General features: G+C 38.2%; 7 protein-coding genes and 1 long non-coding RNA gene across 10 annotated transcripts; 3 read left to right on the top strand and 5 right to left on the bottom strand.

Moving 5' to 3' along the window:
- Window positions 1–256: 256 nt before the first annotated feature.
- fbln1 (fibulin 1) lies at window positions 257–33,784 on the bottom strand. The gene is made up of 17 exons (XM_059335315.1): window positions 33,595–33,784; window positions 30,239–30,347; window positions 28,347–28,476; window positions 25,431–25,590; window positions 24,739–24,801; window positions 24,555–24,641; window positions 24,304–24,441; window positions 24,057–24,194; window positions 21,789–21,932; window positions 21,574–21,699; window positions 21,066–21,191; window positions 19,561–19,680; window positions 18,482–18,613; window positions 18,270–18,393; window positions 12,558–12,703; window positions 10,854–10,994; window positions 257–764 (listed from the first exon to the last, which is right to left on the bottom strand). The coding sequence occupies exons 1-17, from the start codon at window positions 33,647–33,649 to the stop codon at window positions 625–627; spliced, it is 2,079 nt and encodes a 692-aa protein (XP_059191298.1). The 5' UTR covers window positions 33,650–33,784; the 3' UTR covers window positions 257–624.
- A 2,865-nt stretch (window positions 33,785–36,649) lies between these two features.
- LOC131972783 (transcription intermediary factor 1-alpha-like) lies at window positions 36,650–52,466 on the bottom strand. The gene is made up of 18 exons (XM_059334500.1): window positions 51,981–52,466; window positions 51,640–51,758; window positions 50,617–50,755; window positions 49,880–50,012; window positions 48,371–48,487; window positions 45,190–45,304; window positions 44,832–44,978; window positions 44,559–44,673; window positions 42,971–43,347; window positions 41,554–41,688; window positions 41,372–41,477; window positions 41,227–41,284; window positions 40,969–41,101; window positions 40,537–40,850; window positions 40,126–40,261; window positions 38,954–39,028; window positions 38,388–38,543; window positions 36,650–38,292 (listed from the first exon to the last, which is right to left on the bottom strand). Exons 1-18 carry the CDS (start codon window positions 52,258–52,260, stop codon window positions 38,203–38,205), a joined length of 2,745 nt encoding a protein of 914 aa, XP_059190483.1. The 5' UTR covers window positions 52,261–52,466; the 3' UTR covers window positions 36,650–38,202.
- A 2,423-nt stretch (window positions 52,467–54,889) lies between these two features.
- LOC131972785 (aldo-keto reductase family 1 member D1-like) lies at window positions 54,890–61,289 on the top strand. 2 transcript variants are annotated; one of them, XM_059334503.1, is made up of 9 exons: window positions 54,890–55,036; window positions 55,257–55,424; window positions 55,505–55,534; window positions 56,172–56,249; window positions 57,635–57,757; window positions 59,193–59,302; window positions 59,975–60,140; window positions 60,799–60,881; window positions 61,009–61,289. In XM_059334503.1, the coding sequence occupies exons 1-9, from the start codon at window positions 54,944–54,946 to the stop codon at window positions 61,049–61,051; spliced, it is 894 nt and encodes a 297-aa protein (XP_059190486.1). In that variant the 5' UTR covers window positions 54,890–54,943; the 3' UTR covers window positions 61,052–61,289. The 2 variants fall into 2 exon arrangements, with proteins under 2 accessions (XP_059190486.1, XP_059190485.1); XM_059334502.1 differs by having other exon boundaries at window positions 55,505–55,621.
- Window positions 61,290–63,308: 2,019 nt separating this feature from the next.
- Window positions 63,309–74,925, bottom strand: LOC131972786 (uncharacterized). Its single transcript, XR_009394499.1, has 3 exons — window positions 74,604–74,925; window positions 69,713–69,793; window positions 63,309–63,813 (listed from the first exon to the last, which is right to left on the bottom strand). It is a non-coding gene; the product is annotated as an uncharacterized LOC131972786 (long non-coding RNA).
- On the top strand, window positions 65,665–92,070 carry slc6a13 (solute carrier family 6 member 13). Its single transcript, XM_059334501.1, has 15 exons — window positions 65,665–65,914; window positions 69,728–69,928; window positions 78,981–79,115; window positions 81,146–81,286; window positions 82,247–82,328; window positions 82,592–82,724; window positions 83,180–83,314; window positions 85,853–85,956; window positions 86,178–86,302; window positions 86,588–86,700; window positions 86,810–86,947; window positions 87,892–87,994; window positions 88,314–88,414; window positions 89,300–89,470; window positions 90,756–92,070. Exons 1-15 carry the CDS (start codon window positions 65,908–65,910, stop codon window positions 90,918–90,920), a joined length of 1,854 nt encoding a protein of 617 aa, XP_059190484.1. The 5' UTR covers window positions 65,665–65,907; the 3' UTR covers window positions 90,921–92,070.
- A 6,539-nt stretch (window positions 92,071–98,609) lies between these two features.
- On the top strand, window positions 98,610–159,741 carry mon2 (MON2 homolog, regulator of endosome-to-Golgi trafficking). Of its 2 annotated transcripts, XM_059334597.1 has the most exons (35): window positions 98,610–99,088; window positions 110,951–111,014; window positions 113,789–113,916; window positions 120,662–120,793; window positions 122,844–122,973; window positions 123,630–123,727; window positions 124,142–124,267; window positions 124,476–124,670; window positions 125,079–125,203; window positions 127,001–127,140; window positions 127,789–127,942; window positions 128,715–128,905; window positions 130,415–130,496; window positions 132,325–132,506; window positions 133,188–133,300; window positions 135,010–135,114; window positions 136,131–136,211; window positions 136,324–136,397; window positions 138,398–138,488; window positions 138,608–138,709; window positions 142,268–142,378; window positions 145,061–145,236; window positions 145,803–145,965; window positions 146,640–146,933; window positions 147,620–147,818; window positions 148,511–149,154; window positions 151,208–151,351; window positions 152,309–152,326; window positions 152,871–152,999; window positions 155,202–155,392; window positions 156,210–156,270; window positions 156,354–156,477; window positions 156,767–156,974; window positions 158,418–158,500; window positions 158,979–159,741. In XM_059334597.1, the coding sequence occupies exons 1-35, from the start codon at window positions 98,981–98,983 to the stop codon at window positions 159,140–159,142; spliced, it is 5,130 nt and encodes a 1,709-aa protein (XP_059190580.1). In that variant the 5' UTR covers window positions 98,610–98,980; the 3' UTR covers window positions 159,143–159,741. The 2 variants fall into 2 exon arrangements, with proteins under 2 accessions (XP_059190580.1, XP_059190581.1); XM_059334598.1 differs by lacking the exon at window positions 152,309–152,326.
- A 9,267-nt stretch (window positions 159,742–169,008) lies between these two features.
- Window positions 169,009–221,378, bottom strand: ppm1h (protein phosphatase, Mg2+/Mn2+ dependent, 1H). The gene is made up of 10 exons (XM_059334514.1): window positions 220,875–221,378; window positions 205,141–205,306; window positions 199,150–199,506; window positions 187,536–187,648; window positions 186,886–186,970; window positions 186,553–186,671; window positions 179,666–179,729; window positions 176,177–176,284; window positions 171,130–171,281; window positions 169,009–170,778 (listed from the first exon to the last, which is right to left on the bottom strand). The coding sequence occupies exons 1-10, from the start codon at window positions 221,105–221,107 to the stop codon at window positions 170,631–170,633; spliced, it is 1,545 nt and encodes a 514-aa protein (XP_059190497.1). The 5' UTR covers window positions 221,108–221,378; the 3' UTR covers window positions 169,009–170,630.
- Window positions 221,379–243,088: 21,710 nt separating this feature from the next.
- avpr1aa (arginine vasopressin receptor 1Aa) lies at window positions 243,089–245,741 on the bottom strand. The gene is made up of 2 exons (XM_059335226.1): window positions 244,642–245,741; window positions 243,089–243,798 (listed from the first exon to the last, which is right to left on the bottom strand). Exons 1-2 carry the CDS (start codon window positions 245,588–245,590, stop codon window positions 243,515–243,517), a joined length of 1,233 nt encoding a protein of 410 aa, XP_059191209.1. The 5' UTR covers window positions 245,591–245,741; the 3' UTR covers window positions 243,089–243,514.
- Between the last annotated feature and the right edge of the window lie 42,617 nt (window positions 245,742–288,358).

Raw genomic sequence — 288,358 nt, 5'->3', positions numbered from 1 at the left:
GAAGCAGTAGTTATCTCTTCAACTTTCCAGTTCCCTCACTGTATTTCTGTTAAATTATTACATGCATCAAACATGCAGATATTTCCTCATTTTTTTTAATTAACTTTCTAAACCCTTTCTGAAGTGTTCAAGTGGAAATACAAAAAACAATCACTGTAAATAAAATAGTGTTTATTCCATAGAAAAAATACCTCATCCAATGCATACAGTAAGAAAGGAAAAGTGAATGTTACAAAGGCTTATAATGTCATGAAAAGAATATTGTTGAATTTAATCATTGTATCCTTTAATGACCTTTCTATATGCATGCACTTTCAATTTTAAAACACCTTCTGGATGACTCATTTCTTAAGAGATCTTTAATAACATAAAGTTTCTTCATATTTAGCTCCATTATGCCGAATGCAATGCAGGAGTGCAGTTCAGGCCGAGCTTGTCATCAAAACAAAGTGTCGTGCTCTCATCAGAAGCAGCTTGTAGCCTTTCATCTCAGAAACTGTCAAAAGTAATCAAACATAACACTAAAACCTCGACACTGATCTGTGCATTGATATAACAAAACCAATGTGTACAGTGTTGACAGTAGGTGTCTTAGTACATGTGGTATAATTCGGCATCCATCTCTCAGAACCAGAACTCAGAGACGAAGACGTGGACGTTGATGATGTTCTGGCCAGAGTCGCCCTGAGTTGTCAGGTTGCGCATGGACAGCTTCAGTACTGTGGTCATTGGACCAATCACAGACTTCACCTGGCGAACAACACCTGAAGGAAAAAGAGGACAACATCAGTGACAATGAGTACCATAAATAGACTGCGGTACAATACATGTACTATTAACCACCTGTGACATGTCATGACATATTTCTTGTATTTGTCGGGTTTGTGCTGTAGTTATGAACTAATTATGAACTTGTCTTTGGTTCAACCTGGTCTCACAGGAATCCGTGAAATAGCCACGGATTCGCTTAACTCAAAATCCGTGGAATAGCCACAGGATATGATTCCGTGGCTATTCCACGGATTTTGAGTTAAGCGAATCCGTAATAGTATAACATACAAAGTGATTATGTACATTCACTGAGTGAATATTTAGAAAATAAAACATATATTTCTCGCTAGAAATGTGATCAAAATCCATTTTTATGCAGAAACTAAGTCAAAATATTGATTTTTTTCACTAAAAATGAAAGAACTGTCCGCCATGTTTTTTGTTCTGACCGCCGGGACCTTGAAAGTCACGTGACTTGGAACAAACCAATAGGAAAAAAACATTAACTTGCATTGTAGCGAAATCCGTGTCAGTTTCACGGAAATTTGAGTGATTCCGAGGCTATTCCACGGATTTTGAGTTAAGCGAATCCGTGGCTATTTCACGGATTCCTGTGAGACCAGGTTCCTTTGGTTGGTTTCACTGTAATCAATATACTTTTGTCAGTTTTTTCAGAAACCTACTGGGTGATTACATGGGACCAAGTCATTGTTTTACAAGACACAAGGAAGTCTTGACTCTTTGTACTCAAGTCCCAAATCAAGACAGGCAAGTCCTAAACTTTAAATTTGAAGTCCCAAGCAAATCATAACATGATTAATAATGCCAGTCATTTATTAAAGCAAGCTTAAACAAGTGTGACTGAGCCACGAAGCTCAAAACTGAGTGAAGTCATTGGCATTAAAGTCCAAGTCAAGTTGAAAGTATTTTTTTAATTTTTGTCGAGTCTAAAGTCATCAGATTTGTGACTCAAGTCCAAGTCATGACACTTGAGTCAAAAGCATTTGATTAAAAGCAAAGATAAGATTGTTTTTGTGTTTGTTCATTTTGAGTAGATGTGTTTATGTGTTATTTATGTATTGCTGTTAGATTTAAAGGATCAGCCCTAAAAATGTTTTCTCACTTACCCCCTGATGGTATCTAGCAAAGCAGATAGTTTTGGTTTTAAGTGCTGAGGTTTAGAATTTAATTCTGCTGCCATCCCAACACAATAGAGAATTATGGAATTTTGTTTGTGATGCTCAGCTCAATGAAAAATGACCTTCCGTCTTTCAACAGCAAAGTATCGTCTCAAAAACACTGTCCCCATCACAGGCTGTCTAAACCAGATGCGTTTTAGATTTAAAGTTATATATATTTTAATTTGATTCAATACAGCTGTCTATGCTGGATGTGTTCTTGCTTTGCGGCTATTCTTAGGCTTCAAAACTATTTTCTTGATTCCATCTTGATCAAATCTACAGACGTAATAGTCGTTAGTTTTCACAGAGACTTTTTCTTTGGTGTTGTTGTCAGTACTCATTGGAACTATTTCCTAGCAGTCGATCTCTTGAGGTTGATGATTGAGCAAATGATTTGCCCATATTACTCCCTACTGTACTACTGATAAATTTAAAGGCACATTCAAATGAAGTGTGGAGTTATCACGCTGGACCGTCCCTGACAGTCTGAACTGTATTCCCCCCGCCCACCTTGCACCCTCTCCATGGACAACAGACACCCTCTATCATGGTAAAACAGATGGGAGAATAAACATACTGCAACAGAGCATTACTGAATGCCCGTGGAATTCATCGGGTGCTCTTTTTTAAGTGAACATGCGATTACACGGAGAAAAAAATGCCTGTGTTTATACAGGCTGTCAGCAGGCCTTTTCTCTGCAGAGGGCTGGTGACATTTCAGCTCTGGCCTGTTTGAACAGCCATCGCCAGAGTGCAGTCAGGCAGCACAATCACCACACTGTCCTCCTATCACACCTTCAACCGTCCTCTGTCTTTTTCTCATTTCCTCTCCAAGTGAGTCAGTGAAGTGTTCAAGCTTTTAGTATGATGACTCATGAGTTTAACGGATCAAAATGACGACGGATCGCTGCCTTGATCGGTCTGAATTATGAGGCCCCTCTCTGTGGTGCTCGTAATAAAGCAGTAAAACCCATTTGGTCGTCGTTCACCACAGGGCAGATGATGATCCATTATGCGCCATCCGCTGCGTCCTTTGGGACACTGGCATTGTGTGATGGCAGATTCCCCCCCACCCACTCATTCTCCTCCTTCTCTTCCTCCCCTCTCTACCCTTCCCGAGGGGGCCTGGTGTTTGTGGCACCATCACTGTGGCCCACAAGGGTAAATGAGTCCCATGTGTTTGATGGAGGGGAGCAGTCACAGTCACGCGATACAGCCATGGAGGCATTCCTCCAGGAATCCATCTTTAACTCTGGGAGGGGCAAGCAATGGGAGCTTGAACTGCTGTCTCTCTCTCTCTGTCACTTTATTTTGCTCTTTCGTCCCTCTCCGAGTCGGATCTGTGGGCACACAAGAGATTCCAGCAGATTCCGGCGATAAGCACTTGGAGGAGTGCAGAATGGGGCCCACTTCGACCAGGGTTGCCCCCTTGTTTTGGTGTTTTGGGACTCTGTTGCGTAGTGACACTAGACGGAGAGGAGCGGGACTAGGATTTTATTGTTTCCAAAGCGTCAGCGCCATCAGAAAGAGCTAACCTTTGCTTAAACCTAACAACAGCCGCAACATTAAGAGAATAACTGACATGGAAAAAGAGATTAAATTTTGAGTCTGAAAATGATTTTCAGTAAGCCAATCGAGATGGCAAGCCACTCTGAGTTGACCAAAGAAAACTCAAAGTGAGTTCAGGGGGTTCATGATTTGTCCGTGTTCTTAAATAAAACCAAATCGGTTCAAAAGCTTTAGTGGTGGGTTGAGGAAGCACGTAATGAAGATGAGTAAGATATTATGGGCACAATATGGACCGCCACAAAAACACATGGGATTCAGTACACATTAAGGCTTATTTTTTTATTGCTGAAAGTGTGTCCTGTATCTAATGAGGGCTTAACACTCTATAAACAGGGTAAACTGTGGGTTAGTTTTCCACTGAAAATCCTAAAAGAAAAATCTATCAAAAGAAGCTAAACAATCTCACCGCATGAAATAATAACGGAAACAAAGACACATATCGCATCTAAAGTGAAAATTTATTTAGGACATCTAAATAGTGCAATATGTGGAATGTGTTTGTTTGTTTCTTAAATTTGTTTGTGGTCTAATTAGCACTTTCAGTGGGTAAAACTGTGTTTTTAGTAACAGAAATCCTGGGACAGTGCCCAATAGCTCCTCCAAATCCCCAAAGTTCCTCCAAGCTTAAAGTTGACATTTTGGAACTTAACAAAAAAACTTTTTGGTTTTAGAATCTGGGATTCTATCGGGCGTGCTAACAAACCAAGGAAACATGTAAGGTGTATCACGGTCACTGTAGTGATTTGTGGCAGTGTAAGAAACACCTCAAATGTCGAAACATGTTACATACAACTTCCAGTCTTTATTTATGTTATTTTTTGCAAAGCCTTGAGGGCGAGAAAAAGGTAATTATGTTATTACAATGTGGGCCCATTTCTGCACAAAGGAGCTTGATGACTTGATGTTTCCGTAAGCTTCCCATCAAAAGCGCGGTGGTATCATCAATGAGGGGAAAACATCAGCTGACAGCTGGGCCTCAACATACTCACAGTGAACCTGAGGTGAAACCGCATACTCATCTTTAACATTTCATCCAGCCTGTGAGGCAAAATGCCAGCAGCCACAAAACAGGTTGACTTTGATTGGCTACCATACCACCTGAGATTCATATAAATAAACACAGGGAAGTTTTCCAAATCCTCCAGCTGACAATTTACCCTGTGACTGGGTTGCAAGGTCATGTAATCTGAGGCCCAAAGTTCCCGAGCAGGAGAACGAGTTGTAGCGCTGGAAAGGTCTGTGGTGTCTTTCCATCTCACTGAGGTATCTGCCACAGGGTGCAAAGGTGGCCGCGCTGGCTTGAACAGCCACCATCAAACAAACAGCTGTACAATCCGTCCGCTCTCCAAAACATTCCACCACACCATAAAGTAGCCCCTTAAGTAGAAAATAGCCTTAAATAAATGAATGCTAGTAGCAGAGACACTGCCACAAAACAAAGTGAAGCAAATGCCAGGAGGCATTTGTCATCCTTCATGGCCACGAGCGCTGCAATATTGAAGGGTTACATGTAAACAGTACAATTTCTGGGTTTTCTGGTTTCTACAACTCAGCGAGGAAGTGTATGACAAAATCCAAAATGAACGGGTTTAACACCAGAGACAAATGAAAAATATGCATTGGCCTCACCACAGTATTGTATAATGACACACTGGTTGTGGCGCTATGCATGCTCACTGCAGTGAAACCGTTGGAGAGCATCCAGGTGGTGTACTAAGTTCCAGTATGCAAAGAGGGTACTGGAGGGCATTCTTCAGCATCATTATGGCTATAACGGAGATATGTTTTGTATCAACCATATCGCTGAGGTACAGCTGCTGGCACAAATATAAACACAGCAAACAGTGGTTTCTTATTCAGTGATTCTTTTTATACTGCCTGAAAGTTTTTCTCCAAAAAGTCCATAAAAGCTAGGAGGCATGCCAATTACATTGCTAACTAGCTCCCTTGTTACCCTATTAGCGAAGCCACCAATTTCAGTTTTGATAACCCGTCAGCATGGCTGAAATATAATCCATTTAAATTGCCAACATAACCCACTGTACAAAGGCTGAGTGCACTGTAGCCCCCTTGGGTACCTGATCTTGTGTTTATGGCCTGGTCAATGGTCACTGGTTCAAAATGTCCAGTCAGGTCAGGCCGTCCAAACATAACTCTGACCACTCCAAAGAGGGGGTGGGAGCCCGGCCGGCCCCTGCTCCGTAAGGCCAGCACATGTGGCTTGATATTTTAAGGTCAATTAACAGCGAGTCATACGTACAGATCTCTCAAATGGCCCATGGGTCATTGTTGGACAGTGTCGCAAGCTGGTTAGTGACATCATCGAAAAGCAGCCGTAGGGAATTGGTTGGTTCTTTTCTTGGACTTTTCTTTTTTAGCAGTTGTGGGTCTGAGCAGCTGAGATGACATAACATGCACCATTATCTTTACCACAACCTTTGCACTATATTACAATTGACCTTTCAAAGCTAAGACCCATAACTAAGGAGTAAAATATAGACTTGACACTGTAGACTAAATGGAGAGGATATAAAACCAGCTTTGTTTGTATTTTAAATCAGGGTTTTATTTTATATTTTCCACTTATATTATAAATTGAATAAAGTATACAGCATCTTGATAAGCTGTTTAAGTACTTTGCTATCTATTCTGACATGTTACCACATTCATTTTGTATACTGAGCTATTACCTAAACAGAGCTACATTTTCTTAAAATTACAGCGCCAGACAGCAAAGAGTTATGACGAGTATAAATTAAATAGATCACCAAACCGAGGGAGATAAGTGTATCTGATGAATTATTGAGACAGGTTTATTGCATATAATATGGTCTGTATGTGTACATATCTGTGTCTTTTTGAGCATGACATATCTGCATCACTATCTCTTCATCAGTACATTGGTGGAGGAGGACCACCCGGGGGGAGCGTTGTGGGGTTGTTGGGTGGAGAAGACCCTGTTTTGATTAGCTGTACTAATCTCTTGTGGGGCAGACATGGATTCCTTATGGGCTTGGCGCTCTCTAGTGGGCCCGCTGCTGCCATGTCATGATTCATCCAAATGACAGCCGCTCAAACGGAGCAAGTTGTCTGCTTATCTCCGCTTGCTGTCCTCAGCTCCTCACCAGCACAGCCACAAGCCAGAGCCACAACTCCACTGGCTCTGAATGTCTCACACAGTAGGCTCACATTCCACCAGCCACTGTGGACGGCCGCACTGACGACCATGACTACCTGCATAGAGACAAACTGTCCACTTCCTCTTCCATTCATCTTACGGGCTGCCTCACTGGCTGCCAGCTGCCAGTGGCAATGCAAACGGTATTTATTCTCTGCACAGGATACAAACCGCAAAGGCATATTTCCACCTGCATTTCAAAAACGACTGGAATTTAGCTGCGGCATCTTAGACTTACAGTTTCTCCACAGGATGGGTATGATTCATGAAGAGAAAGAACGGTATTATCTGTTGCTGTCCAGTAAGATAAACATAAATCAGTTCTTCCTGCTGTGAAGAATTAGACTAGCAGTGATTCATGGTACAATAAAATCCTTCCATGACAAATAATTACTCATGAAGAGGAGTCATTTGGACACATTCAAGGAATGGCTAAACATGTGATGACTGTTTGATTCCACAGTTGGCTACTGATTGTAATGTACACTTGATTTACACGCATTGATACCAGTCAACCAGCTGGCCGATTCAAGTAAAATCACAAGTCATATAGTTGTGTAAATATTGAGGTATAGTTATTGATTTCCTTTTGTTAACTTCATACTTTGTATGGTGAAGAGTTGTCACATCTTTTCCCCACCATAAAAGAATCAGAAGTAGGCACCTTGAAGTCATCCATTCATTTGTGGACTACCATTTTTAGTTTGGCTTCTTGGCCGTCGCCATCTTGGTTTTTTTTGGAGCCAGAAGTGACCAAGAGGAGGGATCTGCCTGAGGACACTTTGCACACCTTTAATACTGACAACCTTACTGCAACTGGCTCCTGAATTCGCTGTGAGAACCTGCTACAAACAAAGTTAGCTTTTATAATTTGTGATAAATGAAAAACCAAGTTCAAGGCCTCAGATGTACACAACGCCATGGGTACACATTGCTTCCCCTCTATCCTCATATGACCTCCTTTATTGTCCATTTTACACTAAATGGGACCATAAATCATAAACTGAACATCATGCTGTATTGAAGAAGACTTGAAACTGGTGATTGAGATAATTAGAATTATGTATTTTATGGTAATAAATCAAGTAAGAGTTAGACTTCTATACAGTTTGACTTGTTTTTGCAGCCAGTCAAGACCAGGAGAAGGAATGCAGGTTTAAGGCCATTGGCTTGAGAGACTGTGCCCACATTTTTTACAGTCCATGTTGCCCCCATAAACATTATAACTACAACTCAAGAAAAGCTGAAAGTATTCTTGCACACTCAGCCTAAAGAAACACTAGCCTGTGTGTGACACCCTCAGTGGGAGTGGTCAAAGAAAATATTGATCCCCACTATGATGTATGTCACCGAGAGATAATAAAACAGGGGAACCACCAGCAGTTTATCAGAGATAGGAGACTCAGCCCATGCTTCCAGCAGAGACCACAGAGCCAGTGTTTTCAAAGGGAGGACCATCCACCTGCTGACTGCCAAAATCAATCATCCCATTATCAGCCCTATTCAAACAACCTGTCCCTAATCAAAAGTGGATGACAGCGTTAACATGAGTAATGCATTCCTCCGCTGTTTCTGTTTCCAAATATGTGTATGATGTGTCACAAATGTTGTTAGTGTTGTAGGGATGATATATCTCACTCCTGCTGTGTGTCTGCATACCTGCAGGGATTTTGTGTGGTCGCCGCTGTGCTACTGTGGTCGTCATGGGAATCTGTAAGTGTCTGATTGGTTCTGATCATGTTTTCCAAGTGCTGAGCGCCTGTTGTGTTTGCACAGATGCATAAGGCTGTCAGGGTTGTCTTCCAGATGTGACAGTGCTGGGAAAGCCAGTGATGGATGACCAGGAACTAGGAAAGAGTGGTGCAATTCGAACACAATTTGGTGTACTGTCAGCCTCTATGTGTGTGTGTGGTTGTGTGTTTCCACATATGTCTATGCAAACACTCCATGCTTGTGTGTGCAATGAGCTGCTTTTAGAAGAGAGTAAGTGAGCATAACGGAAAAGAGCGTCAGCCAATCAAACATTTCGAGAATCCCATTTTCAAGTAAGCAATGGATTCTGAGGATTCCTAATTGCCTCTTTTGTCCCTTTCAAAAACACTAGAAAGAGCCAAAAATAATGGCCAAAGTTAGTTTGAGTTCACGCACTTGTTCATTAGTGGAGCCTCAATGTCTGCTACTCTTCACATCCCACCAAGCTGTAATACCACTGTTGGAGACACTAGAGATACTGGAAACTAAGCTTCCTTAAGTGACACGTCAGCGAGCCTCATACAATGGTTACGCAACAGCAGCATCTGTGGGCCAAAGCACCAGCAGCACAACCCACTAAATAAAACCAAGAGGGCCTTCATCGCACCGTGGACGCCACACTTCACGGCGAGCAGTCAGTGACCAAAGGCCCCAGTGCACAGGGCCTCAATTTGGATATGTGATGGGCAACTGGTGCTAACATGCAAGAGCTGCATCCAATAAGCATCCAATGGGTTTGGGAGAGAAGTGGCTCCTCACAAACAGGCCTTTCATGTGGTCGTCAGTTTAAGTGCTCTAATGCTCGGCGAGACACTGAGGCCTAGCGTGGGGAAGTGGAACAATACATTTAACCACATGAAGCAAAGCGCCCAGGATTACTTCTGCACATATTTTCTCTCTCTCTCTTTCCTCTTTCATTGAATCACAGTCTCTCACTTTGTCTTTTCTCTCTCTGCAATTTCATTCTCCCTCCCTCCCATTGCACACACACACACACACACACACACACACACATACATACTTGCCCTTGCAAATGAACACCACTATAAACAGGGAATTTCTCCTAAATCCTCTTTACACACACGCACACAGACACACACAGTAGACGATATATTACAAAATAAGGCTTATCGCTCATGCAGAATTACACCATTGTGCATTCCAACAAAAACATACTATTATAAGACAGTACATTACAATTATAACTCTTCAACAGAGATTTTTGTGAATTATTGCTGTTATAAACATTTTTCTCTCAAGTCAGATTTTGGTACTGTCCATAAGCACACATGTTTCTGCACAAGTGCACAAGAAAGGGACATGTGCACGCGCCCACAACCCAGCCTGAACCAGTGACAGTCATGCACTCTCTCCTCCTCCTCCCTCCCTGCTTTTCATTCTGTAAAGACAGATGTGCATACTGATGGGCCATTCCTTCATCCATCAGCGAGAGAAGAGGAAGGCGCTGTCCTTATGCAAAAAGCCAAAACAAAAACACCTAGACAGGCCCAACATTGTGTCATCATTGGGCTCACAGCACCCTCATCCTCCCGGAGCCAAGGCTCAGTTCAGCTCTCCCACAGGCGTGAGGCAACCTTGGGTCACCACCAGACTAAAAGATGGGAATGGCTTCTCCCCAAACACGTGTTGTTGTTACACACCAATGGAGATGGTATCTGCTGCTCCTACTTGAACTAGTGCAGGGCTCCTTTTTGCATGCTGGCAGTCGCTGAACAGGTAGTTACAATGAACTGCCTGTCAACTGCAATCACTCGTGCATACCAGCATGTGAACACACAAGTGTAGATTTATGCACTCTATTCCTGTACATTCAGACCGCCGGAGCTTATTGTGGAAAGTAATGATCTTCTTTGGATAAGCATAGCCGTAGATAAGTGAATTAAACGGTACTTTGTTTAACCACAAGACTGTGGAAATCGATGCCAAATATTTGGTGAGACAGAAACAGGCCTTCGTCTGTTTCAAAGAGCCACTCAGAGGACAACTCTCAAAAGACACAGACATAAGACAGCCCCCATGAAGATGATGACAGCTACATGATGCCACAACACTGCAAAGACCATAACGGGCTGTGTCAGATGTACTTATGTCAGAGCATCCAGACACTCCTTATGGGAGTTTTTTTGTGCTTTTTGTCCTTTCTAAACGTGCACATGTGAAATAGATTTGTAAAAAAAAAAGAAAAAACAACAACACATATATTCATATATTCAAAATAAGATATTAGCTAAGAAAAAATGCCCCCTTTGTCAAAAAGTAAATGCAATTTCCAGTCCGGAGACTGTCGGCTGCATGTAAAAGCTGCTATTGTCAAATGTTGCACTAGTTTGGTTCATTCAGACTTCAAAACACACAAAGCAAAGTATAATCCTTGTACTCACCCACATACATTCCATTCTCTACCCTCTTGATGATGTCGAAGGCGTTATCCACGTTGCCCTCCAGAATGTCAAACTTGACGTCGTAACTGCCTAAGTGATAGGACCCGTAAGCCGGCACCGTGGTTCTCAGGAAAACAATCTCTGTTGGAAGATAACAATTAGACACAGAAAGCTTTTGGAGCCTAAACCCTCATAATCACACTGGGATTGCACCGCCAATCCAGTGCCAACTCTTGCCTCTTGCTTTCCTTTTTTTTTTCTTTCCGAGAGAAGACAATAAAATGGGAGATGGAAAGGTCTGTGTTTATTGTACACTGAGAGGGTCACAGGAAGGTTGAGGCTTTTCAGTGCTGTTGTTCAGCTGAAGGGCCTCGAGTCCTTTACACCCCAACTCAGAGCTTATGAGAAATGACAAGAGCTTAACTCCCCGTGACGTTGAGCATGAGTGTGTCTGAAACATGCACTGCATGCCAGCCAATAGATGCTTGTCAGCTGTCACTGTCTGCGAGTGATTACCGTGGTTACTCATATCCAACCAGCATGGCACTTACTTTCTGGTGTGGGCCAGCCAAGCCCGGACTGCATGGAGAACATCATGGAATAACTAATTTGGAGGTCAGAAGTAGTCATATGGATTCTGACAACTGCAGGGAAATGCATTTAATGGGAGCTCTGAGATTAAGGGAGATAAAGTAAAGCTAAAGAGGGGGGGGGGGGGGGGGGGGGGGAGCTGAGGACCACATTGACACTAAAAAACCACAAGTTATGATGCTGTCTTCAAATTCGTTGTTTCCAAAGATTTTTACTGGATCATCTGTCACAAAATAAAACCTCAAATATGAGTCTGTCAATGGTATTAGAGCAGAGGGATACACAGAAGAACTTTGGGGAGCATAGATAATCAGTAATTTGTGAAGCACTGTGATAAAGCAACAGTTATACATTTGGGAAAATACACTTTTTTAAAAAAAATTAAAGATCAATACCACTCTCTCGAACTACTGTCATCAGATGGTTAGCTTCACAAAAGACTGGAAACAGGGAGAAATAACTACCCATCATCACTTCTAAAGCTCAATATTTCATGCAAATTATCGTTTGTACTCTTTGGTTTTTGTATCAACCACTTAAAGGAACAGTTCACCCCAAATTTGGCAACTACAATAGAAACAAAAAAGTTTGTACATGAAAAGCTCACATAAAGGTCTGTGGATTATCTTGAGTAATCCGGTCATAATTTCTGTACATTGCTGTGGAGTTTTTTAAAATGTGTTTCATTGCTTAAGCACCTCAAATGCTGTGCCATTTAGTTGTATTTTATTCGACAGAAGGCATCTCTACTGGCCGATATCTCCAACGCTCTGCAACTCAACAATCTAGAGTGATAGAATAGCACTACAATTAGACACTACAAAAGGACAAATGTGTATTTTTTATTTGGGGGTGAACTGTCCCTTTAACATGTTTAGTAGTGAGATTTAGAGCTGTTGGTACTGTTGATGGGTTGTATTACCTTTGGACAGAATCAGGAAAAATGTCAAACTATTATTTTAAGACATATTAATTTCCAAGAAAGGAACTTTGTGTTGGTGAAACATTAATGTATTTTGCCCATTTTTAACATTTTTTTCAGCATGTTTGCACATCTGGATTATTCCAACATTCCACTCATTAAAATGCACATTTAAAAGGACTTGTACCTACCCTCTGGCCTTGTGAACTCCCTGAAAGTGGGCAAGGAGATGAAGGTGTGGGACACTGAGTGCATGGGGTCCAGAACACAGGCGACGTCATTTGGCTGACAGGACTTTATACAGCGAATGGTGTCAGAGCGTACAAGCCTCTGCTGTCTAAAGGAGAGAACAAAACACACAAAAACAAAACACAAACACACACAAATGGCCTCTGACCTTTAGGTAATGTCTTTATAAAGACTTCAGAGTCAACCGCTTATGGTTTCTAAGGCTCACAATAACAGGGCATCCTTGGGAGCAGCCCACTGCGTAATCAAGAACTCAGTGGGACCACTCCAATGGCCGCTACACAAACAATATCTGAACAAGACAGCAGGGATACTGGAAATAGCAGTCAACATCAAAAACAATCAAATTCTATGTGGTTTGGAAGAATAATAAACCAACAATGGCCAAAGCTCATGCTGAAGCCAACCTTTGTAGCTTGTGGAGACTAGCGCTGCCATTGATGCTTTTCTGATGCACTATTTCAAGCTGTGTGGGAAATGAATTACTACACTCACACAGAATGATCCACAACCTGCTCAGGAAAATATTTGGATTTGCTGAGCATCCCCGGCTTCACATCAGATAATCTCTTGAGGAGGATTTATGGGGCAAGGGAGTGTTCTAAAAGACTCCTAAATTGTGAGCAACATGACGAGACAACTCCCCAGCCTCTCCTCAGGGCAGCTCTCATCCTATTATTTAGAGCTTTGTTTATTCCACAGACTAATCAGTGACAGGTCGGAGGGAATGGAGGGCCTCTGCTGGCTCCTAAGGCTAACGCCACCTGAAGTATCGCTATTCACTACCTGTCTGCTACATAAGACTTTGAGAGAAGTTTCTAAGGCACTAACAACCTCATAAATCAAGACTTTGTCTTTGAAATGATGAGAAACTCGTGATCACGAGAGAGAGCTATTGAAACAAAAAAAAAAAGCCTTGACTTTGACATCCAAGATGTTAAATTTAAGTTTGGTTTTCACAAAGGAGACATGTTAGTACACGGTTATATTGGGTTATGAAAACAGCCAAGTTGCCATGTATAAGTCCAGTTAATGTGCATGGCAGCAATATAGCCACATTGTGAGTCATGGGCCGTGGATCTCTGGCGCTCCTCAGGGGACCTATAGGCTGCAGCTCAAAGCACAGGCCCAGCTTAGGTTGCAGGGCTGCTTCCATGGAGAGCGAGGAGAGAAGCCCCTGACAAAAAGTCAAGCCACCACTGGGTAGGGGCTTGTAATTAGCAATTAGCGGGTGGGTCCAAGTTTTGCTTTGGCCCACGCCAAACCCACAAAATGTTCTCCTAGTTTATAATACCACCGCCTGAGCTGCAGAAAGACCCGAGCGGGGCTCTAGAGGACGAGGTGGAAGCTCTGTTGGTGTAGAGAGTAAATTTACGAGAAGATGATGACCCAGGGTGAACTGCCCCCTTACACACAGATTGGCACTTCAAAGCAGGGGCAGCAAGTGGAGCTAATTACAGCTCCATATGTGTGTTTTAATGCATGTATATGTCTGCACCGAAAATACCTAAATGTTCATTTTTATTTGTGCATATGCGCCTATGTGCATGCAAACATGCTTGTGTATATGGATGTGTGTTTATGTGTGCGCGTGCATGCACGAATGAACGTCTTCTTCATCTCCCCCATGCCTCACGTGGCCCAGCCCAGGAGAAAAACCCCAATACTTTCAGACCAGAAAGAAAAACAGACTTTTTGGATGAAAGTCTCTGGTCAAGCGTAGGGCCTTTTATTTTTTTGGTAATTATTATTTATAGTCGGCACATTGATAACGCCCCAACACAAACACTGCAGGGCATCATTCATTCTGTGCGCGGTGATGTTGCTGCACCACAAATTGTTCAGACCACCGGCCAGAGCCCAGAGCCCCATAACTCAATGTCAAAGGGGAGGAAAAAACCTTCTGTGCACCACTATGTTCTTATTTTAAGGATATCCCCACTAGGGACCAAGTGCATCCTTACTGGCCTGACAGCTCAGGACAGGAGGAACCTAGGACATCTGAATTTACAGTTATTATAAGCCACAGCCCTCGGGCAGCAGCCTCACAGCATGTCAAACTATTTATACTCTCTCCTGCTGGTGCACATTTCCCTCTCCTTTGCCACTGCATCCCATCGCGTGTCACTTACTCAGCCTTCATTTGGATTATCTGTCTGCTTTGGGGTTTACACCCGCAGTATGCAGTGGAAATCTGTGCATTTCACATTAAGCCTAAAATGTAATGGGAGCTAAAGAGATGTGCATGAAAATAACTGCCAAAGAAAGACGTATTTGCGGTGCAAGGTAACTGATGTTTGGGAAGTGGGTGTAACAATGCATTAAAGGGCCCAGTCTGGCTCATATTTTACTGGAATTCGGAGGTGTGGAATTACTTAATGGACTTAATAAATAATGTAATTTGACATATATGCACATGTAGTATATTACTAAAGGGTCTGACTTATAGATGGGAAATGTGACTTGTATGTCTCTGGGCTGATGCTGATCCGTTTATTTTTTACTGATTCAAGAAACTTTAAGGAGACATTAACAACTAATAATATTAACTAATAACATTATTACTAAAATATGTTATTTTCCAGTGTTCCTATACCTTGTGTATAGATAGTTCCTTCAACTTTAAATGTATGCTATTGTACAAGACATTTGCATGTATCAATGGATTTCCTCTTCACTAAAGCTGTTGAAATAAAAGTAATATAAAACTATGTGAGGAAGTCTTCATGCCTCCATCTGTGATTTGGCCTCAAATTCCAGCTGCTCCCTTTGCTGTATTTGATTAAACCCCACAATGCACCATTATCAAGAACTGGATTTGACTTGAACATGTGTTATTTCTATTTCAATTTTAATAGAAAACTGTTCATCCAACACATAAACCATAAAATACTGCAAAACGTCCGACTTTATCATGCAACCATCATCAAATTACACTCAGTTGTAGGCAGACTTTGGTCATTACCATTTTATGACTTACCCTGACCTAGAGCGCCACCTAGCGGCTATCACGATGCCTTACCTCCAAGAAGATACATTCAATTGGACCCAATTCATACGGCTGAATAATGATCCTTGACTCTAGTGTTAAAAAGTTGATTATGTAAAATGCTAAAGGACTAAAAAAAAACTGTGCTTCTTTCTTTTGATTTGGTGTCTCGTTTTTTTTTTTTTCATATCCACTCTTAAAAATGATGTGTCATCTTTAACATGCAGGCCGTAATTTGTTACAAAAAGGTGATATAAATTGTTAATTGATCACAAAAGGGGGATTAATGACCCTAAAAGCGCCAGAGTCACTGTGATTTGTAGTCATTTGTGTAAAGGAAGAGGCATTTACAATAAGAAACTGACATTTTAGGTAATAAACTTGAAAATACATTCACTTTCTTGTTGAGTTAGCCGCTTCCTCCTGTTTCCAATATAAATGCTAACCTAACTTAGCCAGTTGCTAACAGTAGATTCACTTAGCAAACAAATATTATGGTTGTATTCATTTTCTTATCTGGTCCCCAAAATATCAAAATATGTATGTAAGAATATAAGTGAAATTTGCTTTCTGGTTAAAGTCTAAATTGCTAAAAAATTTTATATTTATACAAGACAGGATATTGTTCTGATTGGAAGGGGTAAAGGGGTCATTAGGGGTCCAGGGCCCCCAAGCTGGTTCACCAGGCCATAAATCTGGCTGAAATCTGATCACATAAATCCATGATTGAAAGAAATATCAATGATCTTTGGTCATAAAGATGAATACTGGTCTTATAATAATCACTTATTGGAAATTGTATGATTTGTATTCATATTCACCTGGATGCATGTTCTGAAACACATATGTTACAATATCAACATACTGTATCATTCTATTTGGTAACACTTTCTATGAAGACTACATCTATAGTGTATAGTGCATTATGAGCGCATTCATAGTGAATTATAATGCTCATTATAATCAATCATAATGCATTATGACTGCACTCATAAACACATATAAAGCTTCATGATGCACTATATCAACAGTTATAAATATAGCTTATAATGACTTATAAATCCAAGTGTCTTTTGAGTGCTCTTGACTGGTTATAAACTACAGGCTGACTGATGAGGCTTATAATACATTACAACTACAACTATAGACGCATCTATAATGCAGTATAGCTAATGAAAATGTGTTACACTTTACTTAACGCCAACAATGAAACATCATGATTAGCTATACTGCATTATAGATGCGTCTATATGAACCTCACTTTACTTAAAGCATACATTGATCATTTATTTATACTTATGGCATCCTATGAGTCCTTATAACAATTGATTGTTGAGGTGTGTGTATAGAGGGGTATGAGTAGTTGTAATGTATTATAAGCCTCATCAGTCAGCCTGTAGTTTATAACCAGTCAAGAGCACTCATAAGACACTTGGATTTATAAGTCATTATAAGCTATATTTATAACTGTTGATATAGTGCATCATGAAGCTTTATATGTGTTTATGAGTGCAGTCATAATGCATTATGATTTATTATAATGAGCATTATAATTCACTATGAATGCGCTCATAATGCACTATAGATGTAGTCTTCATAGAAAGTGTTACCTTTTATTTTAATGATTCATTTGTATCTGTTTTCTCTTTGAGACAATGCATTTAAAGTGACACATCCTTTTTAAGAGTTTTGTGACTTGTGTAACGCTACGTGACTCCTGTGTTTATTCTAGTAGGGGGTTGTAAGGTACTCTGGGCTCCTCCTGGGTGACAAACACCAGTACTTTAGCCAGGTATGTGCTGAGCGTGCCGTAGCGACGCAGCCTCAGCTCCAGAGACAGTTCAAAGTCCTGCGGCTTGTTGATGAGCTTCGCCACCGACATCACGCCGCCACCGGGCACCAGCTCTGTCTTGTAGAAACCATCCTCGTTACCGTCGGCGATACCGATCTGGATGTCGTCGCCGGGCACGTTGTGGGAGGGGCCCATGCGGAAGATGTTGGTGAAGACGGGGATGTTGGTGGGGAAGGTGAGGTAGTAGTAGGTTATTCTCAGGGGCATGGCCAGGCACTCGACAGACTCATTGCAAAGCAAGCGTTCACATCGACTGCAAAGAGAGGAGGGTGGGGGGCGGGGCGAGACAGAACAAAACAGGCACAGAGAGAAGGAGAGAGAGAGACCAGGTGTAAATTTAATTTGCCGTGCATGGCATGCAGTGGAAGGTCTGCAGCATAATACATCACAGGCCGGTCATGGTGCCCTCTGTGGGATCATGCAAGAGGTTCTGTCACTGGTGCCTGCATAACAGGGTGCTCATACACAGCCTCTACTGCAGCTGAGCCAACCAGAAAATATCCATAATGCATTTCATCATTCTAACAGAACATGCTAAAGCCAAATCTTTTCTGAAGTCATTCCAGCATTGAGCATACTGGACATGCAGAGCCTTGACTTCTATATGAATAGTGGTTGGACATTATTTAACGTAGAGGTAGGATGACCAAGCAGATCTGACCATGAGGAACATTGTTCTGTGAGTGAGGTTTTTCTGTCAGTTTATTGCAATATTAATGTCTTTCTATTTAATCCTTTCTTTCTAATGTATTTCTATTTCTTTTCTATTTGTGCCCTGTTCAGCAACAATGTACACACAACGCAGATACTCACGTCTCTCCAACACGCCGGTAATTGTTTGGACACTCGAAGGAAAGGCATCTGAATCCTCCTTGTACATTAAAGCAGCTCTGATTCACTGTGCATGTGTGTGTTCCTGTCACGCATTCATCAATATCTGGGAGACAAAAGGTGAATTTTTTTTATTTATTTCGGAACATTTACCAAAATAATGTTCATCAAAAATCATGTGTAGGATAGCTTACCCTGGCAGCTGCGCCCATTGGGTGCCAAGGTGTAGCCACTGACAGGACAGGAACAGTGGAAGCTGCCCGGGGTGTTGTGACAGCGATAGGAGCAAATATGGCCTCCAGTGGGCAGGGCACACTCATCTATATCTAAAATGTGACAGAGGAAGATAAAAACAAGTCAAACCCGAGAGTAAATTAATGAACTGTATATTTAAACTGCTTATCATTGATGTGTTTCATCTATATGCAGTTTGTTATATTGTATGCTTAAACACTTTGCTATGTTATTAATATTATTACTATTATTATTATTATATATACTGTTGCTGCCATTACTATTATTACTATATACTGTAATATACTACTATTATTATTATACCGGCCTTATTTATTTATTTATTTATTTATTATTATTAGTATTATTATTATATATCATATTATTTTACTTATTATTACTTTATTTATATTTTTAATTTTATTTTTATATTGTTATCTATTATTATATATTATATTATATATATTATATACTGTACTATTATTATTATTATTATTATTATATCCCGTCTAGTCACTATAGCATTGTTGCCATCATATCATATCACCAGTTTAATTATTACCATCATCTGCCAACCATCCTACCAACTGATCTTTTTTAACTTCTTAAGTGTCCTTGTTCTTGTTCTATTCTGTGTTTTTTCTATTGTTGTTTTTATTTATGCTACCTCAGTATTTTATTCTATTGTATTTTATTGTACTTGAATACCGGACTGACAACCATCTGACAATCTATCTATCTATCTATCTATCTATCTATCTATCTATCTATCTATCTATCTATCTATCTATCTATCTATCTATCTATCTATCTATCTATCCATCCATCTATCCATCTATCCATCCATCCATCCATCCATCCATCCATCCATCCATCCATCCATCCATCCATCCATCTATCTATCTAAACAAAAGCCGACTTTTCATATCAAAACATGTAGATTCTAGCTCTGAAGTGACACCCAGAACTTACTGAATACAGGACAAATTACCTTTATCTTACTCTACCTTAAGTGCGTGTTGAAATGGTTCCATTTTACCTTCACAAGTCATGCCATCTATGTCACTGAGCTGATAGCCCCGGCGACAGTAACACTGGTAGGAGCCGTACACGTTGGCACACTCCTGACTGCATGGGTTGCTCTCACACTCGTTCAAATCTACGAAGAGAAAAGATGATTGCAGACCATTATAAACTGTGTTTTTCTTGTTTACTAACAAATACACCTCAGAGAGGTGGCAATATATGGGAAATACAACAGACTTTCAAAAAAGCGTATGATTGTAGGTGGACTTTTTTTTTTTTTGAAGGTGGCTATCAATTGCTAGTTTTACTAGTCTTTAGTAATAAATCTTGGACTGTGAAAGCAGCTGGGACATCGATGGAAATAAATCTGGGATTTAATAGTCCTGTCCCTGGTGAAGTTAGATGTGGTTTTTATTTAAATAATACAACGTGACTCCAAAGATTTCAGAAAAAAAACAATGCATCAAATTCAGAATTCCATGTAAATATTTACATAACACAAAATGTATTAATTTGAACAAAATCCCTCCTGTATTTCCACAGTTTTCAAGTGAATATATGTCCAAAGGCAATATATAAATAGCAAATTATCGCATTCTGTTTTATTCACATTAACGAACATCTTTGAAGCTGGGGTTGTATATTGAAAAGTTCAGAGATGTTGGAAGTAGCCATGCCCCCCCTACTGAGTGCTTTCCTTTATCGCACCAAAGGTCTTTTTTTTTAAAACCAAGTGTTGCCAAGTTACTCAACAGGTAGATTATGCATCATGTTTCAGGTATCCATCCTGTCTGTCCTGAATCAGAAGCTGTCAGTATATTCTCTGCACAGAGCTTTTGTTCTTATCTTTACCTCCACAAGTCAATGGATAGTTTCTGCCATGTGCTCACAAGAGCACACTGCAGGCTGTATTTTCGCCCTGCCAAGTGTGCTGGGAGCCTGCCAAACGCACTTTTGGTAATTCTGTAAGCGGTCTCCCTTGGGGCACCTGTGCACTTGGGCATGGTGTTGAATCAAAAAGAACCGTCCTGAGGGAAATATATATATGGAGCGAGAAATTAAGAGTGATTCACAATTTATCGTAGAGCTGTGTGAACAGTTTTCTGTCAGCACATCTGTTAATGTTAGTAAAACTGTGTAGAATAATGAAAGTCTTGGGTCAGGTAATTTATAGCTCAGTCTAGTTATCTTTGCTGTGTTGGACAGCAACTTCCAGGGTGGGGCACCATGAAGGAAGTGATAATGATGGGAGGGGTGAAGCAATACACGTCCCACCCCCATATTTACAGCACCCCACCCACAAAAAAGTTCCAATGTCCCTGAGAATCAAAGTAAAACATCTTGCAGGTAGTAGTGTCAGCTTTAATTAAACACAAAATGCCAGCCAACTCTGAGATGATCTGGTATTATATCTATTGTTTTACTCACTGGGAATATATGCATACTATGACCTACAGTGTGCACAACACATACTGTATAAAAAGTTTAAATTCTCCTAATCTAGACATTTTTTCTTACCATCACAATTCCTGCCATCAGCAGCTAGTTTAAAGCCGGTGGTGCAGCTACACTTGTAGGATCCCAGAGTGTTCTCACACTTATGGGCACACAGGCGGCCAGGGTAGTGCCTGCATTCATTTATATCTAAAACACAACGTCCAAATATGTCAGAATAAAACTCTTATACTGTATTTTTAGATGGTTAACATTTTTTTATAATTCAAAGTTTTTATTATCTTTTCATTTTTACAACATACAAACGAACATCAAACAAACCAGACATGATGGAGGTCATATAAAATAATAATAATAATAAAAAAATACAATAATAATAGTAAATAAATAAAATACAAAATCTGAAATGAAATTAACTAAAAACAAGACAGGCAAGTGAGCAGGCAAGGCGGGCAAATCAACAAATCTGCCTACCAAAACTATCCCATTTTTCTTTTATCATATCATTTTCACAATTTAGTCTCCCCAACATTAGATGGTTAACATTATGCAAGATTGAGCAGCTGCTTACCCTCACAAACCCGACTGATGCTGTTGAAGTTGTAGCCGGGCTCACACTCACAGCGATAGGAGCCTATCAGGTTGATGCAGCCGTGACCTGCACAGACCTTTTCAGGGCCATTGCACTCATCGATGTCTGTGAAGACAGAAAAGTCCATGATATGCACCTCAGCTGGGTTAATAACCTGCTTTGTTAACTAAGAAGGGTGAGATTTTCCTCCGTACCAACGCAGCGTTTGCCCTCTTCATTGAGGTGATATCCTCGACCGCAGTTAACAGAGTTCCTCTGACAGATGTAGGAGCCGACTGTGTTGATACAGATCTGCCCGCGGTGGCACGGGCCTGTCTGGCTGACACATTCATTGATATCTGGTAAAACAGAAACAGATGACATTGTTAATTATGAAAAGACCACTCTGGCCCATCTTATATAGCTCCACACGATAATTCTACTGCTCAAAGAATTGTCACTAGCACTTATTGATGCACTAATAGCTCTTATTGCACTATACCTTGATAGTTTGCTTTTACACTTCCTGTAAGTCGCTTTGGATAAAAGCGTCTGCTAAATGACTAAATGTAAATGTAATGTAAATGTTATATAACTTATTATTAGGGCCAGGACTCAATTAAAAAAAATAATCAAATTAATTAGAGGCTTTGTAATTAATTAATCTAAATTAATCGCAATTTAATTGCGTATAAATATTTGACCTAAGAACAGTGAGAAGTCATTTTTTTCACATGGATTTTTGGTATACCATTGAATAATGACTGAATACATAAGCTTCAGCAACAAAAATATTGTTTATTTTTGTTCAAGTCCAACAGACCAGTGCAATTTTTGCCATTAAGTGTAGCAATAGCATATTTAGAAATTTAGTACATTTCATAAATGCAGGTAGCCTATAGGTAGGTAGACCTTCTGTAAACTAGAATACTTTGGTTTTTTAAGTAAAACACAATCCATGCTAGCTACCACACTAGCCGCTAGCTGCTATATGTTTTGCATTGAGGTGATACTTGAGGCTGGATTTGCTGCGGTGATATGCGAATTCCTTGTTGCATAGCAACACAACCATGCTCTTATCAACGCTTCCATCCGTTCGTTTTTTGTAACAAAATTTCCCATCCATGCAAAAATAAGTGTGATTAAATTCACAAAATGTGATAAAAAAATTTTAACACGTTCATTTTTGTGTAATTAATTAATCTTAATTAACTCGTTAAATTCCCGGCCCTACTTATTATATAGTGTTCTTTAAAGGTGGCTCCAGACAAAGATCCAGATCCAAATCCTTAATATTTATTATTATTCATTTATTATTATTATTCACTTACCTGCTCTGTGTTTACCTGCCATACTAACTCTCCCTGTTATTGCAAATTCACTGACAGCAGATTATGCAACATCTTAATGCTTCTGATGAGTATATTTATCTTCTGTGGTGTCACAAAGAGCAAAGATGTAACTGATTTTAAGCATTATTAGTATTATTTGACTGCAAATCGACCGTATGCTAAGAATAATGACTAAAAGGTAGAGACAGAACAAAAAGGAGACATCTTGTACAGTAATGATTCAGGGCTTATTAGTGTTGAATCGCTGTCACACCCTTTGAATGGGCTTAATTAACTGACGAAGTACAAGCACAGCAGATTTAAAAGCTTTCGACCTATTAATCATGGAAAATACCAATGTTAACGTGCATATGCATTACCGTAAATAACATTACATAAATAAGTTATATATATGGACTTATACAGATCAATTATTAGATTGTTATTTGAACAGATTTCTCCATAAGTACATGGAGTTATTTGTATTAAAACAGGCTAAGATCATATATCTGCGATAATAAAATCTTATTGTTAGTTTGCTTTTACACCACACACCGTTTTTTTTCAAGTGGTTTTGGTTCAGTTGTTTGGTCCGCACCAGGGCTACAGGTGACAGCTTTCCCACCAGCCAAAATGAACCATACTAACTGGGCAAATAGACCCGAGGTTGTTTTAACCATACCAAACAGGTTAGGTGAGAAAGCACCATAAAATTACCTAAAACATACAGTATAGGCCAAAAGTTTGGACACACCTTCTCATTCAATGCGTTTTTCTTTATTTTCATGACTATTTACATTGTAGATTCTCACTGAAGGCATCAAAACTATGAATGAACACATATGGAATTATGTACTTAACAGAAAAAGTGTGAAATAACTGAAAACATGTCTTGTATTTTAGATTCCTCAAAGTAACCACCCTTTGCTTACTAGAATATAAGACATGTTTTCAGTTATTTCACACTTTTTTGTTAAGTACATAATTCCACATGTGTTCATTAATAGTTTTGATGAATTTACAATGTCAATAGTCATGAAAATAAAGGAAACGCATTGAATGAGAAGGCGTGTCCAAACTTTTGGCCTGTACTGTGCAGTTAAAATATGTTTTTACTGCTTCTGTAAAGAGCTGTTGTAGTATGGTTCTTACCAATGCAGCTGCCGAGAGCATCCTGGATAAAACCGGCACCACACTTGACCTTCGGCATACAACGGAACGAGCCCTGAGTGTTTTGGCACTCAAACTCCGGGCCACAGTTATGGATGCCAGTCTCACACTCGTCAATGTCTAGATAAAGAAATCACAGGGAAAAAAAACTACCACTGAACACACTGCCAATATTAAAAATACACCAGACTCCTCAGAGTTCCACAGAAACGGAGGCAGTTTGACTGACCTTTGCAATTGTTGGTGTCAGTGAGTTCATAGCCAGTCCCACAGCTGACCTCTCTCTGGCAACGGAACGAGCCCTCTGTGTTGATACAACGCTCTCCTGCCCGACAGTTGCTGGCTCCAATCAAACATTCATTGATATCTGAGAGTTTGAAAGCAGAGGTTTTCTTACTGCACTGATCTTGACGAGGAGGATCACAGCATTTGTATCAAAAAAAACTTCCTCTATGCTGTTGAAACATTAAAAGTACCTACCCTCACAGCTCTTTCCATCTGGCTTGAGTTTGTAGCCTTTGAAGCAGTTACAAGTGTCATTGCCCACACAGTTATGAGCACATTTCCCTATCAAAGAAACAAGCATGTTGATAAATTATCAGCATTTGTAAGATTAAATCAGTTAAGTGTAGAAAAGCTTGTTTATTGACATATTATACTATACCATTGCACTGATCAGTTAATACTGAATTGTCTCCATTGTCTTGGGTTTCATCTGTGTTTAGTACTGCATGAAAGAGAAAAAAATCTTTAAATGTCTCACATTTTAACACCTTCAGCATCCCCAAGACCATCAAAATTTCTGCTGCAATTAACGACTGCTACTCTTTTCATTATGAGTTATGTGGCAACTTTCCCAATAAACTGAAAATGTTTTTAGTCCTCTAAATGTCAGAAAATACAGAATATGTCAATTAGAATTTTCTAAAGGCCAAGGTGACATCTTCAAATGCTTCTTTTGTCAGTCCAAAAACCAAAGATATTCTATTTAACAGGAAAAAATGAAGCTACAAATCCTTACAACTAAACAGCTGGAAATAGAAAATCTTTGGCATTTTTGCCCTTTTAACCTCCCTTGGAAGCAATTACCACATACATCCAGCAAGGGGCAGTGTGGGCTTATGTGTGACAACACCAGTGGCGCTTTTATTTCTACATTTAATGATTCATCACTTGTGCTCATCCTCCAATATTTTGAGATATGTTGGCTATATATATAAATATGTTTGGAGGAAGGTTTTTTTTCCCATAGTGCTTTCTGTTTTTCTATCCTAATGTTAGTTGCCTGCTTTATGCAAACAAACTTTGTAAAAATGTTATATTTGACTGACTTCATGCTTTTCCCCCCCCACCCACATTCAGGTTTTGCAGTGGTTGTGGTCTGGTTGTCAGGGGCTCCATCCACGCAGCAGGCCCGGGACACCAGGCCACACTGGTAGCCCACCAACAGGTTGTGGTCGCAAGATAGGCCCCGCTCCTGGGTCGCCTTTCCCAGAAGACAACAGTCACAGCACATCTACAGAACACAAGAGTCAAATCAGAACACAGAAAAAAACAGTAAAAAAACAAATAAAAAAAATATATATATACATACATATATATATGTGTGTTATACAGAAATATCACCCCTCTCTGTCTCTCTCTCTAATCCACCAGGGGAAATGAACCCAAAGCTCCAGGCAAGAAGAAGGAGACTGTGGGATGATGTTGGTTGGTAAAATATTGAGGGTAGATGAAACAGGCGTTTACACTGACAGATGAGGAGGATGTGATTCAGACAGACAGCCAAGCTCTCAATCAACCAGACAGACAAAAAAGGAGGCTGATTGAGAAGATGTGCCAACTGACTGGCTTCAGAGAGACAGATGAAAAGCAGTCAGTCAGTAAGCAAGATGGACAGACAGACAGTGATGAGATGACATCATCCCCCCTGGCTGAAGCACGCTCAATCAATCATTATGACAGCCTGGTAATGTCAGTGGGTGTGGGGGATGAAAGGTGCAGAGTATTGGGGGATGGGTGTTTAAGTTTCAGTTTGGGCACTATGTGAAATGTAAGCATGTGCGGAATATTTGTGTGGTGATGATGACTGATAAGCGAACACTTCAACTTAACTAAATGGAGAGTATATTGGATTCGGACTCCAAATGCTAATACTATGTATCAGCTGGATGTGTAGGTAAGTAACATAACAAGCTCGACATATCTACTTAATAAAAGTTGATAATAGGCTGTCTTAATATTGTATTTACGCATTATTAATGATCCCACTGCAGTTCCGAACAAGTCACAACCTGCAAAACTAGGATTGGTCAGCAGGGTGCCTTCAGATTCAGATTCAGATTTGACTTTATTAATCCCACGGTGGGGAAATTTCTTTGTTACAGCCGCAAAGTTTCACACAATTTTTAAGATAAAGATAAAAAAATAAACAATCTAAGAAAAGACATTTAACAATATACAAATATACAATAATAAGAATAATAATAATAATATACTATATACAACTTAGTGCAAATTTAAGTGGAGAAATGTGCAGAGTGCAAATTTATGCAAAAATGTTCAGGTTGTGTTGGTGTTGTACAGTCTTATGGCAGCTGGAAAGAATTACGTCCTGCATCACACTGTCACCGCATTGGGTGTTGTTGTCACCTTTTGAAGAAGCTAGAAAAACACAACTGTGGCATTGGTAAGAAGTCTAAAACCTTTACAATTTTGCCACCAATCCACACTAGATTAAACAAAACATACAAATAAACTCCACATGCAGTCCCAGGTTTGATGGCTCCATAATTTCCCACCTGAGCTAACCAGCCAGTTGAAAGTGGCTTTTTAACATTAAGGCAAAAGGACGTAAGGCACGCCCCTGACCAATCATAGCATCGCAGGGCGGGTCTTGTTCGGTAACTGCAGTGGGATGCATAATTACATTGTAGGCCTATTTACAGCTTTTTTTTAAAGCCCCCCAAGTGGCCAAGTCCAGAAGTTGCATTACAACACACATTGAAGAAATTGTGCAGCTTGTCTTCATGCTTAGTTTAGAGACAAGAATCAAGCAGCAACCTTCAGGTCTGAAAAGTCAACCTTAAACCTGCATTCTCTCAAATGGCCACCAGGGGTCGACTCCATTTGTTGCAAAAAAAAAAAAAAAGTCAGATTGTATGAAAGTCAATTAAAAAAATGATCATACTTCTTACTTCTCACTTGATTTATTACATCAGTAAACATTTCCCTAATGAGTTTATGGTCACACTTGCTAGTTTGAAATCTTTTCTCAGCCAGCATAATGTTAATTTTGTACATTTTGGTCCAATTTAGAATAAAACAGACTATAAAGCAGGGTACTTATTCACTTTCTTAAGGAGAGTTGGTGCTTCATGCTTAGTTAAGATGAAGTTAGTTAAGCCAGATGGTATAAGATTGACCATACTTCACACTCCTACCAAACATTTCTCTAATGACTTTATGGTCTTACTTGCTAGTTTGACATCTCCTATACAACAGCAGGATGTTAATTTAGTAAATTTTGGTCCCATTTTGAGGAAACAGATGCTTTCGGGCGTGGCTACCTTGTGATTGACAGGTTGTAAATTTTTGTTTCACAATGTAATGAAACCTTTTCACTTTAAATGTAGTGAATGTAGTAACTTGACCATTATTTTATCCACCCACAGCCATCTACTCACATATTTTGTGTGCACACTAACTGTCAGTATGAACCACCACCTGCTCTTTACAGTCGATCAAGTAAAGACAAGCTGTCCAACTGATGATTATCTCATCATTTTGAGAAAATGCACCAACTTGTATCCCCTGCTTGGTAAATTTTGCCAAGCATTTATCTCTGTCAGTATGTTGTGAAAATATAGGGGCACACTGAGGGTTGTGTTGAAGGAATAAAAACATAAAAAGGCTGAAAAGTGTTTGGACGTGAGCCTGCAGAAGATTCTAGAGTCGGAGCTGAATTTATAATCTATCTGACAGCAACAAGCTCCATTCCTCCCTGGAGTGACATGCCTCATCCTGCTCACAGCACACACACACGCACACCCACACACACACACACACACACAAAGGCACACCATCGCTCTCATCAATCAATTGCCTCCAAACTGGCTGTCCAGCAGAGTGATGTATTGTACATAGATTGAGTAGGGGGAGATTTTTGGTGCACACTTCGATATAATTCCCTCCTTTTTGTCTCTGTTAACAGTATTTTCAGGTAGTAAGGTACACATTCACAAATTTATGTATTTGCAGGTAGAAACACACCTTTGTAGTCTTGGTCTCGCAGGTGTTGGTAAATAAAGAATCGCAGGCTCCTTGGTCTTTGGCCATGTTGATACCGGTGGTGCACATGTTATCCTCAAGCACTGCTACACAGCACTGCTCCTGCACTATCCTGTCAGCGAGAGAAAGCACAGAACACAAGTGGTGCATTTATTCTCAGCTCTATCAATAATCTCCTTGCTGCAGTACAACTCTGCGTTAAAGTGGAGCCCCATTAAAATGAGCCTGAGGCAAGCCTGATGGGGATCTCTGAGTTGTCGCACTAAAAAATATGTAGTTGAGTCGGTTGGGAAGTCCTGTGTGGATTCAGAGCAGGGCATAGGACATTTACTGCGTTTTGCAAAACTGACATCATTGGACTTTAACTGGGTTGAGTAGCACTCCCTGAGGCTCTGGGCCTGTTGTTTTAAGTTAGAGCAACATTTCAGTACCAAAATGAACATTTGTCCACCTCCACATGTCCGTTCTCTGGCTGGGTTTGGGCCTTTTTGAAGGAATCTTATTATAATATCACTAAAACAAGCCACTCCCTTTGGATAAGCATGTTGTGTCCTGTGAGAATAGAGAAGCGTTCCAAATAATTGGGTGACAGTTGCAAGTGCATAGAGTTTGCTTAGGGTGCTTACATCATCAGAATCATACCCATAGGAATATGGGTGTAAATCTGTGATCACATAATTTCCTTAGAAATCATGTGATCACAGCTTTAAAACATACAGTGATAAGCACATTGTTCCTGGAAGTACTCCAGACGACCTTGACCTCTGAGTTCCGTGCGAATGACGATCGTAATTTATATCTCTACAGGGATCAATAAAATGCTGTTAATTACTATGATGGCTGCATAAATGTCAAAAGCAAAATCGGGAACAAGCGAAGCCCCTCACATGGGACCTCTGTTTAAAATCATCAGTTTGATCAGATTCCATTGTATTGTCTAACATCTGTTGGTGCAGTCCAATCAGTTAAGAGGGGGTGACTGTTTCTGCCTGCTCTGGATATCTGTCTCCTAGCGATTTTACAAGACAGAAAGAAAAAAAAAAAAAACGCCACTTCTCCTCTCGTGTTTCCAACCAGCCTCTTTATCAACTCTTACCAGAAATCTCTTTCCAAATAAACTACTGTAGACCTCAAATACACATCAAGGCATACACCTCCTCTGCAGAACCTTTTAAGGGCACAGTCGTGCTCCTGTTTTTTCTTTTCTTTTCTCTTCTCTTTTCTCCACTCTTTCTTTTTCCTTTGGTGTCTGAAGTAATCGTTCAGATTTCCTGTTATTGCCTCTCTCCATCCTCCCTCGATGTCGCGTTTCACCTCTAAGGTATTTCCTGGGTTTTGGAACAGCCCCCCTTGTGACCCCCCTCACCCCTTTTCCACCCAGCTCCCCCACAAACCTCTGCCCTTTTCCTCTCTTCCACACACACACTATAATTTAGACAAATTTGGGATCACTTAGGGTGGCTACGGTAAATGTGTTTGCCATCAGTGTTCACAGCGGCAGATCTCCCCGGCTTATGGGCCCTGAACCTGTGGCAGCACACCCTCTAGGGTTACCAGCAGACCTGTTATTATCCCATCACTTTTAGTGTTTCCTGCTCTCACGTGAAGTGAATAATGTGCCTGGAGATTTACGGGAGTAAGGTAAAGCAATCTCATATTAAGGGCCCTACAGACTTCCCATTCATGGTACACGCCAAATCCCTTGGGGCCAATACTGCAGGAGCTTCTGTGGTACAGATAGAAAATGTAAGATTGTGACAAAGGGGGCAGCAGCTAATGAACTATAAATCTGAACAAGCCCCAGGCAAGTTTGCTAACGATTTCATGGTGTATAGATTAGCAATAAGTGATCAAAGTAGATAACGCCTGCTCACCTGCATGTGTTTGACTCTGAGATGAGAGGCAGGGACGTACAGTCTTGGTTGTCATTGCCACGCGTCTGTCCATCTCGACAGCAGTGCTCCATGGAGATCTGTTCTGCTCCTGCAAACATTAAAAGCCGCATACAGTGTTTTTCAATGTGTACACATCCCATTCACCGTGCACTGTCAGAAGGGGCATTTTTCATTTGTGGCATTGTCTGGTTTGCCGCAGTGAGGGGACCCCCGCCGACATAATCACTGCAGGAGATAGACCCCAGATGAAGCACTGCTGCATCTGCAATTCTCACACCTGCCTGCACAAGTTCCTACTAGTTTTATGCCTTTTAAGCCACCCATGACAAGGCAAAATATAGAAAACAGCAAAGGTATTATTTGATGACATTAAGCATTATTTCTTCAACTAACCGATTTTCTTTTGGCACCAATAAAATGTGCTGATTGACATGATGATCAAATTTGGAAATCTAACCCAAACAAAAAAGGATATTGACATTGTCCTCTAAGGCAAATTGCCTAACGTTCTTCTAAAAGATTGGGGGGAAAAACAAAATCTGTCTGGCAATTTAAACAGCCCGTGGGCCATTTTTTTGCCAAAGACAATGAATGATGGATATGTTGTTGCAGACACAGGAGAGGGTGTTTTTTTTTTTTTGACTGGAGCACAACCAACTCTGTGGTGATCTGGCTGTTTATTCATGTGGATTAGAGAGCGTGGAATGCCTCGACTCTGTAAACAATCAGCCGTCCCAATCACATCAAGTACATTTATTCGCCTGTGGTTTGTGTGATCTGCCAAACGTGAAATAGCTTTGGCAGATTGGCTTCTTGGACTTTTTTTGCCTTCGGCTCAAACCGGGATAAGTGTGCCAAATTGTTATTAACAATAAGTCCCTAGAGATAAAAAAAAATAATAAAAGAGAGAAAACAAACTCACAGTGAAATACATTTTGTCGATCCATTGTAATACAATACGAGATGTTGCTGGTTAGTGTCTAAATGCTCTGAATAACTGGGATTAGCGATTGTGAAATGCACTGAACAAATTCATCTGTTTGAGACACAGCGTCTGCCGTCAGCAGTCTGGCAAGAGTCAGCAGCTTCAGATAATAAGTTAGATTACATTGGGAGGACAAGTGTCTGGAATAGCAGTCCTCAGTTTTATAGATTTGCTGCTTTCTCCCAGAGGGGCAGGAGGAATTTTATTATATCCAGTAAATCAAAGATGAAGCATAAGCAGGAATAGTCATCATCACAAACAGTTTTATGCATTGATAAACTTTGTAACAACACAATGTAAGCATTGCAATAAAACTCTCCGAATAGTTTGCAGGCTTCTATAAACTCACTTCTGCAGCCAAGAACTAAGAAGGGACAAGACAAAACAATGACTAAGAGCCTATTACGTACATGTACCTAGTACGTGTTTTTTCTCAAGAAATCGAGTCATTTCTTCAGCGTAGGCTGAAGGATAACAAAGCACAGGAACAAAACATTGCTACAGTACTACACAAAGGATGATTAAACTGGCAGAAAGGAGTGAATAGAGACAGGGGATTTATTACTAGGCAGCCACATTAGCTGACTCACTACTGACTTCTAGAAGTCTGGCACATCCCAGAATCCTCTGGCCAATAAACCCTGTAGCAGCTGGATGAAATGAGATGGCATTTTAAAAGCTTTTCACATGGGCCTACCAAGTGGGCCCTCTCAACGTTTCTCTGTCTGTGTCTCTGAATGTTAAAGACCTCTGTCTGTCCAGGATGTTCCAAAGAGACTGTAACAAAAACATTTAGCTCACAAAAATATAATATGGATATGAATTTACACTGAGAGCCATTAAGGCCTTAAAATAAAGGTGTTAATGACGAGTCAGATGCTCCTGTATTGAAGTTCAACTGCTCACACTGCTCTGTCCTAGAGGTTTCTCCCCACAGTAACTCTCTGCTGATAACTAACTCTAACCCACAAGGCATCACAGAGTCATTCCAACGCCACCACTGTCTGCTGCTCCAGCAAACCTAAATTGAAAGACCAGAAGTGCCTTAAAAACTGTGTGGTGCCGTTTTATCAAAAGAGGCAAACCAGGCGTGCTCCTGCCATGGTTCTCTGTCTCTCTGATGCATTGTCTGTCTGGAGAGGGCTGATTTCCATCTTGGATGGCTGGTTGTGAGGGCCATTCTGTCTTGGCAGAGCAGCACATGGCTTGCCTGCGTCTAGACGCCTCATGTAAACAAGGCTTAATGAGCCCACTGGTGGAGCTCCGCCCAGGCAGAGTAGTTGGCCTGAGCCAGACTTCACAACAGCAGTGTGTGCACCTCCTTCTGCACTCGAGGCTTTTATTTGGAGCTTTCTGACAATCTTAGAGAGGCTTTATGTGGCTAGGTTATGTTAATAAACCTGCCTGTGTATCTTAAATATCAAACTATGGATATTGTTAAGGTCTTTACATGACACACATAGGTACTTTTGGTCCTGTAACTAGTCAAACTGAATTATACTCCAAACTGACCCATGACACGACCCCCTACAAAGAGAGAAGTGGCCCTGCTGACTGTGAAAGTTTCCCCATGTGTGACCAGGGGACCATGAGCATTTGGATATGTATAAATCACTCTCCGCTGTCCAGACCAACCCTGTCCTGGAGAGACACTGGTCATTCTGACATACCAAGGAACTTGGCCTTTGACTCGCAGGGTACAGAAACCAGGGCAAGGAGAGAGAACTCTTACTTACAACTTACTACTTTCTTGAAGCTGCATTTTCAATGTCATGACATCATCTTTTATCACTTTATAAATTCAACTGAATCTTGGCTATAGCAGAAACAAGATACAATGAATAAAATAGAGACACAGATAACTTTTTGATATGACTTTTTCAAGTTATATAAACATACAGCATACAGTAAAGTGAGTTGTGTGTTTATAGCAGCTACAAATGACTTTATACCACACTTAATATCATTACATACATCATAAGTTTGCATAGAAAATGGAAACAGAGAAAACTTCTAAAGCAGGGATGTTTTGTTTTATAATGTATTCATTTGGTGGGAACTTTTAACCATACTTTATTTCAGTAAAAACCTGCAACACTTTGAAGCACTCAGCTTTGTTAACTGTGCCACCCACCTTTGTAAACTGTGATTTCATCACATGCCCCAACTAGTCCTGTGGCAAATTCATCACCTTCCCTGGTCTCACTCTTAGTCTACTAACACTGTAAATACCTTCACAAATGCATGTGAAAAGTTCTCTTGCGGTATAAAAACCAGCCACAGCAGCTTTATATATCAACACAATAAAAGTCTTTGGATCTTAACAGTTCCTTGCAGAAAGGTAACTTACCTTGGCCGAGGAGAACTCCGAACAGAGAGCAGAGCAGCACCACACATGGACCCATTGAATGAGAAGAGCTTCAGCTGTGAAGGGGGAGAAAAAGGTGTCCGAGAGCTTGCCGAAGCTGGTTATTCTGCAGGATGTGTAAATAAACGGCAGTGCTCCTTTCAAAAGACAGACTGGCTCCGCGGGAAAGAAGTGGATGTGATGGAGCTGAGTGAGTCGCAGTTGCAGCGTGACTGAAGGAATGAGCGTCCAATTATGACACTGCGAGGGGCGGGCTGGGGCCACAGGCAGACTTATTGCTAATCAAATCCGCTTCTTTTTCGAGCATAAACTCCAAATTAAAGCCATTAATGGTGAGCTCATTTATAGTATATTACAATTAAAAGTAGAATCTGGCTACTGGGGCTTACAGATACTGCAATTTATGGCTACATCCTGACAGGACTGTTTATACAAAAGGCCATCCCTCTAAAATGTTTTATATAATTGACACATTTATGCGTGTTGGAAAGTATAAAACCTGAAATACTACCTAGGGAGATGTGGGCTGAATGTGTTTTATTGCCTCCAGGACGAATTGCAAGTGACTTCAGGCTACTGTGCTGTGAGGTATGCATGCACACATGGAAATTGTCTTCCCATCAATGGCAAAGTAGACTTTTTCTGTCTGTGACTAATGATTGTTCTGATTACTCAACATCTGGAGCCGGTTTTGGGGTATTTTAAAAAATCTCTTGTGGCTATGTCCAGACTGTAAGCCTTGCTTGAAACCTTTTGGATATCTCAGTTAGAGGAAATAGGGGAATCAAAAAATAATATATTCACTTACCATTGCCTGCAAATATTTATTCACTGTTACATTTGAGTTTGCTGCACCTTCAGAAAGATGATGGATCAAATTGGATGTTTCAATCCCCTTTGATACTGTAGCTGCAAAGTGTTATTAAAAGTCCCCATAGGCTGACTACTGAGCACACTTTTCTCTTTAGTTACTAAAGTTCACAGCTGTACCACAGAAAATGAGGCAGTTTCCCGCAAAACTAATGAATTAAAGCTTTTGTAACAGTGCCACAGATGTGGGCACACCGTCAGCCAAAGTGATCATGAACTGTGAGAAGGAGGTGGATATAAACAAGCCACACACACACGTGCACCCACACACACAAACACACACACACGTGCATGCACATACACAAACACACACGAGTCTACTGGATTTGGCAAGGAGCAGAGAAATAATTGCTAGACTGCATTATAAACATTTTGTACCAACTAAAGCCCTCTGCAAATTCAATCAGTCTACTGACTCTGGGCATGATGACAGAGAGAGGTTAAATGATCTTCTAATCAGAGCCACATGTCTCCACCACCAGTCTAGCCAGTCTAGAAACATCACCAAAGACTTGATATCAGGACACCACAGGCATACAGGAAAGCCCACAAGTATACGGCAGTTAGAAATGGGTAACTGCACTGTTTAAATGCAGTGTGTGACAAGTTGTGTCTCAATCCCTGTGCTCTTCAGTCCCACACAGTCTGTTTTCTGTTGGTAATCATCCTCTGTTTACAATCCTTCTTTTAAAAAAACATGTTTGAATAGGCCACACTGGAGTTTTGAATGCTTTGGATGGATAATATACATTATTATTTTTACACGCAATGTGTCACCACTGATTACAGCTTTTACAACAGCTTTTTCAATATGGGCATCCAGGATAAAACCCACTTGAAAAATATCCTCCTATGGTGTGAAAATGAGCTTGCTTGAGGAGTAATCCATCACAGCAAACAACATGTCTGCTTTTATTTTTGTCTTTTACTTCACAGTTTAATGGTAAAGCAAAAGAAAAAAACTTTTTTTTAAATCTATCTGCACTTACAGTGCAACATCACTGTACCTGGACAACAACAAAAGCATACATGATGTTTCTTGTAATGGATTAGCAGGTTTTCTGCAAGATAATGTTAATATCTTAGCAAAATGACCAGTGTCTGGAAGGTAAAAAACAGTATTCACAAAACAAATGCATTACAGGAAGGCTGCTCCCCCTTTGTCATTTTGATCTTCAGTCAAGAATTCACAAGTCGATGAGTCATTTTTGAATGATTTTTTCATACTGAATGACTTATATCCAAGACATATGAACACATCTCTGGTAAACACAAGACTGAGAAGAGAAGTGAGGTTTTGCATGAATCTTTGTGGAAAAACTTTTTTACAGATCTGTCAATTAAATCAACCACTCGATTAGTTTAAGTTGACTAAACATTCCTTCGTCAAAGACAGCTATACAGTAAGCAATAAAAAGTATGTAAAGTATTGCAGTAAATTAAGTAAAACATGCAAAAACACTTTAACAGTCCTGGAAACATATTTAAACTGTGCAGTAGGACCTCTAGGTTAAAAGTTGACTGTTGCTCTTGCAGGACAGATATGGTTGCTGCAGACATTTATCAGTCAGGGATGTGGCAACCCCCCACGGTGATGTTACAGTCATTACAACAACAAAGGGCACCCCTTTACTGCTGTCTTTTATCTTATCTTTGCCTTAGTGTTATGTAGGAAATAGATAATAGACCTTTAGTGGCCGTTTAATGAATGAAGAATGTCTAAATGAGAGCCAGACCAGGCCAGGCCTCAAACCTGGCCAGCTAAAGCACAGTGAACATGTGAGGCCAGCTTCTGATGCTTGCCTTCCAGGAACTACCAGACCTCCACTCCACCTCCAGTCTACATTTGGGCTTTAACAAGAAACAGCAGCGTGAGCTGACCTCCTACCTCATAGGTGGAGGAAATTAGAGTGGCCGAGGTCGCATTCAAACAGTGTTAATCTTGTTGTGGGTGGTGAAGTACAGTTCCTTTGAAGCTCAACAAAGCTTGTCTTGCCATGTCTGTGTCAATCAGCAGAGGGCCGCTAACCCAGCCGGGCAGTCAGAGGCCTGCGCTGTGGGGCCCAAAGACTTGTTCACTGCTAGTCAACACAACAGTAGATACTTTGCTTAAATTGAAGTAAAACATTTGTCAAATACGACATTAATAGACTCATTGTCTATTCAATTACAATGCATTAAAAGGGTGAAGTAGATCTATAACATTAATCATTATCCAGAATCTTTATTTGAACATAAGCATTTATTGTTATGTTACCCTGTTAACACCTGCAAGTTGACTTGCATCCAAGTAGTTTATGGCTCAATGTTCTGGCTCTTGAATAGTGTAGGGTGTCCTTAAAGTCTCTTTACAATTTAAAACAAATTATTACAAAGGCAATTGATGAGATATCTTAATGAGATTTGTTGTATGTACTCAGTTGTTATCAAAGTTTTTAATCATATTGCATTTGTGTATTTCAGGTACCCTGTTGTTGAAATAGGTAGCGATAAAAGAGACCCTATAAAAATGGCTACTCCTCGAGAGAAAGGACAATGTGTATCATGGTTTATTGAAACAAAATTGAATATCCAGACTCAGCAATATTGTGTATCTAACAAAGTTACGGGACATCACTGACCTACAGTCAAAGATCAGTGATGCCATTGCAAGCATTGATGACACTATGCTACAGCCAATGTGGCAAGAAATCGTCATTTTGTAATTAATTTCCAAAAAATTGTCTGTTCATTTGCTTTTGTAATACTTTTTTAAAGTTGAAGAGAGACTTTATGGACACACTGTATAAGAAAACAGTTCACAATGGTGATTGTGTGGAAGAAATGTTACTGAACTAAAATGATCTTAGAAAAATAGTCTTACATAACGTTTGCTCTGTATTTACCTCTTCACAATAAAAAAAAAACCATAAACATAAATCAATCAAATTACACACATTTACCCTAACAACATTAGACTTGTAGTTTTGCACTTTAAAAATCTGATAAATATGAACAGAGAAATATTGTATAATGATCAAACAGCTTTGACTCCTTTGATGTCTTCATTTTCCAGGCCTTGAGGGGACCATAACACATCCAATTCCACATAAGATACATCACAAACATCAAAGCTGATAATCATCATAATTTCTCTGATCACTTCTATATTTACACATGGAGACCTAACGATGAAAAACACACCAGACCTGAACACACCATCTATTAGCTCAGTGTTGATGAAGGTATTTCTGTGAGCAAACTGATAACTTGAACTGGCAACCAAAACAAAAGTCTACATATCAAAATATCCTGTTCAGCTTTACCCTGTAAACACCCAAATGTACTGCATGTTTGTACTTCTTGCATAAATCCTAGTCTGAACTGTTTCACTCACAGATAAAAAATCTATATCTTAAGATTCATGCAATAGCTGCAATGCGGCTTATTCCAACATATAAAACAGTTTTGGTGAGCTGAAGGTGAATGTGTATTATACGTGTCTGAAATAAAGTGGAACACATTACATATATCACCTGGTGCTGGCAGTGTTGTCAAAGATCTAAACGATGAAGAAGATTTGTGCTTTCAAACTAGTCCCTCCTCTCCGCTGGGACAGCTCGGTGTATCCTGGGAGTCTGAACATGTGCGCAGGCGATTTGCATGCTGGGATATATTGTCAAGAGATGAGAGTTGAGAGTCAGGAGGGACAATAGGTGTTATTTTCTCCAGTTTGATTTATTAGAAGGTCTGGTCAGGGAAGGTGAACCTCAGGTGCTCTTCAAACAGCTCTTTAAGCTTTTTGGCTGCAGTGGTGACCTCTGTGTCAGCCTGTCGTGGAAACAGAAGTAAAAATGTAATTAGTAACTGTCAAGAATTTAATAACACTGAAAAAAATGTGTTTTCTATAAACAATCTTTCTATACCTCACTAAGGATTACAAAGCTCCCAAAGTTGAGCCTGATGTCTGATATAAAGTCTGCAGGGCTTTGGTAGCACAGACTCTGCTCAGCCTCCAGTCGTTTTTTCACAGCGGAAAGATTCATTGGTCCCTTTATAGTCAGCCTGTTATTAGCACATACCTACAGTATTTAGAAAGGGAGAGATAATAAAACGATAAAACTTCATGGGAAGATGTTGAAATAAAATTGTGATTAATATCTCATATATGGAGCATTACGTGTCAGCATAACCCCCATTTGAAGGCTTATGAAAACAGGTATTTCAAGCCAAAAAGATGCACACAGATACAGTGCTGTAGTGTGATACAGTCTAGAGAATTCCATCCACAGTGCAAAAAAAATATGATAAGCGTCCGTGGTTGCAGGATAAATTGCTTTATATTTACAGTACCTGATTAAAGTTGCATAATGCCTCTGGATTTACTGCAGTACTGCATATAAGACATCATTAAAATTACAGTTACAGTAAGTCCTTGTGACACTAATCCTATGAACTTTTCGCCTGTGGTCAACAAAGCTTCCAGACTCACCGAGGGGGAGGCAGGCCCTTCAAAGTCTGAACTTAGCTGGCTGCAAAACAAGTGCAGCAACAGCCTCTCACACTTCTGCAGGGGAAGAAAAAGACAATTGACTTACTACAACTGAAAATAAAATACAGTTCTCCAATCTAGAGTCTATTACATGTGCTTACCTAATCTTTTGGACCTGACACAAGTACAATATTTGCAAGGTTTGCCTCTCAGAACTTTATCTGACGCTGTGCTTTGTGTCAGATCTAACACTGATTCTTGAAGTGTGAAGGATTCAGTGGCTTCCAAGGTGGGGTTGCAGTTTTCAACCAGCTGAATAGCCCCTCCCTTTCAAAGCATGAAGAGAACCTTTGGGGGAGTTTATGTCTTGTAAATACACAAAACGCCCTCTTTTTAGGCCAGTGTTTGGTTTGTCTGAGCTACTGTAGAAACATGGAGGTCCAACATGGCTGTCATTATAAACCAATGATAATACAATTATGAATATTATATTCCATTTCTGCCTATAGATCCCCCTAAATCCTACACACTGCTCCAATAAATCACTGAAAAGTGTATTTTCTTTTCAAATACATACACACAATCCATCAAAAAGAGAAAAAAATCAGTTAATCTGAGATATTCTTTCAATGCTAAAATCATTACATGTTATTTTTGTACTACATAAAAAATAATAATTGCTGGACAATAGCAAAAACAATATTGTTACAGTTATTAAAGGGACAGTTCACCCCAAAATCAAACATGCATAGTTTTCCTACTACCTGCAGTGTTATCTATCTGTCTAGATTTGTGTGTGTGCATGTGAGTTGCTGAGTTAGAGTCAGGCTCAAAGACGTAGAGCGCAGTGTTTTATATCTATGGTCAGGCTTGCCAGTAAGTAAGCTAGAATCCAGAGGGATTCTGTCCAGTGAAGAAAAAGGATGAGGGCGCTGTGACATGTGCAAACTGTCATGATAAACTACTAACACGTTCCAAAAGCTTTAACACAAGGACAGAGACAGACTTTAAGCATTTTGCCATAATTTGGAAAAGCATGACTGTATTTGCCCATGACGTGGATGAAACTACAAATCACCAAGATGGAGTGCTTACTATCTAAAATGTTCTTATTATAATCACTATCATTTTTATTCTAACTAAATAACTATAATTTAAATAAGAGTACTGACTCGTTTGTCCACAGGGGGAAATCCTCCTTCAGAATCTGGCTCCTTCTTTACTGTTTTGGCTTCAGGTTTGCTTTCACAGTCATACTCCATCTCAGGCACTAACAGGTCACGGCAGAAAGAGCAAAACCATTCCCGGCTGCAAAGAGACAGTCCAGAGACTCAGTGTAAAAGCCAGTAAGCAGGAGCATATTTCAACAAGTGTATAATGCTGCCATCAGATGAAAACCTCACAATAAAATGTGAAAACAACTTGTTAAAAACAGCCTTATTCTTAATAGCTGAAGGGGTTTTCATTCCACGGAGGACCATATTTCATTGATTTTTGTATAAAACCGAAATCCAAAAGAAACTCGAGTTATGGGATTTTCATCTGAGACCATAAATAAATTGATTTCCCCTGTCAGAGCTTGCCTGGGAGATTTGAGGAGTGTTGGAACATGGCACGAAAGGTGAAAAACCTTGAGACATTTATCGCAGCAGAGCAGCTCTCCCCCGGTCCGACACACAGCACACAAGACTTCATTAGAGTCTTTCAGGGGAGGTCGGTGCTGGTCTAGCTGCTGTCCTCCTCCCAATGATCGGACGTGATCTGGAGCATTAGTCTTGCTCTCCTCCTCTGGGCTGCTGGGAGGCTGTGAGGGGCTGTGAGGTTTGTTGCCTGTGCTTTGCAGAAGAGTCTGGTCACCTGTGCTGTCTGGGAGGCTGGCTCTTTGGTTGGCTTGTACCTGAAATCCACAAAGAGAAAATAACAGCTCCAATTTATAACCAATATGGAATGAATTGGGCGTAACCTTGATCTGCAGTAATTGGCATAGTGACTCTATTGTCTCCTTTTCTCCTTACGTAGCTACTGTCATCATCTGGCTCATCTTTAATGACAATAATGGGTCCTGGGGACGATCTTCGTCTTTTTTTGACAGCTGGGCCCACTGCTCCACTAGCCTGGTGTGTTTCTGGCGGTTTCCAGGTAACAGTCCTTGGGAGCAAGACACGAAGCAATTAAAATTAAGCCAAATTCACTGGAGAGACCAATGGCACAAAGGGACTCGGGTTATTTCAGAGCAGTATTGTTCAGAGCTGTGTGTGCAGCTGTGTCCTCACCCCGGTTTGTCCTCCTGGGAGACAGCAGCGTACCCTAGTGTATTCTGCTGTCCTTGCACTTGACAGAAATAAAAATATGTGTTCTCTCATCAAGAATACAGCAATACAGACAGTCTACAAATGTACAAATAACACTGAGACATACCATTTCTGTGCAGAAAAGAAGGTGGCAGGTTCTGAGGATAGTTTGGCTTCAGCATATATATCGGTCCACCCGAATCATTCCTTCTATTCAGATATGCAGGCTCCACCTAAACACAGCATTGCATGTTGTTTATTACATTGTAAACATATGTAGACATAGTGTACATTAATGGTGTCACTTGCCGTCTGCTGTGATTGAGGTGAACTGATGCCCCCGTTGATGGGCAGTGGTGTAATATGGGTGTACAGGGGTGAAGAGGGAAATGCGTCCATAGGTTTGGGTGGGTAGCTGGAGCTGCTTCCCATCCCCCTCAGAGTCTACAAATGAAGGAAGGACAAAAAGGAAGATGGATAAAAATGCTGCAATCAGTTTCATCCTACATTCCTGTCAGCGTCTGTGAGTGTGTGATGATGGAGGTGGAGATGAAACAGAGTGATTTCATTACCCTGCTGCTGGCTGTGTGGGTCGACGCCCCCTGGCAACAACTGAAACACAGAGGACTAAATCCAAAACAAAACCCTCAGGAGTTCAAGCATTATATGCCTGAGATTTATTTTTGGTCTATTGTAGTTTTAATCTTGCAGGTGCAGCTAATGTGTTTAGCCCTGCAAAACAGAAATGCATGTGTCTAATTTAGTTTAGTTCATATAAACTTAAAGGAACAAACCAACTACATTAAACTGCACCCCACCTTAATCCACATATTCTTACATTAGAGGCCATGGAAACATATTATCCCAATCAGCTTAATACTATGAGTGATTATCGGTAACATTTGATCAATCCACACCCAAACACCAAGTTCATATGTGTGTTATGGTGTGCTTATTAAGTCATAGAAATGTAATGTTACAAAAAAAATACTTAAGATTTGAAAATAAGTTTTTAGTTTCCTTTTTACTAAACACTTTTTAGACAATCAATCAGGCACTGTTTTGTCAATCTTCCAAGAAGTTAATGGTTTAAATGATTTCAGTACGAAAATCAACTTGCCTCATTGTGTCAGCTTTTCTATCTATCAAAAAAAAAATCTTTTAAAGGAGTTTGCATGCAGCTAAAAAAAAAATACAAGCTAACAAAAGAATAACATTTGACAAAAATTAACCTCTCTAAGTTAACCTACTGCAGCATGAATGCATATTTCTTCACTACGGAGAGCGTTTGAGAGTTCATTATGCAGCTACAACAGCTTGTTCACATCAGCATTACCCAACTTATGTGTGCACTTCACACGCCAGTATTGTCCTGTGAATGAGCCTACACTTCAGAGCTGGAACCAAAACACCCTGTGAACTAGACTAAACAACTTGGATGACGAGATATTATCAATCCTTTCTTATGGAATCTTGGGCTCGTCCTCTGTCACATGTTGGCTGCTGTTGCACTGCAGATTTAGTTGTTTTATTTTATGATTTTGAGTCATAAGCTCGTCCAAGACTAAAATCCGTCTTGACAAGGAAAGGCATAAATTGCCCAGGATGTGAAGGCTGTCAGCTCTATTTAGGACAATGCCATCTGCTGTCGGTGCTTGTTAAGAGCGCTTGTCAGTCAAATGGACGCGAAAGCCACGTGCACACTCCCACAGAAACGTGCACTAACCTGGGGCGTAAACCCAGGGCTCGGTAAGCTGCTAGTTGGGCTGACGTGGCTGGGAGGAGGCACCATGAACCTGCGGCCTGGTTGTGGAAGCATACTGTGGGAGGGAGAGCCTCCTTGCAGGGGCCCTGGGACAGTTCTCTGTAGCCGGACACTCTGGTACCAAGTCCAGGGTGGAGGAGGGGGTTGGGGCTGCCAGTTGGGCTGCGGGTTGAGCTTGTCCACCTGCATCTGGAGCTGAGCCAGAGTATTATGGGGTGCACCCAGGGCAAGGCTGTGGGGCGAGCCTGAGGGGCCCTGTCCAGGGTGGGAGAGCTGATGAGGAATACCCTGAAAACCACCAAGCTGGTGGCCTGGTAGACTCTCCACCACTAAAGAGCCTGAGGGAGCATACACATATAGACAGGATGGGCATGATAAGTAGGGATAAAAAATACAAAAAACAGACAAAACTTCTGCAGAGAACTGTTGGAAAGAGAAGGTTTTGGCAAAAATGTGGTAGAAAGTTTGGGAAACTTTGGAGTCAAGGGAGGGGGGGGGCATTGAGTAAGGATGCAGCTGTACTTTTAGCAGTTCAGTCTTTGCTTATACTATGAATTAATCTGTTGGAGATGTTTAAGAGTAAGTGTTAATATGAAATGTTAAACAAGTATGTACCAAAAACCTTCCCAGGGCCAAGTGATGTTGTTTTGACCTTCTAAAGCAGAAAGACACTTAATTTACAATAATATAAAACAAACAAAAGCAAATCCTCACAGTCATAAGGCTGGACCCAGACCATGTTGGCATTTATGTTTGATTACACCTAAATCTGTTTGACTTAGACATTTATTTGGTATTCAAATTTTACTGTTAGTGTTCTGTTGGCTGAGTCTTTGAAAAATATTTTTGGAACAACTGTCAGGCTCTAATGACTTGCAACTGCTGAATCTGTGCAACATTTCAGGCTGCTGTTAAGCTCTGGATCCTCTGAATCCTTAAGCACAATTCAGTGTCGGTCATCCAAATGACAGGGGGAGACCAGCAGTTCTCTGGTAAGTGGTCTGATTTACATGAAGAGAAAACAAGCCCAGATCCATAAATGCAAAACAATAGGATTCTTTTTTAAATTGACTGTTTTTGTCGTGGAAAACAATTCTGGTTCGGTGTCTATGCACATAGCATGAGTAATATTCACTGTTCCATTTTGATGTTGCCCAGAGAGTATAACTGTTGAATCACTGAATGTTTTAAGTGAAAAATAGGACTCGAAGCACAGATATCGAAGACAAAGGGCATGTACATAACTCATAGGATTAGCACTAGTTTAATGCAGTTTCTGCAAGATTTTCCATATTAGTAAAGTCTGCCACTATCTTGTTGTCATGCTTGTTAAATTTTAAGTTCATTAAGAGTTGCTTCAGTTGGAATATTTGTAAAAAAATGATCAGAGGGTGAAGGTTAATATACTTAAAACTAGCCAATAGAACACTATAACAATTGGGTGAGAGTTAAAGCTATCCAAAACTAACAACAGTGTCCAGTTAAAAAGAGATCCATTCACAGGATTCTGGATTAGCGTCTCTAACAGAGATATTTGTTCATGTCTTACCCAGATCAACATTTGAGGCCCAATAGGAGGATCGGCTCTGGAAGCGTATAGTGCTCTGTGGTATAAACGAGGTACTACATTTTGCCCGCAGGAGGTTTCCAATCTGAAACAGAATCTGCAACAGAAGGGATGTTATTAATAATTACAAACGGCATATGTTCCCACTTCATCACATCCGAGATAAACCAGCCTCCATTCAGAGCTGAACTGAGTTTTATGTCTGGAAAACAGAACAGTGATGAGGTAGTTGATGAATGATCAGACAAGCCTTACCAGACGTTTACAGTACAAGAGGGCCGTGCCCCCATTCCTGGCTGTGGCCCATTTGGTGAAGGTGATAACATGATCCAAGTGTCTGGATAGATAGCCGATGTCCTCCTGTTGTTTTCGCAGGACACTCTCATGATCCTTTGTTACAGCCTGGAAAACATGAATAAGTAAGCATGTGCAGTGTTCAGATAGCTTGAGGGTATGCGCTCTGGGCCTCAGGGTAAGACAGTCAACCAAGTTTGCATGCAAGTATTGTTCTTCTGGAAACAAAATCACAGCAAGCTACATGTCTAACAGCATGCAGCTAATAATCAGCACTGTTTTGCTATTTTTGTACTGGATATAATCGTTTTTTTCATACCTCAAGTTGATTAACTAGCATCTTGCCCTTTTTGTTTATCTCGAGGATTAAACTGCAGATGGATTTCTTTATTTCATTATGAACAGAAGTACGGTTCTGATCAACCTGAAGAAGTCTGAAAAGCATACGTTACAAATATCATCAACAAATATGTGCAAAATCAAACAGGAAGTCATTCAAAACACATTTCAGAGGCATCTCATTATCACTGGAAGTATGCATGCTTAAATCCATAAACAGCTGTTCTTTAGAGGTCATGAGAGCATAATGTATATTTCTAAACAGTTCAATTTTTGTATTAGTGGAGCGGCTAAGTGCTCATTTTTGCCAGAATCTTTCAGTTTATGATACAAGCGTGAAAATTGGCATGAACACTCTCCATGGGTAACTTAACAAGAAAATTGTCCGAGACATTTGAAATTTTAAGATGGCGGCCATTTTTCAAGATGGCCGACACCTAAGTGGAGCAGTTAAGTGATATAATGGTTTATTTGGTGATACAAGCATACAAATTGGCATGAGCAGTCTCTGTTGGTCACTTGACAATGACCCACCAACAGTTATTTGAATTTCCAAGATGGCGGCCATTTTTCAAGATGGCCAACACCTTAGTGGAGCAGTTAAGTGATATAATGGTATATTTGGTGATACAAGCATACAAATTGGCATGAGCAGTCTCTGCTGGTCACTTGACAATAACCCACCCACAGTTACTTGAAATTCCAAGATGGCGGCCATTTTTCAAGATAGCCGACACCTTAGTGGAGCAATTGAATGATATAATGGTTTACAAGCATACAAATTGGCATGACCAGTATCTGTGGGTCACTTGACAATAACCCACCCACAGTTACTTGAAATTCCAAATTTCAAAGAAGAGACGACAAATCTCTGAGTAGTTTTAGTTAACCGGGTGGTGTACAGATCGTACAGGGTAAAAATGGCATTGGATGAACGATTGGACTAAGTGTAGGGTTAAGGCATGAACTTAGTTGTATCCCATACATCAAAGTGCTTATTAAAAGGTGGTAAAAGGCTAAACCCTCGGCCTCTGCCTTTGAATTTGCTGCAGACATTGCAGAAGCCATTATAACAGTTGAGAAAACAAACAGCAGGACACCAAGATCATACTGGTTATGATACCATTGCAAGAAATGTTCCATTATTTCATAAAATAAATGCTCTGCCTATCTTACGTAGTCCAACCCGACTAGATGAAGGTGATGGCATAGAAAGCACATTGACAAGAAACAGAGCAAAATATTATTCAAGCTGTAAACTTATGTTCAACAACACACAGCTGGAAAGGGCACAAAAAAAGGCATCTACTGCTGCTAAAGACACTAAAGATACCAAAGATATCCATGTCAAGAGGTCAAGAAGATCTCAGGCTTCTTATGAGGCTGGATATGTGTGGGGACAGGCATTGAAGAGACACCCACAAATGCTGAGCCCGTCCGACTGGGGATGGGTTAAACGGGACAAGGAGAGGAAAGTCGTCTGGACTCCACTTCCACCTATTGCGGAGAGTTGTTGGGAGTTGACAAAATGTGGGTGCACCAAGGCTTGTACTGGAAAGTGTAAGTGCTACAGATATGGACTCAGTTGCCCCTGCTAGAACTTATTTGCTTGTTTCTTTTGCCAGTGTTATTCCTTGTTGTCCTTTGTGTTTTAAAGTGTAGGCCTATGGCTCGGCTTCCCCTCGCCACATTGGCGCATTATATTCTATTTTGTCACCAGCCTATTACTGTGAGATGTTCAGTTTTTACTTTGTAACATTGCTTTCACATTTTCAGTTTAGTTCCCTAGTATAGTTTCAGATACTATTTGTCATGGTTCCACGTCAGCCAGAGCTGCAGTTGCCTCTGGATCTGTCATTATAGCCATTCAGTATTAACCATTGCTCAATTATTATTTTGGAGCACTGTCCGTTCAGCACCACAACTGTGTTTCCCAATCCCTTAGTATTTATTTGGCATGTTTAATGGCAGTAGTAATGGTTAGTTATAAAAAAAAGTAATTTAAAAAAGTATTTAAAAAAGCCCTCATGGTAAGGGAGCCTGTGTACCTCGGTGAACCCAGAGAGCTACGCCGGTGGGAGGGATCTCCTGTCAGGTTTTACCAAACTGGACAGGTCGTGGGCAAGGAGTCAAAGCACAGTCAAACAACCTCTCTTGAGGAACCCAATACATTTCTATGAAAAAAATTCATAATTTAAAGGTCCACGTGGCCACATCCTGAAAAAAAAATTGCCGCCTTGAAATTTCAAGTAGCTGTGGCTGGCTTATTGTCAAGTGACCGACAGATACTGCTCATGCCAGTTTTTTTGGTATGTCACCCAATAAACCATTGTATCACTTAACTGCTCCACTAAGGTTTCGGCCATCTTGAAAAATGGCCGCTATCTTGGAATTTCAAGTAACTGTGCGTTGCTTATTGTGAAGTGACCTACAGATACTGCTCATGCCAATTTTTATGCTTGTATCACCAAATAAACCATTATATCATTCAATTGCTCCACTAATGTGTTGGCCATCTTGAAAAATGGCCGCCATCTTAGAATTTCAAGTAACTGTGGGTGGGTTATTGTGAAGTGACCCACAGATATTGCTCATGCCAATTTTTATGCTTGTATCACCAAATAAACCATTATATAATTTAATTGCGCCACTAAGGTGTCGGCCATCTTGAAAAATGGCCGCCATCTTACAATTTCAAATGTCTCGGACAATTTTCTTGTTAAGTGACCCATGGAGACTGCTCATGCCAATTTTTATGCTTGTATCACCAAATAAACCATTATATCATTCAATTGCTCCACTAAGGTGTCGGCCATCTTGAAAAATGGCCGCCATCTTGAAATTTCAAGTAACTGTGGGTGGGTTATTGTCAAGTGACCAACAGAGACTGCTCATGCCAATTTGTATGCTTGTATCACCAAATAAACCATTATATCACTTAACTGCTCCACTTAGGTGTCGGCCAACTTGAAAAATGGCCGCCATCTTAAAATTTTAAATGTCTCGGACAATTTTCTTGTCAAGTGACCCATGGAGAGTGTTCATGCCAATTTTCACGCTTGTATCATAAACTGAAAGATTATATCACTTAGCCGCTCCACTATATACATTTATCATACTTGACATATGTAATCTTGTGGTGTACATTGGGAGATACATACCCATTGTTTATGGAGTTTGATACCTCTTCAATCAGTTTCTGTTTCTCCTGCAGCTGAATGGTCATGCTCTCCATGTGCTTTTTGTGGTTTTTATAAGCATCTTCAAGGAACTGGTAGCTACACCAAAAATGCAAATCGAAAATACAAGTGAAGTGAATTGAGGCAGGTTATGTGAAACAAAAAATACAGTAAGACATTCTTTAGTGATTTGACTCATTTTAAGCAAATTTCATCTTGATATGATAGAAAACCAAGTCATGTTTCATCATTTACCCCACACATTACATTCCTAAACACCGAATTGTCATTAATCAGTAAGAAATTGTCAAATGATTTAATTAACATGATTTACATTTTATTTGAAACTGTTTGGTGTTTTTTCTGCATTTTTGTTGTTGTCTTGTTTCCTTATGTTCATTCAGTAATTTCTGTTTCAGGTATTATGAGGCTTTGGATCTCTTTGTTTTGGATTACATTCAGTGTTTCCTGTTTTATTTTGAAGTTGTTTTTCAGTGCATTATGTCTCTTTACTTCCTGTTTTTATCTATACACCTGCCCCATATCTTTTTATTAGTCCTTTCCTGCTCCTTTAGTTTCACCCTGCCACTAATCAGCTCCCCCCACCTGTGATGCCCTTCTCTTTTCTCCACCTGCACCTCATCTCCTCCTTATTTTTTTCCTATTTAAGTCCTGGTTTTCAGTTCAGTCTTTGGTTGATTACTATTTTATTTATTACCTAAATGTTTGCCTTGATTTTGCCCTGCCTATTCTGCCTTGCCTGCACCCCTTTAAATAGAACTCTTCTGTTCAAGCTCTGGTTTTCTGCACTTTCTGGCACTTGAGGCAACCTGTAAGCAATTCTTGTTACTTCCCACAAAACTGTTAATTAAAAAACTAGGCCCTGGCTTTTATCTTGACATGGCTGTAGCAACTCAAAAGAGGAAAAGCAGAGAGTTCATCCAACAAAAACTTTTTGCAGACTCTTTGTACAAGATTAAAAATTAACTAAAGACCTGCAAGCAAGCAGCCTCGAAGCTTTTAATTAGTGGCCATGGGTTTTTGATTGAAATTTTGTGTGGAAGTAACAAAAGCTACTCGCTGTGAATGCTGAATATCAACTGGGTATTGTGAATGATGAAATGAGGAAAATCAATTGACAATTCATCACTCTTTTTATCCGTTCATAAAAATGTAATTACTTCCATTGCAGCTGTTTTTCTCAATTATACTGTATTTCTTTACTCCCAGAGTTGAGGCCACTTTCATTGAATGATAAATGGCTATTCTTTGTTTTGAATGGTGGAAGATGTAAGATAGGGAAAATGGGTAGCATCAAAATATATATTAATGTATACATTTTTTATTCTAAATCAAAGATCTGATAAGAACTTCATGTTAACTGCACTTACATTTGACTGCACAGCAACCTTAAGTATAATGTTCAATGTATACACAGTTGTATGAACCTTTATATGATATATTATGTTATATTATAAATTGTGACTGTACTTGTGGTCTTTGTGCTTCACTAGTTGGCAGTCACGACAGGTTAGCAGGTCACAGGTCTCACAGAACAGCTTCAGTGGCTCTTGTTTGTGGATGTCACAAAACATCGGCCTCTGAGTCGACACACCGTGGACCTCTGGAGAACAATAGCAGGTTCATCATTAAGCCCTTTATTCTGGGCAATCGGCAGTCATTTCTGGTCTAACATTTGACACCCTTAATGATGAGCCTTTGGCCTTTGCTTCTTTTCAAACCACATATCTAAAAGTGCTGGTTGACTTTAAATTCTGTTGCACTTAATGAGCAATGTGTTCCATTATTTAATTTGCTCCAAGCAGCATAAAACTGCTTTAAAACTGGATAAAGTGAGCTACTTCTGTGGAAAAATGTTTACCATTTGGGCAATTAAAAAAATAGTCAAGCAATATTCTTTTTATTTCATCCTTGACGGATAAGCCGAAAGTTTATCTCGAATAATATTAGCAGTACCCAATAGTGTAAGATCACAAAACCGTAAAACCAAGTGGCAAAGGTTTACAGGTCATTTAATTTATGACATACTGTACTGTATGTCGGATAATAGCAAATGCTTTTTCCTTGCAGATAAGACATTAGATGTTGATGCATTTTCACATAAATCTATTATATCATCAACACTATGCCCAGAGTGACATCTGGAGCACTGATCCCATAATAGCTCAGGTGTTGGAAAAAATAGGTAACAACACTAGTTAGAATACCTTCAGCCTTCTGTCTGATGGTGTGGTCTTTGGTAAATTTGACTCTTTGGTGGGCCTCCACACAGGTGGCACAGAGGTACTCGACACAGTCCACACAGAACCCAGCAGCTTCAGTGTTGTCATCACACGTCATACAGAGCTGCAGGCAGATGAGACAAGCATCAGGCTCACACATTTCAGGTAGGCGCGAAATAAGATGTTAACTTAAAGAGATGCTGATTGAGACTTGTTTGATAAAGAATTATCTCACATCTAATTAGGGTTGCAAAATTCCCGGAATTTTCAAAGACGGAAACTTTCCATGGGAATTTAAGGGAATTAACGGGAATTAATGGGAATTAACGGGAATTTATGGGAATAAACTGGGAATTTTCAAAATTGAAGGTTGGCTCTTCTTAGGGAACTTAAATATAGTTGAGGAAAGTCTATTTTAGCATAATCGTCACTAAAACAAACAGATGCCATTCAAATACACTTGAATATCCATGCTATTCCTCAATCAAACCCTTTTGTTCATCCATGAAACAAGTAATTAGAACGTGTTCTACTCTACTTACAAATAAATCTGTTGAAATATCTGTTGAAAACATTTTGTATGGATGTTTTCTTATGACTTTTGCTTATATTTATGCTTGTATATAATATATTCCCAATTAGTTCTCATAAATTCCCATTAATTCCCATTATGGAATATATATAATATATATATATAACATAATACATATTATATTATATTATATATATATATAATATATATGGAATATTTCCAAAATTCCCAAGCTTAACTTCCCATGGAAATTTACTGGAAATTTTCCAGAAATTTACCGGAAATTTTCCGCCCCTTTGCAACCCTACATCTAATACACAAAATAATGATGCCAGAGTGCATAAAATATCCAAGGGTTACAGTACCTCAATTTTCCCAGTTCCAAACTTAAGAGCACTCGACCTTGCTTACATCCATTATCATACAAACCAGTTACAAGGCTGCCCCCATATGGTGATGCATTTACATTCACTAACCTGGACTGTCCTCTCCACTGTGCTGCTGGGAGCCTCAACTGAGTCCTTCACAAAGACGTTTTCCATCACATCTACCTCCATACACTCCTGCCTGCAAACCGGACAGCGGATCACATTCACTGGAACGAAAACAGGATCACACATCAACATTGGTCTAAACCAGCAAAACTGTTGCTTTTTGACAAATAACTGATGCGTGACAGCAGATATATACAGACGGCAGATCATGTTTGTAAAAATGTACTCCCTTGAATACAACAACCTTATAGTGCTACAATGAAATGCCACGATGATACTTTTTATTCGATCCATGGTCATTGTTTGTAAACAAGGTGACTCACGTGGTTTGGTCGAGCTGTCAGACTGGGAGTTTGGCGGCTCTGCCATGGCCAAATTCCTCGAGGGCAAAGGCAGACATTTCGTACAAAAAGAGTGCAGACAAGGCAGAAGTTTGGGCTCCCGACTGTGAAAGTTTAGATGGCAAACGGGGCAAGTGTCCAGCTGGTTCCGCCCGGTTGCACCGGACTTTTCCTCCTGCACTTGCTTGCTCTCAGCTTCATTCTCAACGACGATGGCAGCAGAAGCATCCCCCGTCTCCTGTTTCCCCGCGCGTCCATCCATTTGCTGCACTTTTTAGCCTTTACAGCTAGACCTCTCTGTGTTTACGAGATGTATCCACTCAGGTGAGCAGAGCAGGTTCAGGAGTCGTTTTCCTCCGCGAAAAGAGCATCTCCTCTCACCTACATCTGAGCCACTTTAACGCTGTGACTATATTAACATTCTGCTAACGTTATTTTTCTGTGAAAACGACAAAATATCGACTGGAGCACAGACCTACAACACACAAGATAAACATGCAATACCTCCGCGTGAGGGTGTCGTGCAGCAGATGAGATGTTGCTCAAATTGCACCGCACGCGCTCGTTGCGGCACGAGAGGGGTGGGGTCAAACAGCGCGCGTTCTTCTAACAGAGACACGAGCTCAGTGATGGAGGACAAACTCTGACGTTACTCTGAAAGTTGGGTTACAGGTCATTAAAAACAATGAATAGGTAACACTTTACAATAGCCATCATTTATAAATGGTAACAGATATTAATGTTTAATCATCATTTATCATCATCTGGTCAAATCATCATTTATTAACTGTATAAAGGCCATTTAGAATGGTTAATACATCATTTATTAACTGTATAAAGGCCATTTAGAATGGTTAATACATCATTTATTAATGTTTAACTAACTACATCATTTATAAATGACAAATCGATGGTATATTAATGTAAGTTTATAGTTACTTTCCCAATATCAGACAACTGAATTATAATTAATAGTTTATTAATAGTTTTAGTGGCACTCATTTTAACATTTTAAACACCATATTAAGTATGTTAATGATTTTGAAATGATTCATATACCTTTAAGAAATTGGTTTAAAACATTTAACGATTAAATATGTATAGCACTTTGTAAATGTTTAATAATTGGTCTATAAACCATCTATAAACATCACTTAGTTGGTTATTGTAAAGTGTTACCAAGTAATATTATTGTACTTAATTACATACACAGGTAGAATGTTACACTTCGGGGGAAGGTTACGTTTTACTGTGTTACATTTGTCAGTTAAAAGCTGATTATAGGCTACTGTAGAAATAAGGCGTCACCACACTAGTGTTAACCCTTTGATGCACAACATGGGTCTAAAGTGACCCAACTAAGTTTTTATATTCTATATCCAGGTCATTTCCAGTATTCCAGGTTTTCCTCAATTAACTTGTTTTTGTTTTGATTTGTTTGTCTTACTTTTTGAATAAAATCCCTTTTTGTATCACTACGCTTCTAATGCTCAAGGTCATTTTTGACCCATGTGTGTAAACTTGATCTTGGTTTCAAAGGGTCACCAATTCACAAATCACCAATTTAAAACCTCACAAAGAAGACACGAATATTAACTATCCTTTTTTGTTAAATTGGTGTTTTTTCCAATGGAAATTATTATTTGGTGGCTCTAATAAGTCTCAAATGTTAAAATATGTGATTTTCCAATGTAATCTGGTGGTTCTTACAACTCTTTTAAAGTTAAACCTTAAAAAGAAGACAAAAATAGTTACACATATACTCAAATTGTTAATTTAGTGTATCACTTTTTGTATCACTACACTAATGCACAAGGTCATTTTTGACCCGTGTGTAAACTTGATGTAATAATACAAAATCTATTTTTCTTCATAAAGTATGAAAGGAAAAATGTATATAATGATCTGTTGTAATAAATCAAAAAAAAGATATTCAAACACACAGCCAGTATGAAATAACATGGGAAATTAATGAGGTTCATTTTTGAACCATGTTGTGCATGAGAAGGTGTTTATACGTTGTGCATCAAAGGGTTAATATTGTGTGCTCAGATAATAATTAAAACTTTTAATTTCTTTATTTTCTATGATAATAGATTATCTTCTTAAACATATCTCTCCAGAAGCCAGAAGGTGCATTGAAGGTGATTTTTATTTTACTGAAAAAATCCACTTCTTTTCCATCTGTTGCACATTTGCCTTGTAATGGCATAGCACAATTTACCACACAATGCTATGATTAATATGAATATATTCCTTTAATGTGTATTTAAAAAATGACCTGGACATTTAGTTTAATTACTTTCTGAATTTTTGTCTTAAAAATTCATATCTCCACTACTGATTTTAATATATATTTTCAACTCCATTATGATTATTTATTGTTTGTATTTAATACATTCTTTTCATAATTTTTTTTTTTTTTTACTAATATAAGTGTTTTATTTTCCATCTTATTTTCCATTAATTATAAAATCCGATCCCTATTTTATCTCCATTCTTTTATGGTTAGGGGTTAACTGGACCCAAAAAGCAGACGTGCCACATTTATTGTTAGAAAAGTGCTAGTTCTTATAAAAACATGTATATAAGTGAAAGTATTTTGGTATGCCTTCACTATATTGGAACTGCTATAATAAGAACAATCACAGCAACAAAGGTGTTCCTACTTAGTTATATAAAACAGGATTCTGAAAAGCTAGACAATATTTACATAAGCAGACAGGGTATCAAACATTTCAGTCAAGTGGTGGAATACAAATTCATCTTTTCGCTGTTTATTATCATAGTCAGCTCCAGTTGTTTGGGTTTGACTCTATGTTGTCAGTAATAAGTAATACACCACTGACACACATACCAACGTTAGAGTTCAATGTTCAGGGTCATTCAATGAATTACCTATTAGGCAGGCTGGTGAGTGCTTCACTTTATCCACTTTTTCAAACATGAATCTGACAGCAGAGAGTCACAGTATTCCTCTCAGTGATGGGAACCAGATTCCACTGCTGGGATTGGGCACCTATGGAGACCCTCGAACGGTGAGAATAATACCGTCTGTGTGTTTGTATGTGAGATAGATAGACTTGTTAATGAGTGCTTTACCAGGAAATCTCTTAGTTTTTTATTCCTTGCAGCAATTGAATCCACATAAACAGCAAAATGTCAACAGTGATCATGCAAACAGGAGTGCGAATTAGCACAAACTGCAGCATGACACAATATTTGCATTACATTACATTTTCTGTGTATTTACAATAGACGCCGAAAGATACAGCACTTGAGTGTGTCAAGCTGGCCATAGATGTTGGTTACAGGCACTTTGATGGGGCGCTGGTGTATTTCAACGAGCACGAAGTGGGTCAAGCTATTAGGGAGAAGATTGCTGATGGAACCGTTACAAGAAAGGACATCTTCTACTGCGGAAAGGTTACAAGTTGTGTCATATGTTTCACTTCTTTTTATTTAATGTGAACGTTTTCTCATTAGTTCTGTGTTATCTTCCTCAGCTCTGGAATACCTTTCACCCACCAGATATGGTGAGGCCGACCTTGGAGAGGACCCTGAAAGCCTTAAAACTAGATTATGTGGACCTCTACATCGTTGAGCTTCCTATGGCATTCAAGGTTCCTACAGAGCACACAAATAGATTGCAGTTCCCTTATCGGCCAGCCATTTAGTGTCTGAACATTGCCCTTAGATACGTTACACTGGTAGTGTTTTGTTTGGATAATTCTCTTCAAACAGGATGGTTTAAAGAAGGAACATACTTTAGCTCTAATATAATATGTTGATTGAATGAGGAATAGAACTAGAAACTATGGCAACAAACCAAACAACACATCTGCATGTCAGCTCACAATCTAATACACATATTTGTTTTAGTAATTCAATATGCAAGAGCAAGAGCATTTTAAACCGTTATATTTATGGACGGTGGCTGCATTACACCCATGACTGTGCCTCATGTTCGGTTTAAGGTTTCAGATTAGACATTAGACAGACAGCAGTGTGTTTTGTAAAGATCAGCCAACTAGAAACCATTTGGCTGTGTTTATGGTTGGCATAAATTACTTGGTTGAAGCCAACTGCACTGGCACATGAGCAGATCATGTCAATAATATTTAGGCCAAACATGTTAATGGAAATTATTGTATTGTGCATTTTTTTTTTTAGCCTGGAATGGATTTTTATCCAAAAGACCAGGATGGGAAATACATCTACCACCACACAGACCTCTGTGCAACTTGGGAGGTGAGTTCTCCCAATGGATGACACTACTTTTTTTGCTCTCCTCCTTGTTGTCCATTAGCCTGGGTATACCCATACTGCCTCCATCCAGTCTGGCAACTAGGACCGTTTCTTAGCCCTGTTTTAGGGATCCGATCACAGAGCGGGGAGGGACGGCAAGACGATGACGCGTACTACTCGGCACTTGGAAGCTTGTAGTTTTCTTACAGATCCAACATGGCTGCTGCAGACGCGAAACTCTCTTTAGCTGTAGATGGTGTTTTAAATAGTTTAGAGCGAAAGTTGAAAGGCGAAGGGTCTCTCGGCGGCTCCGCTGTCCCCCAACTCGTAGAGAGATCACCGGTAGCGGGGCTATTAGCGCCGCTAGCGCCGCTAATCACCGGCGGTGATCTCGCTCCGAGCCGGGGGACAGCAGAGCCCCCAGAGACCCGCAGCAGCTTGTTTATTGCCCATAAAATCAGTGGATGTGTGTGGCTGAAGGACATGAGGGGGAATAAAGCTTGAAAATAAATAATCTTGCAGAAAGCGAGAACTGGAGAAACAACGCAGCAAGCAACACTCTCTCACAGACACACACACAACAAACATCCATTTCTGTTGCTCTACTACGTCATCTGGTATAACTGATCTGATTGGCTAAGAGCTACCTACAGACGCTTTGATAGACATTCTAAGCGCCCAATAAACGGCTCTGGAGGATCGTAAACCACACCTCCTCTACGGAGAAATGAATGGTTGGTTGCCAGACCTAATCTCATTTGAGATTAGTCTGGTGTTAGCAAGGCTAGTTGTCCATAATGTCTGGATTTGGTATTAACATGGGTACTACAATGTAACTCTAACTTATAAACAGCATCAAAACCGGTTATAGACCAAGAAGACGTGCATTTCATGTGGACAGAAAAAAAGGCATTTGGGCCCCAGGGCCTGTGCCCGGAGGCTGCTTCAGTAATCCATCCATGCAAGTCAGCGTAATTTCAGTTAATTAGATACATTCAGATGCTACATAGATTTTGTCTCCCCTTCTCCAACTTGAAAGATCTGCTATTTTTCCAGTGTATTTTCAATGCCTTCCCAGAAAATATAATGTACAATTATTACAATTTAAAAGAAGCTATAAGTATGTATCAGTAGTTAAAATATGAATCAAGAGGAACCACATGTGATATTCCGTCATCCTATTTGAAAGTTAATGCCAGAACATTCTCTACTGTTGCATCAGAAACTGTCAAGACAGTGTCATGAGACAGCCGATCTCTGTACAAAGATCAGTTTTTTTCTTACCTCTTCACTGTGCTTTGTATCTTTTTTTCTCCACTCTCTCAGTAAGTCTGTAAAGATAATCACTTTCAGTCTTTGAGGTGATATAAATCTGTTCTTCTCAACAGGCTTTAGAGGCTTGCAAAGACGCAGGGCTGGTTAAATCTCTGGGAGTGTCCAACTTTAACCGCAGACAGCTGGAGCTGCTGCTCAACAAACCCGGCCTCAAACACAAACCTGTGTCCAACCAGGTGACCCCAACTGACACCAGAGATAGCATAGTGTATAAATGAGTATACTACAGTAAACAGTAGCATTAAAGACTGTTATTGAAGACTTGAATAACACTCATTGTCACAAAATAATCAAAGACTATCTTGAACAAAAACTGAAGAAATGATCATCAATCTCAGAAAGAATCCCTCCTCCCTCTCTTCTACCCTCATTAATGATCATTTAATCGAAGTGGTGAACCACTAGAAATATCTTGGCATCACAATCGATGACAAACTCACCTTCAAGCCACATGTTCATCTGCAGAAAATCACATGAGCGCATGTTTTTTTTCCCGTAAACTCTGTAATTTTATTGTTGACTATTCAAAGACTTTTATGAGGATGTTTTACTGTTGTTTTATTCAAACGATCCTTTCTTTTGGTTTTATGAGCTGGTTTGGGTCCCTCACTCTGAAAAACAAAAACAGGCTGCAAAACATAGTCAAGGTTTGTGGTAAGATTGCCCACAACCCTCTGACTGATCTAAATCCTCTACACGAGACAAGGACCCGTAAGAGGGCACAATCAGTCCTGGCTGCTTCACGTTGTTGCTGCCATGGCCGCTGATTTTTCCTGCCTAAATGCAGGACAGACACAAAAACTCCTTTGTCCCTGCTGCTATAGGCTTTTTTAATAATTCAAAGTGAGATGTGGAATTTTATGTAGTATGTATTTTGTCTATTGTTGATGATGGTTGTTTGCTTGTGTATGTGCTATTTATGATGCAGCCTGCTGTTGCACAGCCAATTGTTTATTGAATTGAATTGTTTATTGAATGGATCCCCATTAGCTGACGCCTTGGCGACTGCTAGTCTTCCTGGGGTCCCTAAAAAGACATAGAACATGACATACAAACAACATAAACAAAAACAGTACATACAAGAAAAACAATAACAAACTCAATTAATACATACATGCAATACTGTTAAAAAAATTCTACATTCATATTTACCCGACAAATGTTATACTGTAAAAATCATTAATTCAGATGTCTATAGTGTCAATATCAGCTGTTTACACTTATAATTTATAATTTCATTTTGAGAACATTTAAAAGGAAGAATCATCCAGCTACAGATATAGCAGAGAAAAAGAAATAAAATAAGAAAACAAAATAAATTGCAACATATTAGTAATTATTCATTTGGTGGGCGGCATCAAGTGTGTCTTAAGTAATTTTTTGAATGACAATTTGTTTTGCGTGCTAGAGATGCGAGGAGGCAAAGAGTTCCATGACATTATTGAACGATAGATAGCGAATTGCTCCTCAGGGATAATAAAGATTCCTTGAACCTTGAAAAACATACATCTTTTGCTCTAATGGTATTAAAATCAGTCCCAAATTTAATGAGTGCTATACAGTGACTTTGGTGTTTTCATTGTTATTTTTTCTTTTTTTTATTACCTGTAGGTTGAATGCCATCCATATTTCACACAACCCAAGCTTCTGGAGTACTGTCGTCAGAACGACATTGTGATTGTTGGATACTGCCCAATTGGCTCCTCCAGAGATGCATCCTGGTATGTTGATTTTAAGAGATATGGTCTTTTCACTGACAGATGGTATTTCATAAAGTGTTGTTGCCCCTGGTAAAGTATTTGTCAAAAGGTCTCGGGGAAAAAAAAGAAGCATTTCTTGGCATCACATGACACTAAAATCTGGCTTTGAGATGAGGAAATAATGTTCAAAACCAAGAGACAAAATCTGCAATGAAACCTGACATTTTGTCATGGAAAGAACCTGACCTAGATCATTCTCGTTTGGCAATGATCTAAAAATGTATTTAATTTTGCAACATGCCATCGTTAATTGCGACACAACATTACCCTCAACACTTAGAGATGCTAAAAATGAACATTCAGTAAAAAGTCTCTGTTCTAGCATCATTTGTATTTTCTGCTGTCTCTGGTTCATGAGCACATGAGCAGATCATGCCAATAATATTTAGGCCAAACATGTTAATGGAAATGATTGTATTGTGCATATTTTTTTTTAGCCTGGAAAGGATTTTTTCTGCTGTCTCTGGTTCATGAGCACATGAGCAGATCATGCCAATAATATTCAATTTTGCAACATGCCATCGTTAAATGCGACACAACATTACCCTCAACACTTAGGGATGCTAAACATGAACATTCAGTAAAAAGTCTCTGTTCTAGCATCATTTGTATTTTTTGCTGTCTCTGGTTCAGGGTGAATTTGAAAAGTCCTCCCCTGCTGGAGGACGAGCTGCTTGTATCTATTGGGAAAAAGTACAACAAGAGCACTGCCCAGGTGGCCCTGCGCTTTAATGTCCAGAGAGGAGTTGTCGTCATCCCCAAGAGCTTCAACCCCGAGAGGATAAAACACAACTTCCAGGTGGGTTAATTAAAATATTGTATCATACTGTGGCATGTGTGTATTGTGTATGTAAAAGCATTTGTCAATAATAATAAGATAAGTTATGGTGCCAAAATTCCTATTTTATCAATTATTAATAATTTAAGATAGATAGATAGATAGATGGATGGATGGATGGATGGATGGATGGATGGATGGATGGATGGATGGATGGATGGATGGATGGATGGATAGATAGATAGATAGATAGATAGATAGATAGATAGATAGATAGATAGATAGATAGATAGATAGATAGATAGATAGATAGATAGATAGATAGATAGATAGATAGATAGATAGATAGATTGATAGATAGATAGATATACTTTATTTATACTTTTATACTTTATTTGGGAAATTACAGCGTAGCAGCAGCATTACACACAGAGACAATGACAACACAATTAAATAAAAAGAACAACCTAGGCATACTTCAAGCAATAAAATATAAAAATACAATAAAATACAATAAAAAAAATAAAGTGTCTAAAGAAGGAGTATGTATTAAGGAGTAGAATAGAATTCCAGTGCAGAATAAATATGAATATACAGTATAAAAATAAAAAATGTTGGTGCTATGAAACAAATAAGGTGCAATGAACAGTGTGCAATTTAAGATCAAATGTTGTTCCAGATATTTGATTTTTCACTCACTGAGGAAGAAATGAAAGCCATCGAGGGCCTGAATAAAAACATTCGCTTTGTGGAGCTGCTGATGTAAGTATAAGCATTGATAGTTGAGTATATAATTAAAAGTGGGTTGAACCGAATACTGTATCTAATCTTAATGTAAAGGCTGCATTTTCATTATAATGCAAAACACTTTTTTGTTGTTTCAACACAGGTGGAGTGACCATCCAGAGTACCCATTTCATGATGAATATTAATGTTTTGACTATCTCTTTTGCAATAGTACATTTTCACAGTAAACACTAGAGGGCTCCAGCTCACAGTAAATGATTGCTTTTCAGAATAACATGTATGATGGTGTATGATGTTCAGTTGTTGTGTATGAGTTTCATGTGAGGCTCATAAGGATTGTGTAATATTTAGAAAGTTTTTATTCTCACGAACAACTGATTTGAAAATTAATGCTGCAACTTCTACGATAAATAAAGTTTGGTTTACAAATAAGACTCTTTGAATTGATGTGGCAAATTGCATCATATTTATTAAAATGCATGTAGATAGTGAAAAAAAGGATAGGTTGAATGCAGAGGTTGAATTTTCCCATTGTATCTTAATCTTAACTTCCTGAGACCCAAGCTTTAGTTTGGTAAGTATTGTTAGTTTCTCCTAGATATTTAGGATTAGTAGTACAAAAGAATTATTAAAAACTAAGCGTTTTTAAAAACAAAGCATGATTAAAAACGAAGCGTTATTTTACTGTAGAACACAATTAATTCACCACTGTGTAAAACTTTTTATTTCCATACATTTACAGCCTCTCTTTGAAAGAACGATAGTAAAATCTATTCGTTGTAAATGAGAACTTCCTGATTAGCAGTCGTAGCTTGTTGCTATTGCTAAAAATAGTCAAATTTGTACAGAATCTCAAACTACAAACATTATTAAGAACAACCTGGTCCACTTTTTTCTGGGGATAAGCTGTTGATTGACTTTACCAAGATGCTGCCATCTGATTTTTACTCAGTAGTACACAGTGTGTACTACTGAGGACAACATGTCATAGTTAAGCAATAATGAAGTATAAGGTCCAGCAAACCTAAAATGTAATGTCCACATATGAGGATGCAGGTTCTCAGGAGGTTAATAGCTCATTTGTTTAGCTTAAATATCCAACATTTTTCACAAACTATTGGCTGTGTGATCACTACATTTCAGTTTGACAATGAGATTCACTCAAAAACAACAAAAGTTGACCAAAGTCCCGTACTTTGTTCGAGGAAAGACTAAAAAAAATTCCACTGCATTAGAGCAAACAACACGGAACAGGTAGTTATGTAAGTCCGAAAGGGAAAAACAAGGACATGTGCTTTTTGTGTAACGTAAAGGTTTCAATTGTAGTGGGGTCACAAAAATAAAGAATAGCTGTAGTTGTGTCAAATTCAAAGTATGTGCTTATCAGAGCTGAGGTTTAGCATCTTTGATAGTTGAAAGGAGCATGAGAAAATTGAGAGAATATTGCGGATTATGCCCCAAACCAAAGCTGGATGCAGCATTTTGAGGTGTCATGATGTTTAATGTAATAAAACAATTCATTACGGTCAATTAAACACAAGGACCAAGTCAAATATATTTTTGAATGCATGGAAAATGAACTGCCCCTGAGGGGGGAGAACAAACACAAGAAGTACAAACACAATTCAACCATAACACAAGACTAACTCATACAGATGTGATGTTGGGGGTATTTAGTTATTGAAGTGGCCTCAGTTTAAAAATGTTTACACACATTCTTCTCAGTAATGTATACCTCATAGTGAAAACTATTAAACAATTGTACTGTTGGCTGTTGAAAACTGAGATGACTGTAAAACATGAAAACAGAATTCTGACAATTATCAGCAATATTTTTCTTTTTTTTAAAGATTTTTTTTTTTGCCATTTTTTGCTTTATTGATAGTGATAGATAGAAAGGGGGTGATAGAGGGGAAGACATGCGGCAAAGGGAGCTCAGGCCGGATTCGAACCCGCCTCCGCCGCAGCAAGGACTCAGCCTTAATGGTAAGCGCTCTACCAGTGTGAGCCAGCGGGACACCCCAATCAGCAATATTTTTTAATAATTACACATTAGAGCATATTTCATTTGGGGAAAAGTAAAACAACATATAATTGCAGCTAAACATTTGGGTGTAGGTAGGTAGGGTTGCTTGGTTATACTTATATCCATAATTACAGCTGTAACATGACGTTAAATCCCTGCTGATATTCATCTTTAAACCATGACAAGGAAGAGACAGTAGCTCAAAAACCTGCCCATCACACTTTGGGTAACTCTGAGCTTTTTGTGTCTTGTTTGATCAGAGGTTATAGTATATGCATTTGATCAGACCAAATCTGTCGTCACAATGTTGACACACTGTGCAATCTTTGTGTACACACCTCTTACCTACTTTAACCATCGGGGCCAGTTTTCTCCCTTTCTTACACTAAATGAAAGGAAGAAGCTAAATGTTTTTAGTCATTAGTGGCTTAATGTTAAGAAACTTTTTACTTTCTAAAGGATATCTCTAACCTGACAATGACACCTACTGAAAAAAAAGTAAATATTTGTATATATGTCACAGTCGATCATTTAATTTAGCAGAAACCTAAAATTGGGGGTAAAGTTGAGGTGTATTCATCTGATCACCCATCCATCCAAATGCTGTATAACCGGAAGTTTGATTTTCTAAACATGAGGTCCAATTAAATATGTGATACAGCCATTGTAATGAAATATATGCTATCTGGTCTAATATTAATCATTAACAAAACCCTGTGAGTGAGCCCCTGCGATGTCTGCTCTGCTGTTGACTAAATTTTAACTTCTCCTGCCAGGAGACCTTAAACCAGATGCTTTCACACATTCCATTTAACCAGCATATTTGAGATTGATGAGAAAAGACAGGATGGAGCCTTCAGAGTAAAAAGACTACAATCTGAGCAGTGACCTGTGGCCGTACAGTCGTAGAGCAGCAGGAAGCTGCAGAGGGAATAAAGAAATACACTTCATTAATGAGCCCCTTCTATTGTTTTGTCTTCTTTTGTCTTCGTTTGTGCCCAATGGACATTTGCGAGCATGACGGTAGCTTTGGATGAGCTAGCATAAGATTTAGAAGACACGAACAGTTGTACAAGTAGACTTTTGCTGTAAATGACGGGACCACCTTGAATAGCTAAAAGGATTTGTATTGCTTTATTTCTACTTAGTTGTATTTTTTAATCAGAGCTGAACCAATATCTTCCGGCATATGTAGGTTAACTTATTTGTGATTTTGTACAGGCACATGCAGTGTCCCAAAGATTTTTTTTTAAAGACATTTTCTGGGAAGAGAGTTATTCGCTTTCTTGCCATGAGTTAGATGAGATGATTGATAATGCTATGATATGAGACTACAGCCAGCATACAGTTAGCTAATAGTTTAGCATGGCACAAACAATGTAAATGGAAGGAAACAGCTAGCCTGCCTTTGTATAAAGATAACAAAATCTCACCAATTAACATGCTATATCTCATTTGGTTTTGAATACTGAAGTATAAAAGGAATACATAGTGGTTCTGATAGTAAAACCAGAAGTTTTCTTTATGCATTGAGCTTTAGAAGTGTCAGAAGAAGGCTTTTGGTACCACTCAACAGAAACACGCTGTTTCTACCGTTTCCTGTCTTTGTGCTAAGCTAAGCTAAGCTAAGCTAAGCTAAGCTAAGCAACTACAGATATAAATGGTATCAATCTTGTCTCTAACTCTGCAAGAAAGCATATCAGTGTGTTTCCAATGCATTTCAAACTGGTCAGATATAAATATGTTTTTTTTTTTTTAAATCTTCTTTGTATTACGTCCTTTGCGTCAAATATTGTAGCTTTGTGTTTACATTGGAGTTAATGGAAAGTCTGATGCGTCTCATACAGACATTTAAGGGTGTCTTGTGCGCTGGTTTCAGGTGCCAAGAGTCGTGACAACCATCTATACCTGACCAAAGGATGCTGCCATCTCTTTGTGATGATATTATCCTGTACATGATGCTTTATGATTAGCATTACGTCATTCCATCAAAGTGAATTAGACTTTTTGGTGTTGATGGGTTGTAAGTGTAACCTATTCTCATTCTAAGATTTAAAGTTTTTACAAGTAACTTTCAGATTCTGAGACTTTGTTGAGTTATGTTTTATTGTTGTTTTTTAACTTATAAAACAGATTAAAATAAAGTCAGGCAAACAGCCTGTTTTTATAGAAAGCTAATGTGTCTGTGTCTTGAATTATAATTTGATTTGAGGTGGGGGGTGGGGGGTTTACCCAAAAAAAGACCTCACCCTGAAAGATTTCCCCCATCCCCACCTCCATAAAGACCCTCTGGATTGTGACCTTCTAACAAATGACTTGAACCGGGCCACTCTGGACCCCTGCGGTGGGAAAATGTTCTGAATGGGCTACTGGGTCTGTGGGGGGAATAAAGACTCTTTTCCGGAGACTGAATTAAGGATGTGTTTGGAGCAGGGGCTTCATGAGGCAAGAGTGATATTTCAAGTACAAAACTGAAATATTGGAAGCTCATCTCGTGCACAAATTATTAAGAGTCTTTGGATAATGCTTTTCTGTATCTTTAAATCTTTTTAAACTAGCCTCAGACATATTTGAGATCATTGCCAACATGCATACACATGTGTGCCTGCCGGTGATATATAATCTGAGGGGCCACCTAAACACAAGTGTGACAAGCCTCTCCCCCATACTCTCTAGTTGCTCTCTGGACAGAAAGGCCCTGGGAGAATGTGTGTGTCAAAAGGTTACGCAATCAGCCCACCATGCTGAGACAGCACAGACCTCTAGTGTGCTGTGGGGAGTGAGTGTGTGTGTGTGTGTGTCTGTGTTTGGTGTTGTCTGAATGGTATTGGATAAAGGAAGGGGGGTCTTCAGAGAGGGGCAACTCAGAGGGAAAATCTCAATGCGGGCTGCACCAAAGTTTTCAGTTTTTTCAGATCTCCGCCCCTCATGAATGTTATATAGTGAAACCTAAAACGGCAGCAGGCCTGCATTTGGTGGTCTACTCACTTCTTGAAACTGACATTGTAGAACATCATGAAAGGTGAGTGCCTTTGATTATTGATCCTGTGATTAGATATTTTTTCCAGTCAGAGATGGATAAGAAATCAAATCATTGCCGAAATGAGATGTATCGGACATGTCCATGAACATCTTCATTTTTTTCCCTTGGAAATGTATTGATTTATTAGCAGCAGAGCAGAAATAATTTTTCTCATATTACAAAATAAACCATGCATGGTTTAATCCAGTTAGTGAAAAGCTCTCAGTATTAAAACATTACTAACATACTTCAGTGCAAAGACTGTGTGTCCAGGAATCAAAACTTTTGTTTTATTTATTTTTGTTTTATATTAAACCAATTTATATATTGATATGTTATATCATGATGTTGCATGCTGCATGCATTTGATCAGAAAGCAGATCAAATGGGACTAAATGTGTTGTTCATCTAAGAGTTGTTTGCATGAAATTCATTAATCCTCTGTTATGAATAACTTAATTAGCACGTGTAACTCATTTTGCATTGTTTTTCTCATAGATAAATGATCTGTTGGAGAAAAGGGCTTCCACAGAGCTTTATCATGAGAAACATGGATATTGTTTTGCAATTGAAAAGATCTGTTGATGCATCAAATGCTCACCATTTGAAACATGTGACAGCAGATTGATTAACAATGACTTTATAAATGCAACTAATAAGTCAGAGTTTTAACAAATCCATGCCATTTTTTATTTACAGCGATTATTTTGCTTTAGTTTCGTCACTTTAGTCATTTTTGCATCAACCGAAATAATCCCTTCTAACTTCCATGTAGAGATACATTAAATAGTGTTCAACTCTGCATGCTGCAACTGGTAATCTTTAGACATGGAGCTGAACCATTATGTAACTAATCCAGTTATGTGTTAGCCTGCAACTATCTAACTGTGCGAGCATCACAGGACATTATGAATAATATGTAACTCCGAGCTGTTATTTAGAAGAGAGCTATTTATATATTTAATATATTTTCTTCTGTATCTTCAGGCTTTGGTGTCTATGTATATTGAATTATGAATAAAGCCAAGTACTATTCAAATGTCTGACTTATCTGGCAGTGTACTCTTTGATACTGGGGTGAGAGTTGAAAACCACCAGAGTGTGGACTCTACTTATCTCAGTTAGGGTCAATCACACTGGCTTAGAAGTAGTAAACATGTAAAAGAGTTATAATCTTAACACTGTGGCTCTGGAAGAGGAGCTTTCTAACATTTGAAAAAATAATCCTAATGACATGATGCAGGTTCTTTTCGGCACAATTCTTAACTGGTCCTACAAACTGGAAAAGTGAGTTTTTGAAAGAAGTTGACATTTAGGAGGCAGTGGGAGGGTCTAATGAAATGTTATTAATATGAATTGCAATATAGGAAATGTAGGATCCAGTGACTAAGGCGCTTGACTCAGAGAAGAGAATAAACGTCTTGTTGATGCTTAAATTAGAAATCTCTCACTGTTGCACATAAAGTCTGTTTTCAGGTACTGGGGAATACATATGTGGGTAAAAAAATTTGCATTAAGTCTAGTGTGGCTCCACCGGGAGTCGTGTGAAGTCTGCTAAATTGCCTTAAGAGGCATACCAGCAGTTGGGGCTGAAAACTATAAAAACTATAAGTTTGAAAATGAAAAAAGTGGAGTTAGAAAGAAATGAGCTCGCAGGAGCTCTGCAGCCTGCACTTCATCACTGCTTGGGGCTAGAAGCTGGAGGCTACTTCCAGGATAAAACCTAAAAATGTATGACCAAAACTGTAAGCAGCTGAGTTGCATTGTGGGTAAAGTAGGTAAGAAGAATGATTGGAATAAAAAAGAGGATATTGCTGGTTTGGCTGAATACATTTTTAGACTTTTTAAAAACTGTCCATTGTGCACCTGATGTCCAGTAAGTCAGCCACTCATTCATTCATTCAATTATTCAATAGGTCAGTCTGTCAATCAGTCAGTCAGTCAGTCACTCGTCCAAGCTTTTCAGATAATGGTTAAGCTAGCGTCTGTTTCCTAGGACAAAGCTCCACTGTGCCTCGATGAGGTCATTCTCAATCTTGACATATTTTCCCACAGTGTCTCTGACGTTTATAAACATGTATGCATGAAAACTATTTCAGTCTTAGTGTGCTGCTATAAATAATACTGATATTTGGGCTCACCTATTAAAAGGACTGTTTGAAGTGAGATATTTGGCTTGTGTGTTGAGCTTCCCAGCATTCACAAAGACACTGTGAAAAAGTGAGGTAAACTGTGATCTGGCTGCAATGCCACTGAGGATTCTCATTTGCCAGCACGGAGCGGCGGGACTCCTTGGATTTAGTTGCACCGAGCCTTCATTCCCACCAAGTACCTTCAGAAAACAATGGGCTCTATTTTTACCTCAGGCCACAATTTGGCTCCAGTTCTGGAGGTTTTGGCTCCTAAAACGCCTCCAACCTCCAACCCCATGCACACAGAGTCACACTTGTGCTCCACCTCTGCCCTTTGCACATTCCTAAAAGCTGCTTCACGCAAGGCTTCTGTCTAAATGGTAATTCCATCCTGTGTCGTTTTCAGAGCTGAACTCAAAGAACAGGCAGCTTCATTGGTCCCATGAGACCAGGTCACAAAACATGTAATGTGTTTGATTGTGTGAAAGATAAAGGAAAGGAAGGAGGTTTGGTGCACAAATGTATTCTTGCAACTGAATCGGTTTGAGCATGTCTCCCGCAGACTGGTGACCAATTTGTTTGGATTTGGACTGCAACAGTGATCATGATGCGATTGAGAGAGAGAGGGAAAAAAGGGCAACAGAACGGCTGGTGAGAGGCCTGTTAATGCAACCTGACAGGAGTGAGCACAGTCAGTGAGTTGTCTGTTTCCTCCACAGAGAGAAATTCTTTCAGCAGCACTGGCCCCTAAACAGGGTCTGGCCCAGGGCTTGAGTAACTTCTAACTTGGTCACGTAGCATCAAGCCATTACTGACCTCATTCGACACGGGAAAAGTTGTGACATACATCACAGCTCATGTAAACAAAAACAGGAACTTCACCTACACAGTGGTATTTCTTCTTGAGAACTAGCCAAGGTGCTGAAATTCCTTCTGCTCCCTCCAGGTCTTAAGTACACTTTATCCTCAAACATTCTCTTAATGAACTGGTAGGGTCTAATTACAGCCAAACTGTAGTGTTCCTTAAGGACTACTGGGTTCAATTTGAAGATAGTTCTGTTTTGCTCTGGGAGCCTATAAGGTGATTTAAGAACTGGAGTAAACTGTTCTGTTCTGGGAGTTTGCATAAAGTCTGGCTGCAGCATTTTGAATGAGCTGGATCTCTCTTAATGGATGCAATTAGAGGCCTACTGGGCAAATTGTGTCCTCAGATCATTCTGGATGTTAAGGCCCCTCAAACATAAAAACTGTCGTAGATATTTCTTTCTATAACCCATCCTTACTTTCTTCCAGATTTGTTTTGCTAAAGAACAGTGAAAAAAGTAGGGAGATTATTCAGAAATTAGTAACGTGATGTTGTGGTCATATCCTATTATCCCTTTGCAATTTTTTTTAAAGATTTGGGGCAATTTGTAATTTAAACAAACAAGCAGAGTTTTGACTGGTGCAATGCATAACCTTTTTGATGCAAACTGTCATACCTTTGATTATTGTTGGTGGGATTTAGCATATATTTATACATGTTATATTATAGACCTGTATTCTTAATACTTTGTAGAAACAAAATGGAAAAACAATCAGTCACGCATGTCAGGGCATATGCAATTATGATGTCTTTTTCCCCATTTCTTCTTTGTAATTTTTGTATTTTCTCACTCACTCTTACCTTTTGGTCACACAGAGGACACGGAGAACATGTCCAAGGTGGAGCCATCCAATGGTCACAGCAGGCCCCTGGACATTGTGCCTAGTACAGAGGAGAAGATGACAGACAGGGGTCAGTGGGGCAACAAGATTGAGTTTGTCCTGTCAGTGGCCGGAGAAATTATTGGCCTGGGGAATGTCTGGCGTTTCCCATACCTTTGTTACAAGAACGGAGGAGGTGAGTGCTGAAATGATCAAACTCTGACATGTTCAACACAAAAGCTTTTGCATTTAATCACCAGGGTCAAAAAAAAAAATCTGAAATTATACCACAAGAGAAATACTAGGCTTTGTTGGCTTGGAATGCATGGCAGTAGAAATAATTCTCTGAGAGGAAATTATTTTGATTCTACAGATTAATATGATATTACGTTTAGGGTAGCCTCTGCCACCAGTATGAATGTGTGTGAAAGGGTGAATGTGCGCAGTCTGTAGTGTAAAGCGATTTGAGTGGTCGCAAAGCGACTAGAAAAGCGTTATATAAGTGCAGGTCCATTTACCATTTACCATGTATTACTTTTTATTCTCTAATGTGCAATATCTGTGAAATACAAAACACTCTCAAGAAAAGAAAAAAAACAATGTGCAATATTAATAATAAATGCAAATAGCGGCCACGTAAGCATTTTATGTATACAAGGTGTATATAATGTATGTATATGTCTTATTTTTATTCTTTATTCTGTTTTTATATATTTTTTTAACTGTCTGTATCTTTGGATCTTGAGCTGCTGTGACGATTTGCCCACTGCGGGATAAATACAGTCCTGTCTTATGATATATTTTCCAAGTAGATCCTTGGATCACTAACGGTTCACTGAAAACAGGAGGACAGCTTGGCAGCCAGTTAGTTAAAGTCTGATAAATGAGAGCTCAGTGGCAAAGAATAAAACTGGTTAACTATAAAATACTTCCTCTATTAAAGCTTGGGGAGTTTATGCTACGCAATCACTCGAAATCAAAACACTGCCATGTTGGCTAGTGATGTGCGGATCGATACTGAAATATCGATACTTCCGATACCAGATCTGTATGCTCTACACTGTAAAAAAAAATCTGTTTAATTTACGGTAAAATACCGGCAGCTGTGGTTGCCAGAACATCACCGTAAAAAATACAGTGAGCGTATGTAAATGTAAATATCAGCAAAAACTGTAATTTATACAGAATAATCCCATTACTTTTAGGATAATTGTTTCATCATGGTATTTTTACATGAAAATGTTATATTTTTACAGCAAAACTGTGTGTTTTCTACAGTTTATGGCGGTAGAATTTCAAGTTTTATACTATTGTTTGATTTACAGTAATTAAAAGTATCTACTACGGCGATGTACAATGTTTAATTTTACAACCTATTTCTGATGCAATTTGACAGTTTTTTACTGTAATTTAAACAAACATTTTTTACAGTGTAAAATCGATTCTCAAATGAAAATATCGATACTTTGCAGTCATTTGTGGTAATGTATATCATTAAGAGGAATACGGTGGAAAGTAACTAAACTATTTCGATCTTGTCTAAATGACACACTGCTGGTAGGAACTACTTTTTCTTCCGCCTGAGTAAGTGCCTAATACGTAAGCGCAGTGGCATGCTGCTGCTCACTCTTCTCTCTCTAAGTGTGTGTGTGTAATTCAGTGGCGGAGCAGAAAAGAAGATATATTGTGAATGAGTCCGTATACTTCTGAGTTTAAAATAAATAGCTAAATAAGTGACTCTGATGTCTTGTATTCATTCTTAAGCCATTTGAAATACACTCTTTTTAGATTTACCAGGCACATTAGGTGTATTTGCACAAGGTAATGGTATCGGATCGGTATCACCGATACCAGCCTGAATTTTACTCAGTATCGGATGGGAAAGGAAATCGGTGGTATCGAACATCACTAATGTTGGCAGAAAAGCGTTTAACGACCGTTAACGACCGGCAGTTAACGTTAGCTTCACTTGCTGTAATTATACAGTACAGGAATAGCATGATAGGTAGCTGTTTTGCGCCGGGATGCTAGAAACATCAAGGACAAGTGAAAGGCAGAGCATATCATATTTCCAAAGATCCAGAAAGACTGCAAAATGCGTAAAACGACTTAGCTAGCTAGATAGAAGTCAACTGGATGAGAACTCACAAGCAACGGGTTCCATTTGTGTCGTGGCCACTTCATATACGGTACAGAGTAACTGGTGTTCATTATAAAGATATACGAGGCAGTTTCAAAGTTAATTCAGACAGCAATGGTGTTGGTAATGGTGGCGAGGACGATACAGACTAGCTCACACTAACGTTACATACAAGCTAGTTAGCTAGCTTACATTGCCTGCTGCTAATGCTATCGTTCACTGAAGCAACACTTTCCTCCAGTGAAGACAACTTGTTTTTTAGCCAGTTGAGCTGAATAATATTCAGATGTCGTTTATTTATACCCTTCCAGGCTTTTGTAGACTTTTAAAGACTCTCAAGAGTAGGACGAGGGAAAGTTGATCAGGTAGTCTGGATACTGCTGATCTCCAACGCCCGACTGTTTCAATACTTAATGAAAATCATACCGGGGGTTTTGGGCTCAGCGATGTTTAATCCAACATGTTTAGCAACATAGCGTTTGATGTCATTTGACTTATAGTGTGCTGTGAACTCTTGACAGTTTGACAGTGAATTTTTTTACAGGGTTGCCGCGGGGTTTGAAAAGGTATCAAAAGGTAGTAAATGAAATTAGGCAAAAATAAGGACATTAAAAACTATTAAAAAGTAATAAACATCATCTGATAAGGTATTAATTTCTCGAGCCATCTGCCGCTAAGTGCCGTCCAAAAGACTGCAACGGGAGTATGGCGTCATATTTGAGTCAAAAGTCGCACGAGCGATAACACGTCTGCACGCGCATTTATTTCGTGTCACGCGCGCAGATTTCAACTGCGCATGCACTTTCTTGATCTTCGCGCACATATTCAGCAACCGAGTGAAGCAGATTCTCCCCCGTGCTCGCTCGTGGTGGAGCTCTGCTCGCATGGAGCGAGGACTTTTGACACATTGGGGGCGGGGCCAAGGCTTACCCCGGGCCTCTTATGATTGGTCATTTTCCAGCCCTCCACGTGGGTGCCTTTTCAGTTTACTGCTGACAGCTGGTAGTGGGGAAATCTGCGCGTGTGACACGAAATAAATGCGTGTGCAGATGTGTTATCGATCGCGCGACTTTTGACTCAAATATGACGCCATACTGGAGCCACAGACAGCAAACTCTGTGTGCAGCATCAACATTACGAGTTGAGGTTAGGGAGTTTTCGCTATAGGGGATTGTTTTATTTTTTTAACTGCCAGGACATCAAACACTTGAGTGTCATAAAAACCGCAACAGTGCGAGCATTCTGTTAGCATTACTCCAGTTTCTGAGTAAGGTTAGACCTGCCTTCAAAATAAAAGCAAACGCATGTAGCTTTCAAAATAAAATCACATGGATGTGTTATCAGAGTCCACCACAGAATTAACAAGAAGACTGTCAAAATATGATGCCTTGAATAAATCAGGAGAACCCTTATTCTCCTTTACAATAATTCATTAAAAATATGCAATGATTAAGATGGGATAGTGGCATCAGAATGTGTGAGAGACCAAAAAATTTAGGCTTTTAGGGCAAAAAAATTCTCCAGGGGAGCATGCCCCCAGACCCCTAGACTTTGTTTGGGTCCCCAAGTCTCAGAAAACCTTGTGGGAAACACTGGTTCTAAAGCTTCTTTTGCAGTAAAGTGTCATTTTTTATACTTTCTAAATTGCTGATTGATATTTAAACACTCACACCATCCAGGGGACAAATACCCCCTTTACCCCTGCTGCTGAAAATCCTACAGGAAACGCTGGGTTCTGTGGTTACAGTTGTAAATAGTTGCAAGTTACCTCTTTAAATCGTGATAAAATGTGTTACTCCTTTACTCATCACTTTACTTTGGACTTTTTACACGAATAGTTTCATTAAACTTTTCTGTTTTTAACTTTTTTTAAACTTCGTCATTTTGTGCCCCTTCATTGAGAAAGAATGATAGAGTGTAGCGGTGGAGAAGACACCTGACAACAAACACCTAACAACGAAATAACATTTTGTCTTGGGTTAGGGTTGAATTAATTATGTATAGGCCAGTGCTGCTATTAAAGCAAAACTTATCAAGTAACTGCATTATTACACTATTAACTTATAAAATATGACAGTAATCAGTTACTTTATAATTAGTGACCCCCAACACTGCAGTTAAAAAGGTTGCCACTAGAGTTTCAGATCAATGCCATGTTGGTATTAAAACTTTTTGAGAAGGTATTAAAAAAGATATTAAAAATTATTCAACTTAGGAATTTCTATACCCTGTAATAGCGAGATTGAATACTGATTGCTTTTTCACAAAATTTGAGGGGCATATTGAACTCTTAAGGATGTAAAATGGAATTTATTTCATTTTTATTTTTTTGTGACCTTAAAATAAAATAAAACATTTGTAATATTCTTAAAGTAGTTGTTTATTCATTACCGAAGCATTTATTAGTAGGCCTTATATAGTTAAATTAGGGTAAATGTGAATAATCGCTGCAGGAGGATTTAAGGTGTGCCCCTAAATTTTCTGCTTGTGCAGAAAGGAGCACCAGTGTTTCTAGTAAACTGAGTTAGTCTGGAGTTTGGAATCCTCTCTTACATTATTGATAATGTAGTTTATTAATTTCCACTTTAATATACTGTCTGTAAGTGACCCGGGGTGGAGGAGGGTTTAAACGGAGCAGATTGACTAAACATCAGTAAACTGTGAGAGATCTGAATGTCTCAATGGTAAAATACATAGAAAACAATGCAGATTTTCAGTGTTAAAATCTCACATTTTCCATGATGGAAGTCACTTTTCTCGCTGTAACTTTTCACTTTGGGTCTTTAACTCTTGACAGGATGCAAAAAGTTCAGAGATGAAGAGATAATTTCTGAGAAATCGTCGAGTGAAAGTTCAGAAAGATATTTTTTTGACTGTCTGAGAAGTTGTTTTTGTTTAAATTCTGATCTTATACACTTGACTTACCTAGAGACAGCCGTAGCAACCATGGAATCTTTAACGGCTATTTTTGTTGTTTTATTGTTATTGTTTAAATATTTTTGTCCTGAGATCAAGTCCATATAACTATGAATCTGTCTCAGTCCTCTGTTGTCTTGTATGGTTGGTCTTAGTTTTCTATATTGTTAATATAGAAATATATTAGTGGTGTTCTGCTGTTATTGTCTTTAACAACTTTACATTTTTATTTATTTTATTTTTAATGTGTATCTATGATTATCTAATATAATAATATTTATCCTTCATATGAATTGCATGAGCATGATGTGCAAACTGCTGGTTTATAGTGCTAACATCCTTTTTTATTACTATTTAACATCACTGTTTTGGATAACATGACATACATACAGAAAATATATACATAGGTCGCCCATAAAGTTGGAATAATTTTGTTTTCAGATACAATCCTCTGTTAATTGTGGCTTCATTTTCATTGTGATATGTTTGGAAGACATCGATTAATAAAGTTTTGAGAAGATAAACACTTTATCTGTCAAATATAACTCACATTGTCACAATCATTTCATGGAAAGAGGTTAAAAAATATTGTATTCCAACTTTATGGGTGACCATGTATACATAATAGCTGTCTCTTTGATGTCATTTTCAACTTAAATTTGAGGTTTCCCTAAAAAAATTGACATTTCTTTTCACAAGCATATATGACCAATTTCTACTCCTGAAGTTTATGGGGGCCAGATTAATTTTCAGGGGCCTCCAAAGTGAAAAATAAGCTGCTGGGCCCCTTTAACCCGTGTTCCTCACATGCTCTGTACAGTGTGGAAAGTTTTTCTGTGTGGAGGAGCTTTTACTTTTACTTTTGGTACATTAAGTAGGCTGCATCTTAGTGATAATGCCTATGTACTTTTACTTGACTTCTATTTCGAATTCAGCACTTTTACTTATAATGGAGCAGTTCTACACTGTGTTATTTAACCTTTTAGTGTCTGAGTGCTTCCTCCACCACTAAACTGCATATATTATGTTACACATGTTGCTAGAAACTGTACAAAATTGCACATCTGCAAAGCTCAAACACTTCAAAGCTGCTAGCTTATGGCTACATTTAAATTGAAAATATCAGCAGTTAGGTGATAAATAAATATTTTGCATTGATTTTTTTTTAATACTGATAAATAATATATTATTTTATATTCAATAAAATAAATGCAGAGTTTTGTGCTTTATTACGGTAAAAACGATCCTCTCTTACATAATTTATAACGTAGTTTAGAGTAGTTTTGGAGGAGGGTTTAAACAGAGCAGATTGACTAAACATCAGTAAACTGTGAGAGATCTGAATGTCTCAACAGTAAAATACATAGAAAACAATGCAGATTTTCAGTGTTAAAAGCTCACATTTTCCATGATGGAAGTCACTTTTCTCGCTGTAACTTTTCACTTTGGGTCTTTAACTCTTGACAGGATACAAAAAGTTCAGAGATGAAGAGATAATTTCTGAGAAACTGCGAGTGAAAGTTCAGAAAGATATTCTTATGACCATCTGAGAAGTTGTTTTTGTTTAAATTCTGATCTTATATACTTGACTTACTTAGAGACAAACATAGCAACCATGGAATCTTTAACGGCTATTTTTGTTGTTTTATTGTTATTGTTTAAATATTTTTATCCTGAGATCAAGTCTATATATATTAGTGGTGTTCTGCCGTAATCTGTCTTTAACAACTTTAAATTTGAATTTATTTTATTTTGAATGTGTATCTGAATGATTATCTAATATATTCATTTCCATTATAATATTTTGCCTTCATATGAATTGCATGAGCATGATGTACATGTCATTTTTTCTAAATTTTTCGACATATTATAACAAGGTGTTTTCTTGATATTTAAGGACATACAATACTATTACTACTATGCTATTATTATTAAATTAGTTCACATGGATGTGTTAGCAGAGTCCACCACAGATTTTACAAGAGACTGGCAAAATATGATGCCTTGAATAAAACAGAAGAACCCTTATTCTACTTTACAATAATTCATTAAACATATGCTGACACCATCCAGGGGGCAAAAATCCCTTTAACCCCTGCTGCTGAAAATCCTACAGGAAACACTGGGTTCTGTGGTTACAGTTGTAAATAGCTACAAGTTACCTCTTTAAATCGTCATGAAATCTACTACTCCTCTACTACTTTTTACACAAGTCCTTTCATCAAACCTTTCTGTTTTCAACTTTTTCCTCATTTTGTGCCCCCTACACCTAACAATGAAATAACATTTTGTCTTGGGTTAGGGTTGAATAGCAAGTAATTGTGTATAGGCCAGTGCTGCTATTAAAGCAAAAAGTATCAAGTAACTGCATTATTACACTTACTTACTCAGAAAAGTAAAAAAAAAAAAAGACTCTAATCAGTTACTTTATAATTAGTGACCCCCAACACTGCAGTTAAAAAGGTTGACGCTACAGTTGCAGATCAATGTCGTGTTGGTATTAAAACTTTTTGAGAAGGTATTAAAAAAGATATTTAAGTTTATTCAACTTAGGAATTTCTACCCTGTAATAGCGAGATTGAATACTGATTGCTTTTTCACAAAATTTGAGGGGCATATTGAACTCTTAAGCATGTAAAATGGAATTTACTTCATTTTTATTTTTTTGTGACCTTAAAATAAAATAAAACATTTGTAATATTCTTAAAGTAGTTGTTTATTCATTACTGAAACATTTATTAGTAGGCCTTATATAGTTAAAATAGGGTAAATGTGAATAATCGCTGCAGGAGGATTTAAAGACTGCATTATTACACTTACTTACTCAGAAAAGCTAAAAAAAAAAAAAAAAAAACACTAATCAGTTACTTTATAATTAGTGACCCCCAACACTGCAAGGTGTCCTACTGTCACCTTCTGGATTTAGTCGTCCCCTTCATCTCCATTATATTCTCAGACCTTGTGCAGTTTATTTTGTATTCCATGCAGTTGTCTTCCTTTTACTGAGTCACTAGAGATGAGAACTCCGATGTCAACAAAAACAGCAAACAGTTCAACAGCATACACTTAAATAATCTGCTGTTCTTTACTGACCTCAATCTGGTGACTGGGACTAACCACTGCTGCCCCTGTTGCCTCTTGGATCATTAGATGATTTTTTGTTTTTATTGTATTCATGCATATTTTATTTTGTGCGGGCAGTACATTTTACATTTTATTTTATTTATTTTTATCCCATTTTTAATTTATTTTATCTTATTGCATCTTACTGTTCTATTGTTTACTACATCTCTTTGTATTGTGTTATGTATTTATTGTTTGTGCAGCACTTTGGAAACCTTGTGTTTGCTAAAATTGTGCTATATAAATAAAGTGGATTGGATTGGATTGGACCCATCTGTAAATATCTGTACATGATCACTGTACATTTAATTCTTTCACTATAATTGTATTATTCCTTAACTAGATTTTCTGTTTTATTTTCTGTGCTTAACATTCAGCAGTTCCATATCCACAGTGGTGGAATGTAACTAAGTACATTTACTCAAGTACTGTACTTAAGTACAATTTTGAGGTATTTGTACTTTACTTGAGTATTTTTATTTTATGTAACTTTATACTTATACTCCACTACATTTAGAGGCAAATATTGTACTTCTTACTCCACTATATTTAGTTGACAGCTTTAGTTACTTTACAGGTTGGGATATAACATAAAATATAAGATCAATTTAAAGTGATTAGACATATTTTTAATTAAACCTCATAACAGTATTTTAAGTAGATACAATGAGTCCTGTCTTTACTAAATTAAAACACTGATTACATAAAAGGCACATTACAAATAATGTAATAATATATTTAGAATATATAAAACAATCTGATTGGGTCCATTCTGCATAACGAGTACTTTTACTTTTGATACTTTAAGAACATTTTGATGCTGATACTTTTTTACTTTTACTTGAGTTAGTTTTGAATGCAGGACTTTTACTTGTAGTGGAGTAATTTCACAGTTTGGTATTAGTACTTTTACTTAAGTAAGGGATCTGAATACTTCCCCCAACACTGCATATCCACCTTAGAGTTCTGCAGTATGCAGTTTTTGCTCCTTTCCCCTCTCCCAACAGGCCTCCAAGATCCTCTACGCTGGATTACAATCATTTTGACCCTTGCCTGTGTGCTTCTACAGGTGCCTTCTTCATCCCATACCTCATCTTCCTGTTTGCCTGTGGGATCCCTGTCTTCTTCCTGGAGACGTCTCTGGGTCAGTACACCAGTGAGGGAGGCATCACCTGCTGGAGGAAGATCTGCCCGTTGTTTGAAGGTAATCTACACCTTTATGGATGCTTAACCCTTTGATGCACAACATGGGTCAAAAATGACCCCCATTCATTTCCCATGTTATTTATTGCTTGCTGTGTTTTTCTGTGCTCTATTTTTTGATATCAACTTATTTTATGATTGAATATTGTAAATATTTTTTACATATCTTGTTTTGTTGTTGATAACAACAGATCATTATTTTCATTTTGCTTCTCATAATTTATGGAGAAAAAAAGTTTTTGTATTATTACACAGCTAACTACTTGGCTAAGTAGCTTGCTAAGCTAACTACTTAGCCAAGAAGTTAGCTAAGTAGTTAGCTTAGCAAGCTACTTAGCTAAATACTTAGCCAAGAAGTTAGCTTAACAAGCTACTGAGCTAAAAAATGGATATAGCTCATTTTTCACCCATGTTGTGTATTAGAAGAGTAGTGACAGAAAAAGGGATTTTATTCAAAACATTTATAAAGGAAAACATAAAAATTAGGATGTATGATGATCAAAAACAAACTAATTGAGGAAAACCTGGAATACTGAGTGATGAATTATTGCAAAGATATAGAACATAAAAACTGTCGGGTCACTTTAGACCCATGTTGTGCATCAAAGGGTTAATGATGTTAAAAACACTTTACAGCACCAAGAGTGGATCAAACTATTGGACCTAGAAGTTGTAATGCATTCCCAACATCTGTTCATTTTACTCTTACACATTTTTAAAAGTTTGTGTTCCAGAAGCATCTATCTTCATCTTCATGATCTAACGAACAATGAGTCGCTTGTGCACCACATGGGATACATACAAAGATTTATCAAACCACTGACAACATCTAAGCATGTCCGTACAATTATGTGGGATGAAAGAGGAATTTCAGACATATGTGTGCAATGTGTTTATGTCTATGGTTTATGTGCATGTGTCCCGCATGGTAAACTATATGCATTTGTGCTCATACATACAGTATATGAGTGATTGTGTGTCAAACAACCAGTATGAATGCTACACAGATGTAGGATGGTGATGAATGAATAGAATAGAATAGAACGGCTGGCAAGCAAGCAGCACTGGCTAATGTTCAATATTTCTGCCTTCAAATAGGTCTGTAATCAGCCATAATCATAACCCAAACAGGATGACAGCTGAGAGTGCAGAGTCGAGTCGGGCGTGCAATCATGTGTTGGAACAAGAGTTTAACCAAAAAATTATGCCTGTTACAATTTGCCCTGTGTATAATTTACTCTACTCCGCTGGAGTCATTTGTAAAGGCAGCAGCGGTGAGCTGAGGATGGGTTTAATCAAATGCTGCAAAGATGTGCTTTTTCCAAGGTTAAATGATCTGCGTGTTCTGTCTATAATGAACAGATCTGTCAGGGAGCTCTTTTCAATGATTCGAAATCATTTATATGAGTCATTTTAGCTACAAGAATATTGCAAATTAATTTTTTTGTTGAATACAAAGTTCCAACATTCCACTCGGTGCTCCTTCAATGGCGTCTAAGCTGCCTTTGAGGCCAAGATGTATAGCTATATAAAAGCATACCTCTGTGGAAATCATTAATATACACTGTAAAAAAAAATCTGTTAAATTTACGGCAAAATACCGGCAGCTGTGGTTGCCAGAACTTTACCGTAAAAAATACAGTGAGTTTCTACTGTAAATTTGAATGTAAAAATCAGCAAAAACTGTAATTTAGACTGAGTAGTCCCTTTATTTTTAGGGTAATTGTGTCCTTGTGACAGGATGGTATTTAAATTAATTATTTCTCCATTAATTTTACATGAAAAAAAAAACATGTTTTAAAAGTTTTGCACTATTCCTTAATTTACGGTAATTACAACCGACTACTACGGTGATATTACATTTTTAATTTTACGCCCTGTTTCTGATGCAATTTGACAGTGTTTTACTGTAATTTCTACAAACATTTTTTACAGTGTAGCCTCATGTCACATGCACTTAGTCTCATGGCACAGCTTTGAATTTCCCCTTTATTCCCCAATAAATGTTGTAATATGTTTTTTTTGTTCCAGGAGTGGGTTATGCCACCCAGGTGATTGTTGCTCTGCTAAACATCTACTACATCGTTGTGTTAGCCTGGGCCATCTTCTATCTGTCCAACTCCTTCACCTGGGATCTGCCCTGGGCCTCCTGCAACAACACCTGGAACACAGGTGAGTCGCAGGAACTTCTGCCAAAGGCAAAAGATGTGCTTCTGCTACATGTCCTTAAAAACTTTACATTCCCATCACCTCCAGCTGTACTTTTTGTGAACCTGGTCTCACAGAAATCCGTGAAATAGCCACGGATTTTGCTTAACTCAAAATCCGTGGAATAGCCACGGAATCGCTCAAATTTCTGTGAAACTGACACGGATTTCGCTACAATGCAAGTTAAAGACAGTCGTATCCCGTGGCTATTGGTTTGATCCAAGTCACGTGACTTTCAAGGTCCCGGCGGTCAGAACAAAAAACATGGCGGACAGTTCTCTCATTTTTATTGAAAAATCAATATTTTGACTTAGTTTCTGCATAAAAATGGATTTTGATTACATTTCTAGCAAAAAATATATGTTTTATTTTCTAAATCTTCACTCAGTGAATGTACATAATCACTTTGTATGTTGGAATAGCCACAGGATATGTCATTAACTTGCATTGTAGCGAAATCCGTGTCAGTTTCACGGAAATTTGAGCGATTCCGTGGCTATTCCACGGATTTTGAGTTAAGCAAAATCCGTGGCTATTTCACGGATTTTGAATTAAGCGAAATCCGTGGCTATTTCATGGATTTCTGTGAGACCATGTTGCTTTTTGTAGTGTTGTTAGCAAATGTTAGCATGTTAACACCCCAAACTAAGATGGGGAACATGGTAAACATGTCATTGCACTACTAGCAAGCCGATAGAATTTTAGTGTTGTTTTTTTAGAACTATTCATTTTTTCTGGTGTCTCCTTCACCATTTAATTTATTTATAGTTTCATGTTATCTTAAGGGAGGGAAACTTCCTGCACCATTTCACTCGACTCAGTGGTGGCATTGTTTCACTTCCCTGTGTGTAACTTGGAAACCTCAGACCAAGCTTGGATTTCTTCACAGGATTGAATGTCTTTCTGTCTTTCTTTTCATTCAAGATTCCTGTATGGCATTTCAGAGGGGGAATAGCTCCATCAATCACCATGAGAACGCCACCTCTCCTGTCATTGAGTTCTGGGAGTAAGTGCCTTTTTGTATGGCCATGTCCTCAAATGGCCTCATAGGAGCCAACAAGTGACCCAACTATTCAACTTAAAGAAATGTAATCTTGTATTCCATCCTGTTTTGATCATTTTCAGACACGTTTTGTAGTTTTGCTACAAACTGTGCTTATAGACCCTTTAGCTAAAAAAAAAAAGGCTCTACTGGAAAAGTTGTGAGCATAATTACATTTAGTGTGGTATATAATGAATTCTAAGACATGGTTTGTGTGTCTGCCCCAGACGAAAAGTTCTGAGAATTTCCTCAGGTATTGAGGACATTGGCTCTCTGAATGGAGACCTGGTTATCTGTCTGGCCGTTGCATGGGTCATCTGCTACTTCTGCATCTGGAAGGGAGTCAAATCTACTGGCAAGGTAAAACTTCTCCTCCATTCATGACAAACAAATATTTACTAAAGAATAGGAATAGTTGAGTATTTGCTGATTTTATTCTGCAGCATTCCTTTTTTTCAAATAGCATGTAATGCATTTTTATTTATAGTGTTTGCTGTGTGGTTAGCTCTTTCCTCACACATGCAGGAAATGTTGCATTGTTTACACTAGCAGAATAAATAAATGATGAACAAACTGGGCAGTTAGCACAATCAGTGTCAGCCACGATGACCCAATGCACCAAAATTTGCACAACTGAACCTGAAACCTCATCGACTGAAAATCCAGAACAACAAACACAAATAGTAGGCTTTTATTTGTGCAGAATATTGTACAACATTGTCTAACACATTTTGGCCTAACCACAGAAAGAAAGATGAATTTTTCTGTGGTGTAAGTCACATGACTGATAAAGAAGTGCATCTACTTCCCTGCAGGTGGTTTACTTCACGGCCACCTTCCCTTATGCTATGCTAGTGGTTCTGCTAATCAGAGGGGTCACCCTGCCAGGAGCCTCCAGGGGAATCCACTTCTACCTCTACCCGGACCTGGGACGTCTGTCTGACCCACAGGTAGGCTTGAATGCACACACAGCTATGTTGAACATTCACAGAACCACAAACCTTTACACATGCAGATACAGCTGAAAAAGACTATGATCTGACTCACAGTGACTGGTATTTTTCAGCACGTATTTAAGAACTTGGAGATACGAAAAAGCACCAAAAAGCAGGGACTTAAACTCATGTAAACAGTCGTTTACTACCAGGTTTGCTATATTAACCTACAGTACAGGCCAAAAGTTTGGACACACCTTCTCATTCAATGCGTTTCCTTTATTTTCATGACTATTGACATTGTAAATTCATCAAAACTATGAATGAACACATGTGGAATTATGTACTTAACAAAAAAGTGTGAAATAACTGAAAACATGTCTTATATTCTAGTAAGCAAAGGGTGGCTACTTTGAGGAATCTAAAATACAAGACATGTTTTCAGTTATTTCACACTTTTTTTGTTAAGTACATAATTCCATATGTGTTCATTCATAGTTTTGATGCCTTCAGTGAGAATCTACAATGTAAATAGTCATGAAAATAATGAAAAACGCATTGAATGAGAAGGTGTGTGTCCAAACTTTTGGCCTGTACTGTATATGGTGATAATTGCGTCAATGTCTTGTTCATAGCTTGTTTTCACTGCCCCCTAGTGGCCTAAAAAATATCGTTAGTTATTTCAGGTTTAAGCACTCTGGATGTAAATCCAGTCTCTTCTCACACTTTTTGCATCCATCCATCCATTTTAGGGGCAATGAAATCACATTATTTTTTGCTTTTTCTCAGAACATGTTTAGCTTGCTTTAAGAAGTTTTAACATACAATGCTTCCACCAATTTGTCTCAAGGGGGGACAGTGTCGATGTCTGTGTCCAGCAAAATGTCAAGGACTTATTCACTGCAGAAGGAACGAGAATGGATTGGGAATTGCTTCTTTCCCTGCCGTTAGATTGAAACCAGTGTGAAAATCTAAAAGGGGGGCCCCCTTAAATCCCTCTCAGGGCTTTGCGGATGAATACCAGTCCTGTGTGTGTGTGCCAAGACAAGCTAGGCTAGTGGAGCTGGAACCTTGGGAATACCTGCCTTTGTGTAACTTTGTGTCCAGAGCTTGTGTTGTTGGTTGGACCACCAGTCAATCAGATCTTCAGTGCTGGCTAACAGCTATCTAAAACATGCCCTGGTGCCCTGGGAGCACTTCACCAGAACTGCAAGCATAAAAACAAACCTAATTTGAATTTTGAAGTGTGAGTGAGTGTTCAAAGAGCGGGTGGAAAAGTGCTGCACTTTATGCCTCAGTGAAACAGGGGGGAATAAATAGGCTTTGCAAGGTGGGTGATGCCAAGATGGAGAGGATGAGTGAGTGAGTTTCAGGGTAAATGCATGTAGGATTTGATAGATCCAATGGGTGTTAGATTGGGTGTTTTTTTTAATGATGGTGTGGGTGGACATGATTCTTTGAAAATGAAACTTAGTATACAAATTGTACATGAGAGACTGTGTGAATTACAAATTAGAAATTTGACTATTTGACTATCTTTCATTACTATAATGGTGCTGCTCTATTCCTCGTGGGTGAGGATGTGGAGGAGAGGATAGCCAGAATAGTGTACTGTTGTTTGGTCTGTGCCATTTTGTTTATTTCCCATTCCCAGAGCCATGGCTCAGTATAAACTGGGGGTTTTCTGCACACACAGAACTGAGAGCTAGCAGACCATGAGGAGAAAATCGCTGTATTCGAATAAGAGTCTATTGGATTAGAATTGCTGACTGCCCCTTAAAGCAGTTATTCTCAACCTTGGGGTCGGGACCCCAATTGGGGTCGCGAGATGATTTCTGGGGGTCGCCAAATAATTTTGGAAGTCAGCTCTGTCTCTACTGTGTTAAAGTGTTCATGTGTTAATGTGTTTTAGTCTTTTTGGTCACTTAATGTCCTTTTTCTTGGTCATTTTGTTTGTGTTTTTTCATTTTGTGTCCTTTTTTGTGTCTTTTTTTTAATCATTTTGTGGTCATTTTGTGTCTTTTTTGGTCATTTTGTGTCTTTTTTTTAATCATTTTGTGGTCAATGTGTGTCTTTTTGGTCATTTTGTTTCCTTTTTTTGGACATTTTGTGTCTTCTTTTAGTCATTTTGTGTCTTTTTTTGGCAATTTTGTTTCTTTTTTTGGTAATTTTGTGTCTTTTTCGGTCATTTTGTGTCTTTTCTCTTTCATTTTGTGTCTTTTTTTATCATTTTGTGGTCAATTTGTGTCTTTGGTCATTTTGTTTCCTTTTTTTTGTGATTTTATTTATTTTTTGGGTGATCTGAACTGTGCGTGTGAAATTCTGTTCAGTGAGCGGGGGTCGCGGACCACATGCATGTTAAATTGGGGGTCGCGACTCAAAAAGGTTGATAACTACTGCCTTAAAGTACTAGATATTTCCTCTAGTGAAGTGATGACTCAAAGCCAACACAACAAATGAACTGAAAAACTTTGTCTGTGTTTAAAATTAAAATTCTTTTGTCTCATTAAATATTTTCTGTGTTTGATTATCTTGTTTTCATTCTGTCCTAAGGTGTGGATGGATGCTGGTACACAGATCTTCTTCTCCTATGCTATCTGCCTGGGTTGCCTCACAGCCCTGGGAAGCTACAACAAATACAACAACAACTGCTACAGGTAAGAACTGATAATGATAATGTACATTATTATCAACTGCAAAACACAAACTCTCTATTCTGTCTCAATCGGCAGAAAAGGTTAACCTGTTGTTCAACCTCACATTACCATAATTGCTGACATTTTATCTTCATATAAAGGGTTTGCTGGGTACCATTCTCAACCCATTAACACATGCAGCTCCTAACCCTTACATGCCCTTTTTTCTGTGTGTTTTCCAGAGATTGCTTGTCGCTCTGTTTTCTGAACAGTGGTACCAGTTTTATTGCAGGTTTTGCAATCTTCTCCATCCTGGGCTTTATGTCCTACGAGCAGAACGTGCCCATCTCAGAAGTGGCTGAATCTGGTTGGTTTTTCTTCTACTCTTTATTAAATTAGAAAAAGACTATCTGAGACGTCCTCTACTTATTTAATTTGGTTGAATTATTCAGAAAGACTTAAGATGCGAGTCATAACAGATTTATGCATAGCTCCCTATTAAAACAATGGATTTACTTCAGGCTCTCAGTGGCCTCTATAGTCACTATTAATGATATTAATGATAATAGCTTTCTTGGTATTCACTTCAGCAAGGTTGACCAAAACTGGTAATTTTAACGAGAAAATGACATTTAGTTTGTGTTTGACTCAGGTCCAGGTTTGGCTTTTATAGCCTATCCTCGTGCTGTGTCTATGATGCCTTTCTCCCCTCTATGGGCATGCTGCTTCTTCATTATGATTGTCTTTCTGGGACTGGACAGTCAAGTAAGACCAACATCGTTATTTATCATATTTTTTTGGTAGTTTTCTGGACACGTCTGCAGCACACAAACACTTGTATGTACTTCATACTTCTTGTTTCTGTCTTGATTAGTTTGTTTGTGTGGAGAGCCTGGTCACAGCCATGGTGGACATGTATCCCTCCACCTTCCGGCGTAAAAATCGCAGGGAGCTTTTCATCCTGGCAGTAGCTGTGGTGTCATTCCTCATGGGGCTCATCATGCTGACGGAGGTTGGTCTCAGTGACTTCACTTCATCATGCTTTTACAGGATAAAATGAACCCTGGTGCATCACTGTGGACATGTTTCGGCTTTTAATGATAATTGTTCTATCATTTTGGTTGTGTTTTTTTCGTGAAGCTCAATAAGTATGTAATAAACTGTATTTCCAAGATACAAAAACTCAATTTCAAATGTGACAAAAATGTCCCCACTGAAACCGATTAAAACAATTTTTTAATCTCATGGCCATTACAACATGAAACCATGCATTCTATTATATCAGGCTTTCAATCTCGAGCCCTGGCTTCAAAACTAGCTTTTTTTAAACTATTTTCCATCAGACTGACCTATTTTCTCATGTTTGCCTATGGGCCAAATGCATGCCATAAAGGGATGTAAAAGGGTTAAAGGATCATCATTATCAAGCAAAATGGATAATCTTGTGTAAGTAAGAAATGACTTTCTTGTCTTTGTGAATTTTAGGCACACTCAACTCATTTTTATTTGACACTGCCCATTTACAGCCTCCAGTCCACATTAGCAGCAGATCCTTTATTCAATTGCTTTCATAACTGTGTGTTGTGTGAATGTGGTCTTTTTAATAAATTGCCGTGCTTTAGCTTTGCAGAAAGATTGTCATTATTTGACAACTTGCAGCTTTTGCTTTGTTACACTTCTGAACATTTTTGCATAAAATCTGCACTCTGCACATTTCTCCACTTAATTTGCACTAAGTTGTATATAGTATATTATTATTATTATTGTATATTTTGTATATTGTTAAATGTCTTTTCTTAGATTGTTTATTTTTTATCTTTATCTTAAAAATTGTGTGAAACTTTGCGGCTGTAACAAAGAAATTTCCCCACTGTGGGATTAATAAAGTCAAATCTGAATCTGAAATCTGAATCTTGTTATACCTATAATGTTTTAAACCCATGTGTGTCTCCCCAGGGTGGCATGTACATCTTCCAGCTCTTTGACTACTACGCAGCCAGTGGGATGTGCCTGCTCTTTGTCGCTATTTTTGAGACTGTTTGCATTGCTTGGATTTATGGTGAGTGTGTTAGACAGGCTATTTGGGAATGCATTAGGGGGGTTTTAAAAAGACAAAGGCCTTCTACTGAATAGGCACTATTCATCCCAGCCCACACTGCCCTCTACATTCTGCCAGTCAGAAAGAATTTTTTCTTTGGCTCACACGTTCAAGCCAGAGTGTTTCGAGCATTATTTCAGTCAATTGGTTTGTTAAGTGAATAAATTCAATATGAGAACATTCATCAAAACAACAATAATGTAGATTACCGAGAGGCTTGACACAGATGATATTGATGCAAGACTCCTCTGCGTTTCCCCTCATCTCCCCCTGGTTACAGGTGCTGACCGTTTCTACGACAACATAGAGGACATGATTGGCTATCGCCCCAGCCCAGTCATCAAATACTGCTGGCTTTTCTTCACCCCTGCAACATGCTTTGTGAGTTTCACGTTTCTTTTCAATATGCACGCTATCACACTTCATCCTGAAACAAGAGCAGCCTCAGCTGGACAGCAGTGGAAATGCATTTTAACCCTCTCATGCATGAATTATGATGAACTCAGCCAGGATTTTTTAAAGCATTTTATACATACTTAGGGATGTAAAACACGGTTTGAAAAATATATATATACATAAAAAAAATCTCAAATTACAATATAAAAACATAAAGAAGTTGATCTACAACCAAAACATTATAGGATATGAATTATTTTCAAGAACAACATTGGTAGTAATTGACATTGCATTGAAGTTGAAACATAGCTAGTGATGCATGATGTACAATTGAGTGGACAGATGATTAATCCGCATTTCCTCCAAATATAAAATCAAAACTTGGAAAATATTTACATAATATGTCACCTTAGATGTTACTTGATGTACTTTTTTTTTAACCTGCAGTGGTATCTTTTTATAGAAGCTAGACACCGAAATACCCGAGTTTTGTCTTTCTGTCTGTTGGCCATCTTGGTTTCACTGACTACTTTTTCCCATTCCCAGCCAATGGGATTTTTTGGTATGGGATGATGCAATAGTTTCCACTAGAGTGGACTATATGCAACAGTGCCCAAAGGCATATATATTGCATAAATATATTGCAGGCATATATAGAGAAAAAACACTTTTAAACAGCTGTACACTGCAGTGACCTCTATGCATGAAAGGGTTAATCTGCAAACAAATTAAGCTGTTGCGTACATTTTTAAAAATGCAGTTTTTGAAGTTAAGAAGGATTATTATAATCAATTTTTAAAGTATTTACTGATTTCATCAACATCCATTTATACAGACTCATGAAATCTCTCTCTGCATGTGTGTTATCAGGGAACTTTTGCCTTCGCCCTGATTAAGTACTCACCTCTGAAGTACAACAATGAATACATATATCCATGGTGGGGCAACGGGATAGGCTGGATCCTGGCCCTGTCCTCCATGCTGTGTATCCCTCTTTGGATCGTGGTGAAACTCTACTACACCCCTGGAACGCTAAGAGAGGTATGTTTTACCTGAAAACTTTTGGACTTAGATCACATGATTATGTGTGTGTAAAAAGGGGTCGCTCTTAGTAATAAACCCACAGAGAATGATCAAACTGCAGGTCTACTATGGAGCGCTTAAGCATTTTTCGGTTCATTGTTTTGGCTTCTTCACTGTTAGGTTCCGTCTCACTGCTCTCACTGACCTTGTTTCCAGTTTATAGTTTTCAAAGCACTGTGCACTACATGCCAAGAACAAAATGGCAAAGTTAGCAACTAGCTGAATATAAAGTAGCGGTGCATTTAACAGCTAAAGCTCCAGATATTTCCCTCGGGAGATGCTGGAGACCAAAACAGAACGAAAGGAGAGGGAATGTTGGGCTTGCATTTATCCGGTGGAAAGAAACACAACTCCAACTAATTACAACAGTTATTTTATGTTATATGTTAATTTATATGTTTTGGCCTCACTTATGGGGAGCTGCTGTTCCGCTAATTTTCACTTTCTTTCACATTGCAAGTTAGGGCATCAGTGATTCATCCTTGTGCTATCAGAATAATCACAACAAAATTAGTTTCCTGACCATATTTCATGGCTCACCTGATCTGTTTCCATAGATAGATAGATAGATAGATAGAGAGAGAGAGAGAGAGAGAGAGAGAGAGAGAGAGATAGGTATTCAGCCGCAGCTAACAATACAGCCTGCAACAAGCAACACAGTTAACAGGTAATAAATGGAACAGACAAACAACAAAAAGTCAGTGCTAAATAATAACAGACAGTGGGAGTTTTTCAAATTGTCTTTTACAAAAACAATGCATCTATTCATTTTAGTGTTTATTTCCTGTTTTATTTATTTTATTGTCTCTTGTTCTGTTTGTTTATGTATAGCACTTTGTTGCGGCTGTGGTTGTTTTAAAGTGCTTTACAAATAAAGTTGAGTTGAGTTGAGTTGAGTTGAGTTGAGTTGAGTTGAGTTGAGTGACATTAAAAATTGCACGTAATTTTATAATAATGGATCCATGTAAAAAATAAAAAGTAAATAAAGAGATAAATATAATTAGACATCAAAACACTGTCTCACTGAGAGATAGAAAGAAGGACAATAGCAGTGTAGCACCCATGTTGTTTCCACATTATGACTTGCAGGTCGAAAGAACAACTTCCCAACTTGGAAAGTGTCATTGATGTTGGTTCCTATGGATAAATTATTTAGTTTGAAAATGGTTCTCAAAAACTTGGCCATTGATATATGACAAATTTTTATATGTATACCTCCATTTTATCAATTTCTTGTTCACAGCGCCTCATTCTCCTGACCACTCCTTCCACCGAGTTACCCAAGACGAAGCAGGAGCAGGAGAAGCTGCTGGCCATCTTTGCAGCGGACGGCGACAGCCTCCATCAGAAATCACCTCCCACTAAGGACGGCTACTTCCCCGTTGATGAAAAGGAGTCTCACTGTTAGAGACTTGAGGGTCGGAATCAGAGCCTCGCAGGGGTCAAAGGTCACTCCTCAGCTTTGCCACTCTGCCTGGCCCCATCCCAACTCCCTCTGCAATACCTCACCAGACAAGGTGGCGAAACAGGTACTGCGCAGACTTTAAGAGTCACCTGACCTGTACCTGCTGACCTGCTGCTGGAGTGTTCTCCGTCTTTGTACACTGTATGACGGCATTAGTGTTCTTACTTAAAGAGTTACATCAGTTGGTTGGCATCTCATTTGCTGGTGGCAGAGTCATATGTACACTTGAATGTGGCCATTGTTGTTACACAGTGGCTCAGAATTTACATTTGATCGTGTCTGCTTTCTAAGGAAGCATTTTTTTTTCCTGTTATGGACATCTCTAATGTTCAGTTAGTCTGACATGACATTCCACTTACTTTATTAATTCTAACAGCTATCTGCTGCAGGTGGAGCACAAGAGGTGTTAGTGAATAAAAATGCACTTCTGTACTGTATACAGAGTACATATTCCATCCATTGATCCGATCATGCTGACAGCTCTGTATTTACTGTATAATAGAGAGTTGTCATCTCAGGATGTAAAATTTTCTAATAAATAAAAAAAATCCTACAAAAGCATACTAATTGCCAATGCTTGACAATGCGAGAATTGGATTTTAAATATATATTTAGTTGAACTGACCAGAACTCAACTCAATTAAACTTTGCTGTTGTTTTTTCAGATTAATGTTATGTCAATTTTTTTCAATATGTTTTTACTTCTTTCGCTGAACATTGCAGAGTTGCATGAATATGTTGCATGTTTCTTTTCCAGTCTTCTGATTATTGAATATATTTTTAATGTAGTCAGTTTTGCCTCTTCTCTAATGCATTGAATTGTATGAAATGAAAATGTAAAGTGCCTGAAGGAGACAGTTATAGATATGTTGTTAGATAACACGACATGCTGGTTGAAGGGTTTCATTCCAAAATGAACATCTCTCTTGTTATCTCTTTCTCTGCTGTATAATAATGAACTTCAACGTTTCTTTAGATGTTGGAATGAGTATATGAGTATCACTGATTGCTGATAGGGAATACTTTTACATATATAACTTTTATATGCTAAAATGATTTTTTATGACTGAATAAAAGATACTTTCATTTGAAACATTTATTTTGAAATACATGATTAAATATTTTGTGGGACATGACGCTCATTATACAATACATAATTAATTTTAAATTAGTTTATGTGTAATTTTTGACTATCAAAAAAGGTAATATTTTAAAGTGCGGCAATGCAATCAAGAATAACATCTAATTTGCATCATCTTCGTGGTTGACGATGCAGACAACAGGACCCAATTGAAAGCGGGGCAGAGGTGGTTGTTTGAGTCCAGGGATGCACTAGGCAAAGGCAGGAACTGAAAACAGAGAACACAGTCAGGATTAGCAGGGAAAAAATATTTAGCAGGTCAAAAACTACAGAGCCAAAGTACATCACACTATTGGGAATCGCTTGGGGTATTCCCTTTTTTTTTCTGATTCTGAATGTGATGCTGACATAAAAATGCATGTCTCAATTTGACATTAAACGAAGCATTATTACCTGAATTAAAAGGTTCTGTTATTGAGCATCAATGATTTGATTTAATACTGCAGAAACATAGGTGCAAAACATATTTATTATATAAAATACTCAACTAGAACAACTGCACGTGCTCTAATCAGACATTACTGAGAAAACAGAGAACACAGTCAGGATTAGCAAGGAAAAAATATGTAGCAGGTCAAAAACTACAGAGCCAAAGTACATCACACTATTGGGAATCGCTTGGTGTATTCCCTTTTCTTTTCTGGTTCTGAATGTGATGCTAACATAAAAATGCATGTCTCAATTTGACATTAAATGAAGCATTATTACCTGAATGAAAAGGTTCTGGTAGGAGTGCAGCTCTGTGTTATTGAGCATCAATGATTTGATTTAATACTGTAGAAACATAGGTGCAAAATAGGGGTGTGCCATATCGTATCGTTCACGATAATATCAGTATTTTTTTTTACGGTTAAAAAAAAAGCATATCATGATATTGGCAACGTTCCTACTTCTTGATGTAGTGGCGTAAGGCTAAAAATTAAAGTTGTTTTAATCACAAAAAGCTACTTACTCCCTGTCGCTAAACACATGCAGCTTTCAAAATAAGAGCATGGTGTGTTATCAGAATCCACCACAGAACTTACAAGAAGACTGTCAAAATAAGATGCCTTAAATAAAACATACAAGAACCTTTATTCTCCTTTACAAAATTCATTAAAATAAGCCCCCAGAACCCCTAAATGGTTATTTTTATTATTTGCTCATACTCAAGAGTCAAGAGTATTTTTTTTTATTTGGCAACTGTTGAGATTTGCACTTCAAACTACATGTTAGAGTTTTAATTATTTATACAGACTAAAAAAAATAAAATAATTTCTATATCTTTTTAAGTATTTCCTAATATCGTGAAGAATATCGTCATCGCAAAAATAGCCTGAAATATCGTGATATTCTTTCAGGGCCATATCGCCCAGCACCAGTGCAAAACATATTTAGAAATATAAAATACTCAACTAGAACAACTGCACATGCTCTAATCAGACATTACTGAGAAAACAGAGAGCACAGTCAGGATTATATCCAGGGAAGAGTGGCTGATTGTTGGCAGGTGGCTTGACTGAAGATGACTGATGGTGTGCAGGTAAGTGGCAACTCCAGCTCCAGACAAACACACACAAGACAAGACACACACACAAAAACTAAGGGAAAACAAGGAGAAACACTAGGATCATGACATGCAGGTAGGAAATGTAGGGTGTTATGGTGTATATAAAACAATGTGCTAAATATTTAGTTTGACACAATTTTGCATTTTAAGCAACACAAGTAAAACACAATATATTTTACAAATAATGTTTTGTAGTATAATTGAGTAACAAATAATAGTTTCTGTTTCTTAGAGCCTTAATTCCCTTAGAAATATTTAAAGATCGGAGTGTTAAGCAATGCCAATTTGGTGTAATGTATGTTTCATAAGTATAATTTAATATATTTTCAGTAGAACCAGACCAAAATGGGAATTTTGTAGAACGATTTTGATTTTAGAGGGGATGGCTGTGCAGATAGTTTTTAAAAATAGTTTATTAAAATATATAAATAACAAACTAAATAGTCATTTAATTGTAAAATACTGTGAAATTAATTTAAAAAACCAGTTCATACTGTTTTTTTCATGAACAGTACAAAACTGTAAAGTAAGCGACAGTAAAAAGATGTTAATTTTACGGTAACATAATGGCAACCCAGCTGCCAGTAGTTTACTGTTTTTTTTACAGTCCATATTGTATTTTTCATTTACAGTACAAAGCTGAAACTTTCAGCGACAGTAAAAATATGTTAATTTTACGGTAATATAATGGCAACCCAGCTGCCAGTTGTTTTCTGTTTTTTTACAGGAAAAAGACAATGCGCTAAATATTTAGTTTGACCCAATTTTGCATTTTAAGCAACACAAGTAAAACACGATATATTTTACAAATAACGTTTTGGGCTGTGCAGATTGTGTACAGATTTTACAATTTGTCTATTTTAAGCTACTCAGATGGCTGCTTTCTTAAACAAATAACTTTCTTAAACAATATTTACCTAAATTATACATCGTTGGTACATAAACCAACCACTTCTTAACACTCAGAGAGCTAAAGCTAAATAAACATAAAATATAGTATCAGTCAATTTCTCTAAATAAATAAATACATTAACATAAATAATGAAATAATGATCTATTTGACACCATTTCCAAATCAGCCCAAGCATTGTTTTCTGCATTCATTGTCCTGTAAAAATAGAACATTTTTACATATCTAATTGATATTAGCGCATATTGAAAAACATGGGTTAAACAGGCTATACCATCAATGAACTGATATATCAGTCTGGCTCTAATTGTCAGTGATTATGGTAAATTATGTTGTAATATAGACAATATAAAATGTAGTATACATAATGTAGTATATGTCTCGACTTGACATATAAACATAGCTGCTGCAGTCCATACATAACATACTATATAATATATTGCATTGCTTTTTTAATGTATATTATTATTGAAATATATAGTGTAAGACATAAAATACTCCATATATTTATCTGTCTCTGTTTTTACATTTAGCTCTCAAAATGCACCTATTATGCAGCTTCAATAGGTTTGTCATGCAGTTTCACAGTCAGCATGATGTGAATCCTACACTGCAAAAAATATCTGTAGATTTTACGGTGAAAAACTGCTAAACCATGACAGTAAAAGACCATAAAATGATAAACGGGTTAATTCAGTTTCAGTAACAATGAAACACCGTAAATGTATATATCAGCCAAAACATTATTTTTTACATTTTTATTTATTTTTTAAATACATTACTCCACTGTAAAATACACTGGCATCGTGTTTGTAGCAAAAAATATGATGTACAAACCATCATTTTTGCATTCATTTTTTGCAAAAAAAAAATGTCTCTCTGTTAAATGTACTAAACACCATATCTCCAAGAGAAATAAACTGTAATATTTAATGGTAAAATCTTATGCAGCATTTATAAAGTATTCTCTTGTCAATTATATGGCAGAACAAAGTTTCTTTTGATGGAAATTTTTTTTATTTATACGGTAAAATATGGACTAAAATGGCAATCTTAAACGTGAAATCAACAGTGCTAATATCATTATACCGTAATGTTACAAAAAGTTGCACCGTATTTATTACGGTAAAGTTCTGGCAACCACAGCTGAGCTTTTTTTTACAGTGTATAGATGTACTCCTTTAAAGTCCATCACACTAGTTATAAATTGACTTAAAGACATCTGTCACTTCAATTTCAGTTTCAATTTCATATCATTCCCCATAAGTGGAATACAAGTCAATGCACTCTTTGATGTGAAAATCCATAGGCTGCTCTTTTATGGTAACGTACCTCACACCTTCAAACCAGCATGCCGCTCTGGGTGTCATTTCACATCAGCAGGATTCAGAAATAAATAAAGACCAGTGTTTGCCTCAACTCAAAAAATCTGAATGGCGTGTGCAAGAGGTTATTTATAGTCATTGATGCTGGGGAAATGGTACGGCTTAGACAAATCAGCTTTGTACTGTCATTTCTTCACATCTCAAAGTGCTGAAATGCTTCAGAAGTATTGGGAATCGCTTGGGGTATTCCCTTTTCTTTTTCTGATTCTGAATGTGTTGCTAACATAAAAATACATGTCTCAATTTGACATTAAATGAAGCATTATTATCTGAATTAAAAGGTTCTGGTAGGAGGATCAATGATTTGATTTAATACTGTAGAAACATAGGTGAAAAACATATTTATCATATAAAATACTCAACTAGAACAACTGCACATGCTCTAATCAGACATTACTTGACTTAAGGCAGCCAACTAATCCAAAGGTAACTCCACATGTGATACGAGAAGCTATGTTACTCAATTTTTTCTACTCTCAGTTCTGTTTGTTGTTTCCCCTTTCATCACAAATCAAAAGGATTTAAGGAGGTGTGGAAGTTTGTGCTACAACTCCCTCAGGAAAAAGCTGTTTCTTCAGATAGACAACACAAACTCCAGCAGCCAAAAGACAAAAAGCAACGGGTGGAGAGGCTTCTTGTGAGATGAGCAGCGTTCACAAGTTGAATACTGTTTAAAGACTGAATTGTTCCTCAGCTGTTTTTAGATTACAAAGAAAAGGACTGATTAACACATTTCTCTGGAAACTTTGAAATGAAAAAAAAAGTACAGAAATCTGAGCCAGGACAAAAAGAGAATCAGGAACTGAGTTTACATTAGCACAACAGAGACGCAGGCAGGTACGTAGGCTCCTTCTTGTATCACTGTGCAGCCTCAGGGAGCTGATGCTCCTGTTTACCACTCTGCGCATATTATTATTTTTTCAGTCCCAAAAACAATATCCATGCTGACTATTGCTCCTATCGTACTTCATACATCTCAATTCTTCAATGTAAAATGCCATACTAACCTCAAAAGCAGTTGTCTCAAAGTGCTGCTGCAGCGTCTTTGCAAGCCTTTAGGCCAGGGATGGGAAACTGGAGGCCTGGGGACCGCATACGGCCCACACCCTCACTTGAAGTGGCCCTCAGTACAACAACATGTATTTGAGCATGAAATCTTAAAAGTGCAGTGTAAAAATGCACAAAATTACTTCTTGCAATTAATGTTGGTCTGCTGTTCTTGCACTGATAAAAAAAGAAATCACAGTTAGTGGTTATTTTTTTATTTGCTTCAAACCTTTTATATTCCTATTCATACTGTTGCTACACTGCAAAAAAAGAAAAGTTGGGTGAACTCAAAATTTCAAGGCAACAAACTTCGATTAAATTTTAAGTCGGACAATTAAACTAAATATTTTAAGTTTTGTTTTTGAGTTTGCTCAACTCTGAATTCAGATTTTTGTCAACTCAACTGTAAGTTGTACTAACTTATAAGTTAACATTGTAATAACTTTAAATCCTTACTTTTGCTAACTTCTGCAATGTGCTGAATTGGCACAATTGTAACGTGGCTATGAAATGTCAGCTAATGTTGTGACCACAATTTTGAGTTAGCATTGATACAATAATGGCTACTCTTATAGCTGTAACAAGCAGCGCCGCTAGCATCAGTTAGCCGCTAGCTTTCACTAATGACCGATTTTCCACCTCTTTTCACAACAAAGAAATAAGAGTTAGCAGAACTATTGTCCCTTGTTGTGAACCCCAACTTAAAGATATAAGTACAACAACTCACCAACTTGTTTTTGAGCAGACAACTGGCTTCCTTTGTTGTGCTAACTTACATTATTGCCCTTGTAGGAGCCATATATTGCTTTATTGATTAATTATTTTGTGTTTAATTTGTTTAGTCCTGTTGCCATGGTTTCGGGCCATGTGAGCACCGTAGTTGACAGCTCACAGGTGGGTTAAATCAGGGTGTGCTTCACCTGCACGGGTGAAGGGAGCGGCGAGGGTAGGAAGCCGTAATTTTTGTTGACCGCTTTTGTTATCATTTTGTAATCTGCTTCAATACACAATTAACATCTACAAGTGCGTGTAAAGCCGCTGAGAATCATTAAAACCACTTAAAACTTCTCTGGACTCGGTGTGCTTCCTTGGAGCAGCAGCAGCGCGTCATATCAATATACAGGACCTATTCTCTGCCTCACAAGCGGCTTTAAGGAACAGGAAAGCCACAATAGCCCTAAATATCAATAATTTATATTTCCAAGTTTTACCAACTGAAATCACTGTTTTAGGCCAAAAAATACAAGTTGGCTTTTTTGCAGTGTACTTGCATTTGAGCATGAAATATGTTAAGTTACTGCACTGTAAACATATTTAAAATTGCAGTTTCATCATATCTGTTTAAGTGCACGGCCCTATATGTGGCCCTGTGGTAGTGTCCATGAAAAATTGTGGCCCCCCTCCAGCATTTAAGTTGCCCATCCCCGCTTTAAGCGGTGCCATAGGGCGGTGCATGTGGACAGTGTGCAGAGCAGAGACGTGGCTGCTCGCTGCTCTGCCCGTGTCCAGCTCCTCCAGCAGGGGGCGCTGTGGTCATCACTCTCAATCTGTTACTGTTTACGGAAGTTCAAGTGACGTGTCACTGTCCACCGGAGCATTGTGGGAAGGAAAGTGGAGCTGACGGCCGCTGATGGCAGACTGCTCAATTTGACGAATATCCTCGATTAATGAGCAGCCTAAAGAAAGAGAAATAAAGGGGAGTGATGCTGCTTCACGGAGCTAATGCCAGCGGGCTGTGAAGAGGAGGAACATATGCCGGCGTCATCGCTGCTCTCCTGCGACCGGCCGCTCACAGCAGAGAAGTGGGATACTGTGTCAATGGACCGCGGCGTTTTTATTTTATTTTCCAAGGGAGCCGAATAAAGTAGCGACGGATTATATCCCCGCTGTGGATGGGTGGGGGGCGACTGCGCTCCCGCATTCGGTATCGTGTGAAGTTTCTCGAGATTTCTGTCGAAGACGCCGTCAAAGATGTCGACCAGCAGTCCCGAAGCGGTGAAGAAATTGCTGGAGAACATGCAGACGGACCTGCGCTCTCTGTCCATGGAGTGCAAGAAGAAATTCCCCCCAGTCAAAGAGGTTAGTCGGCTAGTTAGCTCCACCGAGCCGTCGCCTTGCTGTTCAGCACCTTGACTCGTGTGTATGTCTGGATTTATATTCATCATAATATATATTTTTACATATTTTTTGCCGCCTTCCAAACACTGGGCCTCGACTCTTGTGGGATGTGGACACTGAGTTGTCCTCATACTGTACGGGTTAATCAAAAGTTGTGTCAGCTGCTGGGCCTTCAGCCGTTCAGTTAAAGCAGGGGGCTGATGACTGAAACAACTATAAATTAGTTAAAATAGACAACATGACCAAAAAATACACTGAATTACCATAAAAGACACAACATTTTGTAAAAAAAAAAAAAGACACAAAATGATCAAAAAAGACACAAAATGACCAAAAAAGACACAAAATGACAGCTAAAAAACGAATTTACTTAAAGAAGAAACAAAATGACCAAAAAAAGACACAGAATTACCAAAGAAAAGACACAAAATGATTTTAAAAAGACCGAAAAATTACCAAAAAAAGACACACGATTATGTTAAAAAAGACACAAAATTATGTAAAAAAAGACACAAAATGACAGATAAAAAAATAAATTACTTAAAGAAGAAACAAATTGACCAAAAAAGGACACAGAATTACCAAAGAAAAGACACAAAATGATTTTAAAAAGACACAAAATGACCAAAAAAAGACACAATTATCAAAAAAGACACAAAATTATGTAAAAAAAGACACAAAATGATCAAAAAAGACACATAATGACCAAAAAAGACACAAAATGACAGATAAAAAACTAAATTACTTAAAGAAGAAACAAAATGACCAAAAAAAGACACAGAATTACCAAAGAAAAGACACAAAATGATTTTAAAAAGACACAAAATTACCAAAAAAAGACAATTATCATAAAAAGACACAAAATTATAAAAAAAAGACACAAAATTATTTAAAAAAAGACACAAAATTACCAAAAAAAGTAATTAAAGGGACCCTCCACACACAACACGGTAAAGTGCCATTCGTATAAAACTCACATTAAACTCTCATATCAAAATATCGTCACAAGGGCTGCAATTGGGCCGCGAGTTTGAGACCCATGAGTTAAAGCTATATGTAGACATTTAAAATTTTGGTTAATGTGATGAATATGACGCATTCATTTGTTGAATATTGTTGTGTTTCTGCTTCTTTGAAGTTGTAGTTTACACAATATTTTTATTCCCAACTTGGCAATCACCTAGTATTGCAAGAGAGTGGTGCTGTAGTCATATTTTTTGTTTCGTATTAGGGCTGCCATATATGATTATTTTGTCGATTAAATCCGCTGATTAATCATTTGGTCCATAAAATGTCAGAAAGTACCGAAAATGTTCATTAAATACAAGAGATGTCCATATTTGAAAGGCTGAAAACAGTATTTTTTTCTGCCATTTTTGCACGAAAAGTTACACATTGATTATGAAAATCGTGCTGTGGTATGTAAAACGTAAATAAAACATCATGCATCAGAATTCCCAGTTTATATTTACAAAAAAAAAAATAGAGTTTATTAGTTTAAAAATAAGGTGTATTGTCTTTGGAGAGTTTTTAATTTAATATATATGTAAAAAGGATAAGCAAATTATAGCTTTATGTTTATTTACATTTAAAATGATGTCCAAACCTTTTTGGAATGCAAGTTGTATTTTTGTGTCGACTGACTAAATATTGCAGCTCTTTTCAGTAGGCTACATATCAACCATATATGATTTTTTTTGTGAAGTGTCAATTCATACACACACACTTCCTCAGATGTGCACCATAAGGAATGATCCGTAATAAGTCTGGACATGTTGCTCTCATTTTCTAGTGCTTTAAGCAACTTAACACATTTCCATTCATCCCTGTTATATGGAGGTGGCTGCAGAAATTAGAGATGGATATGTGAAACCAACACAATCAGCTTGGCTAGATACATACCATGAGTGAGGAAATATTTGTGAGAACCAGCTGCTCTGGCTTTAATTCCAAGGCAGTAGTGTATTTATTATCAAGTGAGCTATTTTCAGCAAAGTCAGCTAAGTTTTGTTTTGGAAATGTGTCAAAGAAGCTTTCTGTCTGTCCAGGTAGGATCTCACATATAAAGTTGATTTCACAACAACCTTGCCACTGTTGACACAACCAAGTTAAATTTGTGTAAGGCTTTTTAAAACGATTCCTTGGAATGACTTACTGTTTGTGACTGCTGACTGACTTCGTTGTGTAGCTGTGTTGGTGACATCATGGCTGGGTTTAAAAACAGAACAAGGAGGTGCAATGTCAGGGCCTTTTACAGTGTAACTGTATTGTCAGATTCACACATAGAAGTCATCAAGCCTGCTTTTATGACGCCATTTTATCCCAAACTACACTACCCTCTTTATTATGCGATCTGCATTCAGCAGTCAACAAGGGTCAGTCAGAGATGATTTGCATCTGAAATGTCTTGCAGTTTCTTTTGAATCTTAAGTTAATGTATAAAAGACTTTACAGAAGAAGCAACATAGAATCACAGATGGGTGACAGATTAAAGGACCTGAACAAATGGGTAGAGAATTATAATGATTGGAGACAAGATGCAAACAAGTGTATTCATTACACTTTTAAGCAACTTACATGCTTTGTGGCCTTCATATTAGCCTGGAAACCAGACAAACTCATTTGTATTTGCTCTGGCAGATGAGTCTGGTCACTCTTCCAATCAGACTGATTTCCAGACGCCTCACCCTCACCCTCACCGGGCCAATCAGCAGGTTTGATAGGATGACTAACCTCAGATCAAACTGTCAAACTAGGCCGCGCTGATCAAATGATCAAATATGTATCAAGAATCTGTTACTGCGTTGCCTATCTGTCCTTCTTGAAAACTCCAACTTCATGTGTCACTCAGTGCTATGTCACATGTTTCGTTGCTGTAATTGGTTGTGTTGTCACATTTCATTGCTCTGATTGTTTGGGGTGTCACGTTTGGTTGATCTGATTGTTTGGGGTGTCACATTTTGTTGTTACGATTGGTTGGGGGTCACGTTTGGTTGACCTGATTGGTTGGGGTGTCACGTTTGGTTGATCTGATTGGTTGGGGTGTCACGTTTTGTTGTTACGATTGGTTGGGGGTCACGTTTGGTTGATCTGATTGGTTGGGGGTCACGTTTGGTTGATCTGATTGGTTGGGTTGTCACATTTTGTTGTTACGATTGGTTGGGGGTCACGTTTGGTTGATCTGATTGGTTGGGGTGACACATTTCCTTGCTCTGATTGGTTTATTTCGGGACATTTTTGTCTGTACCTGTCGATAATGCTCCATGAAAATAAAAATAAACAGACTAATATGCATTAGCGAGTTAATCCGGCGATTTCAGGCTTTCTTTATTCTATAATGAAACATTTTTATCCTGATGGGAGTGGTCGCTTTCAAGATGAAAATGCTCCCATCTGCAGGGCACAAGGAGTCACTGAATGGCTCGATGAGTATGACGATAATGTGAATTATATTGTAAAGCCTACGCCGTAACCACATATCAACCCAACTGAACGCCGAAAGGAGATTTTGGGCTGCTGTGTTAAACACCAAATAAGGGATATCTTATGGAAGAATGGTGATTCAACCCCTCCAGTAGAATCAATGTCAAAGCACATTGAACCTGTTCTGGCAGCACATAGTGGCCCAACACCGATTTATATTGGTTTTTCCTTTAATTTATTACCCATCTGTAGCAGGTTCGTGACATACAAAATTGGATGAACACAACCTCCATTTACTCCCCTTCATGCTTTAACCAAAAGCATTTCCTAACTGTGTAGCCATACAGATACATAGCTTTTTAAAAAAAAATCACACACAGAGAGCAGCCAGTGTGTCCAAATGTTATGTGATTCAACTGACACCATCTCAGTCAAAGCCTCTTTACCTTAATTCCCTGTAATTCCCAGGTAAAGCAAGCTCACTGTTTGCTGGCATATGTAACTGTGGTCACTCAGGTCATTAGATGAAATGCTGCACTGTGTGTGTGCCTTTTGAGGCCATGGAATTATTCGCCATCAGGGCAATACATATCAGGCTACGCCAGCTTAGTTTGTTTTCCCTCAGGTCACACCTTGGTTCATGACAACATTACAATGAGGAAGAGAAACAGTTCCTTTGTGTTTCTTTCTCTGCGTAGCATCCATCTGGTCTCACAGCTCAGGCTGCTCGCTGGCCCTTGCCTAGGGGCCTCATGAAGCATCTCCTTCACTATTGATTTATCACCACCCATGTTTCCTGGTCCTTATCAACATCTTTCCCCCAGGGCTCGCAGCAGTACAGAGAGCCACTTTGGTGTCCCCCAACAAGATGAGCTCACTCACGCTCCGGTTGACAGTGTTGTGATTGAAACAACCTTTTCCAATTTGAGCCGTCATGGTTACATTTGTTGGGATGTTACTTTGCTACAAACAAGCTGGGTACCAGTGATCCTTGTTGTGTAAATTCAGATCATTTGTGTGCCTGTTAAAGGACACAAATGTAATCCTCACTCTATCTAATCTTAGAATGTCATATCCTTTTTAAAAATGTCACTTTATTTAACAGAGCTCCAGACTCTGGCTACAGAAATTGGCTTCTTAGACATTTTTAATGCATTATTGTCATGTTTGTTCGTACAGTATCCACACTTAATACCCAAACATTGTATCCTCATAGCAGAAGATGAATGAGGAAGCTCTGTCCTCATTCCCAGCCCATCTACATTCCAGTTCCTCCCCCATTTCCCAATCCATCTCCCACAGAGACATTGCACCACAGCCAGCGGTTTCTCTGGGTTAAGAGGAGCCAAGAAGAGTCCCATTGATTTTTCTGCATCGTAGCATCACACTCACAACCTCTCTTTCATTGAATAGCAGTCAGTGAAACCACCAAGGCATTGCTGTTTGTTGTGTTCAGATTGCTTTTGGCTAGGTGAAAAAAAACAAAACAAAGCAGCCAGCCCTAGGTCCTCTCAGTGGATGAGTCAGGTGTCCTCAACTGCGTGAGGCCCACAGTGAAATGTGACTGCCTGCTTTGGGAAATCCTGCACACTTAATGAAAGCATTATGGGCAACCTTTGTATAGCTCGCTTAGCACAACTCATTTGCTGCACAGGTCATGTACGCTGTGCAGAGACAGAGTAATAAGCAACATGGAGGGAGGATTTGGTGAACTGGTACTCTTGCACTGAAACTCTGACTGAATAAGCCCTTTTTCATATTATGCTAAATCAGATCCAGACAAAAAACTGCTGAGTTTATATACCCACAGCCTGTTTCTAACCAAGTCAGGCTGAGATGAGCTTCACTAATGTTGCTTTTCAAAGCAATGAGCTGGCGCTCAGACATGGGTCAGTTCCGCTTTGAGGATCTCCACACAAAAAAGGCCCTGGAGAAGAACTGAGAGTACTGGGCACTTTCTGATACAGCCTGGTTCTGAAAGTGTTTTTTTTTACTGCAGAAACAAAAACAGTGTTTAATGCCCTGATATTTTAAAATTGACTTTGTCCAGGTCTGTATATGGTTTATACTAGTCCAGCCACAGTGTTTTTGCTCAATTGTTTGCATCCAATGAATTAAAAAATATTAGCATGAAAAATACTAATATGATAAATATACTGTACATCATTACAGCGTGAAATCAGATCACCTAAATGATAATAATGTCATACTAGATTTAAGGTATGCCTGTCACTAACCTTTCAAATGTAAAATCAATTGTGCTGGAATGTAACTAAGGCAGTTTTGAAAATTGGCATACAAATGTCCATTAGAAGATTTGGTTAGACAAGCTAGACACTGGTTTTATTTGAACATATTCCACTTTGAGGCTAATGTAATACCTGATTGTGGGGTACTTTTTCAGTACCCTGCAGGGCTCAATTTGCCTAGGTAAGCGGGATTAAAATGTCACATCTGGCCATTTAATCTACTAACTCACTTGCCTGATCAGGCAAATTGTAAAAAATTATTCAATACATACTTTTTTTCCCTGAACTGATGATGGAAGTAGCTAGTGAGTTAGTTAAGCTGTTGCATTTAATATGAATTATGACAATTGACTTTATTCATTCATTCATTCATTCATTACCATTAACCGCTTATCCGCAATCGGGTTGCGGGGGCTGGAGCCGATCCCAGCTGTCATTGGGTGAGAAGCGGGGTACACCCTGGACAGGACGCCAGACTATCGCAGGGCTACAATTGACTTTATTGTCATTTGATAATCACTTCTAAACAAAACAAATTGTTGTGGGTCGAGTAAAACCTGACTTTGTCTATTGTATTAAATGTATCTTCTGCAAAGCCCGTTTTCTGATTTGATGAAAAATGCTAAATTTAGCAAATTGGCATCACTGTTTATTGTGGTTTCCACACAAGTAGCCCCACAATAATTCTGCCTGAATAAACTTTTCTTAAATTACAAAGTTATGATTTATATCAAGAAATGTCCATACCAAACCATAAGTAAACAAATCGAAATAAGTTGAGCAAGCATGCACTGCCAACTTAATAGGATTTTGACACCCAATGCTACAGATTAATTTTGGACGGTACTGAATAAATGTTGATGTGTGATACCCAACTCCAGTGTTGAAGATGATTTTGGAAGTTCAGCTGGATTAAAGACTTTTGTTAGCAGTCAAGAAATACAGCAAATGTGAGGCCTGGACATCAAGCCATTGACTAAGAGTAAGTGGTTATGATGCTGTTGATTGCTAACAAACTAAAAGTCATTCTATCTTATTTGGAACTATTCTATCCAGCACAGTAGTCCTCTGGACAGCAGACAAAAGCTTCATGAACAGGCTTTAGCATTTCTAGAAAGACGGATGAAAGAAATCCTCCCTAAGATAAACCGTTAAATCACTGGGATGGAAACGTCTGCTTTCTGCTACAATGACATCACCGGGTCAGTGGTATTTCCTTCTACATGGTGGTGACATGGTGGTGACTTCATAATGCTGCTGACAGTTTTCAGAGAGAAGTAACATTTTCCCTTTGCAACAGAAAGCTTAAACAGCACTTTCTATGAGGAAGTAGGAGGTAAGATGCATCACTATTTTCATCCTTGGACTCCAACAAGCAGGCCATTATGAAAAAGACTTTCACTGTAGAGACTGACAAGGTTTTGTGCACAAAAGTGCTACCCATTTCCACATACTGGGATTTGTTGTCATTGGTTTGCAGATGGAGCACATGGGTCCACTCGAGGCTGAACAAAGGAAACCCACACAATGTGCTCCTAATTAGAGGCACTTATTGGTTTACTGGTTCTATTTGACTGACTCACAGATTCTGCAACAGCGGCAAGAAAACGTCTTTTTAAGGAGTTGTACAGTAGACAGATGAGATTATAAAAAACGTTGTTTTTCAAGACCTGCTTTTGTGTCATCATCATCATCAGCTTGCTGTTGAACTGCCTCTATAACAATCACTGTTATCATTTTAAGGGAACATTTGTTGACTTTATGTGGATGTCCAACCAGTGCCGATTTGTGAATGTAGACTATTGAAGCAATATTTACTGAAAGAGCTAATTTCTCTGTCAATTTATCACTCTGTAGTTCCTCCGGGCCTCCAGCTACATCACTGTCAAGTCAAATAATGGAATCTGGAAGAACAACAGATTTTGTTGCTAGGCCCCAAACACAGAAATGCACAAATCAGCAATAACTGCATGTATTTTTTTACGCAATATAGCGTATACAGATAGAGATAATGTTGAAAATCTGCAAATGATGTGGACCAAATATTTACTAAATGGCTTCTATACTTCCTCAATTAAATCACCCGATCAATGTGGTCTCGTTTTTGGGGAAGTCTGGCCTTTTAATAACTTGTGAACTGCGATAACATGCTCATCTCTCTCACTGTCCTTGGGCCACAGGCTGCAGAATATTTTATCTATCTATATATCTGACTCATTTCAGTGGACTTGATTGATAGCTGTAGTGTGAGCTGTTAGGTTTTGTGGCTGTGGAAGCGTCACAAGGTTCCCAGGTGTGAAAACATCTGAAAACCAGAAGCTACTGGAGCACAACTCATCTTCAGCTGTTGTTGAATTGTTGCCAGTGACTCTGTCTTCGTTTTTATCATTGAGCGATGAAATGTTTTGTCTGAGAGAAATGCCCGTCAGATATTCTCAGCCCCGAAAATCTTTTAAATGCCTTGTTTCATATGCACAGTGTGAATATGAGATATACAAATGAGATAAAAACTGATAAATGCAACACATTCGTATAGTTTTAGATTATAGCATTTTCCTTGATAAGTGACTTGAATGAGCAGTTGATTATAAATTGTTGAGTATAATTATCCGTCAGTGATCAGTTGACTAAAGCAAACTCAGCACAGCTGTAACTTAGCTCTAGATTAAAATAAGGAATATAAAGACAGTGAAAACATTACACAGAGTAGGGCTGGGTGATAAGACCTCAAATCAATATCACCATTAATTGAACATTTTACCTCAATTACGATTAATGAGCAATATTTTTGTTTTTGTTTTTTGCCCTTGTAGTTCACTGACATGCTCTGTGCTGTTATTATGTCCAACTATTAAAGCTGGGATATGTTTTCTAATAAAAACATGCATATCTTTGTGATTTTAAGGAAATTAAGAAATACCACACAGATTAACTATTGTGTGGTTATTTTTTCAATATTTGGAACTGGAATTTAAAAAAATGCTTTAAATGAAAACGTCACATTTTAGTTTCAAAGTAGAAATGAACTTCTCTCTAACACAGTAGAAAATAAATGACGTTGCTCAGTTGGCTCTGTGTTTGACTTCTCCATGTTGCAGATTGGAAATAATCTTCATGGGCAAGATTACTTCAGTTAGAGGTTCTGAATATTGGTTTCTATTCATTTTCAATTAATTGCCCAGCCCTAATGCAGGCTTTTGTTATAAAGCTGTTTGATTCTTTAAAAAAACCCTCACAACTGCCCCAGACTTGTCTTTTCAGTTATCCTTCATAGCTCCAGTATATTATGCTCTGTGCCTCTGGGAATATCAAAAGTAGCCACAGCTTGGTTTTATTAAGTATTTGCGACAAAAAAAAAAGTTCTCTGTGTTCTCCCTGTTGCTCCAAAGACCTGTGGCTCCTTGAGGAACAAAGGAGTAGCATTTTTTTGAAGATTAACTTTTGAAGGAGCTGTCTGGTAATAGGCCAACTCCGTTTGTATTAACAGCCCAACCCACTCACCAGTGCTTGCTTTTTACAAACTCTTCAGCAAGTTATGAAATGTTGATTGTCGCTTGACCTTGTGGCTGTTCAAGTGACATGTTCAAGTGATACAGTCATGTTGCTGGCTGAATACTGTTTTTCAGCCTGTCTGACGTAAAGGGCAATGGCATTGATTCTCTGCCTCAATGTTTTTTAAATCCAAAGAAATTTGACTAACTCATCAGTACACTGAGCTTGAATAACGTACACACAGAGAATGTCTTGATAGAATGTTTTGCTGCCTAATAAGACATTTTTTCACAATTTCACCTTGAAATTATCGCTTGGTTGTCTTCTTTTCAATATTTGGGCTTGCTCATACAGTCTGTGGCTGCATATATTATGGGGTTATGAGGCTCATCCTCAGTGCATTTACATGCACAGTTTAATCGAGCTATGCTTAAAAATCGATATTGGACTTCTGTCCTTTTCCCAGTTTACATGCAACTGAGAAAATTGAATAACTGACAGGAACGTAAATGGACCTGCACTTATATAGCGCTTTTCTAGTCGCTTTGCAACCACTCAAAGCGCTTTACACTACAGACTGTGCTCATTCACCCTTTCACACTCACATTCATACTGGTGGCGGAGGCTACCCTAAACGGTCCCACCTGCCACCATTGGGAATTCATTCACACACCGATGAACACAGCATCGGGAGCAATTAGGGGTTCAGTATCTTGCTCAAGGATACTTCGACATGTAGGCTGCGACGGTCAGGGATCGAACCACCAACCCTTCGGTTGGGGCCAACCAACTCTACCAACTGAGCCACAGCCACCCCGTGTCGTCCTCCTCAACACTGGGTGGCGATATGCCTCGTTTCAGCGGGTTAATACGGCGCCCATTCCGGTTGACCTCAGTTCGACACTTCGTGCCGTCGCTACTGACCGGCGACCGGCTAATGTGACCGGCTCTCTTGGATGTTTTTGTTCCGATGTCATACCCCAGGGCGGGGCTGGAGCACGCGCACATGTGTTGTCTTGTCATACATTAGAGGTAGACAGATATATCAGCCAGCCGACATATCGGGTCGATTTTTTCGTTTTTTACTTGTATCGGCATCAGCCAATACCTGCATGCATTTGCCAACAATTAGCCCATTTCACTGAGCCAACACCAGGCAAGGCTCGGTGCAACATCTGCCATTCGCTGATGAGCTGCTGCTGATACCGGGAAAAAGAAAAACACATCAAATATGTGGATCATCTGAGGCGCCACCACCTCCAGGCCTATCACAACATACACATTGTTTGATATCAAACTGTTAATATGTTTTGTTTGTTTTGTTGTGTTACATTTGTTATCACTGTGTCATTTTTATCATGTAAATGGAGGGAGAAAAGGCAATATCGGCTTCAAGAATCGGCCCAAAAAAATCAGCAGCACATATCGGGGATCTGAAGGAAATAAATATGTCAGATAAGATTTCCTTTATTAGTCCCACAACAGGGACATTTCAAGTATTACAGCAGCAAAGTGGATAGCAAGATAGAGAGGAGCTTCAATAAATATAACAATAAATAGTAAACAATCAGTATCAACTATATATATATATATCCAAGGTATTAACAATTAAACAAGTAGCAATATAGAAAAAGTATTAACAATTTAAACAAAAAGAACAGAGTCAACAGTTGAAGATGCAACCATTGCACGTAGAATATTGCACATATAAATTAAATGAAAAAAGTAACTTGAATATGAAATATTGTGCAGTGATTGTCAATATTTGGTGTGGTCTGCTGGGATCAGTGCAGAACAGTAGTTATAGTCTGTCAATCTGCAGACTTTCATTGCAGTTTGTTTTTCACAACACACATTTGTATCTTTTAGACGTGTGATTTGCAGAATGAAAAGTGATGTTTCTTGTTACGGAAATGACAACAAAATGTCAGAGTGGGGGAAGACGATTTTGTAAAGGAAGAATTTGATTGAGAATAGGTTGAGAGAGAAGCAGTGATGGGGAAGAGGTTGGAGACATCTTCACAGGCTGGCCAAGAGAGTGAAAATAGGTGGAAAAAAACCTACAAATACTACAAAACGACTTATCCGCTTTCCCGGCCTTAATGGTAGAATAACGCAACATCGCTCCCGGTTTTAATGGTAGAAATGCGGAAATGCTTTCCCGGGTTAAATGGGTTAATGTTTTATGCAGGACTGTTTTATATTTGATATTAATTTTAAGGCTCTATTAATCATTTATGTTGATTTAAAGACCTTGTACAAGTAATTTCACCACTATCTTTCAAGCTTCTGTTTTCATCAATCTCTCACACGGACTGGCTCACATTTAGTCCGTCTCCATGTCGTCCACGTCTCCTGCTCTTACTCTCTCTTGACATTCCTCCTTCCCCCCCTTACCGTTTCACCCCTGCCAGACACCTCGCTAGGGAAATCACTTTCTCCTAGCACATCCTTCTCAAGTCGAAGCGTGTTTCTAACAGATTTACCCAGACTGTGTGTGTCTGTCTGCAGCCAGGCCTTCCTGTTTCTCCCCTTTGGCCATCATTACAAGAGGTTGTGTCTGCCACTGTGGTGGTGCTGCTGCACCATCAGCACCTTTTGATACACGTAACATTAAATGTTGACCTAACTGTCTCCCCTCTCTCTTTCTGCCTCCTAGGCTGCAGAGTCTGGCATTGTGAAGATTAAGACCATTGCTGCGAGGAATACAGACATACTGGCAGGTGAGTGAGAAAGAAAGCGGTAACCACTGTGTGCATTAATTCTCATAAATTCTCCCACAAAATCTATTTTGTTGAGTTATTTAGATTGAATCCGAACTTGTTAATGACATTATTCATGATTGCTTTGTTATTTTTCCTTTGTTGGATTTGGTTTACATGTGGAATGTTTCAGTTTTAATCATTAACTCTGCTATATTTTCTATTTTTTTTACAGTTTAATTTTGATTAATGGGCGTCATGTCAAGTCAAGTCAAGTCAAGTCAAAGTTTATTTATAGAGCACATTTAAAAAAACAACCTCAGTTGACCAAAGTGCTGTACAGTTATTAAAATAGAATACATCATACACAAATAGGTATAAATAAAAACAATAAAATACTAAAAACTGTAAAACAATAAAATAAAATAGAATAAAATAGTAATAAAAGCTCAATCCAAAACAGAGTTAGAGATAAAAAAGACAAATAAAAGGGTAAAAAAAGTAGAAAAGAAAGCCAAGGATTCTTGCCTAGCTGGGACTGAACGCCAAGGAGAATAAATAGGTTTTTAATAATGTTTTAAAGTGCTCAACAGACTGTGCAGCTCTGACCTGGAGAGGTAGGCTGTTATCTAATATGAATTAAAAAAATACCAGCAAGAAATAGTTTTCATGTTGTTATATTCACTTGATGCTGTTTTTTTGCCTACAAGAGACTTGACCTAGTTTTTTTTGTGTGACATTTTGTGATTCCTCCCAAAGTATATTGAATTTGTTATTTACCCAGTTCACTATTAGATAAAGCGGACCTGCATATAAAATGCGCATCCATCCGTTTTGTCTTTTATAAATTGCCAAGATTGATTCAATTGAGCTGACTAGACATCTGCATGTTTTGAATTCACTACAAAGCACTTTCAAATGTCATTTGAATACCTGAATAGGAAATTGTTTCTATGCTGTCTTGATCAACAGCGTTCAGCTTTTAGTAACATTTGCAGAGTTGACACATAGTCGGCATTTTCTGAGTTCCACCGTTGACCATCCAACTCCAGCTGCCCCTCTGCAAACTGTAAACTGTAAACTAAACAGGAGAGCCAATTTCTCTTTTGTTTCCAGAGTGGATTTGTTAGTTATTCACAGCAGAATAAGGACTGAATGGTGAAACCTGTCGTGCAGGTGTAAATCAGTGAAGAAACTAAATGCATTGAAGGTGAAAATGACTTCACTGCTGTGAATACGCAGCATGAATGCACCAAGGCCGCGCTTTAATTCCTTTTTTGTTTCTGTTTTTTTGTAATTAACCTTTTTTATATTCCACAGTTAAACACAGATCAAATACATCCTCAAACTGTTATTGTTAAAAGAAACTGGATTAACGCAATGATTGAGCTTTCTGTGTAACTTTAAATAACTATCCGGGGAAACTCCAGAGTGTCTTTTTTTGCTATTTTGTTTTGTAGTGTTGAATCTGTGGCTCGGTACAGTATTTGCTTTCCTCCCCTTCCTCTGCAGTACCAGTATTTGATATTGATATGGATTTTAATTAGCTTTAATTTGCATGCAAAAACCAGCATTAACCCATTTAGGCCTAAAACGCCTGGGAAAAATGCCTGGAAAACCTCTGGGCGATTTTGAAAGAACCCCCTAAAACCTGAAGTTTTTCTGGAAATTCAACAGAAGATTTTTCAGCCTCTGTAGCAGATAGAAATGAAATTCAAAAAGTATTTCAGAGCTGATACCCGTGGCTTTCATGAGAAGTTGAGTTTATTTGTCCAAACCAATAGTCCAACCAAATTCAATAAAGTTTTTTAATAAATCAACAAACTCAGCAAATGTTACATTTGACTGAATAAAAATCCTATGCATAATACTAATACATGCCCATTAGCAAGATGCAAACATTATATGACCATTGGAAGAAATAGACATAGTTGTCATTAGCCTACTGTAATAAAAAATAAAATAAAAAAATAATCATAATAATAATAATAATACATTTTATCTATATTGCACTTTTCAGGGTACTCATCAATGTATAAAGTAATATAAGACAAACAGTCATGATTTCTTATATCATCATCACAATCAATTAGTATTATTATTAATATTATTATTATCTCCAGATGGCCACAAATCTGTCTGTTCTTTGGTGAAAATATGTCGTCTAAAAACATATTCCTCATCCATAAATCCCGGTCGATTGGTTCCGAGGGTTCAAAGTCCGGATCAGCAATAATCAATCAATCAATCAATAAAATTTTTATTCAAGACTCAGGGTCCATAGGAGACAGATATTAAAAACAGGAACAATACAAATAAATAAATTACACAGCAGACAAAAATATGACAGAAACAGAAATAAAATCATCGGCGCTGTTCTCATCAAGATCGCTTCCGTCACTTACTGCTGAGCTCCTCCGCTATAGTCGTCTTTCGCCATGATTTCAAAGTTCTGGAAAAATCCCATGTTGCATTGCGACACTCCCACATGTATTCTATAAAAACTACAAATACTACAAAACGACGTATCCGCTTTCCCGGCCTTAATGGTAGAATAACGCAACATCGATCCCGGTTTTAATGGTAGAAATGCGGTAATGCTTTCCCGGGTTAAGTGGGTTAATGTTTTATGCAGGACTGTTTTATATTTGATATTAATTTTAAGGCTCTATTAATCATTTATGTTGATTTAAAGACCTTGTACATGTCATTTCACCACTATCTTTCAAGCATCTATCAAGATTAAAAAACAAACAAAAAAACCTTTAAACTTTTTATTTGTCCTCTTCCTGCAGCTCTGAAGGAGAACAGCTCAGAGGTTGTGCAGCCTTTTCTGATGGGCTGTGGCACCAAAGAGCCAAAGATCACCCAGCTGTGTCTGGCTGCCATCCAGAGGCTCATGTCCCATGAGGTGGTGTCTGAGGTGAGCACCTTGAACTAACCACACTCTGAATACTGAAATATAAGAAACATACTGGTATATGCATACAGTACACTAAAGCTTATGCTCAGAGATGATATGTGCACACCAAGGTTATAATAGTTTTGGATTTTTCATCAGTTTTAGTTTTAATTTCGTTGTGAATTTTTGTCTTCAAATTCAGTTAATTTTAGTTTTTTAGAGTGAATTTTCTAGTGTTAGTTTAGTTTTTATTTTTTTAAAATGCTTAGTTTTAGTTTAGTTGTTATTAGTTTTAGTGTTAGTTTTAGTTTTTTGTAATGGACAATGTGTTGGGTGCGTGATTCAAAGAGGTCATAATAAATGTTTCCTTTATTTCCTTTGGTTTATCCATCTCAGCCCCAATAAGGTTATTAACTCTTACAGTTATGGGTGTTTTGAATTTTGGTTCTAGTGTAAACATCCCAGTCTCAGTAAACATATTCACCATGTGTTGCATGTTCAAATAGAAACACTGAATTATGAATGAAAAAAGTTGACAAAAACGAAAACGAAGGACATTTTCGCTATAATTTTAGTTAGTTTTGTAACCACAAAATACAGATTCAGTTAGTTATCGTTTTTTTAAAAACTCTAGTTTTTATTTTTATTTCAGTTAACGAAAATGTTTTTTCAATTCTAGTTTTCGTTAACTATAATAACCTTGGTGCACACAAGACATCGAAATTAGCAATTATAAACCTAGTTAAAGAACAATATGACAAAATAATTTTCCAATCCAAACTTAAAATTGTGATGCTTCTCAGACAATGACTAGGGGGGAAATGTTCTAGATGACGCAGAGAGCACCCGGGGGAATGTTTTAATTATATGGGTACACTTTCTGTTTCAGAACACTGTTTCACTACAGCGGGATAAGGCTAATTTGGGAATAAAAAAAAGAATACGGGTCCAAAAAAAATCAGTCTCCACTATTCATTATCTATGCAGGAGCTCCAGAAATACATCAGAAGTTTGAGACTTCTGTGGTTTGTGGCTTTGAGAGAGAGCAGCTCATGTTCACAAATATTGATTGAACTTCCCTACAACATGAAAACAACATATTGGAATTCTTTACTTAGGTGGTAATCCCCTGTAATGAATGTTGGGTGATGACGTCTTGGTGTCAGCTCTAAAATCACAGCATCATCAAACAATAAAAACACAAAACAGGTTTTTTTTTCTCCACAAAATCCCTCAGGCTTCATTTCCTCCATCTTCTCCTGGTGGTTTTAACAAGTGGAGTGCTGCTCTTATATGGATTCATCACCTTGTCTCACTCTATGTCATTGAGTACCACAAGGCCATTAATATCCCTAAGGGTGCTAAATCAATACACACCTCCTTGTTTCTACATGTCATCGTATGAACAAGAGCGTAGAGAACATGTCGCCCCTGTGTGTTTGAGATCATGCCGTCACTATTTCAAATGATATGTATAGATACTCACATATTATGGTTTATCACATTTAATACAGACCTGTTAGTTCTCACCTTCCAATTCACTGAATACTGAATAAATGCATATTAATAAAGATCCCAATGCTCCTTAACATTTTATTTTTTGCCATTTTATCAGTGTGCACACACACTTGGAAAAATCAGAATTCACCTCCCACCTCAAGCACATCCTGCCTGAGGTATTCTAAGTGTAATTCATTCAGATCAATACAGGAATCAATGCGGCTCATCAATACCCAATTAAACAATGCAAATATTAGACCAGTTATCTATGAAGACTGGGTTACAGAGCTTGGTAAGGTGGCTACTTACGAACAATATTACAATTTAAAATGAGGGAAAAAAACGGCCTACATATTACAATAATGTATGTTGTTTTAAATGCTTTGAGAGTGGAGAGAGATCTATATTTACTTGTAGGGACTGTATTTATTTGTTTTTCTGCCTTCTCTCCTATTCATTACATATGTACATATATTTTTATCTTTTTTTCTTATCAATTTAAATTTTTCTTATTATTATTTTTCTTTCCTTTTCTTATTGTATTGTGTTATATTATTATTATTATTATTATTATTATTATTATTATTATTATTATTATTTATCTAATGACTATCCGGAATATATACTGTAAAGAAGATCATTTGTTTACGGAAGAAATTACAATAAAATATGTAAGTCACAAAAAACAGTTAATCTAAAAGTATAGCTGTCGATCAGTATGTTTACATGACACTTGAAAAAACGAATTATTACCTTAATCTGACTATAACTGGACAACTGAAGTGCATGTAAACGTGTTAGTCTAATTACTACTAACTAATGTTGGAGTTCTCCAGCTCTGATTAAGACACCCAGATAATGCGATTGGAATTCAATTTTCGAGACAATGCATGTGCCCCTGCTCCACATGCTCCACCCACCCACCCCCCACAATGGCATATGACCCCGGAACAAAATCATTCAAGAAAGCTGGTCGCATTTGCCAGTCAGTATCGACGGCACAAAGTGTTGAACCGAAGACAGGCTTCAGTTGTAGCCCTCCAACAGCAACCGGCGTTCTTGTCTGCCCCTCAAAATCACCATCCATCTTGTTGTTCTTGTTGTTGGAAAATGCCCGTTTCCCGCCTTTCTCCACTTGTTTATTATGACGTAATAGGTCGACTGGAGAGGGGGCTGTATTAATCCACTGAAACGAGGCATATCGCCACCCAGTGTTGAGGAGGAGGACACGTTCCTGTCAGTTATTTGATTTTCTCAGTTGCATGTAAACTGGGACAAGGACAGAAGTCCGATTAGATGCCAAAGTCGAATTTTAAGCATGGCTCGATTAAACTGTGCATTTAAAAGCAGTGACTGGCAGCTCCATATAAAAGGTGTCAGCCCCCCCTCGTCCCCAACGCTGCTCATTCTGTCCTGCAGGTTTTGTCCATCTTTCAGTCTCTCGGTATTACTCGGCTGCTGCAGTAGTTTCACATGATCAGTGTGTGCAATGGGACCTAAACAGCCCTGAGTTATTAGATGGAACAACGTATCCATCTTAGGAAATGGGTGACGGAAATAATTTCTCAAGCACAAATGTATTTTAATATAAGCTTCTGTGATGGGTAAAGAAGTTTTAAAATCCTTTAAATAACCCAGCTCAAGTCAGAGCTGGTTCAGAGCTTGCACCCTGCAGCAGTTGCAAAACTGCCTTGTTAATACACCGTTAAAGACTATTATTAATAAATGCTTATAAGGCCACCCCATGCTTTCTACATATTACTATAAGGCGTTAATGTACGGTAATTAGGCTGTGTAAACATGTGTTTTAAAGTCTCCGTCTGTGGTTTAAGAGTGGAAGTCCCCATACATTCCCAGGATAAAGCCTTGTTAAATAAACGTGACATGTAATTTAATCAGCTGTTATTTTCCTCTTTTCAGTCCATAATATGCACAGTTGGCTAGCAACTTATAATCATCACTGATTCATCTGTTAGTCGTTTTTCTGTGTAATGGATAAATTGTAACATATCAGAAAATAGTTTTAAAAAAAAGAGCCTGACAGATTTATTAGATGAAAGATATTATCAGCCAACAATATAGATCGATATTGGTGTATAAGCTGTCCAATATGAGCCGTTATGATGACCTTTTTTCACATCGGTTATCGATTCATTTTCCCCCTCTGAAATCAGTATTGGAATCGATCTCAAAAATCCCATATTGACCAGGCTATAAAATAAAATTAAAATTAAAAACAAGGCCCATCCCATTTTCCCGGGTCTCAATGTGACATCTTCACATTGCTTGATTTTTTATAATAACAGTCTCATGATATAAAGCATAAAATCCTCACATTTGAGAGGGTGGAACAAGCTGTTGTTTGTCAATTTTGTGTTAGAAATTACCATGATTATCAAAATTGTTTATTTATTTTGTGTCAACTGTCAACTAATCATTTCAACACTCATCCACGTCAGTCCGTACTGTTGCATATTTTCACACCTTAAAGATATTAACTGCAATTACCACAATTATAGCGCGGCCTCCTCGAGTGGGAGGTGGCTGAGTGTCTTGTTCAAGGGCAGCTCAACGTGAGAGTGTGAGGCAGAATATCTCAGCCTGTTGGCAGTTTTAGAAGACAGCATTTTGTCTTTGTTTGTTTCTTCTTCTTTTTCTGCCCTCTGACAAAGAAAGACTTTGAGTGGCTGTTATCGAACTGTTGCACCCAACAAATAACTTGAACTCCTCCTAGGACATCTAAGATACTTAACAAATCCTACAACACACGGACATTTTCTGTTCCGTTGAACATCGTATCGCCTCTATTTTCCTCTGCCAGCAGCGCTCCACCTCATCAGCAACTCTGAACTGCAGAGTTTTAAATGCCACCTGAGGGCTTCACAAGACAAAAGCCTCACTATTGATTCTTACGCTGTCACTGGAGGAAACCTAGTCAGATACGTCGCTATGTAGAGAGAACGTGGTGCTCCTCGATGTCTTTTGGTTTCCTTGGGGATGAAAATGGCATAATAGGAAAGACACTGAATTGCCTCTTACTGATGGCAAACCTATGCAGACATTCAGAGGTGTCCATGACTGTCAACATTACCAAATCGGTGTATTAACCTCTGCAAAGTAAACACTGCTAACGATGAGTGTACGCTCCTGAACCACACCTACATAGTTGTATGTGTCAGCAAACAAGGTTGTAGTTGCATGATTCAATGACACTAAATAACATTAATTAATTAATTCATTCATTCATTCATTACCATTAAAATAAATCCTGAACCAGCTGCTTCCAGACCCTTGTAGAAATATTTGGGAAAGAATAATTTCCCCTGCAAATCGTGCACTAACAAGAGTTTGAGTTTATTTATTTAACCCTCTAACCCTCACAACATGGGTCTAAAGTGACCTGATATGTGTGAGTTTTTATGTTCTATATCTTTGCAATAAATTATTTTTATCATTCATTATTCCAGGTTTTCCTCAATCAGTTTGTTTTCCTTTATTATTATTTTTAAATAAAAATGATGTGTCACTACCCTTCTAAAGCACGACATGGGTGAAAAATGACCCATATCCATTTTTTAGCTAAGTTGCCTGCTAAGCTAACTACTTAGCTAACTTCTTGGCTAAGTATTTAGCTAAGTAGCTTGCTAAGCTAACTACTTAGCTAACTTCTTGGCTACGTATTTAGCTAAGAAGCTTGCTAAACTAACTACTGAGCTAACTTCTTGGCTAAGTAGTTCACTTAGCAAGCTACTTAGCCAAGTAGTTAGCTATGTAATAATACAAAAACTTTTTTTCTTCATAAAGTATGAGAGGCAAAATGGAAATAATGACCAGTTGTTATCAAAAACAAGATATTTAAAGAATACTTGGAATATTCAATCGTAAAATAGGCTGGTATCAAAAGATAGTGCACAGAAACACACAGCAAGCATTAAATAACATGGGAAATGAATGCGAGTAATTTTTGACCCATGTTGTGCATTAGAAGGGATGGCAATATGTTGTGCATCAAAGGGTTAAAACAGGGGAAATACATATTAATGAACATATACATGTAAATATGCAAGATTATAGCCAACGGCTAATTTCCATATTTAGTGCCTTTGGCAGGTTGGCTTTCATGGCCAGAATGAGCAGGAGGAGTAATTACTGAGAGAGGAAACGTGTCGTTGAAAACACAATAGAACAGAAAATAAAAAGAAAAGCAAGAACAATGAAGAGTATAGTGGATCATGGTACATACAGGCCAAAGGTCAGGGAGTTGAAACAAATAGTTTTAAACATAAAATAAATAAGCCAACAATTTGATAATCATATAAACTCATTAATCAAGCTAAAATACCAAACATATGCTGGTTCCAGCCTCTCAAATGTTAAGATTTAATTTCTTGGAATTTAAATATTTCATAGATTAAATTATTAATTAATATATATATAACATGTTTTAAAGTTTAATTTGTGAACAAAAACTCATCAGGGATTGGAAATGACATATGATGCAGAAAGTGATTGAAATGATGTGAGCTATTTATTTTTTTTAGTCAGCAATTGGCTGAAACTGAACTGTAATGACGTTTAATTAGCTATTTCTTTTATTCCTATTCCTTATTTTCTCAGTCATTTAAAGAATTGGCTGACAATGTAATTACCGGTAATTGTTTGTGTAATGTATAACAATGTTAAATATTGCTGTCTGGCTACATTTACAGAGTAGTGAAAATATGTGCATGATCCACATGAAAAAAGGTCTGTTTTCATTCCGGCTAATCAAAAATCACTATTTCAGCCGCCATATTGGTTATCGATTAATAACAAAAACTCATCTGGGATTGGAAATGTAAATGTTTCTTTTTTCTCTCTTTTCTTTTTTGAAATAAGAGTCCTCCTGTGACTGTAGCTCAGAGGGATTGCGTGAAGACTAGCTGTATTTTGGACAGCTTGACCCAAGAAAGGACATGCATTGTCACTTTCTGTGACCATCAAGTGACATGATTTTAACTGGCAGCTAGCTCTGGTGTTATTGAACTCTCTGCTGTTGTGACCCCTAAGCAGGCAGCACCAGCTGCTCCCACACGTGTGTGGTTTTGTGCATGTCTCTGATTCGGGGTCGTGTGACCTCAGGCTGAGTTCTCACTTGACTTTTTCTGTCACAACTCTCATACTGCCTCTTGAGTTGAGCTACAAATACTTGTGTGTGGGTGCTCAGTAATATGCAGGGAATTTATGAAGGTCAATTAAACAATTAAAGGTGTTTGTGTATTGACAGGCAGCTGCGGGGAACATCATCAACATGTTGTGGCAGCTGATGGAAAACGGCTTGGAGGAGCTGAAGCTTCTCCAGACGGTCCTGGTCCTGCTGACCACCAACACAGTCGTACATGATGAAGTACTGTCCAAGGTACAAGAACAACACACTCCTGTTTTACAAAAACTGTTTGGATATGTAGGTACCCATATAATGCAGTGTTACAGACAGACAGACAGACAGACAGACAGACAGACAGACAGACAGACAGACAGACAGACAGACAGACAGACAGACAGACAGACAGACAGACAGACAGACAGACAGACAGACAGACAGACAGACAGACAGACAGACAGACAGACAGACAGACAGACAGACAGACAGACAGACAGACAGACAGACAGACAGACAGACAGACAGACAGACAGACAGACAGACAGACAGACAGACAGACAGACAGACAGACAGACAGACAGACAGACAGACAGACAGACAGACAGACAGACAGTGTTTATCCCAAGCAGCATTTCACACAAAGACAATGATAAGACAATTAAATAAAAAGAACAACTTAGGCATACTTCAAGCAATAAAATATAAAAATACAATAAAAAATAAAGTGTCTAAGAAGGAGTATGTATTAAAGAGTAGAATCCAGTGCAGAATAAATATGAATATGCAGTATAAAAATGTTGGTGCTATGAAACAAATTAGGTGCTATTATTAAATTGTGCCTGTCATTTTTCAATATAAATAAATATATCCTCGCTGCAGTTTTTGCAGCATCATCAAAAAAAGACAAATTTTTTCTCAGACAGTATTTTGTTAAATGTCACAAAACACCAACCTATTGCAAAGTGGAACTATTAGGACGCATCTACTGTATGAAGTAGGGGAGGGCTTATTTAGTTTTTTGTTGTTATTTATTACTTCTTCCGTGCCAGGTAGAGAAAAAAAATATTTTTGAAAAAACAAAAATAACTGAACTCTCTTGTTCCAAATCTAATCCCAAGTAACAAATAACACAACATTATGCCAGCACAAAACGACAGCTGCCATCTATGAATGTCTTCTTATTGGCTCATTGCAGTCAACAAGATGAATATTGGCCGATACGGATGTTTGCCCACTATAACAGTGCATCCGTAATATAAAGATAGACCACAATGGCTGTAGTAATTAATCAAGGTTCAGTTTATACAAACATGTTTCCAAAAGCGTTGTGATGTTGTTTAAAACATAAATGAAACATGCAATGCAATAATATGCAAATGCTTTTGACATTATATTCAATTGAAAACTGTACAAAGACAATATATTTTATAATGTATTTAACGGATAAATGTTTTTTTGTCCATATACAGTTTGTACATAAAGTCTCTTTACAACTTAAAATAATGTATTACAAAAGCAAATGGACAGACAAATATGTGGAAAGTAATTACAAAATGAGTAAATATTGAAGTTTTTTTCCTCTTTTAATACACCTCTACATGGGCACCATTAGTTGCATGATGCACATCAAGACGGTGCTTGATTTTGTTTCAATAAACTATGATACACATTGTGCCTTCGCTTGAGGAGTAGCCATTTTATATGGTCTCATTTACCACTACCTATTTCATCAACAGGATAATACACAAATGCAATGTGATGAAAAAATTTGATGGACACCCTGTAGATTACATTCTGAATATCGTTAGCCTCATAGCATATTTGCCTAAGTCATATTTGAACGTTTTCGGGGAAACAAGAAAATACACAACTTTTAGTAAGCCCATTGGTATTCTTAATTGATATTGTAACAGTTAGTTCAAATAGAAGTGTGAACAAGTTTGCATAAAAAATTAAACACATCGATTTCATAACAGATAGAAGTGACTTAGACAGAATATGCCCTGACTAAGGCAATTTTTCTCTTACATATAAATAATGTAGTTTGGTTTATATGTAGCTGCAAATTTGCCTAAGTCACAAAGATGACTAAGGCAGAAAGTGATTTTGGACTCTAACAAGTGTTCTGATAGGCTGAGAACATATGCAATACATTTTTGGCCAAAAAATGACTTAGGCAATTATGCTATGAGGCTAACGATATGATCTATCTTGTTTTTATCAACATTGTACAGCGTGTTCCAACGTTTGTTAGACTCAGGGTTGCATATGCTGCATAACAGGTTTATGTTTTATCCCTGCCCAGGCCATTGTGCTGTGTTTCCGTCTTCACTTCACCAAGGACAACATCACCAACAACACAGCAGCTGCCACCGTCAGACAGGTCGTCACTGTGGTGTTTGAGAGGATGGTGGCAGAGGACGAGCGTTTCAAAGGTCAGAGGGTGTTGGTCCTCCAAGAGGAAACTGAGGAGTCCAGTTCATATAGTGATGGAAGTAGGAACATTAATGGGAAAAATAGAAATTAATTCATTTTTGTGATCAATTTTTTATTGTTCTTTCCATTTAGTTTAAAACAAACAAACAAGCAGGTGTGGCAAGCATCAATTGGGCAATAATAGCAACAGCAACAAAGATAAAATGCTAGTGTAGCATAACAAACCAAAAAAAATAAAAAATAAAAATAAATAAATAAATAACAATGGCAATACTACCAAACAAACATGAACAATATTGAGTGTTGAAAAATAAGAAAAAGGAAAAATAATAATAATAAATTAAAATAATAATAATAATAATAATGAAAAATAGGTAGACAACCCCCCTCCCGCCCCCCAAATTTCAAGGGGTCCACAGGCTTTGTCTCCACTAAGCACCAGTTCATGAGACATTGTGTGCTGTGTCGACATAGAGAGTAGAGTACATGATTCATGGGAAGTCAAGCTCAATGCTTATTATTCAGTCATTGATTCTAAATATTGATTAATCAGTAACATTCATACTCTGAACTGAAACTTACCCAATTGATTCACTTCTCTTACTGTTGTTCTGCCAATTGCCTGAAGTATAAATTGTATCCCTCCCCCCTTCAGGCATTGTAGAGCATCCTCCTCCTGTCCAGGGAAACACCAACAGGCGGTCTGTTAGCACGCTGAGGCCCAGTGCTAAAGATGCATACATGCTGTTCCAGGTATGTCCACCAGGGGGCGGCAGCCTTCTACACACTGTTCTGCCCTCTTTTGAGGGTGAAACCTTTGGACCAAGTTGGCTTTAAAACATGGGTCAAGATCCTGTCAATTGTGGACTAGAGAGAAGAAATCAAAGTCGTCCACAGAACTGGACATTACTGATATTACTGACCTGAAAACTGAGTTGAAGTTGGTAGAAATTGCTTTCATCTTTGCAATGAAGTGAAATTTGCAAGAAGTGTTTCAAAGGCTCCTTGTCTCAAAGTCCCTTGTCATTCCTCACCCACGCTGCACTTTTTTTGCAGTGATTTCTTATTCTTCCAGCAGAGCTCAGTGACAGCACTGTTGCAACCACTGGGATGTGAGTAGCACATTGCACTCAATTGTTTAAAATGCTGTTGTGAAACTCCCTGCAGGATTTGTGTCAGCTGGTGAATGCTGATGCCCCCTACTGGCTGGTGGGGATGACAGAAATGACCCGGACGTTTGGCCTGGAGCTGCTGGAGTCTGTTCTTAATGATTTTCCCGGGGTATTCCTGCAGGTACATGCAGCCTTACACGGCTAATATTATGAAAGAGAATTTACAGGTAGCACAAATGTAAAACCCCTTCATACTCATGAACAAAACTAGTCTTTTTGTTAAGTTTCTGCAGATTTTATGTCCATCTTAACATCAGAGATGATGCAGCTCAATGCAGGGACACAAATATTCTTTAACGGTAGTCCATCTCTCTCTGTTTCCTGCCCAGCACCAAGAGTTCAGCTTCCTGTTGAAGGAACGAGTTTGTCCCCTCGTCATCAAGCTCTTCTCCCCCAACATCAAGTTCCGGCAGGGCAGCAGCAGCGCCGCCTCACCGGCACCCGTTGAGAAACCGTACTTCCCCATCTGCATGAGGCTGCTGCGCGTGGTCTCCGTCCTCATCAAGCACTTCTACAGCTTACTGGTAAGGGACCAGTCTGCAGTGACGGTCGAGCGGTCAGAACTTTTGCCTGATGGATGCTTTACGAGTCAGGGATTTTCTCCAGCACAGAGCTGATGCTCTTAACTGATCTGGTCTGATTAGCATTGGATTTGCGTCGTAGTTTTGTCTTAGTTCTGCTTCAGGCACTTTAATGAGCTTAGCTACATCCAAGCAATTAACCAATGGAGCTGTTTTTATGTAGTTATATTCCACAGTATCAATTATTGAAATGGAAATGTGTCCTTAGCCCATCTGTCAGGAGCCACAGAATAGATTCATCAAAGCTCGAAGGGATTCAGGGATTTTGCGAGAGACCAGCTTCCTTCCAGTTGCAGGTTAGAGCTTGCCAAACGTCTGCCGCGATCTGATTGCAGTGTGTTTGTTTTTCAGGTGACTGAGTGTGAGATCTTCTTGTCTCTGCTGGTGAAGTTTTTGGACGGGGAGAAGCCACAGTGGCTGAGAGCAGTGGCTGTGGAATCAGTCCATAGGCTATGTGTGCAGCCACATTTATTACGGTAAGCAACATTAAGCTCCACAAAGCCAGCTGCACATTTGAATTAATGAGTCTCATAACTTTAAAACTGTCATTATTACTGCTACATTTTAGCTGATATGCCACAGCTGCAGAGGGCATATTTTTATGACGGGCCTGGGAGAAAAAAATTGCATATTTTTAAGTAAAATGCATCAATCTTTTGCACTTTGAGAGCTAAACGTGAGCAAAAACCTCACACAACATTTTTTTTACAGTCGGGCGATACCGTGGTATTGAATCTTTTTGTGATTAAAACAACTTTCATTGTGAGCTAATGTTAGCTCACGGCTAACGAACAGCATAATGCAACAGTGTGTTTGGATCTCTAACAGACCTGAACGGGTTGATAGTATTTAGTTTGACACGGAGAGATGATGTGGGGGCGGTAGTGATACACACAGGTAGGCATGTTTCTCTATCATGCGGGAATTGTTTAGAAACAGAGAACTGAATGCCCACGCATGTCTCGGAGTAGGATGGAGAGGTGGGTCGGGGGAATGACAGACACACTGCTGAGAATAACTTTATATCATGATAAATGGACCTGCACTTATATAGCACTTTTCTAGTCGCTTTGCGACCACTCAAAGCGATTTACACTACAGACTGCGCTCATTCACCCTTTCACACACACATTCATACTGGTGGCAGAGGCTACCCTAAACGGTCCCACCTGCCACCATTGGGAATTCATTCACACACCGATGAACGCAGCATCGGGAGCATTTTGGGGTTCAGTATCTTGCTCAAGGATACTTCGGCATGTAGGCCGTGACGGTCAGGGATCGAACCACCAACCCTTCGGTTGGGGGCCAACCGACTCTACCAACTGAGCCACAGCCGCCCTGAAAAGTGTAAATATACTTTAAGTAGCTTGAAATGTGATATTAGCGTGGCAAATTACAGTATGACGTGCCACACCAGTCTAGGTAATTCATGGGAAACCATGGCGCACGTGTGTGAGCGCGCACCGGGCGCAATACAGAGAACAAACAAGAATAACGCGCAACCATGTAGACAGAAATGACATGTCATCGTGTTAATAAGATAAATAACATATAATATAATATAAGGCTATCTAGTTTTTTAAATAAAAGGCAAGATTTAAACCTGTTCTATCAGAAAAGGCAACCTTAAATGACTTCTAAGAAGAGAAGATAAGATAAGATAAGAAATACTTTATTTATCCCAGCAGAGAAATTTAGGTGTTCCAGCAGCCAACATACACACAGCACAACACAACACAACACAACACAACACAACACAACACAACACAACACAACACAACACAACACAACACAACACAACACAACACAACACAACACAACACATGTATACATACATATTCCACCTATACAGAACATGAGCCCACAATACATAGCCTAGTATAGAGGAAGTGGAATGGATGGTCCATGTGCATTAGTAGCTGTTACTCATAGATAACAGTTACAGCAAGTGTGCAAATATATAGGTGTGTAAATACATAAACAGGTGTGCAAATATACATGTGCAAAAAACATGTGCAAAACTACAGTTTGGTTCTGTTGTGATTTGGCTCTATATAGTAAATATATTTAACTTAGTATAGTATAGTTTTACTATACCTGATAGCAAGCTCAGTCTGATTAAAGTTGACCGCACAGAGCTGCGTCTGAGGGTCTGAGATGGCCTACAATGTTTTTTACACAGTGTAGTTCTGCACTGTCAGCACCCAAATGACCAGTTTCTTGTTGTTTCCTTTCTTGCTTGTCAAAATGCTGTGCTTTTCTTTTTTCAGTTCGTTCTGCCAGTCATATGACATGAAGCAGCACTCCACTAAGGTATTCAGAGACATTGTGAACGCCCTAGGCTCCTTCATCCAGTCCCTCTTCATTGTCCCAAACGCTGGCAACACCGCTGCTGTTAATGCACCTGCTGGTCAGTTCTCTGATTATTGTTAATAATAACCACATATTCATTATGAGCTGTATTAAACTGTTGTACAGAATCAATGTATTACTAATACAGTACAGGCCAAAAGTTTGGACACACCTTCTCATTCAATGCGTTTTTCTTTTTTTTCATGACTATTTACATTGTAGATTCTCACTGAAGGCATCAAAACTATGAATGAACACGTGGAATTATGTACTTAACAGAAAAAGTGTGAAATAACTGAAAACATGTCTTGTATTTTAGATTCCTCAAAGTAACCACCCTTTGCTTACTAGAATATAAGACATGTTTTCAGTTATTTCACACTTTTTTGTTAAGTACATAATTCCACATGTGTTCATTAATAGTTTTGATGAATTTACAATGTCAATAGTCATGAAAATAAAGGAAACGCATTGAATGAGAAGGCGTGTCCAAACTTTTGGCCTGTACTGTACATTTGAAATTATTGTCTTTTTATTTTACAATTAGTATGAACGTTAATGCATTTTCAGTTTCTCGTGTCCATAAAGTTTTGTAGATGTCAAATGTTTATGATGACATGACATTCATTGAGATGCATTTGAAAAAGTTTTTGTCAGCCTTCTTTCTATCCACTCTTCCTCCATAACACTCTGATTTCCTGTCCAGGGGGCTCAGGTTCGGGGGCCCAGGGTGCAGCACAGGGCGGCCCAGGGACAGGAGGGGTCAGCGGCAACCTGACCACCCAGGCTGCGTTTGAATACCGCGGTACTTGGATCCCCCTTATGACTGTTAGTGTCCAGGGCAGCGCCAAGGCCACATAGTAAGTACTGTTACTACACAAACTTCAACAGTTCTCCTTTCTGACTCCCTTTTATTTCACTCAAGTGAACACACAGTGAATAATTCCTGTAACACACATACACACCAAACAATAAAACGGTTGTAGGTATTACCAACGCTGTCCTGCTAAATGGCATAAATATAAGCTTGTAGCGCCACTGTTAAGTTAGCTGTATCCTGCAAGCAGTGCTAAACGATTCAGCATTAAAAAACAGGGATTCATAGTAACGCAGATCAAAGGCTTGAGGACTTAAAATGCTGTTGTCATTCGTCTTTGCTGTTTTGTGGGAAAGAAGGTTTGAAATATAGAAAATGAAATTAGCTAGAGGCTTTCCTGTTATAAAGCATGAGTCGTCTAAATTTCCCTTTTTAATGGTAATGTAATTAGGATTCTTGCTGGAGGTTTTGGAGGCTGACTTTTCTTCTTAGGCACATACATTTGTTGCTTTTAGTGTCTTAAACACAGGGTACTTATTAATAAAAAGATAGTCTGGATACCTGGGACTGAACATGTGACTCTCAAAACAACAAGGGATTTATACAAATACATCCTAGGCCACAATTGAATGAATGAATGAATTAATGCTTTATTTCGGTTACAAAAAACAACAACAAAAAACAAAAACAAATCAAGGACAACAAAATAAAATCATGTTTTTTACAAAAGAATTGAGAATTGAGTTCACAGCAGAACACACAAACACAATTTAACCTCCTTCTCATCTGCTCTGTCCCTTTTTTTCATCCCGTAGTCTCGAGATGTTGGACAAGGTGGAGCCCCCGTCCATCCCAGAGGGCTACGCCATGTCTGTGGCCTTCAGTGCCCTACTGGACCTGGTGCGGGGCATCACCTCTATGATTGAAAGAGAATTGGCTGCGGAGGAGGAGGCAGCTGCTGAGTTCAGGGAGACTCATCCTGACGAGGAGTGGCAGCCACAACCTGGTGAGAGGGGAAGAAGGGGCAGAGGAAATAAACAAGGGCTGTCAAAGTTAATACAATTACAATGTCTTATCAAAGAGTTGTTTTAATTCTACTAATTGTTTTGACACATTATTACAGATTGCGCTATGATAAACATTTTGCCCAAAAGCAACTAGCAAAGCAATGTATGAGGAAAGTTATTTATAACAAGAAGCCCTGCCAGCCCGTTTGACAACTTTTCCGTTGATTTGAACTGAGTTACCAACAAATTGCATCTAGTGTTAAATAGCATTTTCTAGCAAAAAGCACACATTCCTGTTAGCTCCAAAACATCTAGTTCAGGGGTGGTCAACCTGTGGCTCCAGAGCCTCATGTGGCTCTTTAGGCCGCCTGCAGGGGCTCCCCTTGGCTGAGACAAAAAAATTATGTATATATTTTTACATTTAAATTTTCACTTATCAATGGTGTAGACCAAAAACTATTTGTATTCTTCAATTGTAAAATTGTATAGCTTTTTTACAGCATATTAAAAAAGTTTTGACATTTAAGTCAACTAAAATGTCCTTCATAGCTTACGAAAGTCTCCGGCCCGGCGCCTTAACCTTTAAGTTTTGCCAACTTTGAGTTTAGTTTTGAGTTCCCCTAGATAGACTAGTTTCAAAATCATATTAATAAATGCTCAATATGACTATTAATAATGTTGGTAGGCTAATTTAGACTTATTAGGCTGTTTAATTTTAATTTTAGGCTCAATATAAGGTTTGTGGCTCCATTCTGCGATTTTCTCTCTTTTTTTTGGTCAACAGTGGCTCTTTAGTTAGTTAAGGTTGCCCTCCCCTGATCTAGTTTGTAGAAGCAAAAATTGTAGAGAATGACAGTCAGCATATAATATCCACTGTGTCAGAGATATGCAACTCGTATGAAAACCACACAAGTAGCGGTGTGGATGGGACACCAATACGAAGGTTACACTCACCGGAGATTACTGGACTTCTCTCAGAAATCACAGATACCTCACGCTTTATTTCGACTAGTATTGGGAAATAATAGTTAAAGAACCTAACTCCAGTTTTATGAACACATTGTGAATTGACAACACTATTAGCAGCATCTCCCATTTAATTTTTACAGATAGACAATTTGTGTTTTTCTTTGATTAACAATGGAAAATCATGATTTGAATTGTGATTAAGGATTTTAATCGATAGACAGCTATAATATAAACCAATTAGATTGACTATAAAGAGATAAGTGAGATTAAAGAGGTGCCACAAACTCAAAAGCAACATTTCAAAGGGGAAAGAACAAAGCATTTTTACAGGTTTGTTTGCAGTTTGTGTTTTACTGCATCATTGCAAAGCCCATTAGGATTCTGGGTGGCAGCACTTTTATGACCCCTGGTGGCGAGTATTGTGCCAGTATGTCTTCATCTTTTCAAATAAGATTTTCAAAATGTCTAAGCATGTTTTGTTTCCAAGTGATACCAAAGTGAAATAATAAACTCAGCGTGCCTTTGTGTCTGTGTCTCAGGAGCCCACCTGGTGTGGGAGGAGATGGTCAGTGCCTGCTGGTGTGGTCTGCTGGCTGCTCTGTCCCTGCTCCTAGACGCCAGGTAAAGTGAATATCTCAGCCTTTTTTTTTTTTTTTTTTTCTTTTTTTTTTAATGAACTGCTCTTTTGCAGTCAGCAGTCATGTTGGATGTCCACATGTCGGAATTAAGCAGGAGAGAATGAATTGTCTTATAGGAAATCATAATTCCTGTTTGAAAATGTCAGTGGCTGAACTGAAGGCAACATCATAATCTCACAGGAGAACTGGAAGGAAATTTTCAAACAACAATGGAAAACAACAAATTCTCCACTTTGGAGAGAATATTCATGGAAAAATCTCATTCGCTATTTCTGCACTCCATATCAAAAGAGGTCATATTCCAACCAGACAGAATGTTGGAGATGTTGTCGAAGCAAAGAGGGGAATCACTATTATATCATATATTCTGGTGTTGCCCTGTTGTGACCCCATTTTGGTTGAGCGTACATCAAATTCTAGAGACTGTGTTTTCAACAAAAATAACTTTTTGTTTCAATTTGTTATATTTAGTGGATCTAGAGGAACTGGAGTGGAGGAAAAAAGATACATATTTACTTAGGATATTGTTGGTGGCCTGTAAGAAATCAATAACAAAGAAATGGCTGAAGAGGGAGGCACCTAGTGCAGATGAATGGATTGATATTGTGTACAGTATCTTTGTAATGGAAAGAATTACTTTCAATTTAAGAACACAAAAAGAGGTATTTATTGAAAATTGGCAAAAATGGATTACATATGTCTCTACCATAAAACGGATTTCAGGTAATCTCAGATTGGACGATCAGAATACTTTCATTTCTTTGTACCTTTCCCCTTTTTATTTTATTTTATTTATTCATTTATTTTTGGGTGTTTTCCAATCCCCTTTTGTACACTTTTACTTTTTTCTTTGATATTTTCTGTATTTGTCTATAGGTCTTCATGTTGATTGTTTGTTTGTTCATTTCAAAAACCAATAAAAAGTAAATTACAAAAAAAAAGAAAATGTCAGCGGCTGACAGGAGGTACACTTAGACTTCTACTGATTTTATAGCACTTCTATTCAGAGGAAATGGATAGATAATAGATGGATTCATAGTTCTTTATTCAGATGTTGATTTATCAGTATTTTTTTTTTACAAGCAACTAGATGGCTTGATTAGTACTGTCCAGGCCAAGTCAGATAAAATACCACTTAGTGTTTAGTATACAACTCTGGCAGCTAGCCTGAGAGAATAAAAACTCTCATAAAGATAGCGCTGTACCGAACAGTTCCAAGCTTTATTGGTCATGTTCACATTCAATTTAATTCTGTTTAAACCCTGTATTACTGCAAAGTTGCAAATAAGGATTAGGCTACACTAATATTACTAGTATATATTATAATTATTATTATCCTATTTGTCCAATTTGCAGGGTTGTAACAGTCACGTGAGCCAAGCATTTCCAATGAGCCCAGAGCGTTTTAAAGTTTAGAAGTCAAAACGTATATAAAAATTTATAAATATATAAAAATGTATATTCACAGCAAAAATGTTTTTTTCACTATTCCGTATTATTATTTTTATTTTTATTTTTATTTTTTTAAGGGGTTGATAATGTAATAAAAATATAAAATACAATGAGAGACATTCAAAGTATTTTTCAAAAACTTCAATAGAAGTACCAAATTAAAAAAAACAGTTTAATTCAGTACAGCCCCAGGTAAAGGTTTAGCTTAGATCTTAAGAAATCACACACTTTCTGCTTATTTTCTCCAGAGTAATAATAATCTTCCTTTAATTTAACATAAAGTCAATGGACCCAGCCTTAATGGAAAACCCCTTTTCACAATTTCTATTTTTTTTCTCCCTCTTGTCCCATCACTTTAGCACCGACGAGACAGCCACAGAGAACATCCTAAAGGCCGAGCTGACCATGGCCTCTCTGTGTGGTCGTCTGGGCCTGGTGACGCCCCGTGACGCCTTCATCACAGCCATCTGTAAGGCCTCTCTGCCGCCTCACTACGCCCTGACTGTTCTGAGCAGCAACGCCGCCAACCTCTCCAGCAAAGGTACAGCAACTCCGTGGAGAAAGCCACCTCAGTGTCCTGTTAGTGCTTTATTTGTACAAGATGTCGCCCCAAATTCTTAATTGCCTGCACACAAATACCTGGATAATACTGCAAACCATTTGGGGCTGAGTTTTTGTGTTCTTGCTTTTAATGTTGGCATCACAAATTGCAATACGTAACTGTTCCACACGACGCTAAAATCCCCCTTTCCTACCCTGAGGATGGCCTCTGGTTGTGTGTGTTTATGTTAAACTAATGAGCTCTTCTTATCTCCCTTATGGTTCGATGTGCACGCTGCTAAACTCAGCTTTACATGTAAAATGTTGGCACTATGCCTGTCCCTACTGCCCTGCTCTTATTGCATTAATCCATAACTTTTTACTGTGGCTTCTAATTAGGAACACCAAGGAGAATGTGTCTGGGGAATGTAGACACACACACACACACACACACACACAGCTGCTCTCAAACCAGCCACTCAGACATTCGTTATTTGCATATTAGCTTGTAGAGATAAAGCTGGCAAATTAGGTCTCAACTCGCGATGGATGTTTGGCTTGGAGTTAATTAAAAAAAGCTTTTCTTGCATGTCGTAAGCTTGTTACAAAACCTGTTTGTGTGTATTACTGTGACTTACCTGACTCCTGCGTGTATGTGTATGTCTGCGTGTACACTCCACAGCCTACTCGATCCAGGGCCAGAGTGTGCAGATTATCAGCCCCTCCAGTGAATCTCATCAGCAGGTGGTGGCTGTGGGGCAGCCTCTCACGTCCCAGCCACAAGGCACTGTGGTGGTAAGGACACACACACACACACACACACACACACACACACACAATTATAAAGAGGCTCTGGTTACACTTGACATTTTAATAATTTAATTCATGTAGCAGTTTTCCAGAAACAAAGCGTACAAACATTTTATTATCAAGACAAATTATACCCCAATGTTCCAAAAATGATTTAACAGCTGCTTAAAGAGAGCAAATCTGTTGCAGTTTGGGAAGATAAATACTCTTAAAGAGCGTTGTAGTCCTGACCACTGAGGTCTACAGCAAGACCGATCACCGTTTAGTGCCAGTTGAGACAAAAGAGGGTCGAATTAAGTCTAGAGTCTAGACCCAAAAGAACCACATGTACTTTCAGATAAAATAAAACACACAGCAAAGCATTTTTTTTTTACCAAGTTGTGTTTTTATGTAGGTGCAATGTAAGTCAAGTCAAGTCAAGTCAAGTCAAAGTTTATTTATAGAGCACATTTAAAAACAACCTCAGTTGACCAAAGTGCTGTACAGTTATTAAAATAGAATAAATCATACACAAATAGGTATAAATAAAAACAATGAAAACAATAAAATACTAAAAACAGTAAAACAATAAAATAAAATAGAATAAAATAGTAATAAAAGCTCAATCCACAAGAGAGTTAGAGATAAAAAAGACAAATAAAAGGGTAAAAAAGTAATGCATATTAATAACACGGACAAAGATTTCTCTCAGGGCACCATTCAGATAAGGGACACTGTTATGAACATAGGCAGGTCAGGCTAGCGTGTGCACCTGAATTTCTCTTGAGGATAATTACATTACATTAATACATGCTTTAACCTTGACCCTCACCTGGAGTCTTTCTTCTGTAATTAGAAATCTCCCTATAGTAATAATAATGTTACATGTTTTTCTGGTCTTAGCTCTTATGTTACTGTGTGTACATATTTCCCCTCCTTTTTTTCCACCATAGTCATATTGCTGTGACCTGTGTAAATAACGATACTAATATCTTGTAATTTAAGTAAGCCATCATCTTTTCTGCTATTTTACTCATTATGATTTTGCTCTGGAGAAGTAGTTCAGCCAAATATCTGGTGACGTACACTACCGGTCAAAAGTTTTAGAACACCCCAATTTTCCAGTTTTTTATTGAAAATCAAGCAGTTCAAGACAAATCAACAGCTTGAAAGGGTACAAAGGTAAGTGGTGAACTGCCAGAGGTAAATAATAAAAGGTGAAATATAACGTACATTTCAGAATTATGCAAGTAGGCCTTTTTTCAGGGAACAAGAAGTGGGTTAACAACAATATTTTGTCCATTTTTGAATTCTTTTCATGTCTTTGTAAGTCATTTTGTGTCTTTTTTTGGTCATTTTGTGTCTTTTTTTAGTCATTTTGTGTCTTTTTTGTCATTTTGTGTCTTTTTTTAGTCATTTTGTGTCTTTTTTTAGTCATTTTGTGTCTTTTGGTGTCTTTTTTGTAATTTTGTGTCTTTTTTTAGTCCTTTAATCCAACATAAAATGTGATTTTGAATCTTTTTTTTACTTTCAAAACACTATCATGCTCAATAAAGAATTTTAAATGTTACAAATGTGCATTAATTTCAGAGTACACTGAGACATTAAACTGCATCATTTTCAATTCAATTCTAGAAAAGTTGGTGTGTTCTAAAACTTTTGACCAGTAGTGTATGTGAAATGTGCTATTATATAACTATCTGTCCCTCTGTCAGCTAACCGCCAAGAACATCCAGTGCATGCGGACCCTGTTGAACCTGGCACACTGCCACGGGGCCGTGCTGGGCACCTCCTGGCAGCTGGTACTGGCTACACTGCAGGTACTATTTCCACCTGGTACCACATGTTTACACGTAACCACACACACGTTTTAATTATACAAGACAAAATTGTCAGTCCAAATTCTCTCTGTCATACGCATGCATGTACAGTACAGGCCAAAAGTTTGGACACGCCTTCTCATTCAATACGTTTCCTTTATTTTCATGACTATTTACATTGTAGATTCATCAAAACTATTAATGAACATATGTGGAATTGTGTACTTAACAAATAAGTGTGAAATAACTGAAAACTTCAGCAGCAGACTGTTACACCCACGGTGTAAGAAGGAAGGTCATTCATTCCAGCTGCCATAAGACTGTACAACACCTGCACAATCTGAACATTTTTGCATATAATCTGCACTCTGCACATTCTCCACTTAATTTGCACTAAATTGTATATAGTATATTATTATTATTATTATTTTGTATATTGTTAAATGTCTTTTCTTAGATTGTTTTTTATCTTATCTTAAAATTGTGTGATTTTCTGCAGCTGTAACAAAGAAATGTCCCCGCTGTGGGATTAATAAAGTCAAATCTAATCTAAAACATGTTTTATATTCTAGTAAGCAAAGGGTGGCTACTTTGAGGAATCTGAAATACAAGACATGTTTTCAGTTATTTCACACTTTTTTTGTTAAGTACATAATTCCATATGTGTTCATTCATAGTTTTGATGCCTTCAGTGAGAATCTACAATGTAAATAGTCATGAAAATAAAGAAAAACACATTGAATGAGAAGGTGTGTGTCCAAACTTTTGGCTTGTACTGTATGTACACGCCATTCTCTACTAAGACAAATGAAAAAAAAACATTCATGAAAATACAAGCACTGCTTGTTGGAAAAGAAAGGACTAGAACAAATAAAATCAGAATCTCTTACTTGTTTTCAGGGCTTTGTTAAACTTACAGAATAGCCGTTTAAATGTAATCATTATTAACTCCCATACATTTCTTAATGTTATCTCTCAGTATGTCATTGTTCATGAGTCTCACTCTTTTCTCCCAGCACTTGGTGTGGATCCTGGGTTTGAAGCCGGGCGTGGGCGGCGCCCTGAAGCCTGGCCGAGCAGTGGAGGGACCCAGCACTGTGAGTTTCTCAGGAAAAATGCATTGAGCATGCATTGTGCTGTGTGTTTTTCCAACTCGTTGTAGAAGCACGGTGAGCTAACTGGCTGTGGTCGTGCCCTTGTCCTAAACAGGTGCTGACTACAGCTGTGATGACGGACCTCCCCGTCATCTCCAACATCCTGTCCCGACTGTTTGAGAGCTCTCAGTAAGAACCAGTCCTCCATTTGTGGAAATAAACACTCATTATAGAAAGTCTAAATACATATCCCAATGCTGTTAACCCATTGAGGCCTAAGACGCCTGTAAAACCTCTGGGCGATTTTAAAATAAGCCCCTAAAACCTGAAGTTTTTCTGGAAATTCAACAGAAGTGTCAACTCTTCCTACTAAATAATAGATTTTTCAGCCTCTGTAGCAGATAGAAATGAAATTCAAAAAGTATTTGAGAGCTTATGCAAATACTACAAAATGATGTATCCACTTTCCAGGCTTCAATGGGTTAAATAGTCTAGTGGAGGATTTTCAGAAATTAACTCACTGGTAAAGGTCAATTGGGCTACATTTTCTGCCCAGAACTAATACTTACCATATGGGCATAAATAGTCATTTTTTGTGTGTCAACAAATTCAATAAACCCTTGCTGTCTGCAGAGATGTTGTCGTCATAAGGAATAATAAATCTAAAGCTTCTAAAGAATCTTTCTACTGTAGTTTGGAATAGAATTGTTAATCTCCATAAATAATTATTGGCTTGACCTGAAGAATAACATGTGGCTCTACAGTGAGGGAAATAAGTATTTGATCCCTTGCCGGTTTAGTTCCCACTGACAAATAAATGAACGGTCCATGATTTTAGTCCATAAATCACATCATATAAAAATTATACATTTATTTCCATTTGACTGAGTGTAATAAGTATTTGATCCCCTAAGAAAGAATGACTTAGTACTTGGTGTAGAAACCCTTGTTGGCAAGCACAGAGGTCAGATGTTTCTTGTAGTTGGTCACCAGGTTTGTGCACATCTCTGGAGGGATTTTGGTCAACTCCTCTTGGCATCAAAACCTGAAGGATATGGAGAGGACCTGCAGTTGCTAGGCAACTCCAAGCTTCAGATTTTCTCTGGGATTAAGGTCCGAAGACTGGCTAGGCCACTCCATGACCTTAATATGCTCTTTATTGAGCCGCTCCTTTGCTTTCTTGGCCGATTTTTTTTGGTCATTTTAGACGACCTAACGTGAACTTTGAGGTGACAACCTCCTGCCCTCAGCCAGGACACTGAAAATGTGTCGTCTTCCAGCAAGACAATGCAAGCTTAATAATAAATAATCCAGCTTCTCGATTAGAAGAAATAATAATGTGCTTTACTTGAATTATATTTTAGTATTTTGGTTAAAGAGCTTCTACATACTGGTGTATTAACCATTACAGAAATACACTACTGGTCAAAAGTTTTAGAACACACCAACTTTTCCAGAATTTAATTGAAAATTATGCAGTTTAATGTCTCAGTCTACTCTGAAATGAATGCACATTTGCAACATTTAAAATTCTTTATTGAGCATGATAGTGTTTTGAAAGTAAAAAAAAGATTCAAAATCACATTTTATGTTGGACTAAAGGACTAAAAAAAGACACAAAATGACCAAAAAAAGACACAAAATGACAAAAAAAGACACCAAAAGACACAAAATGACTTAAAAAAAGACACAAAATTACCAAAAAAGACACAAAATGACTTACAAAGACATGAAAAGAATTCAAAAATGGACAAAATAGCCCAAGACTCCATAGAGTTAAGTTGTTAACCCATTTCTTGTTCCCTGAAAAAAAGGCCTACTTGTATAATTCTAAAATGTACATTATTTTTCAGTTTTGGTTAAGCTTACCTTTTTTTATTTACCTCTGGCAGTTCACCACTTACCTTTGTACCCTTTCAAGCTGTTAATTTGACTTGAACTGCTTGAATTTCAATAAAAAACTGGAAAAATTGGGGTGTTCTAAAACTTTTGACCGGTAGTGTATAAAAAAAGATTTTGGTAATTACTAAGGCTGTGGCACACACCTGTGGTCTAATACAATTGTTAAGCACTGTGTATATGGGAAAATAGTGGATCCTGTTAAAAATCTGAACTCTTAACAATGAAATGATTGTGCTTTGTAAAATATGTACATATAATATGCAATATGTGTTTTATATGTGATCCAGGTACCTGGATGATGTCTCCCTGCATCACCTGATCAACGCTCTCTGTTCGCTCTCACTGGAAGCCATGGAAATGGCTTATGGAAACAACAAAGTAAAAAGAGTTTGTCTTGCTTGTCTGTTGTAGATAACCATACATATTTGATCAGCAAGCTCAGGATACAAGCTGTCCAGTATTAATATATATTTTCTATTTTCTTGTCTTGGTTTCAGGAGCCTTCTCTGTTTGCTGTTGCCAAGCTGCTGGAGACCGGCCTCGTCAACATGGATCGTATAGAGATCCTGTGGAGACCTCTAACCGGCCACTTATTGGAGGTAACATCTATTACAGCTACACACCACAAGGTTCAGTGTCACCGTCACCACATTTCATTAAATTCTGTGAAAGATGCAGTTTCATAAATGAAAGATAAGTTTGTCAACCAAGGTAATACAGCGATCTTGCAATCATTGGATACAATAAGCGTCCATTGAATTAGACATCTTAGGCATTTCTCTTGAACTCCAGTTTTTCTAAATTTAGTAATAGTCATTGTCAATTTTTCCAATGCTGTCATTGAAAAATGTGGAACCAAACTCTATAATAATAATAATAATAACGAATGTAAGGACCTAAAAGAATGTCTAAATTGCCCCCTTCTACTCTTTTGGTTACTTCACCCAGTACCAAGGCTCTAATAATGCCATTTTTCCATGGGATCTGGAGGACATGTGGTTTAGTCATGAAGGAAAAAAATGGTTGAATAAGCTAAAGAAGGGTCTAAAGTTTTAATTAGTATTGCAGTTTTTGATTAACCCATAAGAACCCAGAGCCAGTAATCCTTAAAAAGGAAAATTATGGGGGATATACCATAGACCAAGTGGACCTTATGATATATCTTATTTTTAAATTAATAAACTAGACACCTTTTCTGCTTACAGAAACACAAATTTGCCTTTTTCTTTGCATCTCCACCACATATATCAAAATTGTGACTTTAATAGTGCTGTTAGACAACAAATTCCATTTCAGATTTGTTTTTTGTAACAAAATAATAATAAATCGAGAATAAATTAATATAAATAACACTGCCTTATTGGACGGCTTCTCAACAAGCTACTGTAGCTGTAGAACACTAAAAAACACACTTATGTACTTGAGAAAACATACATGAACATTACTAGAACATTTAAAATGTTTGTGACACCCATGTCACCGTGGGTTCTTATGGGTTAAAAAAAGTGATGGACTTAAAGCTGGGGTAGGCAGTTGTTTTTCGGCATCATTGGGCAAAAAAAAATCCATAATAACCTTTTAGTAAATCGTAGATAAAGTGTTCTGAGAGGCAATAGGCTTCTGCGCCTGTGACAGAAGACTTTGGCCAATCACAGGTCATTTCAGAGAGATTAAAGCTCCTATTGGCTGTTTTACAAGCCCAGATGTGCACCCTTCAGATGGTGAAAGCCTGATTCAGTGGTGGATAATCCTCCACAAAGGTTGTGATACCAGCATTGCCAACAACTGCCTTCACTGCAGAGCAACTCAAATAAAAGGAAGATAGAGTTATCAAAAAGGGAGTGAACAAAAGTAATAATTCACGTCAATATCAGTGAAGTGTGTCAGAGATGGAGATAAAATGTTGCCAACAGTTTTAACTGAAGCCAAAGACTCGCAGCTGCAGCTAATTCAAAGTCAAGTTTATGTCACTGGCTATAACCACAATTTGCAGTATGTCATCTGAAAGGGCTTCACAGGCACACAAGTTTGCAAAGAAAACAGGACGGTAATTCACATAGAATTTCTGCAATGTAATGACTGAATTGAATGATTAGTCAATGACTGCATGAAGAGGGGCTTAGGAGGGAGAGGAGAGAGCTGCATTTTCAAATTCTGCCATTTTTTTACTACTACCCCAGCTTTATTAATGTCCAAATGTTATATTTTATGCAAGATTCTCCTCTTGCCTCTTTGTTCTTAAATATTGGTTCAACTAAAGTTGCAGCATGTTCAGCTGATTTTATGACATGCATTTTCAACATTTTTGGAAATTAAGGTGGTTGTTACAGCCCTTGTATTAGCAGAATTGCTCCCTTAGTGGGGTTAACCTCACTAGAGATTTTTTTTGATAGCTCAGCAGTTGAAAGAGCGAAAGAAAGGAATCCTGATGTATACTTTACCTGATGCAGCAACATGATAAAAAAAACAAATATTTGATGTAAAGTTGCATTATGCTGCTTTTAAATTAAAGATGTCATTGTACATGTATGCAGTGCAGCTCTGGCACAAATACTAACTGATATACACTACCGGTCAAAAGTTTTAGAACACCCCAATTTTTCCATTTTTTTATTGAAATTCAAGCAGTTCAAGTCAAATGAACAGCTTGAAAGGGTACAAAGGTAAGTGGTGAACTGCCAGAGGTAAATAAAAAAAAGGCAAGGTTAACCAAAACTGAAAAATAATGTACATTTCAAAATTATACAAGTAGGCCTTTTTCAGTGAACAAGAAATGGATTAACAACTTAACTCTATGGAGTCTTGGGCTATTTTGTCCATTTTTTAATTCTTTTCATGTCTTTGTTAGTCATTTTTGTGTCTTTTTTGGTAATTTTGTGTCTTTTGGTGTCTTCTTTTGTCATTTTGTGTCTTTTTTTGGTCATTTTGTGTCTTTTTTTAGTCTTTTAGTCCAACATAGAATGTGATTTTGAATCTTTTTTTTACTTTCAAAACACGATCATGCTCAATAAATAATTTTAAATGTTGCAAATGTGCATTAATTTCAGAGTACACTGAGACATTAAACTGCATAATTTTCAATTAAATTCTGGAAAAGTTGGTGTGTTCTAAAACTTTTGACCAGTAGTGTAGATTTAAAGCACTTTGGATCAACTGAATTGTGTGTAAAGTGCTAAATACTAAAGTTGAATCAATACATCATAACTCATATCTGTAAAAGGATTCTCGTTTTATATATGTGTGTGTGTTGGTGTGTGTTCAGAGGTTTTCTTCACATTCTCTTTGTCTATCTCCCCTCTCTTTTTGCACTCCTGTCTGTTTTGCAGAAGGTAAGCTCAGACTCCCTCCTCTATAATCATTGTCCTTCCCATCTCCTTTCTGTTTTTCCGACCTGCTCTCTTTCTCTCTCTCTCTCTTTTTCTCCCTCCCTCTCAGCCTGGCATCAACAGTTGAGAGGTTGCTGTGTCAAAATATTGTGTTTGACCTTGGCATTCTTTCGGGCAATTTTCAATGTGAAGCTCTTGATTTCTCACAGAAGCAGAATCTGAAGCTGCACCTGCAAAGTTCGCTTGGATAAAATGCTGCTTATCTTTCTTTGCAGACTTGTTCAAATTGAGTGATTTTATATTTTAAAGGAAATGATAAAATTACATTATTTACAGATGTAAATGAATGATCATGCAGGGCAATGAAAGTCAAATTATTAAGTAAGAGATACACATGGCCATCTGAAGGGGTGCAGCAGCTACACTGTTCTCCTAAAAGTAAAGTAAAAGTCTAATATTGCCATGCCCTGATGGTAAAAATGTGTTTGACAGACCTCCCTCTAGACCAAAGATGATTAACTTGGATCACAGATGAACCAAAAAAAAATCATAAAAGCAGAAGACAAGTTCTGTATCACACTAGTGTACCTTTCTCTGCTGGGCCTGGCCTCTTCATGTGAATCTATTCCAGCTTTCATGATTACACTGTCTGTCACAGCATATCTTGTGATCACAGGGGATCCCAGTCTTTATCACACAGAGTGTGGTTTATTTCACACCTACCCACTGTGAACACTGCTGGGAAACACTGTCCCGTACAGACTCTGCATCATATCTGTTGTCGTGCGCATGTGTCTGCATTTTTGTGTGTCTGTGTGATGTGTCCTGCAGGTCTGCCAGCACCCAAACTCCAGGATGAGAGAGTGGGGGGCTGAGGCGTTGACGGCGCTTATCAAGGCCGGCCTGGCCTACAAACACGACCCGCCGCTGGCCCAGAATCAGGTAGACGACAGTACAAGTGTTAAATACTAATTAGTAATAATACATTTTATTTGTAAAGCACTTTTAATAAAGGTATCTCAAAGTGCGTTTCATCAAACTTAATTATGTACGGCAGGGGTGTCAAACTCTGGCCCGCGGGCCAAATTTGGCCCGCAGTGTAATTTTATTTGGCCCGTGAGGCAATACAAATTATTATATTATTATTGAACTATAAAAGCTGACCTGCCGGTATTATACAACGCATTTACCGCTAATACTACAAATCCCACAATGCCCTGCTGTTGTTTTGGCGCGTCAATCAGGACAGGACCCAGAAACGCGCTCCTCAGAGACAGTCGTCATAGCAACCTCAAGCTAGAGCTGTCTCCGAGCTACCCCTTCCCAAAAATGGTGAAAAGAAAGGCAGAATTTATTAACCTGTTGAAAAAGTTCATTTTGATATTTAAATCAGAAGGATGCAAATAGAAAAGAGGCATACGATTTTTATTTATTTTTTATTTAATAAATTAATGACATTGATGTGTTTTTTATTTGAAATTTGATTTTGCATGTCTGCACTATTTAGTTATATATTGTATGTTTATAAGCGTTGCTGGTTCCATATTTAATGTTAAAGCAAAACATGTTTGGTATATATTAAAAGGTTTATTTGTTCAATGTTGGCCCGCGATTTTATTCAAGTTTTAAATTTTGGCCCATTGTGTATTTGAGTTTGACACCCCTGATGTACGGTGTCTTTGATACAGGGTAGTGCAGTTCAGAGTGTTGCTCAGATGACTGAAAAGTCGATAATGAGTCAGAACAAGAAAAAAAAATCATAAAAAAGGCAACAAAAAAAAAATTAGAGACCAATGCAGGCGAGTCAATAAATCAAAAAAGAATAAAATAGATTTAAAAGCTGAAAAATAATAAATATAAGTATAAATATAAATAGTGTCTGTAAACCATCATTAATCAAATGCTCTTTGAAAATGTCATTGTGGTTTTGTTTTTACTCAAAGCACAAAAAAGCAGTACAAAACAAATCTGCTTTAAGAAAGTTGTTGGAATAAAACAAACAACAGCAAAACAGCATCTTCACTTCCATCTCGTTGCTCTCAGCCCTTCGCTATCATGAATATTGTAGGGAGTATTTTGTTAAAGGATGTATTGTTTGTCTTCTCTGGGTTTCACTTTTTAATATTGTTTTTAATCCTGACATTTGAGAAATCTCTTCCACTGTTGCAGTGTATGTCACGATAGATAAGAGTGTGTGCCAAAAAGCTTAAAATGTGCCAAACAGAAATGTCACATTCACTTTTTCTTGCCACTCACACACACTGTGAGCCTGTGACCTTCACCTTAGTGAGACAGATAAAGGGACGGCACAGAGCTTATCTGAAAGAGGGCAGGAGAACAGTGTGGAGGTTAATAGAAACAGCACAGAGCCATACACATGATGGCTGCCTTGTAAACAATCACAATGAAATGACTTCTTTAAGGCCTTAAGTTAGTACAGTGATCATCTTATGACGTGCAATATAAAAAGGAACAAAGAAAACATTTGCTTGCTTGTAATAGCTACTATACTGTATATTAAAAGACATTCAGTCTGATAGCCTTAACAATGACTCCTCAAGCATCTACATTCATTGTTCCCTACTCATTGATTCCCTTTATTATTTACTAGGCTGTATGTCATCCCTGCTACTCAGAGTTCATGCAAGTAATCCATTGTGTTAGAACAAGTAAAGATAAAGACAGTTATGACTCTCTGTCGGCAGAAGAGCAACATTATCTGCCCTAACTTGGAGATTAAAAAGTGATCTGCAGGGGCAACACTTATCGTATTAAGTGAGTATAACCTCCTGTGACCCTGTGTCCTCATATGTGGACATTTCATTTTAGGTTTTATGGACCTTATACTTAATTCTGCTTTACTATAACATGTTGTCCTCAGTAGTACACACTCTTGAAAATGCACAATACATCAATTAGTGTAAAAACCAGATGGCAGCACCTTGCTAAAGTCAATCAACAGCTTATCCCTAGACAAAAGTGGACCAGGTACAAAATTTGACACATCACCACAAATCACATTTATGGTTAAAACTTGTTCATTTGTGCTTAATAATGTTTGTAGCTTGATATTCTGTGCAAGTTTGACTTTTTTTTAGCAATAGCAACAAGCTACGACTCTGCTAATCAGGAAGTACTCATTTGAGAACGAATAGACTTTTACTATCATTCTTCCAAAGAGAGGGAGTAAATGTAAGGAAATAAAAGTTTTATACACTGGTGAATTAATTATGTTATACAGTAAAATTAACCGATTTGGGTTTTTTTCAAAAACTGCTTCCTGTTCAAAGACATTGCTTAGTTTTTGTACTTATGTCCTACAAATCCAAAATATCAAATATCTAGTAGAAACTAACAATACATACCAAACAAAAGCTTGGGTCTCAGGAGGTTAAATTGATTTGGACAACGTTTACACTCTGATGTATGAGCCGTCTTTCATTAGACACCTATGCATGTCTTCCAAAACTGGATGTATTAAATGCGTTCAATAAAGATGGCTTTTTAGATATATGCAGCTTTGCTAAAGTTTGCACAATGAAATGAAATATTTATATCTGCAGGTGACTGTAATTTGTGTTTAATCTGAAAATCACTTCCTATCTCTTTATTTTTACCCCCAAGCGGCTGCAGCTCCTGTTGCTGAACCCCCTGAAGGAGTTGTCCAACGTGCTGCATGCAGACATCCGGCAGAAACAGCTGGAGAGCGTCCTGCAGATCCTACAGAGCCAGGGGGACAGCCTGGGGCCCGGCTGGCCCCTCGTCCTGGGTGTCATAGGAGCCATCCGCAATGATCAAGGGTAAGAGCACAAGGGAAGAGGAGGAGGAGATGATGATAATAATAATAATAATAATAATACATTTAATTTATAGGCGCCTTTCATGTCACCCAAGGTCACCTTACAAAGTCTAAAATCATAAACATCTTTAAAAACAAGACAACATGGTAAAAACATCACAACATGGTAAAAACAAGACAATGTGATAAAAGCAAGTGCATTAATGGCCAGTTACAGCGTGTATGCCAGTTTGAACAGGTGAGTTTTGAGTTGTGACTTGAAGGTTGTGATGGTGTCAGACTGTCTTATGTGTGGGGGGAGGGAGTTCCAGAGCCTGGGTGCTGAGCAGCTGAAGGATCAGGCACCCATGGTACTGAGGCGTGATGTGGGGGTGATTAATAGTCCGGCAGAGGATGAGCGGAGGGAGCGGGAGGGAGTGTATTCATGAAGGAGGTCGCAGAGGTAAGTGGGGGCTAGGTTGTGCAGAGCTGTGATAGAATACAGCTAACTACAGTAGGCAGGGCTGTACTGATAAAAAGAATTCTGAACTCAACTCAAAGTGTCCCATGTGTGTTGTTTCCCTCCAGCGAGTCATTGATCCGAACAGCCTTCCAGTGCCTGCAGTTGGTGGTGACAGACTTCCTGCCCACCATGCCTTGCACGTGCCTACAGATCGTAGTGGATGTAGCCGGCAGCTTCGGCCTGCAGAATCAGGAGCTCAACATCAGCCTCACCTCCATCGGCCTACTGGTAAGATAGCAGATGCCCTGTGGGCTGTTTTTAAGTGTAATGCTCAGACAGAGTCAGGATTCCTGCAAAGCGGTTTATTCTCGACTCTCCAACTGCAAGATGCTCAGAAAACGATGATCAGCGGGTCCATTGGGCTTCCGGAGGCCACCAGCAGAATAATATGATGTTAACTGGTCAGTTCCCTGGTGTGAATGTGTTGAAGCAGAGCTTTACTAACAGATAATGCTGAAACTTAAATAAAACCAGGGTATAACGGTACATTTCTGCCCTATATTCAGTTTTTTTTAATGAGTAAAACTTGTTTTACAGGAGTGAGAGGTTGGACACTTTTCCAATAGTTTTAATGCTGAAACATAGTATGTTTCATATAAATCAACTGTTACGATATGACATACTTCCTTGTTTTGCTTTATTTGATCTAATTTACCAGCACTTAAGCACTTCACCGACATTTCATGGATACTTTGAACAGTATTCAGGACATGAAGAACCCGATATTGATCTGTGGTTTTGCAGGATTATTTCTCTTGGAGTGTGGCAGTTCCTGTGATATTACTTTATGGTAATAGGATAGCAAAACTGCCAGAAGCATTTTACCAACCTCCCGCTCCAATTTGTGCCCACACTCGCTCCCCTCCCCTCCCCCCCCACTTCCCCTTTTTTTCACCCCACAGTGGAACATTTCAGACTACTTCTTCCAAAGAGGCGAAGCCATCACGCAGGAGTTGGGGAGGGAGGAGGAGGCTCTGCAGAAGCAGGCCCAGGAGAAAGGAGAGACCCTGAACAGACCGTTCCACCCCGCCCCTCCCTTCGACTGCCTGTGGCTGTGCCTGTACGCCAAGCTGGGCGAGCTGTGTGTCGACCCACGGCCTGCTGTGCGTAAAAGCGCGGGGCAGACGCTGTTCTCCACCATAGCTGCCCACGGGACCCTGCTGCAGCAGCCAACATGGCATATTGTGGTTTGGAAGGTAACATAGAATAGAATCCTTTTTAAAAAAAATTTAAACATGTTTTTATTTGAAGGATGGAGTATTGATCACAGATATTCAACATACATCATTTTTCTTATCTCCCCCCCCCCCCCCCCCCACCCATCCCCATCGTGCTGTCAATACGGAAAATAAATTTAAAAAAAATTAAATAATGAAAATAAACTTGTGAGTGAGAAGTACACCTCAAATGTTATACGAAGAAAAGAAAAAAAAAGTTACAGGCATGAAAATATATACAAGGTTAAAATAATATTGTAATACAAAATAAATCTAATATCTATCTAAATAAAGATAAAATAAAAAAAATAAAAAAAATAAAAAAAATAAAATATATATATATATATATATATATATATATATATATATATACATACATATACATATATATATATATATATATACACATACATACATACATACACACATCCATATATAAAGAAATAAGAGGAGGGAAAAAAAGGGGACATCAAGACATTACAAATAGGCTATTTGCCTTCTTTTAATTTTTAATCTTGTGGGAGGGCTGTAAGTTTCTCAAAATAAGAATAGAATCCTAAAGAAGGATACTGAAATGTATTTTATACGTTATCTTATTTTAGACTCTAAATAGGCTGTCTTTGGAGCTCTTTCTGCTTGTTGACCTATCTTGGTGTCACCTATAGGTGCTGTTCCACCTGCTGGACTGCGTGAGGACGTCATCCACCACAGCTGACAAGGAGAAGATTGAGTCTGGCGGCGGGAACATCCTGATCCACCACTCACGCGACACAGCTGAAAAACAATGGGCGGAGACGTGGGTGCTCACGCTCGCCGGGGTGGCACGCATTTTCAACACGAGGCGGTATCTCCTGCAGCAGTTGGGTGAGCCTGGCGTCATCTCCTCTGATCGTGAAACACTTCATCTGATGCTTTTGTATTGAAGATAGACTATGACACACTGCTCCAGCTTGCCACAGCCCCCACTAAAACCCACACGTAAACAATGAAAGATTGAGCCAAGTCGAGCAAAAGTTCAGAAACAGCCTGGCTGTTTTTTACTGCTATATTACCACACATTAAGTCATGTTAAGCCCCTTGCGGACAGGATTAACATTCCAGTGAGATATGAATGATAAAACATGAGCTCCTCATTAACTGAACTCATCCCTCTGAACATTTTAGCCAGTGCCAAATTGCAAGAGGTGACTCATAATATACAACACATTCCCAAGCTTACTACACATTAAATCACTCAGAGGCACATACGGCCAAGATAAAATTAAGAACCATTGCTGGCAGTATATTATCACAATATTGGCCTCTGAAGTTGAATGCTTGTCATTGGGAAAAAGATTCATATTCTTAGAGACAACATTTATTAATGGTAAACTGTGTTTGGGACTGATCCACCCGCAGTTCTGGCTGCAGTTCTCAGTATGTGTCCTCTATGAACTTCTGTTAGTTGCCTCATGTTGGGTTGAAACCTCACATATCAAAGTGCAAATTTTCATTACGACACTGCGCCGCTAATTGGCAGTCTCATGCTCTCTCGCCAATGTGCTGTGTGTCTGCAGGTGATTTCTTTGAGGCCTGGGAGGTGCTGCTGAACCACATTCAATCAGCCGCTCTCAGCAAAAACAACGAAGTCTCCCTGGCGGCCCTCAAGAGCTTCCAGGAGATCCTACAGATTGTAACACCTGTTAAAGACTCGGACAAAGCTGGTGATGCACTTGCTGCTATGGGCGTCCCCCCAGTGCTCATTGACCCGCTCTCAGCGTCCGGTCCTGGCAGACCCCTGGTGCGTTCAGACTCACTAGTGGAGCGGCTGACACGATATAACGGCGCCGAGCTGCAGGCCCCTCCCCCCGGGGAGGAGTCGGCCTTAGAAGACTCTGCGTTATGGTGGTCAGCGTGGAACACGTGGTACCGAACAGGAACGGACAGCACAAGACCACCCAGCGGCCCGACGGAGAAGTTCTCCTTCATCCCCAGCCAGCCCTTCCTCACAGCGTTGATCCAGATTTTCCCAGCGCTCTACCAGCACATAAAAGCAAACTTCAGCATGGAGGATCTGAAGAAGCTGGGGGTCATCCTCCATGGGGCCGTGTCCGTGCCTATCAGCAGCGATGCCTCGCCCTTCATCCTGCCCTCCTACACCGAGGCCGTGCTCACCAGTCTGCAGGAAGCTGTGCTCACCGCTCTGGATGTTTTGCAGAAGGTGAGTGAAGTTAAACGTATTGTCAGAAAGCAAAAATATGGGTACAGAGCAAGGTTATTATAGTTTTGGATTTTTCATTAGTTTTAGTTTTCGTTGTGAATTTTTGTTTTCAAATTCAGTTAGTTTTAGTTAGTTTTTAGAGTGAGTTTTCTAGTTTTAGTTTAGTTTTTAGTTTTTGAAAATGCTTAGTTTTAGTTTAGTTTTTATTAGTTTTAGTTTTTTTGTAATGGGTATGTGCCTTTATTTCCTTTGGTTTATCCATCTTAGCCTCAATAAGGTTTTTAACTCTTACAGTTCGGGGTGTTTTGTATTTTGGTTCTAGTGTAGACATCCCAGTCTCAGTAAACATATTTACCATATGTTGCATGTTCAAATAGAAACACTGAATTATGAATGAAAAAAGTTGACAAAGACGAAAACTAAGGACATTTTCACTATAATTTCAGTTAGTTTTAGTTAGTTTTGTAACCACAAAATACAGTTTCAGTTAGTTATCGTTTTTTTAAAAACGTTTTTATTTTTTATTTCAGTTAACGAAAATGTTTTTTTCAATTTTAGTTTTCGTTATTTTGTTAGTTTTTGTTAACTATAATAACCTTGGTACAGAGGCATGTGTTATACATTATTTATCACACAAAATAGCATTAAGATTATGGCCAAGTGGGGTGTCATGTTGACCTAGAGCAGGGGTAGGCAACCTGCGGCTCTGGAGCCACATGTGGCTCTGCAGACCATCTGCAGCGGCTGTGACCAAAAAATTATAAGAAATGAAATGGTTATTTCTTTACATTTTCATTTATCACTGGTGTAGGCCCAAATCAATTTGCATTCTTCAACTATAAAAATGTGTATCTTATATATGGCATTAAAACAATGTTTAAGCTTACGAAAAGTCTATGGACCGATGACTTAACCTCAAAATTTTTCCAAGTCTAGTTCTGAGTTTCCCAAGCAAGGCTAGCTTTTAATTCAAAATCTCCTGAGATATTTCTTCTGTGTCCAAACTCTCATTTACACTTTTCTCGCTGCATTCTGACTAAATCATATGAATAAATGCTCATTATGACCTATTAGTAATGTTCATAGGCTAATTAAGATATAGTAGGCTGTTCTATCTTCAAACTGTAAGCCTCAAAATAAGGTTTGCGACTTTTTCTCTATTTTTGGCCAACAATGGCTATTTTGTTAGTAAAGGTTGCCAGGGAGCAAGGGCATTTTACACCTATAGTTTGTTCCTCTTGGTTTGGTTTCTCTTCAAACCGAGAGAAATCCAAACAATGCAAGATGCATCGCTACAAGCAACAAAAGTAAATACAAGAGGAACGTTCTGTGTTCTGGAGTGGTGCATATTTCTGTGAGAAAATACAAGGCACACCTGGCTACATGCCAATTTGTAGAGGACACCTGACAGTTGGGTTAAGATCGGAACATGTACAAACAAACCTGTTTGTTTGTGCAGGGTAATTACTGAGCAATTACTTTGTTTAAACCTGCCCATAATGAATCAGGGCAGAAAACCCAAACAGAGTAAAAAGTGTTGATGTGAAAACGCTCTTTAGTCTTTGTCTGTACCTATCGGCAGTTATGCAAATGAAATTAAAATGACTTTAAAACTTAATAATAAAAAATGAAAAAAGTGTGCATCATAATTTATTAGAGCCCTAGGTGATTTTTTTTTTAACCCACAGTCCAAAATTGTTTTATTGTTGTTATTTTATATTAATATTATGCAACTCAAAGCAGCAAATCCTGCCATTTGAGGTGAACTAGTAAATGTGAATCCAACATTTCATTTCAGCAATGCAATGTTATCATTGGACAAAACATTTTCTTGTACGTTTTAATTAACACTTTAACCTCGTATATCAACTCCAATCCTGTCTGCTACGAAGGGAAAGCAGACCCTTACTCTCCCTGTCAACCAAAAGTTATTTCTTCCCATTTCATGTCAACTCAGTCCAGGAAACAATGTGTCAGTCTGCTAAATTATGCAATATGTAGTCCCGTGGTGGATGTCAGCAGTGTTTGTTCCTCCCTTCCTTCCCTGCTGCAGGCCATCTGTGTGGGCCCTGAGAACCTGCAGGTCATGTACCCAGCCATCTTTGAACAGCTGCTACTCTTCGTGGAGTTCTCCTGCAAGCCTCCTCAGTACGGCAGGATGGAAACCAAACACGTGGCCAATGCCAAATACAACCAGGTACGGGGAAGCGGAATTGGCTGTTTAACTGCTTGGTTTTTCATTTGCAATTTATGCCTTTTTTTAAGACTTTGTTTCATTCAAATGTTGGATGGTGTACACTGTTATTCGTTGCACTTCTCTCTTCAGCCATTCTCAACAAGGTCCATCCCTCTTCTTTGATGTTCATGAAGCGCCCCCCCCCCCTCTTTCAGCCAAGTCCATATGAAGCCCCTATCATGGCCTTCATGATGCTGACAGGTTCTTCTGGACCCCCAACAGTAGCCCCAAGCCATTTCTTCCTTATATTCCCTCCCTCACACATCACCTTGCAAGCAGCACGCCAGAGAAATGTTTCCCTACTTTTTTAATTCAACACAGTTCAAATTGATTTAAAAACATTTATTTCCTAGCAATCTTCATCAAGATTACTTTATTTACAAAGCCACAAACATTTCTGTTTTTTTACCTCTCAAGAAAAGAGGAGTCTTTGATATCAGTGTCTATTTTTCCACTCGTTGTTGTGGAAACAAATCCAGCAGCAGGTGCTATGTCTTCAGGGAAATGTCTCGATCTAACACTGGCAGGCTGGTACAATTAAGCGAAGAAATGTAACACATTTCATGTTTAAACTCCAGTCTGTTAGTCCTGCATGTGGGGTCCAGACTCGGCCCATATCGGAATCTGAATCTGTTTAAATTGTTTAAGTGAGAGGAGTCAAACAAATTCCCACCCAGCCAAACAGATGATATGGGTGGTCTTCATTGCCTTGATGGCTTGTATCCAGTGTTGTCAGATTGCCTCAAATGTCCTTGGTGCTAGAAAAGTGTGTTTTCGCCCCGAAATCAATCCTGGTTATTGAATCTCATTAAGCTAACAAGCCACTGCAAATTCGATACAAATGAAAAAAAACACCAGTTTAATTGCGATCTTCTCTCATTCTGTTTCTTGGGACTACTCACTGGATAACCGTTTTAGATCCAGCTCTTTGCACCGGTGAGTTCCGTCCTCTCCTTCAGCCCCCCCCCTCTATAATTTTACTAAGCTGTGCTGAATGGTGACGACCTACCCTCTGCGGTAGATGAGATGTATCACGCCGCATGGTAGGCTCTCACGTCTCATCTGCGTCTCCTCACTCCATGCTCCCCCCTCTCTGCCTGCCACTAACTAGTGGTCTTGCCTCTGTGTGCACAGTCCCTGTGCAGTTCCATTTTCAGTTGATTTTGTGTTTTTTGGTGATGTTCATATGCACACCTGTGGTTCTGTTTATATTTCTTAAAGACACACTTTGTAGCATCAAGTCATTTGTCCGGCTATAAAATTTCAGCTATGCTACTTATAAAAGCCTAACAAAACCTGAAGCAGACTAATAGTCACTCTACCTTTAAATTAAATCTGCGTCTTACTTGCATCCTTATACAAAGTGTGCCTTTAAAAACTGCTTTCAATGTGGCTCTGCCAAAAAGTAGAGATAAAGGTTTTCATATTACTTTGACTGATATCCACTGCTGTTTTTTTCTTTCTTTTGTTCACTCCTCAGGCGGAGTGGGTTGCCTTAAACTATGTGCCCTTTGCTGAGCGCTCCCTGGAGGTGGTGGTGGACCTGTACCATAAAACAGCGTGCCACAAAGCCGTCATCAATGAGAAAGTTCTGCAGAACGTCATAAAGGTATTTTCACCAGGATCATGGTCACAAAACTCCTAGTAAAGGTTTGGAATTGATAGAAATTTTGTCTTGTCTCGTGACAAATTGTGTAACAGTCAAAAGCAACAAAATATACTTAAATATAAAACCTGAAACATATTACCAAAGCACCTCTGAGGTTAAAATATGCATTCTTTCAAGCAAGTGGTAAAGTTTGACTGTTTAGCTAGAGGCAGCACTGAGGCCGTCTTTTGTCAGATTTTAGCACTAGCCCAATAAGGACACTGTGTTCTTCAGTTTTCTTTCTTAAAGCTGGAGTGCGGGATTTCTTTTACACATAGACTAACATCTGTTACATTAAATACTTGCCAAATACAAACAAGTTCACATAATACTAAATAAGCCTATCACTGCCAAGGAAACTCTCTGTAGTTCACTGTATACCTGAGTTATGGTGGTGCATCAGAACTAACTCTGCTTTTAGACAAATATTATATTAGAAATTTTTAGATATTTAGAAAATAGTCGTTCCCTACAGATTCAATTCATGCACGTTTGGAAGAAGACTTGTAAAGAGTGCCCCTGTGGGTGGAGGTGCCACATGCTCACCTGCAGACAGACGTCTTAAGCACGAGTTGACAGTTTTTGTGTAACTACTAAAACGTTCCACACTGTAGAGGTTTCACAATTTCAACTTCAAGTTGAACTTCTGGTGTACCTTTATTAATGATGTCAAAACAGGTGTTTTCCATTAGCTGACTACAGCAAAGCACCACCTTTGGCATCCCAGTGTTGATTTTCTCTTCAGGCTGCTATGAAGAATAAATTAATATCTACTGTTGATCAAGTGACTGCATGTAGGTGTTGCCTGTAGTAATGGGCCTACAGGTGCTTTGCAGGTACCATATTTTCCTCAAATAGCAGCCGGAGCTTCTATTAATAAAAAATAAGTTTGGGACCCGGCTAATAATAGGGGCAGGCTATTATTTGAAGGAGGCTTTTATTAAAAAAAAGAAAATCAGAGCAGCTCTGACCGGCACTTTTTAGAGTGTTTTAAACAGCGCATTGTAGCCAGTTACCCGGATGACGGCCATATTGGAAGTACTCGGATGTAAACAAACTATGAACAGCACGCTGGATGTTCAATTTAAGCAGGATTTAAAATGTCTAAACTACTAAAAAGCCCAGAAGAACGTGCGTAAACGGCTCGATTTTACAGAGAATGGCTAGGACAGCGGGAGACTTTGACATGACACCGGTAAAACACCCGGTTTACAAAAGAGGCCGACTTTTATTTACTAAAAATTGTTTTTACACCCGGTTACTAAATGAGGCCGGTCATTAATAGGGGCCCGGCTTTAAATTGAGGAAATACGGTATGCAGGTTCACACACAGACACGTAGTTGATATGAAACAGCATTTATAGTCCAGCAGTATTATAGAAATAAGGCGAGATTATTCAGTGTTTTGTCTGTAGTCACTTCATGTCTTGTAACAGCAGACAGGCCAACCATGAGTGAGTGATGGAAGTCCAAGAGATGCTTTGAATGTAATAAATACATTTTGAAATCTCTAGTTAATTCAGTTTGCTGTCTGTGGAGTCTTTTAATGTCCACCAGCCTCTGGGCAGCTTTGACTTCACTTGTCTCTCTGATAGTATTGATCTCAAGGCTTATCTCTGATATGGAGCAGATGTGAATTTGGTGCCCGACATCATCAGTATTTTCTGAAAACAGTCTGTCGAAACCGTGCAAGTCATGGAAATTCATTCTTTCTGACACTTCTGAGTCTTCCTTTTTATTCACTTTCTGACACCTGTGTTTTGCTGCTGTTTTCCCATAGTCTGTTTATGAGAAACCTCGAACTGAAGAGAGTTAATTTGCCACAGAACTATTATGAAGGCTTCCCTCAGGACAAATCCAAATCTGGCCCACACCCCGTTTTCTACAAAACAAGAAGGCGATACTTGTTAAATCTCAACCTTGGGGAGCCCAGCTGTTCTCAGAAAAGAAGACTTTGTCAAAAAAAGATGGTCTATTGCTTTGTTTTGGTTTATAGGATGAATAGGACCATTGCCTGTTGCAGAAAGTGTTTTTGCCTGATTGTTAAGTCTATTTATTAAAGTCTCTGAGCATAAAAAAGAACGGTTTGCAGGGTTTCTCTTTGTTTCAGTCTCATGATTGTTATTGCTGTCTCCTCTTTTTGTTTTTGCCTTCACCCTCAAGACTTTAAGAATGCCCTTGGGTTTGAAGTATGCCTGTCCATCAGAGAGCACCTGGAAGCTCGCCGTGTCGTCCCTGCTGAAGGTGCTGTCTATCGGACTGCCTGTGGCACGGCAGCACGCCTCATCTGGAAAGTTCGACACTATGTGGCCGGAGCTGGCCAATGCCTTTGAAGACTTTCTTTTTACCAAAAGGTAAAGATTTAGCTCATATTAGTCTAGACGGATTTCAGAAAAAGGGCCTCCTATAAGAAGTGAGGAGCATTTATGGGTACAAGTCGGGAACCGGCCTACCTTACATATCTCAAGGGTGCGGCGTCCAAAAAAAATGGTTCCCAAGCGAAATTTTGAGTTTTTGACCTTCTAATTTGTATATTAAATGGCCAATTGCCCATCTTGCACAGTGATTGGACCATTTCCCCCTTAGTTTTTTGTAAGTAGGCAATCAAGATGAGGAAATTAAGTTTCTGGATCTATAGTCTAGGGTCAGAGCAAGGATATAGTGGAGGCTCAGTGCCTTTTTAATGTATATATATATGCAAAATACCAACTGGAACATTTAAAAGTGATATTGATTGGATATTTATGTTGGCCTTAAAAAAAACCACACAAATGAATGGTATTTTGCATATATATATATATATGCATAAAAAAGACACTGAGCCTCCACTATATCCTTGCTCTGACCCGAGACTATAGATCCAGAAACTTAATTTCCTCATCTTTGATTGCCTACTTACAAAAAAACATGGTCCAACAACTGAGCAAGATGGGCAATTTGGCCGCCATTTTGATATGCAAATGAGAAGGTCAAAAACTAAAAATTTCGCTTGGGAACCATTTTTTTGGATTCAGCCCCCTTGAAATAAGTAAAGTAGGCCAGTTCCTGACTTGTACCCATAAATGCTCCTCACTTTCACTTTTTGGACAATTCCGTCTAGACTATATTAAAGTTGCACGATTTGGACGTTTTTAGTGCCAAGTTCATTGTTTTTGTGTGTTTTTTTTCTAGCACACCTCCAGATAACCTATCCATCCAGGAATTTCAAAAGAATGAAGCAGTTGATGTAGAGGTAAATATTTGTTCCTAGTATCCAATATGTTAACGTGATTTTGTGTGGTAGCCAACATTTTAATTGTGTCCTCTTCTTTTTAGGTTGTCCAGCTGATCAGCACAGAGATTTTACCGTTTGCCAATTTCATCCCCAAAGACTTTGTTGGCCAGATCATGACTATGCTCAACCGAGGCTCCATTCACTCACAGTCTCCCTCATTTACAGGTAGGATATCATTTTGGCAGGTAAACTAATTTAAGTTATTTACTTTTAGAAACTTACGTTTCTGATGGCACCCAGCAGGGTTGCTGGGTGCTCCAATCATATTGTAGCCATTAAGTCCTTGGCTCGTTCCAAAAGCCCTCACTGCGGCTCATCACCAACAATGCCTGCTGTCAAACTCTTCATGCGTTGAGCAAGACAGTTAAGCCCTGTGTGTCCACTCGTTGTAAATCACTCCGGAGAGCGCCGTCAGCAGAATGTCTAACATGTAAAGGTTTTTTTTTCTCGGCAGAGGCAGAGATCGATGTGCGGATGAGGGAGGAGTTTTCTAAGGTGTGTTTTGAGACGCTGCTGCAGTTTTCCTTCAGCAACAAGGTGTCCACCCCGCAGGAGGGCTACATCTCTCGCATGGCGCTCTCTGTGCTCCTCAAGAGGTCCCAGGATGTCCTCCGGCGCTACGTGGAGGACGAGAGGTTGAGTGGACGCTGCCCCCTGCCAAGGTACACCACACTTAACACCTCTGAGGAAAAATACACGCTGCACCTGCTTTGCCACCTGTTGTTTTTCTTTTACATGTTGCACTCCAGATGTTCCCATCAGCAATTCATCTCCAAACCACTGGTGTTTGTCAGTACGGTCATTTAACCACTGAGACATTAAACAATGCGAAACCAAGACCACCCCGTCTTCAGCAGCGCATCCATCATGTTCCCTTTTCTCTTTTGTAAACAACACAAAACCACTGTATTTATCCCGTTTTACACACAGGAACCACATGTTACGGTTTGGGTGTAACGTTCCATTCTGCATATTTTTCTCTCTTCCCAAGACGCGATGGAAGTTAAATGATTCCCTGGGGATATTGCAATTGCGCCATTAACACAGAAAACGGCAAAGGCAGAGGGATGGTGGGGGAAGTTCAGGAAAGGATAATTAGGATATACACATAAATGCAAGGCAGCTTTAATTCAGACAAACAGCCTATAAAAATAAATTAAATATTTCAAATGTTTTTATACAATGTATATGAATGTAAAAAATGGGAATTTTATGAATTGGATTATAAGAGCATGACAAAAACTAGGAACAAATAGGACTTGGACATGTGTATGATAACATATAAGTGGTTTGAAAGGAAAAATTGGTAACAAAACACAAATCTGTGTTAGATTTTAAAGGGCAACTCCGCTAATTTTACACAACAAAGTCTGTGTATAGGCTGTTTAGAGAAATTCTGTACATGCGGAATAGGTTGGATGTCAGTTTTTTAAAAGGAAAAATTATTTAGGGAATTAGAAATATGATATATTGGATTCTGCTGCATTGACTTGATCTCTGTTGATTGTTATAGGAGTGCACACTAAATATATAAAGTACTCTGGGAGGATTTATAAATGTGGAAGAAAACTGCAGAATTTACAACAAACAAATACTCTGAACATTAATTTTTGTATATAATAAAAGCAAATTCACATAAAACTGAAGACTTATACACACTGTTTAGATTCTGACATGAGCAGGTTTGGGAGTTTTATTTTCTGTAATTTTATCAAACTGCATCGATAAAAGTGCAAAACAAATGCTTTATTTCTGTACACCTAGTCATCGTTATTGAGCACAAATAGGGTCTTGATCTACTTGTTATATAATGTTTAATCTCTTCAGCAACATTTTTGTCTGATTTTGACTGTTAACAATTAGCTTCTTATCTCCTGTATAGTGGATAAAAAGTCAATTTTGCTTTGGTCTAAATAGTCGTGTAGAATAAACCTTTGCCAATCTTTAGTCATTCTTTTCCTACAAACGCTGTTTATGGCTTTCTGTTTTGGCTTGTTTGTTGTTTAATAGTAACTGTCTCATTCACATTCTGATTCAGAAAAGATCTGTTTTATGTACTGCGCGTCTTTAAAGCTGATGAAGGTCCTTGGTCTTTTTCATTTCAGGCAACAAGTGACAGAGATTATCTTTGTCTTGAAAGCTATCAGCACTTTGATGGACTCGCTTAAAAAGACACAGCCAGAAAATGGTGAGTATCAAACTGTTTCAACTATTAAATAGATCTTGGAAAGAGGTGACGCCGTGAAAAAGAAAAAAAACTCGAAAAATACGACAATGCCTCCATATCTATCATCTATTCATTTCAGATAAATGTGTCAGAGTCCAGTTGGGACCATTTTTCAAATGAGTTTTATCTCCAATCAGGGAGGAACTGTTTACATTTCCAGCAAGGTCAATTACAATAAATGATTTTTTTTTTAGCCGTAATAGATTGAAGAGAGACATTCTAAAATTACATTTTTGAAGTGCCCTTCAAAATGTTTGCATTACATTGTCCTTAAACCTCATTTCCATACGCCTGTGGGGATATTATGAAGGAAATGATTTCTCTGATTGCCTTCTATCGCAATTCATATTCTCTTCTCCATCTCCCTCCCATCCCCACTCCTCCTCCTTTTGTATTTCTTTTCCTCTTATTCTGCGGCTCTTTTGTTTACCGCCTGCAGTGGATGGCAACACATGGGCTCAAGTGATTGCCCTGTACCCCACACTGGTAGAGTGCATTACATGCTCCTCGTCTGAGGTGAGCTCGGCCCTGAAGGAGGCCCTGGGGCCTTTTAAAGACTTTATGCAGCCGCCCGTCTCCAGAGTCCAGAATGGAGAGTCCTGACCAGGCTCACTCAAATCTGTTTTTTTTATAATGAAGAAATCTTGAATGTGTCTTCTCGACTCATGTGCACGTTCACAAGTGCACAGACATGAACTTCAACATGAGCCACACCTGCGGTGACATGAAGCAAACCCACAGTGAACAGAGATCCGAGGCCCGCTCGGACCACGCCGACCTTCATACGCATCATCGTATGCTTCTCATGTGAGCTGATTACGCCTCCGCCGCCCCCCCCCTTCCATTCTCATACAGACTTGACTGCACTCTTGTGTTAACTGCAGAGATTTAAAAAAAAATATATTGCAGTGTTGCCTCTGGGTTTAGTTTGTTTTATTCTCCCCTAATGAGGCCGAGTCGATGTACAGTGTGTGGTGATAGTGGTGATGATGTACTTAACAAAAAAATGCAAAAACTGGGCTTTATTGATTAAAAAAAAATAAAAAGGAAGAAAAGAACAATTAGACTTTTGCAACATTTTCAACAGTGAGGATTTTATGCAAGAAAACAAATCTTACTGTAACATTCCATGTCATCTTTAGCAGCCATCTGAGAAGGGATGTACTTGTCTGTATAAAATAAATGGGACAATTCTACGATCAGCTCTGTGCTCCAAGTGTGCTCAGTTACAATGCATGTTACGAAACGAAAAATCTGTTTATTGATATCAAGACTCAGTTTTACTATCAGTAAGGATGTCCACGCAACATATCCTTTTACCAAATGGTTTTAGAGTCCTATCTTATCACATGGGCTCAACCTCATTAAAATGTCCCCACAGCCATGGGCATAAACATATTATAGTTCATTAAGGTGGCCTCGGTTCAAATTTTGGCATTTGTTTTATTTGATATTTCTTTGATCTTTGTTTTGGTATGACTTTTTTATTACAGTTTTTATTATCAAGGGTCTTTAGGCGTTTTAATCCAAGGAATGACGTCATGATTAGATCACTCACAGACACTCCGGCAGTCCCATGACTGAAATATCAAGAACTCAGTGAAATGTAAAAAAAACAACAAAAAAACAACATGCAGCTTCAACTGCTTTTGCCTGCAGATGGTGTAAGTGTTTAAATTGCAGCTGCTACTTTGTTTGCCTGTAGGTGGTGATATTGAAATAAATCAGCTGCTCAGAACCGCTGCGTTTTTTAACAAAATCTCAGATGTAGTATTTACTGACATATTTTGATGTTAAATGTTAAATCTCTTAAGCAGCTTAACCAAAACCCTGACTTTGAGACAAAGAACTGAAAGCAGAAATGTAAACTCATATTCCTTCGATGTAGTTATTTACTCTTGGCTGCAGCCCTCTGTGTGGCATGTGTAGAACTGGTCTGATAATAACTGAACAGCTCCCCCTAGTGGAGAATATGCAACCTGTTAAACAAAAATCAGTATGTTTGTGACTGAGAAACAAGGCAAATATGGCAGGGAAATTAATTTGAAATGCTCTCTAACTGAAATTAGTTCTAATAAATTGAACTCTATTAGATTATTACACTATATGATTATCATAATGTAATGTGGCTCACACTTTTATGTATAAAATGCAGCAACATTAATCCATATTGTTACAGACTTGTGTGCAGGACCGGTTCTAGGCAGCATATATGAGGGGGCAGTCAGAAATGTGAAGGGGGCATCATGTGTACACATCATGCTCCAGCACTTTATTTTCCTGTGCTTATAGTAACGATGCTTTCTTCATTGAAAGGGGTCTATGTGTCCAAGTGGGTTGCACCTTCAGACCTGTCCAGGTGTCCCACCTGAAGACTAAGCTCCTGCTGGTTTAGCTCTTAAGGTCACTGAGGCACGCAAACGCCCTGACCACAATAAGGTGGCAATCCCTCAGGGGGGGAACTGAAAAATAAAAAATAAAAAAATGAATAAAATAAAATAAAACATCCTTCATCCAGATTTCAACCAACAATCCTGTATCGTGTGTCCCTTTTTCGGCAGATTTTTTCTGCTACTGCAGATAATTTTGTCAAATTTTTGTCAAATGTGTATTAATTTGTGGGTATATTAAAATGTGCTTTCTCATCTTCTAAAATTTTGATTTGAGGGGGCAAGACATTTATTTAAGGGGGCTCGGGCCCCTCTTGCCCCAGCGTAGAGCCGGCCTGGCTTGTGTGGGTGGTATTCCAGAAGTATAACATATAACATGTATTTATTCCTTTATTTATTCTTATATAAAAGGTTGAATTTGAGGGACATTTTAAACAGGATATTTTGAACGTAAAGTTTCATCTCAGTGTGTCTTGTACTTTAGTGTCAGTACAGTAGGTGGAGTTAGAGCTGGCAACAGGGGGAAGAGGAGTAGATAACACCTCTTTACTGTTAAAAATCGTTGTGCTCGGTGGCAAATGACGAAATGATGCATGCTGCAGGGACCCTCGGCTTCCTCTCAGTGTCCGCTTTAGGTCCCCGAGCCCGAGTTTCAGATCATCCAGTAGGTCATATGAGGGGAAAGGACCGTTTTGTGGTTTGCACTGAAGAAAGGGAGGAAGAGGAGGAGGGAGGAGGAGAGCGGAGGGAGCAGGTCTGCTTGGGCGGGGTTTCCCTCTTATTTCAAGTCTGCACAGAAGAGGGGCGAAGCGGGAGAGGACGGACCGTCTCCGGCTGCATGGGAATGTCGCTGTAGTCCAGACGGTGCATTTCTTTTACCATATTTTTTTTTTTGCAGTCTCTTCTTTAACATCCTCGCTTCTCAAAAATGTCCTTGTTGACCACGCACTGGCTGAGGTAGTAGTTTGTGCTGTTGGTTGGGTTGTGACACTGCCCGCTATGGAGATGACTGCGCAAGCTACTGCCTTGCTAGTGCTGGTGCCTCCACTTCAGCCGAGGAAAAAAAGCCAGCCGGGCTCGGATCGCTCTTATACGGTTATAACAGGTAATGCACACCGCTAGTGTCGCAGCTAGCCTCCGTTTCATATCCAAAGCTGTCATTTTCTGCTTTTAAACGGGAAATAGCTTGTAGCTGCATTGTTGCAGCCGTTTGATAACTGTATCATGTTTCATCCAATAAAATAGTGAATCATTGTGGAGAAAAAAAAATGCACTTTGTTTTAATTTTTACACACCTAATGTGAGATTAAGACGCATTTACGTGCATTTTATTTGCTACCTTAATGCCTTTTCTTTTGCAGGATGGAGGTTTTTGCATGTATTAGTCTTAAAATCCCATATACAAGTTTGTTTCATTTTGTATGCACATTTTTTTAAATGCAGAATGGAAGTCGATATCGCGTATGGATTTGCATAGTTTTCCACCACCTCAGGCGGAGTGGGCTGTGTAGAAAAAGCATGTAGGTCAACGGTACTGTTGCTATGAGGAGAGGAGTGACGTGGCTCCTGCTGCCCACAGAGGTATCCTACAATACATCTGCTCTGATACACATTAAGCGGGTTTTATGGCTCTCCCCGACGTCCTTTGTTGATAATGCTGCATACCATCAGACACTGGAGCGGATAGTGTGTGCTCCCACTGCACCTAAACACCTCTTCTATGCAGGGCAGACATAAATCTGTGCTGCGCTGCTGGCACTGTTCTAGTAATAATCTGATTATTATGCTAAATCTGGATGGTGTGTGTGCTTCAGTATTTGAACTGTATGGCGTGCACAGACAGACGCACCACATGACCTAACCCCCACAGGCTGTGGTGTCCTCACAGAGGTCTGGGAGTGCATTGCCTGATGTGGGTCATGCGTTGTGGGTTAACCTTTTGAAATCCTCCCTCTGCTGCCCAACAGCATCTGGTTCCTCTGTGTCACATTAGTATGGGCAGTCAGGGGTCTCGTGATGGGGGTGGGGACCGGAATGGGTCATGAGCTTTGATTGGCTGCAGGGGCCGGGCAGCCTGGGTCGATGAAACCATGCATGGGGCTGCAGCATGGAGTCCAGACCCCCACAACCCAGATTAGAGCACGCTGCTCACTAAGTGACTGACTGACGGAAGATTGAATCCTGCATTTGACCTTCCAAGAAGACTCCCATGAAATATTTATGAGTTCACACTTGATAGTGTGTAAGGCAGAGTTATGTTCATCTTGGGCCTCAGCTCAGCCCACTAGCATCTGTGCTGATATTAAACAATAAATTCTACTCCAGAGATGCACGTAGGCTGATAAGCAGTGCTTTTCTCCTGCAGAAAAGGCAGACTAGTAAACAAACCACACATGAGACTTGTGGTTATTGTCAAGCCTGTTGAGTAGCAGTCCTACAGGTCTGCGATACGTATATCTAAATAAGAGTCTAGCTTGTGTAAGGACTGTAGTAATCCAGCCTCCAGGGTAAAACCAAACATCATTTATCATATCCTGACTCTAAAGAGAGGCAGCCTATGGACCAGTGAGCAGCGCAGAGGCAGCCCATGTCCTCATCCATCTTGTGTCAAAGCTCTCATTTGAGCCGGGCCGCAGATAAATCATACTTGAGGCAGCCGAAGCCCTAAAGCAGTTAATTCGAGCCCCCTGTGGAAAATGCCTGCTCAGATGGGTATCACAGCTGCAGCTGAAGCAGCCGCACCCTTGTCCTCACAGGACAGTCGACCCTCGTGTGTGTGCTTTGTGTTCAACAAATGCCTTCACACATGCTGCTTCTGCACTGTTTGCAATTAGTGCTGAAACATTTCGTTTTATTAATTGAAGAGTTGATCGTCAGAAGGTTGAATTCGTCCGAAAAGTTGTCTATCAAGCAAAATGACCAAAATGAGCTCGTTTCAGCTTGTCAAATGAGTTAGCTGGCTTCCTTTGTTTTATCATTTGAAACGGGCTTCAACTAACATTTATTTTCATTACCAAGTAATCTGCCACTTGTGTTCTCAATTAAATGGTTATTAATTTGGCCTATAAAACAAATTGGCCATCACAATGTCTTTAAAATGTCCGAGAGGACAAGGTGTCAGTCATTGAATGTCTTGTTTTGTTCAGCCAAGGGTAAATAAAAACCCAAATATAATCTAAAATATAAAAAAAAATTATTAAAGGACAGAAAAGAAGCAAAGCGAAAATCAAATTCTGTGACCACCAAATGTCATTTGTTCTTCAAAATGAATGTAATTAATTGATTGCCAATTACTTTTCTTTCAATAATCGACCAATCATTGGAGCTTTAATTGTAAATTTGATTATATTTGGCTGTTGGCTGGGCAAAACAAGCAATGTGAAGTCATCACAGTGGGTGCTCAATTATGTTTAATTATGTTTTTTCACAATTTTTATGACATATTTCATGTTCAGATTAGTCAATTTGAAAAAAATCAATTGAATAATCAGCAACAAATAGAGCTGAAACAATACATAAATTGTCTGGTATATAGATATTTTGATAATTGATTAATTATTTAAGCCATTTTTAAAGCCAAAAATGCCAAATAGGAGTTGTTTCTTGTTTTACTGTACATTAAATCGTCTTAATGTGTCGTACTGTTATTCAGATAAAAACATAAAAGATTGGCAGAAAAAATCACTAATGTAAAAGCTTATGTCAAAAAATAAAATAAAGACTAGCATCTTCTTTAATGCATCCTCCTGTGAAAGGCTTGAAGGCCCCAGCAGCATGTCACCTTTCCTGCACAGGAGATGAGTATCTTCCTGCAAAGCCCACTCAGCATCTCCCTCAGATCTATCCACGGGTGGGGTGGGAGTGCTGTAACCTTGGAAAAACAAGCCGCCCACAGGAATGACTGTGTCATCATTGCCGTCATCCAATCTGGACCACACACACACACGTGTGGAGAGTAGGAGTGGAGTGCCAGATCAGAGCTGGCCTGACTGGAGGAGGATGCAGCGCTGGCCTGTGGGGACCAGATGGCCCTGCAGCCCCTGCAGAGGACCCAGGAGTGTGAGACTCCCACGACGGCACTTTGCGAGCATCCGAGTGTGTGGAGGCATTCATAAAGGTACGTATGTGTGGCCTGATCTTCATGTGTGGTGAGGATAACATCAATCAGGCGAGTTATGAAAGTAATTGTTTACAATTGTTATAGACTTGGGTGGTCCATAAACCTTTCCTGGCCTTCTGATCTGCTATCCCTCAGAGCACTTACTCCCCATCATATGTCCTTTTTACTGACTAACTTACATTTAGCTATTTTTCCAACATTTAAAGACAAAAATGTATGAAGAAAAACAAAAGATGAGGTAGGTGATTAAATAAAGAGGTAAAAAAAATGGTAATGTGAATGGGAAAGGCCACAGAAATGTGACAACGTTACATGATCTGCACAAAAAGTGCAAGTTCTTATAGATGCGATTATAGATTATAGATTCTTATGATCCTAGTTTTTGTATACCTCGATGCTTGATCTTCAAAATAAGTCACAAAATGATTTTTTTTTTTAACACTTTATTTGTGATTTTTCAATTATCATACAGCACAATCATATTCTCTGTTTTACAAATAATCACCAAAAAAACAATCCTGAAAACAAACAGAGACGGATCAAGCTCAAAATCAGCGTGACAAACTCCTAATAGACAACAGACAGGAAAAGACAAGAGGAGAAAAACAAACAAAAACAAAACGAAACAACAACAAGTGCACCTAATACTTCATGTTATAGGATTGTTCAAGGGCAGGTGTAATCATTCAGAATTCCAGTTCCAGGCCAGGTAAATTGTTCACATAAGTTATTAGAGGGTCCCAGGTTTTGTGGAATCTGTTAGTGGAACCGTTGAGGGTACATCTGATCTTTTCCATCTTAAGGTTCTGCATAACGTCCCTTATCCAGTGGTGATGTGATGGAGGAGTGGCAGGCTTCTACTTGAATAAAATTAACCGCCTAGCTAATAAGGAGGAAAAGGCAATGACCCTCTGTAAGTGAACAGGGGGAACAGATCCCGTTGGATCAAAATGCTTTTTAAGCAGCAAAATAATCTCCCATAGAGGCCTTTTTCAAAGAAGACCTATTGGAATCTGTCAAGAGAAGCACAGGTGTTAATATTGAAAATTGTGCTTCACTTTCATGGCCCTGCTATTGTGCATGCTGGCTTACAGGGACACTGAACTATAACACCTGTACTTTACTTGCAAAGTCAAAACTGCTTTGAAAAAGGCAGATTTTAACCCAATATTGCCCGAATTCCAGCAAATATCAGATCAAAATTTTGGAGATATATACAAACCTTATAAGTATCTGATAGTGTTGCACACATCACAGTCCCCAGCTGTGATTGTAACAATACTTTTTGATATTTTTAAGGTCTCATTAGGATGTTTCTTTTGTTTTAGCATTTTGATGCTACAATTTTGGGAGTAAATGCAAAATCTGAGATAATAGCAACCATTTTATTTTTTAAATTACTAAAAAGTGGTGCATTAACTCTCCTTGGGTGATCCCTTTTCCTGAGATTGTTCTAGATCCTTTAATCGTAATGTTGAAACAACATGGATGCTAAAAAGAATATACATGTTGTATTTGTTTGCTCAAAGCATTTAAACAACAGGGTGATTCCCTGATGTCTGTTTTATCTTGTGACAGAATTTTAGATTTCAAATTTTGCTTTATTTCAGAGAAATAATGATATAGAAATTGCAGTAACTACAAAATCCAACTCAAAACCAAAGCAGACCGCAGTAAGTTCACTTTGACTTGCATTTCTGCATTGTGTTGAATAGTGAAGACTAGAATAATATAAATGATAAGTTTATTTAATAGGGAAACTATTATCTAGATAGTGATTAAGTAAAAAAGTGAGATAAAATTATGTTATGACTAAAATATAACATTACTTTATAATAAGTCTAAAATACACACATTTTAGAATAGAGTTGTTAAACTCTTTTAAATACACTGATAACAAAATCAATTTGAAAATGTTTATTCACTGAAAACAAAATATAAAAGCTGAAAGAAGACAACAACATTGTAATTACTGTACTCTGTTTTTGCATTACCATTAGAACCTTTTACAGCAAAACCCGAGTGCAGTAACTACATTTTTGGGGTCAAAGGTCAAATAAATCATCATGATTTTTGAGCATAAAAATGACATCATCAATATATGTAGAAATAAGTGTCATATGACTTACCTTACCCATTTGGCTGGCCTGTTAAAAAACTTAAAAGCATTTTTTTTTAAGTCTTACCCTTTGCGTAGTTATTACAGTTAGACTTTGTAGGGCAGTATAGTTACTACCCAATATCAAAAATTGATGTGCAATCAGGAAATTTTTCTTACGATCACTCCAACTTCAAGACTACTTTGCCGTGTTTCTGCAAAATATGACATTAACTCGGGAAGATGTGTACCAAACTTTTCACAGACTTTCTGAGTTGTTCTGACTGGGTGTTCGTCCATTCCGGAGCTCATTTTTCTGATTATTTCGACACCACATGAATGCAGCAGGTGCCCACAGTACTGGCTTTCACAGGGAAATACAATCTCTATAGGGTCCTCTGCATATAAAAAAATATATATTTTGTATAACACTATACCCACGACATAGTGCCACCATTTTATTTTTTTAATTACTAAAATGTGAAAACCAAAAAAGTGGTGCATTAACTCTCCTCGGGTGATCCCTTTTCCTGAGATTGTTCTAGATCCTTAAATCGTAATGTTGAAACAACATGGATGCTAAAGAGAATATACTATATGTTGTATTTGTTTGCTCAAAGCATTTAAACAACAGGGTGATTCCCTGATGTCTGTTTTATCTTGTGACAGAATTTTAGATTTCAATTTTTGCTTTATTTCAGAGAAATAATGACATAAAAATTGTTCTGACTGGGTGTTCGTCCATTCCGGAGCTCATTTTTCTGATTATTTCGGCACCACATGAATGCAGCAGGTGCCCACAGTACTGGCTTTCAAAGGGAAATACAATCTCTATAGGGTCCTCTGCATTCTGATTCACCTTTTATTACTACTAGTATATAATGTAATGTAATCAGGCTTCCTTCTCACAGCCCATAGACTATGGAATACATCATTTTTCATATGATACCTCCCTCATGAACTATAAAGGCTTCATCCAGCGATTTGATCCTTATCTTTGCTCTCAGGTATGTGGAATCATGGCACATAAGTATCGACAAGTTTCACCTACAAATAAAAGAAGTTGTTCCTCATTGTTCCACGCCCGCTGTTACTTCTTTAAGTGAGACACTGAAGAGAAAGACCAGTTGAAATGGGGACGCACATCTTTTGTCAAGTTGTCTTTCATCACTTCAGTGTGTGCGTGCTTCAGTGTCAAATTACGGCCCTCACAGCAGCCTCCGCCATGAAATCTTCTGTCAGGCTATTCTGTGAACTGATAGCCTTCATCATATTGCTCTGGGACTCACTTGACACAGTTTGTCAGAGTGGTGATGGTCTTATTCTATACAGTTACTGATGCGTGAGTGAGCACAGAGTTCTTACAGAGTTTCTTCTAGGACTAAAGTTCCCTTCTGGGTTTGACAGTCAAACATCTGAATAAACAGGATTTAAATCCATCTAAGTAGCAGTTTAACACAGACAGGCCATGACATTGGAGAGAGGAATTTTAGGATAAAAAAAAAGCTTTAAAATATTATAAAGTCCATTCAGTTACATTGCTGTTGTTGGGCTACAAACTCATTTTTCTGTTACTTTTTTAGACTAGAATAGCCTTTTTTGTCATTGTATATATATACACAACGAAATTGGAGTGCAACTCCCATTGGTGCAAAATAAGAAACTCAAAATATATATATACATACACGGGAAAAAATAGAAAATAAAAATAGAATAAATAAATAAATAAAATAAAACAAACTTTTCCCAGTTTGTTTATCTTCCACAAACTCCCATTCACTGAAATGCATCCCAGAGCAATGTATCTGGGGTTTTTTTGTCTACTCATTCACTTCTCTATCAAAAACACAGTAGAGTAATGTAGAAAAAAAGGTTAATTTTTATTATTAGAGCAGAAAAGTGAGCATTAAAACCATTATTACACCGTTCCTTGGTTTCCAAAACAGTACAAATTACATCTTATGTTTCAGTCAGATGTACATCACTTACAGTTAAAGAAAGGAGGAGAAGAATTCACAGAAAACATTATTTACATTTATATACACTTAAATTAAGTTACTCTGTTCCATGTTTCACCAGCTTCAGCCACTCGGACAGCAGTTAAGATACAATAATGGGCGCACATTAGAAGTAGAAGCTGAAAACTAAACTAAAATGTGTGAAAACCACTGACTCGGGGAACAATATTGATTGTAAATACACCTAAGGTAAGTGTCGGTTATGTCATTGTCTTATTTATACTTCCTCTTTAGTGACACATTAAAAATCAGAGCGTTTCTCTTTGTTAGAGGCACCTGCTATTCATAAGGATGGATTAATCTTAATAGGGATAATACATCCAACTGATACTGACAAAAGGTAAACATCAGTGCATGACTAAGGGTTTTTTTCCCCAGCATAATACATATAAAAAAATATATATTTTGTACAACACTATACCCACGACATAGTGCCCGGTGGGGCTTTTTTTTCCTCCTTCAGTTCTTTTCTGGAAACCTTTTAATGAATCTTGCAGGAACAGGAGCAAAGCATGACACTGTAAGTGAATAATGGCACAGGAAGCAGCTGATGATGCACCTGATGCAGCTTGCAAACAGCCACTCAGAGACGACAATGACGATGCGTAATACAATAAAAGGAAGAAAATCATGAGGTAGATGGCTGATGGTGAGTGAGTGCAACAGAAAGACTTCTTTTGTTTTTTTTCCTTCTTAAATCTCAATGTAATAGGATTTAATAAAATATGACAAGAGCGGGGTCACATTTAGCTGACACCCGAATCCTGTTAGTGTATTCTTTTTTTCAAAGGTTTTCTTTAATTCTTTCAGAACTGTGTTATAATGCAGAGAGTGCACATGAATAAAAATAACAACTGCAGCATCAGGAGAACAAGCTGACATACTGTCTAAAGAAGTTTTTTTCCTTTGGACAACAGACTAACAATTGCAGAACGTGGCTAATTTAAAAGCTCTACATGGAACAGAGGAGGCATGATTCATATTTTCAGGACATCAGTCTTTAGGTTATTTTTGTAGGTTTTTTTTTACACTGTACAACCAAATACACTTATCAAATGTTTTACGGCTTGGACTATTTACATTTTCACATTTATAAATATTGTGCATTAGTTAGTACTAGTAATCCTGAGATGCCTATCACCATCTCGTCTATTAGAATCTATGCTCATTTTCCCACAACAGGGTTTGTGATGGCTTTCTCGAGATTAAAAAAAAAAAAAAATTAGTAGTTCAACCCTTCAACGGCTCTTTTCATGTTTCTTTTCTATAAAAACAGACAAAAATCACCCTAATTGAGGATGATCAAGGGCAGACAGAAATTCCATTTCTGTGGGAGACATCTTGGATCCCTTTGCAGGGGAGAAAGTCCACTTTCAAGCACTTAAAAAAAAAAAAAAAGAGCACAAGGGGATGAGGGGGACTGTCAAGGCAGGGTTTATGTTTCGGTGGTGGTTGTAGCTTAGCGTTAGTTCTGCTTGTTGCCGTACATGAGGGGAATGATGTAGACAGAGATGTCGTCTCCAGAGCCTAATCTGTCTTTGGATATCCTCCAGCCTCGGTCCTTCAGCACCCCTCGCGCTTTCATTATGAGGTCTTGAGCTGCCATTGTGTACCTGACATAACAAAAGTGATAAATGATTAAGGTGTAGTCAAAACACGGTGATATACAGTGAGATAAATGCTCAAATGTGACAATAATCATGCATAGTTTTGGACTATCTGCCTGCAGACGGAAAAAATATTATGGGGAACTTTGGAAACTAAACACACGGGAGAAGAGGAGTCAGAGCCCCACATAACAGTTTTACAAGCTTTTCCTTGACACCAGACACTGATTTATCTAAATGTTTGGAAATTTGCATAATTACAACAAGATAAGAGCGTTCATTCTCGACAAATAAGAGCAGGGTGAGAGGAAGTTCAGGCCTGACTGGCGGCCGCAGCTGAGTGATGAAGGAACGTGCCTGTGCTGGTCGTCGGGGTCACAGTTCGCCAGGAAACAGGTGACAGATTCGGCTACTTCCTGGTTAGAGAGGACGTCCCACAGACCGTCGGTTCCCAGCACAAGGACGTCATCGGCTCCATGCTCACTCTGCGCCAACGGGTAGACTTTAACCTGGAGGTGATGGAGGGGAAAAAAGAGGCAAGGGTTGAGAGATGGATGATTTCTAGGAATCATTTGAACCTGCTGAATGAATTTCCTATGATGTCACATAATGGCTATGTAGAAGGAAAAATATAACCTTCTTGGCGGAGGTAATAAGGACTGTGTCCAGGTCGGTTAGTTGGTTTGTGTCTTTGTCAGCATGGTTACAGAAAATTACCAGCCCAATTTTCATGAAACTTTATAGAAGTGTGTAGCATGGGCCGAGAAAGAACCTTCAATCCTGTGGTTGTAGGGCTGGGCGATATGGACCAAAAGTCATATCCCCATATATTTAGGCTGAATATGGATATACGATATATATCACAATATTTTTGCAAATTTTCAGTCAAAGTCGAAGCCAAATATGACATGTCACAAGTAGTTCTATTGAGTTTTTTATTTAAGTGAACTTAAATACTGTATAACAACAGGAGAACTTTTTTTTCCAAATCAAAGCTCCATAAAGTGCACATTTAAATAAAAAAATATCTTTTAAAAAAAATAGCCTGTGAAATAAAATAACCAATCTTTTTCAGCAGTAAATATATTTATATGAGAAAAGAATCACAAACATTACAAAATAACTAAATATCAGCATTTATATATAAAGAAAGAAAATTTTTTTAACTATATCGATATATGCGATATGGTCTAATTCCAAATCACAGTAAAAAATATATTGATATACCTTTTATATTGATATATCGTACAGCCCTACGTGGTTGATACACAAATGACTAATTATTAGATATATTATTATTATATAATTATATTTAACTTTCTCGCCACATAAATAGCCTAAATTAGCTGCTTTTATGTCTTATGTATTTTGAGGGGATTATTACTCCAGTTGCTCTGCATCGTTTGTATTCATGCTTTGTACATTGTATTGTATTTTATTTTGATGTTTCCAGCAGTCTTTTGTATCCAGTGGCTATTTTCAACAAATTGAAAATATGGTCGGTGTCAGAAATTGCCAAATAGGACCAGTCAGCTGCTTGTAATTAACAGTTTAAACTATTTAATATGAACATGGCATAAAATCTATGCAGTGACCCCACTTCTCTCTCACACACACACTTCTACCTGGCAGCAGCAGCAGCAGCAGCAGATTTTCTCTTGGTTATTTTGTCTGTTTAATTTTTTGTTAATAAATCATTGTTTTGCACCACTCCTTACTTTGTGGCAATTATGTTTGATAGCCTTTATTGGGAGCCTTTGGTAGGGGTCGTACCAAGAGGTTCAGATTACCCAAATTGTGAAAAAATCCTATTTTTTTTCTCTAATGGTATCCAGGCATTTGGATAGTTTTGGTTCCACTTGGTTCTGTAAGAAGATTTTTACCTATACGATAGAACAAAGCTAAACAGAATTTTATTTGTGGTGCTCGAAGTCTTTATACTCGTCCTTATGCTACATTGATTTGCAGTTAGTGTATACGTATAATACTTGTAGCGTCAGACTTCAATCAAACTGACTTAAAAAAGACATCACCAATTGATCTTACAGAACTTTATAGAAATTGGTAATTTTTCTTTCCTGTCACTGTTTACAACAGTCCACAATAGTATAACTTTTGTGTTGAATATAATTTATTCTGTCACTTTTCTTAGATACACACTACATAATGAAAACCTACTTGGAATCAGTTTAGAATTAGGACAAAGCTTAAATAAACATGCTTATGTTTAGCAGTTAATGCTCACCATAGTTTCATGTGTTAGCATTTGTTAATTAGCACTAAATTTCAAATGCGTATGAGGATGATGGGAATGTCAGTTTTGCATGGAATTTATGCAATTTTTGCAACTGAATTGATGAAATGCTAATATGATCACCAAAAGCATGAGGGTTGCCATATACAACCTGCAGTCACGCTGCTAGCATGACTAAAAATCCAACAGCAATATCCATCAGTGTTCCTGTTATTCTGGATAATCCACAGACTTCACTGTCACTGTGTTTTATTGGGCATTATTTGGTAGAAAGCTAGAAGCTTCAGTGAAAACTGTCCACACCAAGAAGTGTGGATTATTCAGAGAAACAGTGACGTTGTTTCTAGAAAGACATTTGACTGCACCACAAATAGAATAGATACCTAAAAAAGCATCAATCTTTCAACAGATGTGTTACTGTGGCAACTTTTATGTGCCACACTCTTTTTTTTATTATACTACACCTGAGCAAAAATATACTCTTAAACAGCAAGCAGGATAATGCCCACTGGCCTTGGCCTTGAGGGAAAAAAAACTGTCTTAGTTCAGCTGCTTCAAGAAATTCCTTGGCTATCGTGGGGGAGTTGCCTTTCTGCAGCAGACACACCGTATTAATGCAGAGGCTAAAAGTGCTAAAAGAGCACAGCATGACTACAGCGCCTGTGAAAGAGTTTGTAAAGGAATCAGAATGACCGCCATGAGGATCATGAGCCTCAATGTGGTGAACCTTGTGATTTGAGTCAAGCTTTGTAAGAGAGAAAAGGACTGCGGCAGTTCCTAGAATCGATTCCAAAATAAGGATTTCAACAGCAATACATTTTCTCTAGAGGAGGGGTGATGACACAATCGTTTCATATTTGACCCAACGCCCATATTTGATGATTATCTCATGATAATCTGATGACTTGTCGGCTTTTTTTCCTTTATAACTTTTCACAATCCCTGCTGAACACTCTCCCACACCCACACATTTCTTTATATAATCAATTTTCCTGCATTTAACATCCATCAGGACGTCTAATACTCATGTTTAACATGTCTTACATATACTAATTATTTGTTTACACTATCTTAAACAATAGTGACATCAAGCATATTAAAATAAATAAATCTCAAAAGAAATGTAACATCAAAAAGGAGGCTGAACTATAGCTGAACTCAAAGGGCAATGAATTAAAGATCAAGAGAATTCATGGGCTCCGTGACTACTGCAATCATGTGCGATAGACACTGGGAAGGAAAGGAGTCATTTGAGAGCGACGGCTGGTGGGGAATGTTAATGTGCACGTTGACCACGTAGTTCACAGTGTGGACTGTTAATGGCCAAAGGCATTTTACATCGTTACCTCTGCACTCTGGTTTGATCAGCAGGCCGAGGTAATGAGGTGGAGTAAAGGGAAGACACACTCTGCTATTTATGATGTGAATCACACTTCCATTATTTAGTTTTGTTTTCTGTCATATGCTCAAATGTTAATGGTGTGATGTGTGTGATGCTTGTAATGAATATAAAAATTATAAACGTGAGGTTCTGCCCTCAAGATCATTCAAACTCTACTTCAACTAAACTCTACTTTTTACCAAATACATCACAAGACATGCATTGTGTTCTTCCTTTTTATTTTTTATTTTTATTTAAGCAAAAGTATCTTGTCTAGAAGATAGATTCTGTGGTTGCACAGATGCTTGTAATGAATATAACAATTATAAACGTGAGGTTCTGCCCTCAAGATCATTCAAACTCTACTTCAAAAGAAAAACTTAAAAAGGTCAGTTTTTGGACAGTCTTTCAAATCAGGAGTCAGGAGTTTGTTTGTTTGTTTATTTGTTTGTTTTACCAAATACATCACAAGACATGCATTGTGTTCTTCCTTTTATTTTATTTTTTTATTTAAGCAAAAGTATCTTGTCTAGATGATAGATTCTGTTCAATTAAAATAGTGAAAATGTGGGAAATCAGTAATTGAAGCTACAGTTTGAGACTTATTCAACTGTAAGTAGCAAAACTCTTATGTATAAAGGATAATGTGAATGAGTAATTTCACTTTGTCTAAACCATGAATTGCTCCATTGGTGTGTTGGCTACTGTTCTGAAGCCTCAAATTTGGCATTTTAGCTGTTTTTTTTGGCACCTTGCTGCTGAAAGAGCTGCTGCTTCCACAGTTTGAGGTAAATTAAAAACAAGTTCACAGCTGTTTAAATGCACACACATTGCTACACCTTTATCATGATTGAGAGGTTGCAATGGTAGCAAATTGTCAATCAAAAGGTAGCGAAGCCCTCAAGCCCTGCTTTATCATCTGTTTTACTCTAAATTGGACCATAATTTACAAAATTAACACCACGCTGTATTGAAGAATAATTAAAACTAGAAATTGAGACCAAAAAGTCATTAGGAAAATGTTTGCTGAGGTAGTAAATCAAGTGAGAAGTATGCGTAGTTTCTCATAGACTTCTATACAATTTGACTTCTTTTTCAATTTTCAGACCTGGAGGTTAAATCTACACTGCAAAAAAGCCAACTTGTATTTTTTGGCCTAAAACAGTGATTTAAGTTGGTAAAACTTGGAAATATAAATTACTGACATTTAGGCCAACAATGTAAGTTAGCACAACAAAGGAAGCCAGTTGTCTGCTCAAAAACAAGTTGGTGAGTTGTTGTTACTTATATCTTTAAGTTGGGGTTCACAACAAGGGACAATAGTTCTGCTAACTCTTATTTCTTTGTTGTGAAATTCGGTCATTAGCGAAAGCTAGCGGCTAACTAAATGCTAACGGCTAACTGATGCTAGTGGTGGTGGTCACAACATTAGCTGACATTTCACAGTGGCGTTACAATCGTGCCAATTCAGCACTTTGCAGAAGTTAGCAGAAGTAAGGATTAAAAGTTATTACAATGTAAAATTATAAGTTAGTACAACTTACAGTTGAGTTGACAAAAATCTGAATTCAGAGTTGAGCAACTCACAAGCAAAACTTAAAATATTTAGTTTAATTGTCCAACTTAAAATTTTATCGAAGTTTGTTGCCTTGAAATTTTGAGTTCACCCAACTTTTCTTTTTTTGCAGTGTACTTCTTTTATACAGTATATGGTCTGACACACTGTGAAAGAGGACATATTAAAGGACACAATTCAAAATGTTTCCTACCTCTGGGCAGCAGGACAGGAATGGCTTTATGTAGATGTTCGAGTCGTGCACTTTGAGATTGTGGTCCCCGAGACCTCTGGTGACCCCGATGGTTGCCAACACACGAGCCTGCAAGAGATCAGAGGCAGGTGAAGTCAAGTCAAGTCAAACTTTAGCACATTTAAAACAACCAGGGTTGACCAAAGTGCTGTACAGATATCACAGTTGCAGGAAAATACGGTAAAAACTAAAATACTAAAATACATAAACACAGTGCAACAATAGAATAAAATAAATTAAAAATATAATAAAATAAATTAAAAATTTAAATAAAATTTTGTTTTTGCAAGATGTCCACTTAAACTTGATTAAAAGCCAGGGAGAAAAAGTGTGTTTTTAAGGAGGATTTAAAAACTTCAAAAGATCTTTCAGATCGGATGTGCCAGGGCAGGTTATTCCAGAACCTTGGGGCCGCTGCCACAAAGGTGAAATGCAAGTTCTATTTGTGTCAAACAAAGCAACAATGAATTATATTATATATACGTATTTTGAATTATTAGAACTTTAGTCGTATTGTTCGTAGAGTTGTGGAAACCTGTCAGACATGTCGAGCTGGTCGATAAGTCGTCGAATAACATTTTGACAGCTTTGCAGGTGTTCCTGAAAACATAATTTGATCCCAAACTAGTGCGCCTATATGCTTTTTGCTGTTGAAATAAAAAAAAGGTGTTTAAAGGCAACACTTGTATTAATTTTTTCTGTCTTATAAGAAATAGTTAATGTCTTGAATCTAGTTGGTGAATGGGTTGTGTTGAGTACACCAGTTGTACTTCCCCCGAGTTGTTGATGGAGCAGAGAGAGCAGACGAGGAGACGGTGGAAGAGTCAAATGAAAACACTTTATTGTTTTCTTTAAGCGCAGTTCATGAAGTGCGGAGCTCAGTTCAATACATACATCAACCGGTACATAAGAAAAGGCTGCTCGTTGTCTAGCGTGGTCTTGTTAATATAGCATGCTTCGCTGTGTCTCCTCCTTCTCAGTTAGGGTGTTGTTTTTTGTCTATTTTCCTATGTGTCTGCATGTTTATCTCAAAGTAAGGTTTTGATCAATTACTTCTTATTCTTGTAATTTTCCACTGTCATGTCTTATCACTTACAGTATCACTTACAGTATGCTTTTCAAGAGTTGAGTTCCTGTTTTGTCTGGTGTGCCCAGAAGGTCATCTCGAGTTGAGTTCCCGTTTCTCTGGGGTGCCCAAAAGGTCATTAAGAATTGGGTTCCTGTTTATCTGGTGTGGCCAAAAGGCCGTCTCGAGTTCATCTTCTAACTTCCTATAAGACTTGTAGATATGAATCTATGTGTGTGTGTGCCTGTGTCTGCAACATATGAGATGTGTTATGTGCTTATTACAAAATCATTTCTTAATACTTCTTCTATTCACTCAAGCTTATATTACCTTTAATGCTGTTTGGTTAATGCTGCCCTTTTAATGGTTAATGCTGCTCTTTTAATGCTTCTGATTATTTTTCTTATAGTAGCTTATTTACAATCCCACAGTTGAATCTAAAACAATATTACTTTTGTAAAACTTACAAAAAGGTAAATACACTAAAGGTGATGCTAATACGAGTCAGGAATGCTAACTTCAATACATTTAGTCTCAAAATGCCAGTGACTAATCTTATTTCAAGTAGGTGGTGGACTTAAATCTAGAACAGTGTCACAATTATAGAACTTAAAATTAGTTAAATACACTTGAAACAAACAGGATGAAAAAAAAAGATACTTTTGAGGGGAAAATACTATTTTTGAGGATAACAAGCTTATTATGAGACACAAAACATCACAATTCTAGTCAAATATAGCTAAAAATGAGTTTTCGCAGCTAATTTCAAGATCACTAATCTTGTAAGGCTTAAATATAATGTCTTATTTTAAGAAATCTTACCAAGAGAATTTTCACTTGTTCCATTGGCAGATTTTTTTGTGCTTATTACAAGCAAAATTATCTTGCATTCTTTTTTTTTTGCTTATTTTTGGAGTGGCCTTTATTCCAGTGTAGTGTTCGTTTCCGGCAGGTTTCTGGAATATATGTGTCTGTGAAACAAGATGTTATTGAGCAAGAGCACATATGCTCCTCACAGTTCATTAAAGTTGTATGTGGCTTCAGTGAACCTTCTGTGAGTCTATTGCATTCATGGCTGATAATTGTAAAGAATAACCTGCATGAACACATCCCAGGTGACATTACGCTGACAGATACAGGCGACTCTCAGTGGGAATCTTTATCTGGATGGATGAGCAGCATTTAGGCAAACAAACACAAGCCCACTGTCAGCATCTTCCAGTTTTGTGAGTGCCTAACGACCGTTCCCCAGGCCCCAGAAGCCATCAAACTCATTTGTAAGCTGTGCAAAACTCCATTTGATTCCTACTGTCTGCACAGGTCGCCGCCACCCGCCTCTAAAAATGGCTGCTGGCACAGGACTGGGGAACTGGGCTAATTGAATCTACTGTAGCTCTTATGAGGCAGGGCGGCACTTAAGGCCGGGGAGAGGAGTGCAAGGGCGAGCGAGGGCCCGGTAGGAACGGCTCTGGATCAGTATGCAGCACGGAGAAGGAGACAGAGAGGTGGAGGGAAGAGAGAGTGTTTCAAAGTGGTGGCAAAGCTCCTCCGGCGGAGAAGGGGAAACATCCTGGGATTAATTGTTGAGCGTTGGGGCCCAGCAGGCTGCGCGCCGGGCTTTGAAGTGCTCTGGCGTTCCTCTCCCTTGCACAAAGCCCCCTCACTCTATCTAGCCATCCATCTCCGCGCCTCACTTCAAAGGGAAAGGACGCAACGTGGGCACGGCCAACTGTGCAGGGGTAAAACCCGAATGTGGTTGCAGGCAGAGAGCACTGTAGGGTGACATCTGCCCCAGTCATCAGTCAAACATAAATCTACTGTCTGCCTGTATTAAATAGAAAACCGGAGAAGGCCACAGTGAGAACATATTCAGATCTATCATGTTCCCTCTCTGACCTTTTCAATGCAACAAGGACAAGATGCTGCACACCACCACATGTGCAGCATCACGGAGGGAAATGTCATGAACAGTGAGCTGAACCTGACCTTTTCTTTTGTGTAACATGTTGGGAAAAAATGATCCAGCAAGTCAGTATTTTAGCGACAATATAGTCCAATTAATGTGTCACTTTTGGACACTCTATACTTTCTTTCATAACGAATGGAATGTCGCCTTTGACTCCTAGCTGCTTCTTTTTACCTGAGTAAGGACATAAAAGACCATTAAAGCAGAGAGAGATATTTTCTGTGCTATGTGTTGGTGCAGGAGTGGAAACGTTGTGAAAAAGAGGCCAGGAATGCTTTCCACTGGCTGGCTCCTCCACACAGTGACAGGGGGAGTGGGGGGGCTGACTAATGGTGCCCTGGTGAGCTTTGATTACAGGCGAGGCACACAAGGCCGTGGGAGTAACTCTGTCAGCAAGCGGCCGCCGAGCACTTCTTACCTTCTTCCCTTCGCCGTAGATCAGGGGAAACTTTAGGTCATCGTCCTCGATGGTTTTATACGCCCTGCACAGAGGAGAGAGGACACTTTAATGGGTTTTTGCTTTATGGCAGGCAGTGTACACGTGCCCTGGAGATGCATCGCCCCCGCGCCCCCCGCAGGCCCTGCTGCCGAGCCGGCTGGCACAGACAGAAAGAGTATGCTAGGAGGGAAAAGAGAGACAGCGAGGGAAGAAAAAAAATCCTCCCAGACATCACACAGAGAACGACACAGTGCCTGAGCATATTTCTCTTTTTTAAATCATCTTGTAAAAGCCTCCATAGAGACGTCTATGAATGTGCGAGACACTATTGTGTCATAGAAACTGTTGGTTTCTATGACTGTCTGCTGCAGTTGTGTGTGCGTGTGTATGTGCATGTATGTATCTTGATGTAAAGCAGCTGAATGATGCAAGACTATCCACATTTACATTCCCCGGCTCTCAGAGCAGTGTTTAAACTTCCCCAACTGATGAATAATTTACCGTCTTCAGACTGGGACCAGACAGAGCTGCAGTACACGGAAAAAGACTGTATAAGACTGTATGTTTCCATGCCAGGACTGATACACTTTTCACCTTTATACTGTAGCTCAGAAACTAGCTGTATAGAAACCCTGCACTCTTGATTACAGCTAGTATACAGTTCTGCTTCAGAGGAACAGCTGTGTCACTATACAGTACCAGAAACATTACAAATTGCAGCCAATTTTCCAGGAGAGTTGCCAGGACAAAGTTTTCCATTCGCAATTCACACCAGGTGCTACGAATACAAAAATCTGGCGTCCTCACCTGGATCAAATAACAAGTTATTATTTATTTTAGCCTTTAGACTGGAGGAAATGAAGAAGGAAATGTTCCTAAAAATCTTTTGAATTGAATTTAGAGTCGATTTAATGTTAAAAAATATAGAAAATAGTACATATCTAGTCAGAAAAGGAAATATATAGCGTTATTTTTTACACATCATGTGACCCAGGCCTGCCCCACACACCTTATCCAATGTATTTCAGCTGCTGTGAAGCAGATTAGCAGGGACCGGGATGGTTTTTACATTACTGCTGGTTCCACTCAGAGCGACCATATGTTTCCACCTTAGGCGAGCGCTATACTGCTGCACTCAGCACTTTTTTAACAGTGTGCAGAGCGAGGACTATCACAGCGAACGCAGCCCACAAACACAGAAATACAGTCTGCAGCTTGAGACTCTTCGGAGCGGTGAGCTGTAACAACGTAAGAGAGTTTCCTCACTAATGTTTGCAATATTCATGGTGTGGAAAAACCTCTAAAACAGCAGTTTGATGATGTAAAACCTAAACAGAGCGTTAAAAGATACCCTAAATTGAACTTGGGCAGGTCTTATTTCTGCTACCAACTTCTTTCACTTGAGTGTTTCACCTTCAAGAAGTGTTAGTCTCCAAAAAATACTACTACACAGACACACTCTTTATGTCATTATTTCAAAGATGTCTTGGATGAAATCCCCAGAGCCTGCAGCCGGGGACAGTCTCCCTCTCGAGGCTTGTGTTTACAGAGAATCCATCCTGTCAGACTCGAGATAACGAGTGTGTGACAGAAAGAAGGAGATATGCATTAATCCTGTTATGATACCTGCATCCCTCTCTGGGACACTGAGTCCAAAAAACAGCAAGGAGAGTTGCTCAAGGGCCGTGCTGTTTGACCACAACACTGGGCGCTTTCACATTCTGGGGCTGTTCGGTCGCCTGATATGTTGCGGAGTGTGACCGGCTGTGAGAGAGTGAGTGGGGGGAGGGGAAGAGAGGGATGCAGGGAAGGAGGGGGCTGTACCATCCTCTCTGCAGGTGACGGGCAGGAGAGGAATGATGTCACCTCCGTTCGGTGCAAAGAGCGGTGACAGAGAAACATTAGCAGGGTGTGCTCAGCGTCCCGATCTGCACGTACACTATTATATAGGTCTCCCAGCAGACACACGCAGCCGTCGACAGCCTTTGAGGTGACATTGTGGCGGGCCTGTGTCAGCACCGGATGAGTCAGACAAATTGGCGCAATTGACAGTTGGGTTCGAATAAACGAAACATCACAATTCTAGTCAAATATAGCTAAAAATGAGTTTTCGCAGCTAATTTCAAGATCACTCTAATCTTGTAAGGCTTAAATATAATGTCTTATTTTAAGAAATCTTACCAAGAGAATTTTCACTTGTTCCATTGGCAGATTTGTTGTGCTTATTACAAGCAAAATTATCTTGTATTCATTTTTTTTTGCTTATTTTTGGAGTGGCCTTTTTTCCAGTGTAGTGTTCGTTTCCGGCAGGTTTCTGGAATATATGTGTCTGTGAAACAAGATGTTATTGAGCAAGAGCACATATACAAAGAGGCAAAGAGGGGTGACAGAGAAACATTAGCAGGGTGTGCTCAGCGTCCCGATCTGCACGTACACTATTATATAGGTCTCCAAGCAGACACACGCGGCCGTCGACAGCCTTTGAGGTGACATTGTGGCGGGCCTGTGTCAGCACCGGATGAGTCAGACAAATTGGCGCAATTGACAGTTGGGTTCGAATAAACTTTTTGGCCAACCTTGATGGGGCTCTTTGTAGATTGAGCGATGCTTTCCGGAGCAAAGCAAGGCCAGCGTTAATGGCAGTGACCCAACGACTTTCCAAATGTAAGCTATGAGCATCAGTCATATCGGTTCGCAGGCACAATGGAAAAAGAAAGGGAGGAGCAGGAGAGGGAGTGTATGACAGTGATGAAGGTGTGTGTTAGTGTCCCTCCTTGCACATTCATTGTCTATAGGATCAGGGGGAGAACAGGCACCCCAGTGGAGGTGGGCACTAAAGAGAGACAGCTTGAGCACCGTTCCTTGTCATTTATCATTGCCCTCCTATGTGGCCCACACCATCTTTTTTCATTTTCTTGTCTATCTTTACAACCTTTTCCTCTTCTTCTTTCTTTGCAGCTTACATTTCTCTCCGTCTTTGGAGCAATCTCCTTCTCATTTGTTCTTATTTTCCCTTTCTGTGTCCTCTCCAGCCACCCACCCTCTTCCCCACCTTCCCTTCCGCCTTGCCGGCTGGCTGTGTCGCTTGTTTGGATCACGTAGAAAAAGGCCGACCGATCAACATCCATCACTCTGGGACGTCTTGCAAAGAAAACCCGCCCGCCATCCTGGACGACGACCACCATTACAGCTCTCAGCAGCAAAGCTTCCAACTGGCCGAGGGAGGGGGAGGTAGAGAAAGCGAGAGAGGAAGACGGAGAGAGAGGTGGGCTGCAGGCCTGTATGCCTTCATTAGAGCATGGCCTTGATCATGGATGCCTTTAAAGGGGATTGGATGCCAGTGTACACCCACACACACGCAGCATGTGGGCACACTGGCTGCACACACTGACAGGAGAGTACATGTGCAGACAGAGAGCTGCAGGGAGATGAAAAAGAGATCCTCTGTACCTATAGAGCGTCTGAACTGCACCTATATGAGATGACACAGTTATGTCACGCCCACACACATCAGAGCAATCACACACGCCAGCTGACAGGCTACTAATTCAGGGCCCAGACTTAGTCCGGGTGAGGCGAGCACAACTGGGTTATGGGTAGAACCTGATTAAAAATACATCACAGGCCGTCTGCGCTGCTGAGACAGTAAGCAGGCAGACGACAGGCGGAGAGTCCTGGGCCCAATAAGGAACACAGCGGCTGACTGACCTACATCTGCTGAACCGAGCGGCGCCACAAAACACAACTGCATGAAGGTGGTGTCATAAAACTTCCTGTTCTTCTCTCCTTAATCACCTGCAGCGACCACTCGTATATCTATATGCATAAGTGCATACATACGGATGTATAACTAGGGTCGTGCCATATCGTATCGTTCACGATAATATCGGTATTTTTATTTTATGTTTTAAAAAAAATGCATATCATGACATTGGCAACGTTCCTACTTCTTGATGTAGTGGTTTAAGTTGTTTTAATCACAAAAAGCTACTTACTCCCTGTCTCTAAACACATGCAGCTTTCAAAATAAGAGCACAGTGTGTTAAGAGAATCCACCACAGAATTTACAAGAAGACTGTCAAAATAAGATCCCTTAACTAAAACATACAATAACCTTTATTCTCCTTTACAAAATTTCCTTAAAATATGCCCCCGGAACCCCTAACTGGTTATTTTTTATTATTTGCTCATACTCAAGAGTCAAGAGTAAATTTTTTTGTATTTGGCAACTGTTGAGATTTGCACTTCAAACTACATTTTAGATTTTTAATTATTTATACAGACTACAAAAAAAATCATATTTTCTATCTTTTTAAGTATTTCCTAGTAGCGTCAAGAATATCGTTATTGCAAAAATAGCCTGAAATATTGTGATATTCTTTTAGGGCCATATCGCCCACCCCTATGTATAACACACGTTCTAAAGGGGGAAACATCATTAAAATACTTAAAGAATGAAGAACTAAACCAGTGGTACTATGAACGTGAGTACAGGATCACAAGTACTGCATTTAAAGGAATCCTTCACCTTTTAAAGGCGTTTGTATATCAGTTACTCACCCTGTGTTACCTTCCATTTTGAAGTAGTTGAGTATTTCTATTCAATGCTACTTTATATTTCACTGCAGTTCATTACTCAGTAGGATGGTCAACGTCATTGTTATATTATAACATGTTGGATTATTATTAATGATTTAATGTGTAAGCAGCATTTTATTGTTAAAGCTAGTTGAGGTGATAATTTAAGCTACTACATAGAGTATTGTTTAATAAGAACATCATACATTTTACAGTTATTTTAGGTTTTGAAATTTGCAGTTTTAAGGTCCCTATAAAAATACAATTTTTGCTTCTTACTACTTAACACATGGTTAATGTGGTAATTATGATGGTTAATGATTTGACACAAAACTAAACACACATGGTTCAGGTTGTGAAAACGGTCGCAGTTTGTTGAGGTTTAGGCAAGAAAACTACCAAGTCATTCTCATCCGAACTCGTCAGATATCGCTGTTTTGTCACAACCCTCAGCATGTGACACAAACCATCAAGTTCTGCTAGTTACATGCATAGCGGCTTTTCAAAGTCAACTTCAGTGTTCACATGGAATGGTTAACTTTAGGCAATAAAACCACTTGGTTATGGTTAGGGAAAAAGAACAGGGTTGGCCTTGAAAACAACTAGTTTACCACTTAACTACCAGAAGCAGTTACACAGGTTAAGGCCAAATAACAGCCGACTCTTGGTTTAACATCGAACACATCAAAACACTGGTCTCCTGGGTCAGTCTGGGGTTTGACCCGCCCATCCCAAGGGGACCTTCAACTCTATTTATGTTACAACATTTACGCTTAACATTGGAGTTAATACTAGAATTTGAGGGTGCCTTTTGATGACGAGGACCATGACAAATTGTCATTATATGACATTTTGGAAGTGAGACTGGGCTAAAACTACTTGGTTATGTTTAGTGAAAGACTGTGGTTTCAGTGAAAATAAGTACTTAAATAATCCAAAGTTTACATTTGATTTCACACTGGATGCAAACACTGGTCTTCATTGTGTAAGTCCCTCATGTTTGTTTGTTTAACCTGTCCATCCTGACCTCCTCTTTGTGCAGACATCTGCTGACTTAAGTAGACCAGACTGACTTACGAAAACTGTCAAGTAAATGCGGAGTAAAAAGTACAAATACCTCAGAACTCTATGTAAATACACGACTAGAGTGAATACCTTTTTTCAACCACTATACCTATTTACTTACTGTAAGTAAAATCTTAATTATGGGGCTTTTAAGTTCTGGTAAAAGCTGCTAACCAGATGAGTTAGGTGTGTTTGGTTTATGTGTGCTGTGAGACCTATGAGGATGATTATATTTCCTTTGACACATTCAGAAACGGTTTGTATTTTTCCAAAGCTTGCATAGAATTTGGGCAGAAGTCATTTGTTTGCTTTAAAGGCAAGTCAAAGTGCTGATTGCTATATAAACCTCTTTGGGTGCTGAAAATGCTGCCAAAAAGCATTTAACCTGATGTGACCTTAGCTACAGTGTTTGTAACTGTGATTGTGCTACTTCAGGGTTAAAGTTCTTTAGTGAGAAGAAAAAAGTATAGTGTATACTTGGAGCTGCACATATAATCGTTCCCTCCCTCAGTGTTTGTTTCTTTGATTTCCTGGCCTTCTCCTTTCCTTTTTTTCCTCCTCTATCTTTTCTCTTCCTTTCACATTTCCATCTGTATCTCAGTCCCTATGTACTCTTCTTCTATCTCTTCTCACACCATCTTCCTCAATCTCTCTGACCTTTTTTTTTCTCTGTCTCTTTCCACGGTAAGATAAAGAGCTGCCTTTGCTGTGCCCACAGATTCCTTTTCACCTTCCTCTCACACACAGAAGCAGAAATGTCAAGGCCGCGTCCTGCCCTCCTTCTGACAGCAAAGCTTTGAATGGCTTTTTCTACACTGCTGCACACTCATTCGGGTGGAGATTGCTAGTATTGGCTATTTTCATGAGGAGTAGATTAAAGAAAAATCGCAGGATAACATCAAAAAGTGATGTTTCTGTAAGGCGTAAGGCTGGGAAGCAGAAATTATTTTGACATAAATTTATCTCAGAGGGCTCATAAATGGATTAGGTATGCAGGAAGTGTAAGGCTGTAAAAAACTGAACAGTATTTTCAACAAGTGTATTAAGCATTAAATAATTCAGCAGGAAGGCAGTGCAGAGACACACATATTGATGCAGCAAAATGAAAAAAAAAAAGGTGGTATCCCTCCAGTTTGCATGCTGTGTCAATAGTGCCTTGTATTTGATATAAAGCGATTAACATCATCTGTAAATAAGTGCACAAAAAGAATTAGTCAACCCACCATCCCGACATGGTGAAGTCACGGTACAGCATCCTTTTCCCCACTTCCTTTCTCTGCACTCTCCTCGGGAATTCCAGATGTGTAAACTCGTTCCCTAATAACTGAGGCTGCATGTAGGCCTTTGATATGAAAAGAGAAAAAAATAAAACAGAAAAAGAAGAAGATTGACATACCCAGGGGATAGGAAAAACAATTCCATAGTCTATTAAGCTGGCAAAGATAGCATGCAGTGTAAAAGAGACGGAGCTAAGCATAGCCAGTGTCTCAACGGGAGGGGAGGTCAGCTCTGCTAATATCTGACAGCTGTGTGCGCTGAGAAAGGCTCTATCTTACCAGGAACTGCAGCCGCTGTCTCTCTGACTCCGGTGTGAACTCCGCTGACATGGGGATGACTTCCCCTGCACGGATAATGATAGCTCTGAGGGAGAGGAGCAGACAAAACAAAAACTGTGTTTATCCAAGCTCGGACACTGTCTCTCCTGCTGGCTGCAGGGCACAAAAAGGTGAGGCGACGGAGAAAAGACGCCAATGCATGTACAGTACAGGCCAAAAGTTTGGACACACCTTCTCATTCAATGTTTTTCCTTTATTTTCATGACTATTTACATTGTAAATTCATCAAAACTATTAATGAACACATGTGGAATTATGTACTTAACAAAAAAGTGTGAAATAACTGAAAACATGTCTTATATTCTAGTAAGCAAAGGGTGGTTACTTTGAGGAATCTAAAATACAAGACATGCTTTCAGTTATTTCACACTTTTTTTGTTAAGTACATAATTATAATCCACATGTGTCAGAAACTTAATCCAATTATGTCAGACATAATCCATATGTGTTTATTCATAGTTTTGATGCCTTCAGTGAGAATCTACAATGTAAATAGTCATGAAAATCAAGAAAAATGCATTGAATGAGATGGGTGTGTCCAAACTTTTGGCCTGTACTGTATGTCATTGCAAACTCATTTTATGCATCACCTGCTGTCCCCAGCGTTGCCAACGTAGATCTTCCCGAGCAGATAGACCACCACCAGAGCGGTGCAGCCGCCTGAGATGTTGTAGACTGCCTTCTCCTTCTCTATCTGCACATCCTAAATACAAACACACACACATACACACATTAATCCTCTGATGTGAGCACATAATCCAAACCCATCCTCTGCACATAATCATGTTTCTAATCATCACAGCCAAAAACTTTTTCCTATCACGCAGCGGCACAAAGCGTTTAAGCAAGAACCTGATACTGAGTAAAATATGGCCTTGGTGCTTAAAATCCACCATGATGCTATTATTAATTATGGCAGCATAATGAATTCATTTATCAACAGCGGCATAAGTCAAGGAGCAATAAAACGGAATGGAAACCAAAAGGATTGGAGAGAAAGTTTGGAATGAGAGCTGGTTATTACACCAGTTAATTAGCCCACATTGATTTCTTGCTAATTAAACCAAAAAAAAAAAAAAAATTAGAAAAAGCCCATGCTATCTGTTCATTAATTAGATGAATAATTAACCTGTCAGCAAATTAATCAAAATGCTAACATAAATTTGAAGCAAGCTGCTCACACTTTGCTTTAACCCCTTTTATTTTCTCCTTGGCTGTTAACGGCTCCTGAGGGGCCTTTAACAGTGAAACAGAAGCAGGAAGTTATCCAGAGGAAATGGGTGACCCCTCCGGCGCCTCCTTCGCACATCTCCGTCACTATCAACAGATTGAGTGGGATGAAAATTGTTGGCGAACACATTTGCGGCAAGGCCATTCCTAACATGTTTTCCCAAGAGGGATGTTACCCCGACTACAGCATTTCACCTTCTGCTCCGCCGCTGACGACCTCAGCCTGATTACAACTCTGTGAATGTGTGTTTTTGTCTCTCTGACAGGAGAAAACACTGGATTGCAGTGTGTTTGTGGCTGGTAGAGAAGACAGATGTGTGTGTCTTTGTGTGTGTGTGTGTGTGTGTGTTGACAGTTCTGCATGTGTGTGTGCATGCAAAGCAATAATTTGTGTGACTGGATGTGTGTGTCAGCTTCACACGTGATTGTGTTTGCGTACAGACTGTTTTATACAAGACAGAATTAGAGTGTGTGTGGGTGCATGTGTGTTTTTGAATGCCTGCACTCCATCTTCCTTTCCAGTTACACAACAAACACACACACACACACACACACACACACACACACACACACACACACACACACAAACACACACATACAGACACTGTTGCTGCTGTACGCATTCCTCAAGAGTAAGAGGCCATGGAGGATGGATACATGTGCGTGTGTGTGTGTGTGTGTGTTGGTGAGGGTGAACAAATGTGTCCTTCACCCCGAATGAATTATGAATCCACAGCCAGCCATACATATTTATCCTTGCTGTATCCAATACCTCTTGCTGCAGGCTAACTCTTTAATAATGAAAATGTCTGCATAAACATCTACACCTTTCTCCTCTCCACTTCCGCCAGGAAGAATCGAACAAATAAAAACCCAGCAGGCAGAGAGAGAAAGAGGCAAAATGGTTTCTTCACATTCTTTTCTTGAAGGTTTTCCTTTAAAGGAGAAGAAATGCCATCAGATAGGACTGACAAATCAGGAATTGCTAGATAACAAATCACGTGATATGACCACATCAGCCATTATTATGAAAACAATAAATAAAGTAATCACCCAGTAGGTACAAAGCAAATCTAATCTGCCATTCTAGTGACAAATGAAAGGACAAAAGAGGCAGAATTTATTATATTCCACTCAAAATCCTCTTGAATAAAGTCAGGGAGATGCCAGAGAATACATACGCAGAAAGTATTGTGCAGTAAATCCACATAAACTCGAGTAAGCCAACTTCATTAACTGTCATCTTAATGCAGTGAAAGCTTTATTTGACCAAAATGTCAAGGAAACAAACACTCATCCAAACAAACATCTTTTTACCTTTCCGATACGTCCTTAAACTCCATGTGTCCGTCCAATTAGAGAATAGATATTTCTACACAATGGACAAAATCAGTTATTGCTTACAGTAGATATAGGACATAGGTTAAAAATGAGCTATTTTATACAAAATACTGTTATGAAGGCCACCGTGTTCACAGCAATTTTAAAAATGGCTTACTCTCCGAAGAAGAAGAAGAAGCAAAAGTTTGACTGCATTGCCAAAAGCAAACATTGAGTCACCGTACTACCTGTGAGCTACAGGTCAGGCCAAACACCCTCTCTATGCTGTTTGTAGTGTTATCTGTTTGTGAGCCTGCAGGAGGTAAAAAAAAAAGGGAAAGAAATGGAGAATATAGAGCAGCAGTGTCAGCGAGACAGTTAACTAAGTGAATGAATCAATTTAACTGATTAGGAAAATCAGTTGCACATTAGCTGTTTTGAGGACAAGAAGGACAAATTATTCACCTAAAGTTCATTAAATATAGTATTAATAACTTGTGGTGGAAGAAGTATTTAGATCCCTTACTTAGTACTAAGACGGCACTGTGAAATTACTCCACTACAAGTAAAAGTCCTGCATTCAAAACTTACTTAAGCAAATGTACAAAAGCATTAAAAAAGTGTCACAAAACTCAGATTGTTATGTATATTCCAATACATACTATTGGTATTAATGCATTTATGTAAACAGTGTTTTAATTTTCCCAAGATAGGGCTAATTTTACCTTCTTAACATATTGTTTTAAAGTCTCATTAAAATATCATGTTTCATATGTTAATTCTTGACCTGAAAAGTAACTAAATGTAGTGGAGTAAAAAGTAAAATATGTGCCTCAAAATGGTGGAGGAAAAGTACAGTAATTACAGTACAGTACAGTAATTAAGTAAATTTACTTAGTTACATTGTACCTGAGTTAATAACCCACTGCTCTTTTGCATTAATGAAAGAGAAGACTTGACATACTAAATCAAAACAAACAGACACAAAAATGGTGAATTCAGTATAAAAAACATTATATTGATTTACTGTACTGGGAACTACAAGTGTATATATAAGTATAGCTCAATCTGACCTCACACACATTGACGCAATACAAGGTACAGAGGCTGCAAATAAATGTTTTATATGTTGTAGGAGAAGCATACAGGGCTGCTGATCTCATCTCCTCTCTTTCTGTAAAAATCACACCACAAGCTCAGCCTATAAGCCTCCGTTGTCTCGAAACTACACGTTGCTTTGATGTTTACACATCCCAGAGTGTTTATCGGGCTCCACACACACACACACACACACACACACACACAAACACACACCGGCCACTTCCACAGGAATGCAGTGAGTCGTGTCAGAGGAGAATTAAAGGCGGATCCCGCTGATAAGATACGAAGACTCTGTGAACTCTGAGACAAAGATTTAGAGTGATACCAAACCTTCCCAAGAATCTCTGACACTTCCCATTTTCTTAAAGAATGAGCTTCATTAAAAAAATAAGACAGGGGGCTTCTGGGGGGTTGAGATTCTGCCAAAATCGACTTTTGGGTAGTTACTCAGCAAGAGCAGAAGTGACAGTTTTTTGTTGTGTACTCTGTGAACCAGATTGCACGCAATTTTACAAAAATGATTAGTGAAATTAAAAGAAATGACAGATGTGGTACTGCTTTTCCAGGTGGTTGCAGCCTTTTTCATCACCTAATTAGAATTAGGAAAACGCTGAGCAATGAACTAGAAATACACTGTATATGATTCGATATTTAGCTCTCTGAAGATCCACTTTAGACCTCCATTAGAAAGTTTTGCAGCTGCAAGGTTTGAGGTGCGCTGTCACATCAGCTGAAATGTTTGAGATGGTGGATTTCAGTGCCATTTCCCCTTTAAGAAAGAGAGAGGACACAAGAGGGTAAAGAGTGCAGATTCAGAGTGGGATGAAGAGCCAGAGGGGCATGTGAGGGGAGAGACGGGGAGCAGAGTGAGACAGAGATGTTTGCTGATTGCTTGGAGTCGTGGGCAGATTTATTTCTGACAAGGAAAAGATCAAGAGAGAAGAACGGAGGCAGCAAAGAAACTATTGCTTTGTAAAGTCAGAAGATAGATTAGAGTATCTGTAGCTTGCTGCCAAGCCATTTTAAATAATTGTATTATGACATAAAACTGTAGTACACAAAACACAATCCTCCCGACTCTGTGAAACAAAATCACCCCATCATTAACCATAAATTCACAAAAGACCTCTCAAATCATTTAATGATCCTCATACAATCATTAATTACACCTACACACATTATAAGTGCCCCAATACAGTATTTCTCTTTTTATGGCCATGTCATTTGGGAAGAATATGTAACTGCACACTGCCACCTAGTGGTGAAGAGGTGGAAGCACCAGGAAGCACTGAGAAATTGTGTTTTCTAATCAGATTGAGCTGCAAAGCCCTCTACCAAGATCTAATTCAGCCTCACCCACAGCACTAATGTTGTAATCTATGTGTGGTGCAGGCCTGGGTCGAGAATTACTGGAAGATAATTGTTCTGTTCTGTGAACCTGTTTTGTTTCTTAAACCAGGAGGCTGGGTTTACAGCAGCAAGAACACACAGTTTGCATTTTATTTGCAATCACAAAAATGGTTATCTAAATAGATGCTATACATTATTTTCATGCATTTTTTCCAATGCAGGCCTTTGCATTTGCCATATTTCTTTTCTTTTTTTAAACTATCTAAATAGATGCTGTACATTATTTTCAAGCATTTTTTTCCAATGCAGGCCTTTGCATCTGCCATATTTCTTTTCTTTTTTCTTTTTTTTTAACTATCTAAATAGATGCTATACATTATGTTCATGCTTTTTTTTTTCCAATGCAGGCCTTTGCATCTGCCAAATTTGTTTTCTTTTTTCTTTTTCTTTTTTTAACTTTTAATTCACAAACAAACTGTACTTTTTTTCAAGCAAAAATGGCAAAAATAAATGGCAATGGTGTCTCCAGTTTTTCAAATGTAAATATATTCTGGTCTTCCATGAGAATAAACTGAATATATGTGGGTTTTAACATTTGGTCAGGGAAAACAAGACCTCACGACATTGTGGCCTCTCTGAACATATTATGGGCAATTTTTGATAATTGCTGGGGAAAAAATAATCAGTAGGTGACTTGATCATCAAAAGAGTGGATCAGTATATTTGTGTATGCTCCCCCTGAAAAAAATACTGATTCCTCCTTAGAGCCCCTTCTCCATAACACCCAGTTATTGTATATGATGGAAAATATTTATGGAATACAACACACATTTTCCTAGGATTATTCAGACACTGACATAAATGCAACCAATCATCTCCAAACTCTCTGCCTATCATACAATGCAGGGTCAGTGTGCCTGTCGTGATTGGCCACTGATCACATATACACAAATTTAACATTGAGAATATTCACTTCCTGTTAACTTCCATTCTATGCGGGCCCAGTGGAGAATAAGGTCACATATGTGCGCATCCAGGTGAGTTACTGGTTGAGACTGCAATATCAGTAGTCAAAGTTCACTGCAGTTTAACTCCACACCATGCAAAGTCAAGTCAAGTCAAGTCAAGTCAAAGTTTATTTATAGAGCACATTTAAAAACAACCTCAGTTGACCAAAGTGCTGTACAGTTATTAAAATAGAATAAATCGTACACAACTGGGTATAAATAAAAACAATAAAAAGAATAAAATACTAAAAACAGTAAACCAATAAAATAAAATAGAATAAAATAGTAATAAAAACTCAATCCAAAACAGAGTTAGAGATAAAAAAGACAAATAAAAGGGTAAAAAAGTAAAAAGAAAGCCAAGGATTCTTGCCTAGCTGGGACTGAACGCCAAGGAGAATAAATAGGTTTTTAATAATGTTTTAAAGTGCTCAACAGACTGTGCAGCTCTGACCTGGAGAGGTAGGCTGTTCCACAGCTTTGGGGCCGCCACAGAGAAGGTTTGCAAAGATGCAAATTTGCTTCCAAGTGGAAGTGGATGTTTAATTGGCCCCTTTGCTTGCACAGAATGGAAGTGAATGGGTGGCAAATATTTGTCAATGTTAAATAGACATGTGTGACCTCAGCATAAAGCATTTGTTTTCGGTTCACATTGCATGGAGTTCAACCGTGGTGAAACCTGAGCAGCGATTTTGCACCTGAACCATGAAGAAGGACTTTTGTGCATGTGTGGTTGACATCACTTTGGTGTTAATGGGACTACAAACATCTGATATCCATGTGTGTCACATCCTGCACTGCCAACACGTTGAGTATGTTTGATGAGATCAGGATGCCACAGAGAAAAAAAAATAATGCCATAAATCCCCTGCTGGCTGCTCTGCTGTATGTTATAGGTCAGAGGTCGGCAACCTTTACTAACAAAAGAGCCACTGTTAGCCAAAAAAAGAGTCGCAAACCTTATTTTGAGCCTTACAATAAAGATAAAACAGCCTACTATATCTAAATTAGCCTACCAACATTACTAATAGGTCATAATGAGCATTAATTAATATGATTCTATCAGAATGCAGCGAGGAAGTATAAATGAGAGTTTGGACAGAGAAGAAATATCTCAGGAGATTTTGAATTGAAAGCTAGCCTTGCTAGGGAAACTCAGAACTAGACTTTGACTTGGTAAAATTTAGAGGTTAAGGCGTCGGTCCGTAGACTTTGTAAACTAAAACATTGTTTTAATGCCATATATAAGATTCGCTTTATAGTTGAACAATGCACATTGATTTGGGCCTACACCAGTGATAAATGAAAATTAAAATGTAAAGAAATAACCATTTCATTTTGTATATTTTTTGTCACAGCCACTGCAGATGGTCTGAAGAGCCACATGTGGCTCCAGACCAGACAGGTCTAAAGTGACCCGACTAAGTTTTTATATTTTATATCCAGGTCATATCCAGTATTCCAGGTTTTCCTCAATTAACTTGTTAATTGAGGAAATACATAAAATAATACATCATACATCCTAATTTTCATGTCAGTTTTCATGTCTTACTTTTTGAATAAAAACCCTTTTTTGTATCACTACGCTTCTAATGCACAAGGTCATTTTTGACCCATGTGTGTAAACTTGATGTAATAATAATACAAAAACTATTTTTCTTCATAAAATATGAAAGGAAAAATGAATATACTGATTTGTTGTAATAATAAAACCTCACAAAGAAGACACAAATATTAACTATCCTTTTTTGTTAAATTGGTGTTTTTTTCCAATGGAAATTATTATTTGGTGGCTCTAATAAGTCTCAAATGTTAAAATATGTGATTTTCCAATGTAATCTGGTGGTTCTAAAAACTCTTTCAAAGTTAAACCCTAAAAAGAAGACAAAACACATATACTCAAATTGTGAATTTAGTGAATCACTTTTTGTATCACTACGCTTCTAATGCACAAGGTCACTTTTGACCCATGTGTGTAAACTTGATGTAATAATACAAAAACTATTTTTCTTCAAAAAGTATGAAAGGAAAAATGGATATAATTATCTATTGTAATAAAAAAAGATATATTCAAACACACAGCCAGTATGAAATAACATGGGAAATGAATGAGGGTCATTTTTGAACCATGTTGTGCATTAGATGGTGTTTATATGTTGTGCATCAAAGGGTTAAGCACATAAACCAACTTTTTTTTTCTTTTTTTTTTTAGGGACAATGCAGTTAACATAGATACAGGACATGCATCCGATGTGCTGCATGTAGAGATATAACTTCAGCTAATTTTCAACTCCTGTCCCTAATTGGGATTTTTACAACTACATACAAAAGCACAATACTATAACAATCCAATATACAATTACCCCATCTACAAAATAGAATAAAATTACAAACAATTATAATATACAATCACCCTGAGAAAAAATAGATAAATAAAAAATAATAATAATAAATAAACCCTATATATATATATATATATATAGAGAGAGAGAGAGAGAGAGAGAGAGAGAGAGAGAGAGAGAGAGTTTAAGATCCTCATAAATCTATACAATAAGGACAAAAGAAAGAAAAGAGAATGAGAAAAAAACATACACCATCATTTAAGGACTGCACTGTATTTTGTAAAAGCCTTGTAGTAGAGGTAGGCCGCCACTTTCATGACGCACGAGCCTTTTAAACAGAGCGCAGACTCCGCCCACTCGGCGCCCCGCAGGTGTACGCCGGTGTGGTAATGTTGCGGCGGAGCTTCTGTGTGCTTTTTCTCGGTACTGTTTTAAGTTGGCTTAATAAACATGTTAATGCAACGAACTTTACTTTTGTTTTTCTGTAAGTTGAATATTACAATACTGAATAAAGTTGCCCATTAAACGCCAACTATCACGGTTAGCTGACGTCAAGTCTGCTCAGCTCAGATCACTGTGGCTGCCACCGGTGTGGGATTTAGCACGCTAGTTGCTATGGTTTCCGGCCATAAAACGTCACCTGATGGACGTTTTGGAACAGGAACATTGAGCCATCCACTTAGACCAGCTCGGATTAATAATGAACATCTACTAAATTGGCCACTGGGACACTTTGGGCATCAACAAGGGTCTCCTGAGCGCCGTCTGGAGTAAAGCAAATGTGGAGCAGCAAAACCAATCAAGGTGAAGTTTCTGGTTTATTATAAACTGCCGCCGAGCAGATTAACACTCCTTAAACAGTCATTTCACATGGAGGCTTTTGTTGCAAAAAAAAAATGAAAAAAAATTGATGTGTGGTGTGTAAACCAGGCTTGTGGGCCTGTTAAAATGCTGTGCGTGTTTGGAAATGTTCACGCCTGTAATGATCCATTTATTGTTTAATTCGAGTTTCCACAGTAACATAGTGCTTCTGTGATGACCATTATTTGGATTGTGACTTTTTTTGTGCTTGCTGGGGTTTTTTGGCCATTTTTGTATGCATTTGGTTTGTTCTTTATAAACTCTCTGAATTAATTGTAATTGATGTTGATTGATAACAACTATAAGGTAATAATGCCTTATAGCCTTTTTTCAGTACTGTTTGTTATTGTTTGTTGTGTCAAAGTTCATTAGCACTGGCTATAAAAAATCCAGACATGGCAATGTAAACAAAGGATTTCAACATTTTTTTTGTACATTCACAAGCAGTTTCCCATATATCAGTAATCCTTTCCTTCTCTTGTATACAACCCTGAATTAAAGACCAAAAAGAGTGACTTTTGATCTCAATGAAACTGAACATAAGATCGTTACTCTTTGTTTAACCCAGCCAGCAGAGGAAAAACACAACAGAGCGCTGATCGAAACCCTGCTGTTGAAACGGAGGCCAGTGACCTTTAACCTCTTCCCCCTTAAAGCCTGTCAGACAGGCTGCTGTTTAATTGGCTCCAGTTCAGATCTGTTGGCCTCTGAATGATCTACGCAGCCAGATGGCTCGTTTGTGACCTGCTGCGACTAGAAGGGAAAGTTTAATACTTCTGCTGACTCTGACTGACTGACTGACTGACTGACTGACTGACTGGCACCATTGTGATAATGATTGCAACAACATTTTAATTTCAAGTTTACCCTGCAATTGGTGTGGTTGGGCTGTTCGGGTCCGAGACATTACATTACATTACATGTCATTTAGCTGACGCTTTTGTCCAAAGCGACTTACAATAAGTGCATTCAACCTGATGGTGCTAGACATAGACCATAGGAATCAAGTATGTACAAAACTTTAAGAGCTAACTGTCATTGCTAAAGGAGTGCTATATGTTAAAGAAGAAAAGAAGAGAAAAGAATAAGAGCTTTTTTAAAAATATATATATTTTTTAAATGTTAGGTGACCATGACTTAACCGAGGTATTGTTGGAAGAGATACTCAGTGCAGATGGAGCAACCTGTGAGTCTAATCCGTGGGAAGACTTTCTGGGTCGAATTATTGTAGAATTATCGATTAGACAAGACCAGTCTGTGAATTTGTGTTTGTCAGGACAGTAAGACTCTTTACTTATTGGCTTCAGGGCAAAAAAAGGTGTGCACATGGAACAACCAAACACACACAATTGTAAAGTACTTATTAAATTGCTCTGCTGCACTTTATTATTATTATATTTTTACTTCTATTTTATAAACTGAATGATTATAAGCCTACATGTGTAAGTATCCTTGAGCAAGATACTGAACCCCAAATGGCTCCTGATGCTGCGTTCATCGGTTCATCCCAATGGTGGCAGGTAGCCTCCGCCACCAGTGTGAATGTGTGTGTGTGTGTGTGAACGGGTGAATGAGCGCAGTCTGTAGTGTAAAGCGCTTTGGATAAAAGCGATATATAATTTACCATTTTAATTTTTATGCTCAATCAATGTGAAGCACTTGGCGCCTGTAATTTTTTTTGTTGTAAAGCGCTTTGAGCTGATTTCATTCCTGAAAGGTGCTATAAAAATAAAGATTAGCATTATTATTACTCTGCAAGTGGGCACCACTATTTGGAAGAAAAATAAAATTATGTTTATTTTAACTAATATAGCGATTGTGATATAATGACATTGGAGGAAATTATAAGATTTTTCCATAATTTTTTAAGTTTTAATTGAAAAAATATATTCAAATGATCATGGTGTGATATCTACTCAACAAATATTTTTTCTTAAGTCTGTAGTAAACAATATGGAGGGCGGGGTATCTTGCAGCACAACAATACTTAATTCTGAAGGTCTTATGACAATATGCCTTAAAGATTATTGCACCTCCCTGTGATTTGGATATTGCACTAGTCCATAATCTGATTGTGATTTAATTAACTGTGCATCTCTATACTCTAATATTGTCTGTATAGTTGTAGAAAAAGTCAAACTGTCAACATGTTTGATGAAATACATGAGAAAAAATGAGTAGAAAACTTTGACAGCTTCATTTCAAGGCTACAAGGTGACATGCCTTTAATACTCAAAGCATAGATGTTATCATTTTACGGGATTTAATTTGTGTTTAACAGAGATTCTCATTTGTGAAATCTTCTTTTTGTAAAACCAACAGCAGGAAACTGAGAGGCCTATGTGCATTTTCGCTTGTATGCCTAATTACAGAGAGTCAATATCAATTGACTTAGTCAGTAATTAGAGGTTAATGGATGTTAAGTAACCATACTGATTCCCAGATGTTGCACAGGGATACTGATGGATGTGGTGTGAAATTCTGGAAATTAGACAGTAAATTAAACAGTTTGTCTCTTTAAGAGTGCAGTTTTCACCACGTTGTGTTCTGATATATGAGCCTAAAGTAAATGAGAAATGCATGTCATTTAAAAAAAGCCTAAACTCTAAAACCTCAGTCAACCCTTATATTATCTCACTGTAGGCTTTTAAGCAGAAATTTCTGTCTTTCTTTCCTTTTCCATCTCGTTGCTTTTATGTAATGCAGCTGGGAAAAAAGTTTTTTTTTTTTTTTTTTAAAGGGGAATGACTAGCCTTTTTCTCCAAATGCACATAAACCCAGGAATAGAAGCAACAACTCTGGGTGATTTGACAGGGGAATGTCCAATGTTATTTTGGGAATAAAGAAAATTACTAAGAGTAGTTGCAGTACGCAAGAAACACTGAGGGAAAGTCCAAAGAGGACAACAAAAAGGTCAACAGAGACGTCATAAACCGATACAATTCATTTCTTTAATAAAGAGCCGAAAAGCTTACCAAGCACACGCCTCTTACCATGTCTTTGAAAGCGTTCTCGATGGCGCCGACCACCAGGCTCTCGTGTGAAACTTTCTTCTCAGTAAAGAAGCGCGTGGGCGGCGTGCTGGGTGAGCCCGGGGCCCCTGCGGCGCCGCGGAGCGAGGCGGCCCTGGTGAGGGCGCGCTGGGACGTCGGGGTGAGGTGGTGATTGACGGGCTCCTCTCCGAGACATGTGGGCGGCAGCAGGTTGGGAGTGCAGATGATCTCCAGCACCTCCTGAAGGTGCAGAGCGATGTGGTGGTGCAGAAGGCGGGAGGCGACTACGGCCGCACCGGAGCCGGCGTGGCCGTCAAACAGCGCCCAGTAGTTGAAGGTGAGCTCTTCAGAGCTGTCCTGGATACAGATAAGAGTCAGGCATCAGACGCTTTCATCATTTGAGTCAATGTTTGCAACTGGGTGGTTGATGTGACGCTCAATTTTTGTGTTCCCAGTGACAAATATTACTAAAATTTGATAATATTTCATTAAAATGAATGTTTTAATATGCAGTTCGTTCTTCTACATCTAATCCATCTGCAAACAATGAGTATCGTTCTTCCACTATGCAAATATTCTGTTTTGAACATGACATTTGTCCACCGGTGCAACTGTCCTAGGTAGCATTACTTATCTTAAAACAACTGTAATTTAATGAAAAATGAATCTAAATACATTAAAATACTTGAATGCATGTCATACGAGTGTTTACTTAGTGAATCTAGAGGATATAAGTGTTAAGGTCCCTATGTAGAGTTATTATGACACATTACATTTTGTCCGCAAAACTTGTGTCCTACTGGAGCAACGGCATTATGTAGATATAAAACAGGCATTAATGTGACCACCCCATTACTGAGAGGGGTCCTTCCAGAATCAGGAAGGACAGAAGAATCTCTGGAGCAGGTGGACTGCACACAAGATCACTTCTGTCTCAAATATTTTCATAATATTACTATTTCCGTGCAGTGTTGGAACTGGTCGTCTTAAGGTAGTCCTTTGGTACGACGCAGTTTAAGTATTGATCTGAATATTTTTTATCAATTTACATTGATTGATCATTGAAAATAATGTAAATTGATAAAAATATTCATAACTAATATGCCTTGGGCTTATCTATGTTATCTGTCCAACATTCTCTGTATTAAATAATGACATTCTTTATTTTGTTGCACCGGTGGACACATTTTAGGACTACCACACCAAAAAGTTAATAATATGCTAAATATATTCAGTTTTGAATTATTCACATATAAGGGAATATAATTGTATGTCATTTGATATATATTTTTGCATTATTCTTTTTTTCACTTTGAATTTGAGTTCACGTCAACCACCCAACTACAGGATGTAGCATGTAAGCAGAGGAGCTGTCAGATCTTGCATTCACTCAACTATTGTGACCGAAAAATCTATTTATTTTCTATGAAGCAACCTCATCTAGTGCGTCCATGGTCATTGAGTTTGTCAGCTGAGCATACTAGCCATGGAATAACTTTATTTAGTAAACAGCAGCCAACAAGAAATCTTTGTTTTGAGTTTGAAGTTGGCCAATAAAATATTTAAAGAATTATCAAAACATCTCTAAATAGATGCTTGTAAAACGGCTGCATCCAGTTTCTAATTACACCAAGAATGAAGTTTTATTAAGTTTTTTCATTCATATCAAAATTAATGAAATGTAATGACATTTAGGGCTGGGCGATATGGACCAAGAGTCATATCCCAATATATTTAGGCTGAATATCGATGTACGATTTTTATCGCAAAGTGAGAGCAAATGTTCAGTCAAAGCCAAATATGACATGTCAACAACAAGTAGTTTTATTGAAACTTTTTATATAAGTGAACTTAAATAATGTATAACAACAGGAGTACCTTTTTTCAAATCAAAGCTCCATAAAGTGCAAATTTAATTAAAGAAATATCTAAAATAGCCTATGAAATAAAATAGCCAATCTTTTTCCGAAATAAATATATTTATACGAGAAAAGAAAAACAAACATTACAAAATAACAAAATATGACAAACCCTAGAAAGGGCAGCATTTATAAATAGAAAGAAAGAAAAAAAATTGAACTGTATTGATATACACTACTGGTCAAAAGTTTTAGAACACACCAACTTTTCCAGAATTTAATTGAAAATGATGCAGTTTAATGTCTCAGTGTACTCTGAAATTAATGCACATTTGCAACATTTAAAAGTCTTTATTAAGCATGATAGTGTTTTGAAAGTAAAAAAAAGATTCAAAATCACATTTTATGTTGGACTAAAGGACTAAAAAAAGACACACAAAATGACCAAAAAAAGACACAAAATGACAAAAAAGACACAAAATGACTAAAAAAAGACATGAAAAGAATTCAAAAATGGACAAAATAGCCCAAGACTCCATAGAGTTAAGTTGTTAATCCATTTCTTGTTCCCTGAAAAAGGCCTACTTGTATAATTCTGAAATGTACATTATTTTTCAGTTTTGGTTAACCTTATCTTTTTTTATTTACCTCTGGCAGTTCACCACTTACCTTTGTACCCTTTCAAGCTGTTCATTTGACTTGAACTGCTTGAATTTCAATAAAAAACTGGAAAAATTGGGGTGTTCTAAAACTTTTGACCGGTAGTGTATGCAATATGGTCTAATTCCATATCACATTTAAAAATATATCGATATATTGCCCAGCCCTAATGACATCATTCAAAAGTATAAAAGTGTGAATGTGGGATTTTTTAAGCTTCTCCTCCATAAAGTACTGCTCTGGTTCTTTACCTGAAGTGACCCCCCCTAGCTCAAGATACTGTACATTTTGGGTGGGAAATAAGAAATAATGTCTGCTTTATGTGAATTCTCTCTTATCTTTGCTTTTTTATTGCAAAATGTTTGATAGTTTTACTTCATTGGCCTCCAAAGGGAGGGGAGCAACACTGGTGGAACATCTTGCAACTGACTTCTAGTTTGCACTTGTGCCCAGTTGACACAAGGATTTGAGTTTGATGCCGATACTGTTTTTAGAGCGGCAAAATTCATCGATAACTGATATGGTGGTAATTTTTTGAGCTTGAATGAAAATAGATTATTTGTGTGGATTGTGCACTTTTTATTTTATTTTTTTCCACTCTACAAATGTACCCAGAGAGCTACTTTCTCAAACATAAAGCTTTATTAAAATATATTTAACACTGTTGTACTTTATACAAAACATTTTTTTTAAATTGTCAGCCAATTCTATAAATGATAGCTGAGAAAATAAAGAATAAATAGGAAAAAATAAATGGCTAAATAAACATTATTACTGTTCGGTTTCAGTCAATTGCTGACTATTTAAAAAAGAAAAAATATATATAGCTTATACCATTTCTTAAACGAACCATGCACGTTTTTTTGTTTCATTTATTGTGCAAAAAAAGTTTTCATAACGGAACATTTCGGACAGCATATACACCGATATGATAAACTTTTGATTGGCCAATATCTGCCAATAATATCTGTCAACTGATACAGTACAGGCCAAAAGTTTGGACACACCTTCTCATTCAATGCGTTTTCTTTATTTTCATGACTATTTACATTGTAGATTCTCACTGAAGGCATCAAAACTATGAATGAACACATATGGAATTATGTACTTAACAAAAAAGTGTGAAATAACTGAAAACATGTCTTGTATTTTAGATTCCTCAAAGTAACCACCCTTTGCTTACTAGAATATAAGACATGTTTTCAGTTATTTCACACTTTTTTGTTAAGTACATAATTCCACATGTGTTCATTAATAGTTTTGATGAATCTACAATGTAAATAGTCATGGAAATAAAGGAAACGCATTGAATGAGAAGGCATGTCCAAACTTTTGGCCTGTACTGTCTATCTGTTGGGCTCTAATCGAAGCTGCCACAGAGACTCAAACAGAAAGCTGCAAGTTCCCGTTGTTAAAGCTGACTCATGCAGACATTATTGCTTTAAATTTATGGGTGACACTGCATTAAAATTCCTCCCTCGTGTAGGTGCTCAGTTGGAACGCTTTTAGGCTTTCATTCAATCACTGATTTAAAAGTGCCCTTCATCTTGTTGGAGTCCAGCCTGTTCTGCTATGATGTTAATGTCTGCTCTGGGATCAATGCCTCAATATCCAGGTTTTAATTTACCTAACACTGTATGTCCCAAAGCTGGACACCGTCTTGTGTGTTCATCTACAAAGTGCCACCTTCCCTCATAACAAAGTATCTTGTGATCTGGTTCCATCATTGTACACCTTTTGAGTTTACCGTCTTCAAAAAGTGCAGTGACTCTGTGATGTTTCACCCTCCTGGAGCCAATGGTAATGCTTTTTCTAGTTTGAGTCACACATTAACCCATTCTATGTTATAAGTCACATGCAACTCCATGAAAGCATGGAGTTGCTTTTGCACACATCTCATCATGCCGTGACACAGAGATCTGACTTCTTTAGGGTTTATGCAGCATTTTTCTGCGTGCATTATTGCTTACACATACTTCTGCACACGCTCAATCAGATCTTCTAATTATAGTGCAGGCAGTTTCTACAATATCAGCCTATGCAGCAAGCAAAGAGCATTGGAAAGCCTCTACACCAGCGCTGGTATTGGTCTAGTGTTTCTGCAGCAGTGAGTCATGAGGTACTTGCATGAGTTAGCTGTAGGCTCTGGGTGGGCCTGAGCAAAGTGCTGGTGGGCTGAAGGGACATTTTTAGCAGCAGTTTTAGTTGATATGGATATCTTTTTGCCTTTAGGAATTAATGACAGTGATTTATATGAGCAGTTGGAGAAGAAAGAACAGTGAGGAAATACAGAAATCACAGAGTGTGTGTCAAATCAACAAGACAAAGTATAAACACAAGCGATAGACATCAGTGTTTAGTGGTTTTCAAGTTATTTTCAGCTTAACAACTAATGGGACAGAGCAACCATTGTTAACAGCTGAATAAAGCGTGTTGATACACTGTGAACACAGCACACTGCCCTATAAAAGCAACAGTTTATATTTCATAATGATAAACGTTTTTTCTTTGTACACACAATACTGTACTTGTAGGATGACGTGGTGAACTTTAAAGACTTTTTGTGTGTTTCTGTGAGCAAATGTACTAACATCCGCCTGCGCGTGTAAGTGGCTGTCAGGAGGCTGTGGTGTGTAAAGGGCGCTGCGATGTACGCCCCAATAAACTGCTGACGGGACGGGATAAGGGGACTTTGGGTCCCAGCAGCCGGCCCCCAGGGGCATTCAAGGACTACATCGACCCTGACCATAACCTGGATTTCATCAGTGAATACATTTACATTTACATTTAGTCATTTAGCAGACGCTTTTATCCAAAGCGACTTACAGGAAGAGTAAAAAGCAAACAATCAAGGTATAGTGCAATAAGAGTTATTAGTGCTAGTGACAATTCTTTGAGGAGTAGACTTATCATGTGGTCTAGGAGAGAAGATGCTCTCTGAAGAGCTGGGTTTTCAGGAGTTTTTTAAAGGTAGAGAGGGACGCCCCTGCTCTGGTAGGAATAAATGCTAAAATGTAAAAGCTTCCAATTGATCACAAAGGTGACTCTTCCTGCTTGTATTAGGAAAATAATTTAAATTTTGATTCAAAATTTTTAACTGAAGTAAAGAGCTCAAAAAAAATATGTAAATTAAAGGTACAATATGCAACTTTTGCCCGCATTAAAATGTTAAAAACAACCCTAAATTATCCTAAATGCTTCCAACAACCCAGAGCACATTTTATTTAAGATAACGTGCGTTTCATTCATTCAAAATATTTCTTTTAACTTGTGCAATTCATTTCTTATGAGAATTTCTACTTCAGTGTCCTGTTATTATCACGTCAGCAGCAAATATGTGTATCCACAGACAAGGGAAACAATATATTTCACTGCCGTTTGTATTTTGTTTTACCTCAGCACTTCCTGTGGTCACTAAATTTGTCTGCAGATTGTCATTCAAGGTGGAAAAGGTGGATGTTTCCTGACTCACCGGATTCTCCCGGAGGCCCAAACCCTCTCCATTGGGCAGGGAAGACCTCCTGCGGGTCATGGGGGTCCGGTTGGGCGTAGAGCATCCTGCAGGTCTCCTTTTGACCACCAGCACCTCGCAGCAGGCCTGGTCCTCATTTAACGTGCTCTTTCCTGCATTGATCACCCTGACGGAGACGGGAAGACGGGACACAAAACAGGGAAATAAGCCATAATTCTGTTTAACAGGACACCTCAGATAATAAGTAGAAAGAGATAATAAAAACTATTTAATTAAGTAAACAAAATCTTGGCCAAATAGACCGTCCCTAACAAAGCCTGGGGGATCTGAGGGATGAATTATTTCTATGACATTAGTTGTCATCTCTGCTCACATCATTTCATCCCTTCTATCAGAAACAAAAACACTGTAACAGCTGTGTCTCAGATTAAACTTCAAAAGATTGTCACTCTCTACATTCATCACTACTTAGATAACATATTTCCTGAATGCTGGTGGTGAAAGATGATACACAGCTACAGCGATTCAATGTGGTGTTCAAAGACCTTAACCCTCTATGGTACGGTGTTGCCCTCAGTCAACATTCCCATTTTTGGCCTTCCAAATTTCTACAATGCATGTTTTAGAGTGTTGTGATACTTTAATAAAGGGGGAAGAGTATAGGGAACCACTAGCAACTTTTTTTCAAAGGAAACAGCTTTGCTATATATATATATGTGTATATATATATTCCTACTGATAGGTGAGTAAACCTTCATTTTTGATAGTTGCATATACTTAGCATGTTCAATGGGTCGTTGGTTCAATGGTACAATGTTGCCTACAGGCAACATCCAGACAAGAAACTGGTTAAAAAAGATCCTTTTATAATGTTTTTAAATTTGAAATGTTATGTATTGTACCCTGTTGAAGCTATTGAATCTTAAAATAAATTATGTTAAAATTAATTTAAAAACTTTCTTTTTCAGTTGTGCACTGTTATGATACTTCAGATAATGTTTATTTAGTCTAATTTAAGACAAAAAACACTCTAAACTTTTTTTTCCCTAACTGGCATAATAATGTGTACCATAGAGGGTTAACATTTCAACTCAAGCTACGACCTTTTATCTACAGGACGATGAAACCCTCCCATTTGATTCCTGTGTGAGAGTTTCCCCTCCAATGTTTTGTAGTGAGTCCATGCAATATAAAGCCAGCAGATACGCTTTCTTTAAATACACATTCTAGTTTGAGACCCACGCGTGTAGCAGGGAGGTCAGAATGACACATAAATACTGCATTATACAACACCTGGCAGATGGTGCACTGCTGCTGCGAGCTGGACAAGCACACGCTGCTGAACAATACTCCAGGCATTCTCGATTTAGCCGCACCGTAGGAGATGTTAGGTCTACAGAGGCCCTATTAAAACTTTGCATAAGCTATCTTTGCTATATCTGACAACAAAGCTCAGGAGGTTTGATAAGCTAGGGGCATGCAAGAAAAAATACTCCGTTTTGACAATTTATTTTTGCGTAAAGCCTTTTTAAAGTTTTTAAAGATGTCGAGATTGGTAGAATGTCTTTTTTTTTTTTTACTTTCTTTTTATTGAACATTTTAACAAACATTTTGCATACATCTGGTATACATGAATCAATCCCCTCCAATAATACATCTTCAGATTACACTTGCCATCTTTCATCTTGGATCAGATATAAATTAACTTTACATTTTTATTCACTCCAATAAATTTGTGCAACTGAAATAGTAGTCATCCAATGTCATCCAAAAATTGTGACTAATCAAACAGCAATTTGTTCCAGTGTAGCAAAATTTTAGAAATAAAAAATAAGCAAAGAAACAATAAAATAATTATAATAAAAAAGATAAAATAAAATAAAAAAACATAACTTTTCAACTTCTGTAGCTACAAACCAGGGTACTTTTCCTTCTAATGATGGTCATCTCAGATAAAGTCAGATCTAATTGATTTTATGTACTCAATACATATGTACTTTATGTACCCAATTTTTCCATATTCTTTTAAATCTGTCCTCCTCCAGTCTCACGGAGAAAGTTAATTTTTCCATCACATAAATATTATGTATAACCTCCACCCAGTCCTCAATCTTAGGTTCCTCCTTTTTCATCCACTTTCTGGTAATTGCTTTTTTGCTTGCAATCAACATTATTTTAAAGGTAGAATGTCTTTATTTCTTCATTCTGCATCTCAAGTGCGAATCACGTCAAATAAAGGGAGCATTATATGTCTACATGTGGATATGAGAGGCAGCCATGATTGCCTCCCTATGGAGGATCCTATATAAATAATCCTAATTGGTCATGGGGATGTACCTGCAGAGCACAGATCCTCTGCCCCAGCTAAGAAAACACTGTTGGTTGTAAAACTGACAGGATATTGACTGGGCAGAGCTTTACTCAGTGAGATTGATTTTAATTGGGGTCTTACACAATGGGCTATTCACCACTTCCCTGTCGTACAGACTAATAATAGCACACTCCCTGTCGTGTGTCAATAGACCCCTTATCGAAAACGCCACACTGGCGTCACACACGCGATTGCACATCCACATCGGCTGCGGAAGGAATCAGAAGTCAACTTAAATACACGAGAAAACTGAAAATCAAAGGAAGAGTTGTGACTGAGCTGCCGAAACTGGAAAGGTAATAATAAAAGTCTTCATTTTTTATACATATACATTATTATTTCATACATTTATACATGTTTTTATACTTGCCTATCCCTGAGTGATAAAATATTATATCAAGACATTTCAACAGTGAAATAGAGAGAAAAGTGCAATGCAAAAGTTGTCTTTTTTGCCAGTTAGTTTTCTTTGCAATCAGTGTTCTTATTGCCGGTCTGTTTTTTTTGCAAACGGCATGCATGTACTTTGTTAATGTTTGTATACAAATAATTGGTCTATAAGTCAGGTTTAACCCATAAGAACCCAGACCCAGTTATCCTTAAAGGAAAATATGGGGGAAATACCACATAGAACACATTTATGATGTTTTTAAAAAAAAATCTACCCCTAAATGTCAAAGATCTGTGATGTGACATAAACGTTATATTGCGCATGTATGGTATTAATGTTTATGATATTTCTTAATTTAAAATAAAATAAAAAACAAGCCACATTTTTTGCTTACAGACACTCAAATTTGCCTTTTTCTCTGCATCTCCACAACATATCAAAATTGTGACATTAATAGTGCTGTTTAACAATTAATTATTTTTCAGATTGGTTTTAAGTGATAAAACAATAATAAATCAATAATAAACATTAAACTTAGCCTCGTAACAAAAACTAAGCTTTTTGAAATTAGCTACTTTTTCACATTTCTGTTTCCAGTCACAGCCACATTTTGGATAAGTCACTTCTTGTCAAAGTCACATGACCACCTCACCAGGATGTTGAGTATGTGTCGCTTAGGGATTTAATGAGTTAAGGTGAAGCATAAAGCTGAATATGAGAGATTCTTGAAGATTTAAAGTGTTTGTTACATGGGTGTCACCGTGGGTTCTTATGGGTTAAAGGAAATGCTTGACACACACCTACCCAACTATTTTTATGAAAGAGCCCACACTTGATTCAAGTATGAAACATGGAAAGATGCTCACTTTAGAAAAGTGCTGAGAATATTTGTCAAATAAGTCTGATCAGTCTGTTGAAAGAAAACTCATTCAAGTCAAATGTCCACACAAAGGTCAAATGTTCAAGCTCCAGTTTCTTCAAAAAGGAATTTGCTGTTTTACTGTTTTATATCGTTGTAATTAACATGAGCATTACATATGAACACTCCTGAAATCATGATCAAAAAAAGTACCGAACGTCATTCACAAGTCAAAATGTAAATGTGCTGCTTGACTTTGTTTTATATTTTTATATTTTAAATAAAAATCATATATCTTTGGATTCCAGCAGTTAATGTATTGGCTTCTGGGAAATTGTGATGGACTTTTTTTCTTTTTTCCATTTTTTCCATTTTCTTTTCTGGCATCTTATAAACTAAATAATTAGTTGTTACTGTATTTTAAAAAACAGTGTAAATAATCATTAGTTAGAACTTTAAAAACCTATCACTCAAAGAAATAAACATAAATGCAGTAAATAAGTTTTCACCACATTCATTTTATGTTTCATAAAACAGCAGCAGAAAAAATACTTAAAACTAGAGATTGTGACCATAAACTAATGTAGAAGATGTTCACTGAGGTAACAAATCAAGTGAGCATTATTTTTTTTATATTTACTTTCATACAGTTAGACTTCTTTTTGCATCCAGTGGAGTCACCGACCTGCTGGCCATTAGAACTAATGCAGGTTCAATGCCCTTAAAACCAAGTCTTTCTGTTGTACACTATCGGTCAAAAGTTTTAGAACACCCCAATTTTATAATTTTTTACTGAAATTAAAGCAGTTCAAGTCAAATGAACAGCTTGAAAGGGTACAAATGTAAGTGGTGAACTGCCAGAGGTAAATAAAAAAAGGTAAGGTTAACCAAAACTGAAAGATAATGTACATTTCAGAATTATGCAAGTAGGCCTTTTTTCAGGGAACAAGAAATGGATTAACAACTTAACTCTATGGAGTCTTGGGCTATTTTGTCCATTTTTGAATTCTTTTCATGTCTTTGTAAGTCATTTTTCTGTCTTTTTGTGTCTTTTTTAAGTCTTTTGGTGTCTTTTTTTGTCATTTTGTGTCTTTTTTTGGTCATTTTGTGTCTTTTTTTAGTCCTTTAGTTCAACATAAAATGTGATTTTGAATCTTTTTTTTTTTTTCAAAACACTATCATGCTCAATAAAGAATTTTAAATGTTGCAAATGTGCATTCATTTCAGAGTAGACTGAGACATTAAACTGCATCATTTTCAATTAAATTCTGGAAAAGTTGGTGTGTTCTAAAACTTTTGACCAGTAGTGTATATAAATGACAGCAAACTTTTTTTACACAGCATATCGAACGTGTTTAGATATCCAGCTTTCCAGGCAGCACTTGGTTCCAGAGCGTGCCACAACTCTTAAGTGTTGTATGTAGTTTAAGTTTTGACAGGAGCATGGTCTGGAAAAAAGGGTCAACATTAATGTACGTGCACAGTGTATGTGTAGCTAATGTGTTCCTTTAACTCATTTCCCCGAGATGAATAGAGGCCACAAACTTCACGCAGCATCATGCGTGTCTGAGACCAAAGCCCCGCAGGGAGCGACGTTCATTTGACCCTGGAAGATCACAAGATTAACAACAGTAGCGCTGTCGAGCCTTTCATCTCTGATACGAGAGGAAAAGCCTCCAGACCCCGAGGCGCGAGCTGTGTCCGAGAGCAGGGCTGTCATATTCACTTATCTCATTTCATTCCTTCACATTTGAGACAATGGCATGACCTTAATTACGCTGTCAGAGATGTAAACTACAGTGTCCTTTCTTTCTGGGGATCTTTTTCTTTACAGAGAATCTAGACCTGAAGTTTGGCTCCAAAGGCAGAGTAAGATACCACCAGGTCATTTAGGGCAGTAGTTCTCAACCCTTTAGAGTCGCGACCCCAGATTTAACATGCATGTTGTCCGCGACCCCTGCACACTGAACAGAATTTCACACGCACAGTTCAGATCGACCAAAAAAGAAACAAAATGACCGAACAAGGAAACAAAATGACCAAAAAAGACACAAATTGACCTGAAAATGATCAAAAAAGACACAATATGACCAAAAAAGACACAAAATTACCAAAAAAGACACAAAATGACAAAAAAGACACAGATTGACCAAAAAAGACACAAAATGACCAAAAAAGACACAAAATGACAAAAAAGACACAGATTGACCAAAAAAGACACAAAATGACCAAAAAAGACACAAATTGACCACAAAATGATCAAAAAAAGACACAAAATTACCAAAAGACACAAAATAGCCAAAAAAAGGAAACAAAATGACCAAAAAAGACACAAATTGACCATAAAGACATTAAGTGACCAAAAAGACTAAAACACTTTAACACAGTGGAGACAGAGCTGACTCCCAAAATGATTTGGCGACCCCCAGAAATCATCTCGCGACCCCAACTGGGGTCCCGACCCCAAGGTTGAGAATAGCTGATTTAGGGGATATAATAATACAATGGCAGAAGACTTGTAGATATCAATTTTGATGTGCAATGATTATTTATCATTTAGGATTTGCTGCTGTTCTTTGTTTTACGCATCTGTGCATGTAATATCTTCTTTGGAGTGTTCAAAAAGTCCTGTGATCACTAAACTAATTTTTAGTTGTATGACCACAGTTTTTTATAACTGCTTCACATCTGTGTGGCATGGAGTCAACCAACTTGTGGCTCCATTCAGCTGTTATTCCACTCCAAGATTCTTTAACAACATTTCACAATTCATTTACATTTCTTGGTTTTGCTTCAGAAACAGCATTTTTTATGTCACCCCACAAATTCTCAATTGGATTAAGGTCCACTCCATCACATCAATGTTGTTGGTTTGGAACCAAGATTTTGCTTGTTTACTAGTGTGTTTGGGGTCATTGTCTTGTTGAAACACCCATTTCAAGGCGATGACCTCTTCAGCATAAGGCAACATGACCTCTTCAAGTATTCTGACATATGCAAACTGATCCATGATCCCTGAAACATGCCCATATCATGATGCTTCATGTCTTCACTGTGTACTGTGGCTTGAATTCAGAGTTTGGGGCTCGTCTCACAAACTGTCTGCGGCCCTTGGACCCAAAAAGAACAATTTTACTCTCATCAGTACACAAAATGTTCCTCCATTTCTCTTTAGGCCAGTTGACGTGTTCTTTGGCAGATTGTAACCTCTTCTGCACATGCCTTTTTTTTAACAGAGGGACTTTGCGGGGGATTCTTGTATATAGATTAGCTTCACACAGGCGTCTTCTAACTGTCACAGCACTTCCAGGTAACTCCAGACTGTCTCTGATCACCCTGGAGCTGATCATTGGCTGAGCCTTTGCCATTCTGATTATTCTTCTATCCATTTTGATGGTTGTCTTCCGTTTTCTGCCATGTGTCTCTGGTTTTTCTCTCCATTTTAAAGCATTGGAGATCATTTTAGCTGAACAGCCTATAATTGTTTGCACCTCTTTATAAGTTTAGTTATAAGTCACAAGTGCTGGCTTCATCCTTAAATAGAGGCCACCTGATTCAATGACCTCACTGATTGAATGCCACACTGCAATTTTTTTTTTTAACACACCCCTTTCAACTAATTGCCCAATTGCACAGCCTTAAGAGCTGCATATCATGAATGCTGGGTCTTGTTGGTTTTCTGAAAATCTACTGCACCTACTGGTACCTTGTTAGCCTTGTAGCAATAAAAAAAATTAATAAAAACCTGGATTAATCTGGTAAATCACATTGGACTGCTATTATATTGAACACTATTGTACATACATATTGCAGTAGTATTGTTTGGTTGACTTTTGTTGCTTTCACAAAATACTTAAACAATAGGATTTTAAATACATTCTCATCAGTATTGTGGATATAATAATAATGCACAGCTAGAACAGCCCGTAATTTCAGAAAATAACATCATGATATTTTACTGTAATGCAGCCTTGAAAACCAACAAAAGACACCATTACAATATTATGAATGAAGACAGTAACCTGAGAAGAGTCTCATGTCACGATAAAATCAATTAAAAATGTATATATTTCCTATCTTCTATGTCTTTTATGCTTTTATTCCAATACACGGTCACTTTTTCTATTTATATCTACATGTTTTGAATCTATATTTAGATACTCCTTTGAATTCTTCTTCTCTCTTTGTATCGTATTTGTGTTGACTTGTTTCTGCTTCAGCATCTCAGTAAGCAAATTACTTAAGATAACAACGATGAACCTGAATGTCACGTGTCTCGTTCAATGGTTACTTACAGTTACAAGCTGCATGTTAATGAAATCTGGCACTGAACCGAAACAGCATTACGTTGTTTCTGCCTGGGAGCGATGTGCTGTGTTGATGTAGCAGAAACGACACAAGACCATGTGCCGTATCATGTGACCAACACTGGGAAGCCTTGGATGTAAAAAGTGCTGCTCATGTGCTTCCTCTCAACATGTGTGTAATGTGAGTATGACATCAACATAATTTAAAGTGGGAAAATATCAGCAAAAGTAAAGGAAAACACAACATATTTAGGGGATTTTTGTGGCGTTTAAAATTCCACTATTAAACGGCCTGGAGCTGCTCCTTTTCTTATCTCTGTTCCTTTAGAAATGAATGCTGAGTATGTCTTCTACTGACATGTCCTCCCACACATACAAGTCCGCTGACCTGCAGACAAAACGTACATCGTGCAGCGGTGGTCCTACAGTTCAGCTCACAGACACGCTTATTGATTAAGTATTGATCAGACAGCCGCTTAGGTTAAATGGACTGCATTTATATTGCACATCTACTCTACCGACATCTCAAAGAGCTTTACGACACATGGTGGGGAGGGAGATTAATAGGATTTTATCTAAGAATCTGCTACGTGACCCATTATGCATGTTGCTTGGGATATCAAATGGCTTTATTGTTGATAAGTATGAGAAGAAATTGTACAAAATGTTAACTTTCTGTGCTAGAAAATGTATTCTCTTAAACTGGATAACAGATAAAGCTCCCTCTGGAACACATTGGCATAAGGTTATAATAGAATATATATCTCTTGACTATCTGACATGTATGCTGCGTGATAAAGAGGACATCTTTCATAGAATATGGGACCCTTTTATGTTATACATTGGTATGAGTATTTCAACCATATTTACATGAGGATTTACATAGGACTGGAACATGTGGGGTGCTTAACTGTCATTTATTTTTGTATCTATATAATTTCTGAATCATCTGTCGATATGTACTTTTTTTTACTTATTTATTTTTTCTCTGTGTCTGTGAGCCGAGTTGTAGTGTAGTATAGCCCAGTGTGGGTTCTTTTTATTTTATTTTATTTTTATATATTCTATTTTATTTGTTTGATTGTTCTTTGTGTTTGTTTGTTTTTCACTGTGTGCTGTGAAAACCAATAAACATATTGTTTTTTTAAAAAAAAGAGCTTTACGACACGTGCCGACATTCACCATTTCATACACATTTATAAACCGATGGCAGATCTGTCTGTCTGCTGATTTGCTTATCAGCATATATGTATGGCCACACAATAACCCTCCTCCTACCTATTAACTATCAGAAATCTATCAAACACCTGGTGTTGTAAATATCTACTCTTTATTTTTTTGATTTTACCTTATTTTCTGTTTAAGTTGTTTGACCTTTTCTTGTTCTGTAAATAAAAATAAAGTTGTCCTCCAAAAGTGGGGGAGTGGTGGTGGGCCAAAAAATAATAATAAAAATAATAAATAAAAATAAACCGATGAATGCAGTTCATACAGTTAGAGAAAATAAAATACACTCTCAGGAGATCTAGGGATAAATTATTTTCTGTTTGGGATCCAGTGCTGACATACTTGGGTAAACTTAAGGTTGTGCCCACTTAAAGCCACTTAGCAGCCCTCTAGCATTTGCATTTACACTTGTGCCATTCATCCATGTGAACTGTAGTGTGTAGTACACGACATCAGCAATGGTGAGCCTAGGTTGTTTTTTTGTATTATTTTTCCTTACTATAAGTATAAGTATTATTGTTATTGCAATGCATACAGTGTCCTACATGTTTTGTTTTGGTTTTGTTTGTGGTTTCTTTTGTTTTTCTTATTTATTTTTTTTGCTCAAAGACACTTCGACACAAGGAGAAGCTGGAGATTGAACTTTGCAATCACCAGAGTGAAACAGTGAGTGAGTGAATGAATGAATGAGTGAATGAATGAATCAGTGGCTGCAAAGGCTTACTCTTCACCCTCTAAGTGCTACGACTCCTCTATGGCAATAAGGAAGAAGGGCTAGGCACTTCATCAATTATGTAATGTAATTTATTTTCACCAATGATTTTGGCTTCCAATTTTTGAAAACAAAGTAACTGAGATAAAATGTTTATTGTGCTGCATTGAGTTTTGCAGTGATGCTCTTATTTTGTCTTGTAATAAATTTAGCCTAACTTCCTTTACAGTGCTGCACCTTTATGGCGAGTTACAGACTGGAATATGTTGAATTTAGCTTATCAAAATGTTGAATATACCATTATTTTGGTCAAATTTATTTTTTATTTATAATTATATGTATATATATTGAATATATGTTCAGTAGTTTTCAGGAGGTTTTTAGATTATTTACTTTAATCTAATTTATTTGTATTATAATTTTTGTTTTATTTTGAATGTATTATTTTATTATGTATTATATTGTGTATATTTATAATTTATATAGCTTTTTTTTCATTTCTTTAAAATTATTTTTTTTTGTTAAATTATAGTTAAAGATGAAAAGGCAAGGTTTTTCTTTTAAAGTACTAAAGTAACTGATAAATGATTGATGATAATACTGTAAAAAAAGATAAACAATAGCTAGTCAATAAAATTGAGGCAACAGATTGCATGCAATATTATTAATTAAATCTAACTACGTTACAAGTTGAGTTAATAACAACTTAACAGGAAGTGCCTGTCAATTAAAAACAGACTAATTTTATTGTGTTGGATTCATTCAAAATTCTCTTGATTTAGAGTTACATACACATAAAGATTATATTTAATGTGATCAAAATAAGTAGATTCCATCTCAAACATTTTTATATTAAAGTTACTTAAACAACTGCCTCAAAATCAAGGACGCATTTATATTTAATACATTTTATCAAATATATTAAGTAAAATGAAATGACTACAGAATAATTTATTACAGTGAAGATTTTAGATATAATTGACCCCCTACAAGCAAGTTGTTAGGGGTGAAGAGAGAAAGAATGAGGATTAAAATGTGAGCTGAGGTGAAGCCCATTAGGACTGTGTTTTTGCCAAAGTACCACTGAAAATTGATCTCTCCTACTGCTGAAGTGGCCTAATGAATCTCTACTTTTAGCTACTAAAGAATTTGGTTGGACATAATCTTTCCACCGCTAGACTTTGTCTCTTTTCTCATCCCATCACTGTTCTTCCTCCTAAAAGTGACTCAAAGAAAACAAAGTAGACACTAGAATCAGAAATGAAGGCAGGGATTATTATTTTAAGTTTAAAGTTGTTATGGCTGTTAATGAGAAGGCCTTTATTAACCCTCTATGGTACGGTGTTGCCCTTAGGCAACATACCCATTTTTTGGCCTGTCAAATTTCTACAATACAGGTTTTTGAAAGATGCGATACTTTAAAAAAAGGGGGAGAGTCTAGGGAACCACTAGCAATGCTTTAATTTGTCATCATTTGACTTCCAGGAGGCCATATTGAAATCCTTTTTTGTAGACTTTTCCGAAGGAAACAGCTTTACATCATAGGTGACCTTTATTTTTGATAGTTTCATCCACTCCAGACATTAATTTCAATGGGCCGTTGGTTCAATGGTACAATGTTGCCTACAAGCAAAATTCAGACAGGAAACCAGTTGAAAAAGTTCCTTTTATAATGTTATTACATTTAAAATGTTACGCATTGAAGCTACTAAATCTTTTACACATGTTTATTAAATAAATGATGTTAATGTGAGCACCGTTTTGGGACAATGTTGCCTACGGGCAACAAACAAAAAAAACCTTCCAAAAAAATGACTATGACATTTCTTCAGATTATATTTATTTAGTCTATTTTAAGACAAAAAAACACTCCAAACATATTTTTCCTAACTGCCATCATAATGCGTACCATAGAGGGTTAACTTAACCCATTGACGCCTAAAACTGCCTGTAAAACTCTCTGGGCGATTTTAAAATAAGCCCCTAAAACCTGAAGTTTTTCTGGAAATTCAACAGAAGTGTCAACGCTTCTACTAAATAATAGATTTTTCATCCTCTGTAGCAGATAGAAATGAAATTTAAAAAGTATTTGAGACCTTATACAAATACTACAAAACGACGTATCCGCTTTCCAGGCTTCAATGGGTTAAAGTGTGCAAACTGCTTCATGTGTACATTAACCTGAAGGTTGTGATGTAAGTTAGTAACACTTTTCTGACTGCACCACAAGTATTAATATAAGGTGTGTTAACTGTAATAGGAACATGTGGCACTTGGCATTTTTTGTTTTTTTGAATGGACACGGTCACGGCAAGGTCAGCCTCTCCAAAACTGAAAAGACTTCCTGGAGAGAGCACGCCTCATTGCACTCAACTGAAGGTGACATCAGGAGCTGTTTCCTCCTCGTGAACTACATCCTCACAGTGAAACTGGGTGCACAGGGCAGAATCATTAGTGGTCAGTGCTGGTGTATAAAACAACCGCCTGTAAGTGCGCAGGACAGGAGAGTCTTGTGAACAATTCTCACTGATCCATTCAAGTGACCATGCTCACTGGACCTGACAGCACACACACTCCGAGACAGTGCATCAAATCCTTTTCATAAAGCTTGGAGTGCTGCTTGTCTTGCCTCCACAGGGAGCAGAACAATAACCCAGGATAACCTCGAGCTGAGTTCAGAGAGGCCTGCTCAGAGACGGGCCGGGCTGTGCAGGAGAATAACACAACACAGAGGAGGAATGTGCAATCCATCCTGCATGATCCTGAACTTTGATTTTACATTCCTGCTGAATGTGAGAAAAAGAGTCAGGATGTGGAAATAAGACGTAAAAACAAAATAACTTGTTTCTCCAAAAATCAAATATGAGTATTTATATAGTAAAATTGGCAGGATGCACACACTTACTTGATTCCTGGGGTCTATGTCTAGTACCTTCAGGTTGAATGCACTTATTGTAGGTCGCTTTGGACAAAAGCGTCAGCTAAATGACATGTAATGTAATTTAATGTAATGTAACCATTTCAGACGTCTTTATTAAGATTGTCACGCCACGAGAATTTTAAACTTTGATACAATACTTGTACTTGATACTTCTTTCAATACCTTGCAAACAGATAAAGAAATCTGAGGCAAACAAAACTGTTTTTTATTTATTTTTAAATGAAAAAACCTACACACTGTATACAAACCAAGACACAGTTGATTTTCTTCCCTGTCGTTTCATCTGTGCAGCCTAGGAATTAAAATCTGATGTTTGGATCAGTTTATTATAATTATTTTAGTATTTTTAAAACTAATGCATGTCAATATTGTATAATTTAAACATGCAGTATTGAAAAAGTATCAAAATATCAATACTTTTGACAACCTTATTCCCTTCGAGCCATATCTTCTTCAAATAAGATATATATTAAAAATATGTATAGCATCAGGTATTATAGCTCTTCCAAATGCTACCAAGGTAACTGTTAATTTTCCCAGAGCGCTGGAAGTATCCTGGCGGTTCACCACTGAGCGCCATCAGTATCTGACCCTGCTAACCCTCACATCACATCATCTCATATGGGCTCAGGTTTCTCCACTGGCAGTGAGATTTCACAACAACAAAGCCCGCTGGTCAGCCAGCTGTTGACAAATCCCCCAGTATGGCTCAGTCCTGGCTAATGCTACACCACACACACACACACACACACACACACTCACACTCCTGGCAGCATCATGACATCTACACATGAAGTAGGGCCTTATAACGGATCCTGTATAAATATATAAATCTTGTCCAATAGTGATTTTTATAAGACACAGCAACCAGCAATGTTATGATTAATATTGAAAGACACAATTAGCAAAGAAAAGAAAATCCTTTTAACTAAAATTATGCAGCCTACTTTAGAACACAGCAGTGGGAGATGGTTTCCTTTCTTTTTTTTCGTCTTGAGATTAAAAATTCTTCATGGCAGATTTGCATATGGAGGGCGTGTATGAGAATCAAACATTTTCAAAGGATTTTCTCATTATATGGAGGCAGAGACTGTATAGATCTCTTATAGAACCCGAACAGTCAATTAATCAGTGATAAAGAAATTCACCAACCACTAGTAAGCATTGAATCATTAATCAAGCACACATGCCTATTTTCATTTGGTTCCACCTTCTGACATGTGAGGATTTTGCTGCTTTTTGTACTTTTTTTGCTTTACATCACAGTAAATTTAATAATTTGGGGTTTGGGGCTGTTGGTCAGACAATACAAGTAATTTTAATACGTCACCTTGAGCTCTGGGACATATTTAAGAATTTGATACTGAAAATACTTTTTTTGTCGTAGCCTCAGTCCCTCTTTCTATCCTGGTAAAGTGTTAACGTGTCCTGTTTACGCCTTGTAATCGAAGACCAGTTGCCTGAGGGAGTGTCACTGACCTGGCTGTCTTAAGATGACAAGCATTTGCAGATATGTATTGGGTTCACAGCAGGACGACTGCAACATTAGAAACATTAGATGCAACGAGATAGGGGGAGTTCCTGCACTCTGTGTCCTTACTGAACAGTATCGATTAAACAATCAGGCTGAAGGAAACGTCCGCTCTATCAAAACTGCCCATCAACAGCATGAAGATAAAGCTTTATGCAAAGAGGAAACACAGAGCAAACTAACTCCTCTTTGTGATTTTATGAATTCAGGGCACTAAACTGCAGCATCACACACTGTGCAGTGAGGATTGCCTCAAGGACTGAACTGTGACCTCTATAGTTATGAGACAGCCTCACTAAGCACCAGGTACTTTGTGTGGGATTGTATGAGTAGAAGTGATTCTGACTCTGTGCTCGCGGGGTGTTTGGAGATGAGTTCATCCTACTTCGGAGCCATGTCCTGTCAAAGGTAAATGTGCACTACATGACGTGAAAAGGTTTTGTTTGCATAGTGCAGATCTTCTTTTAGCTTGAGGAGGTGTACAGCACACTGCTCTTTCCTGCATGCAAATTAAGTCATTCCTGGCTCCCATTTCCTGTTTATGGCCATGAGAAAAATATATCACCAAGTCTACATTTTCTGCCATTTTTCTGCAGCTGCACTCCCATACTAACAACAAACAACTTTGCTTTTCATGAGTCGAGCCGCTGAATTAGATGCTATTTATAATATGTCCTTTTGAAACACAACACAGCCGGTTTATTAGAGCCTTGGCAGGAAGATGCGGCGAGCCAAATGGATTGTGTACGCCCAAACATTAGATGTGATATCAATAATACAACAGATGATCTCAGGTCCGGCTGGTGATTTTAGGATGCCTTTAAGTGGCTGACAAAGCAAACATTGGATGAGCAAATACTTTAAACGTGCTGCTCTACAAGTGACAGCTGTGTGTCCCATGTAATGTAAAGAACGCTGTCCGGTTTTACCGGCTTTACTGAGACACTCTATTGTCCTGAAACAGGTTTTATTGTGAATGGCAATAACATCTTTTATTTGCACCAGTTTACCACCTCACGTATCTCTGAGGGTGCAGTTTATTGTTGATCTTGTGATCTCTTTTTAAAAAACACTAGAATTTACTCATTTACAGTACTGCACCAATAGGCTTTCCCCCCCACCATCACAATAATAAAAGCTTTCCTATATGGCCTACATTATAGCGACCTTATCTGTTATGTAGATGTTTATATTGGAGGCTAAGCTATCACTGAATTGGAGAAAAAGCAAGCTGCTGCACCTTGGCCTACTTTCAAATCACATGAATCCTGCCATAATAACAAAAGCGTGTTTACGCCTTGCCGGATGATCTCAGCGGTCCTGGAAAGACGCGCTCACTTCCAGAGGATGCTGTGTGCTGAGCAAAGAAAAGATGGACGCATACAGGTTACTCACTCTGCGTAGCCGGTGGACCAAGGCAGCCGTTTGGTCTCCTTCAGTATGAGGATCGGTCTCGCAATGTGATCCGCCGAGCACTCTATCTCGTCCGGCGACAGTCCCAGGAACTCCGGTCTGCAGTACGGGTATTTCAGCGGCAGATCCGAGCCGCCCTGATGGTCACCGTTGGACCCACCAGCCATCATACCTCCCATAAAATTGGCCACCGCCGATTTCACCCGCGTGAGCATGGTCCTGCTGCAGCGTGGGTCCAGGCGATGCGATTGCGTGAGTTTCCCCCCGCCCGACAGATCCCCGCACGGCGACGCAGTTTCGCGGCGTGAAAGGTAGAGACACACAGCGGCCGGGAAAACTCATTCAGCCCCAGCGCTCCCTCGGTGAACGCGGAAATAAAAAAAAAGAAAAGAAGAAAAAAAGAAAAGCCAGAGAGAGAGACACACACACACAGGCAGGCAGAGCTGTACGCTAGTCATGTGACAAACCGGTTGCTGCTGGTGGATTTGGTCGCAGTGGCATCTCAGCGAGCAGCTTAGGCTACTGTTGACACTGCCGGAGGGCAAAGGTGCATAATCCCACTGCGACGATTACCTGCCGGACAAGGTGCAGCACCGGCTGCTTCTTTTCCATAGAAACACACATTGACAATTAGCATGTAATATTCCACACATGACCCCATTCTCACATCAATAACAATCGCAGTTTGCATTAATTGTAATCATAATGTCTTATATCTAGACCCACAGAGCCCACTGCTGTAGCCTATCCTGTATGTAAATAATAGTATTCAATGCAAAATTAGCCAACTTGATCTCTTTGCCTATTTTTTTTTTTTTTTTTTTGATAACCATGTAATATGTAGGCTAGTTCAGTAGTACAACCCTGATTCCAAATAGCTGTGAAAATAAATAATAATAATTATTATTTTTAAATAAATAAATACAGTGCAAAATACATGATATCTAGTGCTTTAACTGGGAAACTTTTTTTTCCCCAGTATAATATAATTTAAAAAAAAAACTTTTTACATATTGCACAGCGTCCCAACTTTTATGGAATTTAGGTCGTAGGTTAGTGGAAGTTTTCCTTTGCCATAAACAGGACCTGCCCTGCTCATTTCATGAAGGTAATAAAACACTGAAATAACCATAAAACATTGTGACTGCACCAGATAAGGAACTGTGTCATGCTTTTTGAGCTATATATACGTGCTTTTTTGCATGCAACATCAGGCCTATATATATATATATATATATATATATATATATATATATCTGATGTTGCATGCAAAAAATAAATTTGCGTGTAGGAGGAGGATTTTACAGTCAGATTTTGAGGTATGAAATGTTTTTTTGCACCACACTTCTTACAATACTGTTGTTATATAAATTATGTATTGTATAAATTAGAGAGTAGTGTCTTAGGGAAATTGTAAAGTATTTAATCTATTTTTCTATATTGTTTAAGTGTTGCAACTAACCCCAATGACAACTCAATACATTTCTCTATATACTACTCTTTTTCCCAGCTGCAGGAGTTGGTAAGAAAATGACAGGGGTGCGTTTGCACATGTGCTGAAATCTGCATCAGATGGAGTGTTGCACACTAGGATCTGTCCCCCAAAAATTCTCCATTTGCCACGTGGTGTAAGCAAATACTGACAGATGCATGGTTAGTATGTTAGACCTTAGTAGTAATTGGTAATTAGTGTATGTGACAGTTTTATGGGGATCTTTAGTCAAAAATTAAAGGTACTCTGTGTCAAAAATTTGAGAGCGCCAACAAAAAAAATTAAATAGGTGCTGAGACGAAAATTCAAAGTCAAAAACTCTCAACTGTTATACTGCTGGAAAAAAAATCACATAGTCATTTTGAAAGTGAGAGGGATAGTATTGCATAAAAAATAGTTATAAATACTGGCGTCCCTGAACACCCAGACAGAAGTAATGAATCATTTTCTGGAGCATATTTCTGAAATGTGTTATCAGGTCAAAATCAGGTTTGTAAGCACTTCTCATAAAAGTCAGGAAGTCATAAAAGTATTAAGCTGATACAAAGCACAAACTGTCCCCCTGCAACAGCTGGATTTAATCCTCTCTGTTAAAGGTCACAATCCGAAATCACTCAACCTTTCCAAAAAATGATAACATTATTCTTCATATGTTATTTATTTTGTCTTCATAAGAAAGAATAAAGTAAGGGGGAAGAGCTCACAGACTATTTCTCTCCCTCGCTCTCTCATGCGCACGCACACACACGCACACACACACACACACACACACACACACAGGAAGACAGTGTGAGAACAGTCAGCTGACTCTGGCACCTTGAGTGGACAACCAAGACTATAATTGATGTCAAATGTAATGTAATGAATCATATAGTAGAAATAATAACATTTTTTCAAAGAGCAGTGAAAAAAAAAGTCAATCCAATGCTCCACAAGGGGAAATAATTAATGTAAATACAAAAAAAGGTCTAAATATGATACATAAGGATCAAATAAGTTAAAGCAAAGTAAAGGGAAAAACCATAATAAATGAAATCACAATAAGTCAAATCTTTAGGTGTATGAGTATATTTTCTGCAGAGATTTGAGACATATTGATTGTGGCAGCCTCATTTCTCACTGACATTAATCTATGACAAATCAGGTTTTGTAATGAATGCAGCACACTGTATCAGCTTTTATCCAAGATGATAATTATAAGAGTTACATTTGCCACAATGATTCCATTAAAACAGAGATATAACTGGAAATATGACACATCTGGACATTTTAGGAATATCTCTTTGTGTCGGTCCTTTGTCTTAAATTCTTTTTTTTATTTTGTCCCTGTGTGCGTGAGTTTGTCTCAGTCTGATTGGCTGGGCGCTCAGCCAATCCACCAGGATGTGTGTCTAGACACCATGAACTTACAAACACACTTAGAGCTGCGTTTTGGAGAAGTAAAGCCTCACAAAATGATCTGTTATACAATACCGCAGTTTATATACCAGCCAAACCACAGATCAAGCTCACAGGCTTCCTTCTATTCATGGCCCGGCAGCGCTGAAAGGTGAGGCTTAAAACCCTGACAGTCTGAGAATGCCTCTTTAGAGTCGCTCTTTTTTTTAATGATAGAAGGGCTGACACAAATTGGCACGGTTAGGCTCATCTGGGAATTGATTCAAATCCATTTAGTACAAAGGTCTGCTCGGAAAAATGTTGCCATTTGGACAGAGTCTGCTTCTGTCAACAGCCCTGAAGTCAAATGTTGCTTAAGTCGACTGTAAGTTGGCAGACATCGGATCAGCCTTCAAACTGAATATCACATGTTTAGCATCGTAATCATGTAATAGAAGGTTTACTTCTAATAATTCTTTAGTGATGTAAGAACAACCCATTTGTTGCCCCGGGGCAAAACTTTGCAGTTTGCCCTGACTGCCCTGAACCCACCAACCTCATGCTTCATTATACACACAGCCTATATACTCGAACAATAAATCTCATCTGTGGTGTAGTAAAGGGTATATGCAGGTGCACAGGGTATACCCACCTCTTTTTCTGCTAATTTACAGTACACTGAAAAAAGAAAATAGTTGAACCAACTTAACCCATTGAGGCCTAAAATGCCTGTAAAACCTCTGGGCGATTTTAAAATAAGCCCCTAAAACCTGAAGTTTTTCTGGAAATTCAACAGAAGTGTCAACGCTTCTACTAAATAATAGATTTTTCAGCCTCTGTAGCAGATAGAAATGAAATTCAAAATGTATTTGAGAGCTTATACAAATACTACAAAACAAAGTATCCGCTTTCCAGGCTTCAATGGGTTAATTGAATTGTTTCATTTGGTAACACCTAAATGAATTAAGTTCTTTCAAATTAATTTAAAATCAATTGTGTTAATCTAACTTATTAAATTAATTTGAAAGAACTTAATCCATTTAGGTGTTACCAAATGAAACAGTTCAATTAAGTTGGTTCTTTTTTCAGTGTATACCCACCTTTCAGCCAAAAAAAACCAATGGAATATAAAGGAGAGTATGCCCACTTTCTCCTCCCCAACATCCATCACCAGCTCATATGATATCTTATGAAAACTTATGTACAACAGTTTGTATGATATCTTATGTTCTGTTTAACATTTTGAAGCGGTCACATGGCCCGTTTTATACAAGTTGTTAACTTTGTGGCTAAGAACTACCTGGTTAAGTTAAGTTTAGGAACCAAAACTACTCTGTTAATTGTATAAAAAAAGATCAGGGTTTGGGTTGAAATAACTACGTGTACGTAACGCCGCAGAATGTACTTACAGGGGACACAAATACGATTCTCCTGGCTCAGAGTCCTATGTTAGTTTCCCACCCACTCTATACGGACTTTCTAGTGCTTTATACTATGTTGCCTCACTTCCTTCTAGGTCATAATAAGCTGCGCCTCCTTGGCTCATAATTGTGTTGGTTATGTATGAATTGTAGTGCATTGCTTTTCATATGTACTAGTGCAGTGCCCGTAGGAAGTATGTATTCATATAGTGGGAGATTAAGTAGATTTTTCAATTATGGCCAAATGAGGTTGTGTGTGAAAGTGGGATGTGTAATGAGGTGTAATACTCTTGCGTAGTGTTAATATACAAAGTGTATATTGGGTAATACATGGATGTACATTGAGATATAAAGAGACACAGAAATTGTTATTTTAAGAAAAAGAAACGTAATCATTCAACACGGTTAGGCATATATACAGACACAGATATAGGAGGGAATAAGTTTACATGCAGCACAAACAGATGGATGTGAAAAATGTGTGTAAGGGTTATTAGGTGTGTTGTGGAATGTGTAGATTAATTGATAACTATCATGTTTCATATATTGTGGCTATGCAGACCACTACAACATCTGCAACTCCATGAAACACTTACTTTTCATAAGGTACGCACACCATCCAGCACATACACATTGAACATTGATATTCAATGGAAACTATTCGAATATTGTTGGAAAATTGAACCTTGTAGCCACTTTAAAACTCCTAAAGATAGGTAGGCTAAATAGACTTCCAGATGAGATGAGTCAGGGTGGAAATCCAGAGTGAATTGTGTTACTGACCAGGTGTAGGCCTATCACACAATGGGGCGGAGCTCCCCTAAAAGGCGTCTGATCGGAAACAGTGCAATGCTGCAACACGTCCTAGGGAAAGAATATTTTGAAAAATGGATTCAAAAATCTTCAAAATCCAGGATGCACACCTTCGTGCCATGAGCAAGACACATACGAAATCTTAGGTCAGTCTGACTAACAGTCAGAGAGATATGCCCGAGACACACACACACACACACACACACACGCATCTTGCTTTTACAGATAGATAACTCATTATACCAGTGAATGAGAACAGCCTGAATACTACTTTACATGTGCATTGTCCGCCAAAAAAATCATCATCATACTTTTACAGTATGCGAAATTGAGCAAGCGATTTATAACCCACATTTCACATGTGGATTACTTTATTTTCCTTACATTTCACATGTGAATATCTTGTGCACCTGTATCATGTAAATTTATCACAGGTTTAAAGTCCAGTGTGTATGATTTATGGAGATCTTCTGGCAGAAAGTAAATATAAATCATTTGTATAAATAATTACATTTTCATTATTGAATAATCCATCGAAACTCAGAATCATTATAGTTTTTGTTAGCGTGGAATGAGCACTTTATTTCTACTCCGTATGTGATAAACTCACACGTGCATTTTTGTAGGGATTGAAGTTGATCTGGAGATCGCAACAAAAGTTTATCATACCTCATTAATATTCCTTCATTGCATTTATTATTATTATTATTATTATTATTATTATTATTATTATTATTATTATTTTTAATCTGTCTAAGTTTACATGCTCATTAAAACCACAAGTTCACTCATTATACAGATTGTCTCCAGTGAAAACGAATGATCTCCAGTGCTAGGGGAGCCGCCACATTGGCAGACTATATCCAATCAATAATTCATGAGTTTGCCAGCAGAGAGCTCTACTGACCTAATTACGCTCAACAAGCCAGTCTGTGAGCTGGATGCTGAGATGATTTATTCTATACAATCATAGAAATGTCATAGTTTGCTTGCTTCTGCCTCCACATACTTTATTTGGTGTCTACATACTTCTGGACATGTATCCTGTCATCAGACATTACTGTCACACAGAGGCATGCTGCAGAGGCTAAAAATGACATCTGTGAAAAACAATAATGAGATATTATATAAGACACATCTGTAAAATAAAACCAAATCATTGAAGGGTCACCTTTACTTTGAGAGACGCATAATGTAATAAATACCTGAATTAGTTATTTTATACTGGAAAACCTCCCAGAACATCCAAAATTATATTACTGTGTACTGATCACAGTCACAATGTCACCCTGTCACACAAAAAAAATCCAGCCCTCTCTCAGTGGAGCACATCAAAAACTAACATTTTGAACCTTTTTCAGAATAAGTGCACACCATCAAAAGAGGCTCTAGTATGAAATCAATGTAACATCAGCAGAGGCTTTAGTCCGTTAGCAAGGAACAATTAATGGGAGAAATAATTGTGACAAGGCCCTGAAGTGATGTGAAAACAATGGGAAGCACCTTAAAATCAATTCCAGCTTGCAGGCAGCATCTGAAGCAATGAGAGAATAAAAGACATTTTTCATAATCGTTCTTTTTAACCTTGGCCATTTTTTTTTTTTTTTGAGTAGTAGACAACCACTTTTGTCAGCAATCTCTAACCTTTTTGTGGCCTAAGACTGTGCCGTGGATCAGCAGGTTCTATGCCTGATGATCAGTGGGGCCCCCAGACTCTGTGGGGCCCCAGACAAAGACAAAGATTCTCTTAACTACACTGCAAAAAAGCCAACTTGTATTTTTTGGCCTTAAACAGTGATTTAAGTTGGTAAAACTTGGAAATATAAATTATTGACATTTAGGGCAATAATGTAAGTTAGCACAACAAAGGAAGCCAGTTGTCTGGTCAAAAACAAGTTGGTGAGTTGTTGTTACTTATATCTTTAAGTTGGGGTTCAAAACAAGGGACAATAGTTCTGCTAACTCTTATTTCTTTGTTGTGAAATGCGGGAAAAAGGTGAAATTCATTAGCGAAAGCTAGCGGCTAACTAATGCTAGCGGCTAACTGATGCTAGCGGCGCTGCTTGTTACAGCTACAAGAGTAGCCATTAGCGTATCAATGCTAACTCAAAATTGTGGTCGCAACATTAGCTGACATTTCATAGCGGCGTTACAATCGTGCCAATTCAGCACATTGCAGAAGTTAGCAGAAGTAAGGATTAAAAGTTATTACGATGTAAAATTATAATTAGTACAACTTACAGTTGAGTTGACAAAAATCTGAATTCAGAGTTGAGCAAACTCGAAAACAAAACTTAAAATATTTAGTTCAACTGTCCAACTTAAAATTTTATCGAAGTTTGTTACCTTGAAATTTTGAGTTCACCCAACTTTTCTTTTTTTGCAGTGTAGCAGTTTCCAGATGTCATACGGTAACTACAAGGGGTCAAACTGAGGGGTATTTGGGGGAAGCAGTGGTGCACTAGTGCCTTTATGGGAGGCTGAGGGGTTTATACACGGTCCGGTCGCCCATAAAGTTGGAATCAAATATTTTTTACTTCTTTCCATGAAACGATTGAGACAATGTGATTTTGTATTGACAGCTAAACTGTGTATCTTCTCCAAACTTTATTTATCAATCTATTCCAAACATATCACAATGAAAATGAAACCACAATTAACAGAGGATTGTGTCTGAAAACAAAATCATTCCGACTTAATGTGCCATTCAGGACACCTTTTCCCAAATTCTTTTGGGGCCCGAAACATTTGCCCGGTTCGCCTCTCCTGACAGATTCCCCCTGGCTGTAACCGTTTCACAGCTTTCTTTTTTGTTTGTAAATATAAGACGCCAATTATTCTTCTAATAAAACATCATTTAAAATGATGTTTTTGTTATCTCCCTATTTCATCATGTTTAAACCATGACAACAGTTGTAAATGGAGACAGTGATGACAGAAAAAGAACAAATGCTGAACAGAAAATGTCTGATGTCTGACTCTACAGAAATAAATACTTCTCAGTGGTCACCTCATTAAAGAGACAGAGAGAATAACTTTTGAAATGCTTTGTTCTGAGGCCTTCCTCCTTGCCAGATTACATAATTTTGCAGTACTGGTCAGTGATGTTGGAAAAATATCGACAGTTTTGCTGAATGATGCTTTGAAGTGTTTCTATGTTCTGTCTTGTCCCTGCACAGCATCTCCCTGCAGCTCTGTCTGGCTCTTATTCATCACAGGATTATGACGGTGATGACAGGGTCAAGATGGCTTCAACAAAGTCTTTGTCTTACGTGTGTGTGTGTGTGTGTGTGTTCTTGTACTTCCTACAAAGTGAGGACCGGAACACATTTTTAACCAACAGAGTGAGGACATTTTTGCAAAGTGGATTTCGGACGGCTTAAAAGGCTTTTTTGAGATTTCAGAGTTTGTTTAAGGGTTAAAGGTTACATGATAATGATAATTAACTGAAACTGTATTGTGTGGTTACAAAACCAACTAAAAAAACGGACCAATTTCAATAGGGTCCTCACACCATTAGTGCTCGGTCCCTAATTATAGTATCAGACAAAGGAAATAAAGGCAAAATTTACTGAGACCTCTTTTAATCTCCCACCCAACAAATACCCCATTACAAAAACTAACACTAAAACTAATAAAAACTAAAAGTAATGAAAAATTCAAAACTATTATATAACTATTATTATAACCTTGCTAGGGAATTCACGATTCCAATGAGGGCCCTCACAAAGATAGAAGTACAAGAGTGTGTGTGTGTGTGTGTGTGTGTGTGTGTAATCAGCCTGCTTGTCCAACTGGTGACTGACTCACAGATTGACACAGACTGCCGCCCACACACTCACTCACTCACACACACACTCACACACACACACACACACACACACACACACACACACACACACACACACACACATACACACACACACACACACACACACACACACACACACACACACACACACACTTATAGCAGAGGATAATCTGGAGGTGGTGAGCCCTTGTGTGAGAATGGATGCAAAGGTTGGTGTGTGTTTATCCGTGTGAGACAGTCAGCACTGCACAGACATACATTTGTCTTTATCTGAAATAAAAGACACTACAGATATAATACAATAAAACAAGACAAGTTTTGTTTACTTTAGATTATATTATAAATTAAAAAAAATCCTTGTAACTAAACATGGACTTGGAAACCAATGACTCATGACTTCACTTGGACCTGTGCCTTTTGACCTTCCCCCAAGTTATTTAAAAATAACTTTTTAATAAAAATGTTATATTTTTTGAATGTTGACTTTTGCCTCGCAGTGCTTCTCTTAATCACTATTTATATTTTTAGCGCTTTGTTTGTTCTGATGCACCAATATACCACAGCTAATTCCTTGTATGTGAAAACTTACTTACTGATTCTGATTCTGAAGAGTGGCACGAGTCAATTTTTTTCTCTTCATTTCTTGATTGAATTAACATTATCCATTCCCAGGATTTCTAAAATCCATTTTGTTTGAACCAATCCAACAGCATCTAGTTAAGATTCAGGAGAAGGCCACAAAGGACAAATAAATACACTCAAGATTTTTTAATTGAAAAAAAAAGTAATGTAGTCTTCCTCTGTTTTTGAATATAATTAAATTTGGGACTTGGCGTGAAAAAACTTGAGACTTTCTAATAACTAATAATTTATAATAACTAATAACTTCTAATAACTAATAACTAATAACTTCTAATAACTTTCTAATAACTTGTAATAACCTTTCTAATAACTTGACTTTCCAATGACTCGGTCCCAACTGATGTTTATCTGCTGCAATCAACAGTGAATTTATTGTTTAGTTTTGTTGGTAGTTGTTGTTTTTGTATCTGACCAGCAGATGTCACCAGTGTACTGAGAACATTTCATGCAAAACCATATCTGACTATTATTTTGTAAAAAAAAAAAAAAACTCACAACATTTCTTGGATTATGCATGTTGTGAAGTAGATATGTGTAATATTTTTTTTCTTGCATGTCTGTGTTGGATACATTAACAGCACATGTATCCAGAACAGACTGACCCAGCACACGTATAAAGTGTTTTTTTTTATATCCAATCCAATCCCCTTTGTTTATATAGCACAATTTTAGCAAACACAAGGTTTCCAAAGTGCTGCACAAACAATAAATACATAACACAATACAAAGAGATGTAGTAAACAATAGAACAGTAAGATGCAATAAGATAAAATAAATTAAAAATGGGATAAAAATAAATAAAATAAAATGTAAAATGTACTGCCCGCACAAAATAAAATATGCATGAATACAATAAAAACAAAAAATCATAAAATCAACATAAAATCAACACTCTACATGGTGTTAAAAGTACAATAAGAGTTATTGTTATAGTACAATAAGAGAATAACATTGCACCGGTCACACACCACCAACGTGGCTGGAGCTGGTGCTGAACTGTGTGAAATGAAGGTGATTTATGGGTGTCAGTGGGTCCAGATTCCATTCCCCATCTGTCCCATCAGGGAGTTCAGCTGGGGGTGGTACTAGGCTTTGACCATTTGTTTCTGTTATTGCCTTCCTCACGCCATAGTAAACAGCACCTTTCTCCTGAAAAGTTTAAGTTAGTGTGCCAAGGGAAAAACAGGATACATATGTTGTTGTCGAGGTTATTCACATGTATGTGTTGTTTTTGGAAAGCAAAATGACCAATCACACGTGTTTTCTCTCAGTTTTTATTACTGGAGAGGGACATTGCATATGAAAAACTGTCTGTGATGTGTTCCAGTCAGCCAAAAAACTGAAGATTTATTATTTATTCTAAATCTGATTTACAACAAAGTGGGCCCTTTTGACTTCCACTACTGCTTTTGCAATTTGGACAAAGTGTAATTTATAGAAAAGCGGAGTCATATTACTGACTTCTTCATCAGAAATAGGGGAAATTTGTATTTTTTTCCCCTTCATTATAGTAGTTGCTCGAGCAAAGATTGTAAGACATCATAAGAAAACAGCAAGGGAAAGAAAATTACAAATATGAGAAATAAGTTGAGTTTTTAATGGAAATTGCTTGCAGTGAAGCATCATAACAACATGGTAGAAAACCATAGTTTGGCGAAGCGTTTCATGCATGTCACATGGAGGCAGGGATAAATAAAACAATCTGAATCTGGACAGGTGATGGGAATTTTTATTTTAGTATGATGACATCAACCCAAGGTGCAGCGTAATCTAATAACACATTGGGTTTACAGTTTATTAGAATGCTAAAAACACATTTTAAAAACAATTTCTTTATCCTACAATAATACATTAATTTCAATGTTATTTCTAAGAGTACCTGTTCCACTTTGGTTGTTGCTGTGTCTTCATTTGCCTCATTGGCACACATCATCATAAGAGGCCATGAAAACAGTTCCTAACACGAGTTGTTGGCAAGTGAATCCACATGGAACACGGACCAGATAAAGTATAACAGGTTTATTGCAGGAGGTACTGAAGCAGGAGATTAGCAAGGTGATTGAATGGCAGGACAACGACAGGAAGGAAAGCGGGGAACAGAGAGGGCATGAAGAGCGAACAGGATTCAAGGAGCACAGAGAACAAACAATCGCCATAAGATGTAACAAATGAGTGATTCCACTTGAAGAGTGACTTGAGTGTGTACAGCTGCGACTGGAACAGCCAATCTGGAAATAAGTGGAAGGGTCGACATGTGGGGTTGTGTAACCAGGGTTGCATAGTTTAAAAGTAGTCTTGGCCTTATATTGGTCTTATGTTGTCAGTAAAACCTGTCTGTTGCATTAATATTAAGATGATGCTCGTGTGATCTTGTGATATCGTGAGAATCTAGCTGCCTTGCAAGGTACGACTCCAAAGTACCGGAACAAAAGTAACTGACTGTTGCTGTTTCTTTCCAATGATGTGTCTCATTTCATCCATAATACATTGGGCAACAGTCTAACATTAGTCACCCATAGGGAAGTTAAAAGCAATAAAAAATTGACTTGAAGTTATATTTAAAACCCTTTGGAGTCTTGGGCTATATTTTTGCCAGTTTTTAAGACTTTTCAAAATGCTTGTATATACCACTTTAAAAAAATGTTTTCCATATTTTTCAGCACAACTTCATCTTTATGACCTGATACTTATTTTTTCGCTTTGACGTGGGGATCAACATTTTGAACACAAAACAAAACAACATAAAATCTGATTTTGAAATGTTTTTTTACTTTCAAAACATAATCATGCTCTCTGAAGAGTTTTAAATGCTTCTAGTTAGGTAAACTAGTTATATATTTGTATACTAAATATATTTGACCATATGTCTTTTACTTGGCTTATCATCAAACAAAAACGGGCATGAAGTTTCAAGCCAGCGCTTCAGAGGGAAGTTTTTTTATGATTCTTTTATTGAGTTTTTACATTTTTTTTTACAAGACCACACTAACAACCAATTAAGAAAAGGAGAGAAAAAGGAAAAAAGGGGCAAGATTAAGATACACAATCTTATGATAATAAAACATAAATACAAATAAATAAATAAAACAATAAAAATAAAAATAAGTACATAAGAAGTCCATTACAGGTACAATTAATCCATGCTCAATATGTTAATTCACTGTCTACAAATAATCTAAACATTGACCTGTAATGAACCCAGTCTGCCTCCCCCTTCATTTCCATGCCAGACCCCCAAGAACAGCCCATAATGATCAGTGTATGCAGATACATTTTAGCTACCCTGTAAAGAATATAGTCTTAAAAACATTCCCCATTTCTCATTATATTTATCAATATAATTTGTTATACTATAGGATATCCTTTCAAAAGCAGCTACTTTGCCTAACTCTGTAAGCCAGTCTTGAAACACCGGGCCCTCTGCATCTTTCCACTTCCTCATTATCATCTGTTTACCAATCATTATACTTGTCTGAATCCAGCTGGCTAAGGGTTTTACAATATGGGCCATGGGTTTAGGGTTACCTAATATGTAAAGACTGGGACAGAACTCAAAATCCACTCTTATGACCTCTGTGATAATCTCATGAACCCTTTTCCAAAATGTCTGAATCTTTGGGCATGTGTTAGTGTACCCAGCTCCCCTACACACCGCCAACAGTCCGGTGTGTCTTTCATCCCTAGCCTGAATAACCTACTTGGGTACCAATAGAATCGATGAAGGACTTTAAACTGAATTAACCTTATTTTGATTTCCCTGGAGACCTGCTTAGTGATTCCAACAATAGTCTCCCAATCATTTTCTGTAAATGTTATGCCCAGATCCCTTTCCCATAAGGTTCTCAGAGCTGAGTTAGATGGATAACCAGAATTACTCATAAGCATTGAATAATAATGGGAGGCGCCATGGCTAATCTCTGCAATCCGTAAAATCTCTTAAATAAGGTTCATGCCCTGGGGTGGTGTGTGTGTAGAGCCAAAAGTAGTGACAAGGAGGTGTCTCAGCTGAAGATACCTCCAAAATTGATTGTGGGCTGCTTCAGAGGGAAGTTAACGGAAGGGGCTCCATGCTGCTTTGTGTTTACGTCGTGATGTCATGTGATTTGATCATGTCGGCTGAATGGTGACTCCAGAGGACTAAGACAAAGACTAGGTCTATTTATAACAATTGGCCCCAAATTTGTGGGTCTGCTGGGTCCAATGGCAGGACAGGAACAGGAACAGGAATACTCTTACTAACACAAACACACAGAGACAAACTGGGTACGTTGAATACACCAGAGGAATGGGGGTCACAGGGACAGGAGGACCGTTGGGGGCCGTGACAAGTACAAATCAATGCATACTAAGCAGGAATGTCACTGTATGGCCTTTGCTGTCAATTGAGAGCTGGAACATTCTAATGCCTCTATATTATCTTGTATAATAGAACAGAAACAGAATGGTAATTCAGTCTGAACATGTTGAATTTCAATGAGCTTCCATAGCTTGGCACCAATAGACCCATCATAAAAAAGCACTTAGAGAACAAAATTATGTTATTGAAGTTGATCTACCGAAGGCATATATATTAAAAACGCACTACCTGAAGATGTTTAATATATCATTTAAGGTAAAGTTGCTGTATGTGGAGGCCAGATTAAATCTCAATTGCATTAATTTCTGTGCAGATTTAAGATATTGGCGTTGAGTTGGGCATTTTGCAGCAGCAAAGAGTAAAAGCAGAAGAAGAGGAAGATATAAAGGAAGACGAGAAAGACAAAATAAAAATACAATAAAGTCCATAAGCAGAACTGCAAGATAAAAATGATTGTTAGTCCTTGAAGTCATGTGACTCTAATTGACAAAGCACAATGCCATAGTAGGTATACAAGTTTTTTCTGCATCATCTGGATCTCAAACTCACAATCACAGACAGTTTTTACAAAGACAGATTGCACCATAAGAGATCTTTAAATGTGCTTTATTTCATTGACTACAATTGGTTACATGAGGATAGAATTCATCTTTCATCCTTTTTCCATTCACATTGGCGATTCATCTTACGAGAATTTGCTGTAGTCATTTAAAGACACATTTTGATGTACTGTGGGGTCAATTTTAGACAATTAAAAATCTGTCTGGATCGTTTGTGGAGCAAATAAGGTGTTAATTGAGCAAGAAATGTGGACGGATAAAGGCGTAATCAGTTAAACAGCTTTTGAGATGAACAAATAAATGAACTTCAGCATCTGAACATTTGTTAAAGCCTCCTTGTGCGGTTTCAAGTACTGCACTGAAGTACATTTTTTTGGCACTTGTACTTTCCATTTTCTATAACTTTATACTTCTACTTCACCACATTATGAGGCAAATATTGTACTTTTTACTCCACTACATTTAGCTGACAGCATTAGTTAGTTTTCAGGTCGAGATTTAACATGAAACACAACACATTTAATGTGACTACGCATTTTTTCATTCATCTTTTTAAAACTTTTTAAACCTCATAACAGTTTATTAAGTTGTTGAAATCTTGAAAATGCTGCTTTCATAAATGCATTAATACAAATCATCCAATAATATATTTACAATATATAAAACATCTCAGTGGGGCCATTCTGCATAACAAGTACAACTGATACTTTAAGTAAGTTGTTCTTTTACTTCTGTTAGATTTGAATGCAGGACTTTTACTTGTAGTGGAGTCATTTCACAGTGTGGTATTAGTGCTTTTACTGAAGGTAGGCATTTGAATATTTTCCCAACCTCTGGTTATGGAGTAGCGTGCAATCATAACATAACCAGTCAGTTAAGACTGCTGCACATTTTGTTCTAAAAGAAATGTTGGACAGCTTTGGATCCACACTGCCTAACATAGCCCACAGATGATAAAATCCCAGAGAACATATTTGTCAAAGGGCTGTAGCTCGCCTCTGTCAGATGCTGGACGAAGCGGGCAGGAAGGCATTAAAAGCAACACCTCATCCCTCTTGCCTCGTGACATTACTGTCCACAAACACAGCTTTTATAATTGGGGGTGGGGGAGGTTTTCCTGACCTGCGGGCACGAGCAGAGAAAACTATTGCAGTGACATTTCATTAATCATTGTCCACCAGGCCAATTTAACCTGCTGTTGGTTTCCAGGCAACAACACCGCTGTGAAGGCATCAAAGACTATTTATATTTTAGTGCCTGTGTTGATTGTGTGTGTGTGTATGAGAGAGAGTTTCAGTCACTTGTATCTCAAATAATGAAATGTTTGTGTGACATACATTGAGGTTATAAGCATATGGATGGATGACTCAATAACATGTCCATGTCCAGCAGCCTCTCATCTCACCTCCTGGGCTCTGCCTTTGTTTCACACCTAGTTCTGACGTTAACACAGCAACTTTATCGTCCGTCATGCTGTGATCCTGCGGCACCTCAAAGCATGTTTGATTAATAAGGTTTGCACGTGACCTTTCGGACCCTTTGAGACAGGAGATTAAAAGGCTGTATATGCCAGCAGCTGTGTGAAGTTCTGTGCAGTACAGAGTCAGAAAACACATCTGAAACACAACTTACTTTTCTCTGGATTTAAAAAAAAATCGCACCGAGCACCGGTCCCTACAGCTATTGCTGTATCGGATTGCTCAGTGCAATTGCCTCGTGGCCCTAATAATAATACAGATAATTAAATATCAACAGCAACAATAACAAGGAAATACAATAATAATGCATATTAATATATATTAACAACAGCAACAGATCTTATCATCAGCACTTCTCTGTTTACAGCTAACACTGCAAAAAACAACTGACAAACAACAAGAAATAAATAACTAGAATCAAGCAAATACACGTTGAATCAAGTAAAATTATCTGCCAGTGCAGTAAGTACATTTTTCTTTGTAAGAATTTATTTTGAGCAATTGTGGCTTGAATAGCCCAACTGGAGTAACATTAAAATAAGACAGCAATACTTGAAACGAGCATGTTTTGGTGATAGAAAATGCTTTTGAAATATCATTCAAACTACATGCAACTAAAACTCTCAACTGGAGCCAATATTTTAGGCAGCAACTCACCATATTCAACAGTTGAATAGCTTGAGAAGCATGAAAAAGCTCACAATGTCAATCCTAAAAACAAGTCTTTAAAAATAAGATAGTTAAATAAGCACATAATAATACTAATAATTAAATAAACACATAAAGCTACACTGCAAAAAAGGTGTGTCTAAAAACAAGATAAAAACACTAAATCTGAGAGAAATGATCTTGCTGCATGGACAGATAATTTCACTTGACAAGATTTCTTAAATTAAGATTATTAAATCTAGAAATAAGCATGTTGTACGCTTAAAATAAGAAATTAAGTCTTAAAACAAGATAAATTAAAGCTGCAAGCAGCGATGAACTGGCCCGAACAGAGTGCACTGCAAATTATTTGTTTCTTACCAAGATAAAAAAAAAAAAACCTTTAGACTTAGAAGTGTTAGATAATTTATCTTGTTTAAGAGTTAATTTCTTTTTTTAAACATTCAACATGCTTATATGTAGATTTAATAATCTTAATTTAAGAAATCTTGTCAAGTGAAATTATCACCTTTTTGCAGTGTATAGTCAGTAGGTAAATTATACTCAAAACAATATAATTAAGATATTATTGCTAGATATAAGAAGAAAGTACTTGGTAAGCTTCATGTTTTTGCAGTGAATCCATTTGTGTTTTTGGATTACTTTTTGTTTTATGATATTTATCTTTTTATATTTTACTTCAGTTTATAAACAATGCTTTTTTCCCTTTTATTTTTAAATATTCATAAGGTAGAACAGCAAATTGTATGAACTCACTACCCATGTCAGCCATGTTACGCTCTTGATTAGCATTCAAATTCCTCTGGTCCCTCTTTCCAGCTGTTCAACTACAAACACCAGAAATAACATCCTTTGCTGTGAGGAAATAATAACTTATAGACACTTTGCTGACCTGAGAAACTTGCTGACCGTTGAGAGTGGAAGTTGACATAGGGAAACAATTGTACACAGATCCTGCAAAGCAAAACAGTTTTGATAACAATGTATTTCACCAAGGAAAAAAAAGTTGTTTGTTCAGCAATCTTCGCCTAGATAGATAAACGTTGCAGAAAAAAACTTGGACATCTATACAGCGGCAGTTATCAGCTTCCTTAGGCGGGCCAACATTGTGAATATACAATCATTTTTTCATGGGTTACTTTTCAAACATAACTTGCATTTCTTCCTATTCTGCCTTCTTCCCGTTGCCAGGATGTGACACATGTTTGATCAAGCTCCAGATTCTGTGTACGGACATGTAGAAGACCTGCTCTTTTGGATCAAATGAATGACCCCTGGGGAATGATAAAACAACACAATAGTAAATAGAAATGTGTGAGGCTTTCAGGGACAAAGTAAGGAGAACAATGGAGCAGGAAGGAGGAGGCTGAATGTAATGGAGGCAGTTCTAATTATGGATGCAACGGTACGTGATAAAATACCGCTCTGCACAGAACAATACGACATTATAGACCGTGGGTTTTTGGTCCTGCAATTCATTTTTCATTGATGCTTTACAGGCCACTGTGTGTGTGTGTGTGTGTGTGTGTGTGTGTGTGTGTGTGTGTGTGTGTGTGTGTGTGTGTTTGTGCGTGCCTGTCACCACAAGGTAATGTCCAATCACTGTTGTGCCTCCACTCGCTATCACACTTTTGTAACAGGTTCAAAGTGCAGCCATAATTGCTAGGTCCGCTTATTATAAGCTTCTTATTTTGAACAAGTGACGTGTAAATATTGGGATTTGCAAGTTTTGTATTTTTGGGCTTGTTCCAAATGTGCAGTTGCTATTTTGGGCTTGTTCTGCTCCCAAACCCAGGAGAGACTTGAGGCGCGATTATTGAGACAAACAAGACCAACTCTTACCGTTAAGAGACCAACTAAAGCTTTTGTCAATCATTCATTTTATTTGTTTAACTGCAATGTGGTTGATACGCACTAGCAGGCTAGCGTTAGCTTACAAAAAATTCTGATATTGACATCTTACATTCAGTGTTAATTAGAATGTAATCGCCGTCCATAGCAGTCAAAGTGAGCAGCACAAATGTGTTGTACATGTTGTGTTTGGATGCCAATGTAGGCTTACAAAGCCTGGAGCAACATTGGTAGTAGCCGAAAAACTGAGTTACGGACGGTACCGTGGATTAGCTGTACCGTGGGTTACCTGTACCGTGGGTTACCTGTACCGGGTTAGCTGTACTGTGGGTTACCTGTACCGTGGGTTACCTGTACCGTGGGTTAGCTGTACCGTGAGTTAGCTGTACCGTGGGTTAGCTGTACCGTGAGTTGGCTGTACCGTGGGTTAGCTGTACCGTGAGTTAGCTGTACCGTGGGTTACCTGTACCGTGAGTTAGCTGTACCGTGGGTTACCTGTACCGTGAGTTAGCTGTACCGTGGGTTACCTGTACCGTGAGTTAGCTGTACCGTGAGTTAGCTGTACCGTGAGTTACCTGTACCGTGAGTTAGCTGTACCGTGGGTTACCTGTACCGTGAGTTAGCTGTACCGTGGGTTAGCTGTACCGTGGGTTAGCTGTACCATTGCACCCTTAGTTCTAATCCACTAAAATCAACAAATCTGGTGCGATTTGCCACGTCTTAGTGTCTAATTCAGCCAAAATGCAAATATGTATTTATGAGAAAATACATTTATTTTACCTTGTTTTCATTTATGCTGGCCGGCCAATAGCAGTGTCTGTATTGGATTGAGGAAAGGCCTGGGTATCAGGTGGAGGGAAGCCAGCTGTGGACACAATTGTCCAGACAGACGGAAAACAGGACCTGCTTCCTGTGAGGAAAAACATGGTAGAAACTGTTTACTACTAGGAAAGGAAGCATGGATCTTCTTGGCATTAGACCCACACAATGCACAAGGAATACTCGGGAGAGAGCGTCATTAAGCAATCTTGCATCCAAGTGCGTGGGATAAACATGTTTTCTGTGAGCGATGGCAGTCTTTGAGATACTTCTAAACCACTTGAATGGTGGACAGGGTTTTACCAAGACACAGCAAACTGGTGCTTGAAGTCATGTTTAATGCCCGAGCGATTATAAGCTTGTGTGAAGTGGTTCTTCAATGGACAGCCGGGGAACAATGACCGTTATATGCATGTGCAGCTCACGTCTTCTGCTTCCTTTGTTCGGCCTCTCACCTCCCTGCATAAGCATTTTTATAAAACACACAGAGGATATGAAGGTCTTTATTGCTCTCAACAAATCCCTGTGAAACTAATTTATTTTTCCTCCTACAATCATCTCACTCGCAGCTCAGTAGTAGTAATAGTAGTATGGAATAGACAATGTATACATTTTCCAATTAATTTTACATACAGACTGGAAAGGCTTGTGTCTATTTTCTGCTCCAAGGAGCTTACTTTATGGCCACGCTTCTTGTTCTACGCCCGTTTATAATAACATCTGACATGTCTGCCTCCCTAACTTGCAGCCATAGTTTTTCAAAGTCTCTGGAGAAACTCAATCACTGCCTCCTGAAGTATTTACTCAGTCTAGACTCTGACTGATGACCCAGGCGCAGATCATGTTAGCACGGCAAGCCTTTCAGAGGCATGCTTATTAATGATTGGCATGTCTAATGAGAGGCAGAGCGAGTGCTGGACTGGGAATTTGAGATATGTCCGTCAGAGCTGCAGCGATACTCCGTCCATACCTCCTTAAGTGGAGAACATAGCTGCATAATCCCAGTTGATACTGTCTCGGATTCCCTGGTGCTTGTTTTATTTTATTTTCACTGCTGACAATGAGCATCTCTATCCTTATTGGTAACTTTCTCAGCCCTTATTTGAACGGCTCACATCATTTCCTGTAGGACTTCCCCTCCCATACGTCTCTCTGATATGACTAACAGACCTGCATGTTATGAGGTCAGATGATAAGAGATAAGCTGAACCACGGAGGATCAAGGGGGCTGGAAGGGGCTTAGTTACCAGAAGAGAAACTGCTTAATATCACCAGCTCTTTAAAGGCAATGTGCACAATGTAACACGCTGATAATGTTTTCACATTATAACGTTAAAAATGTAATTCAAATTATTTAATAACGCACAAAAGACGACAAGAGTTGCCGGATGACGTACCACCACTGCATTATTACATTAAACAATTATGATTTCATTAGGTGTAGCACATTTTTCAGCGAAAAACAGAATAATTAGTTAACTAAATTAGACACTAATATTATAACATAATCAAATGAAACCATGTTGCACTCCAAATTTAGTCTAATAGACGTCACACAATTAATTTTCTCACTAAAGTGGTATGGAGCCATGCAAATTTGGTTTTATTGGGGTTGTTTCCAGAGATCCCTTTCCTTGTTACTGGTTCATATATATCTTTTACAAGCTTTTATATGATCTGTTCATTTGTTATTAAGTTCTGCAGAGGCGGACAGCTTGTTGACTAAGTCTGCCATTAACAGGACTTCTTTTTCACTTCAGGGTCATACTAACAGTATTATCCCAAATCTTGGCAGGTTATCAGTGCTTAGATTGGCTACAGATATTCCAAATAAGTTCAAAATTGCTCAATTTTCAGCAAAAATAACACCAGGTTTCTACGGTTGTGTAGCAACATACATAACAAAGCAAGTGAAACCATCCGTGAAAACAGAAGACGACGCCAGTGTAGCATTCAGTGCATCAATATGTATATTTCAACACATATTTATAGGATATTTAGATTCTTTTCAATGTACACAAACAGACAAATAGGATTCATGTTGAACAGATTTACATATATTATTCATATTTACATATATTTAAGTGCTTTTTATGTACAAATATACTTTACACTTGGATAGAAATGTCTTTACACATCATAAGTGTTCTTGTGAGGGTCTGATAACCGTTGTGCAGAGATTGTTTTTGTCTGGAGTGTGAGGGAAGCCAAAACACAGACCCCCAGTGCTGCAGGATGTCAGGGAAAAAATTAGGAAGCGTGTTGACGTAGAGTGTGTGGAATGTGCGAGTTTCTCCCAAACATTTTATGAAAGCAGTGGGAGGGGCCAGAGGGTCAGTAGGTAGACTCCCCCAACACAGCCCCCCACACTGTGTGCAGGTCATGTTCTTTCTTTCTTTTTTCTTTTTTTTTTTTACAAGGGAATCCCATCTGACTCTTCTGAACACAAATGAAAGCCATTCTTTATAGATGCACACAAAGGACTGCCTGCTGCAACATGAAATAATTAGAAAAAGTATGGACAGCCTGATTAATAGATCAAGCCCAACCTTCACTTTATTATTATTCACTGTTGTGATAGGGCAAAGAAAAAGAGTTTCTTTTTACATAAGCCACAAAAATGTGGTTCTGAGAAAAACAAAAAATGGAAAGCTGAACACAAACGCTGAGGTGACTGCCTTAGAGATGTGCGGTCTGGACGAGTCTCTCTCCATCACCACACACCTCCTGGCTGCTACGTGAGTTCTGTCTTTGTAAACACTCAAACAGGAAAGGGTGTCCGGGCACTGCAGGGAAACATAACCACCGTTGAAAGCATCGGAATTCCTGGAAAGATGTTTTCTCAAGTATCAAAAGGAAATCACGGTCGGCTTCTTGATTACAGTACTCTGGACTGTGGATTTTTTTTTTTACAACTAAAATCAACAAAATGATGAAAAATCTGACCTGTCAGCATCAAGTACTTTTACGATTAATTGTGGAGAAATAAAAATATGATAACTTAGGAGTAAAACTATGCAATTTAACTTCCATTTCCAATATTTTTCTAATATTTTTGCAGAGGTTATGTGAAAAAAAGAATATGTTTGTACGCAGAAGCAACAGGACTATGGTAATATGTCTAAATTTCCTGTATTGTTGCAAATTATCATATTTCCATGATTTCCTTGCAAAAAGCTTAATGTGCTTGATAGTTTGTGAGTTTGGGGGACATTTCAGTCCCTGTCAGTCATGCCCAAAGTTAAGATGAGTTGATATGTGTACCTCGGTGCCACTCCCAAACATGTTTTTTTTACTCCCACCCCGGTAAACAGAGTAGCCTGGCTGTGTGTTTACTCCGCCTGAATGGAGGTCTTTGGAGAATTATCTAGTTCCCTCCAGTTGCTCGAGCTTCCCGTAGGGCTCCGATTAGTCATCTTAGTGAGCAACGTTGTTCTGCGGATGCTGCTGTCTGAGTCCTCCTTCTTGAAGTCTGCGTTAATTTTGTGGCAGCAGGAGAAGCAGTGCACAAAGTCCTGCAGGAGGTGGCCGCTGAAGATCATGTATATCCACGGGTTGCAGCAGCTGTTGAGACTGGCAAGGAGTGCAGACAGAGTCACTGCTGTGTTCTCAGAATCTGGAGAACAGAGAGAGGAAAGAGGAAAGAGGATGATTAATCCGCAAAACATCTGGTCCAAGCTGCGCTGCAGAAATGCCTGTCTAAATCAATTCATCTGGTGTTGAAATGTAAAACCCAATGTTTCTTCAAAGAGAAAATCTACCAAATGCACATAAATGTAAAGTTCGCTTCTACTCCAAATCAAATATATTGGAGTCTGGAGTTTTTTTGATCAAGTGTTATTTTCTTGATATTAGTGAACTGATCTGTCTGCTGCATTGTTGGTTTGCTACAGAAAAGTTCATTAAGAAAAACAAAACAAGCAAATGTAACTTAATCAGCCAGTCACAGTATTTTTCAGTAGTTTCAGGATCAAATATTCATCAGATCGACAGAATCTGATACTAAACTTGATGTGATGTCAAAGGTGCTTACTGGGGAGGAAATTAAATTAAGAAAACAACAAAAAAAATTAAATAAAGGTATCAGGGAACTTTGGGGATTCTTAGCCTCTCCCCTAATTAACTTGAACCGTTTCTGCATTCCGCTACAGGCTCACGGAGCTGCACTCGTGTTCTGCGTGTAAAAAGTGACTTGCAAACAATAGATCAGTTCAAACATTCTCCTTTTGTAGTTGTTATTAATTCATACTCGATTTACGCACATTTTTGGTTTCGTATACCAAAATAAATCCGTGCGTAAAGGCTGTGCGCACATATTTACGCATTGTGATTTACTATATTGTGGCCAGTGACCAATTATTTTCTGTGGGATGTTATAATTTGGCAATAAGGCACATCATCCCTGAAACTGAAACGGTTTTGAATTCAGCAATAAATCACATATTTCTTCATCACTCACCCGCATACTGGAAGTTTTCATCCCACACAGACCACATCTGAACTATGAAAAACGGCGCCCAGCAAATAATGTACGCCAAAACGATCACAAAAGTCATTTTAACAGTCCTCAGCTTTGCCCTTGATATAGTTGTAATGCTGCTGACTGAATGCTTCCCAATCAGCCCGTTCTTGTTGGCAGTACCAGCCGTCGTTTTCCTTTTCTTGTACTGAATGTTTTGCCATATGCTGTGGCAGATGAACCCATAGCACAGCATAAGAATTACAACTGGCACGAGGAAGATGCCCACGGTTATCCAGGTGATGTACGCCTTGGCCCCCCACGGGTCGATAAAGTGCGCCCAGCAGTCTTGGACATCCGAGCCGTTCTTGATTTCGCTCAGGGAGAAGATGAAGTACTGCGGAATGCTGAACACCAGGCTGCACATCCACGTGGAGATGATCATGATATAGGAGCGCTGGGTGGGCTGCTGGAGGGTTTTCAGAGGGTGGCAGATGGCAATGTAACGGTCCAGGGTCATCATCACCATCATGTAGGTGGATGCAAACATCCCCATCACCTGGAGGTGTTTGACTATCCTGCAGAGAAAGTCCGGACCGTAGAAGCGGAAGGTGACATCCCAGCAGAGCTGCGGCAGCACCTGGAAGAAGGCGACCACCAGGTCAGCCAGGCTGAGGTGTTTGATGAAAAGGTGCATCCGCGACATCTTCTTCTTCGTGTTGTACATCGCGAGCAGGACGCTCACGTTCCCAATCACAGCAACCACAAAGGTGATGCTCAGGACCATGATCTCGATTTGGGCCACCTCCTCGTTGCGCGCAAACGGATCGGACCCGTTCGGGTGGACGGTGTCGTTTCCAGGCGTTTCCATAGTAAAGTCATTAGAGGGACTGAAGACCAGAGACTGGTTCCCTCCGCTCAGGAGCACCGCATAGTCAGGAGTGTGCATGGCACTGCCCCTCTGTGCGCCCGAGCAGATACAGTGCCAGAGGGGCTGCGAGGTGCCTCTCCAAACCGTATATGGAGCTACCTGGTGCTCACACAGAGGGACCCGCTGCTCTCTGACTTGTGGCTGCTGCCGGGCCTTTTTAAACTCGAATCAAATTTCAGACCGCGTGTGCGTAAAGCAGATACACTGCAAAAAATTAAACGCCTTAAAAAAACTATTGCATGAAGTCCCACTATTTCCCACAAATAGGACATGTGCCCCCTGCAGGGCATGACATAAATAAGAATCATTTTAAATTAATTAGGTGATATCATTTATATAATTTGATTTTTTTTCCAGTTTCCAGTGCAAATTAATTATTTGGCATTGTGCATTTTCAGATTTATTACATAAAAATATTGGGAAGGTTTTCAAAGTTCACCATGATGGATAAGCATTTCTTTCTTTCTTTTTTCTTTTCTTTTCCTTTTTTTCTTCTTTTTTTCTTTTTTACAGTGCATAGCCAAGCCCATACCCATGGTGTACACATCCTCCACATGACCACAGTCCTCCCATTCAAAGCCAGAGCCACGTGTTTAATAAAGCAGTGTTTTGCCTTATAAAATCACAAAACAACACAGCTGCAAAAAGCCAAGGGAGTATATTCAGTAACAATTAAATTAAGCAGCTTAAATGATAAATGAAGAGTCAGATTCTTGAGTGAATTACTCAAAAAGGACATGCTTCTTTTTCCAGTTGACTGTAAGATAAACATTCCTTGTTTGCATAATGTCATCTGAAAATATTTAATACATTGACTGCTATATGAACGTATTGACCAACACAGTGGAATGTTGTTTGCTTACACCGCTGCTGAGTACGGCCTTATGCAATGATGAACTGATTAAAATTGCTTATCTCAAGTGCCTTACCGAAGAGAAATCACCAGGCTTTATTTATTCTGTGTCAGTGTTTCCTATTTAAAGTCAAGAGTCAAACTGAATAGAACGTTCTAGCTGCAAGAAACTGGCTTTGATTTATAATAATCATTTAGCTTGTTTGTGTTGTGTTGTAAGTGTATTCAAGTATGTGGTTCTGCAAATGTTGAGTTTCATTTACATTCATTTTGTCTGTATACAAAACTCACTTTCAGCAGAAAATGGAGAGGTGGTTTATCTCTGGGTTGGATCCCCTTGTATTTTGAATTAACCTGCCCTTTATCATTCCTGCACAAAACCCATTTAAGATCCTCACATTTTTTAACATGACATGTATTAAATTCCGAAATGGATAAGGGCCAGGTAATGCTACAACCTGATTTTCCCCAATACGTCTAATATACACTACTGGTCAAAAGTTTTAGAACACACCAACTTTTCCAGAATTTAATTGAAAATGATGCAGTTTAATGTCTCAGTGTACTCTGAAATGAATGCACATTTGCAACATTTAAAATTCTTTATTGAGCATGATAGTGTTTTGAAAGTAAAAAAAAGATTCAAAATCACATTTTATGTTGGACTAAAGGACTCAAAAAAGACACAAAATGACCAAAAAAAGACACAAAATGACAAAAAAGACACCAAAAGACACAAAAGGACTTAAAAAAAAGACACCAAAAGACACAAAATGACTTACAAAGACATGAAAAGAATTCAAAAATGGTCAAAATAGCCCAAGACTCCGTAGAGTTAAGTTGTTAACCCATTTCTTGTTCCCTGAAAAAGGCCTACTTGTATAATTCTGAAATGTACATTATTTTTCAGTTTTGGTTAACCTTACCTTTTTTTATTTACCTCTGGCAGTTCACCACTTACCTTTGTACCCTTTCAAGCTGTTCATTTGACTTGAACTGCTTGAATTTCAATAAAAAACTGGAAAAATTGGGGTGTTCTAAAACTTTTGACCGGTAGTGTATTTCCCAAAACAATAGTTGTGGTACTACCAAGAAAAGCTTATTCATGTGTAGGAGGATTTTAGTGCTACTACACCCTTAAATATTCAGCTTGTAGTCTACCTAACTGTTCAGATGGAAAACAATGTTCCTCTGATGACTTATTGACACAAGAACAATGAATCTGTGAATATCTTCATTTATAACTTTATGATATACTATATACTATATATACTTTATACTTTAATATAACTATATTTTTTAACTTTATTCTTGCCATTTCAACTTTTTTCTCAAACTGCATAATAAAAACAAAAACACCTACTCATTATTTTTTCATCCTACCCAATCCTCTTCTGTAAGTAAGTGCTTTGCTTTCATCACATTTAATTACATCAGCTCCTTCTACTATGTATTTTTCTTTTTAAAAAACTCTCCTCTCAGTGAATGTATGCTCAGGATTTCAAGCTTACACACACACACACACACACACACACCATGTTGGACTTGTGGATTTCTGTCAGTGTGTTTTGCGAAGAATGGATCATTCAGGGGTTGTTGTTTTTTTAATAATAATCTTTTTTTAAATGTCAGACCAGCCACAAGAAAAGGAAGCAGAAACACTTTAATTAGGCTGTATCTCTTCGGGTCACCTTCCAATCAGCAGCGGAAAAAAAGATCTGTCACTACTCAAAAAACTGTCTCCATCCTCCTGGAGAGTGAAAAACTTACTTTTCTGTTTTCCAAAAACTTTTCTACCCTCTCACCTGCTGTCTGCAGCCAATCAGGGAGGATCTTTGCAGTTAGTGCTGCTTATACCTAGATGGCATCAGTCTTCCTTAATTTGTTTCAAAAATGGTACACTGTAAATAAATATTCCCTTCTTTAAAGCTAACAAACTAAGTCTTAAGTAACTAATTGATTTACTAACTAACTATCTAACATACTTGACAGCAGAAATATTACACACAAAAACAATTTTTCATTCTTATTGGGTCAGGCAGGTCAGGGAAAAGTTGACGAGATAAACCAGGATTATTTTTTTAAATCTGACTCACTCACTCACCTTTCCATTGAACTATGTTGAATTTGCTTTATGGAACCAAATCAACCGAGAAGTAGTCAGATTAACTTAAATAAGCCTGGCTTATTTGGTAAATTTATGCAGCAGGCCCCAGATGAGCAAGAGGAATGCACCTTCCTGTCAGCATACATAACATGACATGACATAACATTGACACAGGGAAATTACATATTAAGAGCGGAGAAAATAGGCTCCATGGCGCACTTGTGTAAGTTGCATCTGACTTTATTTTGTTGGACTATGACTGTCTTCAATGTCCCAAAATCATGCTCACGTATACGTCTTAAAATTAGATTAAACATTAGAACAACTTTCCCCTTTAAGTGTCAGACTCATACACATACATCATTCTGCACAGCAAAGGTGAAACATCCAGGTAAATAACTAATTAGCAGAGCACATTTATGTGAAGGAGGCAGGGCTCTATACTGATGACATGCTGCTACTGATTCAATTATTTACAAGTATTTTAACTATATCAATTTGGAGTATATCCCAAAATTTGTGCTCCATGAAATAGCAACTTTTCTACGAACCTGAAGTGCTGTAAAAACATTTTGCTCCATAATTTCTAACAATGAAGCTATTACTAGAAAGTTTTCTACAGGGCTAGCAACTCCTCAAGGCAAGGCAAGGCAAGTTTATTTATATAGCCAATTCAGACACAAGGCCATTCAAAGTGCTATACAGGGGCAAGATTAAAATACATAAAACACATTAGAAGACATTTAAAAGCGAATAATAAAAAATAAAAAAAAGTGAATGAATAAAACATTTAAAAGCAAATTAATAAAAATTACAGGTTAAAATGGAAACAGAAAAGTCTTCAGACTTGATTTAAAAGAGCTGAGAGTTGCAGCAGACCTCAAGTTCTCTGGGAGTTTGTTCCAGAGATTTGGTGCATAAAAACTAAACGCTGCTTCTCCTTGTTTAGTCCTAACTCTGGGGACTGTAACATGTTCCGATTATGATGTCATTAGGAGCATACAACTTTAGATGATGATAATAAAATAAAATAAAATGAAATAAAAATGCATTTTTTTTTTATCATTGGGACGATTAGAATACTTTTAGGTGGTAAAAAAAGAAGTATCAAGCCCTGGGAGAGGAGCTTAATAATTGAACTTGTCTCACTCTTGTAGTTTTCCTTGTCAGAGCATCATTGCAGGCTCCGCTCTGGCACACTTGTCTACAAGTTCTTTGCTTTAGCATCTTTAGTGTCGCCTCAGCTTCCAAGTGACATATAATGTGAATTGCTTATTACAGTTTCCATTGCGAAAGCACATGATTGCCAACTGACCGTGGGTATCCGGCAGCTATAAAGTTCATCAGATCCATGTGCTGATAGTGCAGATAGTTATCTTTATTGCGTTCACATAGCAGTCACTGTCCAGATCTCCTCTTCTTCATTTCCGATGGCCCTTGCAGTGAGCGGTGCAAACTGGAGCCTCTTTCCTAAAAAAATTTCCTGTCGACCGGTTGAACTGGCTTAGCCGTATAATGAAGTTTTCTCAATTATCTCCTGTGTCAGTCTCTGCTAATCGTCCCATCAGAACTACAGCCCGGGACATTTCTGATGCCTTGGGCTCGTGTTGACCAGCTAACCAGCCTTTTCCCATGGGAGCCCTGTCTCATTACTGTCCCCCCCCCCCCCCCCCCCGCCATCCTCTCTGGTACAGTACAGTCCTGACTTGTCCTCGGGGTTCAAGGACAGCAGAACGGATGTCTCCCTTCACGCCGAGCTGAACCTCGTTTATCCTTATTTCTTTTTTTTTTTTTTAAGACGTACACCGGAGACGTCCTGTGCTGTTATTACAGCTCCAGGCTTGGATTGTTTCATCATTTTCAGAACATGAAGACCCTGTTCACCACCCTCAACTGGGGATGGGAATCATGGGAATGCATGTTGTGTCTCCAGTAGCCGGAGCAGTCAGTCTGAATCATTTCCGTGACGTTTCCCTTTTACTCACCGGCTTATAGTTCTGTCAGACTCTCTGGCAGCGTTTTGTCCTTGGGGATAAAGAATCTTGAGTTTCAATAAACAGCACAGCTTCAAACTGTCATCACAAAGCTTTATGAATGAAAAGATCTTCATTACATTTTTTAAAAGATATTTTTTTCAAACTTCTCTTTATTGGGGTTTTTTTCTTTCATTCACATAGAAAAATAAAGAAGGTACATGTTCAGTTATGCTTGAAATCAACACGAAAGAACAGAATGAATAAAAAGCAATAAAAAAACACAAAACAACAACAACAACAACAACAAAAAAAAAAAAAACCCAAAAAACCTAGATGGAGTCAAATCAAATATCAAAACAAAAATAAGGTTTACAAATAAAAGAGATTTAAATATGAATAATACAACTCGGAGGATGTCAAGTATTGTTAATTTTTCATGGGGTTATATTTAGTATAATAGTCCATAAATGGCTGCCATATTGTGTAAAAGGTATCTATCTTACCTCTTATCTATTTTTATTTAATTTTATTTTTAAGAGATATTTTTGGGCATTTTTAAAACATGTGGGAAAGGGCTCCGAGCCGGATTCAAACCCAGGCCGCCCGCTCACTGAGCCTCTATGGCAGTAGTTCTCAACCTTTTTGAGTCGCAACCCCCAATTTAACATGCATGTTGTCCGCGAGCCCCGCTCACTGAACAGAATTTCACACGCACAGTTCAGATCGCCCAAAACATAAATAAAATCACAAAAAAAAGGAAACAAAATGACCAAAGACACAAATTGACCACAAAATGATCAAAAAAGACACAAAATGACCAGAAAAGACACAAAATGACCGAAAAAGACACAAAATTACCAAAAAAAAAAAAAAAATTACCAAAAAAGACACAAAATGACTAAAAAAAGACACAAACTGACCAAAAAAAGGAAACAAAATGACCAAAAAGACACAAATTGACCACAAAATGATAAAAAAAGACACAAAATGACCAAAAACGACACAAATTGACCACAAAATGATAAAAAAAGACACAAAATAACAAAAAAAGAAACAAAATTACCCAAAAAAACGACACAAAATGACTAAAAAAAGACACAAAATGACCAAAAAAAGGAAACAAAATGATCAAAAAGACACAAATTGACCACAAAATGATAAAAAAAAGACACAAAATGACCAAAAAAGACACAAATTGACCACAAAATGATAAAAAAAAATACACAAAAAAGGACACAAAATGAAAAAAAAACACACAAAATGACAAAAAAAAGACATTAAGTGACCAAAAAGACTAAAACACATTAACACATGAACACTTTAACACAGTGGAGACAGAGCTGACTTCCAAAATGATTTGGCGACCCCCAGAAATCATCTCGCAACCCCAATTGGGGTCCCGACCCCAAGGTTGAGAATAGCTGCTCTATGGTATGTGCTCTACCAGGAGTGGCACCGGGGACGCCCCATCTTCATTACATATTTTAATTGAAAAATAAAGCTTGTGAGTGGAATCACAACCTTTTTTCCCTCCTCTTCAGATCTTTTTAATATTTAATTCACTGTTTTAGACTCAATATTTCTCATTGTGTGCTCTGATACACAACAACAAGTTTCTAAAAGTTGAGCATTACGTCTGAGGGCTTATATAGATTGTTTATGTCTCTGCCATATGTAATCTCATGAACGAGAAGAATGTGTTCTCGTAACAAACGGCATAGTATGCATGCTTTCCTTGTTCTGTCTGGCTCATATCATCAACACCTCATGCGTTATAATACTCCGTCACTTCATCCCGCTCCTTATATGATATATATATGCTGTGCTTTTGACATTGACTGACATCAAAAAGAAGCACTTGGGAAAAAAAGATGCAAACAAAAGAAGCTGTTAAGGTCAAGCATCTGCACCTTCTGCCTCAGAGAGATATATATCTGGTTTTCTTTATAATATTCATAAAAGCGTGGATGTGTTTGCCCCCGGGCGACTGCAGTCCTACGCAGATCATGTCAAACAAAACATTTAATCATGTGTTTACCTTCTAGATGAAGTTATGACAATTACCAGGACCTCCGCAGAGGCCGACTATAATACATTAGTTATGTAAGCTTATATGTATGTTTGAATGTGCTCCTTTGGCCTTGGGGCTGATGATAAATCAGTGCTTCAGTAAACACGACATTCAGGTTTATAATCCTAAAAATCCGCTCCTGGTACACAGTGGTTATGCAACCTGAACCTACATGCTGTAGATGATATACTGGAACTTTGTTTAAGGCTTCTTTCTGTGCCTCTGTGTTTGAATTTGAAAGACCCCAGTGGCCTACAAATATATTAACAGACCACAAACAGTGTGTGAGCATGAAACACGATATGTTTAAAACAAGATCTTTCCCTAACCTTAAAGCAACTACAAGGTTCTTTTAACTTGAAACACTCTCAGTTAACCCATAAGAACCCATGGTGACACCCGTGTAACAAACACGTTAAATCTTCTATTTTTTGTTACTAGGCTAAGTTTAAACCCATTCAACAATTCTAATCCGTTAATAGGGTGTCCTGTATTGCATTTAACTTGTTTTGACCATATTTCCTGAACAAATTAAAGTCACAATTTTGATAAACAAAAAGACACATGGTTATATGTATTTATTTATTATCGATTTATTATTATTATGCTACTTAAAAACAAATCTAAAAAATAATTTGTTGTTAAACAGAACTAATAATGTCACAATTTTGATAGATGTTGTGGGGATGCAGAGAAAAAGAAAAATTTGTGTCTAGTTTTTTAAAATTTTAAAATACGAAATATTATAAACATAAATATTATAATCATAAATACTATAAGCGCCCAATGTAATGTTTATGTCACATCACAGAGCTTTGACATTTAGGGATAGTGTTTTTGAAAACACATCAGAAATGGTGCTATATCCCCCATAACTTTCCTTTAAGGATAACTGGGTCTGGGTTCTTATGGGTTAAATATCAAAGCCTATATAATAATAATAATAATAATAATAATAATAATAACAATGCATTTTATTTATAGGCGCCTTTCAGGACTCTCAAGGTCACCTTACAATAAACAATTAAAAACAAAACAATAATAATAAAACAGCAATGGCAGTAATAATAAACAACAATGAAACAATTACAAATTAGAACAATAAAGACAACAATGACAGTAATAATAAACAACACTGAAACAGTACAGAGAAAAACTGTAATTTAAAAATGATGAATATATTAGGGATAGGCTAGTCTAAATATATATAGCCTACACTGTCATTTGAATAAATAGTAAAAAGTCTGGCAGTAAAACTTACACTTACCTACGTCAAATAACAGTAAACAACCAAAAGTTAATTTCCAGATAATAAAATGGATAATATAGAGTAAATGTCTGTATTTAAAAATATACGTATCTAACTAAAGTTTTTTTTTTCCTAAAGTTTTAAGTGTTTTTTTTTACAATTTATTTTTACACTTTTTTTAAATGTTAAATTTAAAGTTTTTCTAAGAATCAGCTGCAGATCACCAAGACCCCATACAGAAGAATATGTTTCAATTTCATCACATTTAGGCTACAAAACTACTTCTCTAAGGTTAAGAAAAAAACTCTACTGGTTAGACATTATAGAACAGTTTAAAAAGTCAAATAAATAAAGTAAATGCCTGACGTGAAGTAGTTATGACAACAATGTACATACCAGAAGTCATATAGTTACATTTCTTACATAAAAATGAAGGATCAGCAAAGAGAAAAAGGAAAGACTGATCCTGAATTAGCCCTCTTCCTCTTAGATAGATTTTAATAAATCCATTTTGTTTAATTAATTACATTACAGGGCATGGTTTTACATTCATTTATGTATTTACGTTAGTGGCTAAAACTAATGTTACAGTTATTAAACTTACAGAAACCACAAATCGATTATCTCATCGCTATGCATCCTGCAAACAGCTGTTTATAAAAGAGAAATTGTATTAAAATAAGTTACTTTTTCGTTCTCTTGCTTCCAAAACAGATTTTTAGATTAAGGTGGTGGTGCTCGTGAAAACACTACTGCATTTGTCCAGAGGGGGCGCCAAAATCAACAGAAAATAAAACTCCTTGTAGTTGCTTTTATTTAAAGGAACACTCCACCGTTTTTTCATATTAAAACATGTTATTCGGTCAAGTGAGACGAGTTGATACAGACCTCTTGCGTCTCAATGCGTGCACTCAATCGCCCTGGCGCGCGGCGCCACTTGGCTAGCACTTAGCTTAGCCCAGTTCATTCATTAGGATCCAAACAGATGGACAGTTAGAAGCGACCAAACTCCTCCACGTTTTTCCTATTTAAATACAGCTACACGAGTAGTTAAACGACCAAGTATGGCGACACAAAATAAAACGTGGCGCTTTTCTAAGCGGATAAAAAGGATAACTATAATGTATGGCGGAATAGCACTTGGGAGCACTTCGACTCAGAGCAGTAATATCATCACTCCTGAGGGGAGAAGATTTTTCAGGAAAAAATTCTTGGTCGTTTAACTACTCGTGTAGCTGTATTTAAATAGGGAAAACGTGGAGGAGTTTGGTCGCTTCTAACTGTCCATCTGTTTGGATCCTAATGAATGAACTGGGCTAAGCTAAGTGCTAGCCAAGTGACGCCGCGCGCCAGGGCGATTGAGTGCACGCATTGAGACGCAAGAGGTCTGTATCAACTCGTCTTACTTGACCGAATAACATGTTTTAATATGAAAAAACGGTGGAGTGTTCCTTTAAGTATTGTTGGCTGAACCTGAGTCAGAATGAATCAAACACCACCAGAGATAAATAGGCACACATAATTAAAACACAGTAAAACTAAACCCTGAAACATAGACACAGAATTTTATCATCACTTCTGTTCAGCAAATGTAACAAAAACGGCCTATTATGACTCACAGAGTTACTATATATGACAGGATTTTCATCCAGTGGCAGAAAAACAAATGTAGATCTTGTTTTATAAAGTACAATATCTGGATCTCAAACATCCTGACAGATATTAGACATTTTGTCCACTTTCTGCACAAGCTTACAAAGCCCTGATAGAGTTGTGATGTCTACTTTCTAAAAGATTGAGTCATTTTTACGATAATTGTGCTTCAGGTGTTGAAAAGCAGAATCCTTGTTCTCTGTTATCATAAAAAGATATGGATATCTTTCATGAAACCTTCTTAGATGTGATTCTAAACTAACAACATCACAGAAATGATCTCTGTGTAATAGAAACCTTTCAACAGGTCTTATCACATTATTGTAATATTGTTACTTTGATATGAACACACTCCTTTATCCACAGAATTTTTTTTCTTCTTCAGAACTAAAACGATGCCTTAGATAATTTGTTGAAACAAAAATATCCTGAGCCTAATGGGTGCAACATTCTCAATGAGTCATAAAGATGTTCGGGACCATTTCCTCAGTGGACAGATTGAGTTGTTGTGCATAACGAGCGGCTGTTCTGCTCTCACATGGACATGGAGGTCTGAGCCCGTCTAATGCAATATCTCTGCCCCATTAGTGTCACATTAACAAGCTTCTCTTAACATTTCATTACCTTTTGGGTTTTTGTACAATCCATTGCTTTACAACTAAAGCACACAATTACGTCTGTCCTTAAGCTACTGTACGTCTTTACAATGAGGGTTTAACACAAATTAATGAATGTTTAATGCAGGGGTGTCAAACTCTGGCCCGCGGGCCAAATTTGGCCCGCAGTGTAATTTTATTTGGCCCATGAGGCAATACCAAATTATTATATTATTATTGTACTATAAAAGCTGACCCGCCGGTATTATACGGCGCATTTACCGCTAATACTAGATTTATTATTGTTATTTTATTTTTAAATGTATTAACCTGTTGAAAAACTTTATTTTGATATTTAAATCAGAAGGATGCAAATAGAAAAGAGGCATACGATTTTTATTTAATTTTTATCTAATAAATTAATGACATTGTTGTGTTTTTTATTTGAAATTTGATTTTGCATGTCTGCACTATTTAGTTATATATTGTATGTTTATAAGCGTTGCTGGTTCCATATTTAATGTTAAAGCAAAACATGTTTGGTATATATTAAAAGGTTTATTTGTTCAATGTTGGCCCGCGATTTTATTCAAGTTTTAAATTTTGGCCCATTGTGTATTTGAGTTTGACACCCCTGGTTTAATGTAACTGGTTAAAGTGTACGCTCAGTTTTAAATATCTTCACTGCTGCAAATAATCATCACAGCCCTGTTTAAGTTTACGCCTTTTATGTATTTGTCTAAGCCACCAAGCTTCTTAAACAAAGCAGTAATTTTACCTAGCAGAAAACAGTTGCTGGTCTACCGCTGCCTGATTGTGGAATTTTTTTGTGTTATTGTGTGACTTTGATAAATCTGAACTAATTATTATATAGACAACTCTTTTCACACCAAAGTCACACATCAACACTAACACGCTTTATGTATTTACAGGTGCATCCCAATAAATTAGAATATCATAGAAAGTTTATTTATGTCAGTAATTCAATTCAAAAAGTGGAAATAACACATCATATAGATCCATTACACACAGAATAAAACATTTCATGTCTTAATTTTTTTTAATTTCTTCTAATTATAGTGATGTGACTTACATTTAATGAAGACCTAAAATTCAGTGTCTCATAAATGTTTAATATTACAAAACACCAATTTTAAAAAGTTGTTTAATATGGAAATGTTGGCCTCTGAAAAGTAGTAGAAGTAACTACTGGAAATTGACTTTTCCATCATATTCTAATATATTGCGATACACCTGTATGCATGGAGGAGGTTGCTATGGACGGATGGGTCACACGAACATGGCACTTTCATTTTTACCAGACTGTGGTTCACCAAAAGTCAACGTTGACTTTCACAACCCAAACCCCGATGTTTTACTAAACAAAACCAAGTCATTTTTGTGCCTAAACCTAAATAAACTGTGACCATTTCACAACGTTAACCATGTGTTTTAAACTGTGACTGTAATCCAGGAGAAAATATGTATTGTCTCAAAATGCAGTTAAGTATGAATGATTTACATAGTAAAAGAGATGTCAAAAAGCGGAAATAATTATTATTACAACAACGGCCACATTATAATTAAGTGTCCTATATAATACTCTGCACTAAAAGCTACATAAAGAAAGATGTTTGTATCCAACAATGATGACCTTTGGCTTTTTATCGAGCATCAAAATCCTATTTCATCAATCGACTCTCACCTAGTGTGAATTATTGTGTACTTTTTAAATCTATAGGAGACAAAATAAGCAACATGATAGACAAGGGCCCCGACCACCACCATCAAAACCTTTTATTCATCCCTGCACTTTTAGACTTTTAGATTTTAATCATATATGCTGAGGTGTTGTTAACCCTCTATGGTATAGTGTTGCCCTCAGGCAACATTCCCATTTTTGGCCTGTCAAATTTCTACAATGCATGTTTTTCAGTGATGTGATACTTTAAAAAAGAGGGAAGAGTATAGGGAACCACTAGCAATGCTTTAATTAGTCACATGACCTCCAGGAGGCTGTATTGAAACCCTATTTTGCAGACTTTTCCAAAGGAAATAGCTTTGCCATTTTGTGCCATAAAAATCACTCAAAACGTAATTTCCTGGCTCATGTCTATCTGGAAAATTCAGACAAGAAACTGGCTTAAAAAGTTCCTTTTATAATGTTGTTAAATATCAAATGTCATGTACTGTACCCTGTTGAAGCTACCGAATCTTTCACACATGTTTATTAAATAAATGATGTTAAAATTAATTTTAAAAACTTTCTTTTTCACTTGTGCACTGTTATGGTACAATGTTGCCTATGAACAACAAACCCCAGAAACTTAAGAAATAAAACAAAATAAATTAAAATTTCTTCAGATTATGTTTATTTAGTCTATTTTAAGACAAAAACATCATAATGCATACCATAGAGGGTTAAGCCAGCCTCAGTAAAACCAGTTTGAAGCAACAACAAAAAGAACGACTCTGAGACCAGGCAGGTAAAATCAAAAGATTACTCAAGGTCAGAAGTCAGAACCAGGCAGGCGGGGGAGATGAGACAAACTTATCAAATCAGCGATCAGGCAGTCGAGCAGGTGTCCAAAAGGCAAGCAGGGGGTCATAACTCAGGCAGGAAGAGGAAATGATCTGGAACACTAAAGCAAACGGACAACAGACAATCTGGCAGGGAATAAATGGAAGTGGGCCAGTTTATCTGCTACTGATCTGATGGGAAGTGGGAACAGGCGTGGAGGTGAATGGGGATGTCTGGTGATGCAGAATGGCGGCTACACAAGGATACTGCAACACTATGGACACTAAAGTGCACCTGCTGCTATCACTCAACGCAACGCAACACAACACTAACATGAAAGCTGTGTAGATGCTCTGTAAGAAATCTGGGATATTCTAAAATTTAAATGAGATTTTAGTCTTAAAGTAAAACACCAAGTGAAGCAGTTTCACCTCAAAAACCAGTGTTCGAAAGGAATTTTGTTTGTTTTTTTCGCTGATAACTTGAGATCCAGACGTTCAGGAGGTTTTTACAAAGAGCCGAATTTTTAGCTCAGCTCTGCTTATCTCCAGAACAAATGAACCCGTTAATTTAAACTGGTAAAAACACTGAATAAAGCAGGTTCTCGTTAAAATTCAGTGGTTTTTCAAAGCTGTTCTGCATGCTTTAGGGTTACAAGCCAAGCAACTGTTGAAGCTCAATTCTCATCCAGATGTTTAATGACTAAAATAATTAATCAATTTAAAATGTAAATGACCAAGAATTTGCGTCTTATAACTGGATAATATAATGATATTCTGACAACCCCATTAAAAGGGGATATAATGTGATTGATCAGTTTTGCGAAATTGTTGGAAATATTTGGTATAATGAAAGTACAACAAAATACATAACATAATCTAGTGTTTTTTTTAATACATTTAACTGCATTTTAAATTATTGTAAATCATTACCGAAGCAACTCTGGAGCCAGAGATGATATGACAAATGATTTATTACCAAACTGCAGAGTGTGTTGACATTACCCGTATATCCAATATATATCATGCTGCCATCTCTCTGAAGGTTTATTTTATGTCGGATGTACTGCAGCTCAACAAGGGCATCTCCCACGTGGCAAACTTAAGTACTTAATCTCATTTACTGTTACAGGAAAGATGTAAAGTAATCTAGATTGACTGTTCTTTGGAGTGATTAATTGTCTGATAAATTGTAGCTGACCCCCTGCTTGTACAGCAGACGTATAAGAACTCTCTTCTGTGTTGTGGTGCATTCAGGTGCGCTTTTATCTTTGTACGTTGCACATCTGTTCTGAGGTACGATCACGTTGTTCTCTGTGAATAAACTTACCTATATATTTCCCTTGAAACTGCTTTGAAAACCACTGCAGCGGTCAGTGTACGTCAGAAAGCCAAGGCTGTTTGAAGATTGAAAGGTTTTCATCAAACAAAGAAATTCTTACATCATCCCAAGGAGAATAAACAGAACCTTGATCTTTAAAGCAAAATGTGGGAGAAAATTATTTCCGCAACTTGCGATACCTCACAGGTTGTTCCTGATAAAAAGTAATTTTGTGCTCACGGCTACGATCTACGTTCACACATCAAACAGTCGCTGTCCATCGGAAAAGGACATGCATGCAGTTTAGTTTAGTTTAGTTTATTATTAAGATCCCCATTAGCTGCAGCAAAGCCACAGCTATTCTAGGGGTCCAACAGTATCAAATATACAGTTGAAAACACAAAACATAATAAAAATAAAAAACAAAACAAAACAAAAATTATTATTAGTGTATAAATTATTACACACATTTCTACATATATGTATACATCATTACAAAATCTACTAACACATAATACATATGTTGTATATACACCTTCGTTCTACAGCATATACATATTATAATAACACATATCATATATCTATGGAAATATACTACATACATATAAATATACCATGTTTTCTTATTTTGATAAATACTGTTTTATTAATATTTTGAATTGCTTTATGTTAGTGGTGAGTCTGATATTTTTAGGCAGTGAATTCCATTCTTTCATACCTCTATACAGAAACGTGCGCTTGATGGCGTTAGATCTTGCTTTAGGTAATTTAAAGTTACCTACAGCTGCATGTCTGGTGATATATTTATGACTCTCTGCACTAAAAGCAAGGTTTTTAAACAAAATAAAAGGTGCTTTTAGGACAGATATATTTCTAGTCTGTCTGTAGTCTGAGTACAATAGTCTGTCTTTGACCAATAACCAATTAAGTTCCTTGTGCATAGAGATAATATTTGTCCTGTAGTCACAGTACTGTCCTGCAGTACTGATGAGAAAGTTACTTCCAATATAAACAGGACAATTAAGCTGAGTTATTTATATAAAGATGGATTGACTGAGTGGAAATTCTAAAGGCGTGTGTGTGTGTGTGTGTGTGTGGGATTATTTTTCTGTGTACATGTGTGTCCTGCAATCAGAGCTTATGGGAAACTCTGAGGCATTGACACGACTTCACATCTATCAGGAGAGTAGACAGCAATGTTCTCACTGATGTTGCTTTGAATCTACGCACAGTGACCTAATAACATCAACCCTCTGGGGGAGAATCCCGGCCTCACTCTGATCCCGTCCATTAATTTTGCCAGGAAACAACTGGACTGTTGACTGAAAATATGTCTGTATCATATATTTGTCTGATTATTTAAAGACTCTTGTCCTCTCTATCTGACTCCCTCTCTGCCCTCGTATTTGTTTGCTTTTCTGAGACTCAGTTCAATGTTTTTTTTTGTTTTTTTATTTTTTTTATGTCTGTGACTAAGCATACATTTTTGGTAACAAGTCCTCCAAACCGTACAATCACATTAGTCGTTTGTTCTGACTCTCAAATAATGAACCACAGGTGAATTCTTAACCATTGTATTGTCTTAGGGGTCAAAAACACCCCGCCACTGTGTTTAACCAGTGGTGGACGAAGTATTCAGATTCCTTACTTAAGTAAAAGTACCAATACCTCACTGTGAAATTACTCCACTACAAGTAAAAGTCCTGCATTCAAAACTTACTTTAGTAAAAGTACAAAAGTATCAGCATCAAAATGTACTTAAAGTATCAAAAGTAAAAGTACTCGTTATGCAGAATGACACCACTCAGATTGTTAAATACATTCTCAATATATGATTTGGTGATTATTATTGATGCATTTATATAAGCAGCATTTTATTTTATCAAGGTAGGGCTCATTTTAACTATTTAATATACTTTTATGAGGTCTAATTTTCAGAAAATGTCACTTTAAACTTTAAACCGATCATGTTTTCATGTTAAATCCCGATCTGAAAAGTAACTAAAGCTGCTGGCTAAATGTAGTGGAGTAAAAAGTACAACATTTGCCTCTAAATGTAGTGGAGTAGAAGTACCTCAAAATTTTACTTAAGTACAGTACTTGAGTAAATGTACTTAGTTACATTCCACCACTGTGTTTAACAGCATAGGAAAACCCCTTAATGATCTTTTTTCAACTTGAAATTCAGTGACTTTTCCTAGAATGACCCCAACATGAAAAAAAGTAAAACATTTTCTTTGTTCATATTTCCATGAAATCTGTACACCAACAGGGTACAAATCTTGTTTTTGGTGGTCATTTTCTACCCTGCAGCTATAAAATCATTTTCATACGACAAAAAAAAAGTTAAAAACCCCGATGCGCGCTTGCATAGTACCTTTAGCAATAAAAATAATAAGAATAACCCCCTGCTTTGGTAAAACAGAAAACCAATTATGACAGGTGTGTTGTATTAAAAACGAGTAGATTCCACTGATTAAAGTGGTTTTCTGCACTTTAAAGAGGGAAACCTTGATATTTACAAAGTTTGTGATAAATGACAGGTTGTTAATGCAAAAAAAATGTGGGGTATAAAATTCAATCAAGCTGTTTTATTAAAGGGGTTTAATGAAGGTGGGTCGTGGTTTATACAGGAAGTTTAGACAACACAAGGGTTAAAATTAACACCTGTGGCAGGAGATCATCATCCACGTCTGTATGTTGGTTTAGGCAACAACAAAAAAAGTAGCTTGAGGTTAGGAAGGTAAGTACATGGTTAAGCATAGCAAAAGACAGTTAAAAAAAAGTAAAATAAATGCATGTAACTACTGTAAGTAAGATATTTAGGTGATTTAAAGCAGCTATTCTCAACCTTGGGGTCGGGACCCCAATTGGGGTCGCGAGATGATTTCTGGGGGTCGCCAAATCATTTTGGAAGTCAGCTCTGTCTCCACTGTGTTTAAGTGTTCATGTGTTAATGTGTTTTAGTCTTTTTGGTCACTTAATGTCTTTTTTTGGTCATTTTGTGTCTTTTTTGGTCATTTTGTGTCTTTTTAGGTCATTTTGTGTCTTTTTTAGATCATTTTGTGGTCAATTTGTGTCTTTTTTGGGTCATTTTGTGTCTTTTTTGGTAATTTTGTGTCTTTTTTGGTCAATTTGTGTCTTTTCTTTGGTCATTTGTGCCTTTTTTATGTCATTTTGTTTCTTTTCTGGTCATTTTGTGTCTTTTTTGCTCAATTTGTGTCTTTTTTTAAAATCATTTTGTGGTCCATTCGTGTCTTTTTTGGTCATTTTGTTTCCTTTTTTTGGTCATTTTGTTTCTTTTTTGGGTGATGTGAACTGTGCGTGTGAGATTGTGTTCAGTGAGCGGGGATCACGGACAACATGCATGTTAAATTGGGGGTTGCGACTCAAAAAGGTTGAGAACTACTGATTTAAAGCATGATGTAGACTTGATGAATCTAAGCACTGAAGTAACTCCAAATAACCAAGGAGTCAAATGACATGCACATTTAAAGAAAAAAAACAAGGAAAAATGGGATAGTTAATTAACATAATAAGTGATTTTCCTATATTTTATGATCATCATATTATCATGAAGGGGCTCATATGATTTTCAATTAAAACTTTTTGCAGCACAATTTGTATGATATCCTACGAAACGTCACGTGTCACGATATCACAATGAAAACTTTGTTCTATATCCGACAAAATGTTACTTGTGATGAATACTGTTTTCAACTCTGTGGACTTGTGACTACCGTTGTTATACCTTACATCATGATTGTTGTTTGAAACACAGTGTTAAAGCTGCAACCACTTCCTTAAGATTAGGCACCAAAACCTCTATCCTATGGTTAGGAAGACTGGATAGGGTAATGCTTAAAATAACACTATTTTACAGATGCTACTTCCAACAAAGGCACACACACTGCTCTCCTGGTTTAAAGATCAGGGCTTTGAGCCATCTGTCCATCAGTTTGCCCACCTACTTGGCTTTTAACCCTCTATGGTACGCATTATGATGCCAGTTAGGAGTTTGTTTGGAGTGTTTTGTTTGTCTTAAAATAGACTAAATAAACATAATCTGAAGACATTTTATACTGTTTTTTTTTTTATTTAAAAAGTTTTTGGGGTTTGTTGCTCATTGGCAACATTCTACCATAACATGAACAAGTGAAAAAGAAAGTTTTTGTTTCAATTTTAACATAATTTATGTAATAAACATGTGTAAAAGATTCAGCAGCTTCAACAGGGTACAATACATTTTTTAATTAATTTAATTTAATTTTTTTTACGTTTTTAAATTTAAAAACATTATGAAAGGAAGTTTTTTAACCAGTATCTTGTCTGAACGACACATTGAAATGAATGTCTTGAACAATCTTACTCACATATTAGTAGGAATATATTTTTTTCCAGATGGAAAAGGGCCAGAAAATGACGACGTTTTGAGTGATTTTTTGTGACGCAAAATGGCAAAGCTGTTTCCTTTGGAAAAGTCTTCAAAAAAGGTTTTCAATATGGCCTCCTGGAGGTCATGTGACAAATTAAAGCATTGCTATTGGTTCCCTATACTCTTCCCTCTTTTTTAAAGTATCGCATCACTCAAAAACCTATATTGTATAAATTTGACAGGCCAAAAATGGGTATGTTGCCTGAGGGCAACGCCGTACTATAGAGGGTTAATATTATGTTACTACATCACAACCACAAATAGTACGGTTGTCATGGGAAATCAATGAACTGTTCACGAGTACAGCCTGTTATGATGCATCTCTCTTTCACTTCAGGTTGTCATATTAGTAGAAAACAGCAGAGGGTTGGCTAGGAGGTAGTATTTCATAGATATTTTATTTAGAAGTAGCATTATACTTACAACAACTAGCTAGTTGCTATCAACACCATTACAACCCACAACAAGTTAGTAAGTAAAAAAAAAAAGTTTGAAGTTTAAAAGTGTACATGTTCTGTGCCAGCGGTGACACTATTCCACTAGAAATCCGCAGCATATAACCAATTTATCGAAGTGGCACCTTCAAAAAAGCTGCTTGTGAAAACACAGTGTCCCTTGAAGCCACTAGAGGGCGCTGCTAATTACAAATGGAACCTATAGTTAATGTTAAGTTGCTGTAAAAACGAAACAAAGTTATTTTTTAAAAGATGCATGAAACAAGCCACGTTCCAAACCTACATGTATATGAATGTAGGTTTGACGCCTAAAAATAGATTTTGGACGAAGCCCCGCTCTACATCCCTTTGTTTACATTCTCACAATCACCATCTTTAGGGAAACAGAAGCATCTGTTCTGGCACAGACATACACACACCCACCCACACACACACACACACACACACACATTGTGTATTCTCATACCAGTGCAGATCGCCGCGATGGTTTCAGTTCACTTTTAACTCAACAGCTGCTGAAAGTAAAATGGCATAAAATCAGAAAATTGAAATAAAATGAAAATACCCGTTCCTATTATCCTAGTTTTCTATTGGCCCTGTCTCCAAAGGAATAACAGATGTTGCTATTTAGTGAATTTCAGCTTCAATCTAAATTGTCAGCTGGTGTATAAACAGAGAAATTGAGTCCTGTCTTTCTCTGGAGACAAACAGTAGCTTCCTGCCTTAAGTCTGCAGCAGCTTGGACGGAGAACCATGAAAATGTGGGCACAAAACAAAACAAAACGGCAACTTCTTCACGGATTTATGAGTATTTTCCTGTACTCTATTTCAGGTTACTCAGTAACCGGGGCTTTGACAGGTTTCTAAAGCCAGGAGCTGATATAAATCTGGGTGTTTTAATGAGCACGTAAATCTTTACGCTTCCACAAATGGTGAGAAAGAAACACACCAAATAAGTGCAGCAATATAACACGGCTAAATGTCGCAATAAAACAAAATTTATGGCGTTTGTGTGCATTTATGGGGTGACACTTAACCTCTTGACAGGAGATTGAACAAATAATTGACCTTCTTACTGTACATACTTTAAATTCCTACTTTGTGTGTTAAAGTGAATCAAAAGGTGCTGGTGACTTGTCCCTCCTTGTTGAGGGAGTTGAAGGGCAAACAGAAATAGATGTGTCTGAGTTTGTGGCCTCCTTGCTGATAATGTCACACAAGAGCACTCCAGCTTGGCCTTTTACCCAATTACAGTCCTCCTTTTCCTTCCTTCTCGCTCTTATTGCGTGTGATTGATTGACTGTGCTGCCTACCGCATGCCATCTCATGCTAGCTGAAGTAAATATTAGACTGGTTTTGAGTACCAACAGAATGAATGTTTATTCTCACAGTACATGTGTTTATATATACGTGAGGTTTAGCTCATATGGAGCCAATCCAGGTTTGCATACAGTGAAAGATGGTGTCAAAAGCTGGAGTCGTGCATGTTGCAGACCTTTAGAAATCTTTACTGGACTGTTTTACCCAAGAGAAGTTATTACACAGACATCCAAAAGTTTTTTTGTTTTTTTTTTAACTTTCTTTGGTAACGCTTTATAATAAGGTCCTTAATAACCATTAATTAACAAGTAATAAGGCAATGTTCTCGCTTTAGATCCGGTAGTTGCAAAAAGCATAGTTAATTTATAGTTAACTTATAATAGATGAGCAATAAAGTATATTTTAATATCAATAAGCAAACAAAATAAGATTAATAAAGGCATGGCAAAGACATAATGGGTGGGTCATGGGTGTTTGTAATGCCATTATTAACACTTACATAAGCTTATAAACACACAATACTGTTAATAAGCATCTTGTAAGGACTTACAAGGGCCTCATTACTTGTTAATTAATGGTTATTACAAGGACCTTAATATAAAGCGTTACCCTTTCTTTTTATTGAACATTTTGACAAACATTTTGCATACATCTGGTATACATAAATCAAACCCCTCCAATAATGCATCCTCAGATTAACTTTACATTTTTTTCACTCCAATAAAATTGTGCAACTGAAATAGTAGTCATCCAAAAATGATGACTAATCAAACAGCAATTTGTTCCAGTGTAGCAAAATTAGAGAAATAAAAATAATAATATTCATAAAAGAAAAAAATAATAACCAAATAAAAACAATAAATCAGATTATAAATAATTATCCAAAAGTTTTTCTAACATCCGATGCAAGTATTAATTTGGTAAGGTGTGTTAAAGTGAATAAATAATGTTTTTTGGCCAGTGTTAGGCAAGCAAAACACTTCAAGAATGAAGAAATAGTGTGCTTACATTTGATCAGAAGTTTCATGAAAGTCAGATAGACTGCCCACTCATCCGCCACCTCAACCTCCACTTCTTCCACTTCTGTCCACCTTGCAACATAGCTTAAACCCACTTAAAACCCAGAAATATTGGCAGTGGACATAAATTGTGAGTTTCAAAAAGCTGAAAAGGTCACATTCTGTAGAAAGGCTCAGTCCCTTCACTCAGTTTTAATGTCTTTACTGAAAACCATCAGTTATATAACCATGTGCTCGGGCGAAAAAAACATCCAGCGAGAACTTTTACATTACAAGTATCTGGTCGACACATTTGTCAAGACTGCTGTCCAAGGTTATAATAGTTTTGGATTTTTCATTAGTTTTAGTTTTAATTTCGTTGTGAATTTTTGTTTTCAAATTCAGTTCGTTTTAGTTAGTTTTTAGAGCGAGTTTGCTAGTTTTAGTTTAGTTTTTATTTTTTGAAAATGCTTAGTTTTAGTTTAGTTTTTATTAGTTTTAGTGTTAGTTTTAGTTTTTTTGTAGTGGGTATGTGCCTTCATTTCCTTTGGTTTATCCATCTCAGCCTCAATAAGGTTATTAACTCTTACAGTTGTACTTTGCTTGGAGTGTAGACATCCCAGTCTCAGTAAACATATTTACCATGTGTTCCTGCATGTTGAAATAGAAACAATGAACTATGTATGAAAAAAGTTGACAAAGACGAAAACTAAGGACATTTTCACTATAATTTTAGTTAGTTTTGTAGCCACACAATATAGTTTTAGTTAGTTATCGTTTTTTTTAAAAAACTCTTGTTTTTATTTTTATTTCAGTTAACGAAAATGTTTTTTCAATTTTAGTTTTCGTTATTTTGTTAGTTTTCGTTAACTATAATAACCTTGCTGCTGTCTCCTGGAAAACTGACGTTGAGTGAGGATAAGGAGTATAAAAAACGACAAAGTCCACTTTTCAGGAGAGTTTTATGGATCAAACAAACACAGGACTTTGACCCAGGACACCAGTGTTAACCAAAAGTGAACTTTGTTTTCTAAAAGTCAAGTAGCTTTGTCATGTCTATATCACGCTTAACGTCACCTATGTAACTACCTAACTTCCGGTAGTTCCATCCATTTATTTGACTGTTTTAGCAATATTTTGCTACACCTAAACATGTACTTTTTTCTCAACCATAAGCAAGTAGTTCAATGCCTTAACCTAAAGAAAATGTGACCATTTCACAATGTTAACAATGTGTTTAAAATGAAAAAAATCATTATGTTTAGGTATAAGGACGTGGGACACTACTGTGGGTATTCCTTATGGTTGGGAGAACTTGTTGCTTTTGTCCAAATCAAAAGGAAAAATGAATGCAATGTAGATGAAAAATAAACATCTCCCAAACAGAAACCACCACAGCTAAATGTTAAAGCAAACATTAAAATAGTTCTTCTAATAATCTATTGATATTTGGCCCACGAAATCAGGAAAAGAAATAACTATTTGGCTGCTGGTTGTAACCTTTAATCTTCTCATCTAACTCACTAACTCATTTCCCAAAATGTTGAACCATTCCTTTAGTAAGTCGGGAACAAATGAATGCATGTCCAAAGGTGTGTTTTCTTAGGTGGAAGGTGTTTCTTTCTATAATTCTCAGACTTTGAGACAGTGTCTTTCCTGTCTCACCTCAACTCCATTCAGGTGTTTGTCTTCATTTTATTTTGTTTGGCTTGATGACTGTAATTGAACAAAGTTGGTGGCAAACATTTTCGAAATCTCTCTCCCAGAAACACATGGTGTTGACGCAGACACTGTGTTTGTTTTCCTGCAGTCTTTGGTCTTTCCATTAAAAGAAAAAAGTCCCACTGAGGAAGTTCGCCTCGTTTGCTCTCTGTGCATCTGTTCAACATATGTGACAGCCCTATCTCAGCGGCACACAAGTCGAAAAGCACCCGCTGAGCCTTTGGTGACACTGTTTTGATTTAGTGGCTCAGCTGTTAACCACATTTTAAATTTAGAAAATTAAGATTTTAATGTCTCAGGACTGTCCCTTATTGGCCTTTCTGGATCATCCAGTTGTCGAATTGTGTCCTGGATCGTTTTCAGCCTGTAAGATTCCTGACCGATCATAGTAACACAGCATCACTTCTCTTCTGCCTATAAACACAAGACTAATCTACGTATTAAAGTACTGATTGATACGCAGACGTGCCTTTCAAAGCATTACATAAAGCAGAACGGTGATTTGTGTGAAACTGTAAACATGCTGGTGAGAGGTTGACTGGACCCAGGCTGGTCACAGTGAATGGAAAAGCAGCCGTTGTGCCCCTGGTGACTCTGCTTTCCGTCAAGGATGGCCCAGAGATCCGGTTCACAGAGGAAACTGCTCAGTATTCACACCCCACATTGTCCTCAGAGGAGAAGAGCCCCCCTTATCTTCTTTAAGAGGAATCAGTTATGGGACAACGAGTCTGCAGTCACGCAAGCAGCTCTGTGAAGATGTACGTAGGCACAGCTGTGATTGCGTGGTCAAAACCCAAACAACTTAACAAGTTCCATTTTTTTACATGATGATGGAGTTAGTAACAATTTATCCCGGTGGGATTCATCCCGGTTTCACTTTGGACCAAAGTGGTGGACAAAGTGGTGGATTTTATTGTGTATTTTTGAATTAAACTTACAAATTGATCTTTGCTTTCATCATTTAAAGCCGGAGTGCAGGACTTTTAAATGTAAATGAACGTCTGTAGCATTCAAGCACTTGCCAGCTGAAGTCACAAAATGCTGATTAAGCCTTTTGCCGCCATAAGCTCTGTAATTTTGGTTAGCACCTCTGACACAACATCAAATGAGAGAAAATGCACCTCAAAGCCTGTAGCTCAGTGTCTGGGGGGGTTGAATTCAAGTTGCTACACTGCAAAAAAGCCAACTTGTATTTTTTGGCCTAAAACAGTGATTTGAGTTGGTAAAACTTGGAAATATAAATGATTGACATTTAGGGCAATAATGGAAGTTAGCACAACAAAGGAAGCCAGTTGTCTGCTCAAAAACAAGTTTGTGAGTTGTTGGTACTAATATCTTTAAGTTGGGGTTCACAACAAGGGACAATAGTTCTGCTAACTCTTATTTCTTTGTTGTGAAATTCGGTCATTAGCGAAAGCTAACGGCTAACTGACGCTAGCGGCTAACTGATGCTAGCGGCGCTGCTTGTTACAGCTACAAGAGTAGCCATTAGCGTATCAATGCTAACTCAAAATTGTGGTCGCAACATTAGCTGACATTTCATAGCGGCGTTACAATCGTGTTGAGTTGACAAAAATCTGAATTCAGAGTTGAGCAAGCTCAAAAACAAAACTTAAAATACTTAGTGTAATTGTCCAACTTGAAATTTTATTGAAGTTTGTTGCCTTGAAATTTTGAGTTCACCCAACTTTTTTTTGCAGTGTACATGACTAACATCTCCATGTAAAGTACAGCAGTTTCGCTTCACACAGCTCGACAGAAATAAAATGTTTTTTAAATGGTAAAAAAATTGATGATAATATTCAAAAATTTGTTGTCGGTCTAGATGATATTATGTATGTAATACACTGTAACTAGATTGGTGTTTAAATTTAGTTCAAAAAGTATATATATGGATATATGAATATGTCTCATGAACAGAAGCATATGATTCAACTTTTTGCCATGGTCTTGTGTAGAAAAAGTAAACAAAACTGCAATAAATCATAAGATCAAATCACAGTATTTTATTGGATTTTTAAGTACCAATTGTGTTACTTACACATATCGAAAAGCATATCGTCCCAGCCTTATTTAATATATACAACACGTTGATATGTCTCTGAGACAACAGTTTTACATTAAATGTGATGGTTAAAAAAACCAAAAACAAATATGCAGAGTGTTTATTTTTAAACTTTCATATCCCTTTTTCCTGCCAGTCAAAGACGCAGACTTGCTAGAGTCAGCCAAACAAGAAGCAACATTGTTTCTGTTTCTCCATCAGCTTTCTCATTTCACCAACGTGAAGTGGCCATCCACCCGAGTGTTTTCTTCTGCAGCAAAGTACGCAGCACATTTAGGCTCTCTGAGTCAAGATTGAAGATTGGTGATTTTCCTGGTAACCACACAAAAGTCCTCTGAGCCGCCTCGAGCGTGCACGACATCACCTCAGCCGAGCAGCTTTACCATTATTGCACTGTCTCACGCTACGGGACTTTGCTACCACCAAGAGAGATCTGTGGGATCACTGATCAAGATGTTTTTGTAGTGGCTGCCATTTAGATCCGCAGCAGCTCGGCTTGCTGCTGGATCAGTTGGCATTTCAGTGAGTGCCAGGGGAGTTTGAAAATGTCTCTTTCACTCTCTAACCACACTGAGTTGGACTCTAAAGCTTACCAAAACGATTCCTGCAGAATGTAGCTTGTGAGCCATGGCGACCATCTAACCTCTTGACATTGCATGCCTGAAGGCTCCCAAAAATGATAATGAAAAACTGATGAGATGCACGTTCATGCCAGTGGTAGGCTGCTCTTTGGAAGAGAGCTCACAGAGCAAAGAGACAGCAAAAGCAAACAATATGTAATCTGTATTTGTTCAGAGAAAATAAATTAATGATACAAGAAATCTATTTTTCTTTACATGTGGGTGCTGTTCTTCCCGATTTTCTTTTTTTAGTGTCATACTTTTCCATATCTGTGAATAAACCCTCTTAAGAACCCCTCTATGAGGGAACATTAAACAGCCCCACATCCTCTGAAATAACAGCTTTGCATGAAACCTGAGATTCTGTGGGATTAACTCGGCTTATTTTGCTAAAGTCCTATTAGGTGCTGATAAATCTATGTGACAGGGACAAACTGAATTTTTAGGATTCTTTGCTTTCTCAGTGTGACTGATATTCTGTCTGAATCTGTTTATAACTTACATAACAAGTGTCTGTGAGAGGTTAAAGATCGGGGAACGGTTCAGGACCTGTCAGGTTCACTCATGTTTTGGAAGGAACTTTGTTAACTTGGTGTTTCCCCTCGATGTTATACATTTTTTGGGGGTGCTGTCCGTTATTTTCGTAGCTTTGCATCCAAAGAATGGCACCCTTAAAGCTACAGTTGATAATTAGGCAAAAACAACTACAAGAATTTGGATCAAAGGTGGGTCACAAAGTTTCTCATTTTACAGCTAAACAGGCATTAAAGAATTTGTCTGAAAATATTCGAGTTTGATGGCAACACAGCAACACAATCTTTTGTTTGTTTTCATATTTGATCAGCGCTGCAGAGTTTGACAGTTTGATTGTCAGCTGTGTTTCAGACTACTTGGCTCTGATTGGTTGTTTTTTTTTATTTATTTACAGAATCAGTAGCATCTTGAAAATGCATTCAGAAGCAAAAGCAGGAGGATTTTTCACAGATTATCTGGTTTATGTATTGCTCTAAGGATATAGCAACAGTTTCAACAAACATGACAACAAGTTATTTACATAAAGGTTGTAGCTGTTGCTTTAAAATGTCCCCAAATCCAGGCAGAGAGCAGCATCTCTGCAGATACAGACAGCGCCATATACTTTACTTTTGCATGAATCTATACATTGTTTTCTGGGAAAATCCTGCATATCGACACCCTCTTAAAATAATGATCAAATATATGGTGAAATAAAATCATTATTTTCAGGATTTTCAGAAAACACAAAAACCTTGCAGCAAGCATCATGAGGTGATGATTTAGGTAACAAAACAAAAAAAATCATTTTTGTCAACTTTATTTTAAGAAGGTGATGATATTATACCTTTAAGAGGAATGGGGGCTTTTTTTTAAAAGCTGGAATCTAAACAGTGCATTAAGGAATCTACCAGAGACACGATCAAACAATCAAAACTTGATAAATCCACTGGAGACCTTAAAGTTACACAGCTTGTTGTAGTTTTTTACCTGAGTGGAATAATGGTCGAGTCAAAACATTAGAAGCACTTGAATTTGAGCAAGAAGCCAGAGAAGTAATGTTATCATCTCACGCCATCATGTAAGTTTGCTTTTTATCTCGTATAAACTCTTATAGAGAGTATTACCATCCTTTCAATTCCAATCAATGTTCAGTTTTGTCCTTTTTATGTGTTATATCTCCAGATATTCTTTCAGCATCAAACATGCAGGATCTGTTTTGTTTTTATTCGCCCCGACTAAACTGGATGGAATTCATGTTCTTAATCTGTCTTGTGTGTCTGGCACACGTAATGTCGATAGCTGAAGTGCTGAAAAGTGCCTGTTCTTTTAGATTAGCTCACCGCTAACTCAGCGTTACACACTGTAAAAAATGTCTGTAGATTTTACGGTGAAAAACTGCTAAACCATGACAGTAAAATACTGTAAAATGATAAATGGGTTAATTCAGTTTCAGTAACAATGAAACACCGTAAATATATATATCAGCCAAAACAGTATTTTTAATTTTTTAAAAATACATTACCCCACTTTAAAATACACTGGCACCGTGTTTGTAGCAAAAATATACTGTAATATATATACAAGCCATCATTTTTGCATTTATATTTTAAAATATTTTTTCTCACTGTTAAATGTACTAAACACCATATCTCCAACAGAAATATAATGTAATATTTAATGGTAAAATCCTTAATTCATGCATCATTTACAAAATATTTTCTTATCAATTATATGGCAGAACAGCGTTTCTTTTGATGGAAAAACATTTTATTTTTTACGGTAGAATATGGAATAAAATGGCCATCTGAAATGGGAAATCAACAGTGCTAATATCATTTTACCGTAATATTACAAAAAGTTGCACCGTATTTATTACGGTAAAGTTCTGGCAACCACAGCTGCTGGTTTTTTACCGTAAAAACAACTTTTTTTTTTTCACAGTGCAGATTGAGCGGCTGATTGAGAGGAATAATGGTCGATTCAAAACATTAGAAGCACTTGAATTTGAGCAAGAAGCCAGAGAAGTAATGTTATCATCTCGCGCCATCACGTAAGTTTGCTTTTTATCTCGTATAAACTCTTATAGAGAGTATTACCATCCTTTCAATTCCAATCAATGTTCAGTTTTGTCCTTTTTATGTGTTATATCTCCAGATATTCTTTCAGCATCAAACATGTAGGATCTGTTTTGGTTTTATTTGCCCCGACTAAACTGGATGGAATTCATGTTCTTTTTCTGTCTTGTGTGTCTGGCACACGTAATGTCGATAGCTGAAGTGCTGAAAAGTGCCTGTTCTTTTAGATTAGGTCACCGCTAACTCAGCGTTACAGATCGAGCGGCTGCGTTCGGTCACTGCTGGCGTGGAACAGATCTGTCACTGCATAGACCTGCTGCTCCCCAGTGTTGACTGAAGGGTCTGGACTGGACTCCGAGCTGCCGCCCTTCTCCTTCTCTTGACTTTGTTCTTTACGTTCGTGGTCTTGCAGGCGATGTCACAAGGTTGTCTGCTGATAAGAGATTTATCTTTTAGAGGGAGGGTGGGTTAAGGTTTGCCCAGGCGGCTTGCATTATCAGAAGTTTGATATATAGTGTCGGTTTAACCTCCGATTATTGACCCAAGTGTCGAAGTGCACCTTATTTATGATAATGAAGATTTATGTAATGCAGATAGGCATGCTATGGATACATTTAAGCCTACAAAGCACACAACCTGAACCTTTACACATGGATGCACATAATGTATTTACAGAACACATTGTCAATACACTACCTTCAGTGGCCTTTTTACACCCAGGCTATAATGGTCATTGATTCAGCATGGAAAATGATTGATGATTCTTTTTTTTCTGTAAACAATAGGAAGAAAGCTTTTTTTATACAGCATGCTTTTTTCTTTTTAACAAAGCTGTTTGCAGGGTGCAGAGTGATGAGGTATCCATTTATAGCTATAACTGTAACAAGTAAACTTTGTTTTAGACACCAATGTAAACTCATATGAATGTAACACTTTATTTCACAAATAAATAGACATATTACATAGCTGTCGAGGAGGAAAAGGGCCAACTCAGGATCAGTTTTGAATCCTTTCAAATACTTTCAGATTCTCTCCATCCATTAAATGACCAAGGTTGACTCGTGTTTTCACCCGTGCTCGATCACTGTCACCAGCTTTTCTTTTTCCTCTTCTCTTTGTCGCAGTATCAGCCATAACCGCAGAATAAAATGTCAAAAATAAAATTCTCTCAAGGAAAATCTCCCCCTGCTTCCTTATAATGGCCTAATCTTCTATTCACTGCCAAACTTTGCCTGAGAACATTTAAAAATAGCCATTTCTGGTTTGTGTGCCATATTAATTTCTCACTGATGTCACTTTTGTTTATGAAGGTCATAGAGAGGCATCAGTATTTAATTGAGACTGTTTTATTACCAGTTAAAAACTGTGTAGTTACTTTAACCCTCTGGTATCGCTTTAATAGACTAGCCTTTAAGGCCAATAAAGACAAAAATGTCCACTTAAAAAAAAACTTTGATAAAAAAATCAAGTTTTTGGGGTTAAATCTTTTAATCAACTTCAGTCGTACTAAAACTACCAAATATTAAATTACTTTCAGGATTTTAACCCTTTAAATGCCAATTTGATTATACATCACTGTTTTTTATAACAAAGAAAAATACACAAAAACAGAGTTATTTTCTATATAATAAACTAGTGCAGTGCCCGTAGGAAGTATGTATTCGTACATTACATGCCACACCACACCATTTGCAGCTCCATGAAACACTTACTTTTCATAAGGTACCACACCATCCACCACATACACATTGAACATTGATATTCGCTGGAAACTATTTGAATATTATTGGAAAATCGAACCTTGTAGCGCACTTTAAAACTCTGAAAGATAGGTTGGCTAAATAGACTTACAGATGAGATGAGTCAGGCGTGGAAATCCAGAGTGAATTGTGTTACTGACCAGGTGTAGGCCTATCACACAATGGGGCGGAGCTCCCCTAAAAGGCGTCCGATCGGATACAGTGCAATGCCGCAACACGGCCTATACGTAAATAATGATATTTTAAAAATGAATTCAAAAATTTTCAAAATCGAGGATGCACACCTTCGTGCCATGCACAAGCCACATATGAAATCTTAGGTCAGTCTGACTAACGGTCAGAGAGATATGCCCTAGACCAGGGGTGTCAAACTCAAAAACACAATGGGCCAAAATTTTAAACTTGAATAAAATCGCGGGCCAACATTGAACAAATAAACCTTTTAATATATACCAAACATGTTTTGCTTTAACATTAAATATGGAACCAGCAACACTTATAAACATACAATATATAACTAAATAGTGCAGACATGCAAAATCAAATTTCAAATAAAAACACATCAATGTCATTAATTTACAATAATAATATAATAATTTGGTATTGCCTACCGTGTGTACTATACGCATACTATATGCATGCAGGGGCCAAATTTGACCCCCAGTGTAATTTTATTTGGCCCGTGGGCCAGAGTTTGACACCCCTGCCCTAGACACACACACACACACTTCTTGCTTTTATAGATAGATGGTGGGGGGCTGCACATTTTCTTTTAAATCACAGTCTTGGATATGTCTGTATTTACTAGCTTTTAGGGCCTTTATCTACCCATTATTTATTCAGTGGTTCAAGGAGCATGCCAAATTCAAATCCATAAAAATTCCGAAACAATCACTGCTGGCACTATTCTCCCCCTTTGCCTATCACGCTGACACAGGCAGCCCGACACAGCAGAGCTCAAATGGAGTGGCTCCTATTCTTGTCTCAGCTGACGGACTTGTTTCCTCAGGAGGCCACTTATCATGTTTGTCTTGACATTCCAGCCACAAACAATATAACGAGGAGGCAGAAGTGTGTCGCTGCACTGATTTAAATAAAGCATACTTACATTTATTTCACCACTTTAATGTCACCTAAATGTTCTTGAGCTGCATTTATATTGAAATATTTTGAAATCATGTCACAGGAACAAATTAATTTTCAATGATTGCATTTTTGTTTAATTCTGATTTTGTGGCATATTTTTAATTATTGTGGTACCTTTTTTATGTCTGAAACTCTTGCTTGTTGCCTTATTTTGGCCAAGGATACACTTCATTATAACATATGATTTCATTTTTTACTTCATTTTTCAGTGCCCTTACTGATTGCAGGAGATCAACAAGTCCTCATATGTAAACGTAATGGTTCCGCATCAAAACTACTTCCCTAAGGGAAAGAAAAAATACATGATAAGGTGTTTTAAAATAGTAGTAAAAAAAATCAAAATAAATGCATGTATAAATACCCAGAGTATGGTAGTTATGTAAGGGCAATTAATTTTCCCAAGGGGCCACATGACCAATACCATGAAGGTTGCAGGGGCCGGACCAAAACTCAGAACTAAATTCTGCTCAATATTAATGTAATCGCTTTATAAAATATAGTAAATTATCTGGTTTTGAGCTGCTACTGATAGGAACACATGTTATGATAAGACTGTTAATGTGGAGTAAATCAAATATAGCAGTAAAAAGTAGTAAATACTCCAATCACTATATCACTTCTCCATTTATTTTAAACACAACTGTAAATGACCTTTAGCAAGGTTCCTATTTATGTTTTTGTATTATATAGCTTGTTTTTCATGTTTGTACATTTTTTAAGGTGTTTTACAATGTTGTGATGCTTTTATTTTTGAAAAGATGCCATCCAGTGTAAAACGGGTGCTTTAATTTTGAAAGGTAGTGTGAGTGTAGATTGCAGGAACATAACCAGAGGCTAGACAGAGGCCAGAGGTCTGAAAAAGGTCACATACAGAAACATGTGAGATCAACTGCCACAAGCAAAGACAAGTGCAGATATTAGAAGATACAGAAATAAATAGAACAAGAAGGGTGGGGGGAGAAACCACAAGAGCCTGCACAAGCGCTAGCAAAACAGGAAGAGCGAAGAGCGAGCGAGATACAGGGGTGCAGCTGCAAAAAATGTGATAGTGTTATAAGATGAAAAAAAGTGTAATAAGTTGCAAAAAGCCTGATAAACAAGTTATGTGAGGACAAGCTAAACGTAGGGCGTATCCGCCAGCGGAGCTCTGTATAAGAGAGTACTCCGTAGTTAGATAGTCAGATCTCTCTGGGTGTTGTGTTGAACAGATGTATTCTATGCAATCTCTGTAAGAGTGATCTCCGCACTTTGCAAACTGCGCAATAAAGCCTGAATAAGAGCATTATACCAACAAACTGACCGTCTTCCCTGGTGTCTTTCCTCGCTGCATCAAACAACTCGGTGGGAGAGGTCTGACCGACCGGCGGTCAGACCCAACAGTAGTGACAGGAAATAACCCGTAGAACGGTTAAATGAAAAAACGAACGGTAAATAATAACGAGTGCGTCGTAATTCATATAAAGTTGATATAAAGTATCAAAAAGGCTTCTATAGTGGCTGACTGACAGGACACAAGGCTTGTTAAAGTTTATTTTATTCGGTCATATATATTTGTGGCTATATTTGTTGTCTTAACTATAGTAAAAGTGCTTGTTAGCTCTAGTGCTAATGCTAATGTTTGCTATTTTTTTCAAAACAAAAGCACTGCGGTTATATTGATTTCTAATTTCTGGGTAACCTTTCTGGGCCGGACAAGGACAGCCAACGGGCCGGATGTGGCCCGCGGGCCGCCCAATGCCCAGGTCTGATCTACGGCGTGCCACTAACTACAAACATAAATATGAGTCTCAATGAGGTGTTGCACAAACGACACATTTCCATTTTGGGGGAAGACTAAAAGTATTAAAATGTGCCCTCTGGCAGGTCTAAAGCTCACTAATCAACACATTACAACTTACTTGTTAAATCTGTGAATAAACTGAAGTGTTAAAATGACAAGTTGTGCTGTCGGACTATTTCTTGGCAGGGAGCAGTGACTTCCTCCCTCGTTTTTACACTCCTCCACCACTCATCTGAGAAGCTTCATCATTTCTGAAACCTGTAAAGTTCTGCTGCTTTTGACCTTTCGACCACATGAACCGCATGTGTGACTAAGTAAACCTCACAGACACTTTAAAAGTGATACATTCTCTGCACCATTGGAATACAGATATCACATTTGCTCGTCAGCTGCAATGAAATTAAGCAAAAGTCAATGATTATGTTGTATTTTAAAGAGAAAAGAGTAATATTTGAGACAACACCCAGCTGACATTATGCTTCACTGGATCAGAGTGTGGCAGCTGCACTCCTATACAGTCAGCCAGAGCAGCTCCACAGAAAATGGGATTCAAGTGGCTTCCTAAAAGGCATGCCAGTGATTCATCCACAGCTTTAAGGCTTGGTGCAAATGTATAACTGAGAATTAAGCAAAGCAACAGGACCAGTTGCCGCAAATTACAGATATGATTTAAAATGTTTTCAGCACCTTTAAGCTTCATCATCTGGCTGGTGATGCAATGTAATAATGATCACAGTCCACAGAAGGAGCAGGTCAGGTGGTTGGGCAGGTCATGCAAACACCAAACTTTCACCCAGTACTAGAGTCTGGTAAGTTAATTTTATGTTAATTTTGTACATTTTTAAGTTAATTTGAAAATTAATCTCGGTACATAAATAAATCACATAAGGTTCGGTGGCTAAACATAACCAAGTAGTTCTTGTTTGAATTTCCAGTGACCTAATAATAAACACGTTTCTGAGCCCGTAACACATTGTTATGTAACCGTGCAACGTTTGTTTTTCCGCCAAATCTTTATTACGACTGGAGGAAATGAGAAATGTTTAAAAATGCGAAGATCTTATATATACTTGTGGATCAAAAACATTCAGATTAAAGATATCTGTGATTTGAAGAAACTTTACAGAAAACTGAAGCTAACGTGAAAACTGCAGTTCCTCAAACGGCCACTAGAGGCTGGCTCCAAAAGTGAGTCATTCCTCATAGACCCCATGTTAAAAAGCCAGTCTTTACAGCCAAAATATAAATGTTTACAGTCTGGTACAAAGAACAGTTTTGGTCACTATAGCTGATTCCCCTGTTCATGACAAATGTAGGGGAGTGAATTTTTACATTAGGCTTAAAGTTATGCATAATTAAGGTCTTGGCCACTTTTAGCTGCAAACCTTTCCCAGCCACCTTTTTCATCCATATCAAGTGAATATCTGATATCAACAAAATAATACAAAGTCAAGAAATGTACATGTGTCAATCAATTCATTAGTTCAACAAGTAATTTCCATGTTCTGTTTTTCTTTCATCTCTTCATGCAGCACCATGTGGCAGAGGAATGTTTTAATTAGATCCACTGAAATCAAAAACCACAGTGTAACAGTAGCTTCTAAGAGGCAGTTTTGAGAGCTAATTTAGATCTCATTGCACTTACTATATATAATATTTATATTGCAGTGAAATGAATACTGTAACTGTGCATCAGGAAATAACTTTATGTCGGAGTAAGCACACCTATACATGCACATGGATGCATATAGTATGCGTATAGTACACACGTTAATGTGGAGGAGAAATAATTGAAGCTACAGGAGCGGAGATGATTGAGCTAAATCAGCATAAAAGTCATGGCTGAGTTATGACCAATGCTTCTATGTGCAATTATCCCAGCGCAAAACACTTTCAACATGCGTGCACACAACATGATTATATGGCAACAAGGTACTTTTTTTTTCAGTTATGTACGCATGGAGTTATGTATGGATGTATTAATCCATCCTAACTGAGTTTTAATTGAACTGCAGCAGTAAGAGGACATTTCCACCTCTCATCAGGCACAGTGAGAATTGAATGCGTTCAGTGACCCAGGCATCACCCCACTGACATGTAATCTCGCTCTGGTTGATATTCCCAACAGTGTCTTTTTACTGTTGCTACAGACCCCCCAGGCAACAGTGTCACGTCTCTGTTTCATATCCTGAATCCCGTCACTGAATGTCGTAAAAGACAGCAAATATTGATCCTTCTTCAGTGGTACATGGCGGCGCTCACGTCTCAAACAGGTCTTTGTTCCTGATAAGGTGGCATCAGTGGGAAAGGTCAACAAAATGTTGTCAAAAGAGCAACAGATAAGAGAATCTTATACCTCCAGGCTCATACCTGACTTATATTAAAATGTTATATAACTAGTTAGATTTATGATGCATCTGCCACAGTTTAAAAAAAGAAGATTTAATTAGGACTCCCTTCTTGCTTGCTTGCTGTAACCCAAATGCAACTGTGTAAATTATGCTTTTTAAAATTTCTATTTTCATCTGGCATCAAAAATCAATCTTTCACAAATCTGTAATTGATTACTGTTTAATTTCCTAACAAAAAACTGCCAAGTAAACTGATTTTGTAGATCAAAACATTTAAAATTTGTCCACTCTGTTTGCCAAGTGAGTAAAGCAGAAGTAAAGTAAGTAATAGATATTATATATTAGTGTGGACTTCATGTGTCATTTACACTCATTAGGCATCATGCATGAATCGTTGATATGCACAGATTTACTAACATTGTTTAAATGAGAAATTTAAGAATTCTTTTTGGCATTCAAAGAGGCTTTTTCAGGCTTCCAGTTTGTTATTAGATAACCACACGTAAGCTGAAACCAACAATAGCTGGCTCGCGTTATGTCCCATGAAATATTACTTATGATGATGAAAAAAAGTAATTTAGAAACAGCTAAATGATTTAACTATTTAGGCCTATTCACTTGATCATTTTAAATATTTACACTTATTAAAGATGATTAAATTTAGCCTAATGATAATAAAATTATACCAATTGTTGGTTTGGGGTTTGCACAGGGCACTTAAGTCGGTGATGCTTCATCGACATACTAAATGTCCTGAATCTCACATAGGATGTTCTTTTTTTCCTCTTATTACTTTGTGCAACAACAGAAATAAGAGAACAATAAGAAAAAATTCATGCATGATGCCCGTTGTACATATCCAAATCTTCACCCTCATTTCTTCTGGGATTATACTCATTTTTTCTCCATCAATAGTTAAATAAATAGCATGAGAAATAAAAACACTGCTTGGGATGTCATATATTTTATTGAGGTTATTAAAACACTGTAAAAAAAAAAAGCAAAAACTAAGATATGAACTTACTTGTGTATTGTGTCTCTTAAAGTGGATTGCTTGTGTGTCTTTATCAAAATGCATCCATTACAGAAATTGTATTTGTCTTGAATCACTGTTTGTAAATTGCAGGTCCATACTGTTACTATTTCCATTGCCCTGTTTGCAGCTTCTGGCAGACATAGTGACAGAAACACACCCCTCCCTCCAGGTGACCAGTGGATCTGGGCTGATTAAAGGGAAAGTGTCTTTTAGCGAGACAGCAGGCATAACCTGATGAGAAGAAGGTCAGAGCTCTTTGGAACATATCCTCGTTACAAACCTGCTCAGAAAATGTTTCTGCAAACTCCTGTTTGCAGCCGTCCAGAGAAACATACACCAGGTAGATCTTTGAATTGGACCGACAGCCCATTAACACCTTCTGCTCAGAGAGGATTATGTTTGCCTGGCCTACAGCTTTCTGCAGTTCCCTCACAATGTTCTTATCATCATCATTCTTCCAGAGACTAATCTGAACAAGCAACCCAATAGGAACACACGCAAAACTGAAAATAGTGACCGCCAATCCCACCACAGGGATACTGGGTCCCAAGTTTTCGTATAGGTTGTAGGTAACAACCATAACTCCTGAAAATGTAAAAAATGAAACCAAGATAAAAAAGAATATTACACCTGTGATGTAGATCAGTACTCTTTTCCAGAGTGGGCGCAACCACACTTTATCTTGAGAGACACTGTTGATCATCCTCACAGCCTCTCTGTACTTCTCGTGGTCCTCAATGATCAGACGCAGTTGGTCTGGTACCTCCATGTCACTGAAGTGACCACAGTCCCATGTTTTGAGTTCCTCATCGTTGACAGCAGTCAGAGGCTGCAGGGCCTTCCCGTTGTAGAGCGAAGGAGGCTGGAAGGGCACCACAGTGGACCCTTGGAGCTGCTGGTTGGGGGTGCAGAGCACCTTGAGCAGCTTGTTGTTGAAGTCGGGGTCGTTGGCCTCCAGGTAGGTGAGGTGGCAGAGGTGGAGAGGAACAGAGACCCCGGGCTCCAGCAGCACTGGGACGATGGGTTTCCTCTCCAGACAGTCTCTGAACAAAGACATGTTGGCCTCCAGGAGACACCAGCGGCTCCTCACGAACTCTGGACTGAGAACCAGCAGGACCTTCTGGCTCTGCTGGATGCAGTCGGACATGTTTTCCAACACGGTGCGGCCGGGAGTGAAGTCCCGCTCGTGGTAGCAGACCTGCAGGCCGCAGGACTCCAGCTGGTCGATGAGGGAGTGGGTCCACTGGTAGTCAGTGCTGCTGTAGCTGATGAAGACATGGTAACACTCACCATCTCTCAGGGTGGGAGGAACATAAGTAGAGGGAGGCAGTGAGACAGCAGGCTGTAGATGAGTGTCTGCAGTCTGCAGTTCATTTGGTCCATCATCTATGAAAACACTAAAGTGACAAGAAAAAATATTTTAAAAAAGATGTCTCTTTTAAAGATTTCATAGCCATATATATTTTTTTAATTGTAAAGAACTCCAAAGGTCAGTTAAAACTAATTTAAAGTCCATCTTCTGCTGCTCAGCATAACTCCTTCAAGTCACTTCAGCATTTTCTTTGAATAATGAATTGAATATAATTATAATAGTTTTGTACTAACTGAAGTAAAGTCATTATTATAGTTGTTTTTTAATGAATGCATTGTGGTTTTCTGAGTTTTGATCATGGAAAGTGAACAGAATGTGTAAACCACACAAAATGAGGAAGTTACCAAACTTTATTCAGAAGATGTTTGAATAAAGACGTAATGCAATCAGCAAAAGTTACTGACAGTTATAATGATTCACAATGTAAAACAATTATAAAAAGTGCACATACCAGACTTAAAAGTTCATCAGTGAAGCAAATTCATGGAAATAATAAAGCTTGAGGAAATGTAGGCCTCGGTAAAAGCATTGATCTCACTAAAATAAACAAAAGAATCCTGCTGCTCTTTTAAAGAATGAAAACTTTAATCACACTGAGATGACAACACACAGTTCACAGCAGTGTATGTTCATACCTGTTCATGATCCTGTATTTTCAAGCAAATATATGAAGAGCGATCGTAACGTGTGGATGACTAGGAAGTGAATGTCTACTCTGGAATCAGAGAATGTAAAACACCCTCACAGTTCTGCTTTCTGGGTTGTTAAAGGCACAGCATCTGCTCTGCTGTCTGAGGGGCTTTTTACATAAATGAAGTTACTGTGCTTTCATGGGAGTCAGTGGCACGCATTTGATCAGACTTGACACATTGAGTTGGTGAGTTTTTATCAGACAGTAAAGACAAACATGGACAATATTATTCCCATTGCCCTGTTTGCAGCTGCTGGCAGACATAGTGACAGAAACACACCCCTCCCTCCAGGTGACCAGTGGATCTGGGCTGATTAAAGGGAAAGTGTCTTTTAGCGAGACAGCAGGCATAACCTGATGAGAAGAAGGTCAGAGCTCTTTGGAACATATCCTCGTTACAAACCTGCTCAGAAAATGTTTCTGCAAACTCCTGTTTGCAGCCGTCCAGAGAAACATACACCAGGTAGATCTTTGAATTGGACCGACAGCCCATTAACACCTTCTGCTCAGAGAGGATTATGTTTGCCTGGCCTACAGCTTTCTGCAGTTCCCTCATAATGTTCTTATCATCATCATTCTTCCAGAGACTAATCTGGACAAGCAACCCAAAAGGAACACACGCAAAACTGAAAATAGTGACCACGAATCCCACCACAGGGATATTGGGTCCCACTGTGTCGTAGAAAAAAACCACAACTCCTGAAAATGTAAAAAATGAAACCAAGATTAAAAAAAATATGACACCTGTAGTGTAGATCAATACTCTTTTCCAGAGTGGGCGCAACCACACTTTATTTTGGGAGACACTGTTGATCATCCTCATAGCCTCTCTGTACTTCTCGTGGTCCTCAATGATCAGACGCAGTTGGTCTGGTACCTCCATGTCACTGAAGAGACCACAGTCCCATGTTTTGAGTTCCTCCTCGTTGACAGCAGTCAGAGGCTGCAGGGCCTTCCCGTTGTAGAGCGAAGGAGGCTGGAAGGGCACCACAGTGGACCCTTGGAGCTGCTGGTTGGGGGTGCAGAGCACCTTGAGCAGCTTGTTGTTGAAGTCGGGGTCGTTGGCCTCCAGGTAGGTGAGGTGGCAGAGGTGGAGAGGAACAGAGACCCCGGGCTCCAGCAGCACTGGGACGATGGGTTTCCTCTCCAGACAGTCTCTGAACAAAGACATGTTGGCCTCCAGGAGACACCAGCGGCTCCTCACGAACTCTGGACTGAGAACCAGCAGGACCTTCTGGCTCTGCTGGATGCAGTCGGACATGTTTTCCAACACAGTGCGGCCGGGAATGAAGTCCCGCTCGTGGTAGCAGACCTGTAGGCCGCAGGACTCCAGCTGGTCGATGAGGGAGTGGGTCCACTGGTAGTCAGTGCTGCTGTAGCTGATGAAGACATGGTAACACTCACCATCTCTCAGGGTGGGAGGAACATAAGTAGAGGGAGGCAGTGAGACAGCAGGCTGTAGATGAGTGTCTGCAGTCTCAGCTGAATTAATTGGCTCCATTATCTAAGGAGAAAAAAAGATGAGAGTATTGAAAAATGTATATATGCCCTACAATGATACTATTTACCATCATAGCACAGCTACAAAGTATGTTTAAATATATTAATCTGCAGCCTTTAACAGAAAGTCATCAGAGCGTTCCCACAGCAGTGTGGTCTGACTCATCAGTTGACACACCCAATGAAGCTGAAATATGGCATGAACACAATGATACATGTGTGAACATGGTTGCAGCTATTGTGACTTGTTTATGAGTTATTTTCTACCCAAGATTTAAGAGAAGCTGAAGTTAATTATTAGTCAAATTATAAACACAGTGGTTGGATGCAACATGCCCCATAGTGCCTGATGTAAAATTTGAGTATGGGTTTTTTATGATGTTTTCTCCATATATGGGCACCCTAAAGAGCCCTTTTCACATTGTATCCATTTTTTGGCACTCTAGAGTGTCATTTATTATGTTGTCACTATTGGACCTGCACTCTAAAGGGCCCTTCATCACATTTTCTCCACTAAAAGGACACTTTATGTTGTGTTCTTCACTACAACAGCACATAAGAGTGAACTTTACCATGTTTTTACTACCATGTGGACACTTTGGCGGTATTTATTTGAACACGGAACATGGCACCAACTCACCCCCCTGCCCCTCTCCTGAGACCACTAGTGCCCCACAGTATTTACACCATCTCTGCCTGCCCCAGGACAGATTATCAAGGTTGCAGTGTTGCTTTGTTTCTTAACTGTCCACCCTGTACATGATTCTGTGCCAGTACCCGTCTGCTCCATAGACTGTATATAAATAATGGACGTAGTCACTGTGACGTCACCCATTGGTTTGTTGACTGCCCGTTGGAAGCGTCGAGTTCAGCGTTATACTCGTCGCCATCTTGCGTCGCCATCTTGTTTCGGATACGTGGAGCAGACCATAATTGGACTGTGGTGGAGCGCGAGGGATCTGACGACACTGACTAAAGCCTCTCTACACCGGCAACCTGACTGAGAGAAGCCGCTGCTAATTCATGTTAGCATTAATTGGAGCATTAACTGGGATGTTAGTTTTCGCTAGCAAAAAAACAAAAACAAAATGTATCTTTCTTACCTCAGAAAACTGAGCAGCGACTCCTTGGAGTGTCTGTTAGTCCAACCAAACACTGAACAAGACATTTTTACTGAACAAAACATTCAAATAAACTGTCATTAAGTGAAAATACAGTGAAAGTTATGAGACCAAATCGGTTTATTGACACGTTGCCGTGGATACGCTCTGCTTCTCTCCTGATGACGGCTCGCCTTGTTAGTGACCTGTAGCCACGCCAAATCATACGATTCTTTATCTTCTATTTTCTTCTAAATGAGGCCATTATTAGAACTATTGACATCAAATTGTCTTGAAGAAGATTTTTTACTAGCGATTGAGACCATAATGTTGTCCTGAAAAATGTTTCTGAGGTAATAAATCAAGTGAGAAGTTTTCAAATTTTGCACTGAAATGAATGGGCAGATTTTTTTTGCAGCCAAACTTAGCACCGCTACTGGAATTTTCGGTGAATTGCAGGCTTAATGCACTTCCTGGTGGCCTCCATGCTCAGGCATGGAGATTGCCGCCTGGTCTGCTCACCTGCCTCTTGTTAGGGACCGAGCACTACCAGTGCGAGGCCCCTATTGTTACTGGTCTGTCCTTCCCAAAAATGAATCGCTAATTTGGAAGCTTTATAATATTCAAAAACTCACCATATTTGGAATACACGTCAATCTCACGTGAAATTTACGTGAGATAGTGTTCGCGGGAATGGGCGTGGCAAAATGACTCACTAGCGCCCCCTAAATGTCATTATTTCACACTGCTTTGTCGTAGACACACGAAATTTGGTACATACGTGTATCATGGGAAGACACACCAATAAGTCTGGGGAAGCTATTCTCTAAAACGTACAGGAAGTCGGCCATCTTGGATCGAATGTGGCATTTTCCCCATTTCCACCACGCATACTTTAACGAACTCCTCCTACAGATTTTACCCAATTGCCTTCAAACTTGGTCAGTAGCATCACAAGGGCTTTGGGATCAAAAGTTATTGAAAGCTTTACCGCCGCTCACACTATGTGGCCGTGGCATGGCGGCAAAATATGGCGTCTCGCCAAAAAACAACAGATCTTTATAACTTTTACATACTTTGTCCCATTTGCTCCAAACTTCTCATGCTTCATCACAGTCCAGCCCTTGACACTTCTAAATAACCATCTTTCATCAAGCCCCGCCCCTTATGCTTTATCCACACCCCCTTTCATAAAATGACCACGTTGCATACTTTACATAACTCCCCAAACAGATTTCATCCCATTGACTTCAAACTTGGTCAGTACCATTACAAGGCCTTGGGGAACACAACTTATCAACACCTTCACACTATGTGGCCGTGACATGTCGGCAAAATATGGCGTCTCGCCATCAAACACCAGACTGGATAACTTGACCATACATTGTCCAATCTGTCCCAAATTTCTCACACTTGAAGAGGGTCCAGCCCTGAACACACCCACATGTCAATATTGACAAACTGTCATAGCGCCCCCCCGCTGGCTACAGGAAGTAAC

Source organism: Centropristis striata, chromosome 6, assembly GCF_030273125.1.
Source record: "Centropristis striata isolate RG_2023a ecotype Rhode Island chromosome 6, C.striata_1.0, whole genome shotgun sequence".
Classification (NCBI taxonomy): Eukaryota; Metazoa; Chordata; class Actinopteri; order Perciformes; family Serranidae; genus Centropristis; species Centropristis striata.
Note: the sequence above shows the minus strand (reverse complement) of the source record. Positions and strands in the feature narration are given on the sequence as shown.

What these genes read in the sequence shown, in the direction of transcription:
- fbln1 (XM_059335315.1), bottom strand. Translation starts at nt 33,649, where the DNA reads ATGGGTCCATGTGTGGTGCTGCTCTGCTCTCTGTTCGGAGTTCTCCTC. An exon ending in AACCACTGCAAAACCTGAAT is followed by an intron (nt 24,802 to 25,430) that starts GTGGGTGGGGGG and finishes TCTTTCATGCAG; the next exon opens with TACTAAACACAGATGAAACC. An exon ending in TGCTCTCGGCAGCTGCATTG is followed by an intron (nt 21,933 to 24,056) that starts GTAAGAACCATA and finishes CTGTTTTACCAG; the next exon opens with ATATCAATGAATGTGTCAGC.
- LOC131972783 (XM_059334500.1), bottom strand. Translation starts at nt 52,260, where the DNA reads ATGGATGGACGCGCGGGGAAACAGGAGACGGGGGATGCTTCTGCTGCC. An exon ending in TGCTAGTTAATCAACTTGAG is followed by an intron (nt 44,979 to 45,189) that starts GTATGAAAAAAA and finishes CATGTTTTCCAG; the next exon opens with GCTGTAACAAAGGATCATGA. An exon ending in GGCCTCAAATGTTGATCTGG is followed by an intron (nt 43,348 to 44,558) that starts GTAAGACATGAA and finishes ATGCTCCCTCAG; the next exon opens with GCTCTTTAGTGGTGGAGAGT.
- LOC131972785 (XM_059334502.1), top strand. Translation starts at nt 54,944, where the DNA reads ATGAATCTGACAGCAGAGAGTCACAGTATTCCTCTCAGTGATGGGAAC. An exon ending in CCTATGGAGACCCTCGAACG is followed by an intron (nt 55,037 to 55,256) that starts GTGAGAATAATA and finishes TATTTACAATAG; the next exon opens with ACGCCGAAAGATACAGCACT. An exon ending in ACCTCTGTGCAACTTGGGAG is followed by an intron (nt 56,250 to 57,634) that starts GTGAGTTCTCCC and finishes TCTTCTCAACAG; the next exon opens with GCTTTAGAGGCTTGCAAAGA.
- slc6a13 (XM_059334501.1), top strand. An exon ending in CTCAGAAGTGGCTGAATCTG is followed by an intron (nt 86,303 to 86,587) that starts GTTGGTTTTTCT and finishes TGTTTGACTCAG; the next exon opens with GTCCAGGTTTGGCTTTTATA. An exon ending in CCCCTGGAACGCTAAGAGAG is followed by an intron (nt 89,471 to 90,755) that starts GTATGTTTTACC and finishes TCTTGTTCACAG; the next exon opens with CGCCTCATTCTCCTGACCAC.
- mon2 (XM_059334597.1), top strand. Translation starts at nt 98,981, where the DNA reads ATGTCGACCAGCAGTCCCGAAGCGGTGAAGAAATTGCTGGAGAACATG. An exon ending in AGCACTTCTACAGCTTACTG is followed by an intron (nt 124,671 to 125,078) that starts GTAAGGGACCAG and finishes TTTGTTTTTCAG; the next exon opens with GTGACTGAGTGTGAGATCTT. An exon ending in TTCTGCAGAACGTCATAAAG is followed by an intron (nt 153,000 to 155,201) that starts GTATTTTCACCA and finishes TTCACCCTCAAG; the next exon opens with ACTTTAAGAATGCCCTTGGG.
- ppm1h (XM_059334514.1), bottom strand. Translation starts at nt 221,107, where the DNA reads ATGCTCACGCGGGTGAAATCGGCGGTGGCCAATTTTATGGGAGGTATG. An exon ending in TGGTCCACCGGCTACGCAGA is followed by an intron (nt 205,307 to 220,874) that starts GTGAGTAACCTG and finishes CGTCTCCGTCAG; the next exon opens with GGTGATCAATGCAGGAAAGA. An exon ending in GACCCCGACGACCAGCACAG is followed by an intron (nt 170,779 to 171,129) that starts GCACGTTCCTTC and finishes TTGTTATGTCAG; the next exon opens with GTACACAATGGCAGCTCAAG.
- avpr1aa (XM_059335226.1), bottom strand. Translation starts at nt 245,590, where the DNA reads ATGCACACTCCTGACTATGCGGTGCTCCTGAGCGGAGGGAACCAGTCT. An exon ending in TGAAAACTTCCAGTATGCGG is followed by an intron (nt 243,799 to 244,641) that starts GTGAGTGATGAA and finishes TCTGTTCTCCAG; the next exon opens with ATTCTGAGAACACAGCAGTG.